This window comes from Strix uralensis, chromosome 1 (assembly GCF_047716275.1).
Source record: "Strix uralensis isolate ZFMK-TIS-50842 chromosome 1, bStrUra1, whole genome shotgun sequence".
NCBI lineage: Eukaryota > Metazoa > Chordata > Aves > Strigiformes > Strigidae > Strix > Strix uralensis.
The window spans coordinates 161,376,143-161,664,500 of record NC_133972.1 but is presented as its reverse complement, the minus strand read 5'-3'; positions in this window follow the sequence as shown (position 1 = coordinate 161,664,500).

The window sequence follows — 288,358 nt, the reverse complement described above, 5'->3', positions numbered from 1 at the left end:
AGACAATCCAAATCTACCCAATACTTTATGAACTGCCGCAATTGCTTTATGAACAGAGTTAACGGGGGTTTTGGTATATCTAGAAAGTGTGGGCCTGATTTCCAAAGCTTTTCTTCCTGATTTCCAGTAACTCAGACAGCAGTGTGGGCCAAACGGTCAAGGACTGAGGAGCTATTTTAATGAGGATCACAAGCATGATGCTGAGCCAACACGGATTCTCAAGGAGTGGTAAGTCAGATGGAAGTGTGTACCTCCTGAAGGAGAGGTGACTGCAAATATGTGGTGGCTTTGGAAGAGGTAGGCTGCCTAGAGAGACTGTGGGTTTTCCATTCTCTGGAGATATTCAGAACTTGACTGGAGAGGGCTCTGAATACAAATCTGAAGTTAGCTGTTTTGAGCAGGAGTTTGGACTAAATGATCTCCAGATGTCCCTTACAACCTAATTTTTTTTTTTTTTTTTTTTTTTTGTGTTTGTGTGTAATTTCCTAAGTCATCTAAGTTGCAGCCCTGCCACTTTGGTCATTAGTAAAGTGCCACCACAAAGCCATCTATAGAAAGTATCAACAAATATTTCTCCATAGTGTGTCCCAGATAAAAAGGAAATACTGAAAAGGGGGAAGATTATAAAAGTTTTTGTAAGTAGACAGTTTGGAGGAGAAGAAAAGGTAACTGAAGGGGACAGACTTTTGGAGTTTTGTCATCAGGTTCATTCCCTCATCTTTTCCTTATCACGTCTCCACTGTAGTCACCTTGATACACAGCACCCATGATGTAAGCTAACCAGGGCCTTGGGAGAATTATGAGCTCAGTGCTTTTTCTGTAATATTTTCTCTGGCATTGGTAAGAGAGGGGCATTCCTACTGCTGATATCTCCACTGGACCTCCATGCAGCAAAACGAAACAGCTTAGTGCTTCAGGTCACTAGGGCTATTCATTGCACAAATAACAGCTTTATGAGCTTTTCCAGGGCAGAAAAGAGCAACTGGCTCTATTTGCTTGGAAATGTTGACAGTGATTTTCATCAGAAAGTCAGAGTGACTGTTAAGAGTTATTTTTTCCTTTTTACTTTTTTCCTTGAGATTCATAGGTTATAAGGTTGGAAGGGACAGGAGTGCTAATGTAGACCAATGTCCTATGTAACACATGTCACAAGACCTCCCTGAATTCATTCTCATCTGAAACTTTCTCTTAGAAAAGAAAATTCATGGTGGAAATGTTCCCAGAAAAAAAAGCTGTAAATTCTGGGTTTAGTTTTTCAGTAGCTATTCACCATTCTTGTGAAAAAATCTGTGCCTATTTTCTAACTGGTCTAGTAGACTTTGAGCTATTAGAACTTTGTTAAACATCTGCAGAGCTTTCCATCATCTGCTTTTGTTCCTCATAGAGGTAGTTACTAACCCAGTTAAATCATCACTTTGATGAGCTGAACAGTTGAAGGTCTATCCTATGTGATCCCAGGACACCTTCAAAGTTGCATCTTGTCAGGGTAGATGTCTCAGTCTATGTCTACATTATCTGTCATTAGATATATGGTTATATGGAGCAAGTCTCCTGTGCTACTCAGATGATATCCACTCTGTACCAAATGCTTGTTCTACTCATCTCCTTTTAAATTTTTTTTTCAAACTTGCATGCTCAATATATGTTTTTTAAGATCTTTTCATTGATTTCTTAAGATGCTGTAACCAGCAGATCTTACAGAAATGGGAACATTCTGTGGCTGCTTTTATTTCTGCTGGTATTGTCAGTTAGAGCAGTTGCAGCATACATACAGAAGCAAGGGATCTAACAGGAGTGAACCCCTGCACCGATGTCATAGCTGCCTTTAAAGGGGTAAGTCCTGCTAAATTCCTTAAACATCCAGGTCTTGACCGAGCTCTACTCAGATTTCATGACCATTCTAAAAATAGCCATTGGTCTTTCTGAGCCATCTGGAAGTCCAAAGTCTTTGGGAATCACTGACTGAGCTCATGGTGCTCATGCAGAGCGAAGCTAGCCAGGAACAGAGAGCCATGTGATCTTTCTCTCTTACTCAGGTCTGAGTTAGGACATGAGAAGTGTCTGAAGATTATTTTTTCAGTGCTTCAGACAGTTTTCCAGATCCATTCTTGGAGCTGTTATCCCAGTGGTAAGAATAATACATTAATAAATATTTTCATTCTTTTCAGAGGAATCAAAGTAGCTGTACTTCATTGCTTTCATGCAATTCCTTTAAATTTGCCTTCTGGTCTTGCTTAAATTTGCTTCTAGGCTTGGAGGAGATGAAGGGCACTTACCTTTGCTCTACAGGAACACAAGGAAGAAGGAGGAAGAACCAGGCAGGCTGAGAAGTTGTTACTTCTTGACCAGAGAAACATGTCCTTTGGGATGTAAAGGGCAGGGCTTGCATGTAGTTGGTGTAGGGGTTTGCTCCTGCATGAGCAAATCTGTGTGAGAGGTAGGAGGGAGTCCTGCAGCAGAAAGCACAGTGCCTGGAGGCACAGGCAGCTTCTGGAGGAATGGGCATACTTCAAAATTATGCTTCTAACTTCTGGGTTAGCTGTGTGGGTACAGAAAATATTACAGTATAGATAAGAAATCTTTCCTACAGGGAAAAAACCATAGGAGGTAATGAGAAAGTAAAGTGTAGTTGCTTGAGAAATCCATCAGAGTTCTTTATACTGGTGTCTCCCATTCCCTGTGCATTTTTACTTTGTGTTTTTTAGTAAACATAAAACATGATTAAAAAACCACAGCCAGATGGTGAAATCAGCATCGTGAAGAAATGTCAAGTGAAGAGAAATGAAAGAAGGAGGGCAGGTTCTTATTCTATGTTAATTTATCCAGGGAATATGACCCAGTTTATTTCTCTTTAAAAATGTGATGTAATTCTCAAAAGTCTTCCTATTTTTTTGTAATTCCTTATTTGCTCAGTTGCAGCTATAGGGAGATTGAAAGATGAAACCATTGTTCTTATCAAGAGTTCTCTGGAATCAGGCTGCTTTGTTGAGAGTTTTGTAAAAATATGGTGGCAGGTCATGTATTGGAAGGGTTTCTTGTTTTGAGAAGAGTAGTTGGTATATTATAAAAATTGCATTTCTAATATCAGTTTTGGCTTGTGTTCTGCAATGACAAGATTTTTCAGTTTTCCCAGAGAAATAAACATGTTTTATATTTGCTTTGCTACAGAATTAAAATACCATCTTATTATTTCTTTGGATGATGTCATGGAATGGAAAAATGATGACAAAGCCTGGCATATGGTCATTTAAAATAAAGTCTGTGTTTCCTGTTAGGATTCTGTTCATGTACATGTGAATGCAGTACGTAGGTGTGTTGAGCATTATAGAAATGTTAAATGTTATTAAGTTTCACAGACTATAGTAGCACATGAAAGGCTATAAGGAAAGGAAGTGAAACAACAGCAGAGACAATATAGAAAATATAGACAACATAGGAAAAAAAAGTGTCAGAAGAGGGATGTCCTGTGGCAAATACTAAGCTTGAGTGAAGGCAAATGAAGAATAAATGCTGCCTTTGGAGGGAGCTTGTCTTTAGGGTTCCTAAATGTCAATTATGATTAACAGGGATCTCTTACTAACCTTACCCCAAAACAGTAATTGGTAATTTTTCAATGGGAATCTAATAGGTAAAATGGATGTTGTATCAAGTCTAATCTCCTGGATATTGGATGATCAGTAGCCAAGACCCTTTTCTAGTATATGCTTCTTTTGGCTGTTTATGATCACAAAGCAGATTTCCAGGTTCAGGTATACTGTTTTATCTAATCTAGTCTTCCTTTTCCTTGGCACAAAGGGGGTGTGTGGTCACAGAGGGGAGAACAAACCATCCTGCAAATTTATGCTAACACGAGGAAGAGGGAAATCTTTGGGAATGGGAAAGTCTCACTGCAAAAAATCAATGACCTTGTTAGCAGATCCAGAGGTGTGTATGTGCCTGGAGTGAATCTATGACATGTGGATGCAAGTCTAAAAAGGTTCCCGTGGGGACAAGAAAAAAAACCAGCCAACCAAATAAATAAACGAACAAGCAAACAAAAGACCTGCTGAGGGAAAGGAGAACAAGGCTGTGCTGGAGAGGAAGTAAGATGCCATGCCCAGCTGGGTGAGGAGCTTTAAGCAATGGCAACTCTTCACCAAAATTCTGCCAAGACCCAGGGAAGAAGAGAAAATGCATAGCAAAGTAATGAGACCTTTAGATGACTGTTATGGGACTGTTCTGCTACTGAGATGCATCCCTTGATTTTTCTAAAGGAGTGAGTCTACCTGAGTATCAAGGACATGGCCTCCCTTTACCAGTGAGCCAGACACGATTCTAAAAAACTAGATTAGGGAACACTTGTGTAATTTCAATGTCTCTTCCTGAGAAGGATACAGAAGCAGAAGGAAGGTTGTCAGCTGAACAAAATTATGCAATTGATAAAGAAACTAGCTCCAAAGAGATGATATTAATATTGAAGACACAATATTTGAGTATTTGATGAAATTATTGCTAGCAAGATATTTAAAGTGGAAGAGCATTCCTGGCTGGGTATTAAAGAAACCAAAGTGTTCAACAAAACCAGAAATAAAGGTAAAGATAGAATCATATACAATTACTTCTGATCACAAACATTTTGTCAAATAACTTCCTGGGATAGCGATGCTGTGTTGGATCTCAAGGGTGAGAGAAGGGTATCAGAGATAACAACAGGTACGGGTAGATACTATAACAGTGTTAAGGAGATGCAGACTACTAGGGATTGTGTTAAGCATTATGAGATACGCTAACTTGTCTGGTATAGGCTGGAGGACAAGAGGTACTGATGACAGCAGGGCCCAGGTATTCCAGGGTGTGAGTGGCCAGAAATTTCTCTGCTGAAGTGACAGAATTCTGTATTCCAGCCATGAGGAAAATCCTACAGAGAAACTTTCCAGGTCCAGTAAGATAAATAACTGCTTTAAGAAGGAGATTAGAAGAGAGAGATATTTCAAAGAGTGGAAAAAGAGCCACCAGCAGTCATAGAGGTCAAAATGGGTGGAATGAAGTGCAAATTGCCAAATGTCAAACTGAGATAAACCTAGCAAAGGATATTAAATAACAGAAAGTTCTTGAGTCATATAGGAAGAGAAATGACTCTGCTATGCAGTGAGAATTTTATATGGGTTAAGGATAATAAAATGTGACACCAAAATTAAATTAATACTTCAATTCATTTTTCAATAACAGTTATGATACTGACTATGAGGTAAAGTCATAACAGCCAATGGCAAAGAAAATAAGGCAAGTTTTACTACTAATGCACTACAGCTTGAATAAACTGAGGATGAGAGAAAATGCAGCACTGGTTTGGCAAATGTGTGTAGTGGCTTGTAAATGAATAGGCTCCTATCTTAAAAAGAAGAAATGTAGTATGTCCTGGACTTCAGGTTTCTTGCTGAACTATATGGGAAACTCAGTCACGCTGCAGGATTTAGGGATGAACAGAAGGTTTCCAGGGTGGGTGAGCACCTGCTCAGGCAAGGCAGGAGGGAGCACTTATGGAAAGGGCAATGTCTAAGCAGTGACACTGTGCAATGTATTTATACTAATGACCACAGGATGAAAAGTATGTACTGCTGATATTTTGTAGTCACTTGAAGCTGAGAGGTATGGCTGGTGTTGTAGGGCGTGACATTATCTTCCAGTAAGATCTGGGTGCCCTGGCAGACTAGAGTTACAAAAGAAGTGACACTCAACTGGACAAAACGCAAACCTCTGCACTTGCAGACTAATTAAAACTTCTGCTAATAAACTGGGAATTTGTTGCTTGTGTGGGTTCATGTATCAATCATGGGATGCTCAAGTACTGCTAATCTGCTAGATTAAAAAAAAAAAAAAAGCTGTTCTAAAAGGAAATATTTCCAGCTGACTTCTTAGAATCACAGCAGAAGATGCTGGAGAGACCTTTAGGTGTCATGCTATGTTCACTTTCTGGCCATGGACATTCAGAGATGAGCTGTAGAGAAGGACTGCTAAAGATAATTAAGAAAAGGGACATCTTATGCAAAGAGGCTAAAAGAAATTGTTCTACTTAGTCTAAAACACAGAAAGCTTGGGAGAGGACAATCCATAAATATGTAAAAGAGAGGGGAAAAAAAAGCAGCTCTTAAAGTTAGAGGCATGTAAATGGGGGTCAAATGAATATGAATACTTTTTTCCTGGAAAATAGGAATGAATTCCTAACCCCAAGAGGTGCTGAATGTTTTAAAGACATAAAAAACCTGAATGATTTTAAGATGTAGCTGAAAGTTTCTGAAATGGTTTATATGATACTGCTACCTGCAATAGCAAAGGATTGGCTTAAGGACTATTTGTCAGTTGAAAATCCAAACATAAGGAAAGATGAGAGCATCTTTTACACACTTACTATTTTTTATATCTCTGAAAGCTGCCAAGTCAATCAGAATGATAATGAATACAATTAATTCCTGTTTTTTTCTCATAAATTTGAGGTATTTCTGAAGCCAATGTCAACAGTTATGCCTAATTTAGTTGAAAACCGTGTATTTAATAACTGAAACTGTGTGATACAGGAAAGAATGATGGATAATGTTTCCTTTTTCCAAAAATAAAAGACACAATATGGTGCAATGCTGCTGGTCATCATTAACAGCAATAAATCTCTACTCACAATAAATTATGCATTGACATTAAATGTCATCTTGTACACACCCTGCCAACATAGGATTACTCTTAATTTTGCTTCTGCCTCTTACAGAGTGCCCTCACCATGAGTGAATATGGGTCCTACATATCCATGGCAGTGTTGTTTTACTAGCTTCTCCTCCTCGTGGAAAAAGAATGTGAAAGGGAGTAACTTAATTTTATAATTCATTTGGCAGGTTTTTATGTTTTGTTGGTTTTTCAAATGTATGTTTTCCTTTTATACACAAGAAAGGCAAAGTCAGGGAATCTTGTGCATGGAGTATAGCCTGGTGAGGGATGTGAGAGTCTTCTGTGTTTGCAGAGCTTATTTCACAATATGGACAGCCCATTCAGCAATTACACCTCCTGAGTTGTACCAAGAGCTGCTAGGGATCATAGAAGTTTTTTCAAGAGTTTCTGGAAGAGGTTCATTAATATACCTTCAAATGACACAACCCTTGTGACCTGAGTTATATCTATCCTGTACAACAGAGGAAGGAACATTATGCTGTGAACAATTTTCCTCTTACTGGCATAGGTTTGTCACAGCCAGGGTGGGATTCATCTCACCTTAGAAGAGACAGCTACCTTTTAGGCCTCTGAAGCTGGGTGAGACATTGAAAGTGCAATTAATTTTGTCAATAACATCATCTTCGCAGTCAGTAACATGCACCCTGAACGCATGTAACTCATTTTTTTGTCCTAGTGAAACCGCAGAAGAGAATACAGGGAACATCTAAGGGGAGAGTTAGGAAGAAAAACCAGGAGCACATAGAAAAAAGAAGGAAGAAATGGTACAAAATGAAAGTGGAAAGAACAGTAGCTGCTGGGTCTCCAGATTGCTTGTGAGATAGCATGTTTGAAGAGGGAGCAGAAGACAGCCATTAGGAAGACTGGTTTCCTGGAGGTAACATTGGCCAACAGCACATGATGAAAACACACAAATTTCCAAAAGAAGAGCCAGGTACAGTGTGATTTTGCTTGAGGGAAAAGAAATTCTGCCTTGATGAAAGAGCAGAGCCAGGACGGCTGGACAGAAGGGGGAATGGAAGAGATTCAGGGCAGCAGTAGGAAAGGTTACACAATTCCCTTAGATGTGGGAGAAAATGCATAGTAGAAAGCATATGACAAGGGGAAAGGAACAGCAGACACAAGAGAATAGTCCCAAAAGGAGATAAAGTATTAATGGAAATAGTAAGCATATGTATTTCTATATGCTGCATGAAGACAGAATTTGTGTGTGTGTTTATGATCACTGGAAATATGAATGAACAAAAGCATAAAAGCCGAGGTTCTGAACCAAGAATATGAAGAGAATGTCCAGGTATAATCCACATTTTGAAATGCATTTCTCTGGGCGTCTTCCTCTTTCAGTTTAAAGTTCACCCGTTAGCTGGCATGCATTGATATTTGCAGTTTGACAGCATGACCAGCTGTGTTTTATCAATTCAGAAGGGAGGAATCCATATTAAACCTTGTGGAGAAGGAAAAGCTATGAGCAAATCACATCACAGGAGTCAAAGAGGGGAAATTTTTTTTTTTCTCTGCTTGAAAGTGACCTAGATATTATGAACACAAAATTTGCAGTAAGCATAGTCAGAAAGGGTAGAACAAATTTAAGTAGGGAATGTCCCACTTGTTAAGGCTATACAAAGTGTTTAGAAGATGTGATATGTTATGTTCCTACAGGTAACAAACAGATTAGCACTTCCTGGAAAATACAAATTATGGGGAATCTTGTTTAAGTAGGTAGCAAATCTGCAGAGCAACATTTCAGTTGCCTGAAGAACTTCTGCTTCTGGAGACATGTCAGTACTTTCTTAATTCATTTTGTTTTTCACCTAAAAGTGTGAGTAGATGTGCATTTTTAAATCAGATGAGGTTCAGATTCAGTATCCAATTTCGTCCTATCATGTGAGTAACTCAATCCTAGCTAGTCTATCTGAATGGTAAAGTAGCTGTAGGATTCTTTCCTCAGTAACAATAGAGAATAAAAATTTGTCTGAAATACCGAAATTTTTTGAAATTGGGGAAAGCACTAGTGTATTGTTCCCTCATTTAAAAAAAAAAGCAAAATGTTTGTTGTTTGCAGTTCAGATTTCTTAGCTTTACCTCTGTGGTATAAGCTTTCTTCCTGATCTTTTTGTCCTAATAATCTGTCTGTGATTCTTCAAAAACTCCTGTTGGAATAGGAGTTTCCACACAAAATTATTTGAAATTCAGAAAATTCATTCTCTTCCCTTTTGCTGCAAGTTAGGCTTTGCTGAGTCTCTCAGATAAATTTTTACTTATTTTTATCTCCCAGATGAATTTGCAGTAATTTTTCTATGTCAGGAAAGATTATTTTACCTCTGTCCCAATTTTTTTTCAGACAATTGTAATAGAAAGGCTAAGAATGGTATGAATACAGAATGCCTGGGTGTACTGGCACCTTATGGAGCTCACAACAGAGAGCGGTTCCCAGAATGGAGTGTACTAATGGCATCCAGATTAGCAGTTCATTGAGAGCCCATCACATCCACCTGCAGTTTCATGACGTGCTTGGAAAATACAGCTTGTAGAAAAGCGATCAGTGCTATGCAGTTCTGAGTTGTTATGTTTAACAGTTGTTTCTTTTACTTTCTAGACCTGATGAGATAGTTTTGGGAGCAATTCCAAAAACAAGGCTTTGTTGGGGTTCAGTAAGAAAGGCTCTGTGTTTCACAATGTGGTTTTGTTCTCTTATAAAATTTTAAGAAACCCACAACAACAGCCCCAAATCATGCTGCACACAGTATGATTTTTGGAGCTCCCTCTGGGAAGACCTTTGCATGGTTTTGCTGTGGCAACCAGATAATAGTGAACAGCCCACGCAGCGAGTGTTTCTGCAAACTGTTGACACAGCTCACAACAATAGATCTATCTGCTTGCTTGTGAAAGATGCAGCACCCAGCAGCATAAAGCCAGGAAAAGCTTCAAACAATATGGAGTGATTATCCTCCCTGTAAAAAAACAAGGTAGGGAAGGTATTATTGATGAATACACAGCAAAAACCTGACTTTTTAAAAAAGTGTAGCTTTCAAAAAGTCTTGTTTCAACACTGACCTCTCCAGATAATTAATAATACTTACAAATAGTTGGAAGGAAAATTTAGGTGAGACTCAGGCAGGTGGTTTTTCATGCTTACAGGTTAAAATGAGACCTGGCTGATATTCAGCTCTCCAGAAACATGAGTGCTCCTGCTGCCTCTCCTTCACCTGGAATGGGTGAGCTCACTTGGTGCTGGCAAGAGCCAGGTGTCCATCAGAGGCAAGAACCAGGTGTCCATCAGAGGCAAACATAAGGCAATTATATAAAGAATTTGGCCAAACTACCTAGAGGAGAAGGGTGAACAAGCAACCCCGGAGCATCTTCTGTACTCCCTGGAGTAGATTTAATCCACTCCACTGATTACAGCATTTCCAGGCAGCAGTGTAAGTCTGAAATCAGTGTAACCTTTACTTTATCTCGCCACAGGTGGTGGTCTCAAGTGCCTCTTGTGTGAGATAACCAAAGGCTCTGGAAAGGCAGCTGGTGGGAGGTCATGCACTAAAATATGGGTAATACACATTGAAAGCTGGCTGCAGATAGCCCAGAGGCAGCACTAACTGGATGCAGTGTTCTGAATCTAATGCATTTCTAATTGTCACTTAAAGGGAAATCATGCTGCTTCTCTTTCTAGTGGATCTCACCATGTTTTCCGTGCAGTTTAAGCCAATTACCTGTCCATCTTCAATACTGATAGAAACAGAAAGAAGAAATGATTGCTATTTGACAACTTTGGGAGATCTAGTTCAGCTGTGATGATGTGGTATGAAGTACATGGACCTGCTCAAGTGGGTCCAGAGGAGAGCCTTCAAGATGATCAGGGGCTGGAGCACCTCCCTTATGCGGACAGGCTGAGAGAGTCGGGGTTGTTCAGCCTGGAGAAGAGAAGGCTCCAGGGAGACCTTATAGCAGCCTTCCAGTACTTCAGGTGGGGAGGGACTCCATATCAGGGAGTGTAGGGATAGGATGACGGGTAAAGGTTTTAAACTAAAAGAGGGAAGATTAGATTAGATATAAGGAAGAAATTCCATACTGTGGGAGTGTTGAGACACTGGAAGAGGTTGCTCAGAGAAGCTGTGGATGCCCCCTCCCTGGAAGTATTCAAGGCCAGATTGGATGGGGCTTTGAGCATCAAGATCTAGTGGATCTGCCCATGGTAGAGGGGCTGGAACTAGATGATCTTTAAGGTCACTTCCAATCCAAACAATTCTATGATTTTATTATATGCAAACATTTTTTTTTTTTTTTGATCTTGAGTAATTTCTTGCATAGTCCTACAGACATTTGTACTGACTGACACTTTCCTACAAGAAACAACCAGGAGTGACTGGGCCACCTCTTAGGCAGAGCTGTGGCATGCCAGTGGCAGCTGGAGAAGGCTATTTCCTGCACTGTATTATCAGACTTGGCACTGGATGACTGATGTCAAATTATTTTAATCGAAAAAGAAAAAAGTAATTTTTCATACGAGCCTCAACATCAAGAGGGTAAACTCTGCTCTTCATTTTGTGCTGAGTGTGCCAATAAATGCATCAGCTTTATGTTGTTCTCATGCAGCCCTTCTCTTCAGCAAACAGCAGAGAGATGTCCAAACACAAGTCAGTGGTGTGAGGAAAAAGGAAAGCTGATTTGAATGTAACAGACTGTGTTTTTTTTCTGGAGAATTTCAATCCCTAGAAATATTAAAAGATAATTGTATCTCTACTACAGGATTGCAGAAGGGTTTAAGGGAATTACAGAATAATTTTTAAAAGTAGGCCTTTCTACAGAAGGTTTAGCAAGCCTATAATATTTCTATTATTTTATTCTTATCACATGGTGAAATGCTTTTCCATTAGAGTGGAAATAAGATATTCTTGTTACCATTTTAACACTAATTCTCAGCCGGGCTGTCAGTTCAAATGGCAAACAAAAGCACAGCGCTGCCTCTGGGAGGTCCCTCATCTGAGAGATATCTGAGGGATTATGAATCAAGTGAGTTGATTTACAGAACAAATCAAATTGTTTCTTTCATGAGAATTTTTGTCATAATCATTAAGGTCCCTTTTACACAGTGGAAGACCAGGTAGGATTGTAAGAATTGTACATTATGTCAGTTTTGGCATCTCTTTTTAACACTAATTTCAATCTATGTTAGAAGAACCTTTCTTTGTACAGCTGATCTCAAATGTCAACAAAGTCTACCCTGCTAGCAGCTCTGTGCTGCCATAAATCACATGGTTATTGTACCTCAGGGATGTTAGAAACTCAGTGCCCTTGAAGACACATTAATATTTGAAAAAATCCTCTATTTTAGCAGGCAATCTGACAGACGGATTCTGTCTCCAAACGTATCAAGTAACTATTCCATCACTTAATAGTTTATTATAACAATAATCACCATGACAATTTCCCAAAGGGAGTCTTTACTTTTTCACTTCTGAAGCCATAATGAAGGAATTGAGTCTGATTTTAGTATTCATGTTTTCTCATGAACTGTTCTCTGCATCTTTGTGCTCACAGATGGGCATGAATGAAAATGAAATGAATGAGTGCTTGCAGAAAAACAGACAGTAGTAACATACCAGAGGAGGAGGGGGTGCGAATTAAAACACTGTCCTGTAGGCTTTATTCAGAAAAAACTCTCAGTAACTTCTGGTGGACTGAGAAACCAGTGTGCGACCAAGCCCTGAATGCATTTCAGTTGTACCTAGGTAAGTTTCTGAGGAGAAATCATGCAGTGAATGTTTTCTCAGTTTTAGTATTTCATAGCAGTGAGCTTCTGCGGCTGTATACAGTCGTGTGCATTGCAATGCTGACCAGTAAAGACAGCTTCGATTGAGCTGCAACCTGTAGGTCATGAGCTAATGTGGTGCCATTTGCTGGTTCAGATATTATTTTGCAAGGAGGTGAAGCCTGTGGATCTTGTGGGTGTCCAGCGCAGGGTGGAGGTTGCTTGGGGAGCCACAGGATTGGGCTCAGAGATGCTTTGAGGCACTCTGTGATGGTCCTGTGCCCCTCCACAATCACTGCCTTTGGGAGTCCTGGTCTGCATGAGCTCAGGGGATGCTCAGCCACTGACTGCAGAAGGGTGAGGGTTCCTCATTCCCCGGTCCTCCAGGTCAGTGAAGTCACTTGCAGGATCCACAAGTCCTGTGCAAAGCAGTGTTGCCCCTGGGAAATTTCTCTTTTTCATGTGGAAGGTTAGCAGCCAGGCCCTTAAATATTTTTCTTGGCCAATTCGTTTACAATACCTGGATATTGATATATTCTTTTTAGCATCTATGATCTGTCAAGGCCACCTTACTCTCATAGCATGGGGTCAATGTCTCTTGGCACTACAGGGAAAGACAAATATCCTGAATTTGATCTTCTTGCTTTGGCAACCAATGTTTTCTATGACTAACTGCCTTTTTGGAACTTGCTTTTTGGAAGCTTGTTTGTGTGAGCAGAAGAAGGTACAAAGACTCATCCTCTTGATGAGTCTTGTTCTCACCTGGTCGGAGGCTGTGTTCCTTGTACTGTCCGCAGTGTTTCAACTCGCAGAGGTTCGCATGCTGTCATTTCACACTGGAACCAGATTTGTGCCCAGTCATTTAAATTTTAAAATACTTGGCTTCACTAGGAGCACATTTTGACAATCTGTTTGAGAACAGATTACAAGGATATTTTTCTCTCTTTCCCTTTTCTTCCCTTGTGTGTTCTGATTCAAAAATTGTCATCAAAACCCCCCACCTTACCTGCTCATGGAGAGCTCATTTCCTGAGAATTTAAAAGCCACTAAAGAATAGTCACGCACTGTTATTTTATTTTTATGTTTAGTGTAGTAGAGACTGAAATGCATGGCTTTCCCCCCAGAAGTTTATTATCCCATTGTAAAAGTGAAGTTAAGTGAACAGAGCTATTAGTTAAAAATGAGGGACAAGGTTTCAACAACGGAATCAGAAAATTGCTTAACTGAGGGGAGACACTGCCAGCTCCCCCTGGAAGCCAGCTGGAAGCCAGTCCTGCTCTGTAACAGAGTGGTAGGTCTCCAATAGGGTCCTGGTGCCTCCTGCCTATGACCTCCTCCCAGAGGTCTGGCTTCTGCGAGGTTGTGTATGGTGGTTTGTGCCTGATGGCTTCTAGCCATATGAAACTGTTGCTGTGTAGCTTGAGGGGCCAGGAGGTTGGCTCTTCTTAGTCTCTGCATTGCCAACTCTCTCCTCTATGTAAAATGTAAAAGATGTTTCCTAGCTTTAGTAAAAGCTTCCAGGATGACCTCAGTGGATGCAACTTAATGTAGTGACAAAGGCATCAATTTTCACCATGCTCTTATCTTTAAAATTCTTCAATTCTGGGATTATGGAAACTAGCAATTTTGTTTAAAATGCATAGCATCATATTACTGAAAAACCCTCTTTTGCTCTGCCTGGAAGAAGATCTGCAGAGAGAACGAGGCTAAGGGAAAACAGAGTCTACCTGTTTCCAGCTGGAAAAACGGACTGTTAGGTGGATCAAAAATAATGTGGACCACCAGGATCAAACTCCGTTTGGTGAATAAGAAGGGGCTGACACAGGTAGCTTGCAGATTCATAATGACCCTGACACTGGTCATGTTTTCAGCTCTGCATGAGGAGATGGAGTGCACTCTTAGAAATTATGGAGATAACATTAAATTAGAGGGAGGGATTGATATGCTAAATGGAAAAGATTTGATTCTAAAGGCATATGAAGGATTTCAGGTTTGACTTGACAGAAACCTCACAAAGGTCAACAGAGGGATTCAAGGCGCTGCATATGGAGCAGGATAATCCCCTGCACCAGCTGGCACCAGCTGACTGGCTGAAAAGCCACCCTGCAAAAAAGGACCCAGGGCTCTGATGGACAGTAGGCTGAATATATTAGCCAAAAATGCACTTATACAGGAAACAAAACAAACTGCCCACTGAGCTCCATCAGATATAATGTGGTCAGCAGATCAAGTGGAATCTATGCTCCCCTTTGCTTAGCACTGGACACCCAGCTGTGGGCTCCCCAGTTCAAGAGGGATGTGGATGTGGATGAACTGGAAAGGCTCTAGAGCAGAGCTCCCAAGGTGGTCAGAAGCTTTGAGGAGAGGCTGTGACCTGTGAGAGCTGAGCTTGTTTGCTGTGGTGAAGAGGTAGCTTCAGGGTGATCAGCTAGCAGCTCACAGCTGCTCAACGAGGAGTTACAGTGATGACAGAGTCAAACTGCTCCTTGATACAGCAGAAGGAATAATGGTGGGCAGTGCCCAAAACTGCCTTAAGAGAAGTTCAGATTGGGTATGAGCAAAAACTTCATCAGGAGAGCAGTGCAACAGTGGAGCCTGGACCCAGGGAACCATCATCTTTGGAGATTTTGAAGTTGTAGCACACCTGACCTAGCATTAGGAATAGCTGTGCTTTGATGGGAAAGCTGGATTAGGGACCTGTTTAGGACCTGGGATTTGATCTTGCAGTTACTGAAGCCAGTAGTAAAGCCCTACCAGCTGAAGGACTGGTGGCTTTTCCAGCTTCAATTTTTAGCCCAACTGGACTTTTTTGCTATTGCTTTGGCTCATGTGTAAAATGACTCTAAAATTATTTTATTGTAATTGGGCAGAGTGATATGCCTGTTTTAAACTCTGCAAATCATAGCAACACAATGTCAGATTGGGGGACTGGGATATACTGAAGAGTTAATGATTTTTGAATTAGGGAGAAGAGGCACGTAAGGTAGGAGAGGTAATGAGGTGGAGGGAGTGACCCTTGGCCAGGGGAAGGGGTAAGAAGTATATAGATGAGGCATAGCAATAATGAGGTGGGATGTGTATGGGGCATAAGTCAAAAAACTGTTACTCTGAAACAATCCTGTGAGAAAAATAGAAGGGTTTAAAGTATGTTAAAGGCTTTGCAGCCTCAAACTAATATTTATGGCCAATCTGGAAGAAGAACTTTTGTTCTTTTACATATTAGCTCTTAGTAATTATAGATGTTTCTCTAAATTTGCTGGAACTATTCATATGTGATTGTATGTTGCAGAGCTTCACAGGGATCTTATGAAATACGCTGTGGTATCGGATTATGCCTGTTGTAAGTCAGTGTTTGATGCTGGCTCGGGGAGCTTAACCTAGAAATTTGCTAGCGGTTATTGAACACAAGCCTCGGTGAGGTTTCTGAGAGTGCTGTGGCATTCCTCTGGAAGAGCAGACATACTCCGCAAGCTTTGCAAGGCTGTCGGATGGGAAGAGACAAAAGGACTGAGACTGTCTGGGAAAGGCACTGGCACATCACCGTGCCCATCAGTGGGGCTGTGCTGCTCCGCTCAGGCTGAGAACTTGGCGCAGACTGTGGCAGTAGCTATTGTGTGCTATGAATGGCTGCTTCATGCTAACCAGTCTGCAGTGGCTATTTTTAATCCCAAATTCTAACATGCGGGTTTTAGAACAGCACTTGTCTCGAATGTGAAAGAAACCACAGATCAAGGGACTAAAGGGCTGTTTTGAAAAAGGTCTGGAAGGGAAGCCACACAGACTGGAAAACTGCCCTGCTAAAACCCAGCTTTAAAGAAAAAAAAAGAGAGACATCTCCTGAAGAAAAGGGAATAATCCTTTTGGAGGCTGTCAGCCAGAGTCATGGATTCAAGGCCGGGTCAGATGCTTGGGTTGATGTTAATTATGTATACTGATGTTACATTTTAATTATAAACTTGTTAACCCAAGATTGCCTTGACCTAGATGAATAAGGAATATGGTACAAAGAATAGTTAATAAGAAGTTAAGAATAACTAACCAACACTATGTTCTTTCAGAGCCAAAGGAGAAAGGTGTAACCTGTGCACAACTTGTGCCTAAGAGAAATTCTGCAGTAGGTGTGTAAACAATCATGGTTCCGACAAAGCCACATTTTGGAAGTGGATCCCTTACTCTGTCCTGTTGGCCAAGAAGCTCTTCTGAAGCAGGCTGCAGGCACCTCCCCCTCATTACAATTTGTTAAATATTAATGACTGCTTCACACCCTTGCAGAAATCTTTGTGAAATTCCAGACCTGCTTGAAAATACCTGGGTTGCAGCAAGATGAGGTTGAATAGAGAAGTGTGTTGGTAACATCCATTACTGCTCAATTATGAATTTAGCAGCTCCACTCCAAATTGAAGGGCATAAGCCTCAAAGCTGTATTTTTTCTCAGACATTTATGTACCTTATTCCTTTTAGAAATCAAAAGTAAAATATTCAGTGGTGTTCACGAAAAGAGATTTTCCTTTTTTTTTGAATGGATAAGTCAGCTGTAAAGTTATAGTCATGTATGCAAGAAGCTTGGCTGAGGCATATCTGGCACGTATGTATTAGTCAGGGACATCTTGGACCACTGCAATGCTTTCCTATTTGCAGTAAAGGAGGCCTTGGCCCGAAGCGCTTACTAACAGCCTTAACAAAGGGTATAAATATCAATTACCTGGATGACTCAGACCTGATGGTACTCATGAGCCTTTAATGTTCTGTTTTTCTTAAATCTGTGGGATTTTTTTTGTATGTGACGTTCCAAAAGACGGTAAAAATATCCCAAGCTTAATATCATGTAAACATTACTGATTAGAAGAGCATTTTGTCATTAAGATAAAGAATTTTCCCCTTCCCTCCAGGCCTGAGGTAATCCTTACCTCCCATAGATTTGGATCTGTTTTTTTTCCTGAAATCCCATAGTGATGTTAGTCCAGTATTTTGATGCCCAGACTTAAGATATTACTGCATTTTACATTAAGAGGAAAAGAAGGAATTAAGAAGGAATTAATCTTTTTTTTTTTTTTCTTGTTCTAAAGAGCATTGTGGCAGAGGTGGAGATTAGTGCTAAAAAAGAAAGATCTTTCCTCCTTGTTAAATAGAAAGGTCTGTTGAAGAAAAACTGAAGTAAAGGAGGCGTGATTGAAAGTGTGTGGAAGCCACAGAGCTGCTTCTATTGCCTTCACTGGGTTTTGATTTAAGCTCACAGTGTCCATTACATTTTTATTACTCTTTCTGGACACATAAAATGTTAGTTTTATTGTTTAAGAAAAAGAAATCATGAATGACTTTAGCATTCACTGGAGTGAGTCATTGACTTGAGCCAAGTGTAGCGTGACTCAGGGGTTCAAAGCAAATCCCCACAACCCTGTCCTCCACTCCACTTTATGAAGGTCCCCTGAGTAGTCCCCATGCCAGCCCTGGTTCAAAAGCAGGGACCTGCAGCATGAGCAGAACTGCTCATTGCTGTGTGTTCTTGCTGGGGCAGGATGGGTAGGAAACAACACAACATTCCTGAAAATCATTTCTGTTGGTGACATACAAAGCCTTTTCTCTGGTTACCTCTGCAATCATGAATGCATCTCATAGCAAACATGTAGGAGCCCAGGAGTGAAATCCCAGTGGTTTCTGCCAAATGAGTCTGTGAACATGGATTGTCCCTTGACCTGGATTTCCTGGAGTTAGACTATTGTACCTAGATATCAAAGCCTGTGTATATGGGTCTTGCCACGTGCATTGCCAGTAGGCACTATCGATCCTCACCACATTTTCTGTTGACACCTTCTGCACAGCCATACTCCTTGATGTGGCCTGCTCCACATTCATTTGGCACAGCAAGAACTAATGTGGTTGAGTCATGCTAAGTTGGTCCTTCTCTCAGAAGATGAGGAGAGGATCAGGCATCAAACCTCCCAAATGCCTGCTTTCCTACACCAGTGCATGTGTCTGATGTGCTGTGCCTTGGGGGAGAGGGCAAAAGTACTGGGAGACCTGAGCGCTGTGGGACCTCTGTCCACCATAAAAAGCTGTTGACTGCACTTTACCTTTCATGGAAGGCATAGTCAGATCCATAATTTACCATAGTGTTATAAAGTTTAGCATGTTTCTCCCCTGTCCCTGGTAAAAGAATGTCACAGTCAAGGTTCAACAGAAAGCCTACACACACCTTATAAAAAGCCCCGTTCTGCACTATTTGTGAAAGACCATAAAACTACCTTTGGTGACAGCTGGAGCAGGAATGACCTCAGAGTAAATACCTTACCAAAAAAACTTCCAGTTCACTGCAGGTAGGTTGTGTCTTCGGGTGTAACAGCCACCAAAAGCAGAAGCGCTGAATATCTTGACAAAAAAAGCTCAGACTGAAACTGAAGATAGCAGACAAATCTGCACATGGACGTGCAGGCCCCAATGAGTAGAAACTGCCATAGGGGCTTGTGGGGCAAAGTGGAACTGTTGCTGTTACCAAGCCCCTCTTTCTCTATGTGGTAGGGTTTTCTTTAAGTTCTCAGGGCTTTCTCATGAAGCTCTGCATCTGCACAATTCTGTATCCTGGGGATATCTAGAGCTTTAGCAGAGCTCAGCCAGCTTTTTCCTTGGGGCCTATTCTTGTTCATTTTATTTTTTGGTCAATAATTCTGGATAGTCTCAGGAAGGGGTTAATGGTTTGTTATTGAGAGGACAATTCTGGCCTGTGGAGAAATCCTGAGGTTACTTGTCAGAAATAAACATCCTCCTGAAAGGTATTAATTTCCTTTGAAGGGGATAGAGAGGTGAAGGAAAGTCACTGTGCTGTGTGCATAGTTAATTCTGGGCATGGTGTGTTATCATTCTAGTTCACTGTCCTCATCACTGCTGCCTCAGTTTGTCACACCCTATACTGTCCCATGTTTGGCTATGTTTCTTCCGGTAGTCCTTCACTGTGTGTTCACCCTGTTCCTTGTCTAACAAAGTCCCTCTCTTAATTATTAAGTCTCATACTCCTGCTCTTATATAAGAAATAGTAACAAGACAAAAAGAAGTTGTTCATGAGGTGATTATGGCCTGTAGCCAATGCACAAAACTGCACTCTAAAAACACAGTTGATTTTTGTCATAGTAGAAGTACATCACAAGATGGTGTACACCAGAGTAAACATAGCTGTGGGGGCTGTTGTCCCTGCTTCCGATCAGCAGCCCCTGTTGTGGTTTCTGTGCTGTATGATGACATCTTGGATCCATCCCCTTTGTGGTTACACCCACTCCTGCATGTGCCCAGGAGATGGTTAGGCTAGAGTACCATAAACCAGGGGCTTGTGGCAGTCCCAGACTTTGATCCAATCTGCAGAGTCTCACTGACAGTCTAGCTTTGCTTTTTCCCTGGATGGGTTGGCTGAGCTGTTGCAGGGTGATTTATAATCACGGAAGAGACCTGCAGTGTCACAAGATGGTATCAACTCCTGATGGATACTCACACATTAGGTCCCCAAAATAAGTGCCTCTTATCTATCATCCTTACACAAATACGTGTTTACATTGACATTTATGGTTGAAGTCTTGAAGCGCTGCCAGACCACTGAGCTTATTTTGGGATGATGAACATATGGTTCCAAAGCTTAATTGTTGCAACAGTGGACATAAATCAAACATTGTCTTCTTGTTTTTTTGTTGGACAGTGGCTGGGAGCATTAAGGTGGTATCTCTAACCACTGCATTTTTGAATTGGCAACTGTCTTTCCTTTTACTCCCTAACTTTCTACTGTTATTCCAGTATTTTTAAAGCTTTTCTAAAAAGTTAGCAGAGTTGTGTTTTGTTTTTTTTTTTTAATTTTATCCTCCATATTTTAGAGTTTTTGATACTCCTGATATTTACAAATGATTCAGTGACTCTGGTGCATGTGTTCAGTTGACCATTCTTGGAGCTATGCTAACTCATTGACATGCTTTTGGAATGTACAGGTCCAGCCTTCTGTTGTACTTCTTTTCAAAAACCCCGGCATTTTAATCCCAAGTCTGTTCACCATCTGGGGCCAGTGTTTGTAGGGCAGAGGAGACAGAGCATGGTGGAAGGCAACATGGCTTTACATGTGGTTAGAGTTGTGAAATAATGAGCACCCAGATTATGCAAACACAAACAAAGGCCCTTTAATAGTCCTGTCATACTTCATTTGGACACATCGAAGTGGAGCTCGTCCTGATCCTGTCTCTAAATGAACCCATGAGGGGCTTGCAGGTAGCTTTGCCTTGTCTCCTCTGCAAGGGGCACCCTCTAATTGCCCAGCCCCGAGAGCAGGATTTTGCATGGTGTGATCAAAGCGATCTCCTAATCATGCCATTCCTCAACACTTTGACTGAAAATAACAAACCTATTCAACCTGTGAGCAGTGAATGCTGAGAGGTTTTCACCTGCTTTTGAAGGCTTGGAAAAAAGCACTTAATTGTATGTGCCTTACAGTTCAAAGCTGGCTTAAAGTTTTGTCCTTTGTTCAGGGGGTGGAGGTGCCTCATCCTGCTTTTTGATGGCTTTCTATCCAGCTCTTCCCATTATTTCACTAAGACATATGAGCTTGGTTGCCCCACTTTTATCTGTGCTAAATATAAATGGAAAAACAAACTGAACACAGCAAGGTAAATAAAGAACAGGAAGTGTAAGACAGACCTCTTGAGACTTTCAGTATTCCCACATGTTTTACGTTATAAACCAGCAGGCGAGCATTGGCCTGCCACACAGGTGGAAATGTGTGTGTGGAGGACACTGAACACTGAATATTTACCCTGTATCAAATTACAGGAAGGGCTGAGTGAAATAGTATTGTGCTGAACTGCTGTGAAAGGCTATGAGGTTTCGAATATTCCCCAAATTTCTCTAGGGTGGGCTGGTGTTTGCATAGTTGCTTGCAGTATAAAAACATAGAGGCAATAGCTCAAACTACTAAGAGAAAGCTGTTCTTTACATTGCTGGTAAATAGAGGTGCTGCCAAAATCTTGTGAGCTTTTATTACTAGGTAAGAAATCTGAGGTAGCACTGTGGAGACAATTATTAAAATTAATACTATTTTATGACTAATAGCTCTCTTCTCCATCAGCAAGGACAGGCAATATCTGACATTAGACCAGCTGATGCAATTAGACAAAAGAACCAGGGAACACTTCATTTTTCAGACCGGACCATCCAAAACATGTCAGTAGCTGGCTGTGAAATTTTTAAGGGCTGTTTCCTAAAGGTTGACACAGCCCATAGAAAATTGGTTACCTGAGAGAGAGATAGAGAGATGAGATTGCTACTGGAGCTGGGAGCAGTGGAAGGTTGTCAAAGGCTGAATAAAGATGCAGGTGTTGAAAAGAGGTAGTGGGGGGTAATTCATGGTAACACTGGAAGTTTTAACCATTTCCCAGAGTATGACCTGCTGTCAGTGAGATGTGAAGGCCTTCAGCGTTTGACAGGTTTGGGCCTTTAGTGAAGGTTTCTCTGTGTTTCCACACAGGCAAGATAAGATGAGGACCTGAAGTTGGAATATTTTTATAAGGATGCCTTTAGAGGAGGTCCGGAAGGGGGACAGTCTGCCAGGGTAGAGGTAGCAGTGTTCCTCTGTTTTCCTAAAAGGAGAGCTGAGATGTACAATATTTTACAGGCTTTATCAGATGTCCCTGGCTGTTCTTATCAGTTCCTGTGAGTTAATGGGGGATATTTAGTTTCCACAAGTTAACATCCCCAAATACAAAGCTCAGGCTTTGTCAAACCCAAAATCTTACATGACACTTGCAAGTTTACACACTTACTAATTGCAATGAGTGACTGTGAGTAAAGTTTGCAAGTTAAGAGGAAGTCCTTGGTTATTTGTTTTCTGACAGTGGGAAGTGTCCACTCTATCTCTGCGGGTGACTTTATATCTGTGTGTGTGCTTGTAGACCCTCCTTCTGCCACTAAGTTTATAAACAACTAGAAAAGATAGAAGAGATGATTCTTCCACCAGGCTAGATGGGGAATGGATACATAAGGTGATATTCACCTCACTGTTTTGTAGATACCCACAAGTCGGTAGCCTACCATGACCTGGTTGTGTGGGTCCTCCCACCAGTTGGTGAGAAGAGGCAGGTCCACCTTGTACCTCACCATAAGTGTCACCATTTCAGCACTGAGCCTACCAGGAAGGAATGTGACTCTCCTACACGAGATGAGACAAATGCCACTCTCAGTCACCTGCCCAGGGAGTTGAGAGCTGAGCTGAAAGCTTTTGGGAACAAAACTAGAGCCTCCAGCATCCATCCTCTGTTGTGTTTGTCATCCTTTCTGTACATCGGTTGCAGTAGGAAGCACCAATAGCAGGTTCCTGTGGACCTTAGCAAGTTCTGCCACAGATCTGAACTCCCAGAATGTGTCAGGAAGCAAAGGCCAGGGCCTTGGGGTCCAGTCTGCACACAGAGCTTGAGAGAAGGGGAAGGACACATTACTACACAGATAACCAATTGTTACACTAGAAGTAGATCAAAATTTATCATGGTAGAGATCTTGGTGTTGGCATAAAATTTCTTTAGATCAAACAACTGAAATTGTATGTGCAACTTTGCATCTGGCTTGTTCTTCAGATCAGTGGTGGGAAGATGAAGGGAGTGTTCCAGGAAATGTCCATGAGGATTTGCTTTTTTGTTTATCATTGCTCATCTTTCTCTGTGGTACACTTTTCCCCCTTCTTTTAGGAACTGTGTGTGGTACATACCATTCACATTACATTAACTGTAGATTGCTAGGATTGTAGCTTGGATGAAGTATTATTAGGAAGATGATTACATACTGTGGGTAGCTGTCAATGTTCCTGATAATATGTTGCTAAGAAGTTCACACAGAGCACAAAGCTGTGTATCATGAGCTTGTTTCCACAAATGGATTATTCACACAGAGCTTCTATTGCCTTGCACTTAAGGTAAGCAGAAAAGAGATGGAATTGTGCCACTTTCCTATGAAATCCAGGGAAAGGCCTGAATATTTTGAATGGTTGTTCTCTCCTTTTCATAACTTTGAGGTTTGGGTCCTGTTTGGCTTTCTTTTATGGGAAAATTTCCACAGTTTAGTGCAAAGTTGCTTGCTTTGACACCTATGTCAAGGGTGTGAACCTGAAGAGACAAGGCAAGCATGTTCTTTGTCTTCTGGAGTGCCTGAGGCTTTATTTTCCATTTAATTTCTGCATGCAGGCAGCGGGGGGTCCTTGGGCTGTAAAATGCCTTTGCACCCAGACAGGACCAGCACAGAAGCAGGAGCCTGGTGGGGATGTTGCTGGGGGTGGGGGTTCCCCAGCTGTCCCCCACATCTGGCTGCATTCGCGCTCTTGCTGGGTATGTGCAGGGGCACCGTACCAGAAGGTGGCACTCCAGACTCTCTAACATATGTCCCGGGCTGTGCCGAACCCCCTCAACACACCCCAAAGGGTGCTGGCGTCGATCGCTGTGTTGGTACGGACACATCTGGGTTGGCTGGGAGCTGAGAGCTGTTCAGCCGCAGACGCATGGAGCTCTGCCCGGGCTTATTCCGTACGCCGGGAAGCACAAGTACATCCCAGACCCCGAGGGTACATCTGTGTGCCTCTTCTAAACGGGGGTTTGAGCTCTGTAAGGGACTATCCTTTCTGTTTGCTTGCATGCTCCCTAGAAGAGCTTTGGCCTGTGCCTGCTATTGTTGTCCAAGCAATGCCTGGACAGGGGTGCAGGCAGCACCCGGACCAGACACTCTCCTTAACAGGCCTTAGGGATGAGGCTGATTTGCTTTTGGAAGGGATAGAGTTTCCCACTGTAGAAGCAACTCGTGCTGTGCTACTTGTCCTCAGAGTCAGCGAACCAGCCTTACTCTTTTTTAATTTGGTGTTACAGAGGGAACTGATAAAACCGCTGATCTTGCTTGTGCGCTAGGAAGAGTGGCTCTGGCAGGTTGGTCTTGCTCTAATAGGCTAGGAACATAGAGATTTTGAAAGCAATTACAAAGCAGGCTGCAGACCCAAAAGAATTAGTGGGCTATTAAAGATTTGAACTTAATAACAAGCTTGACTACTTCCCTACCAAAACACTATTCCCCTCTCTGCTTTTCCCATCCTCATGCCCAATTAGTGCTGCTACCTTTACACTCAAGGGCAATGGCCCCTATCTTTCCTTCCCATGCCCTTCCTGGGGTAGGAAGTGTATTCTCAGCCAACACGGCCATCTCAGTATTTGATCATCCTGCAACCTGCCAGCATGTGGAAAGACTGGCCAGTTAGTGTAAAGTGTCCCTCAGCTGCCTGTCCGGTGAGTCAGTGCAAGGATCTCCTCCACTGCGCAGAAAGCTTTGTTGCTTGAGGTTGCATAGGGTCCCTGAATTTCTTAATCTGTAAGATTATTTGCTGGGTCATTGGACTGACTGTGTAACAGAAAAGAAGATTTTTAGAGCTGAAGTTTAGCAGTTCCCAGTTATGCATGCTCCTTGGGAACCAGAAAGAGTTGTACCTATTCAGCGGTTTTTTGTCACTGAATTTTTCAATTGCTCTGATTCTTATAAGGTGCACATAGAGCTGATACAAATATTTTCATAATTTTCTGTTAGGAGTATGATGTGGATACTTCATTGTCAAAGCGCTTTAACAACAGCCCATAATGGATTAAGTTATAATTTAACCCCCACCCTCCTCCCCGTCAAAGATGAGTGACCAACCCTGGCTTGCTGGAATGTGATTAAATGAGGTATCTCTGATAAATCTCTACATGTTTCCCTGGAAAGCAATTTCCACTTTGTTATATTACAGTAGCTGGTGCCTTATGAAGTACAGGAAAATATTTGTCTAGCAGGACATCATAAATTTCATGACAGACTTTAAATTTTCTTGGATGAAATGTTTAAAGTGGAGCAGACTGATCTTCTAAAAACACACTGGCCTTTCCTGAGTTCATGAGAAGCTGCTTCATCTTCTCCATTCAAAAGTGTATGAAATCCCCTCTGCAGAGGAAACCTGGTGGTAGACGGAAGCAATATAGGTGTTGGCTTGGTTTCAAACCCAGGGGAAACCAACACCATCTGAAAGTCAGTATTATAAATAATTAGTCAGGATCATTTTAGATAAGTTGATTGTGCCCCATAAAAGAGGGATTGTGGAACCCACCATAGCCCCAGCAATTTGGACATAATCCAATTTTTACAGTGGAGCAAGATTAAGTTAAATCACTTTTCCAAATAACCATCATTTGTTTGATTTGCTTTCATGAGGGCTTTTGGTTATGTCAGTAGTTGTCAGACGCAGACTGATGCTTGTGATGTCTTGTGCCTTTCAACTTGAGAAAGTTGTATAAACTTTGCTGCCCTCCAGTTAGAAGGAGCAACGGTCTTTTGAGAATGAATGAAATCCTTTAGCCCTCAGCCCTGAAATGTGATGCTTGGGTCAGCCTTCAGTGTTGCAGGAAGTCTGTATAGTGATGTTTTATGCTGTAAACCTACCTTCTTCATATTAAAGGCATACTGAGAGTGGCACTTAAATAAAGACTGACTGAGAGCCTTTATGTGCAGCTGTTTTCTGAGTTGCTGAAGGAAACCTTTATAAAAGACACTCAAGTTCATATATATGTATATATATATCTTCTCATGGTACTTGGAAGTACAAAAGTTGATTTTTGGTGCTAAAAAGTGAGCAGGGTTTGGTTTTGAGAACTACAAGCTAAATGTACTCATCAAATTTTAGTCTTGACATACATTTCAGTGGATGAACATTTTCTCTGAATAAATTACCGTGGTCCAAAGATTTGTCTTATTAAGGATGAAGTACATGCTGCCAGGAAGAATACGACTACAATAACAATAGAAAAGAAAGACAAATAAAAAGTCTTTTGAAATGAAAAGTTGGTATCTCAACAGCAACAACAAAACACATCTCCCACATCAGAATAGAATAGAACCCAGAATAAAGCAAACACTGTCTTCCAAATAAGGAACCTTTTGCTTCAAGGAAAGGTATTTTTGTAGTAAATGCATGAAAGCTAGGAGATTTTGTGAAGAATAATTTTCACTGAAGGAACATTTTTTAATGGAAAATCATTATGATTAATTTTTTCCAGCAACTGACAGCTGATCCAGGCCTCTGATCCCACCTGGGTCTTCTTGGCACTACTGAAATCCAGCTAATCCCTTGTGATGCTAACAATGTACAGGGCATATGATGCAATATTTCTGATTAACCAAAAAGTCTAAAATGTGGCCAGTCTTGCTTAAGCTTATAAGCAAACCCAACAAGAATAAGTCTTTCTTTGTAGTCCCCCCACCAAAACTGGCAAGAAAAGAAAAGAAAAGAAAAGAAAAGAAAAGAAAAGAAAAGAAAAGAAAAGAAAAGAAAAGAAAAGAAAAGAAAAGAAAAGAAAAGAAAAGAAAAGAAAAGAAAAGAAAAGAAAAGAAAAGAAAAGAAAAGAAAAGAAAAGAAAAGAAAAGAAAAGAAACCACAGACCCAAGAAATGTTTCTGCAGAGAAGTACTTGGAGATTTCAAAAAACTACCAGCAAATTTCTGTCTTCAGGCTCTTGAAATGTAGGAGTCCCAAGTAAAGTTTTACACCAAATGTTGATGTCTGTGGACTGTACATGGATGACTGCAACAGATTCGTTTTGCCTTTATTATTCTTGCACTGTAACCTGACTTTGGTTCAGGAAGAGGAAATCCATGGCCTTAATTGGAGCCAATCAGTGAAAGGTCATGGGGTAATACTTAACAGACAGGGATAGGGGAAAGGAAAAACATGGAAGAGGTAAGGTCTCCAATTGCTTCAAAGACTCAGTTGGATCCTGGAGACAGAATACACCTGGAAGGAGAATGTGCTTGGACCCCAAATATACACATCAACTGGGAGTCATAAAATTAAATTGAGTTTGTTTAGATTATTTGCTTCCCATTTCTCCAGTGACCTGTTCAGCAGTAACCTCAGTGTGGGAAGGCATGGGTGCCTACTGCAAACATTCAGGTGTTTATCATCGTGGTGCGATTGCACCATTCAGAGCCTCCTCATTAAGGACCAGATGTTCTGTGGTTTCAGGTAGTCCAAGGGTTGGATTTAAATGAAATATTGACAGACACTATTCCAGAGTGTGATTAGTTGCTTCTGGAGTTTAATCTTTTTTTTGTTGTTTTTATTTTTGCTGAGATTCAGTAATATCATGACTTTCCCTGCATTGTCGGAGAGTATAATTAGCTCCCTAGTTTATTCCAGAGCTTAGGTAGCCCTAAAGTCAGAAGGTATTTTGTGACAACTAAGTTGTATTTCCTCGTGTATTTGAAGTCCATTGCTCCTTCCCTTAGCTACAGTGGACACAGAAAAGAAATGCTTTCATTGTTTACTTTTTAGAGCTGGACTAAATCTAAGCTGGTCATGGTCATGGTCTTTTCTGGTCTAAAATGGACATGATCATGGTCTGGTCTAAGCTAGTCATGGTCTAAGTTTGGTCTCTGAGTCGTCCAGCATGAACTTCATCAAGTTCAAGGTTTATTTGAAACCATCTAAATCAATTAGGTTCTTGCTTAGATTAGCAAGTATGCACATATTCAGAGGCTGAAGTAGTTAAGCCAGATTCTTAGTTATCTACCGGACTTAATCTCCTGGGCTGTTACTGTGTGTTTAGCAATTCTAAAACTCACACCATCTTTTTATGATGTGAAGTGGGCTTTCAGAGCATCTGCTGATCCAGTGTGCCTAATGGTGGTGCCCAGGCCAAGAGAAAGTGGAAGGTCCTGACCAGCCTCTGTCCAGAGATGACAGATCCACACTTTGCTTCAGGGCATCACTTACACAGGACAGCACAGACCACTATGTATGTGATATATATGGTATGCTTCATGACAGACAAAAGATGAAAGCTATTTTTTGGAACATATTTTCTTGTTACAAATATCTGTGATGCAAATCCTTAGACCTGAGCAGGCTGTTGTGTTCATGGTGACAAAGAAAAGCTCTTACAATCGATCTGGAGGATAATTATTTGTGCTGACTTAACCACGAACACCCAGTCATCAACAATGTTGAGGGCAGAATTGCTACCTTTGGGCAGACAGATACATTTACAGAGAGAGTCCAGGACAATGATGTGTCCTCAAAAAACAGCTCTTGTTTAAGTCTGTGTAAAGAAGCATCTGTTTTAAAATAGCAAACAGTGAGAGATTCTGCAAGTCTTAGAAAGCTATTTTTAAATGCTTGTGAGGGATAAACAAAAGGAAATGTGCCATACCAAGAATAACTAACTTCATTCTACAGTCCAAGGCCACAACACCAATAGGGCAAAGTCCCTGTCTTTTCCCCACAACTGGAAAAGAATGTCATATTCAGCATTTCACCCTGTGTAATGCAAACTCTGTGGCCTCCTTAGCTAAACTGGGCAGCAGGATTAAGAGTACAATGTGTGGGTAGAACCAGGAGATCATCCAAAAAAAAAAAAAAAGATTGAGGAACATTTTTTGGTTCAGACACCTACAGACAATAATTTTGCTTTTCTAAAATATTTGGCATATGTGATACCAAGGAGAACCCTGCTTTCAGAGCTGGGCTGCTGAGACTCCCCTTGATTTTTCCAAATTTGAATATTATGGCAAAGTTACAGTTATTTCTAGGCACAGAAAGGTACATCTATAATTGTTATTGCTCCTATTACTGCTGTTCTTAGTATCATTGCTGTGCCCTGTTTCCTCTGTGCTAACAGTAGGTTGTGTCTAATTACAGGATAGTTTATTCTGAAAGTGAGGGCTCACTAGATTGATTATGCATGGGATCTCATCCTATATCTGGCATCTGTATCAGATACTTTAAGCACAAATATATCTTTGAGAATGCGTATATCTAGACTTTAATTTGTTATTTGTGAAATTAACATAATAGCTAATCTTCTAGAAGAACCCTGTGAAAAAAGCTTGGAACAAGTTTGCATATGCCCTTGCTCTGTATCATGGTAAACTGAAACCATGCATGTTTAGAATAAAAACCAATGCTTTGATCTGTTCTTGATCCTGCTGCTGCCACACCACTGCACTTGCAGAGACTTCAGGAGAGATGTCTTCAATCACACCTGTATAAGTAGATAGAAAGTTGGATCCATAGTATCTGTCTTTTTGATGACTCTTTTTGTGACTTCTGGTGAAATTCTTACTTCTCATATGAAATCTGTGTAGAAAGCTGGGAGAGAGGCCCATCTGAGGTGGTTTTTTTTCTCCTTTGGTTACAGGTGAGTTGTCTTATGCTTAGACTTGCTATTTGCAGATATTCCTCCAAGTGTCCCAAGTTTCACACTAATGTTTAAACTTCTAGACTATCGTTCTTTCTCTTCAACTAGTATTAATGGATGTGCCTTTGAAAAACAGCTTCATATTTTCAATATTTAAATGACTGATATCCCTTTATTTCTCTGTGTGACTCTATTACATGCTGCTGTTCCCAAGCTTGGGGAATAGTTTAGAAGTTATCCCTATGGCATTTTGGCATGCGTTTTCTACAAATCTTAGTGTTGCTGTTACAGATGGTAAAAAATTAAGATGGTTGATAAGTTCTTTTTCAAAGCCAGAGAATTTAATTAGCCAGGTATCACTGAAACAAAACAGACTGAAAAATGCTTGGTGCAAATCCTTCACATCAGGAACAGTCATCTGCAAAATACCTGTTCTCTAATAGGAGTAAACCATAATGCTGCTCCCATGTTATAGTGTAGAGTGTAACTATCCCTTAGACATCCTTTTAAGTTGTTCAGTGGGTAGATGGGTTCATGGGGATTTAGTGAAGAAGTGTATAGAAGTGGAAAAACTCAAAATAACTGGAACACGAAGTAATGACAACAGTAGCCTCTAGGGATATATTAAGTGCAGAGAGTGCTTACCACAGAAAATTTGTATGGACGTTTGCTTTTCTTGCATTGGCCAGGCCTTATGGTTGTCATTTTGAGTATTTATTAGAACAATACCACATGTTGATTGCTTACATTCTTTGAATTAATTCCCACCCAATGTAGTGAGATGGAGCTCTGAGACTTTTCAACGGTTGTGTATCATAATTTCACTTAATGCTGGCATGATTATGGGACACTGCATTTTAGTGATAAATTGTGTAGACCCTCATATACCCACAGAGTGATTCCCAGGAGGAAAAGCAGAATAGCTGGTTGTTTAGAGTAGACTCTGCTCATGCAATGCAGAGCATGAGCTGGAAATCACAGAGCAATGTTTTAACAAACCTGCCCAAACCAGAGCAAGTAGGTTCAAGTTCTTTCTCTTGAACTCATTAGCTCAGATGTCTACAATAGCCCTCCAGGCCTGCATGGCCTGCTTTTGACTTGAAACATCTATTGTAATATCATCTAGCAATGTAAATCAACTTATAAGTCAAGGGAGAGTGACGGTAGTCTTCAGTGATTCATATTGCATGGCTTTCCTTCTGAAGGTGCCTCTTTCCTGTAACTACAGAAGAATAGACATAAGAACAACAGTTATGTACCTAATGTTCATTGCAAGAAATATGGCCTCAATGATACATTAATAAGCATGGAAGTAGCCTCAAAAGGCTCCCCCTTGTGTTACTGTGTTGAGTTGCCTCTTTTGCAATCTGTCTGCGTGACATACAAGTTTCATACACACAGTATTGATGGTCATTACTAAACTTTCAGGTTCTCACAAAGCTTCTGACATTTGTTTGAAGTTTGCAATCTTATTTTTATTTTAAAACTGGTTTTCTCTCAGAGAACAGATTTCCCCATATTCTTTCACTTCCAACAAAATTTGTTAAGGACACTGTTGGGGACTCTGCTCTTTGGGTGGAACTACACCCTTTCTGGGTCAGGCTAGAGTAACCAGCTGTTGGATTTTACCCCTGGTAGGCACCTAAGTCCCACACAGCTGCTCACTAGCTCTTCCCCCAGGGGGATATGGGACAGAATCAGAAGGGTAAAATTGAGAAAAACTTGTGGGTTGAGATAAAGAAGTTTAATAGGTAAAGCAAAATCTGCGCATGCAAGCATAACAAATTAAGGAATTTGTTCACTGCTACCCATCACCAGGCAGTTGTTTAGCCATTTCCAGGAAAATAGGACTTCATCATATGTAACGGTTACTTGGAAGACAAATACCATCTTTCTAAACATCCCCTCGTCCCCAGCTTTTATTGCTGAGCACAATGTCATATGGTATGGGATATCCCTTTATTTAGTTGGGGTCAGCTGTCCCAGCTGTGTCCCACCCCTACTTCTTGTGCACCCCCACCCTACTCGCTGGCAGGGTAACATAAGAAGCGGAAAAGGCATTGATGTTGTGTAAGCACCGCTCAGCAATAACTAAAATTCCAGTGTGTCATCAACTCTGTTTTGGTCACAAATCCAAAACATAGCACCATATGTACAACCAGTACACTAGCAAAGTGGAGCATGCTGCTTGGGTACCAAAGTTGGCTTGCAATGTGCCAGTAGTACTGGAAAAGGTTGTGAATGACACATAAGCTAATGAGCTAATGATGTGTGGACATTGTAATAAGGCAAGTGCAGAGCTTGTCAGACCTCACAACACTACGTGACATGAAAGGGGCAGCAGCTTGAGGCATCAGCAGAGTGTCATCCATCTCCGTGCTGTACAGTGATGTGCAGGGCAGGCAAGATCTTGGAACTGGCCTCCAAAATTAGAGGTGACATAAGTCCTTGGAGAGGGTGTGTGTTCTCTCAAACCCATCTGGAACACTATCTGCTCACCAAAGTTCTATGTAAAGAACATCTTCAGGCCTTATACTCCAACAAGGTGAATCACTCTCTGCAGCCTATTGGCAAGTTTCTTGTCCAATCTGGTCCTGAACAGGTCCCTGATTTTCCAGTTAGGGAAATTTTTCTAATTGGTCTGCAGAGGATATTTAACAATCTGACACACATTATTGTATGATTTTTTTACTGACATTCAGCCTAAATTTTTGTTGACTTAGGTTTTACCCTGTTGTGCCTTGCTATATCACTTGAATAGCCTTGGGCAACAGGTTTTTTTCTTCCTCTAAGCTTCAGCCTTGGTAATGTTTCACATCATTATTAATAAGAAAACTATGCAGATGTAATTTATGGGGCACATACACAACAGAGCACACTACACAAAGGCCTACCAGATTCAGCCACAGGCCTTTGTTTCCGGATGATGACTTCATCGGATTTGGATCAGGCCCATGGGGAGCCGTAGTTAAAATAATCACTTAAATAACCAGAGTTAATGTATAATTCTTTCAAATCCCAACAGTTTTTAGAAGTTAGCTTACTACTGTCTTGGCTGCTTTTTTCCTTGCTGGTTGTTTTCTCTCCATTTGGAGATGATCTGATTTTCTGAAGATCTCATTTAACAAAGGCTCAGTGCAATTAATCAATGTTGTTGGGCTGGTTTTCTGGAGTACTCGTTACATTTCAGTTATGCTGAACTCCTTTTTGTAATGCTGTCTAAATGCATTCCAGATTTAGCTTTCTGTCTCCTTTGCAGAATCTGTTACACTGCACAGACTGGGCCAGATGAGGTAAATTCATGTAGCGCCACTGGAGTAAGTGTTGTCATGAAGGTCTACTCCAGATGAGGACTGGGTTTCTATTTTTTCCCTACTAGACAGATCATGTGCATGGTCTGTGTGGAGAGGAAGTCTCCTCTCTTCTTGGTACTCCATTGACATTGAAGAAAGTATCTCTAGCTACTATAATACTGTAATAATTTGAACTTAGGAGCACATAGACCCTCTCCCTCCCTGCCATGTCAGAGGTGCTCTACAGAAAGAGAATAAAAACAGAGAAGGTATCAAATAACTTAAATTCTAAGGCAATGAATAGATTCAGATAAACAAATGGAGACAGTAAATGGAAATTCAGAGACAGAACTAGTCATCCTGACTTGCAATGTCCTTGCCACATCACCCAACCTGGCTGTTGTCAAGATCACCATTCTTCTCTTAGTGTGGAAAACCCCAGACATTCTTCTTGACTTACACCTGCAGTCCTTCTGGATGAATAGAAAACTCAAACTCCTAACTCAAGATATATAGCATGGCTATGAGCAAGTCAACAATTTCATGAAAAAAATTTTCCTCAAAGGGAGAGGACCGTGGCTAGTAACACATCTGTCAGTGCTGACATAATCTACTGTTTAATTCACATCATCTGTTGCCAGCCAGAGACACCCAGAGATGCAGCACTGTAAAATGTAGTTATTCTAAACTCTGCTCACAAAATTTCACTCTGAAGGTTTTGGGGAATTTGCTTTACTTGCTGTGCACATGTAAAGCATCATCCTTCTGTCTTGAACTGAGTGTCAATGTCATGTGATTTGGCTGAACATCATATCATATTCCCTGATAGGCATCTGAACTGTGGCTTGAAACCATTTTTCACCCAGTGAGAGAAATTAAAGATTGCTGTAATCCTGTTTACTCAGAGATAGGGCTACTGTTAAAAAATGGCTGGGTCAGTGAATGGGATGTATTTTCTGAAAGCTGCTGAACTCAGTGTTTGTGAAGACATCTCCACTGATCCTAGCTGGCCTATGTGAGATGCCTAGCATTGGATGCAGAAGACTTTCTGTGAGTTGTCATCCCATTTCCACTGGCCTGCTGGTTTGCATGCATGTGATGGGGTGAATTTGATCTTCCACCATGTTTAGGGAGTGGGGCAGAACTGCTGCCTTGTGGAGGGACTTACATAGCATATGATGATGGTTTCTGAGAGATTTTCTGTTCTGTTCATTATGAAAACCTGGGTTTTAAGATCATACAGACTTAAGAAAGATCTGAAAGCTGTTACCTCATAAGTGGTATGATAGTAGTGAGAGGAAGTTCAATGAAACAAACTGCCTGAAGGAAACATGATGCCCATGAAGGAATGGTCTGTGAATAGAGGTAGGGAGGTGCTGAATCCTAACCTTCCAATCAACCTCATGCCCAACATTGAACACTGTTATCTTTAATGAGAATTACATAATCTTTAATGAAGGTTAGCTCACAAATACCAAATATTTTTGAGGACACAATGTTACAAGATCTCTCTTTGAAACCGAGACCCTTGAATCCCATGTCAGTGCTTCATTCTTCTTGGTGCTTAGTTTGGAGTCATGAATCTTGTTTTCCAGGAAAGAGTAGATAAAGGGTGTTTGGACTGAAGGTGTCTAGCTTATTTTTTCTTGAAAATCTCCAGTGCTTAGTGTAATAAAAGGCTGTGGGGGTGGTGTAATTTCAGCCACAGAAAGAGCAGCTTTTGCATTGGAGTCTGCTTTTCAAATCTTGCCATGGCAGACCTTTCAAATAAGTGATAGCCTTGCAATTGTCACTTCTAAGGAGAGCAGATATAGTACATCTGAAGAGAGGAAGAGAAGTATTACCTAGGCTGGAGATCAAAGTACACTTCCACTGGGACCAAATCCAGTTAATGCTATATTTACTTTAATAACCTCCAAGGAAAAGTATCTATCCATTTTCAGTCTCACTATCATTTATGAAAGCCACCAAGGAGGAAATTACAGATTCGTGAAGTCAGCTGCAGGAATTCATCAAGTGCTTATTCAAATAATGGCTCGCTGATTACTGAAGCTTTCATTTCTGAAACAGAAAAGAAAATCTGCTCTTTGAAAGCCACATGGAGGCATATGAGATACAGAAGGGCATTCACGGGTTCAGCACTGATTTAATAGGCTCTTTAAATGGGCAAAATCTCCTTATCAGCTTCTCAGTACACCTCTGACTGCAACATCCGACTGTCCCAGCTGTTGCTGCTAGTGAAAAGCTGTGTGCCGTACATGTGGTGTGTGATGTACACGTGGTGTGTGATGTAGATGCAATGGGGTGAGGAGTGTAGGAGCTCTCCAGGGCAGAAATGATGCCAATGTAGCAACTGAATCTGACTGTCTAGTGCTTCTGTAAACAAGTTATTTATCCCAAATACACTTCGAGAATAGATTTGCAGATTTTGTTGTGTGAGCTTAGTGTGTTTTTGTGGTGTGCTCTGTGAAAGAGCACGTGATCTAATTTTTCTGCTCCATTTTAAATGCACACTACGAGTGAAACATGGATAGGAATGTAGTGTTCTTACCCCTTGGCTACACCTATGCTACTAAGACAATGAGTCAGCTATGTTCTCTGACCTGGGTCCACTGTCACAGCATGACAAACATACAGCTAAACTCTTCCCTTGAAATGAGGTGGGTCAAGGCTTCCTACTGGGATGAATCCTCCACTGTGGCCAGAACCATTATTTGAAGTTGATGATAAGGTTGGCCATGAGATAACACTGTGCCCTATCTTGGCTAAGTTTACCAATGTAGATGTAGCCAGAAGGCCAGGATGGATTTCACACACAAATGTTGAAGGGATTTTATTGTACTGATGCCATCCTCCCCTCTCCTTACTTATTCTTGGCCTTTCCTGGCTCTCTGCACCATCATTGGGACAGCAAATGTTGCTGTTGACAGTTAGGACTCTCTGGTGATGATACCTGTCCACCTCTGAGAGCACCACCATGTGCCACACTGAGAGGAGATTGTGCTGCCAGCAGAATAACATGGAGCAGACACTTTCCATTTGAAGACACAGTGGAGAGGCTTCATGGACTGCAGGAGGCCAGTGGGATGTAGTCAGAGAGTTGCACCGCATGGTGCCCAGGTGGTGTGGAGGAGCCTGGGCCTGTCAGAAGCTGAGATCCTATTTGGCATTCCAGTTTCTCTTCACTTTTGATGATGGCAGTAGTAGCTGGCTTCTAAATGTCCTTTGAACATCTAGCATGAGCAGCCAGATGTTTCACTGCAATGGTGGCTATCTGTCACAAATTTCTCCTTTCCTTGGCACTGTTGAGGCACAGAAGAAGGGAGAGTTCTGGAACAGGGCAGATTATAGGGAGATTTATCAGGAATTGCACAAAGTCCATGCTGAGAGTTGAACTCGGGTCTCAAATTGTCCATTGGCGTTAAAGGAATCTTGTTAACAACTCAATGACCAGAATAATTGAAATCAAACATTCGGTTAAACCAGGCCTTTTAATATTTTCTCTTTTCCATTCCTAGTCATAGGTAAGATAAGTATACAAAAATACTTCCAGCAGTAATCTCCAGTTTGTGGTGTTAGTTAAAATCATACAGCTGTGTGCAGAAGAGAAATAGGGTAAAAGGTATTATATATAAATATATAGAGACAATGAGTGAAGTTACACACAAAGCATATGTGGGAATAGACAAGAATGTGGGTTCTTACATGTTTTAGTTTTATAGTGTGGTCACAGCTGGAACATGTGCACAAGAACAGTCACTTTTATCAACAGCTGGTACTTCATTGCATTCTCACACACTAACAAAATGATGGCATGCAGGAGATTTGGTGAGGAAGACCTGCTGTTCCTGCCACTGCAATTAATCATGTTCGTTATGGCTGGAGATTAGAGAGAATCCAGTAATACTTAAGGATTCATGGGTTATGGGAAGTGAAATATTTCCTATTTTTACTTCTCCCTGTCAAGAGGGAATTGCCAAGTATCCAATTTAAAAATATTTAAGTGGATTAATTTTCTGATTCCAGGCTGAGGAGTCTCAGTTTTCATTAACAAAAATGCTCATTCTCAGGTCAGAAAGTGATAATAGGACATACTGCACTTCAAGTGGAATTGCCTATTGTTTTGGGTGCTAGTAACAGGCAAAAAAAATCAGCCCTTTCTCAGAAATTCACCTTCAGGCTGGTCTTTTGAATTGTAAAAAGCAGCAAACAGCAAGGTCCTGGTGGAAATCAGAAATGGCTTTAGGTTGGGACTTGAGAGACCTGTATTTTATTCTTGGCTCTTGGGCAAGTTGCTTCAACTCTTGACTTCCTTTTCCTTTCTCACTCCTTTTTGTGCCTGTCTTGTTCATGGGAGCATCTTCGCTGTGTGTTCGCATGTCTAGAGGTTTGCTGGGGTTTGCTATTGCATTGCTTGCAGCAGCTATTTCCATAGCTATAGCTGTAGCCACGTGTCTGACATATCTGGGAATGAAGGTTTGTTCAGGTACTTGTTAACTGTTATCTGACAGTTTATTGTTACATTATTTTTTATTCAAAGAGTCTGGTAACTGTAGGTCTATTTGGAACAGCATTTTTTTTCTATGGCACTGGCTTCAAATTTTGGCACTTGGAGTTTGCATCCAGTCATGAGTTAAAATTTACCTTGGATATTTCAGCTGGGAAAAGGTTTTTGCTTTTTTTTTCAGTGTTTGGAACTCAGAATGACAGTGATCATGGTGGAGCCAAGAGTATGTTACCTAGAAAACAATGTTTTCACTTTTCTTCCACATGAATTCCCAGTTTTCAAACACCACTGAGCTTTGAGTTAATTGTGTAGTTGTGGGGGGATACAAGCAGAGAGGCATGACATTGAAGTCTGCACTCAGATTATTGATAGAACTTAATATGAAACCCACGCTATTCAGCACAGGCTTTAGGTCCAGTCTGTGGGAAAAGGAGACTCCCCTTGCATTAGTCTTTTGGCATCATTGGCATCAGATAAAGAACAACGCAACCACATGCAACTCCCAGTTTCCCTTGATGACTGGAACACAAGTGCCAATGAACATGCTGGAGATGAGAAAAATAGATTTTTCTGGGAACCAGCTAAGAGAATAAGGAACAATACAGCCAAAAATATTTCTTAGTCCTTTGAAAATGCAGGTCTTTGGGCATTACTTTTGTAAAACTATGTCTTAAATGGCTATTTTTTATCTGTGTCTCTGCCTCCTGTGTTTCCACACCTCCATTAACCAGCTCCCACCAGCTTCTGCATTCAGAACTTGAGGAGCTATTTAGCTTGAATGTTGCTTCCAGCTCTTCTAATTCCCTCCTGGCTTGCTCACTACATCCCCCACTCTCTGTTTCTCCCTCCAGCCACTGGCTTCTCCTCTTACTTTCTTCTTTTACTCCTTCCAACACCCAGAAAAGTTCTTACCTTTCCCCAGCCTCCTCAGGCTCCTACCAGTCCATTGCCATGGCCCCACAGCCTTTTCTATGGACAGAAGCACTACCCATGGCAGCAGGAGCTAGCAGGGCGTGATGATGCCTAAAATGATGCCTTGCTTTGGAAGGGAGGTCCTTTTCCTAATTTTGCTATTGCATTGCTGCCACAACAGATATTTTAGACAAAAGTGGCATAGTTAAAGCGATGGCACCAAGCTGCTGGTATTTGCTCAGAACCTGGGAAGGGAAGTTTGTAGGGCAGAAAACCTCTGGTTGGCAGTAGGCTGAATGTGGGTGAACAGAAAAGTGGTCAGCAAAGTTAGGGTGCATTTAAATGCAATCCCTGGAATGAAGCTGGTGTGCATAATATTTTAAGTATTTTCCCGTACTCATATGGCTAACCCAGAACAGCAGTTTTTATTTAAGTGGCACTTAAGAAATCTACTTAGTAAAGAGTATAGACTAGGGGTTCATCCACTGACACAGATTCTTCTGATGCTACCACTAATCACAGTGTTGCTTGTGGTGAGCAGAATCTTCTTGTTTCCCACGGATTAGTATCTGTCTCAGCTCTGTAGTGCTCTGTGGTGTGTGGCAGCATGGTTTATGTGTGTGGGATGATGGCAGTGCTGGCTGCTCATTAGCTTCCCTCACTTTCTTTGATCATAAAGGGTGATGCAATGTGCTGAACTGCTCTAAGGCTGATTCAGCACCACTTACATTGATTCAGCACCAGTTCTTCACTTCCTCAGCATGTTCACAGGCAGTGCAGTTTTGTGTCATTGAGACATAAATATCTCAGTCATATTATGAGTTAATGCACTGGGACACGTTTACTGCCTAACTTTGTATTTTAATGTGCTTATTCACCTGTTACAAGTATGATTTCAAGAAAAATTACTTGAATCTTACATTTGGAGAATGGAGTATCTGAGCAGCTTGCATAGGCACTATGCAACATTGCTTGAAAGTCATGTTCAAGTCTCTTACATGCAGCCTAAAACTTCTTTGCGAAATCAGAAAAGGTTCAGAAAACATTGCATAAGCATCTGAGACTGGGAAAACATCATTAATAGTGCACTTTGAAACAGTATCTCCTATTGCCACTGGTCTAGATGGCCTGTTGGTCTGACTCAGTGGGACATGTCTTAAATTCTTAATTAAAGAAGCTTTCTGGAGAAGATTGGGAAGGTTGGGAAGATCACTGGAGAGTGTGACTAAGGGGAGGCTCACATTTGCCTTGACAGATGTCCTGGTTAACAGTGCTTGTTAAGTCTGGGAGTGTACGCAGTGTGTGTGTAGATGAAGTACACAAATCTGAGAGGGTGGTTGCCCAAATATACTAACGCTAAAGAAGATGAATGTCAGCTGGATTAAACAGTAGCTGGGCAATTACAAAGACTTTTCTTTCTTTTAAATAAAGGATTCAACTTGAAAAGAAATAAAGAAGAACAAACATTTGTGATGTGGGGGAACACCCCAGAGAGGAAACCGCTGCAGCTGCAGTTGTACCTTGGTTTGACACCATCATGGGTCACCCTGCTGATGTTGCCTTGGCATCCCAACCAGTCCCAGCACTCTGCTTTGTTCTCTATTTGGTACTGGGGCAGAATATGGTCTCTCTAACATCTCCTTTAACAGCAGCAGATGAAAGGTTAAGCATCTAGTTTACACCAAATCATTCTGTAGGTAAACCCCCAAATGGGTTCCTCTGGGCTTGTGGGGTGGGAATGACCCCTTTTCCAGCAGTAAGCTTCACTTAGGTCAGTTTTAGGGTGAGATGAACAGCCCTCTGAAAGTGTCAAAATCTCCCTACTGGGAGTGCTTGTTCTTTTCTAAACTAATGGCAATGGTAGTGCAAAGCCTCAGGTTCCTCTCTTACCTCTCTTCCCACTATAGTCTGCTTTCTTCATTTGAGAGTTTACCCAGTGCATCCAGATAGCAACAGACCCACTGACTTTGCTCTCTGAAAGATTCTCACAAAGACTCTCTTTCTGGGTAGTGTCTTTAAAAATACCTCCCCGTGTTATACAAAGAGGCATGATTGCAGATTAGAACTGTTTTTCCTTTCTCTTCTTTATCTGTACTATAGCACATGAGATAGCTTAATTTAGCTGAAAGTATAAGGGGATTATATATGCATAGAAATTTTTGCTTTTACTGTATTATACATTTTAATGAATTGTGGAAAAATTGTTCAGTATCTATTTTTTGCAATGGTACTTAGTAGTAGAAAGTAATTACACACATCATTTTAGGGGATAGAAAAATATGTATGTTATAGTATATTTTTATATGTGTGCAGGGAAGTAAAATGGAAGAGTAAACTCCAGAAACCTTAAATCATAGAGTATATAGAGACCATATGGAACTGATTGCTGGCATATTACACAGTAAAACAAAAAAACCCCACAAGTAATGTTTTTTGGACAAATTATTTGGCTATAAAATGATTGTTTCAAGGAACCATATTTGAAGTAAAACAGCTTATACTAGGGATTTATTCAACCTCTTGCTCCCACCATAGATTTGTAGCTGGGGGATCTTGTTTAGAAATGGATTCTTTTTCCAACTGAAGAACCACTGCTATGTTAGTGCAGTGACTTCCCCAGCATAGAAGAGGGTTAAAATGACACACTAATACACCCATAACTCCTTTCCCAATTCTAGTGTAGCTGCTCTAGAGTGCTTTGGTTTCTGAGCATTAATATAAACCATCTTTAACCTCAGTATGTGTCCTAAACACAGATGTACATATGTATTGTCTGTTTATATTTGTTCTTTTAAAAATATACTTGATGTATTTCATTTAACAAACAACAGAAAACTTCAGTGTCCCTGGAATAATTCCTCCAACAAGAAATTCAGGACTGAGTCTATATGGATGGATGCAATCTGGAGAAGGTATGAGGAGCACTGACACATCTCCATTGCATGGAAGGGAAAGATGAGGACTAAAGCTGTTGGGTCACATTGCATTACAATGATTCATGGACATAATTTCTGTGATGAAGAGAATGAGATGCTCGACAAAAAGAACCTGAGAAGCAGCAGAAAGGAGGGGAAGAGAGGGCAAACATAGTTTATACCCTCCTAATCTGGTCTACATACTTACTCTGTTCTTGGATATACCAAATATATCAGAATTACCACTGCCGTACACCCAGCAGTGTTCACTTAGTGTATTGTTTTTGCTGATATGCAGGTAGTCTAACAAAGACCAGGACTGTTAATGAGAATGGTCAAATGGGCAGACGTAGTCAGAAAGGCAAAGAACTTCTGCTGGCTAAACTCTTATTTGAAAGAATTGTGCAGAAAGAAATAGCAACCTAAGACAGCCAGATATCTCTTCCTTATAGCTTCTTCTCTGTGTTCTGGCAAAGCCTCAAGGGTGACAACAATGAATACCATCACCTGTGAGCTCTGCTGTATACCAGGATAATACAATTGTGATGGTAAGACATGGGGAGCCAGTGAATCCCTACTAATTATGTACTGAGCTGTGTCAGAGGAGCTACATGCTGTGTCACTCTGAACCTCTGTTTCATGTGGGATAAGAGACAGCTAGGCATATGTGCCAGGGTCTTACTCTGACCCTGATACTATTGTAATAACACATTTGTTATCAATGGGTTTTATTGGATGCAACTTATTAAACGACATTGTTCGTGGTATGGTTATAGTAATAGCACTGACATGCAATATCGCTGTGATAGTGGATGTTTGTTTGTTTAGCTTAATCCTACTGGGTGAAAATAGCAATCAGGATTTTATAGTTATGTGTTTTAAGGTGATGTCTAGAAAGAGAATTAAATATTTGCACATATCCTGCAAGCATATTTAACTCAATGATGGATGTTACTCCAAGTATTCATATGACAACATAACCTTTATTTCAGTGCTAAGTCAAGAGATATTGGTTATGTTATGCAGCTGAGATGGACCCAAAATATTGGCTCTACACAGGAGTGTTCCTAAAGTTTTGGTACCTGATACTCCTTGACACTGATTCAAGGAGAAGCTAAGAAATTTTAATTCTGTTTTCAGTTTTCCAAAGATGGCAGTGCTGCCACCTAAGATTTTGGAGTATGTATACCTCCATAATTTTATTTCGTGAGGCTTAAAAGGAATAGGTGTTAAGATGCTGAAAACTTAAGCTGTTATTGAAACATATTGCTAAATATAGCAGGCAGCCCTTTTCATGCATATCTCATTTTCTCTAAAGCCAGCTCACAACCGGTGCTCACACATGGCTTTAGACAAAAACTACTGGGAGAAGTGAAATGCTGTTCCATGAAAACTTGGCCAGACGACAAAGATAATATGCTTACTGCCCTAGAGGTCCTCGTCAGACTGAGCCTTTGCCACCACATTCTACAGACATTTTTCTCCACACATGTTATTTGATAGGGAAATCACTGCAATACCTCCTGTAATGCATATCAATCTTCTGTCAAAATGAGACCAAGACAATGAACAAAAAGAGCCCCTATGATGACTGGAGCTGACTGGCTAGTGTTTGGACATATCAACTTTTACTTTTTTTTGGCTTGGAAATATTCTACCCGTAAACCTGGTTATATGCAAACTTCTTCAATGTCTGTATTGTGTGAGTATTTTAGCTCATGGATATTCACACTGCAAACTGGGTTGTCAGCTATTTTGACTGTTCTTCCCGGTGCAGTGTACAAACTGGCAGATTATTTTATTTCTGATCCATGAGGGGTTTGTCAAATAGTTATTTTTGTGCAGCTAGGAGGAACTGGAGGAACTTTAGGGATTCCATTAAAAATATTGTCTGTTTCAATATCTGGACCTTCTAAATTATGGACAAGATTTGTTGTAGCTTGAATTAATAAATCAAAGTGGTTATAGTTCCTCAGCCAGGAAATCCCTTGCTGCACAAAGGAGTGATATGGAGGAGGGGTAGAAACCTCTCCAGTCATTTTGAGAGCCTAGATGCAGAGCGGTTGTGTAACCTATACATGATTTCTGAACAACCACAGTAACCATGGCTCTCTGTGGCCCATACATGGGATGAAAGCAGGTCACAGCCTTGCAGCTCACAGTGTACAAATGGAAAGGAACAGCTGATATTCAACCTTTAATAACAAACCCAGATCCCATCAAAGGGCAAATTTGTGCCTTTTGTAAGTACCACAGATCTTCCAGAAGTTTGTGGCTGTCAAGTCTTTAAAATAATGCTTAAACCACCTTAAATAGCAGGGCCAACTGCACAGGGTACTTCTTCTGCTCCCAAGAGGCACCACTGACTCAGTGTGTTTTATGCTCAGATGTAAGAATCTCTCCTGAACTAGTCATCTTTTCTAGTGCTGAATGGAAAATTTATTATTTTCCCTTTTAACTGCAGAAAAATTTAACTTTTCACATACCCAAAAGCGGAGTAACCCAAACCAGACCTTTTTTTCTCAAAAAAGATTATTGTCTTATTACGGAAAACCTGAAATTCTCCATGGAAGATATCTATTTTCAGAGAAAAATGTTCATATAACAGTCTTCTGTGGAAAAAAAGTGTGATGACTTAGCTGCACACTGTTGACCAGCTGTAATCCTTGAGTCTGTCTCTATCCTGCCTCTGCACTGTGACAACACTTATATTTGCTACTTTGTGCACCCAAAGAGATTAGAGGATTTACAAAGCTAGCAATAAGCATCTTAAATTGGTTCTTAACAGATTTACCAATAGATCCTTTGAAAGCCGGGTCTGCACATTTACCCATCCCGGTTAATAAAACAAAACAAAGAAAAGAAACCAAATCTTCCCTCATCACCATTGTCAGAAGACTGTTCTGAAATAAAAGGGCTCAGTGGAAGGGCAGGGGATACAAACAACAGAGTAGGTGGCATTATAGGAAATCTTCAAAGCAAAGACTGAGACAGTCTTGCAAGTAAGGAAGGCCCCAGAGCAACCCTTGTCTTTGGTGGTCTGAGCTGAGGGCCCTTCCCACAGCTTTCTTTCCAGGGCTCACTCTGCCAGTACAGCTCTGCTTTGTGTTGCCTCTCCAAAGACACTGCTCAGATTCAGCACAAGACCAAAACAGTACAGGAGCTGCAGTGGGCTCCATCATGGAGACCATGACGCTCTGAGCTTCCTTCCACCTATTTTCTTCCATACAGGGCTACTCAGCTATCTCAGATTTTAGTACAGGGGTGGTGTGTGTGCATGTATATACATATATATTCAGCACAGCTCTTGTACTGCATATATACTAAAAAGAGTCATTCTAATCACATTATAATATTCTCACTTATAATGTGGTAAGAATGGCTGTTTTAGCTTCCTCTCAAAACTTAATTTTTACCTTCAAGAACCAAAGTTTCATGGTAGAACTGTGGGTGCCAAAAATGTCAATGAAGTCAACTCTTTCTTTTTCCTGTGACAATACAGAGATTTGTTTCTCTGAGTGTGATTATGTGCTTAAAACCACTGCATTCTTTACATACTGCTGGTTGGCAAATCCATATTTAGAACACAGTGGGGTCAAGAGTTGTTTCTTCAGATGTGTAATTAATGTTAGGCTGTGCAATGCCAATATACATACATAAAGAGAACAAGTCCTATGAGGAGTGGCTGAGGGAACTGGGGTTGTTTAGCCTGAAGAAAAGAAGGCTCAGGGGAGACCTTATCACTCTCTACAACTATCTGAAAAGAGGTTGCAGTGAGGTGGGTGTCACTGTCTTTTCCCAAGTAACAAGTGATAGGGTGAGAGGAAACAGCCTCAAGTTGTGCCAGTGGATGTTTAGGTTGAATATTCAGAAAAAATTCTTCACGGAAAGGATTATCAAGCATTGGAACAGGCTTCCCAACAAAGTGGTTGAGTCAGCATCCCTGGAGGTTTTTAAAAGACCTGTAGATGTGGAGTTTAGAGACGTGGTTTAGTGGTGGACTTGGCAGTGTTAGATTAATGGTTGGACTCAATGATCTTAAGGGTCTTTTCCAACCTAAATGATTCTGTGATTCTATGATTCTAACTAAGAACATCATCAAAGAAAAACATGGCAAGGTAAGGTCCAGTTTGTTGTAGCTGGGCGTCTTTTTCTGGTGCTGAAATCTGAATTTAAAAGCCTGACTTCACATGCTTGTTTTGAAAAGTTTGGCCTGTGTAGTTCTACAACACCCTTTTATACATTTGCTTGACTTCTCAGGGATCTGCCTGTGTCATTGTATATTTTTTTTTGATTCTACAATGTTAATTTAAAAACACAACATATGCTGAGTAACTCAAGAGTATTTCAAATTATGTGACTTTCAGCATGAGGAATGAATGAAAGGCTGAATCAGAGGCCTTGAAGAGTCATTGCAATTAATTTGTTTAACAATATTTTTTCTGCCATAGATGAAAGGGGTAGGAGTGACTAAAGTCCTTCCTGGTCTCTGGTCCTGTCCCAAAGACTTCATTATTTCATAGACTGAAACCCCAGTGAGAATCCTATTTTTTGGGATGTAAAGATTTGTTCTAGCTTCTTTTCCTCTTTCATTCTATTAGTGGTTTATTATACCATGCAAAGTGGAACAACTTCAGGAACTGAAAATAAAGGTAGCATGTGTGAGACAGCCTGGGATGTAAGAGCACAGATCCCCTTAGGCAGCACAAGGAAGCGAACTCTGATTTTTCCCAGTCTGTTTTGCCACTGATCCATACCAGTACTGGTACCCACAGGGTACTGAGGTTGTAGTCCATCTCTTTTTATGGCTGGTCTTGGACATTTGATGTCCTAAGCATACTGTGTGAAAACCTACTACACTGAGTGCTGGATGCATGACTGGGAAGGGAATGACTAGTCTGTAGATCTAGAAATAATTCAAGCTTAAGAGGCAAGCCAAGATGCTCAGTGCTGCCAAGACAGAGGTGCTTTCAGTGTTGGAAGCCTTGGTGCCTAGAAACTGAAAACGTATTTAGCAAGAGTGGGCTGCTGAGTGAGGTTTTTGATTTGTCTGACAGGACTCAATGTCTAAGCTTGTGTCAGGGCCAGTGGAGAGAAACAGATACTTGTACTCTAAACAGAGGTATTGGCTCTCCAGAAGTGCATTTTCTTCTCATGGGCTACAGAGGGAATGCAGGTGATGGGTCAGATGTAACACCCACACTGTCAATAATCACACCTGATGACGGAACCTGTGCCTTCTTTCCTTTTTTGTTCTACAAGATTAAAATCAAGCTTCTGGACCTCACCTTGAGCGATCCCACCCTATTTATCCTGTCTACATTGCTTGATTTATTTCTTGTCTTCTTTAATTTCACCCTTTTTTTGGCCTTGGAAGCTGTTTCTTTGCTGGAAGAAAATCTCAGTGCTCATGCATTTACGGTAGCTGGTTCTCTAGAAATACCCACAAAGGAGCAGATCAAGCGTTTTTGCCAGCCTTTCAGAAAAATGCCAGCACAAAAGACAGCCAAAGCCATCTCAGTATTAATTTTCATAGGTCACTGCTGTTTTGAATTCTAGAGGTTTTCAGCCTTTCTCACTCTCATTTACAAAGAAGTGTTAACTTGCAGTCTCAGAGGAACACAGCCAGTTGCCTTAATCTGAAAAAGAAACATGCTGACTACAGTAATACATGGGAAGTCTGACAACAGATCCTCCTGCTTGGTGAAAACTGGCTGGCAGCAAAATACGTTTTAGGGATCACCTCCAGAAACTGCCAAAGTAAGAAGAGCAGGGAAAATGTAGTGGCATAAGTGTACCTCAGGGTGAAACTAAAAAACCCCAAAGTTCATTTAACCACTTTTGTCCAGCTTGTTCAGTTATAATACTGCTGCTACTGATTCAGGCTATACAAATGTTGTTTAGGAAGTCAGTGTTGTTACTCCCAGCTACTTTAGTAGAAAGCATCAAGCTCACAGAGTCAAGGAATTGAATGTCTAACCCAGTCTTAAGTTCCTCAAAGATCCAAGTCACTTGTGAATCATATTGCTAATATTTCAGAAACCACACAGGACAAAGCCATTTCCAGTTTCCTTTAACATTCAATTCAGTAATGAATATTAATACTAAAAGAGCTAGAATCTGGCAATTTCCCTGATCTGTGTGAAGATCCTGGCAAATTACAGGGACTCAGGGCAAGTTTCAGCGTTTACTCAGTTGAAACAGGAGCCCATATCAGGAGCTCTCATCAATATTCAAAGGCTATTTATGCAGACAACATGGTTTTTTACCTGCTTGCTAGTCCATTCCTTGCTTAGTGAGATTGAGTTCAGCTCCCTAAAGTCGTGCTGATTTATGTCCAGAAGGAATCTGGTTCGACACATCTTACTTGTTCAATGGACTAGGCAGGTGGGTGAATGGCACTTTATAAGCCTGTTGAAAGCTCAGTTAAAATCACTTGGTGTGTGTAGACATCAGATCTCACCAGCTGAACTGGCTTTGCCTTGGGCGGTATTTGGAAGGGAGACATACAGGAAACGTTACGTGCTTCAAGACATGATATGGCTGTGAAACTGTAATTGACCCAAGGTGTATTCAGCACTGCCTGCAAGACACTGCTCAGTGTAATTCAGAATTAAAAGGCGTGATCAAAGTAGTCGCAGCTCAAGTTAAATAAAAAGGAAATAACTGCTAAGAACCTTTTTGACAATGCAGTAGTTATGTACTTGCACAGGAGTTGAATGGAGAAATAGTGTGCAAAAAAATATTACATTATAGTGCTTACATAATTTGTCACTTAAAGTGAGCTCCAGTGTCTCAGTGAGAATGATATAAAGTCAGCTCCATATTTTCAGTGGGAGTTCAGCTGCAAACTTGCAAGTCTTTAATTTCCTTTTATTTTGGCAAAATAAATGGATGAGGTTCTGCACTACTGCATAGGGCTGGACTGCAAAATTGAGGGAGTAATTTAGAAGGCCTGCATTGATATGCTTGGCTTCAGCAATATTTATGTGAAATAAAAAATTGCAAAAGAGGTTACAGGAGTTAAATAGCTGCCTTTTAATGAATTTGAGTGGTACCTGGTGCCAGTGGTCCTTAGACTGTTTTCATAACCTCAGTGTCAGCATTTCATGGAGGATGAAATCCAGGATTCTTTGCCTTGTTGCTTGGGCAGCACTTAAAAATCAGTGTAGGAACAATTGTTCTTATAAGAGAAACTGAAATAATGATATTACATGGATAAGTATTATAATACAGAAAAAATGACAAGAAAAGCACAGAATGGAATAGCTTAATATTGTGAAGCACTAACTTAACGTGTTAAATGAAGAGAAAAAAATTTAAAAGCAAAGTACTTCAAAAAATAAGAAAAAAGACTTCCCTTACAAAGAAAAGCTATCAAAGAAATGAGTCATCTAGGGACTAGGAAGGAGTTTGAGAAACAGATGTTCTTACATTTAGGACAGATGTTTCATGATAACAGTGCTTTGATAGCAGTTGCAACAAGAACCTACTTTAATTGAAAAATGTTGTGGTATTTCTCAAGACGAAAGAAAAGAAAAAGAATGTATGGATGTATGATGTATGAAGACAGTTTTCACACTATTGTATTATCGTAATTATGTCTCCAAAAGGGCACAGAACAGTGAAAGTAGTGTTCAGTGGAAATATAGAATAAGCATGTGTAAACTAGGATAATGAGTTAAGCTCTCGGAAAACGCTTTCAAAAGGTTAGGTGAGAGGTGAAAAACTAGACGAAGACTAAATAAGGTAGTGATAGTAATCATCGTCTACGTTGCCAAAAGATTAAATGATAGGTGCTTTTTACCTATAAAAAAACTTTAATGGGAATGAGGATAAGGAAACAGCATTGCTTCGAGTGAGGCAGGCAGCATCACTTCTGTCCCAGCCATTTGAAGTCAGTGGAAGTACTGTTGTAGGCTTTGAATCTGGTCCAGCTGCTTAAAAATTTGGGTAGATGTTTGTGAATGTGGTAGAATAGAGAGAAACATCATCATCTTTGATTACTCTTTACTTGTTCTTGCTACCTGTTTAGAAGGGAGATTTAACATTCATTAAAATCAAAGTGTGTGTGTGGGGAGTGGTTCTCATCTCTTCTTTTAGCTCCTACAAAGCTAATGCAGCAAAAAGGGAGAGACCTTTAACTAGCCCCAGTTTAATTAGGAAAGCATATACAGCCCTTGGAGAAAATTGACATTTTAACAAGTGGATCCCCTTGAGAGCTTCACTTGGCCCCAAGATAACTTCTCATCACAAACCTCTGAACTTTTTGGCAGGATGAACCCTAACTCACCTACAAAGTCAAACAGGAGATAGGTTTCTTTTCAGACAGTGTATCTAGGAGAAGAGGTTTTATTATAAGAAAGAAGGACAAATAGGCTGCCAGATTCTGTTACTAGGTCAACATCTCTGCTGTCTTCAAACAGCCAGTGAAATTTCATAGTTTAGGTGCAATGGAAAATAATATTTTAAAGTAATTTTATACAAAATCTGAGTTTATGTTTGCACATGATAGAATATATCATCCATTTTATTTCAAACTACCATGTTAGAACTAGTTGAAGAAAGACAGAGTTTGCTTTTTTTAATGGAAGCAAAAAATACAGCCATGAAAACAGCAGTGCAGATGACTTTTAAAGCTTCCTTTCGAGATGCTTATTTTTTCAGTGTCCATTCTTGTAACCAGAGACACTGTAACACAGTCTAGAGGCACTTTAAACTTAAGTGGCAAGGCTCAGTTAGGGATTACCTCTCACTTTTTTTGAGGTTGGGAGAGCTATTTCTTTTGTGTTTGTCTGTCAATTACCAGGCAGAATGCTTGCAACTATCAATTCCAGGCAGTTAATTTTTCTGAGGATAACAGCCTTTAGCTATACCTTTTTGGCAATAACCACCAGCATCCCTCCCAAAATGGGCAATCCCCGATTAGTCTTCTCCTTCAAAGTCTGGTGTGCCAAAGTGAGAGGTGACATGGACTGAACCTCTGTCATAGGGTGCAGTTGGGTAGAAGTTATCCACTAGTTATCCTGCAAAGTTGGTACCAAGGTCTGAAGAATCCCTTATTTCTCATGTGACTTTTTTCCTATTGTATATTTTAGATTGTCCTCCATGACTTTGACCTTTTTCCAACCTGCAGGCAAGTGGAGGCTTGTCAATGTAAACTTTCTGCTTCAAGTTTGGGTAGGAGTGAGTGCAGAGGAACTGAATAGGTAGAGATCAGCTTTGCTCCCCAGACACAATGATCAAGACCAACAGACTCAAACTAGCCAAAGGTTTTAAGGCAGGTATAGTAATTTACTGCTAAAACAGTCCAACAGCAGATCACACCTCCCGGGGGGTTATCATGGGCTTTCTAATGAACTTTACAGAGTCTCCAAGCATTTATCTTGTTTGATTTTGACAATTCTGTCTGTTTTCCAGGAAGCAGCCCTCCAGATTTGCATCTAACTAAAACAAGGCAGAGTATGGTATCTTAATTTTACAATATACATTTCTTTGGATGATCTATAAAAATACTGAGGAAAAACAAATGTATTATTCCACAAGATCTGAAGAAATTTCCTATCAAATTAAATACCCTTTCCCATTGAAACATTAGATTAAATGTACATATCAGAAGAGTTTTATACACCTTGGCTGTTACAATGTGATGGCTCATTAAACAGAGTAGAGGAACAGGAGGTTATTGTAGAACAGAGAAATTAGACACTTATTAAAATCTGGAATCTGAAGACATAATCTTTTTCCCTAGAAAATTTGTACCCTCTGTAAATAGTTTAAAGACTTTTTCTTTCTTTTTTTTTTTTTTTTTTTTTTTTTTTTTAATGTAGCTTTTTGTAATAATTTCCAGGGTCTCTCTGGAAGTTTTTTGGAAGTGATTGATGTTATACAATTCCTGTTAGTGACTAATTTTTGTATGCTCTTAGACCAAAATGTAGTGAGACTGGAGGAAGAAAGCTATTAATTTAAACTTGTCAGCACATGTCTCTAAATGAATTACTCCCCTTAACCTACCGTGTTTTCTGTTGGTAGAATAGAAAACTTTGTGGAAGATGAAGGCCAATTCAGAGTTTGCTACCACAAACATATATCTCTTAGTTGATTCATTTGGTGTAAAATGTGCCAGTTAGCAAACAATAACTGAAAACAAAAGAAAGAGTTGAAGTATCCTACATTTTGCAACATGTCCAGATCTTCAGAACATGGCTTACATTAGTCTAACAATCAAGAACATATTTTTTGATTCTGGAAACCACTTTTACATTTTACTTATTAAAAAAAAAAAGAAAAAGGGAAAAAGCCAGTCCTGTTGTCTGGGCTGAGATACAGTTTGACCAAGAAAGCAGTCCCTTAAGCAAAGAAGTGAAGACATGGAGCTGTATGACTAGCCTCCAAAGCATGTACTGGTCTTGTTTATACTGATGAGAATTCACAGTCATCTCTTGGGTCATCCAGAAATAAGATAAAAGCTTGGCATAAATAAGAAAAAGTTGTCATGCCTCTGGTCTACCTGGGTTCACATGGGCTCTGATCTGGGTTCATCCAAACAGGAGAGGTGAAATCCTGCACTACTGAAGTCAGTGGCAAGATTCCCACTGAATTAATTGGGTCAGGATTTTTTCTCAAGGGTCTGGTACAGAGCCCATTAAGTAAGTGGAAAACCTCCTCAGAGGAAAGATGCTACATTTCTATGTATTTGTCTCTCTGATCTTGTTTCTTTGTCTTTCCCAGTGATAGGATTATTCCCATATTAATAAGAAATACTCATGGACTTTTTGTAGGACAGGGACGTCGGTAAGATTGCCAGCATGGTTGCCAGGTACTGCTAAAAGTATTGATGAATGTGAGAAGACACAGGCTTGGAAACTGAAATATCCCAGTCCATTTGCAAGCTACTATCCAGCCATTGTTGGGGATCATTATTTTGCCTTCATTGATCCACAGCTGGATTTGAAAACTAACATGATTTAACGCACTTTGGTTTATCTTGTTATTGCTAAGTGTTGCTAATGACCTCATAATCTAAACCTAATATCCATATTTTTTATTTGAATAATTCTTTTGACTATGAAAATATTTTCCTCAACACAAGACCAATGAAAAACTAAGCTATTTCATGAATCAGACACAAGCTGGGGAAGATTTGTGTGTTTAACTGAGGAAGAAGAATATTTATAAAAAAATAAACTAAGTTTTCCTCTACCTATCAGGAAGAATGGGGCAGATTTTAAAGTAATAAATCCTAGGTATGTATCCACCAAGGGGACTGCATAACAAGGTGGTGTAATAAACAATTTTTGACAGAGGTCAAAAAGGTTACCAGCAGTTTGTGTGACTTAAGAATTTGGATAACAGGATTTAATTTTTACAGGGTAAACTAGATATTGGCTGAGATGAGGTAAGCATGTGCACAAGATTGTAAGGTAATGGAAAATCAATAAGATCAGAAAAGAGGTTACTCTGGAAAGAAGTTAGGATCCAACAGTGTAGAAAGAAAAGCTGTGGAGGTGCAACAGACCGTGAAGTAAAGATTGAGGGTATCCCAAACCAGTAGGTTGTAGATGAAAGAAATAAATCTAAGGTTATGTCAATGACTGAATTAAAAATAAATATCGTATTAGTACTAATGGCCAGTGGCAGAAAGCTTGTATCATATTATTCTGGTTGAAAAACCTTTGGAAGCTAACAGGTATAACAGCTGTCATTAATTCAAGATAAATATAAGAAACAAGTACACTCTTTAGGGAATTAGATAGCTGCAATGATGGGAAACATCATCCAAAATTAAGGTATATGCAAGGCTAATCAGTAATCCAAGCTGGCTGGAGGGTTTTCACTCTGAATTGAATTTAAACATAGAGAACAGGCTATTGCTTCTATGGATTGATGAAGATGTGAGTAGACAAGCCAAAAATGCTAGCAAAAATTTATCCAAAAGCCAAGGGCATAACAAGGCTGAGCAATGGGATTATAACCATGAGAAGAAGCCTAGCAAAAATTTTCTGTGTGGTAGCTGAAAAATGCTTTATAATGCTTTTAAAATTGCAAAATAGCTTCATGGATCTGTCAGAAATTTCCATTTTCCTCTGCTGTGTGTATGAATAGGAGCTACATGTTATGAGAAAGACCCACTGGCCCCTGAACCAAGAATGCATGTGTCAAGCAGCACTGGGGATGGGCTGTGCATGCATGATCAGAAGGACCACAGTCGGTTCCCTGGTCTCATGAAGACAGGGAATCATCTGGAGCAGAACAATCTTCTGTCAAGTCAAATATAGCCTCTCAATACTCCCTGGACTGGAGTAGCTCAGAGCCAGAGGAACTGTCTCTGCATCAGTGTTGTCATGTTCAGGGAAACCACTGCCAGTCTGAGCTTTCTGTTTTCCTTGCAAAAATTGAGCTGCATGAGACGTAGGCTTGGGCCCAGACAGTGGTACATCTTGACTTTTTTCCTCTTTTCTGTGGCTTTTACAGGCATGAAATAAATCAAAATCAAACCCCAAAATAGAAGGCTTTTTGCTTAAACCACAGACCTTCCAGCACACCAGGATATTCATTAGTCCACTTCTCTATTCAAATCCTCAACAAACAAGGCTAACTAGACATTTGAATAATGTATTCAACATAAATAAAAGGACATGGCTGTTTTCTGCTAGAGGCTTTCTACTCTCAGGATGTCTACACTGGCAAATAGCTTAGCTTCCCCTGTCTCTCCATATATGTGCTAGCTCTTTTCTCTTTTGGAGTGAGCCAACTGGTTTCCTCTGGGGTAGAACCCAGATTTGTTTCTTAGAGTAGTTCTTTTCAAAAATTCTTCCCTACAAGATGTACGGACAAGATGGCTCAGTTTTGCTCCAGTAGCCCCAGGAGCTCGCATAGTCCTTCAGTGCTTTCCCAGCAGGTCCCACATTCCATAGTCTCATGTCCTGTTCCAAACATGTTTTCTGGGCATCATACTAAAATGTACTTCTCAGGTGGGCTCTTATAATTTCAGATACTTGAAACTAGTTCCCCACAGTGCTGCATTGGTAACATCATCTCAGGGTCCCATGTGGAGACCTTGGCTGCAGATGGACACAACCTACTGTCCTGGAGGCACCAATATGGAGCAGCCTGCAGGCCAACCAACTCCACCTGGCTTGGTCTAGAGATCCTCTGTGAGATGTGGGCACTGCTGAGCTGCTTAGTTCTCTCTCTGGTCTCTGCTCTCCCTCCAGTGGGGGGGGAGTTGTTTATTTTGAGCTCTCAGCTCTCACACCACTTCCTTTTTCTTCATCCTTTGTCACCCGTCATTAGTACTTTTTCTCTGTATTCTTTTTCTTCTAGGTCTTCACCCAGCCCAGATTGACAGTTTGGCTAGGACTCAGCTAGTGCCTGGTCCTTAAGGAGGATGTCAGAAGACCTATATCAGCTGGCTTGTAGCAGAGCACTGCTTCCTCAGGCAGATGTCTTATGCCATATAGAGATAACCTTATTAACCTTATTGACTTTGCTTCGTTGTTTTACTTGTATTTACACTGTGTTACTTACATTTTTCTGATACATTCAGGACAATCTTTGAATCATTTCCCATGAAAATTTCCTTCTGGAAGATCCTAATTCTTGACATTGACACCATAGTCCTCCTTGGGTAGGAGGAACTGACTCCTCTGGAATTGCATCAGGATTGTGACAAACCAGACAAAACCCAGCATCTTTTGGAAAACTGCTGGTCTGTAAAATGAACAGGAAAAGTGTCTTTCCTTAAATTAGCAAAGAAATATGACCTAAAGAACACACTGTTTTCTTAGACCCTGAACAACCTTGGCCCTCTGGGTGGTTAGGTCAGTGAACTTTTACAAATCAAGCTTATTCAAAATCCTGGGCTAGTTTGTGAAACTGGAGATTTGCAAACAGTGCACTCAGGGGTGTACTAACCACACAGTTGTTTTTAGTTCCCCTGTTCAGAGGATTATGGTTCTATAATGAACAGATGAACAGTCTGTATAGCCTTTAGTTTAAGACTGGTTATATCTTGGCATAATTCAAAAATCAGGAGTCATCAGGTACCGAGAATGGCCACACAAAGCCACACTTCAATTTATGTGTCGCTTCTTTGTACATCTTACTAAAAACCATGGAAAATTGCTGCTGAAAGTGTTAAATCATGTCTGTGAGTTTATTAGGAATCCTAAGTTTTAAATATACATACTCAAATATCCATGATTTCAATTCAGCCTCCAGATGTAAACTTTTTCACCAGGGCTGTGGGTGCAATGCCAGTTAACATAAAGTGGTATTGCTTTCCTGATCACGTGTGGCTGTGCTGATACAAATTGATTAAGAATTTAGCATATTAAATGCTAGACTTTGTGGCTTTCTTGTGCAACTTCAAAATTACCATAAACATACTAGGCACCAGTAACATGGGAATAGTGATAGCTGCATGCTTGATTTGGTGAGTACTTCTGAAAAATAGTTAGAGAAGGGACCAGAAAGCTAGCAATTAAGACAGTATCACAGAAAAGCCCATGAAGAATTGAATACAAAGGGAAACCACAGTAAAACTGGGAGTATGTGCCTGCAATTGAATAAATAGGAAGAGAATCATGTTTAAAACTTTCTTTATAATCATGAAGCCTTTGTGTAATTCCATCATGTCAAGAGTAAATGCTCGCTGTCTGTCCAAGACAACAGCATAAGTTCAGTTTGTAGGATAATCAGAAAAAAAGGTAGTGTAAGTGAGCCAGCAAGACCTTTTACATATTGGAGATATGCAGAAAACCACCCACAAAACCTATGAGTGCAGTCCATCCAAGAGGCTCCAGTGCTTCTTATGCAGTTCTTACTCCTGAAACAATTAAAATTTGGAAGAGATGCAGATGATCAGTATCACTAAATGTGTTATTTCAGAGAGCAGCATCTTGTGATGATTGAATTTCCTGGTCATTTTCAGTGATCCTCACTGAATTCTTCTTCTCCCATTAAAAAGCTTTTTCCTACCATCTTGCCTCCCTGAGTGTGGCCCTTTAAATTTGGCAAAGTCAAACTTGCAACTCTGGTTATTTTGTAACCAGCAGCAACAGTCTTTTCCAGCTGGTAAAAGTGTGTTATATACTGCCTAAGGCTGAGAAAACAGCATCCTCTCACACTATATCCTTTTTCTTTCATCCATGGTAAATCCGTTTTCACATTCCCAGGAGGATTTCTTCCTGACTCTTAGTACAGAAGGATGTGGTATTCCCTCTGCCTTCCTTCGATGTTTATTATTGTAGAGACATGTCATTTTTACCTCTGTTGAATATTATATTGAATATTGTTTAGTAAAATCTGGTTAAAGAACCTAGCTATTTGTAGATTCTACACACCAAGTTTCTCCAAAACTTTCACCTGGAATAGATTAACCACAGAAGGAAAACCGTTTGCAATGTAAAAGTAGCAACAGGCATTTTGTCATCATTGCTAACAAACAGAAATCTGTCTGGACAACCACTGGAATTTGAAATATGGGTCTTCCTAACTTCTCTTCCATACTAAAACACTTGCAGTTCAAATGTAATATCACCAGTAGAGTACATCAGCAATGCTGCTTTAAAATATCCTCTTTACTCTTTCATTAGGACTAGATCTGGCTGAGGAAATGTCTGTAGCCTTTCATGAATTGGTAAACCATTAAAGCTTCATCTAAATAGGGGAGAATTAAATGCAAACAACTGTAAATAGAGGTGAACAGGAATTTCTTTTTCCAGCTATTAAGAATGTATTTACATCTTGCTAACATTAGGTTCTGCCAAAATAAAATTAATAAAAGTGTTTGAATTTGGGGCTGGCAGTAAAGTGCTGCTAATCCTAGGCCAGTGGGTCTAAATGACCCTGGCTGAAGGAGCCAGGAGCTGCTTAGGAAAGCACAACGTACTTTGCTTCCTCCTTTACCATCACCAACTTTTTTGAATGAAGTCATCACATTGCATAGCATTTCTGCATCTGTTCCTTCATCTGTAGTGTTTCTCCCAACATGATCTGCAGGGACAGCTCACTAAGTACTACAGTTAGTGGCACCTATGCATACATTTTCTGAATAATGATTTGAATCAGATCAACACCTGTGTAAGCAACTAGAGGGAAAAAAGGGCAGATTTGGTGCATAGGACTCAAAATTAAAATAAAATGCAATTTAAAACTTTTTTTTTTTTTTTAACAGAGCCGGGAATTTTTTCCTACTTGTTGCAGAAACTGATCTATTGAATTCAATGGCCTTTTACATATAGAAGGATATTGCAGAATCCTGAAAGCTAATTTTGGAGCTATTCTGTGACACCATCACAATTTTGAGTCAGGAATTACTCAATGGTAATAGTTTCCCCCTGCTTCTAGCAGATGACTGTTAATGCTTAGGATCAAGAAATGCTTGACAGTATTAAGAAACACCAAGGAATACTACTTTATTTTCACCTTATATTAATGCAAATCAGCACATCTTTAAGGGTATCACAGATATGGCTGTATATTTTTAATGCATTTCATATGTTCACAGTCACAAGTATCTGTCCGTTTTAAAAACCTTGAGAACTCATACACCTCCAACAATGAAGGTACGTGCATTTACATCCATGTACCAGCCAGAGTTGCTCTCTGCACTTTTGGTTTTAAATATGCAAATCATCACATACTGTATGTGAAAATCAAGGCCTTACTTGTCTGGGTCTCTCTGTTGCTTGCTGCATAGTCTGTACTCAAAATGCAGTATATTTCCTCATATCCTTTTATGATATGAATTGCTTTAGCTTGCCTATTTTTAAAGGCACCTGGCTCTTTACTGCTCCCCTGGTCTGAGGCCATAGTAAGAGCTGACTCTTCACATCTGAAGGTCCTACGCAGCCTGAAACATCACCTAGTTATATGATTTGTGTAGTATGTCACGTGGTTTCAAGTGAATGATGTGGACAAGGGGAAATCTCAAGTCCTGTGACGAATAATGGAGTCTATTACCCTTGACCAAGTAGATTTGTAGTGACAATCCTGGGCAGTTATGAGCACAGCAGAGATGTTCATGGCAGCTTTTCTGCATGAATCAGAGAAATCACAGCCATCGTATTTGTGAAAGGACAGTAAGGAATGCAAAGGCTGCAAAGAGAGAAATCCATATTTTTTTTCAACTGGAGTGTTTTTATGACATGTGTTTGAAAGTGGCAAATGGTGAGCTGTGGCTGTAGGTAGCTAGATGGAGTTGCTTTTAGCTCCTGGAGAGCAAAGCCAACAGTCAGCCAAACTGGCAGGCTGTGCAGATAACAGTGCCAGTCATCTCCCTGCCTCTCACTGAGATGTTTGACTTCGAGGCTGTCTTGCTGCAAGGGAGTTTTTTCACTGTGGAACTGGGCTACCAGTGCAGCAGCTTTTCCTGGTTCCCAAGGGGGAACTAGTTACATATATAACAAACCAGAGACCTTAGTGTTTATAGTCCCACTAGCTCCAGATAAGTAGAAAACCTACTGGCAATCCCTGTTAACTGACAACATGATTGTGGATCAGTCTGCTACTTGGTGACAAAAAAATGAAGAAAATGACTGAAAACACCCCCAAAATTGCATATGGCCTGAGATCTGAAATGATATTCCCTAGCTAAAACCTTAGAATAAATAATCCCATGACTTTTGTTCTTTTATTGAATGAGATTTTCCCACTATGTTAACATCATTTAATTTTATTTTGCTTGGCAGTAAGTAGATGGTCTTTAATACATTAATGTTATTAATAATACTTGGCATGCAGCTAACTCCTTCCATCAGACTCTCATGGCCCTTGGTGAATGAAAGTCTGAAATATTTCCCTGGAATGGCAGGCTTAGCTCAGTGCTGCACAGAGACGCTGTGTGGGATCTGGGAACATAACCCTGATCACTGATTCCCATAATTTACAGCTCAATTGCAAATTGGATTACATGTTAATGCAAAAAAGAAGAAGTAGGAATACCCTTTATATACCCGTCTGCACAGTGGTCACTGTGTGGTGGATAATGATTTACTGCTTATTTAGGACTGTAGTAAGCTAGTAGCCTTCATTTGGCATGAGAAAGGAGAAGGGCTAGTATCCTTCATTTGTCTTGAGAAGGGAGAAGGAAGAAAGAGATGAGAAGCAGATACAACACCTTGTAAACCAGCGTATGACTGTTTTGTTGTGTGAAAATCATGCTCTAACCTTGAAATCAAGGCCCTCTCAATTCCTAGAGAACATACCTCTGTCATGCACTAATAACTGCTTAAATCCTTCTAATTAGGCCAGGAGGTCACATGGGCACATGGACAAGTTACCACATGCCACCTGATCCACAGCAACTCTGTGCCTGTGTCTCTTGGTCACAGTGATTGTGAGATCCTGTAGTTCACTTCTGGAAGTAAGCAGACTTGGATCACTTCACATTTGTGGGGTTTCAAAAGCTGCACCCAGGTCACTGAGGCAAGTGACTTCATGAGTTGAACTGGGAGAATAAGACTGATGTTGTTGCTGGTAGTCTGAGTTAAATGTAATGTGATTTTTTTATTATAAGACCACTTTTTAATGAAACCTGCAATCATACTTCATCATTTTCACCAAATTCTAACTCTTATTCCAAAAGTTAGAATGATCTTTTATCTGTGTGGCAAACTGCCCATTCATTGCATTAAACTTTTCCCAGGTTTGATGCTACCAAAAACTGGGACAGAGCTACAAGTCCATCTATGTCCGTACTTTGTGCAAGCTCAGGGCTTAACCACATGGGTCTTCTATGACTTGTTTAAAATCAGTCAGTTGTCTCAATCTATTTCTAAAAGTACAAGTGTCTACACTGAATAAATAAATAGCAATGTAATTATAACTGACACATGCATTTTGCATTGCTGTCGTCACAGCATTTCCTCTCTAGGGCTTTAATGCAGGAGTTACTGAGCCAGACAAACACTTGATCACACCCTCTGCAAATAGGTCAAAACATGCACAGAACAGCTGTGTGTGGTTGTGGTTGAGGAATTAAATTTAGCCTCTGGATTTACCTAGTGATTTGACAATAGCTTAATTTTTCTAGGAATCAAATCTGTTTAATTAATGCACAGTTTAGAAAGAAGACTAGAGAGATTCATACCACAAGGTGGCTTCAGAATAGATATTGTATGTACCTAGAGTCTAAAGAAAATTGCATGTTTCTTAATGGCAATGTAAAAAGACATAGCTATTTTAAACACTTGTTCTAGGAACTGGGGGATGTTTCAGTCCTTTCTGTATAAGCACCTTTATTTTTTTGTTGCACCTGCAAAACAGCATCTTTAATCAGAACATCTTCTGTGTGAGTTCCTCAGATAGCCAGCCCTGTAAAGTTGACAAACAGCTGCAGTGACGTGGCATTTTAGCATGTGTTTGACACATCATCTTGCTTATACCTTGTCAGCTGAGAAGGAAAAAGAATATCACAAACCTTTTGAATTTGTCACAAGCCAGCAAAAAGCTAGAGATAACTTTCGGGGTCTCTAATATGGGTATTACAGCTCTGTATGTCTAGGACTGCCATCAGTGAAGATCTAGTCAGCTGAGCTGACAGAGTTCAGACTGTGATTCATGTCCACCGAATATTGACAACTAATTGAGGATAAGATGAATCTCATCAAGAACTTCACTGACTTCACTGGTTAGCTCTGCACTGACATCAAAGACAGGGTAGGAGGACTTGCACATAAGCAGATGCCTGGATATAGTCAGAAGAATCTCACCACTACAGTATGACTAGTAGTCTTGGTCTTTAGGTCATTCATTCTTGAATTATTGTCATTAAACACCAGTATTACTTCTCTAAATTATTCATTGTGAAAATATAGAAATAAGGCTCCTAGGGTTTTCGAGACTTAAATACATGCTTAACTCTACTTAGACTCATTGAAGTAAAGGATTTTCAGTCTTAAGGTTTACTGGAAATTGAAAATTATTCAATGTTACAAATATTTACTTCCCCCAGAAAAAAGAACTGGCAGTTTTCCTATGATTCAGTCCTGTCCTTTTAGGGTTTGGTCCATGACATTCAAAGGAACGAGGGCTGCATTACACTAATCACCAATGAAACATGACTGAGTGAGGATTACAGTTCCCTATATTCAAAAGTTGTTTTTGAGATTTCATCCAAGATTTCTCTGTGTGGTCTATTTATTCATAAAACCTAAGGGGAGGTTGTGGGAAAACATCTCAAAGTGGAAAAAGGATAGTTAAAAAAGTAAGAGTGCATGATGGTGTCTGAAAATATCTCTTTTCCCTTATGGTCAATATTTTCTTGTTCATCTCAGAGACCTATCTCTCAAAGAACCCTCTGTGTTTGTGTCACTGGAGTATGTGGGGATCAGGACAGTCATCTGGCTTTGTTCCAGCAAGACTCTGCCTTGATGGAAACTACAAAAACAGTGCTGACCTTGGTTTTTCTTTTTAATTATTATTTCATAGATAGGGATCTCTTTCATTCCCCACATAAATGCAAAGTGATGTAACTGAAGAGACTTGAAAACAATGAAGAAAATGCAAAATTAAACAAAAAGGTTATACCATTCATTTGCTTAGAGAAAAGACATGGTTATGGAATTGTCTTTGTTTCTATGAGATGGTTATAAAATGCAGCTGATGCCTTAGTATTTTATAAGTCTTCTCATTACTTTCCGTTGACCCCAGTTAAAAAGCCGGTTAGAGTTTTCATAGTCGTTTCACACAAATGTTTCTTATTAGTATATAATTTTTATGTGAACTGTTTTCTTTATATTTGAAATTAAAAATGTAGTGCTTTGGTCTAGATAATCTTTCTAACGACTACATTAAAATGACAGTAAAATTTCTGTGATAGGGCATATTATTGTTCAAAGAAGGACTTTATGGGCCATAGTGGTGTCACAGTCCAGGAGAATCACGTATATAAATCTTCAACAATCAAACACTAGTAAGACAAACCCCCCAGGTGCACAGTGGTCTTTATTAATAACACCATACCTTACACAGATTTAATGAGATACTGCAGCATTTCCCCATTATTAGAGAAGAAAATAATACCATAATTGCAATTGGAAACAATGCAAAAATAGTGGCTTTGTTTTGTTAATTCTTGTCTGTAAATTTCTGCAATGAGTATAACAAGGTGGCCAGCTGTTGCTAATAAGGCTGCAATGTTTAATGTAAAGCTAGCAGTGATATGTTAATGTGTGTTGTCATTCTTGCTCACCTTCTCTGATGATTTTGACGTTGTCTGGAAAAACAGGCAGAGGTAATTTACTTGCCAGTCCTGTCAAGAATTATGTATATGCAGTCCAGAGGCTGAATGTCACCATCGTTTCTCCATGGGTTTATCATGGGCCTGACCCAATGTGAATTGAGAATTGCTAATTATTTAGAATTATTTTAATGGGATCTGAATGAGGCTTCTCGTTTAGGGAAAAATCATGCAACATATTAAAGTCTTTTAGAACTACTTTTGCAACTCAGGTGGTATTAAAAACCTAGAAATGGGTTTCTGGTGTCTATCCTCGTGCCTACCTAAAAGAAGCCAGAAAATTCTTTCATATATTAGGATAAGGCAATGGTTAGGCAAGGATTACAAAAATTCTTATTTCATATCATTGCTCCACAAAAAAGTTTTTGTAGAATAGCAGGTGAAAGGCTTGTTTGACCAAACCATTTTAAACATATGCTTACCTTTTAAGTATATGAATGGTTTTACTGACATTGATGAAGTGTGTCTTCAATTTCAGTAGAAGGAAAGAAAGAGAAATATACAGTCTTTGGGCTAGATATAGCAACTGTTTAATTTCTTGTGACTGGCGGTCACTGATTGTCTTAATCCTATCACGGTACAATAGTATTGTGTGTGCTCATGTGTAATTTGCCAAAGGTGGAGGAAAGGTTTTGCTGGTCCTCTGCAGATCCTCTGCAGAGAGACAGTCTCCACAGCTAATGTGCTGGGTGGGTTTCTTTGAAGACACATATAGCAAGTGGATTTCTGTCCTAGGGATATTTCTTCTCCATTGCAAGCTGTACCTAGTCATTATGTACAGGATGAGACGCTATAAACAATTATGAAAATGATCATACAAGAAGGGCAAAACACAAGCTCTATTCCTTCTCCCACATTCAGATCACATGAAGAGCCGTGGAAGGACCAGAAAAATTCATGTCAATAGCTGTATATTACTGCCTGAATAAAATAAACGACCTGGTTAAAAGGTCCATAAACTTGTTAAGCTGCATTTTTTTGTCACTAGATGGCAGAAAAAGATGAGTTATCTTGTATGATTAAACTAGTTTTTTAACACATGAACAGGATGAACTAAGTCTGTTTATTGTAGCTGACCAGAAACAAAGCAAAACCCTCTTACTAAACTCTGTCTTGCTATTGCCATATTTAAAAAGCACATTTTAACATCCTGTTGGTAACATGGGGTTATGGTGCCCTCTTCTAAACCTGCTTCCCCACTACTATCATTAAAGCTAAACCAAACCGGTGTAAATCCTTTAATGTAAAAAGTGGCATAGAATAGAGGAAGCATATTTAATTACTGTGTGTGGGAAAGCCCATTGCTCGTATTTACTTTGCTGGTTAATATTGACATTGAGTAACTGAAGGAGCAGCGATTCCTTCCTTGCACATTCAGATGCCCCACTGAGTTCAATGGGAACATGAAGTGTGGAAGATCAGGGCTCTATCCAAAGTGCACTCAAGTCAAGGGGAAGATTCCCATCGACTTCTCCAGGGCTGGGATTAGTCCTAGTGAGGAGCAGTCCTTTGAACAATAAGCATTCAGCACTGAGTAGCTAGCACAGGGTGCTGGGGGTTTGCAAAGCACTAAACAAATAAATGACATACATTCCATTTCTCATTTGCCCCAGGGTTACACACACGTGCCATACTTTGAAAATATCAGAGCTTTCCCTGGGAGGCCAGCCACACAGATTGAGAAAGCCACACTAGATAATCCCTGCTTATCCTTTCCATCAAAAGAGCTCAGCTGTAAAAGCTTCTTCACATGTGCAATGGATGCAAGAGCATTCTGTGGATAGGCTTTTTTTCGTGCCCATCACTGGACTTCTCCTGGATGTTTGATGCTTCACATCACCCTGCTACAGTCAGTTCCCATTAGACTGCAGAATATGGTAAAGCTTGCCCTGACTGGCATGCACACAAAACAGCATGGGGCATCGTAATGTTATGTGTCTGCTTCAGTAGTTCAAAGAGATGCATTTTCCATGTATCCCTAGGAGATCTATGTAGCACCAAGTGTTTGTGGAAGCACTCTCACTCCGTGGACTGATCTGTTCCATCTGGCTTCAGTTACAAGTGCCATCCAGATTGTTTTGTTAGTTTAGCTCCTAACAGACTTTCGTGCATGCTCAAAGTTCCTGGTGGGACAGTCAGATTTGGTGGATGGCCAGTTGTGTGGGTAAGGGAGCTGGAGAGAAAAAGAAAAGAGACATCCCATGAAACTTGAAGAGCAATCAAAATATAGAAAGTTTGCACTGTACTGGCTGGACCAATGGCTAACCCTAATTAGGTTCACAACCAGGCCAAGAATCTAATGCACCTGGCTATTTTTTAATTTTGTATTGAATAAATAAGCCTTATTAAAGCTCCTAATAAATGAGGAGCTTTACAACATCAGTCAACATATGCTATGACTATTTTTTCTTTTACAATGGTACTTGTGACATTTGGGTTCAGGCTAGTACAAAACAAAGAACTTGCTTATAAACTTTGGTTAAGATAAGGGTGAAACTAGTATTCAGTGAATATGATGAGTCTCAGGCTATGGAGCCCTATAGAAAGTTGCTGTTTGCTATGGCAAGCAATCCCAATGCACAAACACACGTCCAATTTTTTTTAGTGCAGTGTTTTGGCGAGGATTTTAAAAAATACTGAATACATTCTTCTGAAAGAATGCACCAGAAAAAGCTCATGAAGGAAAGAAAAATCAAATTTTTAATGAGAATTTAGCATTTTTTGGCCACAGTTAAGGTAAAGATAATTTTCTAGTTTCATACTAAAACATTATAGCTTAATGCCTCTTACTACATTTTTGCTATCTGGTTTAACAGTTGCACTAATCAAGCAAATAAAATATAACAGCAGGCAATTGTCAGGGCTTAGATGTGGGAAGAGCACAACAGAAGCTCATAGCTGCTAGTGAAGACATGCTTGGTGCTGGGAATCATAGTTCCTGGGAACCTACACTGTCATTAGGTAGGGATGTTGTAGATATCTTTGAATTCATATTACAGCAGCTCCCTGGAAAGAGACAACTATTCCAAGGATTATAATTCCTGTGATAATTAAACCAAGCAAATATTAGTACAGACAAAAATCACGGTTTTTACTATTGCTTGAACCTGTTGTGTCCTAAAACACCAAAGCAGTTCAAAATGGGCTCAGTTTCATCCCATACACTTGTCTGTGTAGGTGTTTTAGAAGTGGGGTTAGGAATAATATTCTGGCTCAGACAACCTGATATGCTGCCCAGAAATTAATCCTGATGTAGTTCTACAAACATGAAGAAAGATTTGGTAGAGATGCTTTTGCTTGCTCTGGGGAAGAAAAAAACCATTCATTTAGCAGGGATGGCTACACTGTTCTTTAGAAACTGAGGAGGATCCAGCTGGAATATCTGGATGCTGACATGATACTGTGAAGCAAACACAAGTTGAGAAACCTGTAGTGCATCTGCGGTGCATCACTACCTGTTATCTCCATACATAAGTTTCTTCGCTCTCTTTCAATGCGGATTCATTTTGGAAACAACAGTCACAATCCTCACAACCATCTTTTCCTAATTTCATGAATACCTCTTGGAGATCATCTTTTCCAAGCAGAATGGGACATACCTTACAAAACACAGATTTAAGGACCTCCAGTTGTCCTCCAAACCAGAGTCTCGTTGCTTGCACTACTCTGCCATTCTCCTAAGCAGAGAGCAGTCACAGTGCATGTTAGCTGGCAGCCATCGTACTGCTTGAAGGCACCCAGCACCATCCCTAGAGCAAAGTATAGATTGGAGAGGTGACATTGCTTAGGTGGTTACATCAACAAATATCATGTTTATGAAATTTGCAGTTGTGGAAAATGAGCAATGGATCACTGCAGATCAATTTAGTGAGTCTTAGTAACTACATGGTCTGCTAGGCAGTGATCTGAAACCATTAATCCCTTCTTCACTGAGAAAGACTATTTTTTCTAACTGTTTTGCCCTGACCTACCATTTCAGTGAGGCAGATATGCAACTGACATGAAGATTTAAAGCCCTTTTTTATACTTGCAAAAGGTCTGTTAAGTTGGAGTCATAATAAAAAGCTCTAGTGAAAGATCTTGCTTTGTTTCTTGATTCCAGTGTTCTTCTTCTGGTCTGTTCTTCCAGGGTGTTTGAAGATGGAGTACAGCTTTATCCTCTGAAACTGCAGGAGAACAAACACAGTTTTACTGCTCTCACTTAACACAGATGTTAACAATTAGTTTATACTTATTGGCATTAACTGCTATAGTGGATGCAAGGAGAGGGTACATTATATGCTTTGTGGGACACTGTTTAAAGATTTTGCAACCTTTTTAGTCATATTCAAGCTACTCTGTCCAAAGGCCTGGAATCCCTGGTGGAAAGAATTATTTCCTTTGCCAGTTCTCAGAAGCATGTTACAGGGCAATGCACACTTTCCCTCTCCAGCTAAAGAAAGGATGACTTTTATTCAGACTAATACATTTGATAGAAATGCTGTGATTTTGCTCTTGCCTGTTAGAAAGGCATGCAGGTAAAGGCGTATTCCACTTGTCTGTGATGCTTCTGATAGTCAAATGCTGGTAGTTCAAAGTGATATCTTGTCTAAATAATTTATTGACTTATAAAACAGGAGGAAATTTCACCACTAACTGCTCCAGAGGATGTAGAAATAATGGGAAGATCAGACTATAGTCGCAACAATCATTTAGATAAATTGCTTTCGTTTTAAAACAAACTCCAATAACTAAGAGACAAAATAAGTCAGAGTCAGAGAAAAGAAATAATATATTTTGCAGACTTTTCATGGCAGGACTGACTTGTGTCATGCTTCATAAGCTAAGTAGGGTTGAACCTAATTTGTGTCTGCAGTGAGACCTCCCAAGAAACATATACACAACCAAAAGTGTTGCTATTGATTTAGTAAATTATGTTTTTCTCACTGAATCCTAGTGGATCCCCAGCTCGGGCCCAGTAATCTGAGGGGAGCATCTGCTCTATGACAAAGCCACAGAGTACTTCTGGACGTTTAAATCTCTGCAGTCCCTTTCTCACATTCCCATCGTCTTTGGCCCTATATTATCATAGGCAATTGTAGCCTCCTCCCCCTGGCTCCCTCTTCTCTCCTCAAGACTTTTACTTTGAAGTTCCTATGCCACCTCCGTGTAGAATTTCTGTTCCTGAGAAGTCAGCTTTTGTGTCCAGCAAACCCAGAGTATACAGTCAGACAGCAGGTCCAGATAATTTTATTTTCAAATACAGATGTGCTCTGCTGTTTCGTGTTTTTTGCCCCTGGCTGAGATGTTTCCAAACACTCACATAGCTGAATCTTGTCCCTGTTTCAAATTCTTGCTCAGAACTGGTCATTACAAAAATGTAGCCATGAGTAGACTGTTGGTGGCTATCACACTGCCTGGTGCTGCCCATGGTTTCTTTACCCTCTCTGTGTCCATTGTCTGCCTTTAGACTAAATCTGTTAACAGTTTAGGGTAGGATCTATCTTTTAGTTCTTTATTTGTGTTGGCAATAGGGCAGGAAGCATACCCGTCCTTGAATTAGGTATTGGCAGGAATTCACAAACTGAATCAACTAAATCCAAACCCACAAGAATTAAAATGGCTTACAAGAGCAATGGGATATAAATGGCCCATGCATCCATTTAGCTTGGGAATGAAAAGAAGTTCTTGCAGTCTGAGCAGAGAGACTGGAAGAGCTTCCAGCCCAAGAAATGAGGAAAAAAGAGGCAGATGTGTATTTTTATAAAGGTAATTCTGATGCTTGCAATAAAAGCGTCTGACTTCAGCAGTCTCTACCAGATATATGTTCCTGTTCCTTGGTTTCTATATGCTTTAAAGACCTAAAAAAAGATATAATCTCATCTCCTAACTTTCCTTCTCTTGCTTGCAGGCAGTGGCTACGTCTAAAGGGAGACCTGAACTCATGCACTGGAGCTCTGGGTGCTAAAGGCTCTGATGTGAGAGTTGTGTAGTGGGAGCTGTGTGTGAGGCAATAAGCCTTGCTGAGACAGGATATATTATCCAGGGCACAGATTCTGCATGAAGTTAGCTATAAAGCTTCCAAACTGGTTTGGTTTACATCTGACCAACTTCGATTGTGGGCATTCCCACATCCAGATTAGTAATACACACACAGCATCCCTTTCTGCTGTACTGCCAATGGGGCATTTGTTTTTATGAATAATGGTATACATCAGGTCCAATCTCTCTTCTCCATCAGTTCATGTTACAGAGCTTGGAAACCAACCAGATCCCGCTCTATTGTCTAACTGAGGCCCTGTAGATAAAAGGACTGCATTAGGAGAGGGACTTGCTGCAGGACCATGTTTTCTGGCTAATGGAAACCATCAAAGCGAAAATGCTCATAAGCTTATTTCTGTTGAAAAGAACAAATTGCTCTTAATGGTTTTCAGCTTTTGATCAACTTATGAGGCATTTTTCAAATTAACCCCGTATGGTAGGGATTCGGTGTGCAGAACTCTTGTGCTCTGGCATGTTGTCTGAACACAGCAGTCATGGGACAGTCAGGAGTCACAGGTGGACAGCACTGAAACTTTCCAGATGTTTTTGAATATATTGTCTCCTGAGAAATGAAGAAGCAACATGAATTCACAGCTTAGCAGAGGATCATTAGAATGGCTGGCACCTACGTATATTGGATACTCTATGAACACTTAGCATGGTAGGGCAGAAGAAGAGAATAAAGTTCAGAGTTATTTCTGGTCCTTTGATGGCTCTGTAAAAGACCATTAACCCTTCTTAATGATTTTGTTTAATTAAGACACTTTTCTTTTGTCTGGCAGGTAAAGAACTTAAAATAGGAAGTCATCTTAGGGCAAACTGTAATGATTAATGTCTTCTTTCTGTAGAAGAAAGAGTTTACTAAACTGATAAAGTAGACAAAGTCTACACCACAGAGGCACTGTAATGTGAAATATATATCACAGTCAAAAGTATTACCAATCTACTTTGGCCAGTAAGAAAATAGTATAGACCAAGTCATGAAGAATTCCATGCTAGCATTCAAGAATGGTTTTATGCCTGTCAATAACCTCCCTGTCGAAGTCCTGGGGGTATGTCCTAATTGCTTTTGCAGGAATTGCTGCACTGCAAAAAGGAGACAATATCATGTCATAACTATAATAGATTACACATGGTGGACTCCTTTACTCGTATAAAGCCTTTTTTGGATCCTTGTGTAGGGAAATGTGAGAAGACAAGATGGACAAAATACCTAGATCTAGGAGACACAGCTAGTTGCATTTGTACTTCCTCTGTAGCTGTGTCTTAATTCATTTAAATAAGGCTTCAGAGGGATCTCATTTAGCCCAGTTTATTTACAATTCTATTTTTAATACTACATCAACATCTTTTTATAAATTTTCCTACCTGTGTAATATTTGGTTCAGAAATATCTAGAATACTGGGCTCATATATTGTTATTTTCTTTGGACTACTTTGTATTCATTACTAGTTTATAAAGATCCCATTCTTTCTGTGCATGTATCTAGAAAAGAGGATTACTCTGTATTATTATGTACACAACCCATGACAAAATAGCCACAAGCATTTTAAGGAATATCAGAGCATTTAGTAGGAATGATTATGTTGCACAATTTTAGGGAGAGAATATAAAGGACTCAGATGGTCTCTCTGGAATTGCAAAGATTCAAAACAGTCAATGAAGAGGAAAATTAATTCCTCCTTATTAAGTAGAGCCATATGAACATCACATTTTCCAAGAAACAGAGCTTGTAACTGAGGAAGCTAAAATGCTCAAATTGTGTAGGATGGAACAGGAATTTATTCCATGTTATCCCAGGAAATTAAGACTTGGGTTTGTTTTTGTAAGGGGAAAACAAAGTTTTAACCATCGGACTTCAAACAAGAACATGGCAGCCTGGTAGTTATTAACATCAGTGTTTATGGGTTAGACTTAATCATCCAGTTATGGATCATTACATTTTTTTCCATATGATGTCTAAGCTAATCTAATGCTTGAGTGTCAGCAATGACATGATAGGAAGAGATTTTTATTAGACAAAGAAATAGGTATATTATCCACATCTGAAAGGATATGATCAGTACTGATGAAGCTAACTGATGAATGAAACTTACAAAGTCTTCAAATGGTAATGAAAATTGCTGCATAAATGCTGTAAGATCCAACCAGCTCTTCTGCAGAGTTGTCATAGTTCCTGTGTCAGATGGCCTTACTTATGTAGTGCCAGTGCATTAAAAATTTCTCCAGGTACTGCCACATTTACCTGTCAGCATATGTTGATCGTTACTGAAGTGGCATTGGAGCACAGGAAGCTCCAGAATATTCATTTTGAAGAACAGTTTCCAGAAGAGACAATGTTAACTGTGACTGCTGTTAGAACCTAATGATGAAGGAAAGAGAATTGTGTACTCACAGTAAGCTTGCAAATTAAAAGATAATACAGAAAAGATGAAAGAAAAAGGGAGATCACCTCTCTAGGAGTGAGAGGGAGAATGGTTCAGTTCTCAGTGAACTGCATCTTACCCAGGAAAACTGCTCTCTTTGTTTTGCTTAATCTCTCTTTTTGTTTCCAGTGGGGCCAGAACCTCAACCCCCTGAGCAAATAGTACTGTTTGTCTGTTGGATGATAGTACAACCCCCTGGATTATGTACAGTGGGGAACACAGGCAGACAGAACAGCCAGAGTGCAGCAGCAGGAACAGCAACTACAGCTACAGCTGGAGCAGCCTCTCCAAGAGAAGAACAGAAAAGCCAGCAGCTGTTTCTGCTCCCTGTCCTAAGTCTGGGCAGCACAGGCTTCTAGAGCATGACTTCCCCATCACTTTAGGGAGGGAAGGAAGGTTTTTCTTTTTAAGAAAGGGTTAGGTAATGACAAACTTGAAACGTTTCTGAAGACCATTCAGATGTGTTCCTTTCCCAGTCGTGTTTACTGGCACAGGCCATTAAGACAGAGCTCTGTTTTCCAAACGGCTTCATATCACAAAGCTTTTTGTAGTGTACTGAAAACACCCATTTTGGACCACCATGACCTTGTAAAAAAGGCTGTCATGATGAGACTCTTGACAGCTGGGGAATGTCTGTTCTTACAGACACATGCCTTGGGATGAGAGGGATAGGAGACAAGAAAGTGATCACACTGAAATAGTTTTCTCACATTGCCTGGTACCACAAAACATCCCAGCAAGGGGCAGTAAATATCATGAGTACCTTTTTAGGGGTAGAAGAGAATGCAAGATTCATGAAGGACTCCTAGGAAAGGTTTTCTCCTTGAAAGCAGGACCAGGGACAGCCATTGTTTATGAGGTTCAGAAGAAATCTGAATTTACTCAAAGCCAGAGAGGTGATCACATATCCAGCCAGAAATATAGACCACTGTCATGGCAAATGTGCTGCTTGAAGTTGAAAGTGCTCTTATTAGCCAGAGAGACACCTTTTGCTTTGTTTTTCAGGAATGGCTATAATGTATGATAAACAGCCCCATGAGTGTTAATCTGTGCAGTCTCGACTCTAGAGGCAACTGATTGGCCTTGTGCACTCCACCTGCATGCAGACTTTTTCTTTTCTTCCTGGGATAGGGAAGGTCTTTTGGTCTGAATGTGGACACAAGACACATCCAAATCCCCTGTCAAGCCCATGTGAATTTTCACTTGATTATGAGTTCTGCAATATTCTTGGGTTCTGCAGATCTCAGCTTGCAACATTCATCCTTTCCTCTGTGACCCAGTGCTGCACCTGAGATGTCCTAAAAGGAAACAGAGGGTGCGCACTTGTCCAGAGCTTTAACACATCTAAGTTGTAAGTCCAGCAGTGCCATACCTTATTCTGCTTGTGGAGCAAGGTGAAGATTGGTGCACAGTGACATTTACGGACAGTGAATGTATTGCATGCATAATGGTGGAGGAGATGTTAAATTTGTAGTGCTCCCTCTATGAAGTCCTTTGCCTCTCTGCTCTTTACAATAGAAATAGCTCCTCTCTATGTGGTCCACAATTTTCTGTTCTGGGAATCAGTAGAAATTAATTTTCCCTCAGCAAACATGAACTCTGAGACACTTCAGAGATGCAACCAGCCAAGAGCCAATGGAAATGCCAGAGTCAGTATTGCACTTCCCCTGATTTCTGACTGAATCACCCACTCTTCACTCATTGTATCTTACTCACTAACCCTAGAGTGCTGTGAAAGGAAGATGCTAATTTCCAAACTGTGGATCTATGTGACTTTCTTATTGTTGAATGAGAAACCAACTCAAAGTGCAATGAATATCCAGTTATTGTCCTAGGGTAAGATGCTGTTCAGTCTCTACACCAGGTTATAATCACTCAAAAGACCAGACTTGTTTCCCATCTGAATTTGTTAGCTGCCACTGAAGCCTGTTTAGACCAAGATAGGACTGACATGACATGTCACTTTATGTGTCAGCTCTGTCTTGGAATGAATTAATATAAATATTCCCATCAAAAACTTGTGTTTGAACTGCTGAGGTGGACCAGCCAGGAGCAGACGGAGGTCCCAGAGTTAATATATCACTTCCCCCAATTCCTGACTCAACCAACACAGTGAATCAATCTGGAAACAAGAGAATGTAAGTGGACAAGGGCAGCCCAGAAAATACCGAAGGAGATCACCACAGAGAAAGTTGATTTGGTGTTTCTTCTTTTACCCTGTTTCAAACGTTAAGCTTTCAGAGGCCTGAAACAGTCCTTGTGAATATGTATGTTTTAAATGTTATTCCTTAGGGGTATTTTCCCTACCAAAACAAACAGCATGTTTTACTAAAAACTTTTAAGTTACGCCAAAAGTTTCTGCTTGTGGCAAGGGGTTACAGAAGAAAAAAGTAGAATCTGAAAAAACAAGTAAATAACGAGAAGATGGTTGCCATACCTGGGTGCGTCTGTTGGGGAGGTTCTCCTGACTGTGCTAACAGAGCAGTTAGGAGCAGAAGAATAATATGATGTGGTCAAATACACAATAATTTCTCCTCTTATCTGTTCCTTTCAGAAGAGAATATCTGTGTGAAACACTGTCTTTCTGTCTGTCCATATGTCTGTGTATTGATCAGGAAAGGAAGAGATCAAAGATTTCAGAAAAGTTCTGTAGATACTTTACTGAATTTTCTTTGATTGTACAATATTGATATATGGAAGTATTTCACAGCCAGATAAATCTGTACCTAGTCTTCCTTGCTTATATCTAATATTTCAAATCTGCTTTATTTTTTTTTTTTTTTACTTTTATCTCCCAATGACAACAAACTACTCCTTTTCACCTCTTGTTTTCCCATTGTTTCTCCCTATCCTTCCTACCCTCCCCTTGAACTGTCAACACACCTCCTGTTATTCTCACCCCTAAGACTTCATTTTCACTAGAGGGAAAGAAGGTATTTTAAAATCAAGACAGAGGACTTAGTAGACTAAAAAGAGGTAAAACCTTAGGGAAGAAAGTTTAATTCTGATAGATGTTGGCAAGATCTGATTAAAGCCTAGGGCAGCCCCAGGGTTTACATTGACCCACTAACCTCTGTGAAAGCTATCAACTACTTTGTCTTCATTAGGGCTAAGCACTGTGGTAGCTAATTCAAGTTAAAAATACATCTTTTTTCCTAGGGAAGATACAACCTCAACATCTTTGACTTTCTGTTGATTTTTAACTCATTTACCATCAAAGACTCTGCTGCCTGCCTGCCTACAGGGGATCACCCTTATTATTGTGTTCAGTGAGGATTAGGAAAAAAAGGATTAAATATAAACTCTGTGCACAATTCAAGTAACTTCTTTTTTCTCTGTTATTAATAGATTGAAGCAAGATTTTGGATCTAAGCATAGCTGATGTCTTGGATTTTGTTTCAGTCACTTTTGTGCCTCAAGATTTTCTGTTTGCATCTTGGTGGTAGATGTACAGCACATGCAGAGAAAAGTTCACATTAAATAGTAATTTTGGCAAAAAGAGTGAGGGAATCCTGATCATTGAATTTATGTTTTTAATCACCGGACTATAAGTGATCCAAACCCTTTAGCAATCTGTCTTCCTTGTAGAATGCTTTTAGGGTATTTAATGTTCAATGTCCTGGGAAGACAACATGCTACACTGAAAGACAAGACAGGTATTTAACACAACAGAAAGCAATGGTTTTAAATTCAGTTTTAAATTCAAATAATTCTGATGAACTGTAGTAAAGAAGCCTTTGACCAGTTCTCACTGCAGAAGGGGCAGGACTCGGTACCCAACCTTCCAAATTTCAGTAGCTAAAGATGTCTTCAGGGAAGAAAATGAGCATAAGCCTTTGGTATCATTTAAACCTCAGTTTAGCCCAATTTTGATAGTTTAAGAGGAATTAAAGGGATCACTGGCAGTCTGCTGTCCCTTTGCCAGGGTTGAGCATCATGTCCTGCCAGGAGCAAGTTAAACATGTAGCATATCTTTCTTGTGATTTATCAAATCCTGGTTTTCACCTCTGATTTTATGTGGGCAATATTCAGCAACCTTGGTCAGTGATACTGATAACAGGTGAAGCCAATATCACTCAGAGCTTCATAGACCCAGTGTCAGATGCTACTTGTTGTTGGACCATTTAGGAAAAAACAGTCCATTCAATACAGTGCATTACTGTAATATTTTATCTAATTTTCTAGTTTCTCTATTTCCCCACAGTAGCATTTTACAACTCAATTACAGGTCTATTGTTAGACTTGCCTATTAGACATTGCCTTGTGTTTATACATCCAGGGGAAAAAAAGTTCTCTGGGACTAGTAGGAAGCAGAGCTGGTTTTGTGACCTTCCAGCTTCTTCCTTCTTTTTAAGTACAGAGGCTGGATAAGCGGAGATGTTAAAAGAATTCCTCACCCTCAAAAGAAGTGTGAGGTTGGGAACATGAGCCAGCAGTGTCTGGCTGTTTATTTGCCAGAGATCTGCCTGTTTGTAAATCCGCTGACCACTGGGGACTTCTCTTCTTGCACTATGTGTTGGAGCAGGCAGCTTTCCCACGAGATGCAGAACTTTTCTCCTTCAGTTATGAATGGCAAGGTGGTAGCAGTCAGCATGCTGGCTGCAAGCTTGCTTCTCCTATAATGGGACATTTGCAGATTGCAGCTTGCTTTATGATAAACCTTTGGATCACCTATACACATAGTTTTATTTGAAATGCCTACAATAAGGTGGGAAGGAACTTTGATAGGCTGTCTTGTACAGATGATTTACAGCTGTGGTTCATGATATCTTGACAAATGGGAGCATAAATGATTTTTATGTGGCCTGTGAAAGGTCAGACAACCTTGCTGTTACTGGGCCTAAATTTGCTCTACAGAAAGTACACTCCCATGGCTATTTGTTCAGGGATCTGTTAAGAGACAAAAGTAGAAACCATGTGATTTAGTCTACTCCCCTGCCCTGAGGTAGGAGGAACTGCATCAGCATAGTTCCTCACAGATATTTACCAAACTCAGAGCAAGTCTGTTGTGCACAGAGCAGTGACATGCAGCATTTTGGGATGTACTGTGTCTTTTTATTTCTTAGTGAGTCCTAAAGGTAGATAGGAACTGTTTTCAAAACCTTAATTTCATGTAGTAAGAAATATTGTCACTGAACAGACAAATATAAGAAAAATGAGTGTAAACTATAACGACAGAAAACTTGACATGGTCTGTGCTAGTATTTCCATGAAGAGAGAAGTGTGACTGCACTGAGAGAAGCAATGAGCTGGAGTATTTGTCTTGTCCCATAGACCAGTAACCCAGAATAGTGACTAACCTGCTGAGTTGTGTGTGCGTAGGCTTGGAGCATGCCCCAGCTTTATGACAGCTTTTCTTTAGTTGGCCATCAGAGTCACTGATTAACTTGGCAAAGGCACAGAGGAAGGGAGAAACACATCTCTTTATCTCAGGGGCTCCTGTCCTTGCTTGGTGTGATTTCTCTGAACAAGAAAATTCCTTCTTTTCCCCCTTGTGGCAACCAAACTTGGATACTCCTGGCTGCAATCATAGTTCTTCTCTGATGCTGGAGATTGTATGGTCTAATAATCATTAGCGAGCAGTGCTCAAGAGACCTGACAATTATTTCCAGCTTGTGGACTGACTTTGTAACATCTATTTTATTTCTCTGTATCAACTGAAGGAGAACTGACTTCTGTTATGAAATTATTTTGATTATCTACTATAAAGTACAGATAAAACTCAGTGTCATTACATATAGACTCTCAAAGTAAGTAGGATTTTCACTAATTGAACCCTTCTTAAATATTAATTTTCAACTTGTGCCTGAAAAATATCCTTCCTTTCTTTCTCACTGTTTAGAAAAGGGTAAAACCTTCCTGTTCCCTAGCACATGAAAACAAACAAAACTTCCAGTGTGATTGATTGGAAAAACTCAATTAGCTGTCATGGATATAATTACTACATAAACACAATCCTGGGGTAGAGACCAAGTGTGCTGGAGACCCCTTCATGAGGCCTCAGTAAACTGGGGTAACCTCCATAGCCTACTCAGTGAGTGATAAATGGTAAAGTGCTAACGTACGAGTGTCTCTTTCTGTGAGGTCTGCAGGCCCTGTTACACAGAGTGGGCTCCTTAAGAGGGGGTTTAATCACTGCTTGCAAACTCCCAAAGGTCAAAAATGGAAAAAAGTTTAGAGCCATTGCTGCAGTTGGTTTTTACTGTTTCCCTGAGAAAATCTCTCTTTGCCTTTCAGATCTCAGCTCTCTTCTTGAAGAAGACTTTGTTTCCTCGGCACATTAGAAAGCACAAGTTAGGCTCTTAAGAACAAATGCTATTTTTGAAGTGAGCTAGTTGGTTTTATACTGTTAAAATACTAAGTCAAAAAGCAGCTTTGGAAACCAGTCCTTCCTTCCTTCCTTCCTTCCTTCCTTCCTTCCTTCCTTCCTTCCTTCCTTCCTTCCTTCCTTCCTTCCTTCCTTCCTTCCTTCCTTCCTTCCTTCCTTCCTTCCTTCCTTCCTTCCTTCCTTCCTTCCTTCCTTCCTTCCTTCCTTCCTTCCTTCCTTCCTTCCTTCCTTCCTTCCTTCCTTCCTTCCTTCCTTCCTTCCTTCCTTCCTCCCTCCCTCCCTCCCTCCCTCCCTCCCTCCCTTCATCCCTTCCTTCCTCCTGCATTTAAACTTTCCACGAAGACCTTTCTTCCTTGAATACCATACATCTCTACAGTAATGTGGCTAGCGGTAAGGCAGCCACAACTGCCAGATTCAAAGCCGCTTTCCACCAAGTGTTATCTCTTCACTGATTTTATCAGCCTTAAATCAGGCTCTAAATGAGACAAGGGGCTTAAAAGCGATTGCAAGATGAATGACAGAGAGCTTTGATACTATTTCAGGACAATGTTTTCCAGTGAAGTACAATGTGTCCTGATGTATGCTAGTGCAGCAGTGTCACATGGTACGGGGTGGTGAGATATGCTAGGATGTGCCTGTAGGAGTAGGACTGCAACACTTTCGCAGATAGTACCCAGTGAAGACTTCTGAGCCTGCAGCTGTGCTGAGGTTAGAGTGGTGGGTGACACACCAATTGCTCTTCAAGCATTCGCAGGACACTGCCATTAATTGAGTTTGATGCCAAGGGTGGGGGATTTCTCAACTTGGCAGCTCTGTGATGCACCACAAATAATTCAACACAGTGCAGCTTACCCTGACTGATGTAACAGAGGAGTAACTTCCTTGTAACTCAGATGTAACTTACTGTAGCATATCAGAAAGCATTGAAAATAAAGCACATCTGCTCTCGAGACATAGCTGTTTCCAAGGCTACGTGAAGCCACAGTTGATTAGATTTTTGTTTATTTTTCAGTTCAGAGTCTCCAAATGCAGGTTAACTTTGAATTTCCAGATGTGTACTGTGGTTAAAAATGCCACATGTTTTCATCTTCTAGCATGTAGCTATGTAGTGAGCACAGACCTGATGTTGGAAATTTTGATCACTGATGGAATTGTTAACTGGTGACAAATGACACCATTTAATGACCTGACAATCAACTGGTCCACGCACTGGTGAGTTTACTAGCTAAAGGGTCATCATCCTTTACGGTTTAGAAAGCTAGAAAGAGTCACAACATCTACAAATTGAACTCAGGATTTTAAATCTCATACACTCTGGAAAAAACCCGCTTTTGCTCTGTGCCTGGCCAATATGACATTTTAATGTTAATATGCTTAATGTACCCTGGGAAGATCTATAACAGCAGTCATAGGTGAGCTGTTCAGCATGTCTACTTTGTGGATTGTCTTAGAATGTTGGTGTTCTGGCTGTGTTTTGGTGTGTTGTATGGCCAGGTTGGGATGCTGGGGAGGGAATGGTGCCTGTCTTGACCTAGGTTCCTCAGGCGGTTAGGGTGCAACTGGAGCTGCGGGAACTGGGACACTCTCCCAGGAGCCAACAGCTAAGAGAAAGCCAAGTTAGATGAAGACAGTCTACTTGGCTCTTTATGGCTGGCGCCTTGCTTCTTATGGTGAGTACTTTGCAACTTGAATTATAAGATATAAGGATATACTAAACAATAGGTAGGCTGTCATGGCACCAGTCACCTCCTGGGATGGTCACTGTATTCCTGATCTGGCTCAAATCAAATCACCCACTTTTTTTGATAATGAACTGATTTATAACCAAATACCTCGGCCCAAAGTGCAGACTCTGGTCTCCTTCACCTCTTGCAGATACTCTTTGTGCTCTAGAATCCCCCCTAAATTTCCACTTCAGATGCCACATTTGGCAGCCGGGCAATCACTCTGCATTTAAGCAGAGAAAGGATCATAATAGTTGTGAGTTATTAACACATGGAATTCACGTTGCCTTGCAAATGCTGAGGGCAGGAGGGAATTAACACAGCCTTTCCAGCTTTCATAAAGAACAAACAGCTTGCATATCCAAAAGCCAGTCTGTGTCTCTACAGCTGTGTTAGCTGGGCTAATAGCATATATTCTTTTTCCTTGCAAATCCTGAGAACACAACAATTGTTTGGGTGACAGGGGAAAGAATATTTGTTTTTGCCTCTTATTTAGTTTATTTGCACTATGGTCACTAGTTAAAGTAAACTGGAACAGGAAGGGCAAGAGAGTTCCTTTTTCTTATTTTTTTTTTTTTAAACTCCAGTATGTGTAAAATTTTTTAACTCATGATTTTTTTGGCATGAAGAGTTTAAGGCTAGACCTTGAAGATCTGATTCTTCTTCCACTGAAATGGGTATAACTGATGACTTTAGGTGAGGTATTAGTAATGTTGAAAGACAATCAGACACTAGGGCCAATGTTTTCAAAAGTGTCTTGTAATTTTAGGTGTCTCCATATTTCACACTCAACTCATAATTCTTAAAAGTGGCCAAACTTTCAGTAGGCAGCAGTATATGTGCTGCAGTCTCCATTTCTGAAGTCTACATTTGAGAATTGATCCTGAAAACTGAAGAAGGTTCCTGTGAAGAGTTGCAAGAATTACTCAAGGAATGGGAAGCATGCTACAAACAAGACTCAAGGATTTCCTTCTAGGTGGTAGATTGAAGAGAATGCCTCTGAATGAAAACATAGAGAAAATAAATTTGTTTCAAGAGGACTCTTGGGAATCAAATTAAAACCACTGGCAAAACTCATGAAGGTGAAGTGTCCCTGATGTTGTAAAGAAAAAACAGAACTATCTGATGTTTTTCTATGTGATATGCAGTTGTACATTCATATCAATGGGACCTGAAGGAAATGGGAAAGTTACTTGGGAGGTCAGACTATGCTCATAGCCGATTATCACAGAGTGCACTGCAAGTTCATACCCTTCTTATCCCATTGTAACTGGTTCATCTGTTTTTATCTTTTTAAGCTTAGAAACTGAAGAATCACACCCTGTTGAGTTAGAGTTATAATTACATCAGTACAAAACTAAGAGAAGTACTCCGGTATCTAGGCTATGGTTTATTATTTACAAAGGTAAAAGTCTTTGAGTACTGCATTGCTGAAGTGACAATGCTGAGTGGACAAACCACATAAAAGCACTAGGAGTGGTTTGTGACTTGGAGGGAAAAATGCAATTAGCAATTTTCCAGGCTGGATTCCCCCAGTGGAATCGCTAATGTTACAAACAAGCATTTATCCAAATCCAACTAAAACACCTTGGCAGTTGCAGAGGGTAAACACAATTTTTATCACCCGTAGAAAAATGGATGTTGTTTAAGTAACTATTAGCAAATTTTTTATGATCTGTCATGGGACAGCAGGAAGCAGAACAGAACTAAGTTAATTTTGCACGAATGATTAGAATGAAGAACATCATGTGACTTTATAAGCACAGCAGGGAGGCTCCACTAGATTCCTCATATTTGGCTAATAACAAAAACTACACATTTTTTGACTAGCAGGTGTCCTTGACCTTAGTCAGCCTTAATTTGTAAACATCCTTCCTACAGCTGTGTGAGCTTTGAAGTGTCCAACTTCTCATCACTATCCAAGAGTTGACTTCAGAGCTTTCTTCTGTTCATCTTTGGATTCCTGCAGGAGTCTGACAGTGCCAGTCAAATTCTGTATTCTTGATTTGACATCCTCATCATTGGACTTGTGCTGCAAAAAGGAGGAATCATTCAGAGATTTCAGATTGCTGGAGAGCACAGATGAGTTAAAATAGTTACATTTGCTGCAACATGTAGTGTGAAAATGGTTTCCAAATTGGAAATCCTTTCTGTATGTAGAGATGTCTATGCCACTGACCCATGATCTCCTTCTTCATCACAGTCTGTGAGGGGTAATTCATGGCTGTCTCCTTTTTCATGTCTTTTAAACCATGGAGAGCAGCACTAACGTATTTCAAGTTCTGCTTACTCTGAACCACTTTTATTCTCAAATTCAGTTCTGAATTGAGTGAGTAGGTATTAGAGTTGTGTCTGATGAGGAAGGTATATTCCATCAGTCAGCAACTAGATTGTTGGGAGAATACAGCATTAATATCTTCCTGATATATGTACTCCTTTGAGTTTGGGAACAAGAACACGAAGTTGTTTCTCTGTAATGCAGGTATTACATTGGGAGTGATATGTATCTAAATCAGGAAGATGATGGACCTTTTTTTCCTGCATCAGCCTTTGGTCTTTTCCACTTTCTTTGGAATTAAGGATATAGAGAAAACAATGGAAACTTCATCACTGATTTGAGTGACACCAGTGTATTCTCCCCATGAGGAGGAATGTATTTTGAGGCACATGTTTTACTACACAACATTGTTTGGGCTGTTCAAGACTGGGTCATCACAAATGCAGGCAACGACAAAGAAGCAAAAATGAGTCTACCAAGGCAATGGAATTCTAACAAGTATGGATTGATTTGTTACCAAGTACACATTGTAGCAGGTCATAAGGTGGTTATTGAAGCAAAAATAAGCTTCTAAATTGTACAGTTGTTGTGTTCTTGTCTAGCTTTGTGAGCTATAAAACTGATTTTGCCTCTGGGAGCCAACTGTTGTAGAGCTGGTACGTCTTCTCCTTCACCAGGATACAAGTGGTCTGTTGGGCCACTTTTGGGTTTTGAATAATTGTTGATTTTGAAATGTGGGTGGTCCTCCAATCTCACTTTGATTTGCCAGTCTAAGGTGAGGGAAAGTGCTTATGGCCACAGAAACCGAAACATGGAGTGATTAGGATTGCATTTATTGCCTCTCTCAGGATGCTCTTGTCCCACTGTGCTGAAGGCATTCAAACTCCAGATTGTCTTCAAGAAGCGTAAGCTTGGTGGAAATCAGTATTGTATAAGACACAGTAAGTTTGCAGCTTTGCTGCGTGCTACCTTCCTCTCATTTTTTTAATATCTTGGTGACATAGCAACCAATCAGCAAAAAGAAAGCTTGTACTGTCTAAGTATGACAGATCATGATTGGAGGAGATTTGGCCTGGCTCAGCAGAATTCCCTGATAAAATCGTGGGCAGTTACCAAATCACCTGGTGAAAACTGCCACCAGCAACTTCATCTATTACCAGTGCTGCACCCTAACCACATTTACCACATTTACGTTGACAAAAGTTTCCTCTTTCTCCCTCCCTACCTGCCCAGTTGCATATCTAGACGTCTAGGCTGTGATCTGGAAATCCCTGTCTGTGCTGATCCTGTCCCCAGATCATGCTTTCTGGCCTCCGGTCCCAGGACTGGTGGACATCTGTTAGGCTCCATAGCTCTGACTTGAATCCCAATGTTGCTCTGATGGAAAATAAAGAAATCTATTAAGAGATTTTATAGTGGGAGTTTTGGGGAAGGAAATTTTAGAGTTAAGATCTTTGGGATCAGTTTTTGAAATGGATAAATCAGTCTTAATTTTTTCCCAGTTGTGTTATTTCACATTCTTTGATGCTAATTCAACACTCAAGAAATCAAATTTATGCACACCCACTTTTATCTCAAATCGGTTAAATCTACAAAATGCCTATAGACATACATTTCTGTGCAGCAAGTCAAGTGTGAATCTAAATGATATAATGCATTTTTCATGATGAACTTCATAAACAGATCTAAGAGAAAAACTCTCTTGTGGGACTGTCTGGTATGTAGATGTGAAGTTGTAGTGGTCTGTTAAACATTTGAGATCAAAATGTTTAAATGTAATTGTTCTGTTGCATTTGTCTGTCCAGATTTTAAATAATTCTTTAATGCATTTCAGATGTGATGTCAGAAAATATAGAAAAGGATATTAACATGAAGAACTGAGAGATTTTTTCAATATACGGTAAAAGAAAGAAAAGCTGTAGGCTACTACAGTGTTATGAAGGTTCACTCTTCAGTTCATGAAGTTCTGTGGGAAAGTGAGTCTGTAAGTACAAAGACCATATATCTCTAAGCCCATGTTCCAGAAAATACATGTTTGTATTTTAGTTATTCTGACAGAAACCATGACATCATCCCTGCTGGGCAAAGCAATATTTGTAACCTCTTCACACAGGCTGTCCCTGGAGGTTCCATTTTCCACATTGTTTAATTTGCACAAAATAGATTATACCAAGTTCATCCAGTTTTCCTTCTGGGATCAGCTGGTGCTTTACCCTATGAGATACCCATTTCAGAGAAAAGCAATTAGCAAATGAGACACTGGACTTTTTTCAAAATTTTCCTTGAGCCTTAAATATAGTCACTAATAATTAAGATGATTCTCCACTATAAAGTCTTTGTTGAAATTGAGTATTCTGTTTCATGATGTTTGTCATTCAGCTGGGCTTAATTTGGTTCTCACTTTCCACTGAACAAGCACCATTGAAGTTTTGTCTGTACTGAAGCTCCATCTGCCCCTGGTTCTGTATGACTGGAAGTTTGTACTCAGGTGATGTCACGCTGGTATCAAGACTTTTCCCAGTGGATACAACTCACTGTGTCTTTCATCCTGACTATTTCATCCATCTCAAAGTTTGTTATCTACTCTAAGTTTCTGCTACAGTCAGTGGAGACTGCGAGGTTCCTTTAGAAAATAATTTGTCCCATCATAAGGCAAATGTCCAAAATAAGCTGGATGCATATCACTCCGATTGTATTTCTCTACATGCACTCAGTGTGAAGGAGATCCAGAGGGTTGGCTTTATTTGCACATTCACATTTAAATGACTGAAGTCAGAAGGAGGTCTGAGGGTCTGAAGACCAGGCTACAGGCTTGCAACCCATGGCCACCATGGCTTGCTCAGTCCTTAACTAAATACCAAATGCAATATGTTTCATATACTGCTATATGTTTATTAAGACACATTAAATACTTTACCTATTTTAACCACCTTCCATTCTGTGGGTCCTGTTTGTGACTGATTGCCCCCAAATGAGTTGAATGCAAGGTGCTAAAAGTGTTCTGAGTGCCTGTCCTACAGGATCCTTCATCTGTCCTGGATCTTCCTCACGCTTTCTCCACTGTATGTCAGCCCAGGTGTGGCTAGGCAGTGGAAACACAGTATGAATTCTCCTTTGATGGTAGTACATGAAACCTGCACGTGTAGTCCAACTTACACCATATCTGATCATGAACACCATGTTGCTTTATTACAAGGGCTCTAACTTGTGCAGAAACCTGTCATATAAATATAAAGAGTGCTCAGCTTCTAGTCAAATCCTTAGATGGTGCATCATGACTGATTAGTGTAAGCCTTGCATTTACATCATCTTGACAACATGTTCTTACTTGCTATGCTGGAATGAAAGGATAGATCCAGTCTTCACATATGGGGTACATATGCTGTAAAAAGGGCAATTTTGCTGAATCGGCTTCGTTGAGTAAATTGCTAGGGCATGACGCTGATTATCTAAATGGAAATGCTAGCCTGAAAATTAATAATGTAACTTTACAGGCTCATTTGCTGCCCAGGTGAACTTCACTAGAGGGGCTTCAAGCAGTGAAAGTGCACGTGCATGTGATATATAAAGTGCACCTGTTGAAATAATGTTTCTTTTCCTAGATGTTATATTACAGGGGTATGGACTAATTTCACTTTTAAAAATCCTACCCCAATTTAAATGCCTTTTACCTCCCCTCCCTGCTCTCCTGTTGATCTTAATAAAAATCTCTTCATTGAAGGAACTGGTTATTAGGAGAACAAATAAACTGCCCATAGTCAGGAATACATACATAGCACTTTTCATCCATACATCTCAAAACAATTTGCAGTAAGAGGACATGTATCCCATTTTGCACATGGTGAAAGCAGAAATTCAGAGTCTCGAGAAGAAAGCAATCTCAGAAGGCTTAAAAGGCAGTGCTGCTTTTTTTCAAGCATTGCTTTTATGTGTAGTAGGTGTAATAATGTCTGTGCACAAATGCAGCCATGTAGAGTCCCTTTAATGTGTGATATGCACAGCCAGTGATATATGATATGTACAGACATGTACAGTTATGAAGTAACCAGTACTAGGAGGAGTAAGAGAAACAGGAAAGAGTGAATGGTTCTTACTTAAGTTTTGATTACTGTGAGTTCAGTAAGACAATCTATTCCTTCCTCCTTCAATTTCTCTTTATCACTCTCACACAAGACTGGTAAGAACAAATGGATTGCTGTCAGCAGCCTGTAGAAATTAAAGGGTAGTAGAAAAAATTATTTTTCCACTTGATCTTTGGAAATAATTAATGCTAAATTTTTATTGCAGCATGTACTTGTATCAGTCTTTGTTGGAAACTGTAATGCACACATATGGTTTGAGTAACAGATGTTGGTCTGTTGCATTAACATTTTCATCGATTTCTCCTCAGGGCTGATACTTCATGTTTCTGAAAGTTGCAGGATCACCTCTGCATGCAGAAAAGGCTCCATCTCATCACCTATCCTGGCTGGTAAAACAGCAGGCACATGTTAGTGGATCTGGCTGTGTGAGTGCAGGTGGAGAGCAATGGGAAGTCTCTGCTTGTTCCTGCGCAGTGATTTGCTTCAGTTGCCAAGCTCTGTTAAATAAACAGCCTATGCACCAAGCAGGAATTTCACTTGTACAAGGAGGCTTTTCTTTGAACCTTTCCAGGTGGTAATGTTTTCTAGTACAAGGCTCTTATTTAATGTTCATGCTGCCCAAAGGCCACAGTCAGCACCTCTGTGCAAACTTCAGAAGACCTAATCCCTGCCTTAAACACCTCATGGTCTGAGCATGCAGCAGTGCCCGGCATGGAGTGGAGTGAGCCCGACAGATGCCACCAAGGTGACAGGTGCCAGTCTTGCTAGGTCCAGTCACTTCCCTTATTAATTCAGTGAACTTATGTACTTACTTTGGGTCTCCTGTGACTGGCAGGGAAAGGGCAGGAAGTTGGAAATACCAAGAATGAGGACATGATACAGGAGAGCAGTGCCAGTGGGAGACAGAAAATGAGGACCAACATGGGAGAGGACATTGAAGCAGAATCCATTCTGCCAGGATAATAGTCCCTGTTATTTTTCTAGTTTCCCCCACTTGTTTTCAGAGGCCATGACATCCACTGGAGTAGAGAGAAAAGGCGGCAGATGTCTCTCCTCAGTCTTGTTTTGAGCTCTTACTGGTGATAACTTTTCTGCTTCCTCCTTCTTGGAGGTCTGAGGTCTAAGGTCTTTTGGGAAGTCAGTGAAGAGCTGAGAGGGAGTCCAGAAGTACTACGGCTAGAGTCTTCTAGCACTACAGGAATCAGGATATCCATAGAGACCTCATGTCCCTGAGCTAGTGGGGTTAATTGTTAAGTTTCCAGTCTCTGAAAGATGCAAACAGCTTTATGTTTACCCATTAAAGCACATTATGACCCATTGCTTTAGTAGCTCATCAGAAATTATTTCTTCTGCCTTTAGTATGACATCTCTCTTGCATGTCTTCCATGAAGAGATAAAGGGAGCTGAGATGGTGACGTGTCTCAGTGACCAAGTTGACCCTGGAGGCCACTGCCCAGCCATGACTCCTCTGCTGAAGAGACAACGTACTTGTATGGTCTCCAGAGTTGTCTTGAGCATCAGCTTACGCAGCTGGTTAAGGGACGGCCACAGACACCTGGAGGTAGGGCAGACTGCCAGCACAGTTCAGCATTAACTCATCAGCTTTACACTGAGACCTGTGAGACCTGGTAAGGTGGCCCACACCAGTATTCCCAGATGATGTTCATGCCTTGAGGGTGGTCTTTGTCTGCGTCTGTACCTCCACTGCACAGCTGTGAAGTAACCAGTAGAGCACAGCTCCAGATCGTGGCGGGCAGGCAGTGTAAATGGGATTCAGACTGGGAAAGCCATTCACCTCTTGGCTTTCCCTTTTTTCCCTTTCTTTTCTCTCTCCCCTGGTAGGGATTTTATTGGAGGCAAGTAAAAGGTGAGGGAAAATAGTGAGGGCAGTCCAGTGGCTCATATAAGGAGCTCCTTCAGTACTGTATTGCTGAAAAATGTTACTAAAGCAGCCGGCTCCAGGGGGTATATAAGGATAAGGATCTTAGCTGGAAGTCTGCTTCCTTACCAGTTCCCAGAAATTATCAGAATTTAGGTATTAATCAAGTACATTCAGTACCATATGTCAGAGCATATTGTAACACACAGAAAAGGGGGCCTTGTTATGCTTCATGCTGCAGTGTCCGAGGCACTTCAGTTCAACACCTCTCTTTGCTTATTCACATCACATCAGAGAAAGAGAAAAATGCTACGTCAGCCTGGGGCCAAAAGTTATTGGCATTGATTTCAGTGCAGTTCTTTCATGTGGGGAGGGTGTGGTGATCTATTGGCGAAAGCACCCTTACAAAACTTGAAGACATGAGTTCAGCCTTGGACACAGATAGCATTTTCCTTCTCCCCTTTCCCTGCATCTGACCCAAGTATAAAAGAGTACCTGGACACTGAGGGGTAAGGTGGTGGCTGCCTGGGTGACCTTTCCCTCTGCAGCATGGGCTTCTGAAACTGGTTTGTGTTTCCTTATGAGCTGTCTGGGTTCTGTTAGACCTTTGACTCTCATGTTGTGCAGCACATTTTTTAGAATTGCTGTGCAGTATCCTATAGTCAAGACTGTCTTTAACTTCTCTGATATTTTTTAAGCTATCAGAGGAGCTGTTCTGTCAGGAAACTCCAAGCACCCAGTGAAAAAGGAGATATAATTAGGCTCTTCTTTGCCGGTAACAGTTCCGGATGTTCCAGTTCTGGATCACATCTGGGTTATGCCATAATGGAACAGAATTGGCTGATTTTATGGGGGTTATATACTCTTAATTTCTACAAGTGTGTCTACATGGTACGCAACCAACAAAGCCACCCCAGAAATCTTTGCAGAACTGGTTTATGGTACATCACAGACAGACTGAATTCATTGTGGCCAGGAAGAAGATGATGAAGGTAGTGATGGTCAGAAGACAACACCTGGATGATCCTTAGGCTTCATTTGTCATATAAAGTTTTCAGAGTGAAAACAGATTTTACTTCAAGGGTGACTTGTGTCCTCAGTGGAAACATCACCTGCATATATTCTGCTAAATAATTCCCATCTAGGACATGATCCCTGATCTTCAGGCCAAATTTCTTGTGCTCAGACTGCACAGGACATTTGATTCCTCCAGGACACCATCCCCTTTACTTTGCACTTGACTCTGGGTATCTTGTGGGCTTCATGTGGTGTACTCTAAGACAAAATTATGTTTGTCTTTTCTTTTTTTATTTTTCCCCTCCCAGTATGAAGTTTGCATGACAATGAGAGTTGTGCTGCAGCTTACTAGAAATACGGGATGTAGTCGAGGGGTTGCGCTGCATGCCCTGACATGTGATATGAAGGTGCACAGCCAGCTGAAGAACACTGCAGGACTTTGTAAGACAGAGGGAATGAACCTGCTGCAGCCTCATCCGTCATAAGACCTCGATTTGGAGGGGTCCTTAGTTTCAACTCTCTCCAGATCCACAAATTACATGCTTTTTTCTAGCTGGTTCACTGCAAAAGAGAACCAGGGAGTAAACCAGTGTTTAAGCAGTTTGTATGATTGGTGATTTGGGGTCCAAAAAAGAACTGGGAGCTCTTACTTGAAGGGCAATGTAAGGTGATATGGGTACATCTACCCTGTGCACCAGGCAATGTTTCAGATATCCTACGAATGAAAGCTGACTTGAAGTGCCATGTTCACCATGCTGTAGTGCCTGGGCATGCCTGTGGAAGTGGTATGTGAGTCGCAGGATATCTTACCTCAGTCTCGCTGCTGTGGCTGCCTGGTTCCTGTGCTCAGTAGCAGCTCTGGGTATGTATTCTTGAGGCATTCCCTCAGACAGATGGCACCCAGCTTAACTTGAGGTTCAGGCATGATATGAAGACATAAAACCAGATATACAGGGCCAGAGCAAACAGCAGTCTAGCCCAGTATTTTGTTGGGTGGTGCCAAATGGATGCAGCTAGGAAACTATACAAAATATGGGAAAAATTGAGAGATATTTTCTCAAATGTCCTCCCAGTCTTCAGCAATTTACAGCTCATCATCCTGCCAAGCCAGAAGCACCATCTGTATATTTAATTGCCTTTGATAGATTTATTTTCTATCTGTCTTTCCAGCCTCCTTGTAAAGATGTGTGATCTTTTGGCACCTGTGACATCCATGGTGAGGAGCTACACAGATTAAACAGCTTCTGGTGTGAGGAAAAATGTTCTTCATTTGGTCTGAATCTGCTCCTGGCTAATTTCATTTTATATCCTCTATGTCTTGCGCGTATTCAACAGGCCGTGTATACTCAATCTGCATTCATCCTCTCCCTAATTTTGTAAGGTCCCATCAAATCCCCCCCTGTCTGTCTTTGTCCAGGATGAAGACTGTCATGTCTCTTAGGCACTGCTTATACAGAAGCTGTCCTGTGCATCTTGAATGCCTTTTATTATCTTTTGTTATACTTTTTCTGAACATTTTCCAGTCTATTATATCTTTTTGCAGCTGGGATGTCAGGAGACCACATGACACAAATTTCAGGACACAGATGCATGGACACACTCAGTGGCAAAATGAAAGATTCTGCTTTCCTTTTTCCTAATAATTCTTAAAACTTGGGTATTTTTATAAGACTGTAGCATCTTTTCATGCAACTGCCCAGTTATAAGAAAGCTGCTGTCTGCTCTCAAGAACAGGGAGGTTTCTGCTACCAGCTCTAATTAGTTTAAAATGTCCATTGCAAAATATTATTTTGACACAGGAAATGTGAGATAATTCACTAGTAAATCCACATTTCTTGTACAGTAGAACCAGACGACTCAGGTACAAAAGAAAATGACCAACACTAATCAACCATCAGTGTAAAACTACAAATTGCTGGAGTGTAGATAACTTGCCATTGAGGTTAATCAAGCAGCAATTAATCAAAATGGATTTTCCTGATTATGTCTCTCATCTTTTTCTAAGAGTATAAACTTTTAAAATGATTTGACTTGAAAAGGGATGGTTTCTGTGGTGTTAAGATGTCAATTTATGACACGTGATTTTCCAACAAAGGCTCTTTATTTTAAACAGATGTACTGAAAATTAAACTCACAGACACTGGTTATAGAAGTGGGCAAAATACCAGTATGGCTCCTTGGAGTAGCCTCAGAACTGTTTGTCAGAAATCCTAAACTCAGAAGTCCCATTTCTGCTATTCCTGCTTTTCACGCTCCTAACATGGCAGGCCAGATGAGGATGCTTGATGCTGGGCCATATTTCCCTGTATTTTGAAGAAACTTTCATTTTTCAGTGATGGGAATGCTCTGCACATTTGATGACAAGAAACTCATCTTCAAGGGTGGCTGTGCTGCTCCATTAGTGTCACAGCTGAAGACAGATATCCTTTTGGAGGGTAACCATGTGACATTTTTTTGTGCTCAGAGGGGCAGAGGTACCAGAGCTAGATTTAACCCAGTGAATTGAACACCACATATAAGCCTGTGGTGGTGCAAGCTTCACTGGTAGCTGCACAAGCTAGTTCAGGGTGTTTGCCAGGAGGAAGTTTGCCAGCCTTGTTTGTTTAATGTGCTATGAGCCACCCTCAGACCTCAGGTCTGCCATGGGGACACCCCTGCAGATGGGGACCTCCTGGGTACACACATCCACTCCAACACGCTCAGCAGAGTGCCTGTTTTGCCCATGCTCTCTGCCAGCTGGTGACAGAGCAGGAAGCTGAGTAGCCACATTAACATGATGCTTGACCTGAAGCAATAAAGCCCTGCTGAGAAATAAGGTATAATAACTCAGAGCCAGCACTAAGATAATGCAGCTATAAGGCTTCTGGGCTGCAGCTGGCTTGCATCCGGCTGGCTCGAAGAATGCTTGAAGGGTGGCACTCAGCTGCTGCCATTCTTTGCACATTGCTTGTATGAAAGGATCTCCAAAAAGCTCAAAATTAGCTAAAGCTCATTGTAAGAGCTCTAATCACAGATAGTTATGGTCTGGCTTTGAAAGAGCCCTGCTAGTTTTAGCTCAGAATCTCTGGGCACTAAAGACTCCATGAGTTCAGATATTTTCAACCTTTCCCAAGGGTGCAACATCCTGTTACCTTTTACCTACAAGACAAAGTTCTTCTAAGGAGTTATGGGTCAGGTCTGTATGTGGGTTAAATCCATGGGTATCTGCTTCACACTATCAGATTGTGTGAGAGGAGCTTTGCTTTGTTCCCACTGCAGGAACAGGTAAACTGAGGCAGGAGGGATTAATTGGCATGGTGAATCTATCTGACAAAAAGCAAATTTTTCTTGGATAACCTTGACTTTGCTCTCATCTTTCAGGCTCTCTACTGAAGATTAAAAAAAATAAGGCTGTTAAATGGACCATCTGAACTCATCTGGAAAGTCTACTTTGGTCAGATATAGCACCATTAATATTACTATTGACTTGCATTAGTACCTCAAGGGTCTTCTCAGGATGTGTTTATTTATGAAACATGAAGTTCAAAGTAGTCTCTGTTGCAAGAGACCTCGCAATCTTAGCCCTGGTTTTGTCTTACAACCTGCATGGAAGGAGGTATTGTCTGCCCAGGCAGCTGCATGTACCTGGAAACTGGACACACATGGACTCTGAGAGAGGAACTGGCTTGTGGTTACAGCTCTGTCAGGAAGATTTTGAAATTGTTGAGAAGCAGCAAACGCTGTCTGTACAGAGAAATACATAGGAAACCTGTGGGTAAGTGAGAGTCTGCACATCTGACACAGCTACAGTGTTTTTTGTGCAAGGTTTTCTGAGCAGTTTGGAAGCTTTCTAAGTGCTAAATTTATCAATTGATATTTTATATATGTTAACGTAATTTGTAGGGTATTGTATTGTTTCCTAGGTATTTTGCAAAATGAATTGGTAGCTTTAAACACTTAAAAAAAGCTCTTTAATTCAAGATCCATCCCGTTCCTCTGGTTTTGTACAGAAAGCTTGTGTTGAGGGCCCAGAAAGTCTGACAGTATCCAAAATTATCAGCCATATTTGAAATATTGGCTTATGAAGTTTTGGCTGTGATTACATGGCAGGTCAGCGGCCAAGCCAGGAAATGGCCTCTGGTTTAACAGCAAATTGCCTTTCTATACAGGATACGTTCTGCAAAGAGCAATTGTCATTTTACTTCCCTATGTGGAAGCTGGTTGTTAGGGGAAAAGGGACTCAGAGGGCTGTAGACCCTATTTTTTCTGCCCCTCTTCTCCTCTAGTATCGCCCAGCCCCAAGTGCTTTTTCCCATTTTTGTGATGTGATTGCACTGGGTAGTTTCTCCATGCTGCTGGGAGCAGGGTCATCTCACGCCAGCCCAGGAGTGGCACCACTGTAGCTTTGCACATCTGGGGGACCTTCACCCCCAGGCAGCTGCTGAGACCCTAGCCCAGGCTTTTGTGCATGTGCCTGGCCCCATTTCTGCAGCCTGTGCAAACCTTTAACTGTGTGCAAACCTTTAATGAGTCAGAGCTGAGGAAGGTGTCACCCAGGAGACAGTGATGGTGACATACAGAGGGCAGATTGTTCTGCTAGCAACTGCCAGCTAGGTGTGTCACAGCTTCCTGGAGATCAGCTAATGCCCAGCCAGCATTTCGGTCAGACAACTTCTCCCTGAGTGAACGCTTACGACTGAGAAGGATCATGTTGAGCACGTTTGTAATTGATTCAGTATTGTTGTGTGACAAAACACAATAGCTTTGTACAAGGCTTTAATATAAATCTCTTGCACTAGCAGAGCCTAGTAATTGAATCAATATACAAGTGAGGCTGGAGAAGCATGATGAAAAAGTTTGGTTCCAGGTTAAATGTGAAACAGATGTTCCCCGACCCTCTCCCCTTCCCACCCTGCTTCCCCCCTCTTTGTCCCTGCCAACTGCAGGCATGAAGTGCTCCTCATTTAAAATGAGAAAGAAAAAGAAAAAAAGGAAAAATAGAAAGCAATTGCATGATTCTTTGGCAGCATTAATAATGACTTGCTGGTAGCTGAGAGCAAGGCATCCCATTTGTCAGGGAAAATGGCAGTGACTCTGAAAGTGTTGGGAGAGGGTGGGTATCACTGGGTGTGAGGTGATGAAGGAGGTAGGGAGAGACCCTGGGAGCAGTTCTTCCAACCCAAAGTTTGCAAAGGGGCTTGGGGAACCAGTGATAGCTGTGTCCAGCACCATAGTAACACATGCAGAGACAAGGCTCTACAGCTCCTGCAGACTTTCCCAGGGACCCAGGATAGCACCAGGTCATGAAAGAAAAGCCAAAATGGAGTCTTATGGCAAGAAGATCTCCTATTGTGGCTCTACCAGGAAGTGCTGGAAGTGCCGGTGGACTGGGCTCAGCACACAGAAGACAACTTTGGCATGAGTCCAGTGATGTCCCTGCCCAAGATGTGGGTAGAGGCATTGAGGAAGGTGGTAAATGTCAGAAATGGCTCCCATTTTGAGAAGTTCTAAGCAGATGAAACTGCCCTCCTTGCCTACATCCAGGGGTGTGAGTAGAAAACCAGTGCATCATGTTTTGGGTATCCAAGAAGGACACCACTTTGAACTAGAAATGGCTTACTGGGCTTTTGTAAAGTTTCAAAAAGCACAGGAGGAGCCAGTGTATGAGTGGTAGTTGGATGGTTTCCTATTCCCTGTTTCTGAGTGATGCAGTCAGTTTTGGTAAAGTGGTCCAATCCCTGCTAGATATTCCTCAGTGTTCTTTACTTGGCTGTCACCAGACCAGGCTCATTTGCTCTTAAATTTCTCCTTGTCTGAGTAGATCTCAGCAGTCTTTATTTTCTTTGGTTCTTTCTGTAGTCCAGGACCAATCTGTGCCACCACTGCCATGGAAATGAAATGTCAAAGCCCTACCAGCTCTGGTGTACAAGGATTAGGGCTGACCCACAACACCCTTGGCACCCACTGGTGTTTCTTTTTCCAGTCAGGGCGAATTCTCCATCTGTGGTATTGAAAGCATAGGAACACACACCTCTTTTGGATGAGATCCAAGTAGCAGCTGCTCTTTACTCTTCTTAAACTTGCTTTACCATGCTTAGACCTATGGCTCATGGCCTGGAGTAATATGCAAGAAATCAGTCTATCCTCAGTTCACATCCAGGGGTCAGCATAGATTTGCTTTGCTACTTCAGGCAAGTTATTTTCCTTGCCACAATCTCTTGCTCACATAGAATGATGCCACTCTATGACAGTGGGATATTAACTGCAATTAGAGTAAGTGCGAATGCCGATATTTAGGAATTGATGGAGGAGGGCAGTGGGAGCAAAGAGTCAGCATAATACCAGTTAATTGCAAAGTACTATATAAAAAGTAGATTGAATGGAGTGGGATTATTGCTGAAAACTTTATCTAACTGAATAATTCTCATTTCAAGTGAATAATTCTCATTTCAAATTATAGGAGGAGGAGAAGGCCTAACACTGTTCCTTAAATAAGTGACATGTTTCAGCAATTTTTGTTGAACGATTTGTGTACTAAAGCATTCTCAAGAATGGTTCATACCGGTGTTAGACTGATCACAATCAAACTCTTTTAAAAATAGATTAAATAGCTTTTGTGTCTTCCATGTGCAGTCTGGCTGAAAACGTGGGATCTGGGAAGAACCCCTGGATCACCAAAGAACATCACTCCTGTTCTTATTTTGCTTGTTTGAATGCAGTTTCAGACCCTTATATCTCCCCTAGGAAGTTTTTTCCAATGCTTTCCCAATTGTATTCATGGACAGTTTATAATCATTTGATATTCTGCCACCACTGACGTTTACCTTAAACAAGTTTCTTCTTTTGATTTATCCTCTGTGATATTTTTACAAGGAACTGTCACATATTTTTAAACCTGCATTTGATGAAGGTGAACAATTAGGGCTCTCCAGGTGCCTCAGTACCTTAACGTGAACTCACTTTTCCTGATAACAAATATGTTTATCTGAGTAGAGAACTTCATTTAAGGTCTCATCAATGACTCATACAATGTTATTCATGATTCTCTGAACCCAATAGTAATGTCTTGTCTCTTGTAGACTACTGCATTTTTCTTCCACTTTTGCATTTCTCTAACTATTGCATTTTATAAGGGCCATGTTATTTTGATAGTTCATAGATTTCTTAGGATTTACCAGAACACCAGGATCTCTTTCATACCATTTTCACTCATAATCCCTCCAGATTATGTTATATGTGTCAGGTAGTGGACTATGTACATGACCTTGCAACAATGCCTATATGTTATCTAATTTTTCTGAGTCTAGGACACAAGTGTATCCAGTGTGATATTCTAGGCACTCTCTGTGTTGAAGATGGATTCCCATCTTTGTGTCTGTGGGAAAATTTTTTTATCAACCTTCCAATTATTTTACGCATGGAGCTGATCTAATGTGTTCAAAGATGGTCCATCAAGAATACCACTAAGAACATCCCTTTCCAGAACAACCTGTGTTTTATCAGTCATCTCCATCCTGAAAATCTTTTATTAATCTCATTATTTGAATTAAAATTCCTCACATACCAATGTATACCTTGGTCTTCTGAAATTGATATCTGCATTTTTTTCACCTAGAAAAATCAACCATTTTACTGAAGAAAAATATCAGATTTGTTCTTTACATTCAACTTTTCATAGAATTACATTGTATTTCATCCTTTCTTTCAGTCACTTAGATATGTCTTCTTCATGTTTTTCCTCCTATAAGGGTAACAGAATGTTGAAGTCAGAGTAGCAAACCTGTTGAAGCAAATGTAGTTGCTTAGATTGTACTTGTGTTTTCTGAACACTGGCAAAAGGTTTCCTACTCCCCACTCATATTTCAGTGTCCTTGATTGATGAATCTGTTAAATATCCTTGATGCTGGACCTGTACTTTCTGTGATAATTTCCCTGTGTTTCTCCATGGACACTATTTGCCCTCTCCACACTTGATTGGAGTTTATCAAGATGTTTGAAGTTAGTGTCTGTCCTTGTTATCTTTCCTTTGCCATTCATGTGCTTCAATTAGTCAGTCTGACTTTGTCATCATACTCTGTATCATCAGTCATGTTGAAAATTAAGGCAAAGTTTCATTTAATTTCCCAGAGCTGCTAAGATTATCTTCTGTCTCAATATGTAGCCATACTACTACACTGTTTCTCGTTTTTCTTCCCTTATTTTTAATTCTGGTTTTTATTTGCATGAATAATGAAGCTTTCATTATTGATTTTAGTATCTCTGGAAAATCTGGTTTGGTTTGTGATTTGGCAAAATATGTTGTGCTTGTGGAGCTCTGACTCTGTCATTCTGCTCACAAAAAAAGTGTGAATAAGTTAAGAAGAGTTCTGAAGTCATAAACCGCAGTTTCTAAAAACCAAGGACACAAAGTGATCCGGCTCTAAAGATGTCAGGAACAAGCTAGAAAAACAATGTATGTCTCAAATCAGAGTTTATAATCATCCCACGAAAATTCACACTTCTACTAAGACACGAAATAAATAGATTTTCAGGATCCTGGGCATAATGAAATACATCTGGAATTCGCTCAGAAAGTTCAAAAAGCAACCTAAAATGCTCTGCAGAGAGAAGAGAGGAAGTCCACTACAGTCAGTCACATTTCAAAATAGCATCACTGTTGCAGTTTCTGTGAACAAAGTGATTCCCCATATGATCAGTCAAGGCTCATTTTACATCCCCAAATACATCCATAAATAACCCTTTTAGTTTCTTGGGGAATATTTAGGTAAACTTCAAATATCTCATTCAAAATCCCCATTTCCCTTTTCTGCCTGTTTTTCTAAGGGAGAGCAGAATTTGCCTGTCAATTTTTCTGCACAGAGGTGGTCTTGAGTTAGGGAGATATTTCATTTGAAGTGACCTGTCTCAAATTATTTCTAATGTTCTCTATATCATAATACACTTACGGACTGACCCCCTACTCTGTGAAAATCAGTGATTTTCATGGGGCTTGGCTCATGCTGATAGTGAATAAACAGTCTCCAGAAAGGTGCATTAATGTAATGTTAAGACACTGCGACTTTTGGAAAGCTGTGAAAATAAGTCCATCATGACAGGATGAGCAGTACGAGACCTTCAGTACATACAGCCTGATGACAAGCTCTAACTCTGCCTGAATAAGTGCAGGGAGAGCTGTCTGAATAATTTCTCAAGTGCCTTCCCCTTGCTGTGTTGAGAGAAAAGACACACAGTTTGTAAAATGATCGTAAAATCAGAAAGATGCAGAGAAAACTTAAGTACTGTCTTTCCATTAACTAGATGGACAATGCTAGAAACAATTAACTACCAAACTGGCATCCAGCAATAGTCTTGGTTGCCATCATAGAGGTCTCAGTAGACATGTCATTTTATAAGGAGCTGGAAATAAGGATCTAGAATATCATGTTCCTTCTGAACTTCCATTAAGTTCAGCATGTTCCAATGCCATGAAAGTAGAATGAGTTTTACTTTTCCATTATTTACTTCCCAGTTGGCTTTAGGACATCTTCACAGTCCTTCCAGGGATGGCTCATCTATAAAAATATGAGAGCACTGTCTATCTTAAAAGTTCTGTTGATATATACATATATTCATACATAAGATTAGGATCATGGAATCATAGAATCACTTAGGTTGGAAAAGACCCATAAGATCGAGTCCAACCATTAAGCTAACACTGACAAGTCCACCACTAAACCATGTCCCTAAGTGCCATGTCTACACGTCTTCTAAATACCTCCAGGGATGGTGACTCAACTACTTCCCTGGGCAGCGTGTTCCAATGCTTGATATCCTTTTTGGCGAAGAAATTTTTCATAATACCTAAACTAAAACTCCCCTGGCACAACTTGAGGCTGTTTCCTCTCGTACTATCACTTGTTAATTGGGAGAAGAGAACGGCACTCACCTCGCTACAACCTCCTTTCAGGTAGTTGTAGAAAGCAATAAGGTCTCCCCTGAGCCTCCTTTTCTCCAGACTAAACGACCCCAGTTCCCTCAGCTGTTCCTCATAAGACTTGTTCCCCAGACCCTTCACCAGCTTTGTTGCCCTTCTTTGGACATGTTCCAGCACCTCAAATGTCTTTCTTGTAGTAGAGGGGCCCAGAACTGAACACAGTATTAGAGGTGCAGCCTCACCAGTCCCGAGTACAGCGTCACAATCACTTCCCCAGTCCTGCTGGCCACGCTGTTTCTGGTATTTCAGGATGCTATTGGCCTTCTTGGCTACCAAGTTCCTCCCCTTAGGATGTAGCATCAAACAAAGCCCCTCTCATTCAGGAGTCTAAAATTTAAGCCTTAAATTCCTGATCAGTACCTTCTACCATTTTTCAGACATCCTCAGAGAATGCCATATAATTTCTTAGTAAACAGATATTTAATGCATACAAAACCTGCTGCAAATACCATTGATGTATGTGACATTTGGAATACTCTGGGTAACTTTCAGACAAAAGCTGTTAATTAGAAACCCAGCTGCTGTCCCTAAGATGAGTGTCTTATGAGGTTTGATATAATATCTATATGACCCTGCTTTAGCACAGAGTACTCCATGGTTTTTCCTCAGAGATGATTTTTTAGACTGAGCCATGCTGCCCTAATATTTTCTGAATGCCACCTGGGCTATACAGAGCTAAGGAAAATGACATCTCTCCAAAACATTCAGGGTCTCATCAGAGATCAAGTGGAAGATTCTGTGTCCAATCACCTTCCAGTCCTAACCTGGCACCAGGCAGGTTGTCAGCAGTTGTGGAAGCAGAATTCTCTACCCTGTATTAAGACTAATATGTTCTTCCCAACAAATCTGTGTCTTGGTCTTGTGTGTGGTATTTTAAGTCTCCACGTTCTTTGACAGCCTCTGCCCCATCCTCTGGTTTGTGTGCTTTTGGGAAGGCAGCAAACACTTTGACGTCACGTGTGTGGGTTACAAGCATTACTCAAAGGTTTCATATTTCCAGGCTGATATGTGAAGACACTCCAGAAATTGACCTAGACTGTAAATTAAATGGAAGAAATTTCTCACAGTGCAATTTCTGGAGAACTCTTATTTCTCACTTATCACCTGAGAAAAGCACACTATTGGGTTTGTCTGTGTTTTCAACACAACCTTACTGCTTGCCTTAACTTTCAACCTGGCTAACAAAGCACAGCAAAAAAGCTTTAAATGATGCACATGGTCCTTTTCTAAGCATCTGTTTTAAATCACCTGAGAGTCTGAGACACGGTCCAAATTTCACAAGGTGGCAGCCAGAATCGCATCTCACTAATTAATCAGCTCAGAGCACATGGGTGGATATGAAATCATTCATGTGCACCATTTTTCAGAGCTTTCATGTCTGTGTGCTTTCCAGACTCAAGCTAAATGGATCTACAGGAAAAGCAAATGCAGCAACTAACACTCACTCAGCACAACCCCACTCAACATTCCACGGTGGTACCGATCCAGAGGGAGAAACTTGGCTGGGACACTGAGTTGTCCTGAGCTAGTGAAAAAGCAGATCATTGCCAAGACATGTGAAAACCAGCACTTTTGTCAACTCTAAGCAGGCAGAGAGGGAGCAATTGAGAGATTTCTGTAGCTGAGACATTTCCCATTGAAAGCTGGTGTTCCAGCTTCAGACTGTTAACATTGCCATCAAACCGGGACAAGGAAATCTTGGTGTCAGCCTCAGAACTGACTTAGGAACCACAGGAATCCCAGTCCTGGGACCTCTGGTCTTCTTTCACTCCATCTGCAGCCATTGCAGCACTAGGATTACCTCATAACTTAGGTGACATTTCAGAGCTTTTTCCTGTGAAATTTCTTGTTATAATCTCTAGAAGTCAAGCTAGATAGCAACTAAGGTGTCTTCCTATACACATACTTTGATAAGCCACCAGATGACCATAGGCATTTTCAAAATCTTATGCTACATGTGTGAATCTGAGTAAAAATGATAAATATATTTATTTTCATATATTTATTTTCAACTGCATGAAACAGCAACTGGGAAAGATATTTAAATTAATAGTGTTTGTATAATATTCAAACTTCTGCTCCTCTTTCAGGAAATGAGAACACCTGTATAAACATTTAATCTGGAGAAGTTAAAGGTCACATTACCACTACGTAGTCCATGGCCTCTGAAGGTTAAAATATCCTTTTACAAACAAAATATCCTTGCCTTGAAGAGGCTGGGCAGGTATTCCCTTAGCTGCTGTTGCAACCTTTGACCTCAGTCCTACAAACACTTACACACATGCTTAATTTGAAGCATGCAAGTATCTCTATTCTACAGCTCAGAGAGTTATGATGAAGTTCCACTTATTAGTGTTGTTGGGTGCTCTGATGTTATGGTGTTGAACATTCGATGCTTCCCAGTTCCCTGGTTATTGGGATAGATGTAGACCCAAAACAAGGTAACACAATTCACAGACTCTCTGTAATCCAAAGAAACCCCTCAGTTAGTTCTGAGATGGAGCTTCAAAGCAATTAACTCTTTCTGTAACCAGTTCTCATAGGAATTTTTTCATAATGTGCTTTCTCAGTATGTCAGCTCTTAAAATGAAATGCAAAGTACTGTAGTTATGAAATAGCCATTTTGTGATTAGGTACTGCATACCGTTTTCTCATTTTATGTTTGGTATTTTTATGTTCTTTCTTTCTATATTATTAGGGTTACTAGTGTTGGGTTTAGCGTCTAGTTGCACTTGCAGAAGAAGCTTTGCAAGAGCTCTACTAATATTCTTAGAGTAATATTTTTCAAATGCCAGAGTGATTTAGGAGTATAGTTGCCAAGTGGCTTGGCCGCTAATGCATCTAATTTGAACATTCAAGTGTTATTTGAAGCCAGATGTTTTGAGAGTATCTTTGGATCTGATCTACCTTTTAGTGAATAGTGTTTTCCTCTCAAATGTTTGTAAATCTTCTGGTTACATTTCAGATGCCTTATACTGCCTCGTTTGTACTTCTATAATTTTTATTTCTTCTTACACTTGCCAGTAATGTGACTATGACAGTTTACCAGATTGCTGAGCTCCTGAAAACAAAATGCTTGTGATACCTATGCTGAAGTTCACATCGTTGCACTCCGTGTGAGTTGAGCTTTCCAAAGGAAGGCAAGGGACCTCATCAATAAAGCTTGTCTCCTGGCACAGAGTGGCTCCATGGCTTTAACCAAACTTTTTGGCTGAATATAGGCCAGAAAAAATGTGATTCATTTTAGTGGAGAGATAAAACTCACAGATGAGGTAATTCCCCCAATATTTATAAGACCCCACTCTGATGCCTGAGAACTCATATCACTGTCATATCATCCGTCCTTCAAGAGGGCATACCATCCACCTGGAGTGGGTTGCAGGTGGGTGTCCACACTGACGCTGGTGCAACAGAGTCATATGCTATCAAAAGATTTCTGCTTTGACCATATTTAAGTCATTTATCAGAACAAAATACTCTTCTGGTAAAACGCCTGAGAATGGTTTCTCACTTTTTAGCACCTAGGTGGAGTGAACTTTGTAAAGATCATGTTGGCAGATTGTTTTAGTGCTGGCTTGGTCTGAGTGTCTCCATAGAGCAGTTACTGAAGCAGCTGGGCTATCAGTGCTGGATGCTGCAGTTGCACTGCTGGAGAATGGAGGTGAGATGACAGGTTTAAATGCTTAATAAGATGCTGCTAGATGGAAAGGAGATGAAGGGCAACTGCTCTTAAGTCTGCTGGTAAGCTGCCTCTGGCTATTGCTCTCCCCGCTTTCCCTCCACCATTAACATCTGCATAATTTCTAAAGGACTGATATTTCTGCAGCATAAAATGTACTGGTGGCATGAACTCAGCTTGTTCTGGGGTTCTTTGCAGCTTACATTCAGGAATGATCTTGCTATCTTTTTTTGTGGTGTCTCTGCTACCTCACATTCATTGACAGAAAAAAAACCCCTACTCTGGCTGACTGCAAACATCTGCCTATTGAGTGTCTCACTGAAGCAATTGATCTTCATAGCTTCACATTCAGCTTATTGGTGCAGTGAGGATCATGCTGGTTCCTTCTTTGATATCTGGAAGGGGTAAAATCAATTTCTTTGCACTCTGGGGCATAGTTACATTACTTGCATGGAGATTCCCTTCAACAAGTGGAACAGTATGTTCCCAAAGAAGTCATCAGTGCCGGTATTAGCTGAATTTTCTAGTTTGTAAGAATCTGGCAGTGAAGCTTTCCTGTAATGCTACGATTTACATCTCAAAAGACACCAGATTTAACTGCCACATGCATATCTCAGATTGGAAGGTGTAGGATCTCCTGATTACAATGTGAAAATAAAGAACTATGATTTTTTAGTCCTCTTCATACATATTTCTTGCATTTTTCTGAGGTTCAGATATGAGCTAAAACATACACATTCTGAGAAGACAACTATCATCTCCTGCCTGTAGTGGTTCAAAAAAGATACCCATGTATCTAGTTCAAGTCTCTAAAACCACAAGTTGTACAGGTTTGCTAGTGTTTTAACTGTTTTACAGAACTTTATGCTTTCTTTTAGCTAGGCAGAATGAAAGAATGAAAGTTAAATTGATCATTTAACAAGGTATGAGAAAAAAGAACAGTTGCTAGAGATATTGGTTTAAAAATATGTACAAGAAAATGTTAATTGGAAAAGGCACTTTTTTAACCTTGAAATTTAGTACAGCTGGCAAAAATATACCTGAACTTCTGAATCTTGAAAAACTTTGGTCAGACTTAAGAAGTTCAGAATTAATGGGTCTGCTGGTGTTTCTCATCTTCTGCAGGATTTAGCTCATGTATCTTTTGAAGACCTTGCTTACAGAAGTGAAAAAAAACCATTGTGGAACCATTGAGCACCAGTTTTCACAGTGAACATACAGAAAAGGAAAAAAATTGTATTTGTAACTTTCTGTATGTTAACATTTATCTCAGTGGTGACAGATCTTCCTTTCCTTTTGTAAATTCTGCTCAGATGCCAAACACAAAGGAGTGGAGAAGCTGCTCTGTGCAAGGACATGTTGTCCCTGCAGGACCAAAAAAGGCAGGAATGAGTTGGAGAGCAGATATTTCTTGACGTATAAGACTAGTTGGAAAGTCAGTAAGTCAAGTTGAATGTTAGGGATGTGTTTGTGCTCGGTTGGTTGGCCAAGGCCATGCCTGACTGATGCAGTCTAATCCTAAAGACTAGGGATAAAGTGCATAAGTAGGCATAAATGGTATCTGATCCTCTTGATGTTTCCAGACCATGGGATTGATAACAATAAGGCAGATCAGGTTGTTAAGCATGCTGCTTTTTTTGATTCATAGTACTATCTTCCTGTCATTCGCTGGACAGGACCACAAGGAGTCATTATTGTCATGTAGTAAATGAGAGGGAAAACCCTCTCTTTGTTAAAGTGATGTGGAATGAATTTTGTGTGCAATGATAGATTTGCATTGGTAGCTTCAGCAGCTTCTCTGTCTTGTAATAACAGTGGTGCCTTCTGAGCCATGAAGCCCTAGAGTCAACCCACACCAGAACCTGTTGATCCAGAACATCTTTCCAGGTACACTGAGTCCTGCTCATGAGTAGCTGGACACTGCTGCACTTTATTTTCCTGTTTGTGTTGGCTGGGTGCTACTTACTCATAGAGGTAAAGCTGAAGTTTGTTCCATGTTACACATGTGAAACCACAGTCACTGAGCTAGAAATGCTGGCTGAGAAGGGACAGTGCACCTCAATGTCTTGGGCTTTCTCCTTTTGCCAAGGGGGGCAATTTTCCAGAAATGCTAAGTGTAACTTACCTTGTAAACTGAGCCTTTCTGAAGCTCCTCACTCTAGGAACTCCAAACTCACTGCTATCTTTGTAAATAAAATCCAGCTTTTGGCTCAATGCTTCGGAACCTTTCACATCTGACATCGAAAATTAGGCACCTGATGTTAACTACCATGTAAGACCACCATGATTTGGAAACCTAAGTAACCCCAGACACACCAAGACATGCAGTCAGCCAAATGCCACATCTGTGCAGCTCCTACTTATCCACAGCTTTCCCGGAACACCAGGCACAAATTTCCATGGTTCATAAAGCTCACTTTGAGATGCTGTGTGATAGCAGATCTGGGCTTGCACATGAGACAACTCCAAAGGGTGCAGAGAAAGTGGAAGCTGGGTTTAGAAGAAAAGCTTCTGAATTATCCTGTGAAGAATTTGTCATATCCCAGATGGCTGGAGACATGCATTCAGCTCAGTAGCATATTGGAACCTATTTAGCAAAGGACAATGACAGACTAACAATAATAATAAAGCTAATGAAAAGCATATGCCCTATGAAGAAGTGACAACTGATTAAAGCAGATAATTTTGCAGATGTCTGAGAAAGTTAAAATTGTTAACATAGTTTTAATATAAGAAAGGAGTAGTACTTCCAGTTAGAGTATTCCACATGGATGTAGCTGGAGAAATATTTCTTGATGTCCAGAATAATAGATTCTTCCCTAGTGCATCTCCAGCGTGGCTCCATTCAAGGGAGATAAACCAATTCACACCACACTTGCAGTGCTCAACAGACAGTCAGAATTTAACAGCAGATAGTTCACTGTTGGTAAATATCAGTTTGTGCTCTCAATTGCCAGCTGCAGGTGGTTTTCCTAATCCCCCTTCCACTCACATCAGGGAGTGCAGATTTGGTCCTTCTACCTCCAAGGGAACTGCAATTTAATGGGAGTGGAGGGCACTCAGCACTTCTCAGTAGGGCCTCCCTCCTTCATCACAGCAGGACCTTTTTCTGCCCAGGAAGCATAAAACGCTCAGCTAACCTTGCTGGCAACACTTGCAGGATGAACTGTATGACTCTAGGGTTTGTCAGAGCTGTACTGAAACATTGCAAAATGTGGCACTTTGAAAAATGCTTTCCTAAATATGCAATTAAAGTGATGACAGCTTCCTAGAGGTTGCAGTGTTACATATTTCACAATGTTAGGATGTCTTTGTGCTGTGTATCAGTCTTTTATGTGTAGCTAAACAAACTGTGATGGAAGAGGTTTAAGTATTCTTTTGAGAATAGGTCATTATAAGTACATCCATATTTATGATCAAGATGTATAGGACCGCTTTGTTTCTGGCTACATAGCTATTATTCATCTGTAATTGCAAAAATACAGCCTGCCAGTTTTGCTTTTCAGTTACAAAATTTAATGAAGCAACTAATCTGATTTACCTTTTAACAGCTGAGAACTCTGGAGTTGCTTTAAATGTTTTCTGCTAAACACTTTTCTGTTTGAAGCATTTCTTTCATGAGAGTGACTTTTTATGTAGATTGCTGTCAGAATACAAGTTTTGTACTGTCCATGAACTGGTCTTTAAATTTTGCTGACTGAATACGTATATAAGTGTCCAATATGAAAACATCTCTCATTATCTGTAACATGATAATTGATATATTATTCAATATACTACAGTAGTTAAACCAAGAGATACAAGTAAAAATGTTACTTTAATTCCTAAATTCATGATCTATTTCTATTTTCTTCAGGTGTATGGTACCTTATAACCATATACTATGTTATTTCTGAGTCCCAGAGAGATCTAACAAGCCAAGTGTGAAGAATTATATCAGCTAGTTTTGACATTAGGAGTATGTACGTTCACATAGTTGAGAATCGACAAGTTCATGTTTTATGAGAATTCAAATTGATTGAACTTTCTGCTTTAAATGTCAGAAATAAATCTGAAGGTAAGTGATAAGTGTAATCCAAAAGTCTTATCTTTGTGCTCAACCCTCTCCTTCACATTAAGTGATTAGGTATAATGAAGCTATATGCTCCTCAGAGCCACCTACTGCCATTCATCCAGAAAGCTACAGAATGTGGACCATGTATAATGTATCTGCTGCTTATTTCATGTGTCATGTGTTACAGAAGTGGAGAATGAGTTACATGCATCCATATATATATGCACATATAAGCTATTAAATGTATATATATGTATTCATGTTAGTAGCCATTACACTTAAATATTATTCCAAATAATAATCATGTAATATAACTGGTATTATTTGTTAATATGAACTAGAAGCCAGCTTTATGACACACTGAGATGTAGAGCATGTGGTGCCTTTTAAGATGCATGACTGCAACTAATTGATGTATGTGTGTGTGGTGTCAAACCTACAGAGGTGACAAAAACAGAACTGTCAAGAAAACTGCTGGAAACTTCAGCATTTAATAGGTGGAGTAATCAGATTCTAGTTAGAAATTATGACTCTTCCTGACAGACTAGAAACATCCCAATGTTTCATTTGGAAGTACTGAAAAATAGAGCACAGGATTATTCCTATGTAGACTGTTTTGTGCCTGCTAATCTTTTAGGGAAGACATTAAACCTTTGAACGCATCGAGTGCGGACAATGTAAATAAAAGGAAATGGCAACCAGCTCCCCAAAGCATATGATCTTAGGCTAAGTTTCATCTACCATGTGCTTGCAGAAGAATTTCTTTGGGCCACTGAGCTTATGTGACAACCACTGATACTTGGAGTCAGTCAGAAGATGTCAGCAGTATCCTAGAAGATATGGGAGATGACCAGATTCAAGTGACATCAAAGAAATGGCCACTATCTGCACTCCTTATAAAATCCTGCAAGATACACTTGCAAGACTAAGGTTTCAATCTCCTCCTTTTCTGTTTAAGAGCAACTGTGCTGTTGGAAGTTTTATAAACCATGAATAGAATCCAGAAAAAGAAGGAAACCACATGCCAAATCACAGCTGTCCCATATTTCCTCTGAGACAGAGATTCCCAGGAGAGGGACTTCTGCAACAATGTGGGCTCATACAATAGAAATTTCCATAGAGAGAGGGAAAATCTACCAGTTCTCCTCTGCCAAGTTTGAGCAGTTAATGTTTGGAAGTTCCCACAGGGTGTGCAATAAATAACCTTGAGAAAGAGACCCTTAAGGGTGGAGCCAAAGGAATTCCTCATATTTGAAAAAAATTACATGGAAAGTCCCTTTAGTGATGAGACTGGGAAGTCTGATCTTTAGTGGAGAACTGTGACTGAATTGCACTGAGATGGTAAAATCCTTCCCTTTTATTCAAGTTCAAACAAATTCCCAGCTGGAGCCCATCAAATTGGAAAGTGGATACAGTTCAGAAGAAGGTGAGGAGTTATGGGACTTATAATTTTCTTTCCTAAAATTTCTAAAGACTTTTATTTCAGAGAACTCATTTACTGCCTTTTGTTAGATGATAAAGATTGAAACAAAAATGCACAAGAGAAAAATAATAGGAGAAGGATAAACTGGAAAAAAAGTAATCTCAAGGTAAGCTAGATCTGCTGGCTTCCTTTTTTCCAGGCTTCCAGACTGGTGTTGGGAAGAGTTTTGAATTTGCTCTTCTGTCAGTGTGATCACTTGTATATCTTTGAAAGCAGATTTACACATGTACTTAGAAGAGACATTTCTTGAAATAGAAATAAACAAGTGTTTCCTCCATGGTATTGCATGTGTGTGCAGACACAACATACAGTTCCTGAGTAACGTGTAGAATAAACAGTGTCCATCTGTTTGGAAGATGATGATATGCCACTTTGATACTGTCTATTTGGGTGCTTGTCTCTGTCCTTATGGAAAATGCACAGCACTGGCAAAATAAGTGTTCTCTTTATCTGAATGACATGACGCAAGATAAGCAAGAGGATGGGATTTCTCGTTGTGTCATGGTAATGCAAAGGAAAAACTAGGAAAAAAATGACTTAATGCAGAGAGTAAACCCCAAATGGATGAGTCTGGAAGCTCCTATAATGGCTCAGAACAACGTCAGCTGCAGTGGAGTGTGTGTAGTCTTGTAAAAGGGTGTGTGTGTGTGTGTGTGTATGCAAACAGATAAAGGTGTGTGTGTAACCATCCATCTACAACTAGGGACTATCTATTGGATATCAGGAATAAGATTTGGTTGCTTCAGTGTAGGCATTTAGTCTAATCTGAAATACCCTGGGATATCTTGACATCCAGATATGATTGACAGATGTGACAGAGGAGCCTCTGGACATACAACATCCTTCTGGGCCAGCAGCTAGAGGTCAGCTAGGAAACCTGTGGCCATGTATACAACATGTTTAGTTGGCTGAATTCTTCAGTGTGAATGTAAAAAGGCCCAGGTCTAATCTGAGGTAAACCTGCTATAATCAGTGATACTTCTCTAGAAAGTACAGGTGCATATTTTTGTCTTCCATCTTCCACTTTATGACATTACATTTTCTGTCACTGAACTCTACATTTGATAGAGCAAATACATCAACTTGCATGTAAATACCATTTCTGTCAAAATCTCTATAGAGGACTGAGAGGAAAGTTGAAGGCTTGTCTGCAGTTGATTGTTGATTGATTCTCCAAGACAGTCCACTTCCAAACAAGAGAAAGGAAAATGAATAATACTAGGGGTACTTCCTTGGGACACAAGTTTTTAACCACTTGTCAACAATAAACTATCCAAGTAAATAAAGACAAGAGTTTAGGTCAGAATGTTTCCAAATAAGTATTCAATGACAGACCTGCACATTACTGGTAAATGACCATATCCAAGAACATTGGGGTGGGTTGGAGACTTCTTTTATTTCAAAATGATGGTGCTATGGAAGTCTATCAGGCTGAAGGAAGTGTTATTCTTGCTACTGAATACGAAGGGCCAATGTGTCATCTCAGCCTTGGCAGCTGTCCACTTTGCTCCAGCAAAGGCAATTATTGAGAACTTCTCCTGCCTGAGGTATGTGAAGGTGAGGAACTCTCTCTGTGACTTATCTACTCACCAACTATTACCTTACAAATTCTAATTAAGGCTTTGTGATCTAAGATTTACAATACAGCAACCTTAATGTCAGGTTTTCAGAATAACTAAGGAATCTTCTCGGGGTGTTTAACTAAGGAAATAAGACCTCAGTGAGGGTGAGAGTTGAGCTGTGGCTGTGCTGACAGCTACAAAGGTCACAATATCCTTCACTCTTCTGTCAGCAACGTGCAGACACTTCTATTCACATAGCTACTGCCATTGTAATGCAATATAAGTTGCAAAAGCAAATAAAGTTTTAAAGGTGCTTCAAAGTCTGAAGAATTGTTAAGGAGAATTGAATTATAATTCTGTTTTTCTATAAGAGTTTGTCACCCTCTATTTTTTCAGAGTAGTTTCAGGAGCCACAGAGTCTGTCACTCCCAAACCTGAAGTGTTCATGGAGTCCAAACTTCTGCTAACAAATTTCATAAGCTTTTGTTAGTGGGCCATCATGGGAGCACTGATCATTCCCCCCAGCTGAATATCCATTGGATTCTTGTCACAGATGCAAAATGTGGGATGGGGGATGAGGAAGGAATACCAAGTGTGGTCTGCTAATGCTCTTCATATCTTTAAAAGTCATTACAGCTGTGATGGGAAACCCTAGAAGTACAGCACATCAGCAGAGAGCAGGAGTCACTGTAAGTGCTGCATGCCAGACAATCCAACATTTCCTCCCCAGCTGTTCAAGCCACCTGGATGTTTCCATGCAGAATAGTAAGATTTACTGTCAGACTGTGGTCACATCACCCAAGAAGAAAATCTATAATTTTTCAGCTCTGAAAAACTCCCCTGTGCAAGGGGATTTTAAGGAATCTTAATTCTCAGATCTTCTTTTCCTGAAGTGTTATAAGAGTATATCAGAAGATTTATCACTTTGCAGGCAGAAGATAAAGGGATTCCAGCAACCACTTGAACATTATCTGTTTAGGCCCAGGAGTAGCGGAAGTGCCTTGACTCAAATAAATTAGCCATGATCATTAACTTAACTCCAGTCCCTCCCAAGAGGATGACTTATTTTCAGAATTCCCAAGCATTAACTTTGATGGACTTCGAAGAAAAATTTGCTTTTCTTTATTGAGATGTCTTTAAATTTGACCCTCTTTTAAAGTCAGCTGTAACAGGACCTGGTGCTGAGAGATGCCAGGAACTGACCACCTGCTCCCCAGCTTTCTGTGTGGGAACTGGGAAAGAAAATGACTCTGTCTAGCAAAGTTGTAGAGTTTAGGCCATGGCAAACTGGACATCAAAGAGTAGTGCTTTTCTTTTGAGCTCTTAGTAACAAAAAGGTGCTTAAAATTAAGATTCAAAGACTGTGCTCAAAGTCTGCAGAGATTATGAGACTGTAGAGCTAGGTGCTACTGCATCTTGACAGTGCGAAGATCAAAGTCAATTACTTCAGCAACCAAACAGGGGTTTACAAGTCCAGCTTTTGGCATGTACTTCTGAAAAGTCTTGGCCTGTGTTAAGTATAACTGAAAGGAATGTAGCTTTATAACACAGAAGTTCTTCACATGGGAATATTGTTCTCCATATGCAAACAATATGTGTATACAGACTGGTGCTTAGATATATATTTAGTTGATCAATGCCTTTTCTTTTCTTTTCTTTTCTTTTCTTTTCTTTTCTTTTCTTTTCTTTTCTTTTCTTTTCTTTTCTTTTCTTTTCTTTTCTTTTCTTTTCTTTTCTTTTCTTTTCTTTTCTTTTCTTTTCTTTTCTTTTCTTTTCTTTTCTTTTCTTTTCTTTTCTTTTCTTTTCTTTTCTTTTCTTTTCTTTTCTTTTCTTTTCTTTTTCTTGTCTTTTCTTTTCTTGTCTTTTCTCCTTTCCTTTCCTTTCCTTTCCTTTCCTTTCCTTTCCTTTCCTTTCCTTTCCTTTCCTTTCCTTTCCTTTCCTTTCCTTTCCTTTCCTTTCCTTTCCTTTCCTTTCCTTTCCTTTCCTTTCCTTTCCTTTCCTTTCCTTTCCTTTCCTTTCCTTTCCTTTCCTTTCCTTTCCTTTCCTTTCCTTTCCTTTCCTTTCCTTTCCTTTCCTTTCCTTTCCTTTCCTTTCCTTTCCTTTCCTTTCCTTTCCTTTCCTTTCCTTTCCTTTCCTTTCCTTTCCTTTCCTTTCCTTTCCTCTCTTCTCTTCTCTTCTCTTCTCTTCTCTTCTCTTCTCTTCTCTTCTCTTCTCTTCTCTTCTCTTCTCTTCTCTTCTCTTCTCTTCTCTTCTCTTCTCTTCTCTTCTCTTCTCTTCTCTTCTCTTCTCTTCTCTTCTCTTCTCTTCTCTTCTCTTCTCTTCTCTTCTCTTCTCTTCTCTTCTCTTCTCTTCTCTTCTCTTCTCTTCTCTTCTCTTCTTCTCTTCATTCCCATTCCCATTCCTTTTTGTCAGATCATCAGTAAATTTCATTCCAGCATGTATTAAATTTAAGTATCGTGTTTAAGACACTGAAGGTAATTTTTTCTCTCTTTTTGGCACTAGTCATCTCTCAGCTGAAGCTCTATATCCAATTTCCAGTGCCATACTTCTAAGGACAAATTGTAGATAGTCCAGAGAAGGGGAGCAAGGATGACAACAGTCTCGAAAAACATGACCTTTGAAGAAAGGTTTAAATGATAGAGTTTGTTTAGTCTAGTGGAGACTACAGCTGACAGCTCTCTGATATGTATAAAGTTATTATGAAGAGACCAGTAATAAGTTGTTCTGTCAACATTTGGGAGCTGGACAAGAAGCAACTGACATTTCAGCAAAGAAGATTCAGGTGAGAATTTAGGAAAATATTTTTTATAAGCACAGCTAAGCATTGCAACATGCTACTGAGTGAGCCAGTGAAATCTTCTCATGCAGATTTCATGACAAACATCTGTCGGGGATGGTCTTGGCAAACGTGAGACTTGGCATCCAAATGAGGGGATTGTCTAAACGGCCTTTGAAGTCCCATTCCGGTTTACTTTCCTGTGCCTGTAAATTTTCTTTGTGCATGTTTCTTGTTTGAACACTCTAAGAAATAAGCTGGTGATTTGAAGGTGTGCCTTTGGATAGCTTCAGTCTTGATGTGTTCAACCTCTGCCACGTTTCCTCATCTGGTATTGAAGTCATCACTGTACAAGGTGACCTAGCTGGAGCTTCCAGCAAGACCTGGAGAATATCTTGAATGTCCCCAAGCCACCAAAGCCCTTACGGCTAGGTGCCAACAAGTCTTTTAAGGCAGTTTAAAGCAGTCTTTTAAAGCCATCCTCTGCTTTCTTGTGTGCTCCCTATAGCCTAGCTATATGTAACAGAGCAAAAGCATCCTGGAGTGCAATTCCTACATACAACAAACAAAGCTACTGCAGGTCTTGTAGTACTGAAAGAAAAACAAAAGGTTTCCTTTCCTCTTGTAAGAGAGTGTAATTTGAGGTAGGTGGGAATGGAGGGGACTCAAATACACAATGTTGAAAATTTGTGGGTTTTTTTTCTCTTAATAGCTCTGTGACTTGCCAGCAGCAAAGTACTAATGCAAACTGTTCCTTCTTGTTTTCTAGGTTACTGTGGGATGGGAATAATGGGGGAAGACCCATACTTATGATGCTTTGGCACTGTAAATGATTCTCTGAGGCTTTGAAAACATCAGTGGCAAACAAATGGTGCTGGTTTGATTTCACTTGAAGCTTCTGCAGAATTTGAACAGCAGAAGTCATCAAAAAATGTATTTTTTTCATGAAAAACATGTTGTTCATAACATTTGGTTTTTAAGAAGAAAAATGACCTATTCTGAAGCTTTTCTCACTTTTAAACTTTTATTTAAAAAAAAAAAGAGTTGTCATCTATTCTAATTTTCTCAGTTTATTGTTTTGTGAGTATTACTTTATCATTCCCTCCTCCAGCTTCCCTTTTCCCTCACTTTGTCATAGGCTTTTCAGGCTCTGCAGTGTCCCAGGAACTGTTGACATGAGAGCACATGTGCACATACGTGGTTCTTATAAGGATACCACTTACTCCACTTGGTCCTTTAAATGTTGAGTTTTTTTATTCCTTTGAAACTCTCTCTCTTACATCTCATTCCTGTTATTACTCAGGATCTCTATCTCAGCATCTCTGTCTCAGTCCTCCTGGAACCAATTCTGGCTCTGTCTTTCTCTGACTATTCAGCAGTTGTGTTCAGGTTTACCTCCATTAAATCTGCAGTTACCTTGAATGACAGATGCCAGTTACACCTTACCACTGCTCTCTAGCTATATGAAACTGAATTCAGAAAAACAACCTGTGTGTTGGCCTCAGACATGAGTCTTCTACATCATCCTAACTTTTGTTATGCGCTGTTGGTCATTGCTCTTTGAAACCTCACTGTCAGGTACTTGGGAGAGTGCAATTCTTTTGTGTGCGTGTGTGTGTGTGTTTTGTCTTTGCAGTCAAATTTTTTACTCTGGTTTCTGCTTTCCAAATGCTTTATTGTTAGCCTTGTTTTGTGCTCAAACTCCCATTTGGCACTAACAGGTTTAATTTTGCTGTGTTGTTCTATGGCCTCTAGCTGTTACAAAATAAGGTTACAAAACTTGTTCTCAGTTTCCTGGCTACAGCTGATACCTGTGTGCTGCCAGCAGACCACATTTCCAAATCGGAGCTGTAATCTACTGTAGTGGTATCGCTCCCTGACATGCAGAGAGGATATGCCAATTCTGATCTTTTCGCACAATATCCATTTGAGATTTCAGAAAGCTGTCAAATCTTTGCTTTTACTGTAAAACATCTTTGCTAATGCACATGATGTGTATGTGTTTTGCTTTAAACTGAGTATTCAGGACTACCAAGTAGGGACATCCCTCTGTTTTATGTCAGATCTTAAATTTGGTGAGATTACTGCTAAACCATCTTGAAATGAAATCCTGCCTTGCACATACATCCTGGCACCATCTATGGGGAGTAAAATGTAGCATCACAGGATAGATTTTCTAGTAAAATGGCCAGGCTCAGACTTTGAATTGTTAGAATCTGTAGAGCTTTGTCCTGGAAAGAGCCTTACTGATTTCCCTGAAGCATCTAGCAGCAGCAGTTCTCAGAGGCAGAAATCTCCTCTCCTGGCTGGAGAATCTGCATGAAATGCATTTGCCTGCAGATGCTTGTGGTTGACTTTTATACAGTACCTTATAAAACTTGTGCCATTCACGCAAAAGTGAGTAGAGGGAATCCCTTCATTCTAAATATTGTAACTGATATCCTTATCCCAGTATCTTCCTGAACTCCTTTCTCTGTTGGACCTATGCTAGTAGAGGCTGTAGGCTGACTGCAGTTTTACTCTTCCAAATGTCTGTTACTTGGGCTATGACTTTCTCCATATTTCTTCACTTTGCTTTAACTGCACAGTCCATATAGTTGGCTGCTTCTGTTTGTTGTTGGATTTGTTTCACACTTTCTCATCCAGGCATTTCCCAATTCTTGTGTCTTTCAGAATTTCCTCGATGTTGAGTTCTGGTGACTTCAGCCCTGGTGGACTCCAGTTCATCAGCCTTTAACCTGCCATTCACTTCCTGGCACCTGGTCAGGGTTTGTCATAGCTGGATATCATGATCTCCAGTTGCCACATCATTAGGGTCTTGCTTGATCCATAACAGATCAACTACAAAGTGTAGCTGATCCCCTTAGTCTGTGCAATGTTTTCTCATTCTTTCACTCTTCTTGCAGAGTCCTTGATGGTATCTGGATTCTCAGTAGACATCACTCTTTCTTTCAGTCTGGATTTCTCACCTGGAGTCTGTGCATGGCTCTTTACTGGTTGCTGTGAACATTACATCCCTTGGTTTGTTTTAGTTTACCTGTCTTTGCAGATTGTAAGTATTTTTCCTAGGTCTGCTTGCTTCCTCAGTCTCTCCAGTGAAATGGATTAGGTGTCCTATCTCCTGAAAGTGAGGTTTTATAACTAATTTTTGCAACATTTTGTTAGATATGAGCATAGTAAACATTTTTTTTTTCCTGTTTTAAGCACAAATTAATCTCTAATTTTATTCTGCTCTGTCTCAGGACTTAAGTTGCAACAATGAACTTTACTTACTGAAGTGCTGCAGCCTTGATGGGCTTTGTTCCCACATGAACACCAATTCCCTATATCTTCTCCAAACTCTTCCTTCCTCCAACACCTACTCCTTTCTCCAATTTCCATGCAGGGTGCTAACCTATCCTGTTCACTTTCTGTCAATGACTTGTCTAGTGGATGTTAATGAACAGTTTCCTAAGGAAGACTGTGCATATATTTCATAGAAAATAAGATCTTTAATCACCTATTGCATCAGGAATATAAGACTTTCCTGTGGGAAGTGAAGAGTCATAGTTGCACTGAGGTCTGAATTATCACTTCATTTGAGCATAATAATGCCCAGCTTCTCTCTGGCAAGTAAATCTTTCCTTCTGAATTCTGTGTATCCATCCACCCATTCTCTTGTCCCTCAGAAGGTGGCCCTGTGTCATTTAGTTCCTCTTTCTGTTGATTTCCCTTTCAAACCTCAGTCATGAGAATGAAAACAAAGGCTTTTTAAAAAAAGAAACATTACCCAACAAATGCTCAAGAGGATCACTTGGACTTGAGCTTGTCTCATTTCATCTGCATCTCAAGCTTAGAAAACTACTGTGACTTCAGATGTCACTTGAGATTATGCTTAAATCTGAGCACAAATTTAAGTGAGTCCCCAGAAAATCACTTCAGTTTTATATGAGGCAGGTGTCTATTGACTGTGTGGAAGAGCTACAAGTTTAAGAATAATATTCAGGGATGTCTCCATGCCTCTGAAGGAATTTCCATGCAACAGGTCTCAGAGTCCAGGTGAGGAATCCTTGTAGTCAGAAGTACTCTGGGTAAGTGTGGGGGGTTCCCACAAAACACTTTTTGCAGGACTAGGGCCTACATAAACAACAGAAGAAATTTTTCTGCATTTCTGTCTCATCACAGTGTGTTCCCAGCAACGATTTCAGAGAATGAACGAACCCAAAGAATGAGGCAAAGCATGCACTTGATGCTTCTTTGTTGATTGGAGACATGGGAATGGATGTTGATATTTTGGAAACTGTGAAACATGCTTCCTAACCTAAACTGTTTCCTGATTCTCATGTGACTCAGACACAAGTAAGTAGATCTTCTCTGCTTGTACTCCAGTGCTATTTAAATGACTGAAACTGCACAGGATGGTTTAAATTAGCTCTGAACAATAGAGCCTATTCAGGCTTTTGGTGAATCCACTAAATCCTTTTTGGCTGGTTATAAGAAGACTATATTTGTAAATGAATTTATTTTCCTGCCATTTTTATAATGTTAATAACTGAAAATACTTTATAAGTGTATTTTACTACAGGATTAATTTGTTTGTTCCAATTACCAACTTTCCATTCGATATTTTTACTGAAATTAATTGCCCTATTATATGTTCATGCTAATTAAATAAAATCTCAGAATTGCCATCTGTTAAAGCAGAGGGTATACTTTGGTGGAACAAAGTCTGCCATGATGCTGGACAGAATATAAATTCCTGGCTGGGCTTCATGTACTTCTGTTTCTCTGCAGGCTGCAGTGGGAGTCACTGCCTGTTCTGATTTAGTGGTATGAAAGATAAGAAATGGGAAGACTTCCTTGAACTATAGATTCATTTCCTTACTCAGCCTTTCTGTAAGAAAGGTGTACCATGTGCTAGGGAAAAACAGGATGCCATTTTTCAGTATGAGTGTTGTCATGCCAATAAAATCACTGCCAAAGTCTCATTGAAGTAAAATGACCAGTGTGAAAGGCAGTTAGCTATGTGGCCATTTAATACATGAAATCTTAAAAATCAAGAGTACACAAAGGAATAAATGGTACTTACACACAGTGGATAATTCCACATGCAGATTGCCAGTTTGTCACTTAACTAATTGCTTTTATGTGCAATTATTTGAGTCATTTGGGTGGAATTGAAATGAAATGGTTTCCAAAAGAGTCTTTCTCTGATCATTTTGTCCTCTTCCAAAGATGCGGACAGTTGTGCAGTTGCTGTCCTTTGCCCCAAAGATGACTCTATTTCTGCTGTTGTTGGTTATATTTGGACAGTGTAGAGCATGGAGGATTTCAGATTTGTACTTGGGACAGCTGGGTGGTATTGCAGGGAAAAAAAGGCCTACTTGTCTGCCTTTTAACAAAATCTTTCATTAGAGAAACATATTCTGTCTGTTGTGAGTGCAGGAACATGAAGTGAGAGCCCACATGGAGGTTGCAGTGGATATGAAGCAGATGTCCAGAAGATGTGGGAGAACTAACCAAATGTCAAAGGTACTTTATATCACTTCTTATTTCTCTGAATTAGAAATATATTTTAAACCCAAAGAATGCCCACTGCTCTTTGCCATGTTCTCAGCATTACCTACACACCCAGGGGCTCCCAGAAGCCCCTGAGGAGGTTCCAGCTTCTCTTTTACTCTTCCTTCTTTTGCTGCTGTTACTCTGAGAAGACAATCTTTCAAACTGCAGGTTTCATCATTTCAATTGCAATCACAGTGGGAGGTTGTTAGTGTTTGGCACTGCTCAAATCAACAGCCTGTTTGGGAAGACCTTGGAGTTCTTTGTAGCTGCGGGCAGAAAGCAGCCAGAGGTTGTGGCATGAGACGCTCTCATTCAGCAGCTGGCTGCAGCCAATACCAGCTACTGCTGCAAAGTCTTATTCTGCCAGCAAAGCCTCCTGCTGGAGACATGGCTTACATTAGCAAAATTTGTTCTTTGATGTATTTTATCACCTCCATAAATACATTTGCTATACTTCAAAAATGGTATGGTTTTGGGAAGAGGGAGAGATAGGTTGCATTTACAGGTGAGTGTTTGCTGGCATGGATGTATTGGGTTGAAATGATGAGTGTCTTTGCACTCCTAAGTGATGGACTTAAACTGGCAAAAGCACAATGTCACTGTCAGAGAATAGAACTAGTAGCACAGAAGCTTTGATTTCAGGACTGGAAATAAATATACATACATGTGTACATACACATATATATATGTATATACATGTTTTATAATACTGATATGTGTATAAACATTGTATATAATATATATGTATATGTGTTCTAAACAATATCTAAATCCAAGTTCATCTTTGCTGTAACTTCCTTGAGACCATCCAGAAATACCAACCTATCATAAAAACAGAGAAATGGAATATAAGAGTATAAGGTTTTATGTGTATGTACAGTTTCACATTGTGTATAAATCCCGGAGGTGCAGTTAAACACTCTGGTCATGCTCAACAGGTCATGCAGAAACTTGAGACTATTATTTGCAAAAGCAAATGCTGTGTCTAGTCACTGTCCTTGCTAGAAAGAATGTATAGCAAGGACAGATCTTTTAAAATGGTTAATTTTTTTCTTAGTTACAGTGAGTCAAATCGGTCAATTCACATTTGGACACCAAAGAAAGGGAAAAAAATTCAGAATTTGTTTGGGAAATCTATTTGTAAGTGCTACAGTTGAAGTTTGGCCTGGAGCTTTTGCGACTTCATCCTTTATTAGGTTGACTATATACACAGTGTGTCCTTCTGGGATTCTGAATCACTATGAGAAATATGTGTTTTCTAATGACCCTTTATGATCTAAAAGAACATGTCACCTTACATTTTGACATGAGTGGCTTGTTGCTCAGCCCAGGAATGAAAGGGATTTTTGCCTTAGAGACAACTGGGTGAGATTTTAAATACTGCTGCATGGGTAAGCTACTCTTAATTAGTTTCTATTTGTTACTTGGCTTGGCTGGGAACATTAATAGTTGTGTGGAGCTGCAATGTAACTCAGTGAGACTATAAACTGTCTTATCTTCCCACCAGTGCCAATTCTTTGACACTGACTGACATCCTGAAACAAGGAGCAGAATGGCCAGACAAGAAAGTTGCTTATTGAAACAATGAGTTTCCCGAAATAAACAGAGCAGTTTTGCATCAGCAGGCCTGTTCCCTCCCTGGAACAATGCTGGGCATTTGCATCGGCTAAATGAGGTTAGTGTTTTGCAAAGTCTTCTGGAAGTCTGTGTGTCACTATGGGCACCAGCAGATAAAGCCAACATGATAAGGACTGAGGTCATGGAGAAAAAAGGGAAGGAAAGTGAGATCTGAACCAAATATTTAAACTGCTGTGATAGTTAATTAAGATGATGTAATTGCTCCTATATTAATTTCCCTTTCCCTTGCTCTGACATTTACCTCAAACTAACTCTTTGTTATCTAGTGCTTTTACTCATTTTCTCATACCAACAGAGTAGCTGCACTAACACCGTGAAGCTACTCTAACTATCCTCAGAGTGGAGCCAGACATCTTCAGTCTTCAAAATGAAAGCCAAAGGCATGGCAGGAAAAAAAACCAAATTGGGAGAACCTTGTTGAGTTTCCTTCCAAAGCCAGTCTCCAAATTGAAATTGTTTGTGCAACACAGTGTGGCAGAGACTAGATAAAACTTTTTAGTATTGTTTCACAGTTAAGTCGACTTCTAAGAGACAATGTTGAGCTACTTTCAAGAAAGTATTAATTCAATTTTGTTTTCTTAATTTGTCAAATAATAATAAAATTTGGTCTCTTTTTTCCACCATCATCTTTATTGTTGATGGCTACTAAATATTTGTACATGTGCATGTGAGCAAATATGTATATGTTTTTTTTCTTTACAGTTAGGTCACAAATATCCCTCACTAATGATGCATGAGCTGAGACCTTTGGTGGCACGAGCTCCCTGTTCATGCCCTGCTCCCCCTGGCCTGAGCACACGAGCACAGACATGCCCATCCTGACACAAACTGCTGCTCTTCTGAACAGTCACATAAGTCAAGACATTCTCCCTTCATATATTTAGATGGAGAAGGAGGAGAAAGCCCCATGAGAGAACCCCCCAAAGCTTAGACGGGGTTGTTTGCAAGTTTGTTCTCTGAACACTTGCTCTAACTTGCTCATTTTCATGACATGAGCAAAGCTATCATCTGACGGATTTGGCATTTGGGCTCTGGGTTGTCTTTTCTAAGGACAAGTGCTTGCTGCATTTGACATGGCATCCACTGCTGAAATGTCCCTGGTGTGTCCTGTCCTCCACTGTTGTAAAGTGGAGAAGATGGTGGCATCAGGTAACTCCCCTCAGCCCTGAAGATACTCACTGCAGAAGAAGAGCCAGTTGTGATTGTTGAGCAGAGAAAGACCATACAATCTGTCACTGTTTTGGTACTTCCTAGCTGTATCTGTCTGTACAAAGTACTATGTACAAACTGCCATTTCCCTAAAGAATTCAGCACATACAGAGTATAAACAGGGTTTAAACAGTTTGGTGAATATTGTGTAAATTTTTTTTCTTTTTTTTATAAATGCAACAGCTGGATGTGATAGTCTTAGAAAGTGCAACAGTGTCAGGAATTCATTTGCTGTTTCAAGAGACAATTGTTCTTAATTACCTGATCCAAAGAAATGAAGTTAATGTGGTGCAACAAGGAAATGCCATGCCCCATTAGCAAAAGATGTTTTTAGTTAAACCAATGTTGTGGTGGTACAGTTGTGGTGTGCTTACATGAATAAGCCCTACTCAGAAGAAAAACTTGGTTAAGGAAAAAAGTTCTCAATCCTGAAATCCTTGCTGGAGTAGGTCATGTTACTCTTATCTAAACTGTTCCTAGGGGCAAGATTTGTGCAAGTACCTGTGGCTGAGAGGTGGTGGTAAGGTAACCAGATGAAGTTCAGGTAGTAGTGAGCAACTTTAAGCCCTGATTCTGTATTTCATCATTATTAAGCAGACCATTCAGGCAAATGTTTAGCTTCAGCTACACCTTTAAATCTTGAAGTGACTGCAGCATAAAACATAAAGCTTACATAAGCTCTGTTGTAGGCTGAATAAGTATTGTTCAGGGTGTACTTAAATTTTTTTTCATAAATTTGTGAGGAAATGTATACAATGCACACATCTATACTGGTAATTGGTATATATTTTATGTATATTATATAGTGTGGACATGATATCTGTATATTATTATATAAGTAAATATAAATGTTTGAAATATATATATAAATATTTTCAAATGTGGAAAGCTCACATATCTTTTATGATGGAAAAGCCAATAAATGATATAAATGAATCCCGTTTAATTATCCTTTTTCTCAGAACTACAGGAAGCTAATAAACACACAAAAAATGGCCAGTATCAGGCTACAGAATTAGACCTATGTAGGTCTAATTGAAGGCCAGTCAGCCACACATCTTTCCCTTGAAAGGTGATGAAGCAAATAATTCTGGAAAACATTTCTAAACATATGAAGAACAAGATGACTGAGAGCAGTCAGTGTTTCCAAAGGAGAAATCATGCTTAATGATCAAATCTGATAGCCTTCTGCAATGAGATGACTATCTTAGTCATCTTAGATGAGGGGAGAGCCAGGGATATTGTTTAAATTTACTTTAGCCAGACTTTTAACACTGGCTCTCATAACATCCTCAAAGACAGATTGATGAAGCACAGGGTAGATAGCTGCACAGTGAGGTGTTTGAAAACTAGTTGAGTTTCCAGGATCAAAGAGTTGTGATCAGCAGTGCAAAGTCCAGCTGGAGTCAAGTCACTAATGCTGGACCTCAGAAGTTGGTATTGCCAATATTCTTTATCTTTTATGACCTGGATGATAGGACAGAACGCACTGTCAGCAAGTTTGCAGATGATACAAAACTGGGAGTAGAGGCTGGTAACACCAGAGGGTTGTGCTGTCTTTCAGGGAGACCTCAGCAGACTAGGACTAGCTGACAGGAACAATGTGAAGTTCAGCAAAGGAAAAAACCAAGTCCTGCCCCTGAGGAAAAACAACCCCATGCACCAGGACAGGCTTGGCCAGACCAGTTGGAAAACAGCTTTGCAGAAAAAGTCCTAGGGATCCTGGTGGGCAACAAGTTGAACCAGCAATGTGTCCTTATGACAGAAGTGGCCAACACCCACCAATGGCCCAGAGAGATTGTGGAATCTCCATCCTTGGAGTTATTCAAAACTTGACTGGACACAGCCATGGGTAACATGTTCTAGCTGACCCTGCTTTGAGCAGAGGGTTAGACTTGTGATGTCCAGAGGTACTTAACATTAAACTTTCTGTGATTCTTTAGCATGGGAAACAGAGCCATGAAACTAAACATTGAGAATACACAGTATCAAAAGCAATGTGCTCCATAATTGTGGTGGAACAGTAAGGACAGGAAGCCTCACTGTTCACCTGACCACTGAGAAAATTCCCCTTCAAGGTGTGTATTGAACAGCTTTCCTTCAGCTTTTATTACAGTACTGTACAGGAGAGATCCTTATCTCTCTTAAAGCATGGGCATTATAGTATTTGATGTAGTCCAAACCATCTGAACCTGGATGTGCGCAGGACAGAGATTCACGTGCAGCTTCTGTATTTGTCCTGAATCTTACTTCCTTTTCTTGCATGAGCTTTATAAAAAGTAGACATGATCCCTCATTTTCCAGTCTGGTCTTTAAGAAAGAAGGATTTATCATACTGAAGTATAAATACACTTCCCTGAGTGTACAGTCTGTACACAGAAACTGGTGTTGTAATATTAAAACCTCAGAGTTTACCTTCCCTATAAGAACCTACTCTGTTCAACTGATTTGTCACACCAGGGTAACATTTACTGCTTACTTCATTACTTGCTTAATGCATAAGGTCAAGTATAAACCTAAGAAGGTAATAGGTTAGAATCTCTTTTCCAATGAAAGTAATGAGACCTTTCATATTAATTTCAATAGAGCCAAGATTTTACTCTGTACATGGCATAACAGTCTACAGGACCTATAAAAGGATGCCCTCTAACACAGCAATGATATCAACAAGAGTCCGAGGATAGAGCAGATACAGAGTCCAGTTTTATGCAAACAGTACCTCAGTTTCTATAATGCCAGTGACAGAGCTCTTTCATAACCACAATAACTTGGTCATCTCTTCCCCCACCCCCTCTTTGCTTATTTTGTGAATGTTTATACATGTGGGCAGTTACACAAAAATATATTTTTTGGAGTATAACAAAGCTGTTTTCAGTTAGTGAAACAGTAAAAACTTAAACTTCTGAAAAGGGCACAGTAGTGTCACATTTATTTATTCCCTGGGTAAAGTGTGGCTCCATCACTCTTTTTTTTTTCTGTTGTTTTTTTTGGTATCCATTCTGTGAAATAAAGTTGACTACATGCTGAGAATACACCCATTAATTTCAAACCAAAGTGAATTTATTCAGTTTATTTATAATCTGTGAAGATCAAAACCTATGGAGAGAAGAATGATTTAGCTGATGCTATGGTATTGCATAGCTCTAGGCAAAACAGGGTTTATAGGATCGCAATCGGATTTGGGAGGGCTATGCTGTGTCCATAGATTCTCTTCCTTTTGAGCTTTCCTGCAAATAGATCTCTGCAGAAGTGAAACGCTTGATTATCTCTTTTACATAGGGTCCTTGCCACAGTTTCCAGTTTAGCTGTAACTCTAGCTATTTTTTTAGACTCTTCAAGGGCCTCAGAGGAGTCTTGAGATTTTGGCTGCCAGCTCTTCCCTGCATGTTCCTACAGTTTTCTTCCTCCAGACCTGTTTCTTAGGCTATGTCCTTTGACCAATTGCAGTTGCTGCAGGAGGTTTACATTCATCTTAACAGCTGCAGTTCTCTTCTCCAGGATTAAATGGGGGCTAACCAATTCATCTTAAGACTGAGAACCATTAACTCAGAACCAAAGCATTTGAGAGAAAAAGTGGAGCAAAGAACAAATGACAAGCACAGTTGTCTCCCCAGGTAGTCACCCAGCTCTCTCCAAACAAGCTACCATGGACAACCAAGTGTTTGCCAGCTCTTGGATCCATGCTGTTTCTCATTTCTGTCTTCTCTCTGCCCTTGGAGTCTTTCATCATTGTGTCCTACTGAGCTGTACTGAATGAATCTGAGTTTCCTCTGTTGGGCACCTAAACTTTGAGAGATTTGTTACTTGATTTTCCTTTGCATTGGGTATGTACAATAACTCAGTGTGCTGACAAATGAGGAAGGTGTCACTTACACTGCCCAGTGGGTCAAACATACAGTCGTGAACCAACTCATAAAGATTCACAGCAGGTTTGCAGCATATAGGACAGAGTCCCCAAGTTGTCCATGGTTCCATGACATCCTTCGCAATCCTCATCTCACACCACAGAATATGAAAATAAATATATTACAAAATGCTGACTGAGGATGGAATTATCCCATCTGCAAGCGGATTAGATTTGATAGCCTTCTGGGCAGGGCCTGTCTTGGTCCATGAGAGTTGCACTTAACACCTTACGTCCTTGACCCCTAGATATTCATGCAATACCAATCAATTAATAATGTTTCAAAGTATGTCTTCTTGGGCTCTAAGTAGTCCATAGGCTTGTTCTCAGCAGAATTCCACCTGGAAAGTTTATCTTTCTGTACTGTTAACAGCACAAATCAGTCAGTAGCTCTTGTTTCATGTGTTTTTGCTCAGTTTTGCTGCTGTTCCCAGCCCGTACCCAGACCACAGATAACAGCTATCTACATAAACCTGCCTTTCTTTATGTGATTGTGCTTGTGCTTTGTATTCACAGAGGATCAAACACAGCATAGCTGTAGTCAAAGTATACTTGTTTTGCTATGTTCAGATGATCAGGGCAGCGGGTTATTGCTACCTGAGTAAGAGCAGTAATTATAAGGATAATTATGAGATCAGCAGGATTTTAGGTAATTCATATATGGGTAAAGGTCTGACTGTATGAAGAAAATTACAGTTCCCTCTGCTTTGGGAAAGTATTTAATGTATTGAATGGAGTCAAAAAACCCTCTTGCAGAAATGAGTTAAGAGTTTCCATGATCTTTGTTCCTTGCTCTCAGCCTTCGTGCAGGTTTCGCCTTTATGGGATAGTGTTATCTTGTGTCACCACTCGGTTCCGGCCTGAACTGGCCCCTGGTGACATAGTGGAGGAGGCAACCTGACGGGTCGCCAGTGATCCCTCATCTCCGTATCACCTAGCACTCTGTCTCCAGCTTTGTTTATGCCAGCTTAGAGATACCAGCTATGTGTTTCCGTTCATTACTGCTCCCACTCACTTTCATAACACTGCTGAGCACTTCAGTTTCTATTGTGCATCCTCTAGAGAGGACAGAAGTGTTTTTCCTTGGATGTGTTTCATGTATTTTGAGAAAGGACGTACAAAATGTAATATCCCATACAGGAAATACCGGGCATGTAAAAATAACACATCTTGGCAATACCCACATGTCTCTGTGCATAGCTGAGAAAGTTAGAAGTGTTAACAGGGAGAAAGGTTTTCACTGTAAATGTCAGTTCTGTTGCTTAGTTTTTGTTTATTTCACCCTGACCCAGCGTTTCTTTGCATGCTGGGATCTTTTGTAGTGTGGTGTTTCAGAGGCAGAGGCTGAAAATCCTTGGTTCCCATTACCAGTTCTGCCCTGACTTTGCTGCATGTTAACCTAGCAGATTAACACAGATGATGCCTAACACATTTATGTGACTAGAACACTCAGTTTGTTGTCAGGGCTTTTTTACACCCCATTTGTCAAATGGGTACTCAGCTGAGTTTAGGGTTAGAGTTAGGTTTCCTTTTGCGCTGGAGAACCTAAAGATCCCTAAACTGGGGACTGTTTAATATGGAAGTTGCTTTTCCTAATGATCACATTCTCCATCATTAAGATAGAGTCAGAAGTTTTTTGCCATTATATTAGGACTGTAGTGGGAGTCAACTGGTTATAAATGGCTTAAAAATTTCTGTGAAGTCCTTGAGAGGTACGAAAGAGTACATGTTACCAAAGAGTTACTTCTGTGCCAAAATCTAGGACTGTTATGTTGAAATTGGTGTTTCTGCTGTTTTCTGGTGACCTTGGGGATCTGCCTGAGAACTGGAAGTATGGGGAAGTCAGCTGCAACCCTTACAGGCTGAGCTCTGCTATGCTGATGCAGTACTTAGCAATTTTAGAGCAATGGGTCTGTGTGAGTTGTCAGAAGTCCTTTTCCAAAGGGACTCTTACCACTGAATACACTAGGTCTATACCTCTGGTCATCCCTTGGATCTCATTTTGGGATCTTAAGAAAGATGCTGTCAAGGATGGTAGACCATCTGCAGGCTCTCTAGGGATGTTCTTCAAACTGAGGTAATCCTCAGTGATCCAACAGCTAGTTTGTTTCTGCTTTGTATGTGTGTGAAGGGCACCTCACCAGCCATAGCAGCAGTCACCTTCTGTTGAAAATATTTGCACTCTGCCACGCTTGTAGCTCAACCCTGATATTCAGTCAGGATGGACAGGAACGTCCCCCAAATGAGAACTGCTGAATGGAGATCTCTGAGGGATCATGTGGTCTGGAACTTTAAATTTTGTCCCCTTTGTGTCAGCATTACCGCTCTCACAAAATGTTCAATTTTGTAAGATTAGGGAGATCATTCATTACTTATTCAGTCCTGTTCAAATTTTGTTCATGTGAGTGGCATGCTTCTTACCTGAAGCATGGATAATTGAATATTTCAGATACAGCAAATCTGGCAAATGAAGATTTTGTGGAGTGTTTACCCGAATTTCATTAGTTTGCTGTTATTGTTTTGATTTCATGAGACATAGCTGAGATACCTCTTTATTCATAAATATATAAATCTGTATATATCCATAGATGCCAGCCATATTGAACAAATTTTAATGAGAGGGTTTTAAAGACACGAATAAAGAGAATTTTTAAATGTGTTTATTTTTCCTTCCACAGTTGCCTAATGACAGTGTTTGCATTGGTTTAACTGATTCTGAACATACAGTCTGTGTAAGGTAATACCAGCAAAATACTCCTGTAAGCAGACAACTTTGGAATGGCCTCACACAGCCAGAGGAGTGGTAAGTTAGTAAACCCATCTTCTGAAAGTACCAGTTGGCAGGTTGTTTGTGGGATATGTAAACAATGATGTACATAAACTGCTTGAAAACTGAAGTCAGTTATCAGACCGGACTCAGATCTAAGAACTACTAGTCTGTTGATCCAGCCTTTGAATCTGTTTTGCTTCACTGTTTCTGGGAAGCAGGTGTAAAGGGTGTGTTTACAATATCAGATAATTTCTCTGCCTAGTTTATACCTAGTCCCCTGCCTAGATGTTAGTTCATTCTTGAACTTCCTTTTCTGGTCAACCAGTCTTCTCCAAAACAAATATAGATTTGTATCTGGGGACAGTTTCTGCCAGTCCCCATTTTCAATAGAATCTGAAGGTCACACCTGGGCTCCTTCACACTGTGCAAAACTCCAGCACTCCCCACAGGTTTTGTACCCTGATCTACTCCTCTGAAATCCCATGAGGGTACCCTCACCTTACTGTACCACACTATTTTAGGCACTTTGAAATTATTTCTTCTTCTCACAGTCCATTGTGACTTGATGTCCAAAGCAGATGCACAGTCAGATGCTGTGCAATATGAACATAGTATTGGCTTGCTATGCAGAGATTGCTCTTGGGGATGGGATGTATATAGAAATGTAGATGCAGCCACTATTCCCCGCCTCCACGAGTGTTACCAAGTGTTGTTCCAGTCTTATTCAGACTCACATCACAGAAATGCTGTGCTAAATATCACACATCTTGAAAAATATGGCAGAAAAGTTCCACCTCTTGGAGGGTGAACAGTGTGGATCAACTGGACTGAGTACTGGCAGTGAATCTTATAGTTCTGGGGTGGCTCTAGATAAATTTGGTGTGGATTTTATGAATTGCTGAGTTCATAAACGTCACATTGGACCACTTCTATTTTACTCACAATGTGCAGATGTTCTCCTACATACATGATCTTAGAGGACGTTACTACTTCAGCCGGGGTGGGGACACTACTTCAGACAGTGCCCACTTTCACGCATAAGTGCCTTCTGTTTGTACTGCAGACATGACCAGATGCCTCAAATAAACTCAAAGGCCCATTGAGTTGTACAAGGGGCAGTCAGTGGCACCAAACCACAATTCCCCTTTCCAGACAAACTGTGTTATAAGAGTGTTATTTTAGAAAAACTATAATATTTGCTGTAGCTCTTGATTAGAAAAATCTTGTAGAAAAAAAAAAGGAAAAGGAAATCTATAAGTTGCAAGTAAAACATATTCTGTGTTTCACCAGGGAACATATTTTTTTAATATTAGGGCCTGTTACAGTGAATGCTCAGCTTCTAAAAGGGTGAATTTATTATTCCTATCTTTGGAAGCTAGAAGAGGAAGCCTCCTTCCTACAGAAGTACCTGAACCCATAGTATCAGCTGAGAGTGTACAGTCAGATACCTCTCTAGAGACTACTTGAATAAAGTGCCAGTTCCGGAGAATGCTGACTTGGGCAATAATTCAAAAAATCAGTCTCACTGTGTTTATATCTATTCCCTTCTTATTAGGTCTTGAAAGTAATGTGTGAGGACTGGCATAGAAAATACAAATGGACCATGGTTTGAAAAACAAATTGCGTAATTCTTTGTAATATTGGAAGGATGCTCACAAATGTGAGCTCCAACTTAGAACATAATGCCATAGCTCTAATGTCATCATATGCACTGATGATTATTTAGGCAGAAAAGAAGAACTTAGGAAGAACTGGGGAAGAAAATATGGTTTAAGCCAGCTCGAATGGAAATTCTTGCTGGAATGATAGTCTTGGTGCTGCCTGGACAGGCAGCACTCAGGCCCAGCCTTCTGGTCCTGTTTGGTTTTCCTGGAAAGGCACTCCTTTCCTCCATGTGATAGGGGGGATGGGTAAGGGAAATGGGTATGGGAACAGCACATCACCACCGATAGCAGACCACCCACCACTCAGTTGAGAAAGAGGTTGTGAACTACTGAGGGTTAGAACTTTCTTGATTGTTCAGTTGCCATATTTTTGCAGTTCCTATTTCAGTTTATTGAAAAATACAGGGTTTGTGATTTAACTATCCAGAGCATGGAAGAGGCAATAGGTATTGCTGCTATTCATTTCTTCATTGATTGCTTTATCATACACACAACACAAAGCACAGACATACAGAGGGCAAAATTATGTATGTGTGCATATGCACATATATATCTAGATAGACATAGCTATGCATGTATCTGTATCTATGTGCATGTATACATAAACACATAAAGGGAGACAGAGACGGAACAAGAAAGAGGAAGAAATAAAACCACCATAAACATCTCTTGATTTAATGCTGCACTTTTATCATTTTCCCTTCTTGTTTCATGACTTGAGACTGTGATAGAACCTAGACTGTATCTTTTGGCAGCATTATTACTAACAAAGGACAGGCTGAAGAAATACAGTAAAAGATTATTCTGGGTAACAGGAAGCAATAATTCACACCAAAGTGAAGTTAAAGAAACTTCAGCCAGACTTGCTTTTACAAAATTTTACTCTTTTTTTTTCTTCCCAGACAATCAGATAGATTTGTCTAAGAAGTCTTGTAAAATGTTTAGTTCTGTATTTGTGAAAGCAAAAATGGAGTCATGACCTTCACGCAAATGTCCTGTAGGTAAAAAGAGGAATGAAGAGTTGTCCCATGGATCCAGTTGTGCCTGCACAGTTATTTCATGGAAGTGTTAGTATGACTCTACACAATAATTTTTCAGGGGATTTCCTTAGTCTTTTTCTATGGGAAATCGCATGAAAACTCCCCTTAACATAATAAGAATAAGAAGAAACCTACATTATTAAGACCATGAAATCAAAAACTAATAAGAAAAGGACAGAATTTAGGTTGCTGTACATTAATTAAATTCTGTTGAGTTGAATTGGGCAATTCTTAAATTATTTTTTTTGACTTTTGGAAAGTCTTATATGTATCAAAGACACACAGCTCTGGGGTGGTTGAATGGCTTGAGAATTCACAATCTGATTAATACTATTTCTGAATCAACATCTGGAGAAAAAAAAATCAACACAGTTCGTTAAAACATTTGGAAATGGAAAGTCTTGTTGGGGCAGTTGGCGTTCAAAGTAGGCACCATTTCCTAAATCGGGGTGCAGGAACAATGGTTTTCTCTGTCTTCTGTTTCTTCTTCCTAGTGTGCAGGAAAGCACAGCCCAAAATGCTGTTATGGCCCGGGGCTTCTTCCCCTCCTATGTACAACCCTCAGTGCTTTTATGTCTTCAAGTGCTTTGGCCGGTACGCCAAGCTACTATCTTCTCATGTTTGGTTACAAGCTCCTGTACACACAAACTCTCTTCATGAAACACAACCATGCTTGAGATAAGCATGCTCTGAAAGCACGTCCCCTCCTTGCAGTGCACTGCTGTGTGAGGGGAGATGGGCCCCTTGTAGAGCCTGGATTTTCCTTTCTAATTCCTCTGGTCTGTGGAGGAGAAGGAAGACGGACTGCTATGGAGATAATCCCTTCTGCCAAAAATGATCTGACAGAGTGCGTGTATGTTATCTTCTTGTAACCATAGAAACAGACAAAAATTAGTCAGTCAGATACAACCAGACTGTTCAGTTTCTAGAAAGGTAAAGGGCTCCCTTTCATCCTTGTTCTGGAATTGACAGTCCTGCAACTGGCATGTGTCAAAGTTGTGTTTATTGCATGGAATATTTTTACCATGTACTAGCTCCTAAAGTGCACCTAGATTCAGGAAAGTTTGCCACTCTTGGCTTTTGAATTTCCTTTCTTTTATTTGTTTGTTACAACCCCCCATATTTATCCCTCCTCGGTAATGTATCTGCCTTATTAAAATCACAACCTGTCTATGACTTTATTATAGCATACATCTGGATAGAGTGTTATGAACACACTCCAGGAAGCCTAGAGTGCAATATATAGAAATCGCTTTGTAATTTTTTATATTAATATTATTGTAAATAAACAGCATGTGAAATAAGTTATAAACCTTATGCAAATTGTGTTAGTACCTCCTAAATATATTTGCTTGTAAGTGTATTCACTTGTAAGCGTTCAGACCACAAATCAGTCTGCACTTTAAAACTGACAGTGTAAATTCTAACAACTGAAAACTTACATCCAGACAACAAAACACGCTTTATGGTGTATTTACAACTCTGGTTTGGAGTTCTCATCTTTGGGTTATGCTACATAAAAACGTACAGAGAGATCAATATCCACGACAGCAGGGTTCTGGTCCATGGTGAAGGTTGAAAATTCCATAAAATCACTCTGAAAGCCCAGGCTGGGTGATGTGTTCAAGCAGACACAAGGTTCAAGGAAATTCGCTTCTTTCCTGCAACAGTTTCAGAGCTGCAGTTGACACTCGGCTGTATCATGGTCAAATTGAAGCAAACTTCAGTTGCTGTGATTCATGGAAACAAGCCCAGGGCTTCCTATGGGCTCCACCTCGGCCAAGAATCTTCAGAGGGCTGAAGGCTGTAGCTATGTCCTGCCTGCTCTGATAGGCCCCTACACAACTTCCAGCTCTATCTCCTCTGATCATATGTGGAAAAGATAGAGTGAGACTGTGTATGTAAGCTTTTGTGCTGGTGCCATCATCAATCATTTTTGACTCTGCAACTCATGACTACGATGAATAATGTCTGGAACTAGGTCTACGCTTAAAGTAGATGTTCAAGGTGAAGGACAGCACACCCTGTTTTATCAGTCTGCATATACCAATCAAAAAACATCAGTATCATGTAATGCAAAGTAATTACTTTCTGGAAGAAGCATTAATGGAAAGTATCTGTAGAAGAATCATGAGCTATATGTATATTTTTTTACACACACATACACATAGTAGAGAGGTGTACATATAAATACAAGTGAATATATACAAATATATGCATGTGTACATATATATGTATATGTGTGTATATGTATATATCTCTAAATACATTTATATATTATGTATGTGTGTATATATATGTGTGTATATGTGTGTGTGTGTATACATTTACCACATATCAGGGAAACTACTGCAGACTGCCTCTCAGTTACATCTGTTTCCCCTTCAGTCCTCTCAGCCAGTGTGTTTTATCTCGGTGTTCCAAATTCACGGCACATCAGAAATCTTCCTTATTGTTTATCCAGTCAAAACTCATAATGTAATTGCTGTCAGAGCCTGGCTGCTTGTGAGGAGTCACTTGGAAACTCTCGCCCCATGAATGTGAGTTCAGAAAATGAACTCTGATGAGTTCTTTCCTCCTCCGTTAACTCACCATGTAAAGAAGTCTGGTGCTGGCTGCTTTGCCTGCAGTTCTCTAGTTGGAGACATCCAGGGATGACTGGAAGATGTGCATGATATTAACACAACTGCAGTGCTTGGGAAAGCTCTCTTCTGGGGTAGGCAAAGGCTTAGGATATCTGTGGAAGGTTATCTTCCCTCTGCAGATAGGCATATTCATTCTTTCAAATAATCTCTCTCCTTTTGATAGTGGTAGTGAGTGCCTCTAACTTCTACTTCTTATTTTGGGTGCCCTGCTTCCAACAGAAGGGAAGAAAAAGTCTCAGAGAACATTATTTGGCAAGAAGTACTTCTGTTAGTTATTAAATGAGTGTGGTTGATTTAGCACTAATGGGCTTTCAAGTCTAAGCAAATGTCAGAAGCAAATAAATACTGGATCCTTCTGAAATGCAACAAATTTCTTTATTTTGTTGAATTCTATCTATTCTCAGCACCACAAAAATTACAAGAAATAGAAAATCATAGAATCATAGAGTCCTAGAATTGTTTCGGTTGAAAGGGACCTTAAAGACACCCTTGCCATGGTGTCTATCACTAGACCAGGTTGCTCAAAGCCCCGTCCAACCTGGCCTTGAACAATTCCAGGGAGGGGACATCCACAACGTCTCTGGGCAACCTGTTTCACTGTCTCATCACCCTGACAGTCAAGAATTTTTTCCTTATATCTAATCTAAATCTACCCTCTTTCAGTTTAATACCAAGGTGTAACCCCTTTGTCCTATCACTGCACTGCCTGATAAAGAGTCCCTCCCCATCATCCCTGTAGGCTCCCTTCATGGAAGGCCACTATAATGTCTCCCAGGAACCTTCTCTTCTCCAGGCTGAACAACCCCAACTCTCTCAACCTGTCTTCATAAGGGAGTTGCTTCAGCCCCCTGGTCATCTTCATGGCCTCCTCTGGACCCCCTCCAACAGGTCTATGTCCTTCTTATGTTGGGGGTTGCAGAGCCAAACATAGTATTCCAGGTGGATTCTCACGAGAGTGGAGTAGAGGGAGACCATCACCTCCTTCAACCTGCTGGTCACACTTCTTTTGATGCAACGAAGGATGCAATTGCACTTCTGGGCTGTGAGCTCACACTGCTGGCTCATGTTCAGTTTTTCATCCAATAGTCCCCAAGTCCTTCTCCTCAGGGGTGCTCTTAATCCACTCATTGCCCAGCCTGTATCCATGTCTGGGATTGCTCCAACCCAGGTGAAGCTCCTCATCCACAGAAAAGGGAAGGAGACTATTTGAAAGAAAGACTTAGCAGTTGGTTGGTAATTCATTTATTTTTTTAAAAAACTGTCTAAAGAAATGAACAGAGCTGTAAGGTATCATGAGAGCTTTTCTAGTCTCTCTCTCTTCCTTAGTGTCAGGATCAGCTAAACCTATATCATTCCTGACAGATGTTGTCCAGTCCAGTGACAAAGGACTTCAGTTGTGGAGAGTCTGCAGTCTCGCCAGGCAGCTTATTCCAGTATTACCCTTACAAGAGAAAGTTTTCTTTAATATTTAACCTTAATTTCCTTTTTTTTTTTTTTTTCCTCTGACCTCATGAGATACAGAGAACAGTTGATTCCCTCTTCATTTTCAATACTCTTTTATGTATTTATGTCAGTAAGTCTTGTGTTGCTTGGAGAAAACATAATGATCTTTTAAAACACAAAGAACTGGTGCAGAACTGCAGTTATAACACTCCATGCATCTATGAGAAGCTCTGCAGACTGTCATGAACTGGTTTGCTACTCAGCATGATTTCACAGGCCAGGTGTGGATCATTTACTGCTCATGAACAACCCATTGTCCATAGACCACAATTTGGAAACCACTGATACTAATTGTTATTTCAGTGAGACCTCCTAGGTGGGACAGCTTATTCCAGTAGTGTCTTATTATTGATATTTGAGGTACATGGTACTTCCTACCATGTAGCATGAAGTGGACACAGTTACTTTTCTGTAGTTTACAATGATTTTTGTTTTTCTTCACTGCAGTTACATGGGAGGCTAAACACTATAGGACAGGTGAAATGATTAGGCACTTTGAGATTTGTGTGGATGGCTAATCTTCAAAACCAGATTTTTCAGTTAAAAGAATGTTTATGGAATTAGTTTACATTAAGCCTTACAGTAGAAAACATTTTAATCTTGTAATTAATTTGATAGCAGAGGCTAAACATTTGGAAACATTGCCTGTGTCAAGAAATCATCTCATGCTTCACATTTGGTGAATGATGTATCCCAGATCTGAAGTAAGAAATTATTTACAGATAATAGTATAATTGAGAAGGTATTTAAATGATTTTGAGTGTACAGTTGTGCCTTGCTCTAAACATGGATGTTCTGTTTGAGTGGTCTCTATCAGTTACTGAGGAGCGTCTCTGTTACCATCATACTATCTTCAGAGTTCCATTTGGATGTTTTATTTTCAATCAGTGAATTGTTAGGTTAAATTATGTTGTGCTCTTTCTTCGTGTTCCAGATGACAACATGTTTGGGGTTAAGACATGGTTAAAAGCTAGCTGACTGGTCTAAACTCTTAGCCTCCCTTGTCTTCTTGATAAGACTCTGTGACAGGACAGACGTTGAGCCCTCTTTGCTTCGGTTCTGGCCACTGATTTTTGTTCAGTCACTAGATCTACAGGTGATCTTGTATTCCTCATTCATTTACTCATTTATTTATTCATCCATTAACTAACTTTGTGACCATTATTCCTGAACTAGGACTCTCTTAAATATTGAAAGGTTTTCAGAATTCCCCAGATATCTTAAAACTGCAATACTTTGTGGTTTCTCCCTTTTAACAACCATCCAACATGTTTCAGGTTTACTGTATACTGAATCAAATCTGTAAGAGGAATGTGAGCCAAATATATTTTGACTGAATTTAGACGAATACTGGCTGAGGTGCAGTGAAAGATAGCATCACATAACATCAGATGAAGCAGGAATTCAACTTCATCTGCTTTTCATGCTTGAATGACTTCTGAAATAATTGAAAATTGTGACTTGTTAAAAAGCAAGGGCTGTGTGCCGTAACGACTCTTGCTCATTTGAATTTAACAGTCACATTGGAAATCTTTCCTCTTTCCATATAAATTTTATTAGGAGTATTAGAGTTAATAATGCTTAATGCAGGTTTTGCCCCTTATAGCAAGGATCGTTTTCAAATCCAATTTGACTGTGAGGGTGCAGTATTGTAAAACTGGATGAGGATATAGGTAAAGCTGACTAAACATTGTTAAATCATAAATATTTAACCAGGAAAAACCCTGGTGACTCTGAACAGGGTATCTGGAATCACCATAATATCAACTATGGAGAATCTACTATAGACGAACACCAGAAATATGAAGTTTGAATCTATTCAGAGTGCATCCATACAGTGCTCTTACTCTTACAGCTAAAGAAATTTCTCACTTGTGTCAACATGAACAATTTTTTACCTATTTAATAGAGTTATTTTTGTGTCTAGAGTTAAATCTGTCATTTTAAGGGATAGCCAGGGGATTTCCAAGGCACTACTAACACTGTGAGAATGGAAATGTGCTTACTTCAAAGCCTTTTAGTGCTGTGGAAATTTGGTGATATATTTCTGTAAATATAAGTCTACATTTACAGTCATCACTTACAGTTAACCAAAGGTCTTGTGTTATTTGCTCTGGGTAGGGATTATGTTAGGGTTGATCCTGTCCATTATATTCAATAAAGTCCTGGAAAGGGGATGATGTGACAATTTGCTGATGAGGACAGCTACAAAGAGTTACAGAAGGATCTCATGGTACTAAATTACTGGATAATGAAATGACAGATGAAATTCCATGTAATATAAAGTGACGCACAAGGGAAAAACAATCTTGTATTTATATATCCAGTGATTAACTTTGAACAGCTATTGCCACACAAAAATGAGGTTCTGGAGTTATCATAGACAATTTTGCATACTCAGAGCAGCAGTCAAACCAGAAAATCACATCTAGGGATTTTTTAGCATGGATTAAGGAACAAAACAGGCATTGTTATGCCTCTGTACAAATCCATGATGTGTTCTCATCTTGAAATCACCGTATAGTTTCTCATTCCTTCACCCTCTCTTATTTCACTAGATAAAAGGTGACAGTAACAGATCTGAAAAAAGGTAAAAAAAAGGGCATCAGAAATGGTCAAAAATATGGCTATTCTGCTCTAGAAGAAACAAATAAACATACTAAGATTCATCAGCCTGGGAACTCCTCAGAAGTGTCTATAAAATCATGAAACGTGAAGAATGGTAATACAAAATGATCTCCTGTAACATGATCAGTAGAGGGTATTGAACCAAACTTGTAGAAGTCCAGTTCAAAATAAAAAAACAGTGGGTATTTTTCCAAATAATGTGATGTTAAGGCTGTGCTGCAGGACACTGTAATTAAAAAAAGATGATATGGATTCAAAAGGTGACTGAATAAACTCATGGCAGAAAAATCCGTGGCAATCTATTCAGTACAGAGATACCATCTTTGGCTCAGAAAGTTCATAAGCCATAAATCATTGAAGTCTGGTGAATATTCTGGGAAAATATCATTATACCCCTGCACTGTCCTTATAGTTTGTGCTAGGATCCATTACTGGCAGCTGATGGAAACACATACTGGGGTTTCATGTCTTTACTCAACTTTGTTGCTCAAATGCCTTTATGATTTATCAAGACCTTCAAGGTGACAGTAGGGAAAATAAGCTAGGAATATCTGTTAACAGCTATGCTAGCAGCTGGCCTTCATCCATGTGTCATTAAGTACCTGTCTCACAGCAGGGTAAGTCACCTCCTGGAAGTGCCTATCTCTTCACTGATTTTGAATCAGCCTTGATAATTAGCTCAGACTGGGTGCCTGCAGTTAATAGGAAAAATCCCAGGCCTCATGAGAAGGAGGTGAAGTCTTCAGGATCTAAGAGCTCTGTATTGAGCAGTGTTGGATTGTAACTTCGTGCTGTTGCCTCAGAGGTTCTAGCAAAATTAGTTTAGGTATAGTAGTACTGATCTAAAGATGTGTGAATATCCATATGAGTCAGGTGAAGAGAATCAGCATCAGGTCTCCAGCATTGCTCCTTTCCAATTTGTGTAAAGAAACTTGCGTAAATCTCCCTAGACAACAGTCTGTTCACAACATACTCCCTCACCCCTGTACAGCTTTCCTTGCAATTGTCTTGTTTCAGCCTTCCCTAACTCTTCACCTATATTTTGTCACCTCCTGTTCTTTTTGCAGTGCTAATAGTGACAGCCAAGACCTGCCTAGTCCTGTGGGAGAAACTAAAGATCCCTCAGGACCTTCACGGCCAAGTGAAGACCATATCACCTACCTCTTGAAACCAGGCTGGCCCCAGCCTAGGATTTGAAACATGCAGGACATGCAGAAGGAAGAGACTTCCCCTGGAACATGAGATGCCTTTGCAGAACCACTTCACCACTCTGCAGACTGAAGGGGAAAGACCCATCACATCAGGAGAGACACTGGAGCTGAGTAAGGCAGCCCTGTCTGCTCCCCGTATAACAACCAGCGCAACTAAGAAAAGGCGATGGGTGATAGTAGTAGGTGACTCTCTTCCAAGACATATGGAGGCACCCATCAGCTGATCTGACACACTGTCTAGAGAGGTGTGCTTCTTACTGGGGGCTCATATCAGGGATGTCACTGAGAGACTACTGAACCTTGTACAGTCCACTGACTATTTGCTGCTGTTGTTTCATGTGGGCAGCAGTGGTATGCCCAGGAACAGTCTGAGGAGTATCAACAAGGAGTACAGAGCCCTGGAAGCAGTTGTAAGGTACTCTGGAGCACGGGCAGTTTTTCATCAACGCCCACGGTCAAGGGGAAGGGGGTTCAAAGGGCCAGTCAAATCTTGTGAAAAAACAATTGGTTAAAGGACTGGTGCCATAGCCAGGGGTTTGGCTACTTAGACCATGGGACTCACTTTGAGAAACCTGGTCTATTGGGGGCTGATGGGGTCCATCTGTCAGAGAAGGGGAAGAACATCTTTAGTCATAGGCTTGCCAAGCTGGTGAAGGGGGCTTTAAACTAAAGTTGCCAGGGAATGTGAACCTCAATCCGTCCCACTCAGTGCCAGCAATAGATGCCCAGAGCCTGGAGAGGGATCACAGGTTAGCAGGAGAGCGCCTGAAGAGCAGCACAAAGGAATTCCACCAGAAAGCCACCTTCACCAGGGGCCCAACTTAAATGCCACTATGCAAACACACGTAGTGAACACAGGGGGAGTAAACAAGAGGAGTTAGAGACATGCATAAGCCTGCAGGGCTAAAATCTTATTGGCATCATGGAGATGTGGTGGGATGGCTCCTATGACTAGAGTGTTGGAATAGAAGGCTCTTTAGGAAAAAAAGGCAGGGGAGATGAGGTGGGGGTGTCACCCTCTATGTCACTGACCAGCTGGAGTGCATGGAGCTCTGCCTGGGGATGGATGAGGAGCTGACTCAGAGCTTATGGGTGACGATTAAAGGGAGGGCAGGGACATTATAGTGGGGGTCTGCTATAGGGCACCTGACCAGGAAGACAGCAGACAAGGCCCTCTATAGACAAATAGGAGCAACCTCACATTCACAAGCCCTGGTGGTCCTCATGGGGGACTTCAACTACCATGATATCTGTTGGAGGGACAACACAGCAGGGCATAAGCAATCCAGGAGGTTCCTGGAATGTGTTGATGATAACTTCTCCAAGTGATAGAGGAGCCAATGAGGAGAGGTGTTATGTTGGACCTTGTTCTTACCAACAGGGAGGGGCTGGTGGGGAGTGTGAAGCTCAAGAGCTGCCTTGGATGCAGATCGAGTTCAGGATCCTTAGGGCAGTGAGGAGGGCGCACACAAAGCTCGCTACCCTGGACTTCAGGAGAGCAGACAATGGCCTCTTCAGGGATCTGCTTGGTAGGGTAGCATGACATAAAGCCCTGGAGGGAAGAGGGGCCCAAGAGAGCTGATTAATATTCAAGGATCACCTCCTCCAAGCTCAGGAGTGAGGCATCCAAACAAAGAGGAAGTCAGGCAAAAACACCGGGAGACCTATTTTGATGAAAAAGTTGATCCTGGACAAACTCAAACACAAAAAGGAAGCCTAGAGAGTAGAGGCAGGGACAGTAGCCTGGGAGGAATACAGAGAAACTGTCCGAGCAGCCAGGGATCAGATTAGCAAAGCTAAAGCTCTGCTAGAATTAAATCTGACCAAGGATGTCAAGGACAGCAAGAAAAGCTTCTATAGGTACATCAGTGGTAAAAGGAAGACTAGGAAAAATGTGTTCCTTCTCTGGAAGGAAACAGTAAACCTGGTTACCCAGGATATGGAGAAGGTTGAGGTACATAAAGACTTTTTTGCCTCAGTCTTCACGGGCAAGTGCTCCAGCCACACTACTCAAGCCACAGAAGGCAAAGGCAGGGACTGGGAGAATGGAACTGCCCACTGTAGGAGAAGATCAGGTTCAAGACCATCTAAAGAAACTGAAGGTGCATAGGTCCATGGGACCTGATGAGATGCATCCACAGGTCCTGAGGGAACTGGTGGATGAAGTGACTAAAGTATTATCCATCACATTTGAGAGGTTGTGGCAGTTCAGTGGAGTTCCCACTGACTGGAAAAAGGGAAACATAACACCCATTTTTAAAAAAGGAAAAAAGGAAGACCCAGGGAACTAAGGCCAGTCAGTCTCACCTCTGATAATGGAGCAGATCCTCCTGAAAACAATGCTAGGGCACATGGAAAATAAGACGGTGATTGGTGGCAGTTGACATGACTTCACTGGGGGAAAATTGTGTGTGATAAATTTGGTGGCCTTCTATGATGGGGTCACAGTGTTGGTGGATAAGGGAAGAGCAACTGACATCATCTACCTGGACTTGTGAAAAACATTTGACACTTTCCCACATGACATCCTTACCTCTAAATTGGAGAGACATAGATTTGACTCATGGACCACTTGGTGGGTAGGGAATCAGCTGGATGATTGCACTCAAAGAGTTGCAGTCAACAGATCAATGTCCAAGTGGAGAGCAGTAACAAGTGGCATTCCTCAGGAGTTGGTATTGGTACCAGCACTGTTTAACATCATTGTTGGTGACATGGACAGTGGGGTTGAATGCACCCTCAGGAAGTTTGTGGTCAACATGCTGCAGGGAGGGGATGCTACCCAGAGGGACCTTGACAGGTTTGAGAGGAGGGCCCATGCAACCCTCATGAAATTCAATAAGGCCAAGTGCAAGGTCCTGCACATGGGTTGGAGCAATCCCAAGCACAAATACAAGCTGGGCAATGAGTGAATTGAGAGCAACCCAGAGGAGAAGGTCTTGGGGGTGTTGGTCGATGAGAAGCTCAACATGACCTGGCATTGTATGTTTGCAGCTCAGAAAGTCAACCATATCCTGGGCTGCATCCAAAGAAACATGACCAGCAGGTCAAGGTGTGTGATGATCTCCCTCCAGTCTGCTCTTATGAGACCCTGCCTGGAGTACTGTGTCCAGCTCTGCAACCTCCAACATAGGAAGGACATGGACCTGTTGGAGTGAGTACAGAGGAAGGCCACAAAGATAATCAGGGGGCTGGAGAACCTCTCCTATGAAGACAGGCTGAGAGAGTTGGGATCGTTCAGCCTACAGAAGAGAAGGCTCTGGGGAGACCTTATAGTGGCCTTCCAATACTTAAAGGGACCTACAAGAAAGCTGGAGAGAGACTTTTTACAAGGGTATGTAGTGATAGGAAGAGGGGTATTGGCTTTAAACTAAAACAGGGTAGATTTAGATTACATATAAGGAAAAAATTCTTTACTATTAGAGTAGTGAGGCACTGGAAGAGGTTGCCTAGAGAAGTTGTGGCTGCCCCCTCCCTGGAAGCATTCAAGGGCAGGTTGGACGGGGCTTTGAGCAGCCTGGTCTAGTGGAAGGTGTCCCTGCCCATGGCAGGGGTGTTGGAACCACATGATATTTAAGGTCCCTTCCAACCCAAACCATTCTTTGATTCTACTCATGCAAAAACCAGACATCTGTGCTTCTCCAGTTCTTCCCCTCATTCAGCTTGCTCTTTTAGACCTACAGTTTACCATCAAGTCTTCAAGAAGAGATTTTAACAAGGCTTTATCATAGGGCACTTATTTTAGTTCCAATGTTTGTTGTCTGCAGTAACCAGCCAAAAATGTAGTTGAGTCACACTGTGAAGACATTTATCCTGTAGTACATATATTACTTTATTCTTTTCCTTTTCTGCTTCCACCTCATTGTTATATGTGATCTTTAATTGTATTGTATATGAGCTTAAATTTTAAACTCTTTGAAGCAGGGACTGCTTACAATATTTCCCTCTTTTCAGACACAAAGGAACAGTCCTGGGAACCAATAAATAAGACTTTAAAACTGTAAGTTGCTTCCTTGAAATAGGAGAGGAATGTTGCCCTTCATTGGCATTGTTCCTACAGATCACATTCATTGGATGAGTAAAAAGAAGGCTCCAATATCCAGAGCAGTCTTTTTAGCAGCACAAGAAATCGCTACCTTTATTACACATATCCACTCAACAGAAGCATTTCACTTAACCTGTAAATGGATTTTTTAAACCAGGAATTCCTTGTTCCTGTGTGGCTGCCTTTTTTTCAGCATGTCTGCTTTTTCTGCTGCCTAACAGCAGTTAATGGAGCTGCAAATTGTTATCAGCTTGATATTACTGTAGAGCTGGCTTACACAAATACCTGATAAGCACTGTAACACATTTCAGTGGATGAAAACTCATTGTACAGCATTGTTTCCTTTTACTTTAATGTGTTCCAGACCACTTGGACAGCTCACTTAATGAATCTTATTTTGTGGAGGATGGCCATGTTTGAGAGGCTGCCAGCCTGAGATGCTGGTGCCTGCATATTGATGACCCAGGTGAGATCCTTTGACAGATGACAGGTTTGTGCTTACTGTCTTATAACAAAGTGAAAACAGACACTGGAGGGACCATGATTATGACAGGGATGAGGTGTTTAAGAGTCTGATGTTTTGCCCATGCTCCTGCGCACTGTGTGGTGCGCAACGGTGTTACAGAAAGTGCTTCTGCGGCAGCTGCAGAGGCTGCTGCTCTGCTGTTTGGACCATTATCTGCACGTCTTACCCTGCATCAGCACAGTCACATAGAGGCAGGTATCTTTTATTTTATGTGTTGAATTATCATATTATATGTACAGACTTTTCTTCACATCTCCCAGGTTGGATAGAAGAAGGTTATCTCTGTTTTAGTGGTGGGGAGCTGAGATGGCACCTCAACTGTATCCAGTCACCTGAAAATCAGGCTTCAAGGCTTAGCTGTTTTTTCAGCCTCGCTATGGAAATTCACAGGCTTTTTAGGGGACCATCCACCTCATGATAATGTAGACATCTACTTTTGATGAGATTCCTTCTGGCTGTGCTTCTATCCCTGTTGATTAAAGGTGAAGTCAGTTGGGATGAACACAGGGACGCTAACAGATCTAAGCACTTTCTGAAGGCATTTAGCCATTCAAAGATGCAGACCAGGTACTTAGGAAGGTTTTAAGTGTCTTCTGCAAGCCCAATTCCCAGGAAAATGAGTGTTCCAGCAAAACCTAGATGATCTGTGGACTGTCCTGCTCTGGGACAAGTCAAGGATGCTCATCCTCCCTTGCCATGGAAATGGCCTGAGTGATTACAGGATATAACACTGCTCTGCCTGACCCTCTGCCAGCTTGTCCTAACTTCATCAAATGGTCTCTGAGGGAAAGGGGTGAGGGATCTCTCTTCGACAGGAAGAGTCAGGTCTACAAAATTTTTCTCCAGAGGTGGAAGAAGTTCTTGGGATTTAGGTAGACATTGCTGAATGTTGTGGAATGTAATTCCTAAATTTGTGGTAATCTTGAGATGATTTTAGGGTTTCTGAAAAGAGACAAAAGTTCTGATAACTTGGGACTTTTGAAAGGAGCCTGGACAAATTGCTGTAAAAACATAATTTGGGAAACGAGCCAGCATTGGCAGAGAAAAGAAGTCCTGTTTCCAATTCATGTGACTCTAGGATTAATTCTTTTCTGCCAATTCAGATCTTTTTGTAGTTTTAATTGCTTTCTATTACTAACTTCTTGTTCATGGATAATGTGTATGATGGCTCAAGTGCTAAACAGTATCAACATTTCACTTCAGATGTGGCTGTTCTCCTGAAGAAGCAATGTGAGTCCTATAGAGCTATGGGGAAAAGATTTTGAAGTCAAGAAAGAAATTTGACACATGACTCACTTAGTCTTTCCTCCATGGCAGGGTGTCTACCTGACCTTTTTGCCTTTGAAACTTTTCCTTCACTGTTGCTAAAATTAGTCTGTAAATAACTAAAATAAATATGCATGAAGGTACCATTAGAATAATATTATTAGTTTGCTTTCTCTTTTTAGGAACCTTGCAGAGCATCAGATTCTGATGCCATTCCTGGACTACAGGCTCATCCTCTGGACCACCCTTCATTTTTATTTGTACAACACCTAGCACTAAAAGGACTTACTTTCCCTTTAGCCCTCAAACTGTATAAATACATGTAAATAGTAATAACTGGCCACTGATACACTTCAAAGTGGACCGCATAGATCAACAGAGGTCAGATCCTCTTTAACTCCATGAAAACAGCAATACCCTTGAAAATTAGTAATGTTGGAAAGTGATAGATATTTATTCCTGAGAAACCAACTGTCTGTTTCCAGAGCAGAAATCAACTCATACTTTGTAAGAGAAATACACCACCTCTCTAAATTTAGATTTATAAGTGGCAGCCTCTCTACTCATGAGAGTGTGCATTCATTGCTAAAGTACACAGTGGCCATCTGAAAATTTTCATATCATTAAACTGGTATTTAATTTACTTCTCTGTTGTAGGTCACTTGGAATTAACATTCAGTAAATTGTTTTTAGGGCAGACATGGTAGGGACAAACTGAGGATCTCAGTTCAGTAAACTCTGCTTGTCCATTGCCTAATAAATTTGGACTATTAAAAAAGCCAGTGTCCTGTAATGGTGGATGTGTAACAAAAATAATAAATAGTATCTAACATTTTAAACATTTCAGGCATCTGTTCTTCAAGCAACATCAATATGTTATTTATTTGCTGAAATTTGGCTCAAATGGGTTTTTTAATGACCCTTGACAAACATGCCCTACAGATGGAAACACCCAGGACCTCAAGGGAGAGGGACAGGAGTGACCTCATCACAATTTATAAGTGCTGACACTAGAGGGAAAGAAACATATTGATTATGTGTTACTGGGTCTGTTAGATAAAACTATAATGACATAGGAAGTTGAGGCTAGAAAGTTCAAAACTCCTCTAGACACGTTTAACAGTGTGGGTGATTGGTCAGTGGAGTTGGTGAAATTGGGGATTTTTTAAAATCTGAGAAGTTGTTTTTCTAAAAGAATTTCTCGGGTTAATGGATTATGAAGGAACAGATCAGATCCAGTGGTCACAGTGGTCCCTATAATCTACACTCACACTTGCATAGTAGGCAAACTTCCAAGTAGAAAATGAGTGAACTTTCTGTGTGGTGCCTATAACACTCCTCTGGGGTGTGTTTATAGTCAGTGGAGGAAAACGGAATTTTTAGGCCAAACCCCATTTTTTTCCTGAAGTAGCTATTGAAAACAGGCCAGCTGCCTCTCTGGGGTGCCTTGTCGCTCTCCATTGCTATGACAGGGTTCAGATGAGCAGCTCATCCCACTCCTGACTTTTCAAGGAGTGTAGAGAGCTGAGATCAGCAAGTGAACCGGGGACAGACATGCCTGTGCAGATGTTCTGGCAGGACAAGGCTCTCACTAGTCTTCTCTCACCATGTTTCACAAGGTTTGACCCTCTCTTGCTTTTGTCAGGGTGAGCCACCCCCTCAGAGAGCCCATATGGGGCAAGGGACTCCTTTCTCGGTGGGTAGTGCTCAGCTGTGGGAGACAGGGCCTGAAGCCCTGAGCTGCACATGTGAAGGCCTCAGGATAATTCCCAGCTTGAGGCCCACCCAGATGTTAACAACCTGGTGAAAAACCTCCTGCCAAGCAGCAGAGGGGAGACAAGATCCTCTACAGAGAGTCGAAGAGAGGACGTGGAGCTGGGCACGTATCTTCACAAGAATGACTTGACACAGGAAGGAAATTCGAGGTGGAGGGATAAAGTGTTTATCTGGAGCGGGGGGGTGGGGTGGGGTGGGGTGGGGTGTGTGGGGGGGTTGCCTACCAGTGAGCATGAGCAGCACTGGTAGGGCTTTTGACACAGCATTAGCAAACTAATAGTGTTTAGTACACTTTGGCATTTCAGAAAATCACACTGCAGCTAAATAAAAAGAAACCAGCTTGGCAAGCCAGTCAAGTTTGTGTATATCTGCTGGGGTATTTTCTGGTATGCTTTTTCAAAAGTGCTTAAAATGCCAGGACATATCCCTGGCTGCTGGGACACAATTGCCTATACTGGTAACTCGCTAGCCTGGTTGATGTCACACTGGGACAATTCACACTTGCAGACAGTTCCCAGATGTGTCTTAGAGTTAGCACAAGCAGGGAACTATTCCCATCCTTATTTTGGGTGTGACAACTCTGTAATGGAGGGCAAGAGGGTTTGGTGGGTAGGGTGGAGTCTGACTGGCTGACCTCAGCATCAGAGAGAGGTTCCTGCTCAGTATACAAGTTCAGATGTAAACTGAAAGTCTCTGTTGTCAGGAATGCATTTTTCTAGTCCCTTGAAAATACTGGGTGAAAATCTTGCAGATGTCCATCACCATGAATCTGCAGATTCTGGGAGACAGATTTTAATGTGTAGTGCAAATATTCTGTTCAATAGTGTTGGCTAGAGTTTGTGGTGTCTTGGACAGTTTTTCAGCCTTCTGCTCCCTGAAAATCTGGTCTCTGAAAGGGACCTGTTTGATCAGCTTCTTCTAAATAAAGATGTCTTTTTCTTCCTCTCAGAGACATCCCAGCACATGCATCCTGCACAGACACTCAGAGTCATGCAGCAGGAAGAGGAATGGTACAAAAATGAACTCAGCACTATTTAATTTCTTTTATTTGCTTACTTTTTATTGAATTGTTCTTCCTACATATCCTCTCTCCCCTGTATTCCTGGACTGTGATTGGGGAAGATTTATGTGAAAAAATGCCCTTTTTTCACATATTGGAAAAATCCATTCTTGCTGTTCCACCTATGTACATGTACATATAGGCTGTATGAAAACACAGAACAGGTATTAGGTTTTGTAGTATTTTAAAGTAGACTAACTAGAAGTATAGCTGTTTTTTAATTAATTCATGGTGTATTTCACAGTGGTTGCAATTAAATTTGAATGAAGCAGTTAATAAATCACATTTTTTACTTATTTTTTTATTCGTAATTATTTGGCACTTTAATCTATTGTAAATTCTTCTAGAATTAGGCATGGGTCATGGCCAAATATGCACCATCTATGACAAAATTGATCAGTGTCATGGCTTTTGTAAATGTTTCATAATGTAAGGCTGAGTAACATGCACAGTTCAGCAACAATATTCATCGAGCACAGTTTGACAGGAACTCTTGCAATTCAGAGCAAAGATGGCAGCATTTCTTTTGAAGACTCTTTTGTATGCTAATAATCTTCCATTTCCATCTCTCCCAGACTGGAACAGAAGCAGGGAAGAGCTCATTCTTTATTGAAGAATCTGTTAACCAGATGTAAGACATGACCTTAAAGTGTACACCTTCCCACCATACCCTGCTGCTGACATCTGAGCCTGTATCAAAGCTGCACCTTAATCTTTGCATCTGGTAGGTAATTCGTCTCATCTAGTGTGTACTATATTTACACGTGCCAGGACTTGACTTTTAGTTGTGTTTTCAGAAACACCAGGGCCGCAAACCCATATCTGAAATCAGCATGTCGACAGTTGAAATACGACATTATGACATTCACATTGATCTATTCAAAATTCACTCAAACTCAAAAGACTATTTTCCAGGTCCCTGAACATATGCACTTGTTAAACATAGTTTATGTGCATATATATATGCTTATACACGTATGAAAATGTGCATATGTATAACTGGTACAGCTGTTCCTGGAGTAGGTGTTGAGCAAGTTGTATAACAAAAGGCACTCTCTATACTGTCTTGAAGGAGAGAAGTGATTTCTGTTCTCTCCAAACCAGAAGAAATTGATATGACTTCTATATTTCTGGAACTGGTGCTTCAGAATCTCTTATATAATGGTAGATTAGATAACTAAATTAATTACAAACTAGGCTTATGTATGTGTGAAATCAATATGCAAAGTTAACTGTTAATACTAGAATGAAATAAATGCTATTACAAAGCTTGACCTTGTCAGCAATTTTTTATTTTCCTAGTCACAGCATCATTTACTTGCCAAGCAAGATGACTAACAGATGTTAAAGGCACCATTCTGAAACCATCACAGGGAATATTTCCTTGAACAAACTCATTGATAACACAGATTTCCATTTATGATTTTGTGTAGAACTAAGATGGAAAAGATCGCTATGACCCACAGAACTTTGGAGTCACCTTATTTCATTGGCAAAATGTCAATTTGTCCACAGCATAACCCTGAATGTCTCACATACCTTGCCACAATCCTTAGGGTGAGAAGGATCCTGTCTCACAAAGTGCCTTATCAAAATACCCTCATCATCCACTGTACACACATCAGTCTAACATAACAAGTTCCTGCCCTATCCCTTCTGTCTCAGTAAGACATTTTTACTCAAATTTTCTGACTTCCATTTTTGTCTTCTGTCTCAGGATTCTGCTTCTTCAAATTACTACAGAGTTTAATGTCATAAAGTAGTTGTGGAGAGTAATTTCAGGAACCTGAAAATGGTCTAGTTAGGGTTAATTAGGAAAGACCTATCTGCTACATATGCGGAAAGGACCAACCTCAGCATATCAGAATCTTGTTCAACAGACTTTCTACTTGCAGATTGTGACACTGCCATGATGCCATCTGGGCACTGAAGCAAAGTGAACTATCAGCCATTAGGGACAGTGGGAATGGGATAATGAACAAGTAGCTTAACTTTTAAGATTTTTGTCATTTTTTTCATAATCTGGTTGAGGTTTTTTTGCATTTTGTTGGCTAAATACCTATAAAGTCTTCCAAGTAGGAAATTATTAAAATGTTTCTTAACTGTGACAGTATTCATAACAATAACTCTTGCCTATACAAACTTCCCAGTTTTCAGTGTTCCACAGTCACTGCCTTTGGCTTTCACAATGTACTGCATCTGTGTTTTTCCTTTTAAGGGGCAGATTTATGAGCAAAGATTATTCAAATTTAACACACATTGCTTGAACAAATGTCTACTAAAGGAGTTTTGATAATTGATTATATGTTGGCAAGGACATATCCTCAAAGACCCAAAAAAAGAGATGCTTCATAGCAGTACAAGCAGGAACAAAAGAGATTAAATGAAACAAAGGAAAATGGAAACTGCATGAAAGAGAACACTACTTCCATCGGCAAATCATCGGAAGAAAGTGCACTGTGCACTCATAGGAAGGAAGTGATGGAAACTGCATTGATTCAGTCTTTTACAGATACAAGAAAGGAGGCAATTGAGAATTTGCTACAAAGAGCCACCGTTTTTTTTGGTGGGAGGTGACTAAGGTTATATTTCTTTCTCTGATTCTCAAGACACTGTTAGCAAACTGTTAGTGTGCTTTTCCATCTACATACATGTGTAGTCTGATTCTACAGTCCTTGTAAAAACAGATGGACCAGAACTAACTTTAGTACTGGGAACACAGGATTGCACCAATACATAAGTGGAAGTGTGTTTGTTTTTTCAGAATGTACAGAAAGTATGTAAACATATAAAGTGGCTGTTGTTTCCTGTATTGCTGTTCAGTCAAAGAATTTGTCACTTATTTCACATGAAAGAGAAAAGATTGGGAAACACACGTATAATTGTAGTGGAGTAAAGAGTTTCATCTAGAATGATTGACAATTACCCACCAAAGTTGTTTTTTCTAAGAAAATTTAGCTTGTGCTTCTCCATCCACAGAAATATGATACAAGGGGAAAAAGAGATTTTAACAAAAAGCTATTGTATTTCTTTTCTTGACTTACAATAGAATTTCCTGACATAAATACTTTGATTTTTTTTGTAATTTTCTATGGATAAAGAAAGCACATACACTCTCTAACCAGCTGTAGTTCAGAAAAAATGGCTAGAGTGAAAGGAGGCAATAAGTTGCAAATAGGAAAACTCCCTCCATTCAATCAAAATAAACCACTTGGCACAAAATAACATCTGAGGTTGTGCTGAATTCTTTCAGGACTAAGAGTGCCAATATAGAAAAGCAGGTTTCCTCCTTCATAAAATGTAAATAGTTGCATTTGAGCAATTATCAAATCATCCTTTAATGTTTCTTGAACACTATTTTATGAAGTTAATAGACTTAGTAGCAGTTCAGGCCATCTACAACTGGCCAGAAGAATCACAGCTGTTCCTAGACCACAACCCAGACGAATGTATCCACGCAACAGCAATGAGCACAAGCTGAATTACGGGAGATTCTGTTAAATATAAGAAAATACTTTCTACTGTGAATGTGGTTCAATAACGAAACAGAGAGGCTGTGGAGTGTCTGACCTCCATAGATCAGAGATAATCTGTGGGAGATATTCAGAACCCAGTGAAACACGGCTCTGAGCATCCCCTTGTAGCTAACCCTACTTTGAGCAGGATCTTGGACTGTATGATCTCCAGAGCTGCTTGCAGTCTCATCAGCTCTGTAATTCTGGGAAATGCAATAGTTCTGCTTTCTTCTCTGTCCACAGCTTCTATATTATACTGGTTTATGCTGGGATAGAGTTAATTTGCTTCATAGTATCTCGTATGGTGCTATGTTTTGGATTTGTGACCAAAGCAGTGTTGATGACACAGTTTTAGTTATTGCTGAGCAGTGCTTACACAGAGTCAAGGCCTTTTCTGTTTCTCACACTGCCCTACCAGTGAGTAAGCTGGCGGTGCACAAGAATTTGGGAGGGGACACAGATGGGACAGCTGACCCCAACTGACAAAAGGGATATTCCATATCATATGATGGCATGCTCAGCAATAAAACTGCAGTGGAGAAGGAGGAAGGGGGAATGTTCAGAATTATGACATTTGTGTTCCCTAGTTACTGTTATGAGTGATGAAACCCTGCTTTCCTGGAGATGTCTAAACATTTGCTTACCAATGGGAAGTAGTGAATTAATTCCTTATTCTGCTTTCCTTTGCTTTAAATATAAATTTAAAGTATTTATCTCAACCCATGAGTTTTCTCACTTTTACCCTTCTGATTCACTCCCCCATCCCACAGGGGTGGGGAGTGAGTGAGTGGCTGTGTGGAGCTTAGCTGATGACTGAGTTTAAACCACAACAGTAGACAAGCTAGTAGAACTTGATGCTGAATTTATTCCTTTAAAATACTTCCTAATTTCTTAATTTATTTTGTCTATTGTGGAGTGGGTTAACTGCGTTTAAACGTCAATGATTTCCCTGAAAAAATAGGTTTGGGGCTTCAGTAGGGGAAAAGTAACTTTTGTAGCTTCTCAGAGATTCCTAAAATCATATGTTTATATTTAAATAAAAGTCTAATCAAAAGCCCAAGAATCCAATAAGTACTCTTATATTAGTTTCACTTGGCTTTGGTAATGCTTTATATGGAGAAATCAAAGAGTTATAGGATCTCTTTTCCAAAGCTTCTACTTTTTTGTTGGGGACAGAAATTATGTTCTCACCATGACAGTTAAGATAATGCATGAATACATCAATGCTGCCAAACACTAAATAAAATACACTTGTATTTACTATTGTACCCACACTGAAGGAATAGAGATATGAGTAAAAAGCAGAGAGAGTCATGGCATTGCATGAAATAACTTCAGCTGAAGGCTATGCTTTCTTCTCACTCCCAAATTCTTTGATGTCCCAAGAGGGACTGAAAAAAGTTGCAGATTACAATGGGAAAACGAACAAACTGCTGATGCGGCTTCTTTTCCTGAAGAGGTCCGAGATCACTGAGTTTGATGCTCAGCTAGTGTCAGCTTGAGGCTTGTACATCAATTTTCAGCGACACAAGATATTGGGCCCAAAGTCTTCCACTTCCGAAAGCATGCATACCTAAGGCATTTATCTCAGATGCACAGCCCTCTTTTACAACTGTTTTATTAATTTATTATTTACCTGTTTTACAGCTGCGTTATTAAAAATAAACCAACTGCTGTGTAAGCAGTGCTTTTACTTTATAAAATTCTTTTAGGAGTGCATTAAAAACCAATGGTTGCTTTTTTCTCATCTTGGACTAAAACATCTCATATGGTGATTTTGGTGTTGGCCACAAGGGATATCTCACCAGGAGGAGCAGAATTCACAGTTCTGCAATCTTACTTATTCCTGATGAAAGTCAGCAAAAGTGCCATGTTGTCTTCTAAAAACAGTGGTGTAACATAGCTCTGCAAGCCCCATGAAGAAGATATAAAAGTAAGTGCTAAAGGGGACCTTTAAAAAGGCAAGACAGTGAAACTCTTGCAAAACGCCACTGTAAAGCATTTTTTCTCATTCTAACCTACCATTTCCTTCGTGGTTATTTTCTGGAAGACTACCCATTCAGTTTAGGGGAAGTGAACCCCATGAAGTCTGGAGCACTAACTTGTTGATAATACAAAACTGGGTAATGTTTGGTTGCAGATTCATCTCACTTAGTTGTATGCATATAGAGGAGTGAGTATTCATGTCAGAAATCTTCCTCTGCTGATGGTTCACAGAGACACACAGGTCTAGAAGGTCATTTACTCCTTAGATGGACTCCAACATGTCTCTAAGATATTTCTTCTTCTACTTATCCTTTATCCCGGGATTCTGGAGTCAAAACTCCTTTATGTCTTTGGACCAAGAGAAACTCTGATTAACTCAGAGTTTTTGAATTTTGAATTAAATTTTGTCAATTCTTCCTTTCCTTGGTTGGACACATAAAGAAGTGACTCTGGTGGTACTGCACCATTTCAGTATAAGGTGTGTTATATTTGCATTTTATCTTATAATGGAAACAAAATTTTGCTGGCCAGGAATTCTACATGGTTTATGTTCTTTTGAAATGCAGATTTTAAGATCCTATACACTGGTATATAAACTACTGTGCAGAGGTTTAATTTTATTTTTCTTCATAATCTCTGTAGAAACAAAGAAATTAGAGATGAAAAAATCCTTTTAGGTTATTTGTCCAACTCCCACTCTTGTTTAATGGCAGGTCATTTATTCCCTATCACATTGTTCACCCTTGCTGTAAATGACTTGTAATAAACCTTTCACCAGTTTATCTGGGAGGCTGCTCCTCACTGCTAGCTCACAGAGATTACTCCTATTTATATACCTGCGGACTCTTAAAGAATTATTCTGTTCCTACCTTTGTCTTTAAAATAGAATGGGTCAAAGCCATAGATTTCTTTTAAGGTGATATAGTATCTTTTGGAGGGGCAAGTTAAAAATGGTCCAGTTTTATGGGTTTGATTTTTTTTTTTTCTTTTTCAACCCTAGCAAAGAGCTGCTGGCATTTTCCATTTAGCACTTCATCAGCCTGTAGGGTTGCTGCAGCCTTACCCTGCTGTGGATGGTCTCATCCACAGACTCGGACTTCTCCCCCAAAAAGCAGATTTCACAGTTCTCCCACTAAGACTGCCTTAAGTCAACAGCACCCCCTATATCCTCTGGGCTCACCCAGGGCATGTAACTGGTTTACTTAAATGTAATTTTCAGCCATGCAAACTTGTAGTGGACCTGCAGGCAGACACATCAAGAATTTCTCATCTGGGAGATGAGACTCTGGTCCCAGCTACCCAAATTAATTGTGTATTTTGTTCTATGACTCTTCACTGTCAAATATGTTAGCAATTTTGGCAGCAGCATCATACCTGGGAGAATGACAGTCCTCCCTCTTCCAAGTGAATGTTCTCATCACAGGTCCACATGGTGTGAAATCTCTGATTTGTTTTCCCTGGATCTTCTGAATGTTTCATTTGTCTCAGAAGTGACACAGCTTTGGTGGGAAAGGTGAACATTACCTCTGTAAACATGGGTGACATGGATCTGAATACCCCGAGGACAGCCTGGTTCTGCTAGCTGAACACATGAGCTACATGTGTATGTATATTTACACACATGTATAGGGATTTAGGACTTTAAATCCAATTTTGTGTAGTCATCAAACCCAGACTAAAAAATGATCAGTCTGGGACAGAAAATTAATTTCCAAGGCTCTCCTCTGTATCCCACTGGTGTAAGCTCTGTTAAAATGTCAGCTCTAGTGAGTCCCAGTTTTATATTGCTTACTTCCCCTAGTACACTTTGTGGAAAGACTGTGACTATACAGTTAAGGGGGCACAAGCTAGAACCATGTATGCACCAACAACTATGTGCCATGCCTTTACCTACTGGTCCTCTAAGGCCTTCTTACAGAAGTACTGTGCCAATGATGTTCATATTGCAGCCAAAAGTCAATCATCAACCACACAGGCCCTTGCCTATGTTGTATAAGATCTCATATATGATGACAAGGTCTTTTAAGTAGGAGCAGATTTGTCTGAATGTGACCTTACTGAATCATAATAAGATACATGGTTAGTACAGTGGTCACAGCCATACATGTATACCTGCCCCATCTATGCTATAGGTGGGTGTGTGCTTAACCCAGACTATAGTTTTAAGCTTTCTCTGCTGTGGTGCTTTTGAAAGAGCTTATCTAAAGCTGCTGTCTCTCTGTGGGACTGCAACCAACCAGTCTAAACACTAGTCTACTTTGGGTGGAAAGCAGCCTTTCACAAAGAATACCTGTAACCCCTGATGTCTACCTCAGCATTATTGAATTTTTGCAGTTGGGTAATTGAAAGTCAGGCATAACAGTGCTAAGAGTCGTTACACCCAAGTGCCCTTTAAGTCTGGCTCTGAGTGTTATGTGATGTGATCAATGAAATGTGCAGCAGAACAAGAACCATGTTCCAGTCCACAGCATTACAAACTGCCATCGTAACCAATGGAGCATCCTTCTTCCTTACACCAAAACTGTGTATGAAAGACAAGCAGTCTATTGGATATGGTGCCTGACCACTTACTCATTCCCTTGATACTGATTCCACATTCATCCTGAAGCAAAGGCAGTCTCTTTCATATTTTGAGATATAGAGTTTAAAAGTTCTGGGAATGGAGAAACTGAGCATCAAATTGTAATGCCTGGTTGACATCTGGTTTCCCTGACACTTGGCACTAGAATGGTTAAGCTAAAAGCAAATGATGTTCACAGTGAATGGAGTGGCACTCACACTCCAGCTCACAACAATCTCTTCTGGTATTTTGAATTTATTAAATGAAATTTAAATAATTTTCAACCAACAGAGGCTAAAACGATTACAACACTCTTGCTTAATCTTTAATTTACTGTAAGAACTTTCCAGAGCTCTATCTCTAAGTTTGCTTTTTCTAGTGAAGAGTTTGGATTCCTTGCAATTATTATAATTTTAGACTGGAATCAGGGCTAAAATGCTGGACAGCTCATCAAATTATTTGTTCCAAAAATAATGCCTATATCTTGATGAGCATAATAAAGCCTGTATGTGTAATTACAAAATGTATAATATGTTTTACTCCACCTCTTGCTTTGGCTATGTGTTATCATAACTTCTGTCAGCCTGTTCACAGCAAACAAATCCCACCATTGAAATCCTGAAATTAAAGTTATTGCTCTTTTTTCACAGGGGTGGATTAAACCATCCTGCCTCAGAAAAAACCTAATCTTTATTCATATAAAAAGGGATGAATTTTGAGGGGTACAGCACAGAAGGAATAAATTCCCTGATTGGTTTTTTCCTGATTTATTTATCTTTATGCGAAATAGGATATGGAAAATGTGATGTTGACTGTGAATAGTTGACTGCATAGCAACTGTAAGCAGGATTTTTATTCTATATAGAGGCAAGGGAGTACACTCAGAAAATGTATCAGATTAAAATCAACACTACAGTTTTTGAAATGTTCCTAGGGTGTCAAAGTACGTTGGTTTCTGGGTGTCCAACCAGATATGCCCTTAGAATGACCCAATTTTCTGAAAAAAAATCTCTGTCATATCATTAGTCACTTTCGAAACTTTGGAACAAATAGTTAAGGTATTTTGGCTTGGTATCACAATGTGCAGTTCTCATGGAAAGTATTACATGCTCCAGCATTATATAGTGGGTGTGTTAAGTTTTCCATCTGATCCAGCAGGAGTCTTGCCTTTTTAAAACTTTATGCTCTCAGCTCAAGGGATTTTATGTCATAGAAAACTTTAATGATGGAATGAATAGAGTATTTTATCCTAATATGGCTTTAATTTTCATGGCTTGCCATCTTCTGGGCCTTCCCTACATTTTCTGCAGAAGTGTTCAGAAGTTCCACAGGAGCTTGAATATGCAAACACGTCTCCCAACTTAGTGGTTTTTTGCACCTCATTTCCTGGTTCTCTTTCTCATAGTTATATACCAGCCTGGGCAGAGACACAAAACTAGTTCCTTAGAAGGCCCTATATAAAGAACAAGGACCCCAGCATAACTGAGCTGGATGTAGAGTCCATTGCTAAGCATAGACACCGTGCATGGCTTGGGCTGGGTAGTCATCGAAGTCCAAATCAAGCTACACTATTCTTCTGAACACCTCTCTGAATGGGATGCAGACATCACTACTGAGTTCAGCTTAAATCGGAAGATAAGACAGAGAGTGGATGAAGTTATAAGACAATAAAAATATCATCAATTGCATAAGAATTTGCAATGGATTTTTCAGAGCTTTAAGTTTGGATTAGCGGTCATTACAGTTTTGCATAAGAATTATTTTATGAGTGCTTTATGGGGCTAGAGGTAGAGCTGCTCTCTCATTTTGTAATCAACATCCCTGTCACCAAAAGACAACTCACAACAGCAATTCTATTCCATGGTTTATATGTGGTGAAAAGTTCACCTTTTGAATTCCAAGTGCTGAACTGTCGAAGTGGGTGAATTTTGATACTGAATGGAAATGGATGGTGACTAACATTTTGAAGCACTTGCATTTTGAATTGGCTCACTGTTTCCAAAAGCTCCTTGTTTTTATTCCAATTACGACTGCCATCAAGAAGCTTAGAAATTTCTCTGCATGTTTTATAGAAGCTAAATATTCCTTACTGCCTTGAGAGTTCTTAGAAGAAAATGGGTACACTTCTTGTTTAATCTAAACAAATGTGTGAAATAAATTCTGACCACATCAGAAATTTGTTTGGAGAAATCCCTGTGATGGAGCTTGGCTAACATCTTGTTACTTTTTTAGCATCTTCTTGTTCATCTTCTGCAGATTATTGAAGTTGCTATAAAACAAGGGCTGTTTTATGGGGAAACTATGCAATGCAACATGCCTGGTGCCTCTGCATATGGTAGATTTTTTTTTCCAGAGGACAAGCTCAGTCTTCAAGCATGAGAAACTCTTTGTGAAAGATGCCAAAAGTCCTCTCTGACCAACACTTTTTTATATTTTATGAGGCTCATTAGTCTTTGTTTGGCCATCCACTTATGTATTAACATATGGTATCAATAAATACTACAAGTGTTCGCAGTTCATGCCATCCTGTGAAACACACACAATGGGATGTAAATTACTCTGAGATAAAACTACAGGAATTATCTTTATAGGCAACCAGAATCATCATCTTTTGGCCAACTGCTGACAGTTTTCAACTCTAAATGAGTTTTGGCTGGGTTCAGTGCTATTCAGTTCAGGACAAGGCCATATATCCAAGCACATAGCTTTTTGGTTTGGTTTGCAGCAGTTAAAGGCACTTTAGTACTAGTCAGCCTGCTACTATTTCATGGCTGTATAAGACCCTGTCTAAAAGTAAGCTTTTAATTTTTGTTTTCATGCAAAACATTTAAATCACAGTGCTGGAGCACTGTTTCATCTCAGGACGCTGCTGATGCGAAATGTGAATGTTACCTCACTATTCCAGTTCTTAGCTAGGTTGGTACTGTCAGAAAGACAGCCCTGATCTAGAGAGGCCTTTTGGGACTGGAGTTCTGTTGGAGATGGGCAGATGATCTCCATCCAGCAATAAGAGGAGAAAACAATGGGCTCTTGCTTGGCCTGTGTGGTCTGTTGGTTCTGAGAGAAGCTGAAGACTGAATGAAACTCAAAGTGGCAACTGACCATTGTATTGTGTCTTTGTCCTGGTTCAGCTGTGTAATACAGTAGCAAGACAGCTTGGGGAAGTGGAAATAAATGGCCAGACTCTGTCCATGCTCTAAAACTTTAGTTGATGATTAAATTTTGAACTACTCGTACTTGCTCATACTAATGTTATTGAATTCAGCACAGAAACTACAGCCATGGCTACTTTTATCTCAAAATATGGCTGATGGTGGTACTGCCTTTGATATAGTAATTTGGAGCAATCAGATCAATGATGACAGGAACCTAGATCTCTCCATCAGGTGAATACCCTACTCAGTACATACAGAACATTTAGACCAACATGAATGGTATAGGCAACTAGTTTTAGGAGAAGGTTTTAGGCTATTAGTCCACATTTTAACTGGACCCTTTATTTCAGAGATGTGTCCTGTTTTAAGCCCAGACGGTAACTTGCTCACTCCTCCCCTATCAGGGACGGGGAGGAGGAAATAAAACAAAAGGTTCATGAATAGAGATAAGGATAGGAAGGGATGACTCACCTGTAATGGTCATGGGCAAAAGACAGATTCAGGGGAAGAAAAAGAATGTCAATTTAATTCAAACATCGCCACCACTACCACTTAATTTTCCAATCAAACAGAGCAGGACAGTGAGAAATACAGCCACATTTTAAAAACACCTTCCCCCCTTCCCTCCCTTCTTCCCAGACTGAGCTTCACTCCTGGTTTCTCTACCTCCCCCTGCCAAGCGGTGCAAGGGGGCAGGGGATGTGAGTTGTGGTCAGTTCATCACCTGTTAATTCTGTCGCTCATTCTTGCTCAGGGAGAGGACTCCTCACACTCCTCCCCTGCTCCGGTGTGGAGTCCCTCTCACAGGAGACAGTTCTTCATGAACTTTCTCTGACATGAATCCTTCCCATGGGCTGCAACTTTTCACAAACTGCTCCAGTCTGTGTCCCTTCCACGGGCTACAGCTCTTCATGAACTGCTCCAGCATGCGTCCCTGTCATGGGCTGCAGTCCTCCCAGCAACAGACTGCTCCAACATGGTCTTCCCTCAGAGTCCCAGGCTTCTTTGGGTGCAGCAGCCTGCTCAGGTGTGGAGTTCTCCACAGGCTGCAGGTTGGCATCTGCTCCACTGTGGACCTCCATGGGCTGCAGGGGGATAGCCTGCCCTCTCACCACGGGCTGCAGGGGAGTCACCCGTGGCTGCTGTGGCTCACCTCTCCACCCCCCTTTCTTCCGCTGACCTCAGTGTTCACATAGGTATTTCCCTCACAACTCCTCCTCATAACTCCTCCTCCCAGGTTTTCCCTCTTAAATATATTATCACAGAGGCATGGCCACCATCGCTAACTGACTTGGCCTTGACCAGAGGTGGTTCTGACTTGCAGCCAGGGGAGCTTCGAGAAGTTTCACACAGGGGACACTGCTGTAGCCCCCTCCCCTGCTACCAAAAACTCCTGCTACACACAAACCCAACACAGATGCAAGAAGTCAGACTTCCAAAAATGTTAACTTTCCTCTAGTAAAAGTTTCAAGAATGTTATTTAGTAGAAGCTGTCAATTTTCAAAAAGAAAATAATCTCTTCAAATGAAATGTCACTACCTCTTATTTTAAAATAACATTATTTTGCATTCCTGATGACTGTATGATTTCTAGCTTCCTTTCTTTATCTTTGTTTTTCTCGGGGAGGGAGGGTGTTAAATGACAATTCATGAAGACCTAAATAGTCACCCAAATGGTATTTTTCTGCAAGCAGCTGATTTAACCTCTACTAGCTCTACTAGACAGCTCTACTAGAACTCAACCTTTATGGCACATTAATATATCTTTAGATAAGAAGAGATTATCATTCAGATGGGACTAATGATAAAGAGAACCAGTGCTACACTAAACTTTACGTATAGGTGTTTGCTGTAGTATAAATATGAGGCTCAGGAAATTTATCAGTGTTTTGGAGATGTAGCCAGAAAAGATTCCAAGTTTCTCATGAAAGCTCCCATGATAACAAAATATTTTTTTCATTCATTCTCATTTCAATACAGTGTGAACACTCTTGAGCCAAAAGAGCTTGGAAATTTACAAAATATCATATGAACAGATTACAAGATTTTAAAAACTGCTGGGGCCTAGTCAGAGCTGTGTAAATGAGCTGCAATAAAGTGACCAAAGGCTTTACCATCCTAGTATGTAGCTTTTCTTTGCCTAGTTCCATCTCTTGGATGTGTTTACTGGGGATGTTCATATTACTTTGGCCCAAATCATTAATTCTGTTAAGGTGATGTCATACAGATTCAGAAGGTTCCTTAGGCACTGCAAGTCTCAGGACTTCAGTGTTTAAGTGTTGGGGTCTGATGCCATAAATGGAACTCATGTTCCTGTGTCATGTGCAGTGAATAAAGAGGCTCCCAGGAGAGATTTACAAGAAGCAGGGGGCTAAAGGGGTATAACTTTGCCAGTTGATAGAAAAAGATGTGGAAATGCCACTGTGTTAAATTTGGTCTGCCTGTCTGAAGCAGGGATGAAGGAGTCAGAAATCTCCTTCTGACCTCTGTGTATAATTCATGTAATTTATAAGGAGTATAATGCTGCAGCTTAGTGGGCACAGGAAAGGAGAAAATTGATTTCTGGTCCTTCTTCTTGGGCTATTTATGTTTTTGTGGGGTTTTTGTCCTGTTTGTTTTATTTTTTACATTAAAGAGTTTATTTTTTTCATTAAAAATAGAAATAGAAGCACTTTAAGGAGAAAGGCTCATATTACTCACTGACCTCTCTGACCAGAATGATAATAAAAATCTAATCTATCCCTGCCTTCAAATTGTGTCTTATATCCTTGTTTTAACCTAGATTGGGAGCATCCTTCTGAACACTTTGGTCCACAGTGCAGAGCAGTTTTGGAGATCACAGACTGGATCCCTTTTAACTGAAACAAATTAAAAAGTAGTTCTTTAGGAACACGACAGATTTTCTTCAAGAGCATAGCATAGCAAACCCCTGGACTTCAGGAGAAGAGATTTTAGCCTGTTCAGGACACTTGTTTAGAAGAATCTCATGGGAGACAACCCTGGAGGAAGCAGATGTCCGGGAGAGCTATGTGATTTTTGAGGATCACCTCCTCCGAGCTCAAGAAAGGTCCATCTGACTGTGGAGGAAGTCAAGCAAAGGTGGCAGGATGCCAGCATAGATGAACAAGGAGATCATGACAAAATTCAGACATAAAAAGAAAGCATACAGGAGGTAGAAAAAGAGACACAAGACCTGGGAAGAATAGAAAGACACTGTCTCAGTGTGCAGGGATGTGATCAGAAAAGCCAAAGCCCACCTGGAGTTCAGTCTGGTGGGGGACATGAAGGACAATAAGAAAGGCAGTTACATGATCAGCAAAACAAAGACTAGGGAAAATGTGGGCATGCTGCTGAACAGGACAGAGGACTTGGTGAGAAAGGACACAGAAAAGGCCGAGCTGCTCAAAGTCCTCTCTGCCTTGGTCTTTACTGCTAAGACTGTCCTTCAGGAATCCCAGGCCCCTGATATGAGTGAGAAAGTTGACAGCAAGGAAGCCACCCTCAGTGGAGGAGGAACAGCTCAAGGAACATTTATAGAAATTGGACATATATCAGTCTGTGGGACCTGATAGGATGCACCCAGGAGTGCTGAGGGAGATGGTCAACATCTTTGCAAAACCACTCTCAAATGTCACTCCTACCTACAGGAAGGGCAAGAAAGACGATCCAGGGAAATACAGGCTGGCCAGCCTCACCTTGATCCCTGGGAATGTAATAGAGCAATTAATCTTAGAAACCATTTCCAAATATATGAAGGACAAGAAGGTGATTTGGAGTAGTCAGCATGGCTTTATGAAGGGGAAATCATACTTTACCAGGCTGATCGCCTTCTAGAGTGAGATGACCAGCTTAGTGAACATGGACAGAGCAGTAGATGTTGTTTATCTTGGTTTTAGCGAGGCTTTTGACACTGTCCTCCATAACATCCTCATAGAAAAAGTGAAAAAGTGCAGGTTAGATAAGTGGACAGTTAGGCAGATGGAAAACTGGCCAAATGGCCAGACACAGAAGGTTGTGGTCAATGATACAAAGTCCAGTTGAAGGCCAATCACTACTGGTGTATTCCAGAGGTTGATACTGGGGCCAGTATTCTTAACATCTTAACATCCATGAGTTGGATGATGTGGCAAAGTCACCCACACCAAGTTTGCTGATGATACAAAGCTGGTGGCTGATATACCAGAGGTTGTGTTGCCATTCGGAGGGTCCTGGGCAAGATAGACAAATGAGCAGAAAAAAAGCAAAGGAGGCAATTCAGAATGAGCAAAATGACAGAAAACCCAACTCTCTTTTACTATAAGATTATGGTCTGTCATGCAGCCCTGCAGAAGGCAACTAGTGGCTTTCCATGATCTCTAGGCTCTCTCAGGCAGAGAAAGTGATTCAACAGAGCCATAGTGACCTTCTCTTGTAACAGCAAATGAAGGCGAAAGAGCCCTTCCCTTCCTAATGCTTTCCCCTCTCCTGAAAAAAAGAAACCTATGGAAAGTCCAGGAGGAACATTACAAATCAAAGTTGCTCCCAGCACAGGATAATGACCTTCTGCCCTTCCCTCAAAGTTAGCTATAATTTTTATGTGAATTCTTCCTTCAGCAATAATTCTCCTTATCCTTCTGGGAAGAAAATACTCAACAATGAGCTCTGCTGTTCCACAGTTTAGGGTCACTTTAAAAACAAGGGCAATTATTGATGAGGTTTCTCAATGGCTGATGGACATGTGGTATACACACCCCTCCTCTGGAGTGTTTTCTTTTTTCTCAGTGAACCTTCCCCTGGCAATAGAGAAATCAGCCTTTGAGGGAAACCTTCCTGCTCAGAATATGATGTTCCACATGAGTTGAAATCACCTTCATTTTATATTTTTATTTGTGTGTATCATAAAGTATATTGTAAAGCAATTATAAATTAGGTTTGTCTGCGTGTCTGGGGTTGGAAGGGAAGAGCCTTTTTCTTTCTCTAAAACTATGTACCTCTGAGACCATGGGCCAGGCCCTGGCACTTAGCAGGTTTAGACTAATAAGCATGTGAGATACTTGTGTAGTTGAGGAGGGCTGATGGTAGAAGTATTTCAAGACTGACAGTTTTATTGCTGATTATTGAGTGTACCAGTAGTGGCAAATGATTATTGCTTTCTGTAAGAGCTTTGATTCTCCTATCAGGCTAACAGCCATCAGAGGCTGAAACAGCATCTTGGCCCAATTAAGTGGTCAGTAGGACAGAAGTAATACCATGTGAGAGATTTGAAAAAGCTACCAAAACTGCAGGTGAAAGGCAAATGCTCAGGAACCAAAAAGGCAGAAAGAGTTTAGGCCTTTCACACAAGGCCCTATTATCCTCAAGAAGAAAGGGAAAAAGTATTTACAGAGGAGGATGGGGATCATATTACAAGGATATTGCAATCCACTCAGATCTATTGAGCTAGTATTAGAGTCCCTGAGAGAAGAGTGAGAAGAACAGAGAGATTCAGGCACCTAATACACCTAGTAAATGATAAGTGACTATTGAAAAGTTAGAAGGGATGGATCACGCTGTGGAAGTCAGGCTCTCTCTCTTGACTGGGAAGAAAACAATTCCTGCCTTTTGCATCTTAGTTCAGTAAGTAAAATTCAGAAAAAGCCATTTCAGGCATCCACTCATTTCCAGGCAATGAAGCAGGTGATAAACAGAATCAGCACAAAGTGCAACACAAGAGTTCTGCACTTACCTTATGAAGATGTATTAATATATCTCTTATCCTGCCTTAGGGTAGAGGGATAGATAAAAAAGCTTTCCTGACTCACAAACTGAAGCCCACATGGTCTAAAGTCTCTTGGAGGCCATAGTGTTCTCATAGGTCTAGGCTACATATAAAAGGTATTGTTGGGGTAGCTGTAGTGCCAGGACAGATATAGTTTAAAAGTAGTTATTTGTGGGGAGAAGTACTGTATTTGTATAATTTGTACCATATGCCCAAATGCCTGGGCTCTGACTGTTCCAAAAACATACCTAAGGAACAATATAAGAACTGGGGCTACATATACTCTTACTTTCCCATGGTAATTTCCCAGCCTCTGACAATTTGAGGCTCAGGGACTTTCTGAGCCTGACATTATATTTAATATTGTTCAATAGATCTTTGTCCTATGAATCAGTGTAATTATGTTTTGGATCCATGCAAACTTTTAGCACCACAGCTTCCTGTTCCATATTTACAACTGGCTAGTTTGATTTGAGGTCCTCTAGTTCATGTATTAGAATGAAAGGCAAATAGCTGTTCTTTATTAATTCCTTCCTCAAAAGATAAAAGGCATGGATATTTTTCAAGGAATTCCATCCAGGGAAAGGTAATATTGATATGAGAGTCTTATTAGTTTTTTGACCTTAGAGATTATCCAATGCATCCCCAAACCAGAGAAGTTAGAGCTGAGTGGATATGGTACCTAATGTGCCTTCAGTATATTATGAAAAAATTCATTTTAGGTTTTTCAAGGACTTAAGAGGCAACTTAAATTTAGTTTTATGCATTGTGTTTCTGAAAACTTTCCTACTTAACTTTTCTATCCAGGTCACATATAGGACAGGAGAACGGTTAAACTGCATACACCAGATACAAAAGGGTACATTTTTCTATGATAAATGAGTAGGAAGATATTTAGCAAAATTTACTACAGCTGGTAATACGAAAAATATTTCATTACTCTTTTTATTATGACCAATGTCATTTTGCTGTAAAGCTGTGGGCTTTGTGTGTAAGTCGTAGAAAGCTTTGATGTGTTTGGGGTCTTATTGTCGTACTGTATGAGTTTAAGAAAGAGTCGTTCCATTTCAGTGATAATGAAGTCAGTTCATATATGAAAGTGGTTGCTACTCCAATCATATTTTTACTGACATATTCCCTGTAATCACTTCCAGATACAGAGATCTTTCTGAAATGAAATAGCTTAGCATCATGATCAGATTTATTACACTTCACTGATTCTGGACCGGATCCTAAACCAGGATGACATTGCCTGGGATCAGGCACTTGGAGGGCCTAGCTTTCTTTTGTTTAGTTTAGAAAATAGACACAGTGAAGAAAGAGAGGAAAACTCCTCTGAGGTAAAATGTAAGGACACTAAGTCCCAGAAATTGTATATGCAAACAAATTTACGATGATAGGTTCCTAAAATTATGTCAAACACAGACACTAAACTAAGTTTTAATGTAGTTTTGTGGCCTTGGTTTCTGAACTTTATCTTTCATCTTATTGTCAAGCAGAATACACTGTTGTAAACCATGACCATGGAAAGTACTTCAGATTTAAAGTGTTGCAAGCACAACTTAATTTGAGACACTTGCATGTTCATGAATAACATCCATACTTGTCCCTGGCTTCATGAAAAAGAGATTATTTTTCCAAAGATCTATATTTGGGTTTTAAATAAAAGCCATTACTCTCCATAGTGAATATTTTGTGTAACACAGAGTAAAAATTATCCCAACTTCTAGTGAATAAAAATAATGGTATTTTTGTGATTGCTGTGCATTGTTTGCTCTCGCCCATTTCCTTAACATTTTAGGCTGTTAATGACAGAGTAAGGGTCCAAATTCCTACCCAATGCAACTGCACACAATAATTGCTCAGTCTGGGTGGTAATCTGTCAATGCTAAGAGAGTTTATTTTGGTCAAAGATGCTACTTTTTGTTTTGAGGTCTATTATGCAACTGTTTTTATGTAGTGGATCTGTATTTGCATACATAGCCAATGAAGGGAGGTAAATACTTGCCCACTTGACTGGACCCCCTTACAGAGGTGCCAGCTGGTTCAGCTGGGCTCTGGGCCTTGTAACAGACGGTGGGATCCCTGAACATCCTTACCTACTCCCAGCCATCATGCAGGTCCAGGTGCTCTTGCTGTGTAACTTATGGTCAGGCCGTGTACCCACCGTGTGTGAGAGAGAAATTAAAACAGTCCATTCCCATTCACTGATGGCAGTTGGCTTAGGGTGAGAAGAGGATGAGAAAGACTTGTATGAAATTACTGGATGAAAGGCACCTTTTTCAGATTATGCTGAAGCAATAAAATAAGATAAAGATTTAGCTTCTCTCAATTTTCAGGATACTCCATAAAGCTGATATTAGGCAACTAGACACAGAGATTTATTTGAGATGCATGACTATAGAAGTGCATCCAAATCTTCATCTCTTGTTTGTCTTCAGTTAAATAAAAACTAGGTTTAGGGTTACAGCAGGAATGAATGAACAAGATAAGAAAAAGAGGCACCTCTCTTAGCCTTACAAATTTAACTCTCATTTGAAACCAAGGTTTATTGCAAATGCTTAAACTTCTTTTCAGCTACCAGAAGCATAACTGCTAAAATATTTCAAGAAAGCTGATTTCAATGGCATTTCTGCATGTATGTCAGAAATCAGTTATTATAAACATATAGCTTCAAAACAACTAAGCTAACTTAAATCAGCATTAAGTATATTTCAAAATTTTATCAAGTTTTAACCCTAAATAATTCTAATTTCACTAAGAATCATTTTACTAAAACATAGATTTACTTTTTGATTTTGGTCATGTGATAACAATTTCATGTTTCACCAAAGAGTAGGTGTTTAAGGGTCGTTTAGATGAGATGCTGGGGGATATGGTGTAGGGGAGAACTTTGTAGAGTAGGGCTGATGGTTGGACTCGATGATCCAAAGGGTCTTTTCCAACCTGAATGATTCTGTGATTCTGTGTTTGATTATATTTTCAAATCAGAGAGCGAAAGTGAATAGTGTCTAGGGTCTGTCTACAGCTGTGGTTGATGGTTATTTTCATCTCAGAAACAATGTTTCAGTGAGACCTTTAAATCTGCAGATTTCTGTGTTCTCAAAGTTTGTGGAGTATTCTTGTATACAATGAGAATGTAAATGAGGGGGGATAAGCGGGATTAAAAAGAATGCAACTCAAATATTGATGTGGCCAGGACAGATATTGCACAGTTAAAAATGTCCTTGGTGATGAATGAGATTGCATGGAAATCATATGGGAAATTACAATGAAATTTTCCTGAAAAGTAGCACACATTTTTAATTTCACTTTTTTTTTAATCTCAATCCCTTGTGGAGAAGAAGAAAAATGGGTAAATAACTTGCTAAATAGCACCATGCACTTCATGTTACTTAGAAACATGGAAAAATACTCCAGATATTATACAACAGCTTTCCTCAGAACAATGGTTTATAGCTGCTCTACAGTTTTGTATGGAAGATATCTTTAGTTTCCACCTAATACTACATGAATGAAGAACTTTTTCTTATTTTTAATCACTGCTAGCATTATCCAACATACAAAAATTTTAAATTATTTATGCTTGTAAAAGCATAGGTTACTGAGCTCAAGTAAAGTAAGCAGAAAGTGATGATCCGTAATGAAATTCTGTAAAGAAAATGCTCTTTTGGGAGCTGCTGATTTTGCCTTTATTAACTTTAGTATGTATACGCAAATACATTCCATTCTAGCTTCTGAGCTCTTGACTAGGGGATTTATCCAACAGCCATTATGCGAAAATCCCACTACTAGTATTATTTTAACTCATTAGAACCTGGAAGAGTTAGACATGATCTGGATACACTCAGTAAATCATGTCCTTGCAGAAACTTGAGTACAAAAATATCCAATCCTAAATAACTTTTGTCAGAAGACTGGTACTGGGGTAGTCAGTTCAGAAAAGACCAGTATATCTCTACACATTATTAATGTATCTCTATTACACCTTTAGCTACCTGAGGAAGTTTCTGCCTGAAATGTTATACATCTAATTTCAAGCATATATACCTGTAATTTCCTAGATTTTAGCTCCTAATTTTGGCATGCATAATAATCTGGATATCTAAATGGTTTCTTGAAAAGCCTGTCCATGCAGCCAGCACAAAAAGAATCTACTCACTCATCTTCCATGGAATCAGGCATTTTTAGAACATCATTTTGAAACATCTCTCTCAGGACAGTGCATCTAGAATGTTTTATAGATGCTCATTGGCAGGGCTTGGTAAACTGTGAATCCATGGCCTGTAGAAGCTAATCGTGGGGTGCTAATAGCTGTACTTTGAAAGCAACATGCTGGTCAGAAGCATGATTCTGCTTGCAGTCTCAAGACTTTCAATACAGTTGACTTCACCGCTTAGTAACAGATACTGGGGAAAGTTTCTATTTCAGAAAGAATTTCTACTTTATCAGAATTTCTAATTTCAGAAAAAAATTTTTGAGGCTCTAAAGCAGTTAAGGAAATTATACTTCCTTTGAATGAGAATTTTTTTCACCTTTTTAGCTCCTCCAGTAATAGGCTTTTTGCTTCAATTCTTCTTTTGATATTTGATAGAGATTGATGATGAATGTACCAGAATGTGATTGGCAGGATTTTGTTATACTATTCTCTCTGCTTTTCTTTCCCCCCCCCCCCCCCCCCCGTGTCTCATTGTCCTAATGACAAGGTAATATCAAGATCTTGGCTTTCTTACCTCAGAAGTGAATTATATGTTTCTGTGATTTAATGTTTCTCTGCACTGGGAAAGAAGAAGGTCAGAATTTTTTTATGTGTACAGGTTTATTGAAGTCTTTAGAAACCAAGCTAGGAAGTGAGCCTTTCTCAGAGCTCTTTCAAGTGCACTCAGACATGCTGAAGGTATCAAATCCACTCCATCCAGTTATTTTTATTAACATAGAAAGTAACAATAATCTAAACCCCTGTTATTATGGATAAAGGTTTCTTAACAGAGCAACAGGCTCAACTAGGCAGAATCAAATTGTATTTCTAAGTACAATCAAAGTTTCTAACTTGATGAAACTGTTCAGATAAAATTCCCAAATCCAATGCCCACACATAAACCAGTTTTACTTGGCAAGAAGAATATGATTTTTTTCATGCAAGATTACTTATTAGTATGAACATTTTATAAAGTGTCTTGTCTTATATACATATCCTACCAGTTTTTTATGTCATATCGGTTATACAGAAGAAAAGACTTATTGCTAGAAAGTGGCACAGAGATCTGCAAAATAAAAGCTATCATTATGAAGAACATGTTTGCTGTACACAGGCCTGACAGATAAGGCACTGATGAGAAGCCATCAAAATTCACTGTTCAAGTAACTTGTAGGGTAAAAAGTTCTGGAATAAAAAGAAAGAATAAAAAACTTCTAAGAGCTTAAATTGCAACCACCTATAAATATAAGAAAAAATTCATGTTTTTAACATACATATTATTCCCCATATTGCTGCCAAGATAATTTGCAATTACAGATCAGTTCACATAACAAAATTTATAGTCTGCAATTTGAGCTATACTGGGCGTTCCTTGGAGTGAGAAAGATTTTAACTGTGTGTCCATGTTGTTTCTCAGTAGCTATTATTTGTTATAATTATCAAGACTCACTAGTTGACCAGACTTTCCCAAATCACAGTCATTGCATATATATATCAATTGCAATAGAAAATCCTTATCAAAGGACTGTATTGTAAAACACTCAAAAGATGCATGAAAGCACATGTGTTGTTGTTCAACTTCCAGCATTTTGGTTCCTACCAGAAAGAACTTTACTGGAACACACTTCGTAAGTGATTTTATATTGTTTGGTCCAAGAACTGAGTTCAGAGAGCCTTTGAACTGGTGAAGCCTCCTACAGTAAGGTCTGCACCAAATGCAGCACTTGAAGGGGACCTTAGAGATTGAGAATTTTTGAGGGACTGTGAGAATTCACTGTTGAAATAATTTGGGAAGAAGACCATTTTTGCAATGGGTGAGCTTCTGAAAAGCTCAGGTTGCAATTGTATAAAGGTGTGAGATTCACATTCTTAATGTTCACACCAGTAATCCATGTTGGCTGTCAAATGGATATAAGAAGTAAAGCTATGCTGATTTTCAGTGGAGGTGTCCCAAAAGGTCTGAAGGTGGTTTTAGAAGGATGAGCATTCACAACAAGAGTATGATAATTTTGGACCCTTCCTTAACTTAGTCTTGTCCCTTTGTTTCCTTGTAAATCCTCTTCAATTTAAATATTTTCCTGTCATTCTGGATAAAATGTGTTGCTGATATCAGCACTCAGATTCATTTGCGTGGGTTTCATTGTATTTTATATTTGAACCTGGTTCACTGCCTTAAATCTGAATTGAACTTGTCCAGCCAATGTTGGTTGTAAATCCATGAATCCTTCCTGTAGTTGATATGTTTTGCAGTTCTTTCACATCACTGCATGATTTAAGCTGTTTTTCCACTTTTGTCATTTGCAATAGATTTTTTATTTATAGCTAAGGCATGCTAGCAATGTCATTGCTTAATTTGCCTATAGATGGTTCCCTGTATGTAACTTATCTCATTCCAGCTCATTCAGTTCATATTTTTTGCCTTTTTTACATTTTCTCATCTCTCACCTTATCCATGCTCTAACCTCTTTCTCAGCATCCCTCCCAGAAACATGTTCCCCAGCCTGACATATATGTGCCCAAAAGGTGAGGACCACATCTCCTTTCTCCTTCCCAGTAAATCTGTGGCTGGAAATGTCCCTTTCTCCCCTCCTGCTATTCCTCTTTCCTACTGCTCTAAGGACAACTGTCTCTAGGGATCTGCCAGGGAAAATGCTTGTGTGGGGGACTGAGTAATCTGCTTTAGTCGTGAGCAGCGCTGTCTGTAACGTCTGCATTAATGCCTCTGGTTTTAATGAAGGGAGGGTAGGGAGCCTTCACCTGAGCAGGGCAGGAAAGCTGCTAGCAAATACATTCAGCAAGCAGGAGCTTCTTCCAAGACTCAGGTCTTTGCAAAGGACGAGGGCTCACAAATAAATGACAATTGCTAAAAGAGGGCTAAGGAGGGTTAGGTTGAAAAAATGTAAATAAAAAGTGTTAAATTGTTCTCCTTGTGTTTAGGTCATCACAAACCTACCATCTCATTTCTAATGTCTAGCTGAGTCCTGCCACGTAATTTTCCATTTATCATGCATCAAACACCTATCTCATCATCCAGCACTGCTCTCTGAGTAAATCCTAAGGAAAATTATTAGCCAACCTGAAAACTTCCAACCCAACTCCTCTCCTAGTTTTCTGTAGCTTGTAGGCTCTGAGCTCTGTGATATCTTCCCTTTTACAGGTAAAAGAAATTAGTTCTTTTGCCTAGATTTGATCAAAGTATTTCTAGACACTGAAACAAACTTCATTTTAATTCAATGTATTCTTCTTTGAATGAAAAAAGAAAAAAAGGTGTTTGTCTTTTTCCCAGTTTTGTTGTAATGCTGGGTTTTTTCGAACCCAATTTGAAAAAAAAAAAACAAAACAAACCCCACAAAGTGAGAGGAATGGATTTTGCTTTCTCTCTTTGTTGAATTTTTCCCCCTTTGTCCTCACACCCCTTATTTTCTTGCACCAAAAAGGGAGTGGGGTATTCAGAGAAGTAGCTTTTAAAAATGGAATAAAAAACCCAAGCCAAGCCAACCAAGCTGATAGAATTTAAGTGAACTCTGTTCTCCTTTCTCAATGGGTTATAGTGCTGCTATATTGTTGTCTTCTGTATTTGCTCTGAGTCCAAGAGCTGATGAATCTCAGGGTTAGTGACCTACTTTGACTCTTCTATTTGGCAACTGAATCTCATTCAGACCAAATCCTTTCTGAGTAGTGAGATCTGATATAAAGATCAATCCATTCCATGTCAATACAGAGTGTAGATTATTTCCTTGAGTGGGCTGGACAAGAATTTTGGAAGGAAAATAAATCTCTCTTTATCTATTCTTTGACCTGCTGGATATGTATATATACATGAACCTCTAGACAAGAGCTTTTCTACCTGCCTCTGGAGAATAAGAAGTGCTCTAACTCTAGCCAACACAGGTTGATATAGGGCACATTAGATGCTCCACAGCAGAAATAAAGATACTTAGATTTTGTTGAAGCTTGCTGAATGCTTGTAAGCTTAACACCACAGAAACCTATATTTTAGCTGTGATTCTTGCAGAAAAGGATAGTTCTTCCACCCATTCTTAGTTGCATTCATAATAATGAGCTTTTGAGAATATACTGGTGACATCGTTAGGTTAAAAAAAGGGAAGGACTTCAGTGCCTTCTTTCTGTATCCTTTGTAATTTCATGCTCCTCCTCCCTGTCTGAACTACTCTCACATCATCAGTAAAAGTGTTGTCTAGCCAGTAATATAAGTAAATTACCAAAATAAGCAACAACACAGTTGTAGATCTGGTGGTGAATGACACAACTGGGAGCTAGACAGATTTCTAGGTACCTGAACCCAAGATTTTTCCTGAAGAAATTTTAATAATACAGAAGTTTGTCAGTAATGTACATAAGGTCTTATTACAGCCTGAGAGGCTCTCTTGGTTAAGTAACCATTTAATGCCTTTTCAATCATAGTCCAGATTCAGGAGCAACTTTTAAGTTATTACCAACTGGAAAGTGGTTATCGACCACCTGTGGGTCAAATATGTTGGTGGTCTTCCGTTCCTAACAGAGAAGAGTTCACATCACACACATATATTCTGGGTTATGCATGCACGCACACACACACCCACACCTCTAACTATCAGAGCAGACACTAACCAGATTCTTCCTGATGGCCTTCATGGAGAGAGGGATTGAGGTTTATCAGGGAATTCTTGCAAGGAAACAGTAATTGTGAAAGCAAGAGTGTTAAAAGAGGAATGTCCCTAGTGCAAAGGAAAGGAAAGAATATATTCTTTGTTCCTGTGTCAGCTGTTCAAGCTGGTCACTGCTAGCATTTCACTTTCACCCTGAAGAGCAGCTAATTGTTTATGAAATGACCTTGTTATTCCTGCCCTAGTAACCTTGTCTGGAAGGCCACCACATGCATTTATTATTCTCTGAAGGAAAATGTGCTTTCTGACATCTGTTCTGCATTTGTTTTCCTTTAATTTCCTTTAACTTCCCTCACCCCCTCCCCACACTGCTCATCTGTGCTGCTCTGCACAGGGTGGCATGGGCTGTGTTAGTCCTACAATGCTGCCTGTCCTTAACCTTATCTTTTTAGTTGTTGTTCTGTCTTGCATTGTAGTCTGGTACAAAAGGACAGAGAAAGGCACTGTGAAATTGCCTTCTCCCTCATCCACCTCCTGTGACAGACTTTACATCCCTTGAATTATATATTCCAGTTTAGGATTGCAAAAGCTTATACTGAGAGTTTATTATGGACAAAGGCTCCTTCTCTCCTAATCTGCCCTGGGGATTCATTCTCCTTTTACTCCTAGTGCCAGAGAGTGCAAAAACACTGGCAAATCACAGTCTCCTTCCCATGTCATTTTTCAGTCAGTAATAATGAGCATCTACAGCATCAGTTCCCGAGGTTCTAAAAGTATAAAAAGGCTTTGCAATAAGTGTAAGTGACCCAAATGTCCTTCTCAGTAAAAAAGCTTTATTGTTGGCCACAATCGCTTTCAGCCCTTACAGATTTCTTGTGATAAGCAGTCTAAGAGAATGGCCTGCTTGTTCCCCAAGGAGGCTTTGGGCATTTAACTAAGTGACATTTCTTCAGCAATGTTAGTTCAATGACTGACACCATTGCCTGCCTTCTCCCAGCAACACGTGCTCCAGCCCTGACCAGCTTCTGCCCTGTACTAGTGTAAGTGCTTGAATGGTCATGCAGGAAATCTGATTTGGGAGGGTTTTCAGAGCAGGAGGAGGGGATGGGAGGAAGGTTTTACAGAAGATCTGGGCCAAGAATTGGTGACACAACCTTTTATGCTGGCATCAGGAAGTGGGGGGTGCGTAAATGGGAACACACAGCTCAGAGCGGCAACAATTTGTACTGGTTTGAGCAGGACTTTCTAGCATCTAAACACAAGCTTAATTTTGTTTTATCTCTGTGGCCATAACAGCAAAGCTAAAGATTTTAGAGGAAAGAAGAAGATACCTTTATCACTCAATCTTGCTACAAGAAGAAATTGAGGGTAAAACAGTGCAGGAGGATTTACGTACATTGTGTCTCTCTATTCCATGAGATTATCCACAACCTTATGAATCCAGGTGATCTACACGGGATTGTGATCACACCTGCAGAAATCTTGACTCTTCACTCTAGCCTTTAAGTCTTCTTAAGGTCCCAGACATGTTTTTTGGGTTCAGCCTTCCCAAAGTCACTCAAGGGACATGTTTGTGAAGCCAAAGAAGAGGGTGACCATTTCTCCTGCCTAACTCACACCTAGTCCAGTGAGGACACCTGTTATGAGCTCGAGCTAGTCTGTTGCTGCCTCCAGTTTTTACAAATACTTATGGGCAGGCTTCAGAAACAAAGACCATGTTCGCAAGAAGTGAGTAGCCTTTCTTCTTTTCCATGGTCAGTGAGACAGGTTATAATAGTAGTCAAGTAGTTTTACTTCAGAGCATGTGCATTCAAAATCTGGTCACCCTTAGAAAATAACACAGAATCTTCCAAATATTTCCAGAATTGTTTCATAATCTCTTATTTAGGAAGATGCTATACATTGAGCCTTTCATTGAGAGATTTGTAAAAATGCTACTTCACTGTTGTCATGATTTAGGCTGGTACCTCGAGTAGGCTATATAAAATGTCAATCTTTTTTCTTTTCTTGCTTATTTTGACTGAGATCTATTGTTATTTTCTGTGAAACAGCTGTGGGACTTGGCAATACAGGAGCAATTGATATCCTGACTATCTTAAATGATGTAAGACAACACCCGGCTGGCTTTATATGTTTTTAATGGTGCACTGATGATAAATGCATGGGAGGACACAGAGAGAAATGTAGCACTGCAGCTTTCCAGACGAGTTCCTTACTGGCAGGACACACGACGTTTCAAAGGAAAAGAAAAAGTTCTCTGCCTCCATTGCGAAAGGTGTTTTTGAGACAAATCCTGTGTCTCCCTGAGGTTCTTCCAGGTTCTTTGGCTTTTTCTTGTTTTGCTTCATTTCATCTTCTGGGCTGTTTACAGTTGCATATATCATGTGCTCATTTATGTTTTGTCAATGTTGAGTTTTATTTACTGCATAGCAGCCTGATTTCAGAGGAAACCCAGTACCTTTTTTTGCTCATTCACTTGATGTAATCAGTGAATGCAGCTTGCATACTGTTTTTCATCTGTCTCAGTCATTTATATAGATTAAAACCAGCAGAGGTCCAAGTAATGGCCTTGTGGGGAGGATTCTCCACAGTGGGGTGGCTTGCTTTACAAGTCCTCAGATTTCACTTTGTTTGTTTGCTTTTTCTAGTCTTTGCATTCACCACTTGCATGTTAATAGATTTGGAGGAGATTCCCCTCCAACAACCCCACAGCCTCATCTGTAGCATCAGACACTGTTGTTTGCTTATTCTCATTTAAAACTCAGTAATTTGTGTTTCATTAAAAAATCTCATCCTTGGTTCTTTTGTTGACCAAAAGTGCTCTTATAGGATTATAATAAATTAATCTCAGTGAATTCCTAAAACATACCTACACAGATCTTTATTTTTATGTTATACTGTTTGGAGATAATGAATATTACTAATAAAACCTCTAGATTATAAACACTTTATCTCTTTGAAAGTCTTGTAGCTGTATGATTCTGTTCATTTCAGTAACAATTCCATTATATCAGTGAATACACTTTATCTTTCAGTGACATTTCTTCAAGTTCTTGGTGTCAGAGGTTATGAGCTATGTTTTCACACATTTGCCTAACCTTTATGATTCAAGTGTCTGCCCTACAATTTTCTGTTAAATATTATATAAGACTTAATTTGAAAGAGCAGGGGAATTATTAGTCCAAGTGTTACTATCATAGGAACTACTCCTCCTTCATCAGCAATTCAATAAGAAGAAATGGCTTTACGCCAATCTAAAGCTGGAAATTGAGTCCCATTGCTAAAGTGGCAAAACTGTGTATGATTTCAGAAGAACTCATGTTTTGTCATAAATGCATGTTACTGTATCTTAAATCTGTTGCAGGTACTTAGAAGAAAAAGATATCTAGATGTGTAGGTATTCAGGCTGAAGATCTGTCTTAGATCTGATGACCATCCTCTCTATGTCACCATTTCCTGTTGATTAAATTGAGTGTGTTAACAATTTCCTCACATGGAGCTTAAATATAGTTGTGACCCCTAAGGCGGTAAAGCAACAGTATTAAATGGCTGACAAATATTGGCAAGCTGAGTGGTGCCTGGAACCACAGAGGTGTGAGGAAACAGAAAGATTAGATTTAAACAAGGTGTATGCTGATTGTATGTGTGTGAGAGACATCAGTTCTTGAAACATCGGTGAAGGTGGATGTTCCCATTGCAGAGGTGAAATATTTACATCCATAGTTCCTTTTTTGCTTTACCTAAACAGATGGATACCTTATAATGTGCAGAACAGGGCCAAAAGATGTGTTGCACATATTTTGGGTATAGGGGGATTAAATAACAAAATAATGATCCTAGCACTGCCACATGAACTAGTTAGGTCTGTCCTCATTTAAGATATGCTCCTAGGCATCTCAGTCTGCAGGCAGTAAAATAGGGACTAAAACAGGGCATCTCCAGAGCCCTGATGGCTTTAGGAATTCACTGGTGTCTGAGTGTAGCTTCAAGGTTCATCACCTTGCAGCTAAATATTGTTGCAGCAAAAGCAGATAACTTTTCTGTAGGAATAGATGTATGGATATGTTACCTATGTAATGCATGGAAAAGTATATCTATAATACATAAGGGAATCCAAGATTTTATGCTGGTTTTGCCTTAAGAGTCCCCCAAGGATACATTTACTAAAAAAACCCCAACAATTTTTGACCAGCAGCAGGCTATCTGGTTTCCAGCAGGAGTTACTACAAAATAAAAACTTCTTTTAGCATGTGAAAACTCAAACTGTCAGTGTCTTCTCTGAAAGGAATCATAGTTTATTGCTCTTGGTTAGATCAACTCTTGTGGCATTTCAGTAGATCAAGGAAAGGTCTTCCAGCCAATTATCAAGGAGCTATTCTTTGAAGGCCTGTTACAGTGTCTATAAATCTGTAAATGTGTTTCTTAGTCATTCAGTTAGAGCTGTAATCAGTTATCATACCAGATGAGCTCTGAAGTCAGCAGATCAGTTGCACATTCCCAAGAGGATTTTTTCTGTCTTATCTTTTCTGTTTTTCTGAAAGACATATAAGATTTCACATATTCAAAACATATATTCATCTCAGTAACTGCTGTGTCAAATGAAGAAAGCTAAGGGAGATAATGAAGTACAGTTTGATTGATACTTATCAATCTGGCTTTTCCATGCCTGAAGTCAGCTCTGTATGGAAGCAAAGACTTGTTCCTCTTCAGTAAAGAGATCTTTTACCTTTATGGACAACATGTTATGCCCCAAAGGTTATCAGGAAATGCTGCTATATTAGTGTGTTTCATTCATTCTCCAGGAGAAACTACACTGAATCTCATACAGAAGAAACACATTGCAGAAATGTCATACTGGCATAAAAATAGGGTGGTTTAAGTGGAAGCTCCTTGAGGATCTAAGAGATATCACTGAGTGTGTGGATAATTTGTAATAACCTACAAACCTATGTTTCATGTTCTATAACCAAAATATTGCTGAAACTGTCAATCCAGGTATGGTACTATTCTATTAATCCAGTCTGGCCTTGTGTATAACTTGGGAGGATAACCTTATAAAGATTCAGACAAAGCAGAGACTACATAAGAATTGCTAGAATCTCTTCAAAACATTGAAATAAATGCCTAGACTGTGCAATGTAAGCTTCACAAGATCCAATAATTCAAATAACAAATAAAGCAAATTGTGATACATTCACTAGTATGATGTGGTGGAAATCTTAAGAAATTGCAAATCCTAGAAGCTTAGACACTGGATCCTCTCAAAAAACCTCAGTAAGTTTCAGATGACACAAAACTGGGGGAGGCAGCTGACATGCTGGAGGACAGAGCTACTCTTCAGATGGGTCTAGAGAGGCTCAAGAAATGGGCTTATGGAAACCTCATGAAGTTTATCAAAGACATGAGTAAAGTCCTGCACATGGTATGGAATAAGAACATGCAGTAATGTAATCTGGGAGAGAAGCTTTGCAGGAAAGGATGTGGGGGTCCTGGTGGTCAATAACTTGAACTTGATGCAGCACTGTGCCCCTGCTGCAAAGAAGAGCAACCACATAATGGACCATACAAGAAAGAATGCATCCAGCTGGTCAGGATAATGTTCCCTTGTTTGGCATTTGTGAGACCACATCTGTAGTGCTGCATCCAGTTTGGGGCTCTCCATTACATAAATGACATTGACAGACTGGATTGGGTCCCATAGAGGGCCACCAAAAAAGTCATGCAGCCAAAGCACATGATGTATGGAAGAGAGGCTGAGAGACCTGGGCTAGCTTTGCCTGAAGGAGAGACAGCTCAGGGGGATCTTGCTGCTGTCTGTAACTACTTAATTGAAGGGTATAGAGAGGATGAAGTTAGTCTCTTTTCAGAAGTAGACAGTGAAAGGATGTGAAGCAATGGACACAAGTTGCAGTGAAGGATGTTCTGACTGCATATAAGGAAATCATTCTTCTTTCTTCACAGCAAAGACAATCAAACACTGGAACAGAGGTCCAGAGACGTTGTGGGATTCCCATCCTGGCAGATACTCAGACTGAACTAGACATGGCTCTGAACAATGTGCTCAGAAACAAGCCCTGGTATGAGCAGAGGATTGTACCATATGACTTCCAGTTTTCTTTGAACCTAACCCCTCTTGTGATTTTGTGTTTCTCAGAAGGGCTGTGCTGGCCACTCTTGTAGGAGTGTGTTACCTGTGGTTACAAACTGTGTGTTGGAGGTGGAGTCTTTGAAAACTTCCCCAGGTTGTTGTCCTACTTTCAGGTACCCACACAGCAGTCAGAGTGATCAGGTTCCCTTCAAAAGAAGCATTTTTGTTTTGTTTTGTTTTATGCTTCTAGTCAGTCTTTGAAAATCTACCCTCATGGGCAAAAGACAGAGAGGAGGACTTCAGACTGCTTGTGTGATAGTTAATGTGACAGATTTCCAAGTGATGAGTAATTTTATGCTATTTTTATGGAAAAATAATGATCAGCTCTGATTTTTGACCTATTGAAGAGTTTGAATTTTTTTCAGATGTTAAAAGTTGGGCTCCTGAAATCCCAAACCTTCCAAAAAATAATTTGCTATTTTGAAAAATCCATCTTTAATCTTCTTTTGGCTTTTTCTACATAATAGAAAAGGTGGAGAGGGGTTTTTTTCTTCCCTCCCCCCCCCCCCCCCCCCCCTTTCTTTTTTCCTTGTGTTGTCCTTTGTGAGCCAGAAAAATCATACATTTCTACACTAGGTCCCAATTACAAATTTGGACTTCGTCAGTAGTGGATCAACTCCAGAGAGGGAATGAGAGTAGTAGAAGAGTCAAATCAGCATGGGAAAATGTCTCCTCCTTCCCATTCTCCAGGGACAGGTTCCAAAAACACATGGCTTTTGGCTGTCAGCTTGCTTTGGCATCTGTACTCCAGCTGAGAGCTTGTTCAGCCTTGCACGCTTTGATGCAGTAACAACACAGTCCATATTTCTGCTGATTAATCATTTGGTCATTCTGTATCTTAACCAGCTGTGATCATGAGCTATTTTTCCTGACAAAGATTAGAGATGTCACTGTTCATCATCTTCATATTCTTCACTCCCTTTGTATAATGGCTGAAGGGTCTCATCCAAGCAGGTGCTGAGGGTCCACATCCCCACTGAAGGCAGGAAGGGGTGCAGATGCCTGGTCCCACTCAAAATCAAATATTATCCCCCTAACCCTTCAAAGACCATAACAAACAATTGTTTAATTCAGGTCATGAAGAATTAAGTCCAATTTTATCCTAGGAGTAGGTGCTTCAGTTTTGACATTTGGGGGCTGCAACCCACTGCCAGCAGATCGAAAATGTCAACCAAATGCACTTCCTTTATGACTCATGCACCCTCTGGAACATGTCACAAGTAAACCTTCCATGGAAGATTTATGTTAAATAGAGGAAGATTGTGCTGATAAACTGTTGCAGCTTTTTTGATTTCTTCAGAACCATTTCAGTAAATCTCACTACTTGTTTTAGTCACTGGGGTGGAAGCTGCTGGCAGTGTTACGTTAAAAGAGAGAAGTTCAAGCTTCCTCCCTGGAAATGACAGTGTGGTCTTTAAGCAATTCCAGTTGCAGCGAAATGAATGTTGAATGCATGATAAAGTTTTTCCAATTTAATACCTGATTCATCTGAAATCACCTAATAATGGGTGAACCCTGACATAGGCAGTAGTATTTTCATAAATGAAAACACCCAATATGTATCATCCATTTGTTCCTTTATTCAGAGCAATAGCCTTTCTTCTTCAGGAATGCACAGGTTAATTTTTTCTCTTCTATTTTGCCCAAAGTGGCTGGTCTAGCTCTTGCAAACTGAGTTAATTAAATCATTCCTCTAAAGAGAAACAGAGCCTGTAAGTCTGTAAATAATATAAAAACTACTTAGTAAGTCCTGGGTGCAAAGTAGAAAAGCATGTGTGAAAAAAACTTTGTCCCTCCCAGAGCATCTATAAAGAACTTTGCTTCTAATCATCTGTCATGAGAACAATATTTCCCCCCTGAGAAGAACAGAAACATGCCCTTCACAAAATGTCATTCACTTGGACTCTTTGTTTAATACTTTGCCTAGTTTTAGTCACAGTAACAATCACTTCCATAGGAGTATGTTTTTCTTTCCACTTTTTCACAGTGAGAGCTGCTTTCTGTGCTGAAGGAGTAGTGATGTAGGAGAGTAGCTGTAAATGTAATCTAAATTAATTGAAGACCTTGATGATATAGTATTGTCATTAAACTGGTAGATAGGTAAGGGAGGGGCAAACATGGCCTTGAGAGGAGATGCAAAGGAGGAGATTGAGACCAGCAGATTCCACTCTACCTTACACATGAAATTACACTAGATTTATGCTTTGCAGTAATCAGATAGCACGCCGCAAAGATGGTAATTTCTGGCCACCTGTACAAGACCCAACCTAGGCTGAGACGTCAGCTTTGATGAGCATAATATCTAAATGTGTCTCAGAGAGACCACATGACTGGCAGATATTAAAACTGTTCATTTTTCTAAAGCAGAGACATTTCTGTGCTGAGTAGGAAGCCCTTCTTGCCTGCTAAAGTTGGGCTGGGAGGAAGTGCTGGAGGAGACAGATCATGTAACCTTCTCTAAGAACAAGTAATAAAACTCTAAATTATGAACCTTGTCTCTTTAATCATTTTTTAGTGATTTGTAAGCAACCCAAACCAATTTGGAAGGCATGGCCATGACTATAAATGCTTTGGCAAAGGTTTGGAAAGATACTTAGTTCTTTCATCTCCCTGAGAGAAAATAAATCTGCCAGGGACATTAAAGCACCAACTTTAATTTTTAGTCAATATCCTCATGTTTGCTGTCTGTCATATCATTGAAACAGCAGGAAAAAAGGGTCTTTTTGCATAGCTGTCTTTGGAGAGACTCGGTCAGAGGGCTCCTAAGAGACCAGAGTCAGCAGTTTGGGATTTTGTGGAATCATGGACACAAAAAATGACCATAATAAAACTGAACAACAGGTCTGCCTAGACAGGCTGAGGACAGGAGAGGAGAAGGACAGACTGTTACTCAGCTCAAGATGTCCACCGTTTTTGCCTCCCATGATTTCTTTGCTGTTACTTTTGCAGAAGAGAGGAGGTAGAAGAGTAGCACAAAGGAAGGCGCCTAAAGGAGCCCACAGAAGGGAAGATTCAGCAAGTAGTGCACACTTCTGTATAGTGATAAATTTGCCTTTAGAAGAGTGCTTATGTTTCCCTGTAATAGAATTCAGAAGTGTTTCTTCTATCCATTTCAAACAAGCTGTATATAACTATACATACATAAAATGCAGATTTTGTGTCTAACCTTACATTCAAGAACTTGTTACTTACATTTTGTTTTATATGACTTGATCAACTTGTGACCACTTGTCTATTTAGGGGTTTATGGCAGTGGTGAGAGTGCATATGCTAAATCAGGATTAAAATATCTAGAAATAACTATACTCTTTGAAAAATAAAACACCGTTGAAGAAAGCTTTAAGTCCCTTTTGACAAAGATCAATGTCATCTTTTATAACATTTTAATGGTTTTCTACTTAATGAATAGTCTACTTTAGATATATTGATGGCATGTTCCCACTCAGTCTGTCTGGAATGTGGATCAGTAAAACAATATATTATGGATATGCATAATTTTAATTGATGAAGAGTTTGCTTGCACAAGGCTAATTCTGGATAGTTATTATAGAAACTGGGCCTTCCCAGACCTAGTGTATGAGCTTACAACATTTATCTGGGAGATCTGGTGAATGTGGATACTGTTATATTTAAACAAAGGAACCATTACAGTCTAATATATCAAGGAACTTTCGAGTAACCAAATTAATGACTTGAGCAATCTGCTTGTGCTTACTGCACTTAATAAAAAGAACCTGAGTTTACCATTACAGTAGTTTCTAGGGATGTACAGCAGCTGCTACAGTAACTGGAATTACTTAGCCATTTCAAGTAATTACAGGTGATTATGGTGTAAGGAGCAGTGAACAAGCCAAACCATCTCACATGCCCTATGTCTCAGCCTGCTCTCTTCCTGCATGTCCAGAGACGAGCATGCAGGTGGGAGTAGAAATGTTTCTTTGATGCTCTTCAGAAGAGCTTTATAATGTTTTATGACTGAGTAATTTCTTCCATGAAAAAGGCTGGTTTACTATGATTTCCTTTGACATAAAAAATAATCCAAAAAGTCCCAAACCATTTAGTTTTGATATTTTCAAAATAAAGCCTGGCTTTCTTTTCTTCATTCACAAGGACTCTGTGAGTATCCTTCAGTGCTCTGAGTCCCACATTCACTGTGCTGGTGGTGCCAAGACATTACATTAAGCCAGCAGATGTGGGTTGCTGATCTCTGTTACCTTCTGAAAGGCAGGTTGTGGGTTAGGCTGGGGAATAACCTAAATGGCTAGGGACAATAGCACCTGGGTGAAGGCATGTTTGCAGAGGAGAAGACTAGACTTGTCGTCTGAAGACTGAATAAACCTGGTTCTCTCAGCCCCTTCTCATACAGCCTGTGCTCCACCGGTGGCCCTGCAGTGGCCTTGCTCTAGTATGTCAGTATCTGTCTTGTGCAGGGAACCCCCAAACTGGAGCAGTACTCCAGATTTGATCTCACAAGTTTTTCCATGGAGGACAATGGCTCTCAGCTGGCCGTGGCTCTCTTTAGAATACTCCTAAGGGTTTTCCTTCTTCCTGCTCTGCATGGCTGCAGATAGTCCAATCATTATTATGTCTCTGCACAGTGTTGTTTTTTTTACCAGAACACAGAAAGTGATTATTCTGCTCTGCTTGGTGACAGTGAGCCTGGGCTGGAGAACTCTTTCAACATTAGGCGTGAAAGATGTGAGTCCAGCAGGGAGAAGCAAGAATAAAGCAGAGCCTTAAGAAATAAAGCTTGTGAAAAGAAAAATGGACAGATTTTAACTAGTTTGGTTTGGAATAGGGGGAGTAGAGAAGGATGTGTAACAGTTTTGCAATATATAGAAGACTTCTGTAAAATGAACTGTGATTGATTGCTTTCCATGTCTCTAAAGGGAAGAACAAGAAGTCAGTGGCTGTGAGTTGCAACAGAGAATATTTCTGGACACATGGTACTGAAAAGAGGTAACCATAAAGACAGTAACATGTAGGAATATGTTACTCAGGAAATCTATAGATATTTCTTTCCTGGAGTTATTTAAGAGCAGTCTAGAGTACTGCTGCTTAGTGCCGTTCCAGAGATCATACATGGACTTTCAGATCCACACTGGTTTTACCTTTCAACGATTCAATGAAAGAGAGTATCTATTACAGCATGGAAATGTGGAGTCGATTTTTTTCCTAATAGCAAATTATGAAAATGTGCTCTGAAATATATCCTACAGTGTACATGTGCTTTCACTTTATCATAAACCTCCAGCCCTTATGCTTTTTTTCCTGGCTGTGAGTAAAGCATCTGCTACTGTTGTGAAAGAGTGCGGTAGCTTAGAGGAGAGATGGATGATCATCCTCCACTTTAGAGTAGCATTCAGGGATGTAAAGTCTCACAGTGTTTTCAGCTACACGGTATGGCAGACTTAGGTGCATATTTTTTTTATTTCATACTTGAGGTAGAAGAAACAACACAAATCCTCATTGTAATGCTAGATGGATTTACAGTTCTCTCTTACTCATCTTCTTCCGCCATAATTTAGACATCACGTTAGAGAGTAAATAAAGACTCATGAAATGGGAAGAGCACTGTAAAAACAAGCAGAAAATACGTAATACCGTAAAGGAAAAAGATACCCCTATTGGACTCTCATAAATAATGAAGAAAAACAAATTCATTTGAGGAAGAAACCTATGAAATTTCCTGGACTACACTGGTCCTTCATGTGATTTCAGCAGTTTGGGACTTTGTTCTCTGCTTCTGAGTTTTATTGGTTATTTCTTTTCTAAAAGTATCTAGCTTTTCAGTCTGGCAGGGAAAATCTTCAAAATAAGGACAAAGACCAACAAGTCAGAGACATCTGCCACTATCTACAGATCTAATCAATAGCTCTGGGAGCTGCAGTAGTATCACAGACATGAGTGAGTGCATGGGCAGAAAGTGGGATCCATGTGCATCACCATTACAGCAGCTATGTGAACACTGTGGTCATATGTGTAATTTCTGTGCCTGCCAGGCCAGCAATGAAACATGATGTAGATGCTTTCAGACCTTGATAGGATTGGCCTTAAAATACCACAAGGACTGTCCAGTCTGGAAGCATACATGTCTAGAATACCAGTAAAAGTTTCTGAGAGTTTTATTGGAAATAAGAGGGCTTTCAAGTGGTGTAAGTATTTTACAGATTTGACAGAAGAAGTGAGAGAAAATGAGAAAATTCTAGCAGGTAGCCAGAGCATTTTACTGTCTCTATCCAGTCAATAGTTCTCAGGGATTTGGCAGTGACCTTGAATTGCTACTAACAGCCTATATATATCCAAAGTAAACAGAGCTTAGGAGAAGCACAGAAACTGAACAGAGACAATGTAGTAACTGCCAGCATATTCCTAGAAAAGGCAACATGTTCTGACTCTGAAGAGGCCCAGTTAAAAGTGACTTTTCCATTGTCTTATGAACCATGCAGTTGCCTAGATCCAGGGCAACACAATAATCTAGCACAATGGTTGCGATTTTATTGAGATTGCATTGCATGTGTATTTACAAAGGCCTTTCTGTTATTTCTTTAGGAACTGAAACCCATGTGGCCTCTGCAGTTAGCTTATTGTAAACTGTACAAGGAATTGTGTTTATTAAAGCAACCTCACAGTCAACAGTTGTTTTAGCAATTCCACAAGGATCCTCCATTTTCATCAGTAGTCTGAACACTTGAAGTGAAGCCAAGCTGATTTTAAGTCTTCTTAGTTTTGCTGATGGTATGTGTGAGTACTATGTCTGTTACGGAGTATGAACAGGCCACTCTTTACTCACTGTGTTGAAGAGCCATTTTTATTTATATAGCCTGCTCTGGATGCCAGCTTATGACATGTGGCTTTTTTCCTCCTCATTCATATGGCCCTCTAGCTAGTACTGATGTTCAAATATACCCTCCGTTGACAGGATAACTAGCCATGTGCTGGTATCCTTACAAAAGGCACTGCTTAATGCTTTATGATGTCCTCGATCTGGGATATAGACTATCTCTGTCCCCCTGAAGAACTCATTATTCACCATCCATTATCACTGTGGCTGCAAATTTAGAGGTCACACATCTGCTAAGGGAGGACCCTAGATATAGCTGTACATTGTGTTTTTCTTTGAGTGATGAATGAGGTTTGCCAGGGAAATATTTTTTTCCGCAATGGACACAACACTGATGAATAAAAACTGTGACAATTATTTTGACAAGTTCTTATTCCTTGCTTTAAACATCTTCTACATCTCTTTATAATAGTATATAAACACTCAAGCAAATTAAGGAAATATTTATTAGCATTTCCACTATGTAGGAGGAAACAAAGACACATGCTAAGTGCATACAGCATTTGTTGTACGGTAGAACAGATGAGTCTGCTCATCTATATGTACATGTTTAAGTTAGATGTTCAGTCCAAGGTATTCATCCAGAATCTCACCATACTCACTGGAGGAGATGGATACTTCCAGGAAGTGAAGCATCTTACCCCAAGACAGGTGTTTAAGGTAGGTAGACACAATGTATAATAAACAGAAACTTTTACAAGAGATGCCAACTTTATCCTTTCCTAGAATATCAGAAAATCTCTCTGTTTCTTTGAGAGCCACATTGTCTCAGAGCAGAAACAAAAGTGTGTCAAATATACCTATTTTAAAGAACATTGATTGGTAAAATTTTCCTGTAAAGAAGATATGCCTGAAATTGCTTTACATACAGTCTAGGGATACTGTTAATGTGCTAGTGTGTTCTTCATCCATTAAAGCTACATTGGGATGGTATAGACAGTAACAGTCTTATGGAAGAGAATTCTTGTTCATTGAATGTGTAGAGCTTTGATATAACCTAGCTAGACTTTTGCACATAGACTACATAACATAGGGTGGTTTCTGTTCCATGCCATGTCTCCTTGTCTATTAATGATGGTGGTTGACAGGACTTTAAACCCTTCTTATTAGTGATGAAAATACTTTGTGACTGTTCCAAGATGTCTTGTACCTTGAGACCATCCTGCCAGCCACATGAGTGTCTGAGGTCTCACTCATGAGTGAAAAACACATCTGAAAATGTTAGTCTGTTTATCTGGATGACTAGACAGTTCTCACCATCATGAGACCCCTCTCTATAAAATGGCAATATTATCCTTCTTCCTTCCCTGTCATCATATTGCAGGATCTGAATTTAGTGCTTTTTGAGCCTCATTGTCTGAGGAAAGGAGGTTAATGCTTTCATGAGGTCTATTTGTGTGCCTGTAAATCATTTCTCACCCCAAAGAATACTTGGACCTGTTGGGCCATTTCAACCCAGATTGAAAGGTGGGTAGAAGTCTCAAAGACCTTGATCACCTGTATTTTGTGAGAAAAGATATCTGGCTAGAGGAGAAAAACACCCAAATAAGACCTCAATTTAGTTCTAGGAAAGACAAGTTTAAGGTATCAAAGGCCAAATTCTGAGATGCCCTTTAGTATCATAGTTATAGGCCATCTCACTGAAGCAGTAGGAAAGGTCACAGTTTCCTTTCTTACATCCTTGCAGTTGATAGCTTCCTGATTTCCTTTAGCATAGGTCATATTGCCTATTATTGTTGGCTATGATCCCTCACTGCCTGGCTGATACACACTAAAAGCTGCCTTTTAACCTACAGTGCTCAATTACTAATCAATTGTCTGAGCATAAACTTAGACCAACATAGCATCACATTACACGAGCTGTGCAGTGTACTTGGCAGCATCAGGGTTGAACTGTTGAGGCAATGTAGACAAAAGTCAATTCTAATATCAAATTTGGAGTCAAATGACCTTTGTGTCATTTTGGGTCCCTTTGACCCACATCCTAATTTTGTGTTTTTGCATTTGACTCAAAAGATGATACATTATTTTGGTAGGCTGCCCATAGTATAAGAAAGAGAGACTTCTTTGAAAATCTGCCCCTTCTTCCTGAACAAGTTTTGGTTAATAAGATATTTATCAGAAAATGACATTTTGAGATAAAAGCATTCATAAATGTAGAGACAGTTTGTAAATAGCTTCAGGAAGAAACAAAAGGAAAAGGGGAGAAAACATCAAAATATATTTTGCATTTTTCAAAATGTAATATTTTACCTTCTCATGATGAAAAGATGTTTTCTTTTATGAAATTACCTCAGTTAAGAAAAATGGTAATTTTAAATATCCAGAAAGCAAAGCAGAGCATTTAGTTTTCAGCTAAACATTTTCATTTAGAATAATTTTTAAATTCTTATATATCTGTATTTTTCCACAGAAACCAAGTTAAAAATTTCACTATGCACACAGCTCTACTATTCTGATGACAGATATTTACTCAAGGTGAAAGCCAATTTAGGAAATCTATGCTGACATCTTTTTAAAAAAAAGGACAACATGCACGAACAAGAGGGCATGAAGAAATTGTCACATATCCTACCAAATTGCTCTCTTCAGGGAAAAACTTGCTGCAGTAAACAGAAAGGATGAAGTATTTGTGTACATATTTTTAAATCCCTTGTGCCCCTCAGAATGTAGTGGTTAGCAGCAGGTTAGTGCCAGTGGCCACATTGCATGGCTGACTACAGATGTGAAGTATTTTAATTAATCTGTTACAAGGTAAATAGCTTAGTTATGCATTTAACAATCTGTAGTTGAATTTGTACTTTACTGCATGAAGCATATGCAACTGAGACGAATACATTGCTTTTGAAGGAAAAAATATGAACTGCGTAGGGACTATTGTCACTGAATTAATGAAGGCGAACTTAGAACTTCTGCAAGCAGTATACTGAACATATGTGAAGGTGACGGGAAGAAAATAATTTTTCTTGAACTGAGGGTACGTATTAATCATGTCAAGTTACATACTGATACATTAAATCCATCTAGCTCTAAAATAATGCATTTTGGCTATGAGAGATTCTACCAATTAATGATGGTATTTGTCATTTTAAAAGCTCTCATTGGAATTAGGTCTAAACTGTGAAGTGTTAAATAAAATTGTCATCCATCGGGGGCTGTTACAAGAGGGTCATGCTTCCTTTGAGCTTACACACATAGGGGCAAGCTGTATCCTAGCTGTTTGAAATGGTGTTAAAGGAAAAGGCTTGGGGTGGCTGCAGAGCTTGCACGAAACTCTGATGTCTGATTGGGATGTTGGGTCCTGTCTACTAGAGAATACTATCATAGTAGTTATGCTAATGTCTTCTATTAATAATTTAAACAGTGCCAAAGCGTGAGCACTGGCACTGGAACCAGTCCAGGCCGATTAACTGTTAGAAGGACCCCTGGCACTAGGGCAGGTTTGGTTTGATCAGATTTGGCTTGGACCAGTTAGAACTTACCCAGTTGCTGCGGTCAGGAATTAACAGGAACCAGGGACCGTTCCCAATAGATATTCTGGGTGTAATTTGAAGGACAACAGTTTAATAATTTAATGAAGGACTTTTGTGTAAGGTCGCCTCAATTCTACAGAACTGTTTTGAAAACATTTGGTTTAACTGCATGGGTGTAGCCAGACTGAAGAGGTCTTTTTCATCATTAATAAGTGACACAGAAAATTTGAAGTGTTCTAAGAAAAATATCTACAGTGGATCATAGATCATTTTTACTTGGATAAAGTTATCCCAGATAGTCCCTCAGGGAGATTATCTTCTGCACTGAAGCAATTCGGATGGTTTTTCCAAAACCCCTCATTTTTTATATGTTAATAAACTCTTTAATACTATAATTCTGGTTAACCTCATAATCCACATAAATCTCCACTTGTGCTTTAGCCTTGCCAAACTTTTTGCCTTCATGAAGTTCTGTGGCAATGAGTTCCAGGTTGATCATGAAGATGGTTGACAGGGCCAAACAAGTTAGGAGATACAGGAGGGAAAATATTTTCTTGTAATGCTCTTATCCTCCATATCAGAAGGGACTTAGTCTGTTGCCTGCCATTTTTTAGCATTCTTATTTTCTCTTTCTGTTGCTGTCATGCATTTGGCCCTCCTTAGGGACTGAAAAAAACCTACCCATGAATATAACTGTTCCCTAAAGTGCATGGTTGTCCTGTCAGCCTCATTATTTACCCTGTAATATTGCTTTTCACTTCCCACCAACTGGCTGTGAGCAACTTAAGATGTCTCCGGGGCAGTAAATAAACACAGCCAGCTAAGTACGAAAACTCTTCACTTCTCTGAGTCTCAATAAAAAAAGGGGGGATGGGAAGGGGGAAGGAGAAAGAAAAGAAGAACATTGTTTGTAACAGCTGCCAGTAAACAGCTGGCTTTGCAATGTAATATCCTGTGCCAGCTCCCAATTTCTTTTTTAGTTATTGCTGGGTTTTTCAGCATGTTTTTATATTATCGGTTTTCATCTTTGTTTTCAGTTTCAAGAGATTTTGATACTGGGTGTCAGAGGAGTCCTAATCCTGGAGACGGGCTGTCCTGCAGTTGTCCCTGATGAAGAGCTTTCATTTCCCTACGGATGTCATGTGTAGGGTGTCATCTCTGCCATTTTTATGAGGAGCCTTGCAACTCCATACAGCTCTTTACTGCACATGACTATGCTGAATCCTTTGCTATCAGCAGAGCAGGTCACAGGTTGTGCTTGGTGATGTGGATTGACTTGGGATTCTGCTCATCCTGAGCGCTGGTTGGGAGAATTGCTTTTTTCACTGAAATAAACTGACCAAAACCCAAAAACCATTTCTAAGTTTTGTTGACATGACTCTAGTTTTCACAATAAATAACCAGCTTTGGAGTTCTCATCAAGGAAGATTTTTCATAAATTAAATAAAAAGGAAGATTTTTAATAAATTAAAAGTCAGTTCATTGTCAACTTTATTTTGCGAATGCTAAAAACAGAGATGAAAATTAAATTTCCATAAAAAACCAAATAATATTCCTAGGAAAACAGTTTCTCCCTTTGACTTTGTCGTTTGGAAGACCTGTCTCAGAGAATATTTGAGCATTTCCCTATCTCCTCTCTCTCTCTCGTGCTTGACTCATCTATGAAATGGATTTGGAGTGAGAATCTTGAAGAAAAGGGGTAAAAAGGGCCAGAAGGAGCATAACTGTGTAGCCCTGTAATGTGGTATTGCTAGTGCTAGTAACGGGCCATACGCTTTGTACTGAGTTTTGTGAGACCTCGGGACAGAGACTTGTCAGGTCTGCCTTGGCCAACTTTTCTTGACTTGCTTATAGCTTTGTTTGACTTGGTTCAGCTGTGACAACAATTTTTCTAATTGACAAAGTGTCTATATCTAACTTTTAAAAATATTTGTTTATCTTTGTGTGGTACGACTATATTTTTATATAGTAGTAGTAACAAGAAGTTTTTCTAGGTAGAATGAGATATTTATGACCCTAACATGATGATGCAGCATGGAGAGGTACAGGCCTGGTACAGCAAGAGAGACCTTGAGAAATGGAGACACTGCAGGCCTAGAGCTTGACGAAACTGATTACAGGGGTAACTCAGACAGCAAATAGTGTCTAACATATGTAAATGGCACTATATGTAGTAAATGTGGATGTAACCTGGGGCAGCAGACCAACGAAGAAAGAGAAAGCTAGAAATGTGTGTTAGAGAACATATGCAAATAACATTAAATTGAAGAAAAAAATTAAAAAGGAAGAAAGAAGTAGATGGGAAGAGGAAACCCTCTACACGAACAACTTACTCTTTCTGATAAAGGACTCCACATGCTGACTACTCCCTGCAACATCCCACTACTGCCAACATCAGCATGAAACCAACATGCTCCACCTTAGCATGCAGAGGAGCAGAAGGGTGAGCATAGCACCAGGAAAAGGGGTAGAAACTAAGAAGTTTGTACATTATGATTTTAATTGCATTATTACTGTTATTTATATATATGTATACACAAATAAATAAGGTGTGCCTCCTCTTCAGCAATCAACAAAATTTTGAATGTAACAGGAGGCACACAGCCAAATCTACCTCACATGATCAAGAGTGCAGGTGGTGTACCTGGGACACTCAGGCACAGAGGGGAGGGCCACAGCTTGTTAGTGTCATGGTACACAATGCTCAGACCTCTTCATGGGTGGAGCTTTTCAAGTCCAAGCACTAGAGTAGGAAGTGTTACACAGAGACCTTCCAACAGAGATGGATTATAACTGGAGATGGACCATTAATTATCATCACAACACACATGAAATAACAGCAGGGTGTCTCTAAGAGACAAGTATCAACAGGCAGAGCTGCAGATCAAATGTTCCCAATGGGTAAATTGATTTTGTATAGCACAGAGCTATTCTGTGAGAGAAAGTTGGATACAATAAGTACAAATAGCTGCAATGTTTTGTAATATTTTTTTATTCTGAGTAAGTTTTTAATGTCATTTATTGGAGAAGGACAATAGGTAGTCCAGATGGGAATAGAAAGCAGAACAACTCAGTGTGTTTAAGAGTGGAATCTGGTTTAGAGTGAAATCCTGCTCACAGTTGACTTTGGTCTCCAAGCATGGGCACCATTTCATCTAAATTTCTGCTGTCTGGAGGGTAGGTCTCCATACTAAGCTGGTAATATGGAGTCCTTCCTTAATTGGGGAGAGGGAGGTTTATCCTTCCCATGCTGAAAAACACAGTGTATAGGAGAGGAGGGTTGAAGAGTCCTCTGAAGCTGCTTTTCTTTCTCGATTCAGCCTGGAGAAAGCCAAGGAGCCAAATTCAGCTGGGACCCTCAGCCACAGTGTATCTGAGATGTATGTATAGTTTGTGTTGGGTATTCAGTTAATACACCGCCTGAAGTAACTCTCTAGCTGAACAACCCTGTTAATAAAGATTTGAACACTTCACCTTCTGAGTGGAATATGGACCTTTATTAAATTATAAAGAAAAGGAGGCTCTAAGAATGGAGCACTGGGACCTTTGCTCTGAGTCCCCTCTGTGATCTAATCAGTTGACGTCAGATTCTCTGTGTTTATTTAGGGTTGAGTATTATTTTTTTGTATGTAATTATGTTCAAAGTAAGTCACAGAAATCTGAGCAGAGAAGTTACTTGCGCTAACATCACATAATAACTGCTGAGTGGTTATCTTGATCATCACTCTATCTGTGATGACATGAAAGGAAAAGCAAACAACCAACCAGCAGACATGTTGGCTTTGCTTGTGTGAAGAAGAGATATCAAATCTTAGGGAAACATGTTGCTTATTATTATCAATAACGAAGGCTGCCATATCATACATTAAAAAGACTCGCTGCTGATACTTAAAACCAAAGACTTTTATTGAATTCTGCATCAGTGACTATGATGACAACTGAATGTTAATGACTTGTTTATGGATCGTGTCTATGAAGAAAAAAACAGCAACCATATCTTTGGTTTTACAGTAGTAAGTGAATAAAAGACCAAGAGACACCAGTCTGTAGCTTCTTACTGTGTATGATGCTTCAAGATCTGAGTTACTTTTCAGGTTGTAATTCATGATGATGTTGCAAGTGTATTATTATAGAGATTTCAGGTTATGCACTGATGTTTTTAAAATTCATTCACATTAAAAATCTCTACATTTTTAGATACCATTGTCACATTGTAATTGAAAGCATATACTTTTTCCTTCATATATGGAATTTCATTTCCCTGCTGAGCCAGTGGTAACCAGTATAAATGTATGCAATAATTATAAATGTATTTACAGTTTGAACACAGTCACTTGTCCCTTTCTACAGACTATCTGCTATAATTTTGAAGGCTGTTGCTATGTCTCAACTCAATCTTCTCTTCACTGTTAAAGTCCAAAGGCACTATCCCTAGCAGGTGACTGGAGTTTACAGATCCCTTTCTAAAAGTCAAACAGTCAACAAAGGAACTCTGCAGGACAAGTACAGTGTCTGCCAGTCATCCTTATTCATGACGACTTCTAGAAGCACAGATGCTATGAAGCAATAATACTATCTTCACTCTGGCCTCAACCCTACAGGCATTGTTTCCTGAAAACTGAAAAGTGAGACACTACAGCTACTTTCTTCTCTCAGAGTGACTTTGTACAGTTGTTTACAAATTTACTGTCCAAACCCTTCAACATAAATGAATTATTTCCATACTGTGGCTAATATTGACTAATAATAATCTCATGTCTGAAGTTTCTCAAGATTCTTCTGAGATGCAAATTTTTTTTCCAGTTCAAGAAGTCCATCTAAATTTAGCTGTATCAAAAGGAAGAGTGGATTCAGTTGGCTAAATATTGGCTTCAATTGCCATTTAAGGCTTTTAGGATATTCAAGGTCTTGACATAAGGCTGTTGATATAATACACAACTTACAGAAGACCCAGACCTTCCTGAAGCAACAGTTAAAGGCCAATTGAGATACCTTGTAGTTCCATGTTAGGCATGGTGGAAACCTGTTCCCCTCTGTAGAAACCGGATAGGTAGGATTCAGCTCCAAACAAAGCCATCTAAATTTAGGGGACTACATGTTGGTGTCTGTGCAGACAAGGTCTTCCAAGCCATCAAAACCTATTTGATATGATCAGTGGAGGCTAAGAACAGCTCACTTTAGCATCTTCATTGTTTGAACATGTGGTCCAAGTGCCATTTGAGACTTACTATGGTATCTGAGATATCCAGAGGGGATGTTAAGTATGACACAGGACCTAAAGGAGATCCATGGCCTTCTGGACTGGCAACTGAAAGTCAGGCAGTCTGCCCTGAACATCTCATGTTTAGACAACAGAACCAAGCTCCAGATTTCTTGAGATCTCTTATAAATTGTGAAATGTTTTCTCACCAAGATAAAGAGAATAGTCTTGATATGAAGATGGCTTAACTCATTTTATCTCAGTACTAGAGATGCACACAAAACTTGGCCTCTAAATGGGTAGCACTGTCAGACTGTAAAATGAGATCATCAAGGTTTTTGTGGGTTTTTTTTTTTACATTGTCATCTTTAAGTAGCAGAAATAATAGAGGATAGAAAGACAAAAGAGGGAGAGCAAAAGTGACAAAGAGCTGCTAAATGTGAGTTTAAATGTTTAATGCCCCAAATAAAATTGCTGTTGTTAGAGATGTTTAGAAATTCCTCTGTCTAGTGAAGACTTGCTTTTGGTACCTTTAATAGTATATGATTATATTCTGATCTTACTTTACAAGGTCTCTATTCTGTTTTATTTCTTTTGGTTTTGTAAAATGTCTTTATACAGGATACAGTGTCCTGTACATTTGAAGGAAAATCCTAGCTTTACTTAAGTCTATAGAAGTTCATTGATCATTCTTGGACCTGAGACCTCATTGATGAATGCTCAGAAAGCAGGTAAGACCTATCATGGTTTTATTAACATGTAATAATAGCTGTAAAGTACAACAATAAAATACCACAGATAAAAACATAAAGGAAGCTATGACCTGAGGCCACAGTCTTTGTATTCAAGATCCTAAAATTAGTCATCAAAGGTAGATTCATTTGTTGAAACAAAGAGTTCTAGTGAAGCCATTGGAGAATTACAGGATGGTTGGGGTTGGAAGGGACCTTTGGAGATTTGCCCCATCATCCAGGTCATTAGTGAAGATGTTAAAGAACATTGGTCCCAATATTCACCCAGGGGATACACTACTAGTAAATGTCCTCCACCTGGACTTTGTGCAACTCATCACAATCCTCTCAGCCTGGAAATTCATCCAGTTTTCAATCCACTTCACTGTCTACTTTTCTAACCTTCACTTTGGTTTGTCTATGAAGAATTATAGGAGATAGTGTTAAAACTCCCAATAAAACCTAGAGAAACAACATCCACCAAGACAGTCACCTCATTGTGGAAGGCTGACAGTTTGGTCAAGTATGATTTCCTCTCTCTGAATCCATTTGGACTACTCCAAATCACCTTCTTGTCCTTTATATGTTTGGAAATTGTTTCTAGGATTAATTGCTCCATCACTTTCCCAGGTATCAAGGTATGGCTGACCAGCCTGTAGTTCCCTGGATCCTCCTTCTTGCCCATCTTGAATGCAGGAGTGACATTTAATCTCTTCCAGTCCTCGGGAACCTCCCCAGTCACCATGACCTTTCAAAGATAACTGAGAGTGGCCTTGTAATGAGATTGACCAGCTACCTCAACACATAAGTGCATCTTGGTAGGCCCCATAGGCTTGTGTGTGTCCTTTTCATTTAAATGTTCCCTAACCTGATCCTCATTTATCAAGGGTGAGTCTTTCTTGCCCTGGACTTTTTCACTGGTGTCAGGGGCCTGGGATTCCTGGAGGACAGTCTTACCAATAAAGACCAAGGCAGAGAGGACACTGAGCAACTCGGCTTTTTCTACGTCCTTTGTCACCAAGTCCCCTGATCTGTTCAGCAGCATGACCACATTTTCCCTAGTCTTTCTTTTGCTGATGATGTACCTGTAGAAGCCCTTCTCATTGCTTTACATGTCCTTCACTAGACTGAACTCCACGTGGACTTTGGCATTTCTGATCCCATCCCTGCATGCTCAGACAGTATCTCTGAATTCCTCCTGAGCGACCTCATTCTGCTTCTGTTTCATGTAGCCTTCCTTTTTTATCTCTGAGTTTTGTCATGAGCTCCTTGTTCATTCACGGAGGCCTCCTGACACCTTTGCCTGACTTACTGCACAACCAGATGGACCTTTCTTGTGTTTGGAGGAGGAGAGCCTTGAAAATCAACCACTATCCTGGACCATCTCCCATGAGATTCTTCCGAACAGGTCCCTGAACAAGCCAAAGTCTTCTCTCTAGAGTTGTGATCCTTATTTCTTGCTTTGCTCCCTCCTTTTGGTATCCTTAACTCCACCATCACAGGGTTGCTGTGCCTGTTGCTAGCCTTTGCTGTGAAAAGGAAAAAACCTGTAATAAGTAAAAGAGTTTGTTGTGTGATAAGAATACAGACTAGTAGTTTTTCATCACAGGAATCATTGTTGCTTTTATGACCATTCCCCCAGCGTGTTGCACATATCAGTGTATTTGAGGCTGTGCTTGTAAAAGACAAAACATTGCACTAAAAGTTGACTGATGAGTATTTTGTTTAGTCAGAGACAAGATAAAGACTAATGTTTCAAACGGATAGGAAATAGTATTTTTCTTTCTTCTGCTGAGTAGTTCATCCCAGAAAATGTTATGTAGCCAGTCAAAGGCTCTTAGAGTCATGTAGCAGCCACTAGACCAGAATAGAAATTTAAACAGCCTGATTGGTAAACTTTTTCATCATGGAGCACAATTGCATCTGATACTTACTTAAAAATATGTGCAAGGCCATAATTTGTTTTCTACTCAGTGTATAAATAAAATCTGGAAGTGTGGGTAGGATATTGTTGGAACCAAAAGGAGAAATGAGTTTAAAAGCAGTCCTTAAGGCTGTTAACATTAATAGTCTGGCTGAAATGTTTGGCTGAGGGTGTCAAAAAGCCACTACTTGCTGGGGGCTGAAAGAGTCTTCCAAAAGAATGATTATTTTAAAATTGTCATGTCCCTTTTGTTTTGTTCAGTATAGCGGACAAGCTAGCAATCTAGAAGGACCTTTGATATGGCACAGTTGGACTATTCTTACACATACACACAAAGTGCTAGCATTAATGTTTGGTGTTGCAATGAGCACTGTTATAACACATCATCATGTCCCCCAAACACTGGCAGGACCACTAATAGCAAGGCAAAAATGTTGTTCAGTGTGTAATTCTCACTAGCACTCCAACAGTGCAGTTCTGAGTAGTACTATTGAGAAAAAAGGGATTCACTGTAAAATCTTCACTAGAAACTACAGCTCCATCTCACATGCTTCTCTCCCCTCCTCCCCCTGGAGTAATTGGAAGGAAAACATTGCAAATGATACGTGAGAAGTGCTCCTGGAATGGTCACCATCTGTGGCTGAAGTGATGAGATATTGTGAAATCCAAATGAATGGTTTATTATAAGGAAAAACTTTGTTCAACTATTACACTGTGCTGAGGAATCCACACCTCGCTTGCACAGGAAGAAAATGTTCTATTTCAATTCCTTGAAGAGATGTTACCCACTTCTTGTGGGCAGTCACTTCAGCGTTACAGCTTCCTTCTTGATTTCAGCTATGTAAAAAATGTTGACCATATCAAACATGCCAACTGCTGTATTACGTGGACAAATGTTCTCTGCAAGGAGCAGAATTCGGGAGAACAGTAAAGGATCTCTGGGTCCCCTTCTTCTCTCTCTTACCCAAGACTTGTTTATATATGAATAATCTGTTACTTTATATATGTCAAAAAAGTGGCAGGTCTCTTTGGTGTAGAAATGCTTGTGAGGAGCATGCAGATCCCATAAAATACCTGTTGTCATACTTATGATGACTTTTCCCATGGAGTTTCCTTGAGGTAGTGATTGGCAGTTGGACTGTTCCTTTTCCAGGGTATGAACTGTCCAGGCTAATAGCTGAGTCTTTAACTTAGGTACTTCTGATAGGTGACCTGAAGATAGTTATGTCTTCTATAACCAAAAGGTTACAGAAGTATAACTTTCTCCACGAGGAAAACAAAATACGCAGAACTAGCACGCAGCATTAAACTACAGTGTAAGTGGATCTACATTACAGTTCTGAGTGGCTTAGTTATGAGTGGGCTTTATCTTACTTAGCATGAACTGTCTAAAGACTGAACTGTTTAAACCAGTAAACCAAATTCCTTCCCTAGTCAGCTGAAGAACAAACTTTTAGTGTAATTCAACCCACTCTAAGACTTGTTTCTGGGACAGGGGTGAGCTTACCTCTAGAGCTGCCTTTATCCATTGATCATGAGAGGATCTAGAAATGAGATTCATGTAGTCTAACTTACCCAAAAGTTAAGCATCAATGTAGGACAAAGTTGATACAGAATTAAACCTTATTTCTTCTGACAACAGTTAATTTTTCTAGGGTGCATGGGAAGAGTTGAATGGGAAGCAGGGAAATGCAGATGCCAAAAAAAGTCTTACTCTTGGAGAAACTGAACCATGCTTTGCCATTGACTATAGTGGGGTCAGAATTTAACCTCTGATGTGCGTATTATGCTATGATCTACATCTGGCCTTTTTCTCCCTGCACATGATACAAAGGATGTTGATGAAAGAACCACTTAATAACAAATATTCAATCTGGATATTAGTGATACTACCTGTTATTTGAACTTTTTCAAATTACTGTTATGCTCTCTGATGTGGCTTTGTTAGGAAACTTTGTGGATAGTCTATGATGAAGTCACCCAGCTGGTTTGAAAAGGTAGCTGGTAAAAGCAGTGCTGCATTCCCACTGAATATGCACCTTAACTCTGAGACATCTAGTGTGATATCTCTACTACACTGACTTATTGATAACCTTCAGACATAAACTTCACATAGACTTGCTCTTTCTAGTCTCCTCCCATATAATGTGCTGGAGAATATGTCATAAAAAACGTGATAAAAAGTCATGTTTTACCTCTATCCCCAGAAGAAATTCAGCCCAAAGTTCAGGGGCTCTGTCTACCCTATCAGTCATCTTCTTTTTACCTGTATCCTTTTTCCAGTCACCATACCTTAATTTCTATAGTCTCCATGAAGAATTTGCCCTGAATTTGTGAAAACTCTAATCACCTAAATATCTAATGTCTATGTTGTGTCCTGTTTAACAATTCAGCCCTTTGAGTGCACTACGCTGCATTTCGCACTGTGCAGAGGCTGAAGAAAGTTCTCTTGGTAAATGGAAGTACCCGAAGGAGGCAACTAGTAGTGGAGTTGTCTGAGTTTAAAAGAGATGTCGCTACAGCTAGGATGTTGGGGAATATTTCATATGCCTCCAAGCCCATCTACACAGAGCAGTTTGTGGAGCCCTGCTAAAAAGCTCTTGGATATTTTCTGTTTGTAAATCGGCACCAGTTTTCACTCTATAGATATACAAATACAGCAGTGAGAAGATAGATCTTGCCATTCTGCAGTCAGATCAACTTCATTAGCTACATATTTCATGTCTATTATCATAAAATAAAATTAAATATGGCTGGATTTTCAGAGGCAAAAGTAATTTGCTATTACTGAATTCAACTATATCCCTTAACTTTGCAAACCTCTCTGTTTATAATTATGATAGACATTGTTAAATTCATAATTAGTCCATTTTACCCTAAGCCAAAAGAAACAATACAACAATATATGTATTTAAGTGTAGCTGGCTTAAATGAAAATTTTCTCATCTTCGTTTCTTGCTTCTAATGTTTATATCCCCAGGACAGGACAGGTCAAGATGCAATCTGTGGTACTTACAAAAGTCAATGAATATAAAAGCCTATTATTTTAAGGGGCTCTTTAGGGCTGTAACACTCTTAACAAGCCTCTCAGGGCTAACATTTAACACGTGTGCCCTATAGAAGCCTATAATTTATCACGTGCCATCAATTTCATATAGACCAATATATGGCTGTCAACCAGGTGCAACTCTGCCTACTCTATAAGCGTTCAAGTATTTTAGTGCAATCCATGGTGGTTTAAGTATGCTAAATAGCTAGCTGCTCTCCTGCTTTGTTAAGGTTACATGCTGAGACCAAAGCTGGTAATGCCTGAAAATTGTTTCTTACAATTTTCACTCGGTCTTTCATTGCACAAACAAAACAATGCTGACACACAGAGCTCGCAGTCCTGCAGTCTGAAAAGAGCACGTGGCTTTTTTTTATTATTTGGTGAAGTTCAACATAATACTGAAATCTCATAATCTAAATTTCTAACTTTAAAATTTGTTAGAGATCAAAAAATCTGGGCTCTGTGCTTTTTTGAAAACTCTATCACATTGCGGAAAATTTTCATGATAGCAGAGAGTAAGTGTCTACAGCAGCCCCAGCATTACTGGGACAAATGAGAAGTAGCACAAGCTTGTTTAGCTTGTAAGAAGAAAACAGGTCTGAAAGTGTCCATGCTCTTGGTTTTGGCACCATTAAAGAAGCTGTGCACAAGTTTTGGGGGTGTTTGTGTCTCAAAAATGTTTTGTGTAATAATATTATTCAGCTTCTTCCCTTTCTAGTGATGAATTGGGAATATGTAGAAATTGGCTGAAGTTGTGAGAGGGTGGAAAACCACAACTGGCACGGAAATTGTAGACTTTAAAATAAGCTTTTCCTTCTGTGAATAGCAAAACTATGGAGATTTTTTTTTTTTTAATGTAGAGAAAAATAACTAACTGAAACATAGACATTTTTCTATACAAGGCAGTTGTAGAGTAAAGAAGAACTGGTCTTCACCTCTCTAATGTTTTCAAGAGCAATTTGAAATCCCATTAGTGTTGTATAGATTTTAAATTGCTTTTTATCATCCTCTTAGTGTTGCACAGTCTTCTTATACAGTTTATTTTTGGGAAACATTCCATAGTAGTTTATAGAAAGGACACCCTGATTACTGTTGTATTCACTAGCTGTGTATATATAAAATTGCCTCTGAGACTTAGTGGTTTGGTTTGGGTATTTAATTGTTTGATTTGTTTATTGTATGTGATGAATTGCTGTTTATTGGTTTAAACTCACCCAGGGTACACTTTATAAAAATGCTGTTTTAATTGCTAAAATACACAGAGATTTAATTTGTTTGAGAAGCTAAGGTGGATTACACAGTGAGTTAGTAGGCACTGGTTCTGACCTTCCTTTGACACTCCATGACTCAGTGAACTCCTAAGGCCACTTCTGAAGCCATTTAGGGAATTACCATGGGTTTTCTTGCTGGACTGTACTTGGGCACAGTAGAATTATAAGTTGCATATGATGAAATTATCTGAATATTTTAACGGCAACCATTTGGATTGGTTGAGACAAATTGTAAGTTCCCGTTGAACTCAACAGATAACTTTGTCAAAGAGGAAATAGTCAAAGATAACAAATCCTGAGAAAAAGATTCAATGAAATTTTCCAGACAAACCTTTTTGATTTCTTATTTTGAAACCAATTTTTACTTTTTAAAGCTCAAAAAGTACAAAGGGATATCCAAAATATAAAGAAGATATTAATTTCATTGTAGGTCAAATAATGTAGTACTGCATCTAAACCAGCTTTTTTTTTAACAAGTAACAATCTGGGTTGATCAAAACAGACTTTTTCCTATCAATAGTAAGATTTCAAAAAATATTTCACATAAACCACACCCTCTTCTTAATGGTCAGTCTTTGGCTTACATTTCAGAGGGAGCTCTGAAGGTGCCCTTTAAGATATGGATGACTGCACCAATCTTAGAAGAGCCTGTTGTTAATAAGATTACTGTATTTCATATCCCTATTATGGGATGTATTCTACTTTAATAGAGGGATTTCACTCAAGGTGCTATGAAGTAGCATGCGTGATGTCATATGGCTGTAATCAAAACTGTTTTTAAAAAAAAATGAAAAAGGATTGGACAGAGTAGAAATTAGTGGGAAATTTAGCCTATAATAACTGTATATTTTCACTGCGTTGGTGTTTAGTTAATATGAAATGTGATTCTGTACATAGTACCAAAACTCTTGACCACAGATGTATTGTTTCATAAACAAAGCCTTGTACGTGGAGGGAAATGTATTTTAGTGAAACTGATGTGAAACTGATATATATAATTTATTTTCCTGACCTGATGTGGAATTTGGATGTTGGATCATTGGGTCTTTTCCAGAAATCCTTGGTGGGAATTGAAACTGGACTGAGGAGACACTAGCGGCTTTATAGTGTTTGATAGAAATGTAAGCTTGTAAGGTCCTCTCATACCGAATGTGCATCACCTCTCCTGAAACAGCTGTTTTTTCAGTAAATAAAATGTTCCTTGTCTCAGGAAAAGCAGATTGTGTTAATTTTTCTTCAGAGCTGTTTATGTTGTGTTTAGGAAAACTTGATGTAGAGTTGCTTACCCTGAAAAAAAGGCTGGAGAAGGTTCCTATCTATATTTCTTGTTAAATGAAGATTTCTCAGAATGCTTTCTCTTGAAATGGCAGATCTGTGAAAAACAGCTGACAAAATGCTGAATCGCTACAACAGTGATATTCTTGTACAGTTCTCATGGCTTCTGTTTCACTTCTCAAATCATCCATCCTCTCTAAAAATCACAGAGGGAAAAAAACATTGTAGGTAAGAAAACAAAAATCATAGGCCAATTCATATTAGGGATAGAAGTTAAAGGAAAGTGATGTGGTATAACCTTTAATATTTCTTGGAAACTTTATTCAACACTGCTGTCCTCCTTTGGCCCTGTCCTTTAGAAGAGCTGCAATAAAGTTGAAATGTCAATTCTTCCTCATGATAGCTCAATGGTAGCTAAATGTTAGCTTTATAGATGGACACAGTCAAATATTGTTGACTGCAGGAGTTGAATTTGGGTTCTTTATTACAGATGTTTATTTTTCATTGAGTTTGTTTAGCAGAAAAGGTAAGGAAGTGTTCATCCCAGAATACTGAATGAAATTCCATGATGTACTAGGATATGTTGTAAGACACCTGCTACCTGTACATCTAGTTCTGATCTTTGCTAGAAAGACTAGATGTCTCCTTTCAGGAACGACCTACCAGTGGAATGGTAATAGACTGCAAGAACACAGTAACTTCTAGCACCTCACAGTCCTTCCTATGGCTTTAAGAGGAGGTATTCTTTAGAAAAGAGCTCCTCTGAAGCTCTTCTGAGATTTAAAGAGCAAAGTACTTTTTCCAGTCCAGTGACTTATTTCATCAGAATTCCCTAGGGATTTTCCTGGTTTGTATTTCCCTCATACTCAGGAAGAATAAAAAGGAATAAATCACTATGCACTATTATTCATTACAAGTATTTTAACACTGATGAGATAATCAGGGGGTCAGGCTAAAACCTTTGCATTTTTGAAAATCTTATCATTAGCTTGCATATGGAGAGAAGACAGCTATCTAAAAACAACTTTCTAAAAGACAGCACATTTTTACAGCAATCTTTTGAAGTCCTTGTAGCAGTCAGTCACACCAACACTATCTTATGATTATCTTTTAGATTTGCCAAAATCCTTTACATATGCACTGGCAATTTTGGGTTTTGCCATTTGTCAGTGAGCAATGGGTCCTGTGTAATTTCTATGCCAGGGGGAGGCATAGAAACCAGAAGACACCAAAGAAACTGAATCTCAGATCACACCGTAGTCCTTGGTGGGGCACCTTGAGTTGGACAAACTAACTGGTCCAGCTACCAGACACAGCAATACCATGTGAGAATCATGTCCCATCCCAGGCAGCACAGCAGCTGCAAAGCAGAGTGCATGAGCCCATCTAGGTATTTAAAAACAAATAAGAGGAAAATTTAGTCTGACAACTCAGAACATCTGAATGCAGTTCCTTATAGAGAAAAAACATTGCTGAAATGTTCCTTGGAAAAGTAGTAGAGGACTTGTTATGTTTTTGTGACTTACAGGTATTGGTTACTCTCCTCCAGGATAGGGACTCTGACCACCAGTCCTGAACGGGCAGAGGTATTTCCTATCAGTGATCATTAAGTGCCCATTCTTCTCTGTTACATCCACCTCCTCAGGATTTACTAGGTGGGTCAGATTGATCCAAGATTAGCATATTATTTTTCCTGGGTCTCAGTCTCATAAGCTTACTTTTCTCCAAACACTGTATGGGGAGTCATAGCTCCTAGTTTAGGATTGCAAATCCATCAAGCAGCAGGGTGTCATCCAGACTAGTACTGTAACACCACATTTTGCCAAGTAATTATTGCCCTGAACTCTGCCAGGAAGACCTGTATTTCACTTCTGAAATACTAGAAAATGATATCAGATATAATCAAGAATAAAATATTTGACACATGTAACTTTTAAAACTGCTAAAAGTTCCCTTCTTATGGGCTCTTCAATCACTGAGCAAAGGGAAAATGTCTTCTTGTGTGATTGAGTCCTGGAGAAATAAAAAAAAAATCTTCCTCTCTTGGGCATCTTCATCCAAAATACCTGACCTTGACCCTGATGGAAGCTGGAATATCCAGTGAGGCTGTCCACAAGCTGTTGTGCCTAGTTAATTCTTCTGGAGTATTAAGGTCATTTGCAGGTAATATGGGTACCATTTTAGCTCTCAGAGGTGAAAGGCAAATTCATTTTGTGTCTGGAATGAAAAACTCCCTTTACAAGTCCTGAACTCTCTGTTGACTCTCCTGGGTTTTACATTTACACAGCTACCATAACAATTTATCTGATATTTTTCAGTCAATCTTGCATTCATGTTTTGAGTGCTGGTTAAATAAAGATAACTCTATCTTGTATTGTGTAAGTGCTGCAGGATTCCTCAGAACAATCACAACTGAGATTATTTTTATAGTGTGGTTTTTATAGTGATATGCTTTGCCATTCTGCAGGGCTGAGTAAACATCCACTCATGCTAGACAATGTTTTTCTGTTTGTTTATGTCGATTAAAGAGCTTGAATATACAGACAGTGAATCCTACATTACTTCCCTTAAACTAACAGAATATGAAATCAGCTGGGCTCAGTGCCGAGAAGCTGATTTCTGATGATAAACTGAAGTAAAACAAAATCTGCTCCATATGGTGCAATTGTAAACTTTGCAATTATAAACAAAAACATGCTGTGTGACTAAACATTGTGGTACAAAATCAGCCATGAAGTGCTATCCCTCAAGCATACCCAGTGCCAGCCTGCCCACTTTCAAGCCTACTCTTGAAGTAAAAGGGAGTTTGAGAGACCAGGTCTTGCTTGGTGTGTGCATTGCCACGGGAAGGATGTGGTTGGTTCAGGTTTCTGAGCCCAGGTCATGAGATGTGACATACCTTGCATCTGGCAATAGCTGCCCCTGCCCCTGGGTTTTCTGCAGGAGAAAATACATGCAGAAACTCAAGGGAGTTCCTCAAGCTGTGATAACTTAGCTGTGTCATAAATTGGAGTGGATTAAACCACTCTTTTCTGCAGCACATTCAATGGTCTCTCGAGTTTAGAGTTGTGGAAGAACAAAAGGGAAATACTTTGCCACTTTGAATTAACAACAGGCCCTGTAAACAGTTTTGCTAAAGCAAGGAATGACATGCAACCTTTTCACTATGTTTAAAAGAAATTGATTGAGGGAAGGAGGCCAAAAAAATATTACCCCCAGCTTCAAACTGTAAAAGCGTTTAGAGTTGTTTAAGGACCCCATGCACTCCTCTTGTACTGTAAAACCAGAACCTTGGGGAAACGGAATATAAGGAACTGGAAGGAAAGAACTGAAGATTTATTGGTGTTTTCAGCATACGCACTCATCAGTGCCCTTTAGCAGAAAAGGAAATGAGCCTGCTTTTCTCTTTCAGCTAAATGAGGGTTTTCTAAAATACCTCCTTGCATGTAAGTATGAAATAACACACTTAAGAAAAAGTATATCATGTTGCTAACCTTAATATGTATAGACAATATTTTTTTACTAAAAGCAAACAGAAAGTGCCCTACTGTTTGACTTTGACAGGACAACAGTGCCTTTGGGTTTAGATCAGAAAGTGCTTCCAACTCCATTGTTGCAGGCATGCCTGAAGCATCAGTAAAGGAAAGATCTTCCAATTTTTAATAGAAATTCTCAATAGGGCAGAGATGATTCTTGTTCTTAATTTATTTTGCTTTTGTTTTGATCACTCAAATAGCCATGTAAGGTTTGGAGGTGGCCTGGGGTAAAACTGCAGCTGGACAGACTTTGCTATTAGTTTCCAAAATGTAACAAAACCTCAGTTCTCTTCTGAAAGGGGATGTGTGTGTCAAGTGACTTGTTCAGGGTTAGAGGGAGGCAGCTGAGCTTCCCAGGTCCCCATGAGCCTTGTTTGGCATCTGGTTCTGCTTACTTATCCAACAAGAAGCAAAGGTACTTGGCAGTATTGAATAAGGGAGGAGGAGAAGGTATACGAATCAGAACAAAGAGAAACTGAAAAATACAAGGAATCTGAAAACTTGAATAATGAGCACAACAATTTCTAGTAATCATGGGACAGGCACTAAGAGTAAAGTTCCCTCTTAAGAAAGTGCTGTAAAACTGAGGCAGAGTGTAGAACACATAAGCAAAGTTCAGACTGCAACATGACATAGAGATGACTGCATCAGCACTCATGGTTGACTTCCCCTGTGATGGTGACCAGCAGCCGATCTGCAGTGCTAGGAGTACTGCCAGATTTCCCAGAATCATTTAACACAGTGATTCACAAGGTGGGGAAATAGAAGCCTCCAGATGGTTAAATGGATACAGAAAAACCTGTTGGTGTCTCCTGTCCATCCTTACAGTTAAGATCTTACTGACTGTGCCCTCACCAATCTGCTTTGTTGGCTCTTAGTCCACATTTTTATGGGTCCAAGTTGCTCCTGAACTCATAAGAGTACAGTTCAGTTTACCTCCCAAGGTAGGTTTTGCCTCCTTGAATATAAGACTTAGGGTCCTGTCCTCCTTGGCCCTGAAACCTGTTCTATTCCCTAGATTTTCCTGTAACTTAAATTACCACCTTTGAAACTCACCTATAAGGTGTCAGTCTTCCTGATTACAGTATGTATTTGGAGCATAAAACACACATAGGGGTCTGCCCTGAGTAGTTTAAGAAAAATACACGTCTGAGGGGTATGTATCTCCCTGAGTTTGTTTCCTCAGTGCTCTGAAACCTTCTTTGGTCAGAGTCCTGTCCTCCAACATTGCTTTTCTGTCCCTTGTCACTCCTGGTACATTTTAACTATCCTTTTTCTTGCTTCAGTCTTTTCATCCTGCATAAGCAATTTCTGCTACCTCCAAACCCTGTAATTGCAGATGAGTAAGAGAAGGGGCTCCTTTCATGTCTGATTACCTTGCTTCCCATTTCAAGTGTTCCAGCAAGAAGAAACATTAAGGTTAGATACTCTCCACTGCTCTTTGCCTGATTATGCACAACCAGCAGCAACTACATACCAGTCACCACAATTTCTAGACTGTAAATACAGACATTCTCCAAATCTCACTCTCTTGCTGTTTGCTATACTCCATTATGTGAAAATCCATTTCTGTGCTCATGAGTAACTGAAATAGTTGTGTTTTTCTACAGCACTGCTGCAAACAAGGCCCACAACATCTGCCAGATCCTATATTAATTTGTTAAAATTAGGCTTATTCTGAACTGACCCTCTGTAAATCTTTATGGCAATAATCCTGCTTTAAAATTCAATTTGACTTGAAGAGCCCTCACTATGAAAAAGACCTCATGAAAAATAATTATCCTTTTTTTTTTTCATTTGCTTGGAAACTTTCATAAAGAGCATAACAGTTAACTGCTAACACCTGAATCACAAATGACCCGATCGATCCACTTAGGCTGCTATTGCATATTGCAACATGTTCTTTTCCTAGAAAAATAGCAGTACAGTTTTCTGTGTAACACACCATGCAAGTAGAGAAGCAATTTAGGTGAGGCAATAACTTCCATCTGTTCTGAAGCAGTGAGCATGAAAAGAGTTTCTTTATTCTGGTATAAATTCATGGCAATGCCTCTCCAGTTTTATTTGTGCCAGGGTAATTAGTGTATCCTGCATCCATTGCATGTTCTGTACATATTTCTGAGTGACACCCATACAAAGAGGTGAACTGTTGCCTTGGGATGCTCTAACAATCCTTGTAGGATGTATATTTATTTATTTTCTGTGGCCCATCTGAATAATGCTAACAAATTTCCCTCAGCTTTGCGTCACATGAGCTTATTGAAATGTATATATTCCTCTGTTTTATCAGACTCTTTGAGTTTACTACCATACATACTTGAATTACTGTGCCTTCCTGGTAAACATTTGCCAATATTTCCTTAAAGCTTTTCCTTATCTTTATGCTCTCTTAGATATTTTCTCATATTTGAGTGTAACTGCTTTTTCCTTTGTATATTCAATAATATATACTTTCTGTTTTCTTTCAACCAAAGGCTGTAAAATACTTGCCAAAATGGATTAGTATTTTGAAAACCAAGAAATACTGATACTTAGGCCAAATGTTTGGAGAAGTGCCTACTAATTCAGGGTTCTTAACTTCAATATGACATATTTTGGAAGCCAAAACTAAGACACCAAATACTGTCTCAGTTTGAGTTTTCATTGGAGTCAATGGCATTTGCAGATGTTCATCATGTCCAGAAAAATAAGATTCACTTGATATTTTTGAAGAATCCTGCACAGTTCAGACCCCCAGACTTAGTTGCCCAGTTTTGCTCTCGCAACCTGCAACAACTGAAAAGGTAACAGACTGATAGCAGGAGCTGTTGTCCTGTGAGTACTCGGGAATGGGCCTTAGGGATTTCATGTTCCTGGCTCCATTTCTACCTGAGAAGCTATATATTTTGGGTTTCATAGGTACACCAGAAAAAAAAAAAAGATTTCTGGGTTCTTACCTTTCTTGCAGAGGGACAAGACATTTGACCTTGTCAGAGACTCCAAGCTTCTTGCTATACAACCAGCAAGAAGGTGCCCTGAACACAAACAAGGTCAGCACATATTTGTCTGACCCTAGATGATGAAGGTTTAATCTTGTTTTAACCATTGGACAGAGCCCCTCTTCCATGTGAGAATGGTGTATGATGTTTGGGAGGATCTTAGGACATTGCTTTCATTCTCATCATAATCTTCAATATACTCTTGGCTAAATAAATACCTGAAATATATTTCTTGTCTTGTCACATGGTTATTTTATATACACCCTGCTCTAAAAAGTGAAAAGCTGAAAAGTCTTCTCTTTTATGCATGGTAAAGGACTCCTAATCGTTTTGCCTCTGGCAGGATCCTACCAGTTCAGCTTCGCTGAGACTGTGTTTGAAGGAAACTCCTCTGTCACTGTCGAGCAGTCCTCATAAGCTGCAATCATTGGGGATAGGCCATATCAGGTGGCTCCACAGATGCTGGAGCAATCTAGGATTGGGAAGGAAGAAATGTAACTCACTGCTGTTTTGAGGTTCAACTCCTCTGAGGCTCCAAACTCTGTGTTGTACGTCTTAGAGTAACAGCACAAAAACACAGATTAAGTGAAACAAAAATTTAATTAATTAATTACAGGAAATTCATGAGTTTGGGAAAGGACTATGCAAACATACAAGAACAATGAGTTTATATGCTGCCCATACAAACACAATGAGTTAAATCATACCAGAGATGGCTAGGGGGACAGGGACACTGGAAACCCCAGGCCAAGGCTGGGCTCAGGGCTGTGTCTGGCTCTGGGCTGCCTGCCCTGGGCTGCAGAAGAACAGAGGACTATAAGCTAAGTCATGAATGTATAACCCTGGCCCCAGCAGGCAGCTTCTGCATTCAGGATTTACCAGGTTGTAATGACAATAGACACACTTGTTTTGTGTCTGGGAAGCTTTTTTACCCAGTTTCTTGAAAGAGGACAAAACTAAATTGCTGCATGTTGCCAGCTATCCTTACAAGAAAGTAATTTTAGGAGAACTGGTTAAAATGATAGCACTAGAGGTATTTTGGACATCCTTGCTTAAGAAATGAAATTAACCCCCAAGAAGAGAGCCTGGCAACTTTAAAGTCTTTGTTTCTAGATATAAATTGCTCCAGGGTAATCAGTTTGTGGCTGACCTTGAGTCATAGACCCTAGAAGGGTTGGGATCCAGATAGTTTTGCATAGTCAGAACAACACAAAGTAGGCAGAGATAGACTCAGAGCTGGGCTTTTTATAATCATCAAGAGTGTGAAAGAAACTAGACTCAGTCCTGTTAAAATGTGCAAGGTAAGAAGGCACAAAAAAGATGGCAAGGACCCCAGTTATGGTCAGCTGCAAAATGAACACAGGAACTTATTTACACAGGCCCCATGTTTGCTGTGAGTGTCTTTTGTGTATCTGAATATTTATCTTCTTTAATGATCATGGTATCATTCTTAGATTTGCCACTGCTCAGTCTTTGATTTGGTTTCATTCTGTTGTGCCCAGTCTACAGACAGATTTTGAACTGCATCCTACAAACGAGTACAAATGCACTTAGTGACAGAGAAAGTCTCAGGATATTGCAAAGTAAAAATTCACAGGTCAAGTGGAAAATCGTTGTCCAAAATCATGTGTAACTTGTAGCTTCTGTTTTCTTGCTGCAATTATTTTCTGGACTGTATCAAAGTAAACCAAATTAATTTCTCCATCTTTCTCTCACTCCAGTTATGTACCATCTTCTCTGATTCTTTGTTAATGTATTTTATTGGCTCCAGTATTATCAAGGTGTACATTTTGTTTAGTATGTGCATTTGGTCTGGCTGGGATAGAGTTATCTTTCCCCTTAGCAGCCCTTATAGTGTTGTGCTTTGTAGCTGTAGATAGAACGGTCTTGAGAACACACCAGTGTTTTGGCTACTGCTGAGCAGTGCTCCCACAGCATCAAGGCTCTCTTCACCCCCACCCCACTCCCAAAGGGCTGGGAGTTGGGCAAGAGGCTGGGAGAGGACGCAGACAGGACAGCTGACCCAAATTGACCAAAGGGATATTCTGTAGCATATGATGTCATGCTCAGCAAAAATGCTAAGAGAAAGGGGGAGGGAATTCATTATTAAGGCATTTGTCTTCCAAGGCAACCACTGTGTGTACCGGGGCCCTACTTCCCAGGAAGTGGATGGACATTTCCTGCTGATGGAAAGTAGAGAATAAATATTTTTCCTTTGCCTTGCTTCCGTGCACGGCCTTTACTTTTCTTCCTTAAACTGTGTTTATCTTGACCCACAAGTTTTTCACCCTATTATCTCCACCTGTACTGCTGAGAAGGAGTGAGAGAGTGGCTGAGCTGAATTTAATATGAACCCATCCACTGTGAATATTCTTCCAAATAAAGAAGCCCTCATTATCCAGAGTCTACAGATCTAGCAAGATTAACTCACTCATCACTGTTATGAGGTTGATTTAATCTACTAATAAATTTTCTTTTTTTAAAAAAAGGGCAAAAGAGAAAATATTTTTCTAATAAAATGTATCAATGAACTTACTTTTTCTGCAATGGAATAGCCCTTCCCTGAAGACTGCTAGCCTGGTTTACAACTGTAATTGAGAGACAGAGCTGGATATAAGTGTTCAAATGTTACAAATTTTTCAGCTTGCTTTATTTTTGTGCATGAAATCTGATGAAGGAAGCTCTTCTTTGTTGGCCAAGACCCTTGTAGGTATCTTACAGTCTACATTAAAAGCAGAATAGGGCTACGTGTTTACTGCTATTTCCCCTGTTTCTGCCAGTTTTCAGAATTACTGATATCCTCATGTTCCTCTGGGAAAAAGAAGGCAGCAAACTGCCTGGTTGAAATGCTATAATGTACACTCTACACACAATTACCTCCTACAGTTGAATAAAACATGAACTCAGTCTTTTCCCAATACTCACAAAGCATCATTTGTACTCATAACCTCTTTTGGCACAATCCAGCTTACTAACCTGTCCTTTTATATGTCAGGCCAGATGTTAGCTGTCAAAGTAATTATCAGCTGAGTACAGATAGTCTTGAAAGGTTCTGACTGTGCCATTTATCTCACTGCCAGTTGGTGAGTCCATCTCAAAAACCAGTGAAGAAGCAGGTCCTGATTCAGCAACTGGTGAAACTAATATAACTTAAGCATTTAAGATCAGCAGGAGTTTCTTTTCACTTCTGTGCACTATCATTTTAGACCCTGTAGCCCTCCAAGGCACTAAGCAGCTTCATGTATCATGGCTTGGAAAGGTATTTAAATCTCAATAACCCTCTCAGTGTCAGAATGGAAACTGGTAAAGTTGCTTCTCTCCCTGAACATACTGATATTCTGGTTGTGACGATATTGGTTCAAATATGATTGCTGGCTTGTAGTGAGGGTTGATTCCGCATCCCACTATTTTCCATGTCTGAAAAACTTTATATGATTTATTCACATGCATGGGAGACAATGTCTGTCTGGTTTCTCCAGACCTTTCACTAGACATGATAGTCAATCTTTCAGGTTCAGGATGTCTCAGGGTCTGTTTAGTTTCAGTTTTTTCCTGGAAGACTGATGAACAACATATTCTGTTTTTTCCCCAGAGAATGAAAAATATTTAATAGAGAATTCAACATGCACCTACTTGTATAATCTAGAGATGTATAAAGATTTTGGCAGAGAATAAGAGCAGAACATGAAATATTTTTCATATAAGGTTCAGTATGTTTTCCTAGGAATAATACAGTGACACTGTAGGATGAAATCCAGCAAATAGAAAGTATCTTGAGTGGGTTTCAAAACATGACTTTATATTTGAATATATTACACAGTGGCTACTTATTTGCCATGCTTACGCAATATTGTAAAATGAAAGGGCGAGTACTCACATGAGAATATATGATATACTGTCTTGTTTGACAGCATGTTTTCTCACTAGTTTCCTGGGAATCTGAGTGATTTGTTACTATAAAGCATTTTTTTCCAGTGGCGAATGCTGCCTCTCGGTAGCAGATTACCAAACTGAGTGTGAAAGAGACCTCATTCCTTCCATTCCTCCATGGTCACGCAGCATTCTCGTCAGGGGAAATACTCACTGCATGGTTGCGTGAGTGAAGTTGTTCTAATGTGGGTGTGAAGTACGTCTAGGAAGCAGGGATTTGAAGACAGGATCCATCTAGCAGTACAGACAGTTAAATAAACAGAATTTCCATATCAGTTCCCAGTGAAGCTCTTATAGGTTTTTTGTAGGAAACATATTTGGCAAATGGAGACCTGAATGACTAGTGCTTCACCTATCTCTGAAACAGAAATAATAATGATAGGAATAAAAATATATTTAATAAGAGAAGCTTGTTGTAGATGTCATTGGAAATATCATCCAAACATGAAATTAAAGTAACTCTGCAGTGAATATTAATATAAAGTTAATGACTGCCTGTTAATGAGACCTGTTTTATCATGCAATTGTTTTCCAAGGGAAGCAAAGGAAGTGTTTGGGCCTTTCACCAATGACCCAGTGGAAGCATTAGGAAACAGATTGCAAGAACCAATCTTGCATAAGAGGTAAACAAATTCACTTTATGTTTTCCATCAAAAATCCCTGTGCTTAAAGTTCACAGCATGACAGCTCACACAAGTGTTTCTAAAACAACTTCTGACCCAATCAAACTGAGGAGGAAGCAGCCTTCTTCTGCCCTGGAGCTACACACAGGAAGTTAAATGATGTTCTTGATATCTCAGAGTAAGAGGTCGCAAACCTAGAGCTCTCATTTTTCAATAAAGTGCCTTCATTTTCCAGACTGTAATTAATATTAGGAGGCAATTCCTCCCCTATTAGGAGGCAGGCAGGACATGTGCAGCCAGGAATATCAGATTTAGGTCTGGGAAGGGGAAAGTAAGTGTATACCCAGCACACAGCTGAGGATGTGGGTGGAAGAGGGGATACAGGACCCTGCTTCTAATGTGGTTTATACTTTTGATTTGGTGATTTCTTTCACTCACTTCTGAAGGCATCTAGGTGCAAAAGATGAAATGAAGCAGCATGCAGTACAGTTGGAAGACTGGGGAAAAACTGGTGTTGTGGTAAAGGGTGGGGCAAGACTTGGTAGCATCCTCTGTTGTGGATTATCCAAGTCCTTCCAAGTTGTTTAAAGTTTCTGCTTGTTTTCAGCCTTGGGACATAATGTCTGACTACAGGGAAATATTGCTTATCCTTGTGCCTTCTGCTAGTATAAATTAGCTTTCTATGTTGCCAGGTGGGAGCACTAGCTAGAGTAACTTAAATTTTCAGCAGAAACCCCCAGAAGCTGAACTTGCTACTTTTCACTGGCAAATAGAACACAACAGCAGGACTACAGGACTCCTGGGTGGCTTCCTTCTTTGTTTGTTTTCCTTTTTGTGGTGCCTCAGTTTAATGAGTTTGTGTTTTGCTGCTTCTCAGTATTTACACTGCAATATATGGGACTGTAGCATGTTTGGCCCGGGTTCAGAAACTGAAACTGAACTCTTCATTAGCCAAACACCAGCAGTCCCTCCATGTTCTTTATCTGCATGGTCTAACACTTGAGTACCCCTCTTCTGTGGCCCTAGCCATTACCTGCTTAGCACCCCCAAATTGTCATACCCAGCTGTTCCACCTTTAATAATGCTTCAGTTCTCATTTCCGATTATCTTTAAAAATATGTATTGTTTTCCATAGTGGTGTCTATTTGCAAAGTAAAACCAGATAATTCAATATACATATGAAAGAAGCACTACATGAAAGTATTAGATGAATATAAATCTCTTGGAGACTAAAATGCTAACAAAAATTGATAAGTAGCAATAGTAGGCATACAGAAATCAAGGGGGAAAAAATGCTGGCCAACTCAAATTCACAGACAGCTATCAGCTACCTAAAACTTACAGTAGACTTTTCTTTGGTTATCCCCACTCTGTGTGGAATGCATTGAAGACGTGCAGGTCCCCCAGACAAATGACATTCAGAAGATAACACAGATCTTTTCACTCAATTAGCTGTAAACATTAGCTTGTTCAACAAGGAAGTAGAGGCCTACAGTAGACACTAAATCTGTTACATTCTTTGAACTTGCTTCAGTGCCAGTGGGTTCATTTCTAACTTGTACAGCCTCATTCAGCAATTCCCTGCTATCCTGACACAGTCCCGTGCAAGAGTATGCACTTTTAGTTCTCCAGACATTGTTCAGCAGTGTGAAGCACTGCAGAGAATTTCCACCATGATATCCCTTTGTTCTCATCCTACCAAATGTTCACTGTAATAAAATCTTGTGAGTACTAATGTGTGTAACTGTTTTTTTTTTTTCCCAAGGCCAGAGTAGTCTTGCCATGACACAGAACTATGCAGGGGTAGAATAGAATAGAATAGAATAGAATAGAATAGAATAGAATAGAATAGAATAGAATAGAATAGAATTTCAGTTGGAAGGGACCTACAACAATCATCTAGTCCAAGTACCTGACCAATTCAGGGCTGATCAAAGGTTAAAGCATATCCAAATGTCTCTTAAACACTGACAGGCTTGGGGGATAAATCCCTCTCTAGAAAGCTTGTTCCAGTGTCTGACCACCCACTTGGTAAAGAAATGCTCCCTAAAGTCCAGTCTAAACCTCCCCTGGCACAGTGTTGAACCATTCCCACACATCCTATCACTGGTTACCAGTAAGAAGGGATCAGCACCTCCCTCTCCACTTCACCTCCTCAGGAGGCTGTAGAGAAAAACTGAGGGTCAGAAAAATGCAATGGATACCTTTACACTGATAGCAATGATATGAGAAGAGGATAAGTTACTAGGCTGTCCAAATGTTTAAACACTAGACTGCCATCATATTTTGGCATCATGATGTTTCTTTAACTCTTATGGACTCTCTCATATAGAATATCTGGGCACTAAGCTGACCACTGACCTTTTCATCATTATCCAAGCCATTTTCCTGTGCCAGCTGTTTTATTTCTGAGTGACTCATATCTTTTTTTTTGTGTAGCAATCACATTATCAATTGTATCTATTGCAGTCTTCCATGTATATATGACCCAAGTTCAGCATTCACCGAAAAAACCCCATTTCCTCAACCATTTGTTCTGCAACAGAAATGTTTGCCCTATATATATCATATATATCTATGTGTGTTTAGAGTGTTTAGAGAGGCTTTGGTCTGCATGGGATAGTCTTCTGGGATACATGGCAATAAGTCCTAGTGCCAAACTGTTGTATTGAGAATAACCATGTAATAGAGATTCAAACTCTTAAATCCAGGCAATAAAGGTTGTTACAGCAAACGTCCTCTGGCTCAGTCTTGCACTAGTATAGCGTAGGCACATCAGTTGTTTTTATTAGAATCTTCTGTTAGCTTCAGATGAGGACATTTGGTTGGCTTGAGGGCTAACTGGAGGGAGACAATGAGAGGAAGTGGATATGGTTGCAACACGATGTTTAGATGTGGTAAACTGAGCCTATTTCACCCAAAAGTCTTAAAGGAATACAGACACGCATTTTCAGCTTGGAAGAATGGTTTCACAGAGATAATACTCTAAAATTCACTCTGTAGATATCCTGGGTAACTTACACTGCCTGAATCCAGTTAAGTAAACAAAGCATTATTGTTTAGCTGAATTACAATGAAACCCGTACTTCAAGGTAAATGATTCAACATGATCCACCAAGGGTTGATATTTGCTGGAAAACAACTGCCAGGATTAATCCACAGACCAAAGAATAATATAATGCAGGCAAACCTTGTTATATATCACTTGGATGGGCACTGGGATATTGTATATTTCATCACTTTAAGTGGTTCCTTCATCAAGCAAGACTTGCAAAGCAAAGCCAAAAACCTTGAACATAAGGGCTAAGGGAAGGCATTAAGTACATATTGTCCTTACAGCCACTGGATTTTGCTCACAAATTAAAATTGTCTTTAAAAGTGAAATTCCTTAGTTTTTGGCATGTTCTCATGTTCATTGGAGAAGGTTTTTCTCCTTTGGCATATTGCTTTTTCTGTTACATATCCTTATTTCATCAGTTATAGGCACTGAATGTGATTCCAATCTTTTTCTCCCTTGTTTGTTGGACCACTGAACCAGGGTAAATGAAGGCACATGGCCAACCATATGGTAACAATAACATCAGTGCTGCAGTAGAGGAAGATCAAGAGTCGCATATACATAAGGTAATATGGAATATATTTATACAATTTTGAAGAATATCACTGGTCTGTTTTCTTCAGTAATATTTATGTTCTTTGGAATGACAGAATGAGGTCAAATCCAAGATGCATTGCATTGAAAGTACCAGTCAAAAAGAACATGTCCCTTTCATCTGTTCTAAATTTTGATCTTGCATATAACTGTGGAAATTATAATATATCAAGAACTATTGTTATTTGCTTAGAAAATTGTAATTGTCTTTTCAGAAAATTGATATAATTAAAAAAAATGGTATAACAGAATGTTTAGTGTTTTGAACAGTAGAGCTAAAATTTATATACTCTACCACTTCCCATTGTTTTCAGAATAGCCCATGTATTGGACCCATTTCTTATGTCAACTGGGATAACCGAAGTGCTCAGAAAAATGGTGGTGCAAACATAGAAAGTTGATTACAATTATTAATCAAAATTTTCAGCTAAACCATAAAATGGTGTCTGTGAAAAATCATGCAAAAATTACTTCCCATTATTTAAACAAATGTAACCTTAAGCAGTCACCAACAGCTCTGAAAGCTCCTCAGATATGCTTAACCATCAATCTCGGTTTAGTTTTGAGCAGCTTAACTTGAAATGGGTTTATTACTTTTCAGTCATGTGGATGGGTGAACAGGAAAGATGGCTAAAGGTAATAAATGGACATGATCCTTCCAGAATTGGGTAGGATTGCAACACTTTGAAATACTTTTTTGATGAAGTGGAAGCACTGGAGTTTTCGTGAGAGATGGGGGAAACATCCTTTGAAACTGTACTAATTTCAGTAAATAAGAAGGAGGTTAATTTCTTTTAAATATTTGATCAGTCTGTTTTAGGTTCTAAACTAAACTATAGGTCAAGTGTTCAAACAAGTAAACAAGGAGACTCAAATTTACATTGACAAACTGAAAACTTCTATTTAAATATCAGCCAGCATTTTTCACTTCTATTTAAATATCAGCCAACATTTTTCACTTTCCCATGCCATTATAACTGTCATTTATGTATCATTTACCAGCTCTGTTACTTATGGAGTTTTGACATTCTTCTGTAGATATTTTATAGGTCTGAAGCCACTGTTATAACCAAACATACTGTATTGCAAATTAGGCTTGTAACAGACTCATCTTGAGATTGCTAAAAGGGATTGCATGTGGTTGGTGGGAAAACTGAAGAAGTACATTTTTAATTACAAGACTGTTTATCAGAATCTATTTTAATGGCAATGATCTATGACCTCAGACTATCTGCTATTAGAAGGGTAATGGGGGGCTGGCATACTCACAAAGAGTGGTATCTAATGTGAAATTGAGAGAATTTACCTTTTCCAGTAATTTTAATTTCTGTCCCAGAGCTTCTGACAGATTTATGAGAAAAGAGTCTTTTGAGGTTGGCTTAAAATGAAATCTTCATTTGTGTGACGATCTATAAATATTCTGTGATGTTCTTAAAGGCCATTTTCAGGCTGCACAGTTCTGTGTTATCTGAACAAGCACTAAATACAGAGCTGGGTAAGTTAGTCAGCATGAATTGATGGGTAAAAAGTCCCAGTACCTGAGTTAGTTCCTTCAGACCCAGCCCAGGTCTATCTGCACTCCACAGGGTGATCTAGCACACTATTTGCTTTAAATATTTACTTGTGTGAAATATCCTTCTGGCTGTGTTGAGTAGAAATTTTGTGTCATATCAATATTTGCAGACTCACATATATCTAGACCTACTGCTCGAGACTGAATGATGTCTCTTTTCTGTCTCTTTTGTAAATCCAGGCAAAATTTCCACCATACTGCGTACCCTGTAAAAATAAAAGACTATAGAAATGACTTTTGGATAGTTTGGGGTAACCCATATCATTCCATGCTCAACCACACAAAGTACCATAGTTCTGCCAAAAGGCTGTCACAGAATTTTAGAGGGAAAAAAAATGTCGACCACATTCTTATGAATAAACAAAGATTTGATACAAATTTAAAATTGTACCGGGTATACATATATGAGTAACAAATACAGACTTCCACTCAGTCTGCACCTGTTTCTGTAGGTAAAGCACTGGTGCTAAACTATTATTCCTCTGTGATTAGAAAGGAAATCTTGCTGAACCAACTCTTTTTTAAGAAATTAGTTTTCAATTTATAGGATGGGCATGCAATCAGCTGCAATTTAATGTGCTGGTTTGGCAAGGCAGCTGAGCCCCCATAACTGGCTACACGGGTGTTCTTAGCACACCTAGACTGTAAGCTAAAATGTGCTGGCTTAAGCTAACACATTTATTTTGCCATTAGGACAGGTGGGCAGACATATGGTGCAGCTGAAGAATGTTACTTGTTAAATTTTTGCCAGTTTTAATCTGAGCAAAATTCTTTGGTGGCAGGAATTAACTTCAAGAGATTTGATACTAAGGGTTGAAGACATCCCTTATCTTTGAACCTGACACTGAGGCATAGAAGTTACAGCACAAGTGAGAGTAAGACTTCCTAGCTAAGGGAGGGGCTGAGAAATATAAAGGAAAAGTAGCAGAGAAAGATTAAGATAACAGGCATGAAAGGGCTGATCTTCCTTTCTAAATATATTTTGTTCCCTTGTCAGAGATGGATAATAAGTAAATCTTTCCTTTTTTACACTCCCAAATTAGAGCATGTTTTACACAGCTTTCTTGCTTCCACAATGAATAGTCTTGAGAGGTTGGAGAGAAGTTCATTCAAAACATTTTGCTTCCCCATACCCCAGGTTATATGAAAATGTCACAGATAGTTTCCCAGGAGTACATCTCCTAGGCTCAGGCCTATATTTATCCATTGTTTCAAGGGAAATTGATGTTGCAGCCTGTCTTAGACTGGTTCATGATACACCCATGAAACAGAAGACTTCAAAAGCTTTTGTGGTAAGCTTACTGTATATTGTACCCTATACAGTATGGTACCATCTTTCAATTTCACTGAGGCAGTGACACAGTTTCCCACACCAGAGTGGACAGCACGACCTCTTTGTGGGCTGGTTTCAGAGACGAGCAGAAGCTCAAGTGACTGCTCTGTTCTGTAAAAAAGGGATATTGAAGTTTTAACCTCACAGGCTGGGGTCACCAGACCCAATGCCAGTCTGAAACGCTGCACAGAGAGACGGTAACACCACCGAGCCCAAGTGGACTTCCACTGCTGTGACCTTCTGTGAAGTGCAAAATACACCCTGAAGTTTTCAACCTGCTAAAGAGCTTGTCTTTTATTTAGAATGAAAAATATTCTTCATTTCATTTCTCTTCTGCCGCAGGAGGGGCTGGGTGGTTGTTGATGGAGTGGCGGCAGCAAACACATGGGGTTTTCCTGGTCTGTGCAGACATGACAAACCTTCACTTTGCAGCAGCATTTGACAATCCCTGGGAAAAGAAGGCACTCAAGCAGTAGTTAATTTTCCTTCTCCAGTTCCCAGACAGTGCTGCAAACAGCTGACAGTGAAGTATCCCTCTTCAACTGCAAAAGATGTGTGATTCCTCCATTATACAAAATCCATGGCTGTTAACTACATTGTACACAGTGTAACACAGTGTCAAACCGCATGGGTCAGTGAAAAAAGAAGGAGCACTGTGATTCAGACTCCTTCTGAAAAGGGCCCAATCTTTCTTTCCAAGCTGGAATGGTTTCAGGATGAGGTTTGTAAGCTCTGAAGCAGGAAACTCTTCAACTTCAGGAGAACTCTGTCAAATCTTATTAAAAAGTAATAGATGACTTTTGAAGTTACTTCCATTTGTTTGAACAGTCTCTAGTTTGCTGAAGGTGGTGAGGTGAATCCTTGCCCTTATGGGAAAAAAAAAAGCACAAATTCAGAGCTTTATTTTTTCAAAGTGTTTTGCAGATATTAAATCAACTTCAAACTGCTTTTGGAGAGTAGGTAAGTGATGCCACTTTCACAAACGTCAGGGGAGAACAGAGGCTGAGCACAGTTTATCTTTGGCATGTGTTATTACAGAGAAGTTTCAAGAGCTACAGGAACTCTGCATGGGTCTGCAGTCCCAGCCACAAGTAATATGAACAAACTACTGTTAGCTCACTAATGTGTGAAAAATTCTAGGCTAAATTTTACAGCATTTTGGTTGACTGATTTAAACAGCAGTAGTTGGGAGAACAGTTTAATATTAGCTCTACCATATAGGGCTTAGGTCTGTCTCCTGCAGGCTACCCTAGGTAGCCATTGGCTAAAGTACATAACTATGAAATGAACCTTTTTTACATTAAATTCTTGTCATGCTGGCTCATGCAGGAGTCATCGCTTGCTGCTGTCACAAAAAAGGCAAGCGTAAGAAAGTGATGAATCAGGGAGGGGATTTTCCCTTCACTCCCTAGAAGACTGCTCTGGATTCTGTGGGAGCCTTCCTCTCTGCTTACAGATCACAGCTGCTCAGTGCTGCCAGGAAACCACAGAAAGGCAGCAGAGTCATACAAAATATTTTTTATGCAATCATCATGTCTATCCTTTAATGGCCCAGCAAAGTAGAAATCATTCCAAACCACCAGAACTGCTTTTGTATTTCTTGTTGGGAGGTTCACAGCTTCTGACCCTTAGAGAATCCATACACACCCAGTGGAGATGCATCCTATGTATGTGGCACAAACTTCTCAGAATTTGTCCTATGCAGAGAAGTTTTCAGAGATAATGTTCTTTTCTTGTTGCTTTCACATTTTTTTTAAAATAGAAACTGAGAAAGACACCAGAAATCAATCTTTCTTCCATCTGTTGTTTAAAATATTTTTCCCTTATTGCAATAAATCATATCTTTTCAAATAATATCAATCTCTCTTCCTAGCAAATAACCTTACATCCCTTTGTGTAAAGTAACTTCCTCTATAGCTATGTTGCATGATAAAGGAAAATTAATATGGTAACTCTTGTTTTTATAAGAAAAATACAGGTTCTATAAAAGTAGAACAACTTCCAAAGTGCTACACAGAACAGAATTAAGTTCATAACATAGGCAGAGTTGCAGAGCCCTTCATATTTTTCAGAAGTCCGGACTGTCTTCATGTTTTTTATGCTCATCATCTATTAATGAAAAATGTCAGTCAATGAAAGATCTACAGCTGATGGAAAAATAGCCTTGGAGGTAAAGTGCTGGAGTTTGTGTTTTCCTCCTAGGCTGACCTGTTAGCTGATAAAGGTGATGTGCTGTCTCCTCCAAGGTCCTCAGTGAACTTGTGCCCTGATTACCTGACCCACACCATTTTCTCTCCTCGATCAGCCAGGTGTGGGTGTCAATCAGGTATTTCCCATCACCACATGACAGCAAAGATTCCTGTTGCACATTTTGTACAGGAACTACAGGAGTGAGGGAGCAGCCTCAGAAATTGTAGTGACATTGTCACTATTATTTTTGTGCTAGTCTTACATTACATCCCAGCACAAAGTACTGGGATTCAGCTATATATAACTGCATTGACTCATGTTTCACACTGGCTGCAGTCATCATAGTGATGTATCTCACTTTCTACCTGATCTGTGGATGTATTAGTTACACAAAGACTGACTCAGTCAGTAAACCATGTGTGGAATCTACAGCCCCACCACGGGCTCAAAAATACATTCAAGCCACCTGTGAGGGTTATCTTCAGAGGAAGAAGGGCAGAGATGGCTTTTGGCACAAACCCAGAATGCATCCTTTCAACTAACATTTGGCTTACTGGATTTCTGGAAGCTGGAAGTTATATTAAGCTTCCCTTTAATGCTCTTTAACTTCTTATTTGTAACTTCCAGCCCCTTTCAGGAAGATCATGTGTTCCTCACCTTTTGCAGCAGTATCATTTGAAGGTTGTATCAAGGCCAGGCCAACCAGGTTTACAGCCAAGTCAACATCTTAAGGACTGAGCAAAAATTTATTTCATTACAAAGTGGCATGAATCATGTCAGTCATTCTCTTGCCTGCTTTGGGATTAATTTGCTTGCACTTAAGGAATTGCTTTTATGCAGCTTCTATCAGCCTTCATGGTTCCTGTAGCAGGGAGGTTTGGCTGGTGGGTCTCTGTTGCCTACTGCCTTGACTCCAGTCTCTATGCTGTTGTCTAATTCACTCTCAATTTTCTCTTTGGTGACAGAAAAAATAGTCTCCATAAAGGGAAGAAGGAATGACAAAGACTTGCTTTTTCCAAGTAGAAAACAATGTCCCAGATCTGACCTCAGCAAAACCGCTCCGTGTGGCACTTTACTAGTTATGCCTTAAAGAACTGGATTGTGTCCAGGCCCTGGCATGGTACTAATTACCGCAGTTTTTGGCTAAGAATGGACTATAAATCTTTAAACACCAACAAGTCTGATTAGGCTTGATTTTTTTGGCACTGTTATGGTACCTCCAAACAGAAAAATGTTTTTGCAGAACAGGTTTGGTACCTCTGATAATTCCTTGCACACAACAGTTATCACACACAGGTTTATTGATGCAGGAAGTGAGTTTCCTTGTTTTATTCTTTAAAAAATTGAGGTAAGGCCAGATCTTCAAGTGATAGAAATCAGCATAGCACTGTTGTTCTCAGTCATGTTTTCAGTAGTTCAGCATATAGCTCTTGGATTTCAGTCCTGGAGACCAGTGGTAGAACTGGTCTATCAGTATATGTTGTCTATGTCCTTGTTAGTGAAAGATTGTTCCCTGTGTACAGAAATAGGAAGCAGCCTTAATTTGTTTTAAACATTTCCCCTCCACAAATGGTGTTCTTACCACTTTCCCTTGGGAGTCTGCTCCACTCAGATTGGGATTTTCCTGGCTCTAAACTCTACATTTTTATTTCACATTCAGATCCACAGTTTCTGTGTCCAGGTAATAATTTTCCCTTTGTCTGCTTGCATTCTTCAAATGTCTGTAGACCACTGTCATGCTCCAGCCTTTTATCTTTTAGACAGCTTACAAATACTTAACCCTTAGGTGTTCCTCAAAAAATCAATTCACTTTAAAACCATAATTATTCTTAAATGTCTTTTTCTAAACTGCCTTCTCTCTGTCAGGAATCACTTTCTGTCTGGCAATGAATGTAATATACAGGTGCGGATGACCAGGCTGGAGCAGAGGCAGACTTTGTAGGGGATGAGGAGGAGAGGAGATACGGACCTCCATGTGCATGGAGGTGCTCAGCTGAGCTGTGGGTGTTGTGTCGAGTGGAGAACTTCTCTGTAGTAGCACTCAGTGGTCCTGTTTGTCTTCCAGAACAGACAGATGCAGAGCAGAGGAAACATGTTTCATTTCTTGAAGTATTCAGTTTAAAGCAATAACCTAAATCCTACCCAAGACTGAAGCCTCACAGAGGTTAATTGCAATGATTATGTCAAGGAAAGTGGTCAGGGTGTTATCCTGTATCTGGGATTTTCAGTCTTTCCTAAGTATTTTCCAGTGAAGATGATTACTCAAGTGTACTGAATTTGTGCCTAGCAACAAGCAGGTTTATACCAATAGCTACATATCACAGGCCTGACAGTAGTAGTCCAGGGACATTCAGGAACACCTGGAATATAGGTGGAAAACCAGTGTGGCCTATATTGCTGTTCTGCTTTCTTGCATGGCAGTATTTGGAGCTGTTTCCTTTGGGACATACCACAAAAGGCAATGTACCTGCTATGGAAACTGGTGGAAACTGCACGCACGCTTTGACAATGCCTCTGAAAGTGGGGAGCACCTTCTTCTCATGTAAGCAACAGGGAACACTTACAACAAAAAATATAAACCCAATTACTAACCTTAAGTTTACATAACTCTAAGAGAAGTGGCTGCAGAGCTGGGTAAAGATAGCACTGCTAGCTTTAAATTAGCTTGCTCAGAAATCTCTGAACTACCTTCCTGTTGGAGGTGACAGCCTGTGTGTAGCCTTGCGGTGCCACAGAATTACCAGTATCAAAACTTACTAGTCCCCTTTTGACATACATAAAATTTTCCTTAAAAATACTCAATGCAATCTTTGCCCAGGTCCGAGAATTTAGACTGCACAAGAGTGTCTCCATTTGGCTTTGTATGTTGCTGTGAGGAACAACCATCACTTCCATAACAGACCCCCTTTCTTCTCCTTCTTCTCTTCCTCTGCTTATTCTCTTGTGCCCATTTCTACAAACACTATCTGGTGGACACAATTCTTCTTCAACTCAGCAGTAAAAGTGGCTTTTCTCTTTCCAATAGCACACATTAAAAAATCACAACTCTGCAGAAAATCAAGATAATAAACAGCGTAATTTCACACTTCCGAAGTGGTAGCTAGACCTCTGAACATAAATGGCCAAGGCATTCTCAGGTACATGTAGGGCCCAAAGGTTCTTTAAATGGATGCTGAGACTCTCTAAATCCAAAAAGGGGGGAAATACTGACAGGAAGGATGCAAATGTCACAGTGGTCTTGTTGCAATGCCACATGTGACCGCTTGTGACTGGAAGAGTTTGTGGCTACAAAATGCATGAAGAGAGTGGTTGATCGAAAGCAAGTTTAAAGAAGTTTGCCCCAAAGCGAGTGACATAAGCTTCTCATTAGGAACCAGTGAGGACAGAGGACAGGATTTACAGTCTTTCTTTCATGAGATGAAGGGGAAAATACTTCCCTTTCTAGCCATTAGATATTTCTTTCCTGGAGATACCTTTTCTTTCAAGCTTAGAAGAGGATTTTGTCCTTTCTTTTAAGGAAAGCAGTGCTATTGTTGTATTCATTCAACACTGATACAACTTCATGGATCGGGTACGTAACTATCATCTATATCAACCTTCTGTTGTTTGATACTATCCAAATGTGGCTGCTGTGAGCATGTAGCTGCAGAAATGTCAGTATCATCTGAAGAATTTCTGTGAGGCATGGTTAGCCATTAGAAACTCCATATCTGACTGAAATGGGCAAGAGTGCCTCCATGCCCCTTGGAGGTCTTCCTCACACATCACAAACGGTGACAACCCTGAACTTGAAAGCCCCCTGTTACAGAACAATTGCAAAATTAACAATGCTATTAGAACCTGTGATTGCCACAGCAAAGCCCAGTTTGGTACCAGACTCCAGTCCTTCCAGCACCACTTTATGAGGTACTCAGCAGGCTCAAGGTGATGTAGTATATCTCCTAGTTAAAGACGCCAAGAATGAAACATAGAGACAGAAGCACTTCCTCCATGATTTTTGGTGTGGCCACAACCCGGGAAAATGTAATCATATTGAAATGAAATGAATGATATAGTCAGTCCACAGGAATGTACTGAAAATAACTTGCAGAAAAATACAGTGCCATTGTATACTCTATACCTGTCTTACAAATCTATAACAACTCAGATAATAAATAATTTTGTCTGGAGTATGAGGAAATAATTTATTCTAAATAAATTTGGAAAGTGGACCTAAGAAACTGTAGATCATCTAAAAACTGAAACAAATATGCCATAAAATTATAGGAAGCAGTTTTCCATATTGTGTCTTTGATCAGTCGTATTGGGTAAATTTAACATTATACATTTTATCCCAAATGGTTGCTATTATTTCTACATTGATTTAGCTGGAGGCAGCCCCAGAAAATATGAAATTACTTGTAAACCCATTACTAACCAGATGGTTGGGAAAGGTCATGAATGAGAGGGAAAAAAATGGCCTGTTGCAGGATCCAAACCATAAACATGGGACCTCTCAACAGACACCCTAATATGTAGTTGGAAAGAAGAGAAGAGAGTATGATGGGTCTAAAGGAAAAAAAAAAAACACAACTTTATTAATGTTGCAAAGATTTCTGAATGTGTATCTCTTTCATTTTTAATGAAAAGAAAATACTACTACAAGACTGTAGCTAGATCTTTGTTTTATACTTATCCAAGCTTATATAAACAACCTATTCCCACATTTTTTATATGCATGTCTCTTTTTGGATACATTCACAGATTTAATATTTTAAGTCATTATAACATTAAATATTTTGTGGTTCTTTGTTTCCAGGACACTCAGGCACAACACACAGCCTGAACTGTTTGTTTTGTTTGAATTCAGTCTCCACATTCACTTCATCACTGTTAAAACCCTGATAAAAAAGACAATAGTTCAATTTATTCAATGAGGCCGGGTGGTGCTGCAGATCAGACACAATCCTGTGGCCCAGAAATGTCTTCATTCCACTGAAGACTTGCTATACAGACTTGTAATTCCCTAGCCTGTAAAATGGACCACAGTTCTCATTGTCATGAGGCATGGAGGGCAAAAGCCAGTAAATACTGCATTTGAAACCAGGAAAGGCACTACAGTGTTTTTCAGCTGCTGGAAAACTTGTAAATGTAACTGTACATAAGCTCATGGCAACGAAGTGACGCATTTGGTCACATACATAAGCCATCTGGTCAGTTCATAAATGTAATCTAATGTCTTGTTAAAATGGAAGTGATGGTGCCCACCCCTTTGTTTTGGTATGGGGATTTGAGATCCATGGCCTGGATCCTTGCAACGCAAAGGCTCTGTGAAGAGCAGACACTGCTCTGCATTCTGCACACAGTCAAAAAATCCCAGAAGGCTGATAGATCATTCAGCTGCTTCTTGTGTAGACCTTGATTCTCTTCTCCAAGATTTCCTTGAGCACTGGGGGTGACAAAGCACCACTTTTATTCAATAGTAATTGTATAAGACCTTATCTGGATGCAGAAGTCTTTTATACATTATTAATCCAAATATTCTGCATTGGTACTACCATGGTCAATGTTAATAATTGGTTCCATTGCTTGGTCTTCGTCTCTAACAGGAAGCAAGAGTCATATCCTTAATCTGATATCAGTGTGCTTCCTGAATAAATCTGCTAAGAAAAACAATTAGAAGAGAAAAAAAGAAATCAAAACACAAGGAAGTGAGTGTTTCTTACAATTTTATAAATTTTATGAAAATACTAAGTTGTGGCTCTTCTGTAAAAGAATCTGAAACTGATTAGAGGAAAGGACTTTTCACACAAATGCAGAAGGTCTTAAGACTAGGGTAAGAATTTCGAGTCTCCTGTGTTTTGACAGTAACGAAAGGTACTCTATGGAAGTAGAAGTTTCTTGAAGTTGTGGTTTGCCATTTTCTAAATTGCATCCCAGTGCTTGATACTCCAGATAAGGGGTGGGCCCAACTGGAAGTAGAAATCAAAGCTCTTCTAAACAGCTCTGACAATTTGTCCTGCATTCATCATTCACATCTACACACAAATTTGAAACAATCTTGAATATCTAAAGGCTTTGTGTTTAATAAAACTGTAGATTAAATGCTGCAGTAGTACCACAGACTACAGTCTATTGGCTGTTTCCAGCAGGCAGCATGCCATAAAGTTTGAAAAAGTTATGGAGATGTACTACATTATCACAGTGATGTTGCAAGAAGATTTCCGGACCTTTTTTCTGGCACTACTATGAGCTGCTCATAGAAAATCCAACACTCTAAGCTATCCATGAGGCTATGTACAAAACCCACTCTATTCTTGTAAACCTAGCTCAGATTTAACTAATCATTGTGGTCTGGCATTTTGAATGTGGTATACAGAGTGTGCCACTGTCAGGAGCACATCTCAGCCATCTTCTCAGATCTTCTGTGCTCTGGGCACAAAGGTGGCTTGGGAGAACCACAGTTCTGAGCAGAAAAACACTGAAAGTCACTTTTGTATTTTACAAATACATAGCAAATCTCAGGTGAGATTCCTTTCGAGTCATGTCAACTGGTCCAGTCCACAGGGAGAGAGCTAGTCTGCAATTCTGCATGAGCAAGGGCTCATAGAGTATGATAGTCTCATGGGTGAATTCTTGTTCTGTATTTGTATCACTCCCCTGAATCTTCACCTGAGCATCCTGTTAATTCATGGCCATTAGTGCGTGTGATTCTTCTAACATCTGTGAAATCAGGGAAGAAGTGTTATCTATGTCTTACATGTGGAGACTGGGACACTGTTTTGAACTGAGTATGTGTAACTGAGATGTGAAGTCATCTGTGTCTTGACCACAGGAGTATTCTTTCAGATATTCAGAAATATAAACGAGTAATGTCTGCAATCATGGAGCTAATTAAACTACTTGGCTTTTTATTTTTCAGCACCATTCATTATTTAATTGTAGCAAACAGTGTACTATCTCCTTTCACCATTTCTCTCAGCTGCTCATCTCATAAGACAAATAATACCATGGCTATTTTATGTACACTGTGGAATATTTTTTAGGTGAAACAGGTTCAAATCATCAGTAATATCAGTGGTGATTGAGCTTTTCTTAAAAAGGCATTATTTTTCTTCATGAGAAAACATTGCAAGGTGCACCTTACCTTGTACATTACGATCCCTTGAATAAAAGGTTTGCAATACTGTTTCACTGGGACTACAGATATAACCATAGGATATTCACTATGTCTCAGGGTAAGCATATCATAATATATGATGAAAAAAAATTGTGAAACTAAAGAATTACAAGGCAAGCTTCCTTCAGAGAGTAAAAGTCTTGTGGCTAAAAAAAAAAAAAAAAAAAAGAAGAAAACAATGTATTTAGTAGCATGTTCCTGCTCCTTTTTAAAATTCAGTGAAGGTTAGCAGAAGAGATCTGCTTCATGCAGCAAGAAAGTACTGCAACTAATAATTTTTTAAAAAGTACATTATTTCCTTATGCTCATAAACGTTCCCTCTGAAGTGTAATAATACATTTTGTTAATATATATTGTAATTCCTTGCCTATGTTTTTTCTTAATGATGACCTTAATGAAAGCTGAGTAGTTTATTCAGCAGACAAACATCAAATATTAGTTCAGGAGAAATCTCTAGGCCCTATACAACACAGATTTGTGTGGACTTAATCATTGTCTTCACATCATGTTTGTGTGTGCTTGGCTCACCTAAACAAGTTTCTGTCTTTGTGGACACTAGGGTCACTGATCTCAAATTAATGGAAAAATACTAAAAAATAATCCTGCTCTGGTGTAATTAATTGAAATTAATAGAGAATTAGAGAAAAAAGTTAGGCTAACATATTTTTTTTCTTCCTGTTTTGTTTTGTTACTTCAAGAAACAGAACACATTCAGTAACTTTTTTAGTGCTTGGAGGGCTGTTTCATCTCATGGTTCAGGTGAAGGTAGTGTTTTTTCCCTCCATTTCTACAACTAATGGGAAACAAATGAGGGTGCCCATTAGGCCCTGTAATTGAGGCAAGAAGCCCAAGAAAACTTTATAGGGGAAGGTAATCCCCTTCATCTTCTTTCCTTCCCATGTACTTCATCCTCTGCCAACTATTTAACTTTCCCTGGATCACACGTCAAAGGTGTAAGTGACCTCCTAGGTTATCTGTTCTGCAGACAGAGAATCACTTCTTGCAGTGCATGAACACTAGCTGGTTTGGGTTTAAATGGAACTTTTAGTCTTCCTATAAAGCTTTGTCCTGCTGCCCAATACCTCTTTCTTACAGTGTAACTGAGGAAATATCTTGAAAACATGTAAAAGGAAATTGCAGGCTTTTCTGTCTCCACAACATTTTGCATTTCTGCATATTGTTTCCTTAATTTTTATCATCCCTTTTCCTTTTTTTTCCAAAGCAGACATTTCTGTATGCTTCCTCTGAAGTCAGAGCCCAGCTCTAGAAGATCATGCAGTCTTGTACTGAGGAGTGTCCCAGCAACAGCAAGAGGAGTCTTCTCCTGTTACCTACCACAGTGAAGAAGTGGGAGCAAGGCTGTAGACCCCCTTGTAAGCCCCTTGATAATAACGAGCATAGGAGAGCTCCAGACCTTGTTGAGGGAGAAGGCCAAGGAATATATATATATATAAAATATATCTAAATCTATCCTGCCTACAAGGCCCTCCATATGCAGCTTCATGTTTCATCATATAAACAATTTCATAACCATAGCTGTTGACAGTTATAGCCTTCATAACTTAAAATTCATAGGTCTGCTCAGGCTCCAAAACCTGTGACACCATCAGGCAACCCAGTCTTTCAAAGTTTTCCAGAGTTTTTCTGAGTTATGTATTTCTGATTGTCTTCATGTTGGAAAACATTTTCCTGGAGTGCAACTTAAAATCCAGAATGCAAGAATCTAAAAGTTTTTCATCACCATGCCTCATCCAGATATGAGAGAATGGTCGAGGCATTTACTGATATTTCATCCAGGTTGCACATGTCCATCACCATTCTGTGGCATTGCTTCCCTTAATATTTTTGCTACAGAATGGACTTATGACACTGCTGGAAGAAAAGGGATATTTAACAACAATCTTAACTCCTAGCTGCAACTTTTGTGATCTCAGGACCTCAGTCAAAATCTCATGACAAAACTCCAACAAAAGTGTCAGAAATGCCAAGCAGTGACAAGAGGCAGATGTAAAGTCCATGGAGGAAGGGCTTGAGCACCCTTTAATGTGAATGCAGAGGCCCAATACACTGCTACTTCTAATGATGTATAATTGTGCCCCAACTGGCATCAGTTTGTGGCAGTGTTACAGTTTCCTTGGTGTGAAGACTGTTGTTCAGATGAACCTTAGAGTTCAAGCTCAAAATTTAATGAAAAATAAAGGAGGCAATGCCAGAGAGCACCTGGGTAAAATGTTTGTGCATGAGACCAGCAGGAGTTAGGAGAGATGATACATTTCTGAACCACTGAACTAGTACACTTCAGGTACATTTCTCACCATTAACAGCCTTTCGGACATTATCAGAAAGCCCAGCAAGAGGCACCTGCTCAATTTTTAAATGTTTATTTCTTCTCTATTAAAGCTGGCCAAATAGTTTAAGAAAGGATTTGCAAATAGGCTAGACATTTGACACTATTCACAGGTTTTTCTGATGCTCAAATGCATCTGACTGCCAGTCAGGTCACCTTGAATTCACAGGTATAAATTCTTCTTGAATTTTAGTATGAGTGATTTTAATGGAAATTTGTAGTGGAAAACTTCAAGTCACAGAGCAGAAATAACATCATGATTCACATGTGAACAATTGCACAGCATGCAAAACACATAAATGAAGGGCAAGGTTTTCAACTATTTGGTCAGTATTTTCAAGTCTCATATTGACCTGAAGAAATAAGAATAAAATGAGAAAAAATTAAATCACCATCAAAAAGAGGGGCATGATTTCCAAAGTTTTCCCAGAATTTCCTCATAATGTTATAGTTCACACAATGATATTTTAGACCAGCATTGCAAGTAAAGGGAATGAAACAAATACAAGCATAATTTTTTCTAAAAACCAGTACACAGTTTTCAATTTTAATCCACATGTAGGATTCCAAGTGACCTTATTTGCAGAGATACAGAGCATTGCAAAACTCATGAGAGATCAACTCAGTTCAGGCCAAGACTGTATCAACCAAATATTTATATTATGGTCAGAATTCAATCCCCACTGCCTTTTTCTCATTCACTCTCCAATTCTAAATTAATTGAGTTGCTCTTTTCACACCAGTATGAGACGCTAGAAATAATTTCAGATGGAAATATCTATGGAGTGAATAGATCGAAGTCTTAATGAAAATCTGCAGGAAAATAGTAATTATATATGTTTTTAAAAACATTTAAGAACAAGCTCTCCATCTTGAATTTTCATCTATCTGAGTTTACATGTACTTAATGTTGTGATTGACTAAGTACATTTTTCCTTTGGTTCTGGCCCCAAGGTCTGAATGATTCAGCCTACAATAATTTAGATTTCACTGTCAAAGGCAATAAAACTGAAGATGGCTGTTCCTTTCCTTGTTAACTCACATTTTACATATTTTATTTTGCCTTTGAAGTGACTATTCTTGGAGATCATTCACTCTTCTGTCCTTTCGGATATCAGGGTTGTCAGAAATACTGTATAATAATTCGTATAAAGGACCCAGTTAAAACAATCTTGTGGTTATGAATTGCTGCTGGAGAGGAAACCTCTATTTTCTGACTGCTGGTCCATGATGCAGACATGTCCTTTCACTGTCCCCTCTCTGTGCTCCTGCTCAGGGTCAGTTCATTGGAAATTTTTTGGTCGGGTCCATGCATTGCCCAGCAATGTGACTCAGCGCGGCAAGCCTGGTGGCCCCTCTGTCTGACTACTGTGGAAAGCAGGTGTTGGCAGCTTACCCCATAAATCTCTGCAGAGACCTTGCTTTGTTTTCTATCTTTGTGTGAGAAGAGTTTAGACTAACGAGACACCTCATAAGACCCTGGTCAAATCCCCTTTCTAAAGGCTCACTACCGTCTGGTTCATAAACACTAATCTATACCAGACCTGCTCTTACTCAATGTTATAAAAGAGAAAAGCAGAAAAAATCCCTTCTTTCAGTCATTCCCCTCACCCTGTGTTCTCACTCTGCCATGTCCCACCTCTACTACTTTTTTCTCAGCTTTGGACTGGGGGCTATGGAGATCTGAAACACTCACAGCATCCTCAGCACACATTGACTGCTATTTGAGTTTGAGCACTGTCTCCAGTTGTCAGACCAAATCCTTTCCCTTGGGGCTTTTGCTAACACAAAGAGTCAAAAATTTTCACGTGGTAGCAAATAAACTTGTTTCTGGGCAGGTGGTGCAAACAGTGCCATTGGTGCTGAGAGAGAAACATCCTTCTTGAACCAGTCCAGTCACAGCCATCAGCCACAGACTATCAACTGTAACTGCAATTTTATATGTTTCTAGGACTGGGTCAATAGTGAAGGCTCCAGTCTACAGACCGATGCAAACATGGAGCCAGTCGCTTTTTAATGAACATATTAAAAGATTGAAGGTTGTTCGTATCTTCTGGTGGTGGGATCATACAGTCACGGATGAAAGTCATGACCCAGGATGGATGAAATCCAAGCTCTGACAGGAGCTTCAGCTAGGTAAATCACAGCAGTCGCTTCCACGCAGTGCCACAGCTTGTGTGCCGGTCCTCTTTGCAGGAGCTTTTTGAAAGGGCTAAACGAACCATATTCTTTGCAGTTAAGTAGCTGAACTATACCTGCTTTCTATAATACGTGACGAAATCCTGTGTTTCCTATAGGGCAGGAGGAAACGCTTTTTCCTTCTTGTGCTGTGTGTATGAAGGGTACAAGGCGAGAGCGAATAGTCTCGGTCTGGAGCCTTTTGCTCTCTCTGCTGGCAGCCTGCAGGAACAGCAGCAGCGCCCCGAGCCCTGCCAGGCTGCGGGGGGCTGCTGGGGGGACTCAGCAGCATCCGAAATCTCTGCATTCAGTAGTTACCAACAGGGACCTTCCCGCTGATGTGAAACAGTGATAGTTTATATTTCTGACTGAGAGAGTGTAACGTGGTAATAATGCCTTTTATTTATCCTTTGCCTCTTTCTATGAACTCATGCCGGAAGGTTAAATTTCAAGGCAAAAAAGTTAACAAGTGTGGCAAGAAAATACTATCCTTGAGTGGCTAAGTATACATTTGCCTGCCTTATAATTTAATGTAAAAATGAAGCTAATTAATTGCCAGGGAGAATAATACTTTGGAAAATGCTGGCTGCATTAGAAATAGACAATTGGGAATGACAGATTCCTCCACAGAGAGGGGAGATCACTCTCCTTTCTTTTCCCCTTTTTTGTCCTACTGCAAGTGGAAGTGAGAATTGTCCTTCAAACTCTATTTACCATAACTGGTTCTCTGGTTGATGCAATAATCAGATAGGCATACAAACATTTTTATATAGCAAATGCATTTACTAACAGAAAGAGAAGATCTCTAAATCAGGTGGATCTGTTAACATGTGACCACCCAAAAACAAAAATTTAAAAAATCCCTGTGATGATGAAAGTAAAAGCCTAAATTTTGTGCTGACAGATGAACAGGAGAAGATGAAGCAATTCCCTTTCCCGTGTCTGCAATTCAACACATGGAAATGGGGTGTGTGAACACAGCTACAACCACCCCATAGCTCAGCTATATCTTCCATACAGGGCAGTAACTCCCAAACACGATGCAAGAAAATTGCAAGCAGGAACATTTACTCATGAAGGAAATGAACCATCAGAGTAAGAAAAAAAAATGGTGGGTCTCAGCAAAGGATGCAGCCACAACCAAAATCATTGTGCATTCACTTAGCAGAAAAATGCTATATATACTACACCTACAAACAAGAAGGGTAAGGAGGTATTTCACTGAATTCACCTGGAGGCTGTGCTCCGTCTTCAGCAGCTTCACTGGGTACCGCACGCTGGCTGCTGGTCAGATGGTGCATCCAACATCGTGTGACTTCTTGGTCACCCCCACCCTGTGTCAGCCCATGTTGTCCATGGACCAGGAAATACTGGTTCTGTGGTATTTGAAGTGGCTTTTATTACCTAAAGGGAAGCACTACTGGACATCAAAGTGGATGGCAGGGCACAAGGAGTTTCTCATGTGTTCCCAGTTTTGAAGGCAGAAGAGAACATTAGACAGTCAATATGGTATTGTCTGTCACCTATCTGCAAGGCAGACAACCCTGGCATGTATCAGAGACAGGTGATAAAATCAATTCTCTTCTCCCTTCCATATGAAGATCTGTGGATCAAAAGAATATCTTTCATAAGAAAATCATACACTTGTATTTCACTGCCTGCTGACAAAATATTTCAGTAAACAGACATGAAATCAGCTACACCACAGCAGGACAAGGAAATGAGGAAGAAGGAAACAGATGACTGCCAGAGTGGGAAAGATAACTTTTTCCCCAGTCAGGAAAGAAAAGACTCAACAGAGGAGTCTGATTGGTCTTACCCTTCTCTACCTTCCAACATGATTAATTTCAGCACCAGACATGAGACACTAGGTAAGCAAATCCAGCGCTCAGTGATAGTTTTCTAGAGGTATTTTAGAGGGTCTTATGTATTTTATTCAGCCTCTGGCTGCTAGTCCTGAAGGGTACAGGTCCCCTGGAGATGCAGTGTCACACTGGTCAGCTTCCAAGAAAATGTCCTGGATACCCTAATCTCAAAGAGACATTAGTTGTCATATCTGGGCACCTGACTTTCACCTTAGTCACAAACCAGGGCTTGCTCACATGTGTCCAGAATCAAACATCCTGAGGTAGCTGGTGTGATCCTTTAGACCTTGCTTAAGCCAAAGGTCTTGTGGATTATTGCACGAAAAATTTGTTAAAAAACATAGTTCAGTGGGAACCTCTAAGGACAGGGAACCTGAACTGCTCAGCTAACAGCCTTTGCTCCTAGCATGTCCCCACCCACAGTGATGACATTCAAGTTCTAACCCCCTGGTTGTGTAGCCCCGGTAATCACCCTGTACTGGGGTTATCGGGGCAGAGAGGGTGGCCAGCTGAGATCTTGCTGGGGCTGACTGACTGAAGGGGCAAATGGTTCAGGGTGGAGTAGATGCTGGGAGTGAATGTGTCTGTGTGCAGAGGCATCACCACTCTCTTCCCCATCATGTTGTCAACTGTGGTCTTGTGTTGCACACCTGTGCCTTGTTCAAACAGCTGAACACTATCATACAGCAAACTCTTCAGGTCAAAATTGAGGGTTTTCTCCCCCTGTGGTTCTTAACATACTCCTTTCATTTCTTTACACTGCTTCCCTGCAGCTCTTAAAATATGGTTCAAGGAAAACTAGTAAAGAGGGAAGCTTTTCTGTTACATCTGATTAAGAAGGAAACAGGCAACTTCCTCCTTCAAATACAGACACATGGGCTTGTTCTTGAAAAGCAAACAGGTATTTTTGCAGTCCTGCCTGGCACACTGTTGAAGGACTGTGCTTTCTGACTGTGAGTACACATCATGTTCTGAATATTAGTGATTACGTATCTGTGCTGGATTTGTGTGGCGGGTTTTTGGTAGTGGGAGAGGGGGCTACAGTGGCAGTCCCCTGTGAGAAGCTTCTTGAAAAGCTCCCCCGGCTCCAAGTTGGACCTGCCTCTGGCCAAGGTGAAGCCAATTAGTGATGGTGGCTGCGCCTCTGTGATAACATATTTAAGAAGGGAAACCTGAGGGGGTGTTGGGGCTTGTGAGGAGGATTTAAGAGTAGGACACCTATATGAACACCATGGTCAGCAGAAGGAAGGAGGAAGAAGGTGGGGGAGGTGCTCTGGTGCAGAAATGCCCCTGTATGCTGTGGTGAAACAGCAGGGCTGCCCTCCCTGCCACCATGGAGGTCACTGGTGAAGCAGAGATTTGCTTGTGGAGGACTCCACACTAGAGCAGGCAGCTGCAGCCGAAGAAGGCCAGGACTCTGTGGGAAGAAGCAGCACCCGCTGTTGTACTTTGGCACTGGCAGGACTGCAACATGCAAGGGTAACCCACTCAGGAGCAGCTAGAGGAGAATGCATCCTGTGGGGAAGACTCAAGATGGAGAAAGTTTGTGGAGGAACATGGAGCAGGGGAGTGCTTCCTTCTCCTTTCAAGGAAGGAGCGGCAGGCTGACCGAAACCCGCCATTCCCTGCCCCTGTGCCACTGGAGAAGGAGGTAGAGATATTGGGGGAAAAAACCTGAACCTGGGAAGAAGGGAGGGTTGGGGCAAGGTGTTTTTAAGATGCGGTAACGCTTCTCACTGTCCCATTCTGTCTGTTAAGTGTTGCTGTTGTTAGTGTTTTGAATTAAAGTGATGTTCTTTTTCTTCCCTTAATGAGTCTGTCTTTTGCTTGTGACCCCCCCTCCCTGTCCTTATCTTGATTCCTGAGCCTTTTACTTCATTCTCTCCTTCCCATTCCTGAGAGGGAGGGGTTGAATGAGTGACTGCATGGTGCTCAGTTGTCCTCTGGGCTCAGACCATGACAGTATCTTATCTCAGTATCCATCAGGAAAAGCTCTGAAAATACAGTATAGGCCTCCATTATTGTTGTAACAGAACACCATGAAGCTAAACCAGAAAGCACATGAAACAAGACATCAACATCCAGAATAAGCTGAAAGCCACACACTAAACATGGTAATTGATAGAAGTTTTCAACAGTGTTTCTATAGTTCTAGTACTTAGGAATTACCTTCTTTGGGATGTTGTGTTGATCAAAGATTAGGAATCATCAGAAAATATATCCACGGCTGGAGCACATGCAGGAAGCTGGCACTGTCAGTGCTGTCAGATACCTTCTTTAAGGTAAATTAGAGAATTATTCCCCATTCAAGCAAGTAGATTAATTTGACAATAGCCCTCCAGTCATTTGCCATGGGTGTCTTTCCCTGTCTTTAAGATGGTAAGCTAAGTTTTCTGTGCCTATTTCTTTCACTTTCATTGGTGTAAAATCCTTAGCTACAGTGTGGAGTATCATAGCCTGCTTTCTTTCCAACCGCTTCTCAGCTCAAGCCATCCCTGGGGTACAGTTAAGCTGCCAACTCCCACTGAAGGAGTTGTTAGCATCATTCATTGAATGGAAATGCTGAAACAGCAATAGGAATGGAGAAAAGTGGAATGGGCACAAATAGCACAATAATATTATTTTTGGGACCTGATTCTCCTGTTATTCTGTTATTACACCAGAATAGCAGGCCCTTTGATAAGGGAAATGAAGGATCTCTCACCTCAGTGCAGGATCAAACCTCTCACTCATGCAAGGAATTGCTACCAGTTCCTACAGCTGAAGTATTTACCAGTAGTAAACTGCTTACAGCATATTGTTTTAAGAAGACAGTCTTTTGCTTGGAAAATTCAGCCTCAAACTGTCAAATGGGTCTGACTTGAAAGAGGAGAAGCAAAGAGGAAAAAATTAAGTAATATCAAACCCCTTTGTGTCAGAAGTGCTGAATTTTTGTATTTGACACGTCACCTCAGTAAAATTAACCCAATCTTAAAAAAACCCCAAAGGGTTAAACAATCTGACAATGAGAGAATATTTTTCATTACAGATTACAAGAAACTTTAAAGCTTGAGCTAAAAGACATTTTTTCACGTGGTTCATTTCACTATAAAACTTGGACAAATTTAGTTTTGGTTTGACCCAAACCAAATTTCTTTCCTATCTGAAAAAACTATCACTTACTGACCTCAACTAATCATGTTAGTTTCCTTTTAACAGAAGGGCCAAATCACATATTTTCTGGTCGTTTCCCAAATGATAGTAGGTAATGGCAAGGAGAGGACTAAGGAGTCCTGCAGGACATTTTGAACCAATCTGTCTATGTAATATAATACGAAGTGCTGTTAGACCACCCTCAAGCAGATAAGAATATATTAGGGGAGCTATTGAACAGGATTTTTATGTTGAATAACACGGTTAGGTCACACAGATGTTTCTTCTATTATACTAGTTTTAAATTTCTATTTCATTCTGTAACTTAGTATTACAACGTCGGTTCTCTCAGTAATAATAACAGTCCCTGCAGAAGAGATAACTCTCTCCATACCTATTTTAGGGAAAGCTATACCTTTGGCCACCTAGAGGTGGTTGTTCATCTCTGAAGTTGAAAGTTCAGCTGACTGCCAGTCTGCGATTCATTCAGTAATGAATAAACAAAGTTTCTGTAATTGGCCTACTGAATTCATATTGGAAAATTTGCAAAGGAGAGAAAGACAGAGGACTTTCATTTGAGGTCCAGGGATCTATATCCATTCCAGCTGGAATGATCCTGAATACTGCTGGGAATTTGGAGGCAGATTCAACAAAAAGCTGTTTTCAGGGCACCAATTGGGTGTGAGATTTGTTTGGAAGTTTAGGGTCCTTACTCTCTTATTTGAATCTGTTAACCCCTGGCCACTGCAAATCAATTAGAAATTTGACAGATCCTTATGCTGTGGCTGACTCACAGGACACAGAAAGGACCGTATCGGCGTGGCTTAGTAATACTTAATTAAAAGAAGATGTGGCAGCATTTTAACATGCACGATTGTTTATACATCTTATCTCCTCACTACAGAAAGGCATTTAATTTCCACATTCAGTATTTTCTGAACAAAAATGGTCCTAAGACATTTTTAATATCCATGAAGCAGGGCTGAAGCCTCTGTTTATCTAAACTGTGTATCATATAGAGACATCGTTTTAGCCTGCTTATTATTATACAATCACCATAAGCATCTTGATATCTACGACTCTATTTCTTTCCTTTCATAGAAATCAGAATAATGGAAGAGTTCAGGGAGCTATACAAAATGTTTGGATGCAAGAGTATGATCGGCATAGCTGGGGGCCCTCTGAGGTCGTCTTGGGGGTTTTTTGTAGTCATAATTAGTTCCTACTGTGCCTGCAGCCCGCTCTGTCAGCTGGTGGCGGGCAGCTGGTGGGTGAACGGGCCATGACTCCTCTTCCTCCGGCATCCTGTTGGGATGGCAGGGTGTTCCCAGGATGCTCCGCAGCAGTCGGTGGAGGGTGGGACAGCTGTCTCGCACAAACCACTGCCTGCATCTGTCTCTTGTTTGCTCAGTGTCTCTGTCACCAGCAGCCTTTCATTGTTTCCAGTTTCTCCTGCAACCGATTTGTGGATGAGGCTGGGGGTAAAGTGAGATAGAGAGGTTATCTGCTTTGAAACAGAGTGAGAGCTGTAGTGCTCTCATCCTAAATGTGAGATATCTCTCTAGCTCACAATCTATCTCCTCTCTCTTCCGGAGTAGGAAAAGAAGTGGATTTCTGCTGATACAACAAGATCTGCCCAATGAGGTGACTTACATTTATAGTTATCACATTTATAGAGCGTGTGGCATTTAAATACTAGTCAGTCTTCCATGCAAATATCTCAGTAAGCTCAAACATGTAACCATGCTGCAAAAAACATTGGAAGCAGATTTAAGTGTTGGACTCAGCTGAGATCTCTGTAGATGATACCCAGCAGCTCTTTCCTGCTGGTATCTGGCCTATCTGTTTCTAAAATATCTCATCAAAATTACACTTCATTGACTTCAAACTTTGTACTATTGGTCTGCTCAGTCAAGCAGAAACAGTGTTCTGCCACTAACTGCACACTGCTCTTCTGTAGCTTTGTAGTTTTGCCCATATGATATGTAGCACTCATGAAAGAAGTATTTCCAAGATTATATCTTGGTCCATAATTTATAGAAATGTATTTGTTTGCCACAAATGTCAACCATGTTTCCCAGCTCAGGAAAAGCGTTGAGTGTTCCAGACATGGATCAGTTCCTGCCCACAGGATCTCGTTTCCTTACAAGAATAAAGAGGGGAAATTAATCTAAATTGTGGATGTCTTCATCATGTCTCTATGTCTTGGTTAGTCACCTTAGATTCCCTTTGTAACCAGTGGAGATCATCAATACAGTCACCATAATTTGTGCTGAGTAGATTAATCTGATTCTGAAATGACCATCAGACTTCGCATACTACTGATTTTACTGGGTGGACCTACATTGTCTGGAAAGGGAGACAAAACAACTAGTTCATGAATAGACACCCAAAATTCAGCAAGATGATTCCCATTTATAAATCCTGCCTAGGAGCTTAGTTATCATTGAGATCAACATAACTAAACATGATGTACTCGATGTACTCTTCTATGCATGTCTGAGGAGCTGGGTCTTTATTTCTAACTTCATGCATGAGGTCAGATCCACTGTGAGACAGTCTCATGTATGTATATAGAGGTTATGCATATGTGTAAAAGTGGGTACAGGGTAACATTCTCACCAGAAAGTGACTAATTTTTCTTCTTGAGAAAACCAGTATGAATGGGTGAATGGTGAGATTTTTAGATCATGTTACTGTATCAGCTTTGTCTATGTACTACAGATTTTTGTTAAGAGGCAAATGGTTTTATTCTGCTAATTTCTCAAGCACTTGCTATAAATGTGTAAAACTCATTAAATATCATCATAGTTGGCTTTATTCTGCTAATTTCTCAAGCACTTGCTACAAGTTTGTAAAAATCATTAAACATCATCATAGCTAGAGAAGGGATCAGTCTTCTCTCCATATTATCGGTACAAAAGTGCTTGGTGAGTGCCAACTTTCTTATTCCCACATAGTCAGAAGGAACTTCATTGGTTTTGATTAGAATATCCAAATGAGGAAAATAATAAGGAAAGCCAAAAAAACCAAGAAATAAAACTGCAGCTGGGATGAATTTCAAAACCAGGGAAACATACACCTGAACTTTGGGGAGCACTTTATCTTGAAATAAAATCGGCCTCTGAACTTTTCTGACCTCCCTCTAAATATCTTGCAATCCTTATTGCAATCCTTACCTGATGAACACACTCCAATATGTATTTTATTTTTACCTGTGACTGGTATATTTTGTCCTGTCTCCCAGCTTCTTTATGACCTACAGATGTCAAATGTTCCTTGGAGTCTCAGTAATTTGGGATAATGCTCCAAATTGGACAACTTTGACTTCCTCATGAACCTTTGAATTTACCTTACAAATGCCAGGGTAAATGCTGTTCTCTACTTTTGAGAGCATTAGAGTAGGTGCAAACTATTTGTGCAGGGTATTTCTTTGGTATTTGATCATTGCTCCTCATTTCTAGCCTTTCTTTTTCCTCCTGACCTTTGTGATATTCAAATCTCACACATGCACCAGAGAAAATGAGCACAGCAAGACTGAGACATAGCAGTGTTTTTGTGGATGTTCCTATAGGATTCAACAGTTTTCACATCTCCTGGGTTTGCAGCAGTTTGATTTTCCTGGCAGCCTTGCTTTCAGTTTCTGACTCTCCTGTTGCTGGGAAGATAACTATCTCCATATGTTCAGACACTTCCTGAGATGGATCTAGGCAGTGCTTGATCACTGGGATGAGAGTCTGGCATCCAGCTCAATGAAGCCCTTTGTTTAGGCACCGCATTTATTGATAGAGAACACGAAGCAACCTTTCCTCATCAATGAAGGGATTTAAATACTCACTACACTTAGCATGAGGTATTGCCCCTTCCTAGCCCCCTTGTCATTATATGGCAATTATAGAATTAAAGAAACAAATGGAAAAGCAACAGCAAGTTATTGGTTTTAATAGTGTTATAGCAAGATATGGTGTCCCACACAGGAAATGTCACATTTGATATAAAACAAGTTTCAGAGTAACATAGTTGCCAAATTATTTGAAGTTGTGTGTATTTCATATATGTATCTACCACTCTAAATCAGTGCCAGACAGTTGTGAGATAAATAATTCTGAATGCAGATGAGCTGTAAGCAGACACCAAGACTGGAAGGACTGCTAGAGCTGGGTCACAGTGAGTTAGACTATCTGTTTCCCACAGGTTACCAGAATTAAATATTAAAGAATGAATAAAAATAGTGAGCTTGCTTACTCTCCTTGGACAGAGTTAAGGAACAGACAGAGAGCTCTCTTGATCCACCCTACTATAATGGCTGACACAGTATAAGATAGCAATAATTTATGTCCCATTCACTAGATGAATAAAAAAAGAAGGAAGTCTGACTCAGAGACGTGTCACTGTGTCAACAAACATCTGTAGTAGCACATCTCATGTATGTCACGGCTGTGTCTTGAGTCACAAGCCAATCCAAAGATGGTTGGTGCACTATAAATACTCAAGGTGGTTTTGAAGTGTTGGAGAAATTGCAAAAATTGCTATAAACCAGTAAAGCAGGTTCAAAGTTCACAATCACAGAGTGATATAAGAGAAAAATTGTTCAAATAATATATGCAAAAAGGGATTGTGAAAATGTATATTTAAAATACTCATTAGAGTAAAATTTTTTCCCTACTTTTTCTTCCCAGTTAACTATTCTCCTTTTCTGAGGTACAGGGAAGGTACTGAGGGACTCCTGGTTAGCATAGAAATATAATAGAGTTCTCTCACAACTATGACAAGGATGGAGGTGATACAGAATAATTTTCTGAAAGCCGTGTGTGAGTAGTTGAGATGAACCATGTAATTACACTAGCAGAATCTCTGCTATACCCCTACATTTCTTTCATTTAGTGTGAGTTACTACTAGAAAGAAAAGCAAAAAAAATCCAAACTCAGAAACAATTCCCCCCACCCACCCATGCAAAGTAATATAATCTCAAAAAATGTTGGAAAGAGAATAGGAAGAGTGTTAGCCATGGAGCTTCTGCATTCTGCCCCTGAGATGCAAGTTTGGTTTGCCAGATCTAGGGCCTGGTAGATGAAAGTGCAGAAACAAGTTCAAAAGTGGCTTCATTTTTATAAGAATATGACCATAAGATTGACTGGTGTTTAACAGCACATTTCATTAAGCAGAGAGAATAATCTGGATCCCTTTAATGGTACAGACTAACACCCAGACTATGGAGCCTTGACATAGTTCTGGGAAAGTAGGATGTACCAGGAACCCTATATGGACTGTTGGATGGTAGTAAGCTAGACAGGTACATCATCTGTTGATTTGGTTTATCTTTTTTTCTTTTTTTTTAAATTTTTTTTCTTTTTCCAAGAAAGCAATATTGTACTCTGAAAGACTGTCCTATCCACAGAATGGTTGAGTTGGAAGGAACCTCTGGAGGTCATCTGGTCCAACACCCCTTCTCCAGCAGAGCCACCTAGAGCCAGTTGCCCAAGACCATGTCCAGATGGCTTCTGAGTATCTTCAAGGATGGAGACTCCACAACCACTCTAGGCAAGCTGCTCCAGTGCTCAGTCACCCTCACAGTGAAGGTTTTATCTTTAGACTTGAGAAGATGTACACTTAAAGGAACTAAGAAAGGCTAGAAGTGCAATTACTCCAGGAAAGCATAACTGCACCAGGAAAAAATAAGAAAAAGACCCCACATCTGTAAAGAAATTGCTACAATACAAGAAAACCATTGTGACCAGTGGATTCACATTTCAATGGCTATGCAAACCACACTTTAAAAATTTGTACCAGTTTTCCTGTAAGTCGTGTGAAAAGTCAAATGAACAAACAAACATCTTCAACCTCCCTCAAGAGTGTCCACCTAATAGTAGAGTCACAGAATCACAGAATCATCTAGGTTGGAAAGGACCTTGAAGATCATCTAGTTCAACTGTTAACCTAGCACTGACAGTTCCCAACTACACCATATCCCTAAGCGCTATGTCGACCCTACTCTTAAACACCTCCAGGGATGGGGACTCCACCACCTCCCTGGGCAGCCCATTCCAACGCCTAACAACCCGTTCTGCAAAGAAATGCTTCCTAATATCTAGTCTAAACTTTCCCTGGCACAAGTTGAGGCATTCCCTCTTGTCCTATCGCTTGTTACTTCGTTAAAGAGACTCATCCCCAGCTCTCTGCAACCTCCTTTCAGGTAGTTGTAGAGGGCGATGAGGTCTCCCCTCAGCCTCCTCTTCTCCAGACTAAACAACCCCAGTTCCCTCAGCCGTTCCTCGTACGACATGTGCTCCAGACCCTGCACCAGCTTTGTTCCCCTTCTTTGGACACGCTCGAGTCATTCAATGTCCTTTTTGTAGTGAGGGGCCCAAAACTGAACACAGTCATTGAGGTGCGGCCTCACCAGTGCCGAGTACAGGGGTAAGATCACTTCCCTGTCCCTGCTGGCCACGCTATTTCTGATACAAGCCAGGATGCCATTGGCCTTCTTGGCCACCTGGGCACACTGCTGGCTCATGTTCAGCCAGCTGTCAATCAACACCCCCAGGTCCCTCTCTGACTGGCAGCTCTCCAGCCACTCCTCCCCAAGCCTGTAGCGCTGCTGGGGGTTGTTGTGGCCCAAGTGCAGCACCCGGCATTTGGCCTTATTGAACCTCATACAGTTGGCCTTAGCCCATCGCTCCAGCCTGTCCAGATCTCTCTGCAGAGCCTCCCTACCCTCGAGCAGATCAACACTCCCACCCAGCTTGCTGTCTTCTGCAAACTTACTGAGGGTGCACTCGATCCCCTCGTCTAGATCATCAATAAAGATGTTAAACAGGAGTGGCCCCGAAACCAAGCCCTGGGGGACACCACTTGTGACCAGCCAGATTTAACTCCATTCACCACAACTCTCTGGGCCCAGCCATCCAGCCAGTTTTTTACCCAGCAAAGCGTGTGCCCATCCAAGCTGCGAGCAGCCAGTTTTGCCGGGAGAATGCTGTGGGAAACAGTGTCAAAGGCCTTACTGAAGTCAAGGTAAACAACATCCACAGCCTTTCCCTCATCCAATAAACAGGTCGCCCTGTCGTAGAAGGAGATCAGATTTGTCAAGCAGGACCTGCCTCTCATAAACCCATGCTGACTTTGCCTGATCATCTGGTTGTCCCGCACATGTTGTATGATGGTACTCTGGATGAGCTGCTCCATCAGTTTCCTGGGCACCGAAGTCAAGCTGACAGGCCTGTAATTTCCCAGATCATCCTTCCAACCCTTCTTATAGATGGGTGTCACACTGGCCAATTTCCAATCTGTTGGGACCTCCCTGGTCAGCCAGGACTGATGGTAAATGATGGAAAGCGGCTTGGCAAGCACCCCAGCCAGCTCCTTCAGCACCCTTGGTGTATCCTGTCTGGTCCCATAGACTTGTGTGTGTCTATGTGATGGAGTAAGTCACTGACTATCTCCTCTCTGCTAGGGTGTTACTCCACCAATCAATTTCCCTTTCACACTCCCTAATACTTCTTAATCTCTTGACTTCTTCTTTGAGTTCTGCCACCAAGCTGAGCAGGTCATCCAGCTGATCACACCGCAACAGTTGTTGTCACTGCTGTCCTCCGGCAGGATTGACAGGCTCAGGCACTCCCTGCAGCCCAGGACCTGGACCACTGCATGTTTGCATGGCAGCTCCGTCTGGGTCACCACGTTCTTTCTGGTGGTGGTTTTGACCTGAGTGGAGACCATGGTTCAGTCTACTCGTGTTGTCTAATTGTTGTCTAATTGTTCTGGATGGGAATCCTAGGGCTCCTGTGAAGACCCAGACATATGGTTAAGTTACAACAGCTTTACAAATTACTGTGCATCAGGTGAGCTGTCAGGATTTCCAAAAGCTGCTTAGGAATTTGCTTAGAGCCTCCCCAGTGCTGAGGCAATGCAGCGCAGCTCCTGTCAATTGCAGGAGTTACAATAGCAAAGGTCTGACCTGATGTCTTAGTTTCAGGAGACCCTTAACAGCAGAGCACAGAGGAAGCAAGATGAACGCAGCTCCAATGTCCCTTGGGAGCTGTGCAGCAGCTGTATCACAAGTGGAAGTAACATGCCTCAGTGTCCAAAACAAAGGAGATGGGCAATCCACCACCCTTTAACTTATGCTTAATCCATGTCGAGATAAAGATGTTTTCCATTATGTCTGTGACCCCACTTTGCAGGTTTGCATCCTCTGAGTGCTGAGACTTCAGCCTGTGGGAAGATTCCAAGCAAAGGACATTTCATGCATTTTTCTGGCGTACTGCTAAGGCCAATTTAGCCACAATTATAGAAGTCATATGGTATCAAAATAATATGCTTCCAAAAAATGACCACAGCTACCCTGTGGATTTGACAAGAGGGAAACAGGATAATTGAACAGTGTGGGGACTATGAAGGCATTTGACTGACAAATAGATGCTGTGGGTGATGTTAAGGGAAATGAATGATTTAGGATTAGGAAACTGGGAAAACACACACAGATCTTGTATCAAATTCAGCTTTCAAAAAGTGGCTTTTGTGGTTATATGTAGTTATCTGTCTTGTCTTTTGAACCAGAAACTGCTCGGGCTGTAAACTTTCTAGTGCTCTGTGCTCATACAATGATAGATACTATGTCTACATCTAAACATGGGGTCCAGGAGCACTTTGCCTCTGGGGTCTAGCTGTGTGGTGTGATGACACACTATTTCTCTTCACAGCTTGTTTTTTTGGTAGTTAGGGTGTATGGGCAGGAGGCAGCTGCAGGAAGCTCTGATGACAGTAGAAGAACAGGGAGACCCATGTGTGCAGGATGCATGCCCAGGTGCATCTGGTACGAAGTTAAGACGCTATTTTTGAGAATCAGTCCAAAGTGGGATCCTTAGGTGATACCAAAGTGTAAATAGAGAATATGAATTGAAAACTGATGTGATGCACTTTGTTGAACCCTGGCTATAACTACCCTGGCTGATTCATTAGTTATTTCTGAGTTTTTCCTGGAGTTTGTTCTTTCAGACTGAAGCTTCAAGCTTGTAAACCCCCAGCAGCTTTTCTTCACGCTCCTGAGCCTCCCCACTGTTCTCAGCAGATGATCTTCCCTGGCCAATGCCAAACACCAGCAAAACTGTCCACAGGATTGTGGACAAAGCAAGAGTGCAAGTGGATCTACTGATCCCAGCACCTTGTGCATGGATGAAAAAGGAATTTGACTAATCTCTCCATGGCTTTTTGCCTTTCCCTTGCACTGCTCCTGTGCAAAAACCTTCCTCTTCTGCCCAGAAGGATGTTTCATTGAAAGTGACAAGTCTAAATGAAGAAAAGGTTCGTTCTGAAAGGTCTCGAGGAAGATTTTTGTGAATATTTCCCTCTGCTTTTCTCCTTAGAGAGTCTAAGCAGTGAATAAGTGACATGAGAAGAAAAACCGAGTTCAAGAGGAAGAAGAACACTTTCTTTCTTTCTTTCTTTCTTTCTTTCTTTCTTTCTTTCTTTCTTTCTTTCTTTCTTTCTTTCTTTCTTTCTTTCTTTCTTTCTTTCTTTCTTTCTTTCTTTCTTTCTTTCTTTCTTTCTTTCTTTCTTTCTTTCTTTTCTTTTCTTTTCTTTTCTTTTCTTTTCTTTCTTTTCTTTCTTTTCTTTCTTTCTCCCCCCCCCCCCCCCCCCGCTTTCTCTTCCTTCTCCCCAGATTTGGGCTTTCTAGCAGGGAATCTGTAAACTTACATCTTCCAAAAGGGGAGAGAGGAGAAAGGCAGCATGTCATATTTCTCTGATAGCTGGAATGTCTCGGTTTACATCTGTTTCCTGTACAAGGAAGCCCAAGGAGTAACGGACTCACTAGGAATAGCAATGCATGTGCTTTCTTTTTCTCTTTAAACAGAAACAGCGTAGTTGAACTTGCAGTTTGAGTCCACGTAACCAGTAATTTCTCATTAAAAATACAATTGGGAAATCATTTAAGCATCTTTGTGAACATGATCACATCTGTGTTAAATACGCAGAGTTTAAATCACACTGCTACTGAACGAAGACATGGGTGGGAGTTTTTCTGGAGTTCCCAGAAACTAAATGTCATAGGGCATGTCTGCTGGCTAGTTCACCCCTGCTTCCGATTCATGTGGGACCACAGGACTCACATGAACTTATATGAATCAGAGTCTACATATGTTGCTGAGGGTGACAAGGCGTCTGAGATTACCAAAGCAACTGAGGGAGCTGCAAATTAATTAGAATAAATTATTGTTTTCCTGCCCTAGAGCAAATTAATTAATTTGAGAATTGTTATGGCTGAGTACAGAAATAGCTTTTAGGAAGTTCACCTTGCTGAAGAAAATATTCTTTTCATATGAGTAAAAAGACAATAGGAATAGCAGAATCTCCTGATTAGTAGGGTCTCTGACCAGCATTAGGAAAATCAGTAATGTGTTTTATTAGTGGAACAAGTATGTTTTTGTTTTCTTTTTGTTCTGAGCTCTGGATAGATAAATCAATGAAACGGGTACAATCTGGAAAGGGTCTTTTGCTCTGTATTTTTTTCCCATCCAGTCACCATGGAACCAACATTCACATTTCCAAAGCACTTGAAGAACATTTGAACAAAGAACTGAGACCATAGATGGTCTGAAATGAATAACATCACTGTCAGTGCAGCACTGAGGCCTAACATCAGAACATCTTTCATTTTTGACATCTGGTAAGTCTCTTTATAAGTTAATAGAGAAACTTTCCTTTTCTGTCCATTTGCAATGTATATAGAGACAGCAAGTACAATGAACACACTAGCATTGTTTGCCCAAACTATCCCTGGGGAAATAATCAGGTTATGGGCTGTTTTTATTCCACCACATCAGAGAAAAATTAGCCACTGTGAAATGGACACCTTAGCTTGCACAGAAAAGGAGCGAGGTCAAGATGTTCACATGCGACTACTGATTTCCAGTACTCAGAACTAAAATACTTTGTAAGTGCCTAATTTTCAGAAGGCAGGTGCTCTAGCCTCTTTCAGCTTAGGCTGCTTCAGTGAGTTATAGGGATCATTTGAAATTACATTTGCAAATCTCCACACAAGCATGTTTCAGAGTCTGAAGCTATCCAACGAAGAGCAGCAGCAAACATCCGTGCTTAACCACATTAACTACATCTACCAATACATATAAAAACAACTACACTGAAATTACGCACACTCTACTGTGTTAATTCTCAAATGTAAGCCTGGTGTGACAGAGAGCAAGTACTAGACATTTCTGAGGATGCTGACATCCTGTAGGAAACTCAAGTTAGGAAAGGGAAACAATTTCTTCTCCCTTTGCTCAAAGTGGAATGGACGAGGGGGAATTGTCCTTATCTAGTCTCCTAGGGATGACCGCAACAACCACTTAATTTTTTGAAAGATTTGCTTTTTCTCCTCATTCCAAGATAAGAATACTAAAATTACTCAGAATACTGCTACAAACAGTTGTTAAGCTTTGATATAAATGCCTTTATCAAAACAGGCAAATATTTGTAATGGTTTGCGATTTATTTTAACAATATGAAACACTGTTTATTCAGTGCTATCTAATGTGTAGAATTAAGGCACTTAAGGCTTCAGAAAAGAGAAATTTATCTCTAACATAAGTGGCTAAAACTGTTCTGCTGTCTCTCTGCTGACTTGTTTCAGCAGTGAATTTAGCATGCCCAACATACAAGACTCAGAAACTGAACCTCAGATCCAGTCGAGGCTTCTCCTGTGTTCATCAGACGACGGCGCTTGCAACTCCAGGATTCACTTTGATGTTCCGTCATTAGAATGCTGGAGCAATAGCTCAAGTGCCATTACCTTCAACTCACCTTTGTTCTGCAGGATAACTTGTATTCTCAGTTAAATCCCTTCCTGTACCAATCTTTATGATAATATATGCAGGACTGCAATGTCATCTGGTTAAGTAGATGCACTGCCTTTTGGGATCACACATATCCTGTTACAAGGGTCACTTGTTCCTCAAATGTTTCTGTCTGAACAGAGAGCTTCACAGCTTCTATGTATACAAAATATTGGACAGCTTTTCCCTGCCCCAAAACTGCTACATGGGAAATTTCTATGAACAAAGGGCTGGAAGACATGGGTTGTTTAAGGCCATGTGCAAGTTAGATTGGACACTTTGCCTGCTTTTGTCTTAGCTCCTGAGACTGCTTAACCTGCTTAGAGAGTTCGCATTGCTTAGTTTTTTCCCAGAAGTAAAATACATCCACTGAATGTTGGCGTTGTCTTTCATTTTCAATGAAGACCAAAAGCAGTTGGCAAAGAGATTCCCCAACTGGCAGGAGGATGCCAGCAGCAAGAGTGGAAAGACGAGGCTGGGAATAAGAAGACTGCTAGCACAGACGTGCTAAAACCAGCACCCTGGTAGGTAGAAAAAACAGCCCTGTGTTTCAGGTCCATCACTAAAGAATTTCACTGCAATAGTCTGTGTGTTCATAAACACCCTCACAATCTCATTGGGTTGTTTGAAAGCTGGAATCTGCAGGTAACTTTCTGCAGGAGGAGACATCAAAAGTACAAATCATACATGGTATTTTCTCTTAAGCACAGGGGAGGAAGTAATCACGGAGATGAAGGCAGCCAGCATTTCTAAAGGAATGACTAGAGGACTACAGTTCAAAGTAAATAGTGGAGCTACCATAGGTGAAACTGTTGCACTTCTAAACGGCAAATTTTAAGAGAAATGGGGAAAACAAGAGAGAGAGCAAACTAGAAGTGCACTAGCAGATATACAAACGAGACAACCAAAGGGGAGGTTTTTAATATGAAACACATTTCCTCTCAGGAAATGAGCCTGTTCCTCAAAAATACCAAGCATGCTTCTCACAAGGAGAGAAGAGAAGATGAATTTGGTGGATAGAAGTATTTATAGATGCTAGGATGACAACAAAGCATGTTATCAGGACAGAACCTGTAAGCCAGCTAGGGATTATCAAAGTCAGAAAGCTGTAAAAGAAAAAATTAGTCGAGACTTTGTGGTTTCAGGTACTGAAAAACTATTCTGATATCAAACATGCTCCATTTCCAGGCTTTACATTTGACCCGACATCTTTAAAAACAGGGATGAAGATACGAAATGAACACATACTACATGCCATGTGCTGAGAACTATATTGAACCTGAAAATGGCTGGCCACAATAGCCGGGTAAAGAAGATCATCTTTCAAGAGATTTGCTTAACCAAATGTGTCCTTCAGCACACTGATTCAATATATTGAATGCTGTATCTTTGTAAGTAGGTATAGACCCACTGAAGTAACTAGCCTTTATAAAGCTGTATGAAAACATCTAAAGCAGCTACAAAGTCCTGCCTGGATTCCAGACCTCAGTTTTTGCTTTTCCTGAAATCTGGGATACTATCTCAGAAACCAAATAATTAATGGACATAAAAAAATTTTGGGAGCAACTTATGCTAATAATGTTCCAAGAAACTCCTCTTCTTGTAATATTAAGAAAGATTTGATAATTAGGAAATACAATATATTAAACTCTTATGCTGCATCCATAATCATGTCACATGAAATTTTTCTTCAGTAAGTTAAGTCAGTGCAGGTTAATAATGTGCCAATTTAGGTTTTTCTTTAAGACAATGAATGCTGAAGAAAACATTTAGAAGTGCAAATTTCACCTGTCTTAAGAAAGAACAATTGCTGTTGAACAGTGATTTTTAAGTCATAAAAACATAACATTCAGAATTTGTGCACACATTAACTTGACAGATGTTCTTGAAAATATTCCCCTGTTTCTAGCATTGGTATAATTACACTGTCATTGCTGCATGTCCCTGACAAACATTCAGAAACTCTTATGATTTTCTGGATGCCCTTATGTTTTTTGAATCCAATACTCGCATGTTTATTGCTCCTCTGATTTTAGCCAATATGCGTAATTCTCACTGCAGGCCAGCCTAGGCGTAGCTTCAGACACAGACTTGCTTTGGTACCCATTACATGTCTGTTTGTGCTCTTGTGATGCTCTCTCCTGGCAAGGACCCAAAGGATCCTGCCAGTTACACCCTGGGCAAGATGGTAGGTCATGCTCTTCAGTCCTAATGAAGACACTTCTTAAACTGAAAATTGCTGGGTAAAGATGTCTGGACAGTATTGCACTTGTGCCTGATAGAGACAAGGTGCACCAAGCGTCCTTTCAGCCTGTCATCCAGCAGTTTCTCACTTTTTGCACTTTTTGCAAATACATAGAAGTTGCAGGATAGCCTAGAGAGTGGCTTTGCACAGCATCCTGTGTAAGGAGAGCACCAAGTCTGCCAGCTGTTGTGCAGGCAAGATGTCTCTGCTGGATTTTGCATTTACCTGTGGAAGAAAGCAATCATCCATTGGTGCCAGGGTGCCTAAAGCCTTCATCCAGGAAATCTGCAGTTTGGAAAGAAGAGAAAAAGCCTTTAAGTCTTTTTGCTTTAGGAGCTTTATTGAGCTGGCACAATCTGCACTAATTATAGTCCTAAAAAGCAGTTACGTCATAACAATGTCTGATGTACTATGTCAGTGTGTATGCATGTGCACATGCCTGTTTATGAGAAAGACACAACCACCATAACAATCATAACCTAAGAAACCTCAGGATTGACACAAGAGGAACATATCTGACAATGAACACATTTTTGTTCAGTATTGTGGATTATCTTCTAGATTCCTTTGGGAAAGTACAGAAAATTCCTGCACTGACCTGAGGGAAAATTATTTTACTAATCTGTTAGCACCTCTGCTGTTTATATAAACATTGGCAAAAGCTATATAAATACTGGTAGATTCTGGAAGGGCTGTGAGCAATTTAACAGCAAGAAGCTCCTTTTTAAATACACGAAAATGAAATGCGTAATGTGTCCCAGGATGTGTTGTGTGTATGTGAGTGATTACATACAATTGCCATGTAATGAGCAACCTGAGAAAATGTAACTTGTGCTACTTTAAAATTATTCCTCAATTAAAGACACAGTAGTGTACTTGCTCTGGTTGTGATTAAAGTTCTTCCTCTGACATTATTCACCTGCTCCAAGAAAACAAACACATTTAGCATAAGAATCAATAAGTGTTTTATTCCTAAAGCTATTTCTTGTTTTCTTGGGTAAATTAGTCCCAGATCCTCCATTTAGTTCTCTTGCAGCAGCTCTCTGAGCTCACAGAAGTGGAAGGTGGGTCACTTCATGGCAGACCAGCAGCCAGGAGGATGATGCACCTCTCCTTCATCACTACACATATTTTCTCACTTATTTACTAAATCTACTAAGGCTTGACAAAAGCATGTAAAGACTCTATGCCAGGCCTCCCCATCCTTGTTATCCCTCTGTCTATATTTATAATTTACACTGCATTGAGGTTTCTCATCTTAATTTAGAGCTGTCTGTGCTTTTTTAAGCATTTCCTTATTAAAGGGAAGCTGCTCACACTATGCACTTAGAGAGGTGAATATGTCCAAACTTCGGGGGTTCCTGAAGGTGGGGATTTGGGGCAATGCGCAAGAGCCCTTCCCAGGAGCAGTGGGTGCAGGTGAACCCTCACCCACACCTAGTCTTGTGGGGTGCAAGGAGCCCTGACCTCACTTCTGCAGTAAAGGACTGGGGAGCAACCCCATGGCAGCTGCCAGAATTGGCAAGATATTGGATAATTTAGGGGGAGACTGCCCATACTGGCAAAACAGAAGTTTCCTACTACTGAGCCCGTGCCATGTCCTTCATGGGTGTGAGTCTGGTCCTGGGACTTCTTTTGCTGGTCCACGTGGAGGAGAGAAGTAACACATTTGGGGCTTTATAAGAGTGAAGTGAAATTTACCTGATCAAGGTTACTGCATGTGTCGGTGTCAAAGTCAGAATTAAGAGGTCTAACCCTGTGTTGAGGTTTAACCCCATCTGGTAGCCAATTTCAGAGACACATGAACTGAAGAGAACAGGTAAGTGTGTGCTGACTGCCACCCTCTTCACTCTGCTCCATTTTTTCTTGTTTTGCAGTGGACGTTTGCACTGCATGTGATTGACTGTTCCCTCAGGTTGTATTTTAGCATGGGTGGGACTGCAGAGGAAGGGGCAAAGCCTGTGTTATTTTCCTTTCTGGTTCCTCTTCTGGTAAAATATTACAGCACCTTACCTTGCTTTTCCTGTTATGCTTTATATTTTGTTAAAATGCCCAGAGGTCTTCAGGCATTTTGTGCCAAAAAAATACCCCTACTAGTCTCCTTCCATTTACTCTCCCACACCCCTGCAGGGTCAAAGTCCTTCATTTAATTAGGGCTTCCCACTCTCCTCATCACCCAACAAAGTAAAGATTGAACAAAAGAATTGTTATTTAACAACTTTGGACAAGAAAAATAAAGCACAGCTATTTAAAACCCAGGCAATTTCAGCAACATTTTCACTGAAAAGAATCATCTGAAAACACAGACATTGTGTCACCGAGAGGTTTGGAAATGCACAGAAACAATGTCGATATACTTTTTGCAACCACATCGACTGCATGAGAGCTTTGCAAAATGTTTTAGTAATGTAGCTCTGGCAGGATTGCTTTCCTGGGCCCATAGACAGTCTGAAAGTCTAGTTTGGGATTCATTTAACTTATTTAAACATCAAATTTAACATCTGAACATCATCTAAAATTATGGGACTTACACTAAAATGGTGTAATACTAGTCTGGTTAAACCAAAGGGTTAGCAGAGGGTGAGCTTTGTGTGTGTGGAAACCATATCTATTTGAAATACAATTTACTGAGTTTATCTTGAATGAATAAGTTTAATTTAATGACAGCTCTTGTCCCAAGGATGGAGATATGAAGTATTTCTTTGCTTCATGGTGGAAGCTGTGAGCTATTACAGGGAAGGAAATACAGAAGGAGGAAGAGATGGGTGGGAAGAGGGAGAGAAGAGAACAGGGGATGGATGAGATTGGGGAGCAAGCGCAGAGACCTGGAAGGGGAACACATCTTCTTACTCAGCAACACTGACTCTCAGAAGACACTAAGCATATAAACAACAATTTACTACTTAAAAGCCATATTCTACCCTTGAAGTATGTGCAGACCTCCCCATGAGGTCAGTGGGTGTGCCAGTCTGGGCTGTCAAAAAATATGTTGTCTGAAATTCATATCCTGGCTTTCTGGGAGTAGCTGGACATGGAATTTGGCATTGGCTGTGGAAGAAGTTTGACATTACTGTGCAGAGCAACTGACGCTGGTGGACACGTGTCTGAGGTGTGATTGTGCTAGGATACGCTTTTTCACACTCAACTCACGGGAAAGTGAATCAAGTTGCTTAGTGTGAGTGGGTTGTCTATTAATTTGTGGCTGTGGGGTGTTTTTATGATTTCTTATGTATTAATTCTCACACCTTCTTCAAGTTGATAATTCCTTCTTGAAGTGAGGAGGAGTGTTATCTGCTTTATCAGGTGCAGCAACTGAATGTGCCAGGAGAGTAATGGAGGTTCTTTCTGGTAACGCAGAGACTTCATGGAGGAGAAGGGAATGGATCCATGACAGAAGAACTGCCCTCCTCTATGGTGTGGCTATGTTTACATGGACTTCAGTAGGACCAAAATTCACTTCTGTCCAGCAGTTTTGAGCCAGTGTTACTTCAGCTATTCAAAAAATAAAATAATTTTAGCAATTAAATACCCAAAAGAGCTAATGCTTAGTTTCAGTACCTAGTTCTCAGCATCTGTTTTGATCCTATTGACAGCAATTGCGCTCCAAATGGCGTAACTTGTACATGACAGGAAAACCAAGGAGGCAGCCATACAGTAAGCAGCATCCTTTGAGCTCAGGGACTGGGACAGAGGGGTGACATGAGGCCTAAGGGGATATTTCCAGGCTTGGTGCTGGCAAAAGCTAGAAATGTCAGAAACCAAATGGATTCAGAGGAGTGTGATTTATCTGGGAGGAGAATTTAGGCTAACGTAAACCTCTTCCAGAAAAAGTTTGGAGGAGGTGGAGTTAATATAAAGCTTTTCAGTATGCCCAGAAGCCTTGCTAGTCCAGGATTCTTTCTGAGAAAGATCAACACACGTTATATCTGACAAAGCTATCAATAATCCTCTGTAAAACAGTTGAAGTATCATCTAAAATCTACAAAGATCTCCTCTTAATCCTAAAGAGAGATTAGATAAAATCTTGAGGCACAGGGTTTCTGTCCTTTCCAAAATATTTCTGGCATTGACTCAACATCTCCTTCTTCATGGCTTCTTCAGAATACATTGCCAAATCTAATCTTGTTTTAAAACATTCCCTAATCTTAATTTTCTTGATACTGTGTCAAGACACGTATCACTATAGGTGCCAAAATGTGAAGAAGTATTTCCTTGCTTCCATTTTGAAATTGCTACCTTTGAATTTCATTGAATCAGAAGAAACAACAAAACAAACAGAGAAGCCCTGTGACCTTCTGACCTGCCCCACCTTGGCTAAAATAGGTGTAGGAGAAAAAAGTCCCCATTCTCTAAGCTGTTATAGCAAACGAACATGAGAATGGTCACTAACAGATAGGCTGTGCTGGGAGAAAGATACCTGCTAGGTAAAAGCCCAAAGATAATCTGACATTCAGGAAACAACTGCAAGTTGAGCCTTTACAGATTTAAGGAGCCCACAACCCCTTTTTTCTTCAGTACAGAAGCTGCTTCGCAAGCATCAAGCTTCTCCTCACAAAAGGAGATGATAGCTGTCCTCATCTGGCATATACATTAAATATGTTTTAGATTTTGGCTGGGATGGAATTTTTTCACTCCCTTCATTCTGAATTTACATCCTGTTGTGGTTTAAACACAGCTGGCAACTAAGCACCAAACAGCTGTTTGCTCAGTCCTCCCCCCCTCCCAGTGGGATGGAGAGGAGAATCAGAAAAAAAAGTAAAACTTGTGGATTGAGATAAGAACAGTTTAATAACTAAAATAAAATATCATAATAATAATGAAAATTAATATAGCAAAAACCCAAGAAAATACAAGTGATGTACAATGCAATTGCCCATCACCTGCTGACAGATGCCCAGCCAGTCCCCGAGCAGCGATCCACCCCCCAGCCAACTCCCCCCAGTTTATATACTGAGCATGATGTTCTATGGTATGGAATATCCCTTTGGCTGGTTTGGGTCAGCTGTCCTGGCCGTGGTCCCTCCCAGCTTCTTGTGCACCTTCTTGCTAGTGGGCATGGGAAACTGAAAAATCCTTAACTTAGGATAAGTGCTTCTTAGCAACAACTAAAATGTCTGTGTGTTATCAACATTATTCTCACACTAAATCCAAAACACAGCACTATCAGCTACTAGGAAGATAATTAACTCTATCCCAGCCAAAGCCAGGACACTGGTTTTGTCCCAATGGGGCATTTAAACTGGAGGTGACAGTGTGTCTGTCTGTACCCCAGCCTTGTCAATCCAGTTGCTCACAAGGAGAAAAAGTTAATTAGACAGTCATGCTGCTTCAGTTCATTTTCTCTTCAAAAATAGACATCGATGTGAAATAGCCATGAAAGGGCTTTTTGTGTATGGCTTTATCCTGCCATGGCAGGGGTTGCTGTAATGAACTGAGGAAATGTGAGATGAAGAAGGAATACAGGCATGGATGAAAAAACTGACAAATGTCAGGAATTCTTTGTGAATCTAAATGCAGAACTGAAACCAGAGCTGTAATGTATTCAATAACTGCCAAGTGGAGCTGCCTTCCACTCTGTGTAGCAGACACCTTTCAAAATTCCAAGTAGCATAATTTTCAGCTGACGCTTCACACAGCAGTATATGAGAACTCAAAATTGGGATTAGATGCACAGCCGGGGTAGACTGGTATCCTGCTCTGGTGAACAACGCTGATTATCACCCACTGGGAACCTGCCCTCAAGCACCAAAGAGCTGTGGAAATGCAGAAACATGTAATAACTCCTCTGTTGTGGCCTTGCGTCAAGATCTCATGCTCCATGTGAAAGGCTAGTCCTGATCAAAGTCGTCGAGAGCACAGCATGTAGGGAGACCTTCTTTGAATTTTCAGGTGAGATCATGACAAAAGAAAGAAGTATGCACAAAAGGATCTGTCTGAGGAATGGAAAGTATTGGGAGCCCAGGCTGGTTGGATATTTTGTTGATGACCTTGTGAATTATCATCACCAACTGGTCTGCATTATCCTTCCCTCTCCCTCTTACCCCCTGCCAACACTGAGTGTTCCCTACCATGAGCTTCTACAGACAAAACGTAAGAGTGGAGACTGGAGTCTGCAGCTCTCTGCTGTGCCTGGGTCACCATTTTTTGTGTGTTGTGCTCAAAGACATTCACACTTGTGTCATGTTGGTGACCACAGGAGGAACTGACATGTTGAAAGAGTGAGATGTGGGGAGACCTTGATGCCATACACTGATCCTTACAGAAATCTGTAGCAAAAAGTACAGAACAGCATATTAATCAAGGACAGTGCTTCAGCTTGCTGCTTCACCTTTCCTGCTGAATGACTGAAATGAAGGTGTGTTTCTTGAACTGAACTCTCACCCTAGTCAATCATCTATGCTGTGAGAGCATTGTTCCCAGGGCAGGTGCATGCAAAACTGTCCATCTGACTTCGCAGAGCATGAAAGTCCTTCACAGATAGTTAATTTGTGCCTCCAAAAAAGTTTTAATGGCACTATGTTTTACCCTCCCTACCCACTAACACCAAAAGGGCTTCTCCATTCAGCGGAGGAGCACCAGTGGTACTTGGTACTTCTGAGTTCTGTTTGACCAATAAAAGCACAGACCAGTACTGGCACAGTTTTTAGACAACAGTGTTGTCCTGTGCTGACCTGAGGTAGGAGCATTGCAAAAACCTTTCTCCTTCATTTTGACAAGTCAGCTCTCATACACCCAAACTTGTTAAGCTTATTGGCTCTACTTGGTGAAAGAGATATAAAAGTTTTCTGCTACACCAACTAATCCCCCTAATAAAGGTGAGTCAGGCTTCAACCTTGACTCTCTTAAAGAGTGTGACACTGAATGGCGGTGGTCTGTCTCATCACAAAAAGCTCAGCTGATCTGATGGTGGAAACTCACAGCAGGGATAGCATACAAACGTGGCACTCAAAAACCAGATATGTGGTATCATTCACTCTGAGGCATTCACTTCAGAATGCCTGTCCCTGTTTCTAGACCACTCTGAAGCTGTGGGGTGATGTCTTCTGAAACAAATCAAGGGCAGAGAAGAGAATGCTAACTGTGCTTGCATAAAGGCACTGGTTCCAGCCACCATCCCCATGGACTGAGGCTGAGAAGGATGCAGAAAAACTCCAAGCTGGCTGTGGGGCACATCCTGTCTTCTGGACATTGAATTAGTTCACTGTCCTTTATTTGTTTTTATTTCATTTTGTTTTGTCTTAAATATAAAAACTAGGAAAATAAATGGGAGGGTGAAGACAGAGACAGAGACAACCTTGCAAACACCATGATTTCACATTTTCTGATAGGTTTTATTGTTTCATTTAGCCTACATTAGGGCTTTGCCCACCTTTTGATCTCAGACCTACTACTAGGACAGATTTGCTATTAAAAAAATACTGCTTTTAAATGATTGCTTTAAGTAAGTCTGGAGTGTGATTATTGTGACTTGAGAAAATAAGAGACTGTTTGTTTTAACTGAATTCATAACATATGTTTGTAATAAATGGACTTGGACAGTTGTCCTGATGCTAAATGGGCCAAAATTTGAAATTAATGCAGCCTTGGTGAAATTTCAGCACTGAAAAATCCAGAAAAAAAAAAATCATGTGTGAAAATTAACAACTGAGAAGAGTGGGGGAGCTTGGGGGTAGGATTTATGGCTGCACAGTTTGCTGGGGGACAGGGAGCAGTGGAAATGTGTGCTCAGAGGGAAGAAAGAGTTTCTGAGGCTCCCAGCAAGACTGCGCCCCATTTCCATTTGTGGGGCTGCAGACCAAGCGCAGCCATCAGCCACCTGTATTTCTCCTCAGGAGCAGCAGTTCCTGCTCAGACCACCTACTTTGAAAACCAAGCCAGTTAAGACAGAATTTAACTGCTTGGGTTCAAGATAGTGATGTAAACTGCCTCTTACTCGGGGATTCCTAGCTTCAGCTAGGACTCATTTGGCTGGCTGTGCCTCGAACTTTGCCTGAAAAGTTCACAGTGTGTCTCTAAATGCAGTGTCTTGTTGATGGTCTGAGCTTGAATTTCACTGGGGAAATTTAATCTCTGAATTCTCACCACCTCCTCCTTTGATGACACAAGGTCTAGGAGGGACACCAACAGAGCACATGCCAGGCACAGACCTCTGACTACAGAAACTCTTCCATGGCCATTTGCAAGGGATTTCATAAAACCAAAGACAGGTTTCTCTATTACAGTTTCTTTACAGTGCAAGTGTTCTACGTCTGTCTTCTTTGACTTGAATGAGAAGATGGTGCACAAGAGAAAATGTCACCATGTGCCCTTCACAGTCACAGGGTATATAGAGACTCTAGCTCCTGTGGCCTCCCTAAGATCACCTCATCTACTCTCCAGCCATCATAGCTCAGATGGGGCAGTTGTCTCCTTTTCTTTACTGTGATTTCCTTAATAAACTAGACTGAGCCTTGGACTTAATCCCAGCACAGTAAGCACTGACTGAAGCAGTGAACAAAGCCTGAGGGAAAACCCCACAGGAACATTTTAGAATCAAAGCATCTAAGAGCAAACAAAATTAAAAACCAGCAAAGTCTACAACATAAGTGTCCTTCCTGCCAGCTTATCTTTTTTGAACTGGGGCTTACAAAGTTCATTCTTGGACTTACTGCTTTGTCTCTTCCTTCCTGAGAAAGAGTTTTTAGTTCTTTAATTCTCTTCCGATCTTTTTATTTCAGGGATGTTCTGCATGGACAAAACAACTCTACTGTTTCAGTCTGTGGTCAGGAAACACGCAGCTGTTCTGAAATTACTCTCTGATTCCATGTCAAGAGGTTTCTCATCTTGATCCATTATGTTACTTCCCAGATTGTTTTTCCAACAGCTGTCCACTATGTAAGCTGAAAACATTCACATGGAGAGTGATTATTATACAGAAACTGAGACTTTCTGTCAGGTCAGCTCCTGTTGTTGGTGTATAAGTTTGTACTTATACAACAAGCCAGCTACAGTCTTGGGAGCGGGGTGTGTGTGTGTAAATTAATGTGGTCATCCCCATTCCCACTTGCACACGTAGCAGCTCTGTGCATACCTTATTTAGCCTGTGGGAGGCTGTCACTGCTTGGGTTGATGGCCAAGGCCCTGTTTAATCCCTCCATATCTGCTGTGACCACCAAAAGGAGAAAGCCAAGATCTCACAGGACACATATATATTGCATTGGACAAATGTGGGCTGACAGGGACTGAAACTGCAGAGAGAGGGATGGATTTTTGCTTGGCTGAGTACTATATTGTGTTCACTGCTGGGTGGCAGATCAGCCTTTGTTCCTGTTGCATGACGAGGATGTCCCAAGCCTTTGATTTACATTCCTATTGACTACTGTGCAAAGAAATGACACAACTGTCCTTATAGGTCAATATTACATCTTAGGTAGACCTGTTCTACCCCAGCCAAGGGTGTTATTGCTGATATTACTCTACATTTTTACACTGTTGCTTAGAAATGTCATTATCTTTAGTATCTTTACTACTTACCAGTCTATTCCAAGTAAGTTTTGGTACAACTACAAAAAACTGTATGTTGCAACGGGAACCGCTATACTTTTCCATACATTAAAACCCAAATGGCATCAAGGTATACTTCTAGCACATATGCATTAGAGGATGCCAAATTGGGACACTATTGATGGAAGGATATCTTCAGCAGAATGCAAAAGTTTTTAGTAAAGACACAGCCTGCAAAGAGAGCACCAAAAAGGTCACATATCTTAAAGCTGTTGCCTCTACTGAATAGCACAGTTTCCAGGGGGATGGATTGGATGCCGCAATGACATTCAGTGATTAGCAAGCAACAGGGCTTTACTGTGTGTTGTTCTTAAGATATACTATAGGGAAGGGAACATAGACTGTGTGGTGGGTGTGCGAAGAATATATCCTTCATTATTCCCACACAAACACACTATAGCCAGGTACTATATCTTAAGGCAAACTTGTTTGATGACTTGCAGTTACATTTCCAGTTGAAATGACTTTTGCAATGTGATTGTAATTAAATCCCTTAAAAGCTTATGGAAAAGGCATACCCCCTTCTGCTATATCCGTGGGTCCTAAAACTGTGCAATATACTGAGACTATGGAGCCTTTGTTTGATTATACAAGTAATTAAATTTAAAATTTTATTAAACTTGTTAATAAAGACATAAAACATAGAGCTTCATACTTTGCTTTGATTTGTTGTGAGCTTTCACTAAATCCACAATTTCCTGGCACATGAATACACTGTGTTTAAAGCTACTCTGGTTTAACCACCTAAATTCAAAATAGTGACATCACTTCAAAGGGGGGGAGAGAAGGAAATAAATTAGTCTGTATCAAAAAAACTCTTTCTAAAGGCATACAGTGCATCCTACATAAAGCAGCTGTGTGAAGTTAGGGTCAGCACCTACAGGCACTGATCAGCTTCAGGGTGAAGAGCAATGCCCAGCAGACCTGCAGAGGGCTTCACCTTGTTCTGGTGAGAGATCAAAAGGCCTTCATTGTCCTATTAGAGATAGCTGTGAAGTTCAGTTCTGGAAATTATTATGATCTGTTTCCAAGTTAAAGGGGTGTCAGAGAGGGGTATATCTATGACAGATGAATGCCTCAAAGATAGGCCAGAGGGATCTCCCAGTCTTTTGGCTCCTGGACAAGCCAGAGAGGCATCCTGGATGCAGGAAACACCCCATTGTTTCTTCTCCTTACCTTACCCTTTCAGGTTTCAGGTTGTAATTCCCAGAGGGTGCTCTCTAAATCATAGGCTCAGGTCCTTGTTTTAAACTTACATAGGATTCTAAAATACAGCAAAAACATAGAATTCAGCTCTTCTCCTGTGAGCTTCCTTGTCCATGTAGAGGAAAGACAGGTTTCAAATCCTGAGTTCCTTTCTCTCTCTCCTTCTCCAGACAAAAAGGGCAGACAGGCCCACAATTAATATAGCAACTCTTCCATTCCTGTGAAGCCAACAGCAAGAAAAAAATGCTCCAAAGCAATGAACAGTGATGTTGAAGGTCATACAATTTTTCTTTTTATTGAGGTCCTTCGTATGACTGGCTCATAGGGGTTGGTTTGCAGAGGTTTGCTGTGATTGCACATTTTAGGAAAGGCATGTCAAAGTTTTTCTTCTCCTTTCAAATATGAACTATAATATACTCACACTTGTGTTGTTAAAAGCACAGATCATAAAACACAGGCGCTACAAGGTGGCCTCCCGGACTCTGCTATTATATAGATTTGTCAGCTCATTTTTAAACATTTACATTTGTTCATCAGACATTAACATACCTTTTGCTATGCCATACACCAGGATGAAAATTGTGTTCTTAGGACAAGGCAAGGAAGGAAAACTTCGTAAAGTTACTGAACCTCACAGCCATAACTTAAAGCAATTTTGGCCTTTCATGGGAGGAGAGAAAGAAGAGAGGAGAAGTGTATGTGTATATTCATTATAGCCCCTAAAGTTTACAGAAACACAGGTTCCCAAGAGCCATCTCAATCATGGTTTTAGTCAAATATTTATATTGCTATAACTTTATATGTTTAATGATTTTCCCCATTAAGGTTTTTGTGGTTTAGCAAGGAAAATCCAAATATTCTTGATGATAACTGGTGAGTTAAAATCTCTTGTAGCAACACAGTGTATAAAATCCTCCCCAAGTAACTGCCTTTTTCACACATCTGGAAAGATTCCATTTTTTTATCTGCCAGAGGCTTACAAGGGCAGCTTATTACATAAATAAACAGAAGAATATATGTAGTCATAGAATGACTGAATTGAGTATAATCTTACAAAAACAAACCCTGTCTCAATACTCCTTTGTTTGTTGCCTTTTGGCACTATTGTTGACTCTTCTGTGTGTACTGTAGAATCATTACTGCCTCCACTTTCTCCCTGATGCAAAACATGTCCAGGTGGTCAGCAGCAACAAGGCCAAGGCTTGCCTAGCAGTGTAACCTCCTGGAGCCAAATGTATTCTGGAATTAGGATCTCTGATTCTCGTACACTTTCCAAGTGGGTAAGAGTACCACCACTGTTCAAGATGTCACAGATGTTGTATGAAGCAAATCTGGCCTGCTGGAGCACAAATTATTTCTTCTGAATAACTCTACAAAGAAGGTAAGGGACCTGCATCTCCTTCATGGCCATGACCATCCCAAGAAGTACTTTCTACTGGGATACTGTTACTGTCATCCAAAAGGAGAACATTCGTGAGCGATCGTAAGGGAGGAAACAGTCCCAGAAACCAGGGGAAACTCACTCTTGGGTGAATTTAAAGCATTTTCTAATCTCTTGCAGACCCATTTCTGAATGTCTCTTGTCACTGAGAGAAATACTGTCACTTTGTTCTGGTTCAACAGACACCCTGTAGGGAGATTACCTTCTGCTCAGTCCTTTGATGGGAAGGGAACTGTGCTTCTGTTCCACATGAAGCCCAACTATAAATGTCTATTTCATATACTCACTGGTGAAACATGACCCTCCTGGGCTAGGACTGTGTTACAAAATCTGGTTCCTTCTGGCAGTGAAAAGGTGGGAGCACCCTGCAAGCATGGGATGAACTCTCATAGAAGGGAAATGCTGTTATAACTATGGCAGCAGGAATGCTTTAGTTTCTGTGTATTTTTGTCATTTCAACAATTACATGTAATAAAGCAAAACAGAAAATAAAAGGAAGACATTTAATGCTTTTGCTTCTAGCTATTTATCTTAACCTGGTCCTAGAAGAAATAAAAAGGCACTTACAGAAAAAACTGAGTAGTTTAATCAGATGACATTTACTGAAAATACACTTTCATTTCCATCTGTTAGATACTTTTTTTCCTGACTATTCATCCTGTTACAACAAATACCAGCTACAGAGATAATTCTTTATCTGCTACATTTTTGAAGCTTGGGAAAGAGAGGAAATGACTTGCCAGGAATGCCTTTGGCACAGAGTTCGTCATTCAGGAACATTTCTGTGATGATGCTGCTTAAAGTGAACATAGGGGAGGGAGGATGCCCCTGAAGTTCAGTCCTGTCTATATGTATTCATGTGTGGGCTGAAGGAATTGAGTTCCTACAGGTAAGTGAAGTTCAGCTCAAACCCTGGAAACCCAAAACTCAAAGTAAGGTTTCAGTTTGGCATCACCTTATGTATGGACTCTGTGCTCCACCAGGCACAACAGTTTGGAAGTTGGAGACCTCAGGCTGCAATTGCTCAAAGCACAAGGCTCCACACATGGGGTGATATGGTTCTTGCTCTTCTTCTGCCCTGGGTCTAACAAAGGAGGGAGGCTGTGGTAGGACATTGTATCTGGAATGTCACACGTTTATCTGTCTGCACAACTCCATGGCTTCTCTGGTATTCCAGGACTTGGCAGCCCTGAGCGGCTGGTGCGGGGTAGGGATACTCACCATGCACAGCACAGCAAGGAGAAGCAGAAAAGTCATATTGCTTCATGGGAGGCCTGAGCTACCCCCACCATCAGCTAGAAATGTAGGAATCAGGGTGGGAGAGTCACAAAACCAGACAGCGTTGGGAAACACACACAAGATAACAAAGGAGCAGGACCTAGACCTTTGCAACTGCAAATGTCATCTTTTCACAGACAGCTACCAACCCATGCCTGGCTGGAAACAGACCTTGGGGTGCATCTACTAAGGGACAGAAACTGGGACAGAATGTCTGGCAGTGCTTATGGACACCAGCTGGGGAACACAGGGGCATGGGACACCAAGAAAAGTGACACATTGTTTTGCTCATCATTAGAAAGTTAAGCCAGTTCCAAAACTGCAAACACCTGCATATATTGAACTCAGTTTTCCACATTTATAGAGCTGAGTACTGAAAGGCGTCATTTAGGGGAGAAGACAGTGAGCTATTTTGCTGGGATCCTTCAGATGCCATGGCTTAAATGCATTCATCATGTTAACCCAGTTCTCTGTTTCTCTGAGTCGTGTGCTGCAAACAGTCCCTCCACACACAGACCCAGATCAACCTTGTCATTACAATTTGTCACACATCTCATTTTATGTTTGGCATTGTACTGGAATATTATATCCTCCACATATTGCTGTAGGCTGTGAGTCTGGAGCAAAGTATGAATGGGGGTGGGGATGGAAAGCAGGAATGGGAGAAGGACAAAAAAGAAGGAAATTGCAGACATTAGTAACTACCAAATTTCCTCTGGAGGTTTGACATTTCCTGTAGAAGTCAGTGGTATGGCAGTGATGACAGTATAGTGGAGGCATACTCAAGCTAACTTTAAAGCTACCGTCAGCACCCTTAAAACCATGAGAACTGGGGCGGCTAACAAAATCCCCAGAGCAGTGCAGTGAATGCTCAGCTCTGAACCGCTGTGAAGATACAGCTACCAACACCTGGACTAGCAAGTCTAATGTTAGCATGGCCACATCACCCTGCAACATAACCAAAGGGAGTGTGTGGACACATCTAAAATGAAAGATTCATCTTTGCTGCATCTTCTTTCGGATACTAACCTGTCATGTGCTCATACTTTCTCTTTGGTGCAGTAAGTCCAAAGTATACAACAAAGGAGATGTAGTTGGATTATTTTGTGTTGTTTTTTTTTTTTATTATTTTGTAATTTTTTAATGCCTCATTGGATATTTTGCAAAAGCTGTTTAGAAGCTCTTTTCCTTCTCTTAATGTCAAGTCATTCCTTCAGAAAGGTAAAAAAGACAATCTGTAAAGAATTGAGCCATGTCATTGCAGACAACAGGAGATTTAGCAAAATGTTATACTCAAATTTATGTAAAATGCTATACTGGTTTCAGTCCCAGGGCATTCATGCAAACTTTTTTTGTAATTTTAATGATCTAATACCTGTTAGTTTTGGCTTGGAAAAAATCCAGTCATGAAAAACAAAACTAACAAAAGCAGAACAGTGGGAATAGCATAATTTCTATTCCACTAGTAATATTGTTATTTGAAATCACTTTGTCTGAAATCAGAAGACAACTAAATTTCAGCAGAAGTTGGAATATTTTAAAAAAATATTAGCAATACATTTTGGATTACTAGAAGAGCTTGGCTTTGAGAAAATGATAATAATTCAGTCTAGACTTAATGTCCACTGTTTAATTGACGTTTACCTCAGTTCTATTTTATTTCTAAAGTTAACTCCAGAAAAATATTCAAATGAAAAACAGGTTTTGGAGTTAAGCTTTTGATTTGTCTTCATTTCTCAAGAAACACAGGCTAACTTGAAGTACTTTTCCACCACAGTGAAAAAATCTTTATAGCACCACTTACAATCATAGTGCAAAAGGCAAAACAAATGACAGTCACATAAATATGGGGTTTGAAACAATTACCAAGACAGTGGAGGGGATGCTAAAATCAGGAAAGTGCTCTGGTGTGAACAGCTGTGGCAGAAATGGTCTTTTAGCAGCATGCTTATGATAATCTTTCTCCCCTAACATCCACTTTGAGTGAGTGAAATAAGCTGTCAGTAAGAGCACAGTTTTTCCCAGCAGAAACACAGGGGCTTTTGCTAAAACAACTCTGTATTAGGGACTTAACAAAAACCTCAGCATAAGCCTTGCTTACGGCAAACCACCCATAGCTTTATGTCAGCAAAACATGCAAGCAAAGAAAAAGTCATGCTAGATAACTCTACCAAACTGTCTCTCCTGATTCTGTTACCCAAACAAAAACCAAAACAATTCCCTCCCTCCATCCTCCTCCCCTTCCCCTTCCCTCCTACGTTAAAAGAGAAGCAGCAGCCTGCTTAAGCTATAAAAACTCCCAGTCTTTTCACAGCCCCAGTCCCCAAGGGCCAGTGGAGCAGCCTGCTCCCCACTAACCTCCTTCCAAAAAACACCCCCAGCCCTTGCAAGTGAGTCATTTTTATAGGGCTCCCCAGGGCGCTCCCAACTGCTTTTGCCCAGAAACCCCCTCCATTACCCCGGGCTTTCCACCTGTGAGGAGATGGCCCGTGGGAGACTGGAACAGATTTTGGTAACCTCCCTGCCTGCCAGATGGAGGGTGGGGTCTCTGCAGCCCTCACACTCCAGTATCACGATGTCAAAACCTCTTTCTTTTTAAAATGAAAAAATAAAAAGAAAAAAATCCCCTGTATTTACATTTCAGGAACTTTTAATTCCCCTTCTCAGGCTTTGCATGTTGTATCCAGCTGCTGAAGTTTTCTCACTCACTGGGGCTGATTAGAAAATCTTTCACGCTACAGCTTTTTTTTTTTAAATTGGAAAATGCCATTTGCGAAATCATTGCAATTAGGTTTGAATCTCCTTTTGAATGTGGACCAGGAAGAAATGGTCTGACACAGCTGAAATCTCTGTCCCATTTCAGCATCTTTTGTGATGAGTCTTCTGAGTTTTCAATTCAAAATAACCTTGAGTTTATGCCATTATTCTCCTTTATATGTTATATCCTTCTACCAAAAAAATCCCAGATCAAAATGAAACACTTTGTTCAATCCAACAATATTTGTATCTAATTTCTTTTAAACAGAGTTTCAAAACTTGGTGGTTTTTGTTCTGAATTGACAAAAAATCCTATTACAGAGGTAAAAAATGTATATCATGACCCTATGTCTGTTTGATGAGAGTGCTTGGGCAATGCCCATTTTTTAAAGTCCAAATGTCCACTTGTGGAAAACCACCTGTGATTATCTGCCTGTGACTGTAACTACCTGACCAACACAGGAATTTGTAGTACACAACTTGCAGTTTTTGCTTTGGATCCATTCCCCATCAATGCTGATCTCCAGGATTTAGTGCTTTGCAAAAGCTTAGCATTACAGCACTTGATTTTCAGGCCCTGGCCCTATATCCACTAGCCTGAGATGGATGTTCATGCACTGAGTGGAAAGACGAGCTGACAAGTAACAGCAAAGGAGCAGAGTGCTGCCCAAAAGCAGTGCTTTGAGGAAAAATATCCACTAGACACATCAGAGAACAAGGGGATTTCTTAAGTCCCTCTCCACTCTGCAGTAGCTTTGGATAGCTACTTGCCCCATTTACCTTCCATAGAGGATACATGTCCTTGAACTCCGCTGAGAAAGGGGGAAACTGCCTAACGCCTTTCAGAAAGCACACATGGTTAGCAGCGGCATTACATTTTCCAGTTTTATTTTCCGTCCTCACTGCTCTGGCTTCATCCAGTTCAAGACTTACCTGTCCTCCTGCTGCTGACATGAAATTCAGCAGAAAACCTATGAAACACTCTGCCAAATCAATGGCAGTGTGGTCACAAGCTGCGACTGATCTGGAGTCAGATGGCATTGGGGAGTGCTTGTGCTGTGCAGGTCCTATGGCAATGATGAGAAAGACACAAATGTCAGTAAATTTTTATCTAAATTCTCCTTTGGACCTCATCCACAGACACTCTTTGATACACAAGTGGGTGCCTCCCCACGGACCTTACCACGGACCTTACCAGGCCCTGCTTTGCAAACTCTAGTGCACAGAAAGAGGGTAGGAAGAAGTTCATTTTACACTTTTTTTTTTTTTTTTTTTTTTTTTAAGATGATGAGAGTGTTTAGGATTCAAATCTAAACTGTTTTCACACAGAGATATGTTTGGGATCTTTTGAATGGGCACAGAAATCAATTTCACAAAAGTTTTAGCACCATTGGAGGAATTATATCTCTTACTGCTCAGCAGAACTAAATCATCAACTTTGCTTCACAAAGCTGATTTTTACTGTGTATCGAAAGCAGGGAAAACCCTCAAAGAGCTCCCGGAGCGGGAAGCCATCCTGAGAGAGAGAGATGTTGTGACTCATCTCCATGGCAACTGGGGGTGATGACGCAAGCAGCCACTCTGGATTATTCTTGTTTAGCAACAAGCATACAATACATAAATACATGTTTGGTGACTAGAGTATTACAAAGACAATGATTAATTGTCCACAGATCCTTATCCATCAAACTAGCCAATAAACCTGGTGGGTGACAGAGATTATTGGAAACTAGCATGGCTAATAACACGAGCTGCTGATTTGCTGTTTTAATTTTTCTTTTAATATGAAGATAAACAGAAGGAAGTTATAATATCCCTAAAGGTTTTTATTCTGGAAGAATTAAGAGGCTACGTTTATTGTTATTTATTTTTGAGGGTGCAGCCTTTGTTGACAAATGTGAAAATCTCTGCCTGTGAGCTGCCCCATCCTGGGCTGTGACAGAGATGTGATGTGGGACCTCCAGCCCCAGACCAGTGGACTGTCCACCACCAGCTGTCAGCAGAAGGCAGTAACTATTTGGTTTGAACTATTGAATTATTTTGCACATCTGCATGAACCTTTACACACATCCTGCAGCCCCAGTGCACACTCAGGCAAGCACAAACTTTTCACAAGCAACTCTGCTCATTATATTTCATTCTGAGTACAGAAAATGCATATTATGATAATGTCTAAGTGAAGAAAAAGTAATGCCCCTGCTATGTAACACTTAATTTTTTTTTTCTTTTCTCCCTGAAAAAGACATTAGTTCCTGTTTTAAAAGGACCCATGCCCCTATCTCAAGCATCCCAACTGGATTTCTATAATATCTCTCAATTTAATCTGTAATGCTTTTCCATGTGTCCAAGGCCACTAGGAGTATCACTGTTCTTCAGAGTACCCTTGCCAAGTTATGTTCATATTTTCACCTGGGTGGCTCCAGACCTCTTGGAGCACATCTGCTTGGTAATTGAGTCATAAGACCCAGTAATGTTGCAATGGCTGCTGCTAAGGGAGGGTGTCCTTTCACTCAAGTAGATGTCACTGTCTAATTCATACCTATGACCAAACTTGAAGTCTGTGAGATCAGGCTCAGAGATGTCTAAGATGAAACATCTATGCTGCCTTTGTCTCTAGAGGCAGGAAATACAGCTAGATGAACCATCACTATGACATTTTCTTCTTTGCTGTGGCTGAGGAGTCTTTATCTACTAATAAAAATAGTTTTAAACTATTTTTGCTATATCCCCTCTTTTCAATCAGACAGTCTTTCTCCCTCTCCCTTCATAGGAGAAGCCCCCCTACAGCAACTTGTACAGGTGATAGCACAAAATAGATCAATTCATTTCCAAATCATCTCATGTGAGGTGGCAGCTAGGAATGGGGAAATCAATTCTTTGTACTGAACTGTGGATCAATTAAGAAATGAGTCTTCAGCAATATTAAAACAGGTTTATGATGGGAAGAGACTGAGCAACAGGCAGCCTACCACAACATGAGACAGCCTCGCATAGATAAAGCCCTACTGAAACGTACACAATGCTAAACCCTCTGCCACAGCTAGAAGACATGAAATTCACCTCCAGACTGAAGGAGGCTCTTTCCAAATGAGAGTGATCTGGCAGCTCTCCTGGAGTGAGAAAGTATCTGGCTGCACAGCAACTTGGACAGCTTATTTCCCTATTTGCCTGGCAGTTGGAGATGCAAGACATGCTTCGTTAAGAAGGATCACTAGATAGGGATGTGCTTGCTTTTTAGAACTGAAAATAAGCAGCATTCCCGTTACTTTAAAGTGAGTATCAATTTTCTATTGAAATTTAGCAGAGGCCTGGTAACAATTACCATATTTTAATGATTATCAGCAAAGGGAATATCTAAATCACAGTACAATTTTGAAAAATATTTGGTGGTTCTGGAAACACATTTTTGGTGAATGATTTCCATCAGTTTTCCAGGGCCTGATTTTCAAAGGTTTAAATGTTCAGTGCTTCCAGAAAATGAGATGCCTTACTAACTTGGACCAAAAGACAGGAGGCATTCAGAGGCATAAATTTGAAAATCTTGGCATTATATGGGTTATTTGTGCCTGCTTATCCAATTAACTTCCCATTACACGTACAGCTACCAAATGGAGTGTCAGAACCTGTGCCTGTGATCCTGCCACCATCCTTTTGCCAATTCAGAGAGTTCAAATATCATAAAACAGCTCCTCCCCTCCACACACACAAAAAAAAAAAAAAAAAAAAAAAAGCTGTCAAATTTATGAGATGTTTTTCCTCAAAAAGTTAAACTTTTTAACTTTTTTTTTTTTTTAAATTTTTTTAAGACCTCCTGAGGTACCTTCCAATCCAAACTATTCTCTGACTGTCTGATCCTAATCATGCAGGAGTTTTGTCCTTCCCTTCCCTTCCCTTCCCTTCCCTTCCCTTCCCTTCCCTTCCCTTCCCTTCCCTTCCCTTCCCTTCCCTTCCCTTCCCTTCCCTTCCCTTCCCTTCCCTTCCCTTCCCTTCCCTTCCCTTCCCTTCCCTTCCCTTCCCTTCCCTTCCCTTCCCTTCCCTTCCCTTCCCTTCCCTTCCCTTCCCTTCCCTTCCCTTCCCTTCCCTTCCCTTCCCTTCCCTTCCCTTCCCTTCCCTTCCCGTACTATTTTACCCATTCCCAGCAGGCATAAGAAATAGTCCTTCATGCTTTCTCCTGAGTACATTGATGTAAGGGTGAGCTTACTAGGGTCCCATAGGCTCCAGCTGGCTCTCAAGGCTTGTATGAATCTGAACAACTTTCTGCCTGTCGAAGCAATTTTCAGCTCTTATGCAGATAAAAATTTTGGCATTAGTTAGCCATCCCTACCAATGCCATCCCCATCTATTGGTGGTGCTAATGTTAGGACTGAGTGTCTCAGCTGAGAGGCAAGATCCACTGACCTGAGCCCTGGACAAGCAGTGACCAGACAGGAAGCCCTCCCCAAGAAATTAGAAATGAAAGGTAAGACCAGAGATAGATCAGAGAAAATAAATGGGTAGAAAGAATCATAAAGAAAGAGTGAGTGAGATGATATTGATCAGAGAGACAGGCAGCACATTCATGATCTTAGTAGCCTAGCAGCTCAAATAGTGTGAAAGGGATTGATGAATTCAATTTGCAGGAGTTTACAGGAGCTCCTCCTGAGACTGAAGGCAGCTTGGGAAAAATGCACTGAAGTGTCTGCTTGAAATTTCACAAACAAAAGATCGGTTGTTCAGTGTTGGAAATAGATCTTCTTATAGTGAGCAAGAGATGATAAACAAAACAGTTGAAGATAATGAAGGTCTATGAAAGCATGGATACCAGTATGGTGGATGAGTTAGAGAAGGTTGTTTTGGAAAGATTCAGAGAGACGGGAACACTGATTACTGATGCACACTTCAGCTCCCAGTTAATTTCTACAACTTCTCATTGATTTAGTTAGCATCCCACACCTGCCATTCACACTCCACCCCAGTGTAGTATCCAGGCTGCCCTACATTTGTCTTCTGTCCCTAGCTTCACTCCTGTACCTCTGGTGTCCTTCAGCTCTTTAATTTATGCTTTCAGGCCTCAAGCATCTCCTGTTAAGGGCTAGTCTTCCCTGCCACTACTACTGCTCAATTCAGTTTCCTCTGTGCACCATGTAAGGTTAACACAACCTTTTTCTGTATGTCTAACAGAAAAGTCAAACTGAATAGGTAAAACTGCTGTCCTTCCACAGTTCTCAAGTACATTTGTGCACTGAGGGAATGGGTAGACCTCTTTGCAACCATGTGATATAATATGGGCATTGTCAACATAAATTAATAGATAATATTATCACAAAATCTAAGCAAAAGCTTAACGTTTTCCAAGTTCTTAAAGAAACAACCTCAAACAGCCATTTTTTTCACTTTTCATTATGAGGAACTCACATATTGATGGCTGAAGTAGGAAGATGTTGAGATGATAGCTTTGAGGATGATATGACTGCAGTCAGAGAAGCAAGATGTATAGGCGGAGGTCATATCTTGTATTAAACCAATAAATATAACTGCAAAAAAGCAGACAAGCTTTCATTGCTTTCAGGTCTGAAATGAGAACAGTGATCTTCCAAACTCAACCCAGGTTAATAGTAACTGCTCTGGGCTTGACTTGACTAGACCATTTGAGAAAAAAGAGTGATGAGAAATTGTAGGTCAGCAATGGGTAAGGGATTTCCAAGCAAAACTAACAAGAAGTTTAAACAGTATGAGATAATAAGAGACAAACACACATTCATTAACAAGATCAATGAAGTTATCTAGTTAAAAAAAGCCCACAAAATTATGTCATTGTGCATTTTTATTTTCTCTCGTTCTCAAAGCACTGCATCAGAAGCATATTGAAATCAAGACTTGTGGCAAGTGAAACAAAACCACATCTTCTCTACTTTGAGGAAGTGAAGGAAACCAATATGTCTGTGTCCACTAGAGCTCTCCCATATCCCAAACTTGTCAGGTGTATTTAATTCCTGACAATAAACACAAATATACCTCAGACAGAGCAAGGCTAGAAGAGGAAAGATTGCTGAATACAATTTTTTTTGTTATTAATTTTTAGAAGATTTTTTGCATTCCTTTTTACAAGAATTTTATATTTTTAGAAGAATAAGGTCTTTGAAGATCATGTCTAGACATTGAAGTCTAGAAAGCATCTGTATCCAACACCTAAGAAATCCAAATTCTTTTTGTGCATAGCTCTGGATTTATTACTATATTCACTGGTGGATAGCTGACCTCTGCCATTTTATGGCTCACTGGCTCTTTGACATCTACTTCTGGGTGGCTGCAGGTTACGACAGAAATATTTCTTCAGTAACCATTTACCTGCTCCCTTGTGGATTCCTCTTCCTTAATGTATCCTGGCTTCACATGAAGGAGTGGAAACCCAGCCTGTTTGAGTTTGTAAAGTCATGGGGGAAAGAAAAGTGACTGACTAACAAAAGATCATGAACAGGTTTTAATTCAGCTCTTTTTGTAAGGGTCACATACCTGAAGTTTATATCAGGAACTTCTTTCAAAGAAAACAAAGCCTCAACATGCTCACATTGCCTATCTGTTCTTTCTCCTGGATTTTGCATGCAAATACAATGCTGAGTGGAAACAAGGAATGTTAGAAACTTTTATTCTTGTTAGGCTTTTGGGGGCAAATTAAGAAGGAATTGGTCATGCTCGGTAACTTTGCTCTGTTTAATCAGATTCAGATGAAATGATTGTTGATAGATTTCTGCAGAAACATACCAAAACATATTGACTGAAAAATTTGGAAGAATCTGATGCATTTCAAAAATAAGGAAGTCAACAAGGTTTATTTATTACTTCATTCTAGATAAATGTTTCCTGTAAAACACTAATCTAAGAACTTTTAAAATTATATCATATATAATTTATATATTATTACTATTAAATATTCTCACGTTTTACTATTGTAGAAGCTGTTTTGTCACATTAGGTAAAGGATCCTATCTTGAAGAGGCATCTCTCTCAATTGGTGATAGGTGAGAATTGCTGTGTGGTGAAACCTGTGCGATAGTCCTAACACCTAACTTTTTTTATTTAGCACTTTTCACCAGGTGAACTCAAAGAATGTTACATTATGGAAGAGAAACTGAGCAACATCTACTTGAAAAGGCTTTGCACCCTGCTTTGCTAAACAAAGCTGATGTAGTGGAACCCAAGCCCCCAACACACAATCCTCTTCCCTCAAGACAGATGCCCAGATTCATGTGGTGCACCAGTGACCTCAGCTGGACTTTGCACAGGATTAATATGTCTAGGAAGATGCGTTTGCAGAAAAGGGGTTAGTTTTACATCCACTGATAATCTGACATTTCCATACTCTTCACTTTCTTCCTAATATCTGATTTCTGTTATTGCACAAGGTGTTAGCAGGACTAATAATTTATATTGTCACCAAATTACATTTAAAAAGGAGTACAAGATCTCTAATTTGTCTGCATTTCTTTCAGAAATAACATGTTCTTAACCAGGACGAGGAGGAGAGGTACAGGTGCTTTCCCATGACCAGGTCAGTATTCAGTGTTACCTCCAGTGTTGACACTGGCCTACAGACTAGTCCATAGAATGGGAGAGTTTTTTCCTATGAGAATGCCTTCAAAATTGGTCCATCTCTGGGAAAAGTCAGATTTGTGTGAATCATCTTTTTCTGATAGGAAAACTCTCAACTGAATAAATCCTGATCACACCTAAAACTGCAGCCAGAATGTCATATTGGAAAAAAACATTGGCAATTTGGCTCTTCTCCTGTGTCTTGCTCTCTCAGATTGATCAAAAACATGCAGCTCAGACCAGAAGAGCCCTGCCAATGAAAATGCTGTGAACTTCAGTATTATTTTCACATTATGTATCTCAGTTCTCAAACAAATAGCATTAACCCCTTTTTTTTTTCAATTATGTTTTAATCAGATCATTTTTTTCCTCTACTGAGTGAAAAAGGTGCATTTTCACTTGACTAAGTCAATAAATCAACAATGTTGCCATATTAGTTATTATTCTTTCAGTAATGGAATTGCATGATATGAAACACAAACAATTGTGCCAGCATGCTCCCATTTTAGGATACAAGTTTTTTAGGCTTTCTTCCAATCAAAAAGTCAGAGAGATAATGACAATATATGTCTTGGACACTTTATGATTAATTGTAAAGAGGGCTAGAAATATTAGTTTAATAAACAGCTTTTGCAAGGAATACATGTTATTAAAATATACTTGTCAATGCCCAATTCTAATAATGAATGAATGAATAACACTTCTGTGATATATGAGGTGATGGCAAAAGGGAATGATAAGAGGGATGTAATAGCTAAAAGATTAAATTACGTTGTTTGAGAAGGGCTACATCACATAGACAGTCTCCCTAGATGCCCTGGCTGCAAAGGAGGAGAGCTGTCATCATTCATACCTGTACTTTGTCTGGCTTTGCTCCCACACACGCATAAGCCCTTGCACATGTCTAGGATCCCTTCCAAAGGCCAACTGAATTTCTCCAGCACCTATGCCTTTTACCAAGCTCACTGACATGCCTTGAGATTTTATTCCACTTGTAAATTGTGTATGGCACTCGGGCAGAGTCCAGGGGAGTTGGAAAACTGTGGTTGGATTTTTTTTTTTCTTAACAATTTATGAGTCTTTGGTGTACTTGATTTAATTTCAGGTGGATAACTAAAAGAGTTCTGCTCATCATCATCATGTTGCTTTTGGAAAAATAAAAAATTGTCTGAAAAAAAGCATACTAATATGTGTTCTCGCAGCATCTTACATGATCATAATATCAAAGACATTAAACCTGTTTATTCTCTTGGCAAAGAATATACAAAAGCCTTAGTTACAGTGAATTGTGCATCTTCATTGATTTTAATGGGAGCAACACTGGCTTCATGTTCAAGACTGGGTCTCCTTCTTTTATGGTGTAAATATTGGGCAGACTAGGTTAGGACTAAACATGTTGGAAATTCAGAAATTTGTAAGTATTAGCCCAAAATATTCCTTGGGAAATGTTTCCAGTAAACTAGAGATTAGAAGTGTAGAAAGCACAGTAGAAGGTGAATAATCTATATTTAAAAAGAATAGGGACACAATTCTGTGTAATTTTAAAGACTTTTTAATAAAAGTGCTGCAACTTAAGTTTGAGGTTTGGAACTCTCTACTTAACAAGAAGCAGCAGTTAAGCTTCTTTCCATTGTGGCCTTTAAAAAAATTATTACTCATTTTCATTACATTGCTGTTAATTAGTTTATATGCCACTTAAATGGAGGTTTTATGCTTTAAATCACAGCATAAAACCTGGTGCTCATTAGAAAGTATTTCTGCCCCATTCACAGCAATTGAGTTCCAACCTGATTGGTCTCAAATGAAGTTCATGAAATGGTACTTTGCTCATTAGTTTCCCATGATACAGGAAAACTGATTCCACTTTTTTCTCCATGATGATATCCTCTCAAGTCACCCCTATGTCTGGATCCTTGTTTTCCTCTCCCTTCCCCTCCTGCTCCGTCCCTGTCCCTTGAAGACCTCACCTTCTCAGTGCTGCTCCCACTGCCTGCAGGCCCATGCTGGGCTTTGAATTAGTGAAATGATCTGGGTTAAAAATAGATTTTTTTTTAAATTAAGTCTTAATAATTAACTGAACTGATTTCTACTACTTGCCATGGCTCAACCAAAGGGAACAACAGGGGAGTGGGATTCAGTACCTGGGGACAGGGAGCCAGCAGTTGGCTTTGCCAGTGAGCGGACAGTGCGAGCATACCTCCAACCAGCACTTCTTGCGGTCACCAGATCTTCAGGGAAAACACTTCAGTCTTGTTTCGCTAAAGAAGAAAACAATGTCATGTGAAGTGAATCGGCTTCTTAAAATATAGATCACAGAAAAATCACAGAATTTTTGGCTGCAAGAAAGAAACTCTTGCTGTATTCAAATATCACTGCTGTGTCTCTGGCTGACCCAATAAAATCGTGTTGTCTTGAGGAGATAAAGGGTCCAAATGATCCGTAGTGTCTAGAAAGAATCTGTCAGTCATTTGTACCGCATGCAGCATGTTCTTGTTTGTGGACATGAATGGATGTTATCATTACACCCAGCTGAAATTATATGAATGGATAGCAAAGAGTCTAAGGGATTTGGGATTTGGTGCCACAGTTCAATAATCACCATCAAAACTCACAAAGAGCACAAAGAAATCTTGGTATTATCATTTCTCTGGTGACTACCACTCCTTAAGAAATATTGTTACTACTGTAACTATGAAAGCAGAAACTCCATTTCTTACCTCATTATGTCAAAGCCAGAGAGACTTTTCCTTTATGTGCCTCTAAATAAAAACCAAAAATGCTGTGAATAAGAAAAAAGTTGTGGGGACATGAAGGAGATGGAGAAGGGTCAATGCATAGTTAAACGGGTGGTTTGAGTACATCTGCCTGGACAGTCACAAGACAGTATGACTGTGCTAGTACAGCTAGTGATCCACTTGGATTATTAAGACCCATTTATCAGCATGGAGAGACCATGACCCACATCAAGACACATAACAGACTGTATGTTTTCAGTTCTTAAAATTGTTCAATTTACTGCAAAATCTTCTGTGAATAAGTCCATTTTTCTTGCAAAAACTTTTTTTTTTTCTCACTTTATTTTTGTAGGATTACAGTGGCAAACTCTCCATACAATCCATCACCACCACTACATGACAGACAGTGTTATGATGCACTGTCTTGAAATATAGTGGTTGTAGGACCGGGAAGAGATTTTCCTCTAGACAAAGGCATAAATGGTTTACACTGCAGTACACTAATAGATGGTTTAAAGGTGGATTTGTTTGCTTTTGTGGCTTTATTTTATATAGATCACATACACACAAACCCTGGGTGTTGTAGGCTTGATGTGTATGTGTGTGGATATATTTCAATAAAACAGATTTGTCTAATGTAGAAAATGCACAAAAATGTGTGCACAAATGAAACAGAAGTTGTCCATCTCTTTCGATAATCTTAGACATTGAACACTACCATCTGTTCTAGAGGGAGAAAAAGAAGTTGTTCAGAGCAATAATTTGCCCTGGAAGAAAATCACCTGCTAATCCACTATTCATTAGAGGATGATTTATGCACAAAAGCCTGAGGGTTTCTAACCTTTCCAAAACTCTTGGATATGTTTGTTTTACAAAGTGTTCTGGTGAAGAAAAAAACCCAAAACCAAACACTTCAATTTTGTTCATATGGTTTACCCTAGCAGTGATGTTGAAATGTGAGACTACATTTTTATTAATATGATCTGGACATATTGTATATAGTTTCTTACATCTTACATCATTGGAAAGGCAGCTGGTTTGCTTTGATCAAGCCCCATCAGGATGGTCAAAGTGACTCCATCTATACTAGAAAATGAAGCAGTACTAAACAACACTCTGGACACAGGAACTCAATGGTCTCTACTGGCAGGTTTAGGATGGTCCATGGCACTGTGTTGGCTGGGTTCATCTCCCATACAATGCCCAAGCAGGGTTTAGAGATTAGTGCAGGCCAAGGACATTTCCTTTTAGTGGAGGCAGTATGGAGCCCTTGTTTCAGAAGATAAGTGTGTCTGTTGGCATTAGAGCCATTGACTTGTTTGAATTTACTACAATTTACCACTGCAAATACAGTCATATTATGCTCACTCATTCTCTGTATCTGTCTGTGTCTTTATCTGTTGTTTCTCAAGTTACAGACTACAAACTTTCTGGGGCAAGGAATTTGCTCTCTTTGATCATGTAGCACACTAGGATCCTGGTCCATGACTGCGTCCCCTTCTGCAGTCCAAATAATAAATCATTCTAAAACTAATTCAGAATAATGCTTCAGACAAGGTTATAGTAAATAACAGCATAGAAAAGACCTATCAAAAGATAGAGAAGAAAGCAAACAGCTACCTTATCCACTGTGGAAACCATTTATTTATTTACCCTTGCTATCCATGGACATTTATGTTGGTCACAGAACAAGCAACTAAAGGAAGGTATGAACATATTTTTCATCTTGCTATTGCTGAAATTATGTGCAGTTGCTGTAATGTAAGAGTCTTGATGCAGTCACGAAGTCCCTCCTTACACTGTGTGTTAGGAAGCTGGAACAAAAGGGTGACTGCCACGAACTTTTCTATCATTATTTTCCTTCTCCTCCTGACATTTCTAAACACAAACACTTGTAATCACTTTTAGAAGGGAACCTTGTATTCATGCAAAGCAACAAGGGATTCCAACAGCAAGACAGATACATCTGGACAATTTGGTAACCTCCCAAGATTTAACTCTTAAATTGGTGACGGTATTTCTTTCCAGTCCATGTGGAAATCTTCAGTCTAGAACTACAGAGGGCTGGTGTTGGCATTTTTGATGCATTCAGGGCGCTCCCAAACATTACAGATATACTGATGCACCAGTTAGAGTTTTGATGTTAATGAAAATGTATATTACAAACAATCTGATTAAAGTTAATCCGATTTAAGTTAAAACTCACAGATAGGGCAAATTCATTTCTGCTGAAGGAAAAGAAGTTACACCCCAGAAGTAACTTGGCCTGAGAAAGTGACTTTGAAGCCTCCTACAGTGTGTCTGAGAAAACACATTAACTCTTGAAAGTATACCGGGGAAAATCTCAACCATTTTGTCTCAGGGATAAAATGCATTGCCCAGATCAGCACATGAAGAAAGTTAACTATCATCTCATACATTATGTCAGTGAGGACCCTCTGTTTCAAGCATGCAACAAATTACCTTCCATAGATAAGAAGACAATACTTTTCCATGGTATTTGAGTTGATGGAAACAAATACAGCGGTGGAACTTTTCTTCAGCTGAAACTCCAACCCTAATTAATTAATTAGGTTAATTCAATGGCTTTTCACAGTTTGTAAATCAAACAACTGTGTCTTTGGCTGTAAGGAAACTCTAAAATCTAGCTTGGAGATTTTTCATTTTCCCCTTTAACATCCGCCTTAGCTGTTTACATTCCAGAACAGTACCTTTGAGAACAGTTGGTCAAAAACAAAGAGAAAAAACTCAGAAGAGAAATTTCAGGGTGTATTTTTAGCCATTATATATTTGAACACTTTCATTGACTTCAGTGGGATTTGCCTATCTATACCAGCTGAGAATCTGGCTCACAATATTTAAGCCTCTAAGACTAGGCTTCCCAGCACTGCCATGTTACCTGGGAACATGACAGAGACTGCTTCAGGCTTCCCCTTTTGTATTGTGTCCTGGATCTGATGAACCTTCTCCACTGTTCATGGATTTCTGAAGTTAAGAGTCTGGATTTTCATGAAGTTATCCTAACCTCAGATACAAGTTACAGATCTGAAGCAGAGATTACCAGGTGACACTGTATGAAGTAAATCCAATTATAACAGCAAATCCATTTATGAAAGAGACTTCAGCTCCTAGAGTCTTTTGATTATGTTCTGATGTTGTAAAGTATGTTTCTAGCCATCACAGATAAAAGACATAAAAATTGTTTTAAGAAGTATGTGTTTCCTACATCTCATCAGATTTGTAAACTCCAAGATCCACTACTCCGGGACACTTCAACAAAATTACTCCATGAAAAATAGGTGAGTGTGACAGATGACAGAGATGTTGGCCTGCACATTCAACCACAGCCAAAGATATTTAAGAAGGATCGCAGCATGGGACATGACACAGTAGGTTCATGAGACTCCATAACAAGGTATTCCAGGGTCCATTATTATCCCAAATCAGGCATACATAAAGTGACTTATTCAAATTTGGTCAAAGATTTTATACCGTTACATAACTTTTGAGTGAGTTTTTATTATTATTATTTATAATAATATTTTTTTTATTAGACCTGATTTCCTGAGAGGCTGAAAATTAGCTTACTATCGAAACTGTGGATATTCAGCAGTTCATTACTTTTTTCCACTGGATAGTTTTTGTGAGTGTAGTTTCAAAAAATATATTAAAAGGACAATTAATAAAAAAAAAATGTGGACAATGAATGTTTATCCTGACCTCCTTCCCCCTAACCTCTTCACTTCTAGTCTCCTATGAACATCATAAAAAATTGTATGTGGTATCTATCTTGAACAGATACTGTGGCTGCTTTTTCATTTTCCATAACACCATGAATTATGGATGGAGTGTCAGTTAGAGCAGATTTTCTTGGCTACATCTGGTGGCATCTTGGATATGCTTCCTCTTGTACTGACCTGGAAATAAGTATCTGAGGTGCTGAATGTTCCTTATTGTCATTAGTAAAGGGCTATTTAAAATAAAGTTGATGTTGCTGCCGTCTATTGTTGACTGCACTTGCTAATTATGTTTGCCTGCTGTCCTTGTCAGCCTAATAGCTATGGTGGTGAGGAAGTGAAGTTCATTTACTTTATAGCAGGCATGGTAACATTCTCAAAGGGTATATTCTGAAAGAAAACAGCCCATTGTGAGATCAGATTCAAACAAGTGGGCTGTTCAGAGCAAGCATTTGCTTTTTTGGTCATGATGAATATGCCAACATCTAAACTGGAAGACACATGTCAGTCCACAGCAGTGGTAGGACAAACAGCTGCTTTGCTCAGGCCTGGAGGCAAAAAAATAGCACTGGAAGTTTCATTTTGAGTTTTCATCCACTTATTGGAAAATACAGTAAAACACATTGAATTACAGATTATATACTTTGGCTGAAGTTTTCACATCTGCGTAGGAGATTTGCTTATTAAGTTCCTAAGCTTTAACAGGGACGGTCTTTGCCCAACTTTGGAAATCTCAGTTAGAACATGTAAAGTAAACACATAAAACACATAGGAGTTAAAAGACCTTCTTTTCCTACCATACCCTGAGAGTCTCATGTGCAGACTAAGAGATCATCCTTTCCCCCCTTTTTCATCTCCCCTGTACTCTGGATGATTGTCATGGCTACTCAGTTCAGCTTAGCAGGTTTCCCACACTGAGTGGAGATCAGGGTAATATCCTACCTTGTTTCACACCAGCAGAAACTTATACAGTTTGAATTATCATTGGAAATCTGCTGAGTACTTCTTGGAGCTAGAGCTTAAGTGTCTAGGTGCCTGGTAAAGTTAGCAGAGAAAAAGATGTGTCTGTATCTAGCTGAGCTTCAGGAACGGACAGTGTGGACTTCCTAAATATGAGGTACCTTTCGGTAGCTTAGGCATGTATTATTTTAGTGCGAGCATTTTAGTTGCATCAGAAAGGTGCTAAACCCAGGCATGTGGTCTGTGAGACACTGCTATTCATTAAATTGTGTTCTGCCTAATGATGTGTCTGTTTTTAAGCAACTGCTGTAGAGGTCCCCACAGTCCCATGAGGATTTGTGCAGCCCACACCAAGCCTAGAGCTACCATAGCCATGGTGGTCTGGTTACCTTAATCTGTGGGATTAAAGCTGCCTTGGCTGCTGGCAAATAAAATGGATGTTTTAGAAGTGACCTAGATCACTGTTTTGATGTTCTGGGTCAGGCAGAAAGGAGTGGTAAAACTGGCCTTTCTCCACATCAGAAATGGGTAAGAGCTGGCTCTGCCTTGACTGAGCCCCACCAGGCTGTCTCCAGTCTCTTGCCCCTGGCCATCTGAGTAAGGCCTTGGCCAGTGTCCAACTGTTTCCATCTTGCCTGAGCTGTTGCATTCCTTCTTGTGGAAAGGAAGCTGAAAGGGTGGAGGCCTGGGGTACACTTAGGTCATTTCCCCGAAGGGCTCCCTGCATGGTGGGGGCATGTAGCCAAGGTCCATCATTTTACATGGAGCTTCTGTTTATCAGGGTTCACCCTGATCAACATCATGGCATTTGGGATTTGTCTGCACTGCCTCAAGGTCAGCCTGCCCTTCCATGTAGGTAGCACTGTGGCAAGTCCAGCAGCAGAAGCGTACCTTCCAGAGCATGCAGAGCCCCCATGGCCAAGTGCGCCTGGCTGGTTAGCACAGAATTTGTGGCCCACAGACTGTCCACTAGCCTGCAGTGGGATGTCAATAAAACAGCCAGGTGTAGTGAAGGCAGATGGGGACAGCCCATACTGCTCTTACCGTTACTTTGGATGACGAAGGAGGTAATTATAGGCAAAACAGCATGACAGATAGGGTAAGGAGGCTGAGTTTGCCCCTCCAGACAATCCTTCCTGAAAAACACAAAACACATTCACAAGGCAGTGTGTAAGGAAACCTGTAAGCTGTTCTTCCCTGCAGTGCATGTCTTGCAGATGGATCCAGCTCTACCTTTTCCAGCCACTCTCATTTCAGCAGGTCAGCCACTCTGGACTTGCTGTAGCATGTGGATCTCCAGGAAAAAGCTCATTTGCAATTTGTTTGTACCTCACTGTGAGGTTCATCTCATTACTGGAAGATGTTCCTTCAGACAGATAGAGAAATAGCACTAGCTCTTCTCAGAAACAGCCATACAACTAGTAGACTTAAAAATTCATCTAAGAGCATAGTGAAAGCATAGAGTCTTTAAAATAACAAAATGTCAACCGTAAATGCCAAGGGGAGATTTTTATGAGTACTTAGAATTGTTGCTTTCTTTATTCTTGGATCTACTCATGTTTTGAATGATTTCTTTTTTTTTTTTTTTACCTGAAGTATTTACTTGAGAAGTGGTGACACTCCTGACAGAGAGTACTGAGTGATACTGAAGTGATGCTGCCAGGTATTTCTCTATGAGCCTACCTTGGCAAAACATTTATGGGCATGCTTAATGTTACTGGGATTTAAGGACCTGACTGAAGTTCAGCTGTGTTGGTTAGCATGACTGCAGAGTGACAATGTCAGTGTTTTATTCATGCCAATGGTTTGACATTGATATTGTCAAAGAAGCCACTGTAAAAACCATTACATGCAGACTTCTACTTTCATTCAGTCTGCTTCTATATTGGGTCCTGTGAGACTGTTTCTCCTGGTTTTGCTCCCTTTTTGTCCTAGAAAAGAAAATGGCACTCCTCATTGTTCTCAGCAATGTTTTTCATGTTTGTGATTCAAGTCTTCTGAAGTCTCAGAGACTTACCATCCCTGGAGACAGAGTACCAGATGGGGTAAATCAGTAGCAGAAACACTACAGAGAGTATTCTTTGAGATGTTTCATTGTTGTGTCTTCTCCCATGATTGGGGTCAAATTGATCACCAAATATAGGTGTAAGAAGACATTTACCCTTAGCATTCATTACATTCCCTGGTAGTGTGGGGCACTGGGCCAGCAGTGGCAAGGTGGATCTGACGTACAGTTTCATGTCAATGCATGGCTATGAACACTTTCTACATGTTTTTACCCTCTCTCTGCTTTTGGCACATAATAGTGTTAACTCTTTTTTGGCAGCAGCAGAGCAGGATACTTACAGGCCCATTGGAGGTTTGAGTTTATGATAACTGATAAACCAGATTTAAATTAATGCTTTCATAGAGGTTCTAAATCTTATTAATGCTTTACTAGACTCCTGTGGTGAAATACATTATGTGCAATTATCAATATTATTATTTTAACTCTCAGGCAAATTAATAGTAGCTGTTTTTACATTGACATGCAAAGATTTTAGTTAGACCACTAAGTGCATTTGAAAATCGTATTGTCTGCGTGTGCATGGACTCTACATGTTGAAGAGCAGAAACTATTAATATTTCCCATGGTTGATAGATTTCTTTCAATTCTCAAAGAATTAAATATGAAACATGAAACATTTTCCAGCTTGTTCATTAGCTTTGGTCAAGATGAAAATGTAACCAACTTAAATCCTGGTCAAGCAGATAGCTACCTGTATTTAATATGAAACCATAACCAAAGTCTGGGTGAAAGCAATATAGATTTAATCTTGCTTTCAATTTCAAGGTACTCATGGACAAGGCATTTGGGTTTCCCTAGAATGCAAGAGAAACTGGTTTGTACAATAAATCACATGTTTTCATAAGTCACAGAAGATTTATGGAATATAACTGTGCAGTTAGGTAGTGAAAAAGGCCAGAATCTTTGCTAAAATCTTAGATAAATGTCAAGTGAGACAGAGTTCCTTAAATTTTCTGACCCCACATCATCATCACAGCACACACAGGAGTCACTGAAATGGGTGTGTGTGTGTGTGTGTTTCTCCATTTCTGTACCAGGAAATCTGGTACTTTGTGTCTCCAGAAGATTGAGAAAGGACTGGGATTTTGCTCCATTTTGGCCATGACAGTGAGAAAACTCCCTCCTTTTAACCTCTCCAGATCCCACCAGCATACCAACAACAGCAAAAACCCCAAAACACATCTAAGAAATATAAAAGCTATGTACCAGTAAGGCATTAAAATAACTAATTAAGTTTTAAAAGGCAAAAATCGCTCTTCTAGGAGTTTTCATTCCTCCACCCACACTAAGACAGGGGAAATGCTACAGACACCATGATGCACAATAAGGGCACAGCCTGCAGTTGTATATGGAAGATATTTGTATGACATGGTGATGGGTAACAGTGAAAAACAGCATGGACAGATGAATAGGCAGTGAGATGGACAGACAGATAACACTGTGGGAGCTACAAAATGCTGCCCATACTGGATTTCTGCTGCTTCAACTGAGCATAGAATTACTTGTGTAACTCAGCTGCATCTCCGGTGAAACACGTGGAGCTGTTGGTGTTGAAAGGGCCTCTGAACTAGTAAGCACTTTAAACACTTTTCCAAACATCTTTCTGATGTCTGTGAATGACCCTTTCTTGTTTCCTCGTGTTAGCCCACAAACCACCGTTAACCCCACAACAGTGTCCAAACAAGAGGCACATTGGGCGGCTCTAGGGGAATGACTTGCCACTACATTTATCACCATCTTTTCCATCTCTCAGACTTTTGTGATCCTGACAGTTGTTTGGGCTCAGTTTTCACCGGCCGGTTGGGATGAAACTGAGCCTGCCCTTCAGCTGGAAAACCCAGTGACTGGGTGGGCCTGGAGGAATGGCCCTTTTTTCCCCTCCCTGTTTAAGCCTCTTGTGAGTAACTCCCTGCAGCTGTCCATAAACATCGCTTTCTGAATGGAGTGAGAGACGTCTGAGGCAGGCCCTGCTCTCGCTGTTTCTCAAATGAAAATAAATACTGCAGTCAGCCTTTATACAGAGGATTGCCGAGTGCTGCTCCATAGCTTCTCAACCACCTCAGGCCATTGTTTTTCTAAAAGACATTTCCAACATTAACTCTCTGGAACCCAAAGTATCCTAAAATTATGAAGAAAAAAGTGTACTTGGCCAGTGAGCCAAATCCCATACTCCTTATCACCTCTGATAAACCACACAATTAATGGCATTTAGAGGAAGATACTTATTAAAAGTGTAAAGCAGAAGACTGTATATGTGGGGAGCAACAAGCATGTCTTTGCAGCTGGTGTGAATTTTGCCTTCCAGGAAACTGTTGTTAACTTAAAGCTGTGTGCAGGTGCCCACCCTGCACACACCTTTACCAGCTGAGGAAGACACCTCCTCTGGTTTCTTTGTTCATCCTGCTGGGGATTGTGCCCATCCTGGACCATGGGGGTTGGCTAGTGCCTCCTCAGTGGCTTTGCATCCCTTTGGCCAGGCTTGTCCGAACAGTTGGTGAGCTGCTCACACACTGCCTGCCACCTCTCTGGCATGAGGGGATCAAATGCCTTTCCCGCACACCCTGAACACAGATGCTTTGTTTCTGCCCCACCACCAGTGGTCA